Below are 222,949 nucleotides of genomic sequence, written 5' to 3' on the forward strand. Positions count from 1 at the left end.
ATAGCAGCAGCACCTGGAAACTTATAGAAATACAAATTATTGGGCCCCACTTAGACCTAACTTGGAGCCTCTGGGGGAAAGAGTCCAGCAATCTGTGTTGTAATAAGCCTTCCAGGTGATTCTGATGCATGCTCAAGTTTGAGAACCGCTGTGCTAGAGGATCTTTAAAGACACCCAGAAAACTGGTAATAGGTATTTCCCCTGGGAGAAGAAATAGGAGATGAGGAACAGAAGTGAAAAACAGACTTTTCACTTTGGTATGTTTGAATCCCCCCCCCATGCATATGTATCACCTATTTTAAATAAAAATTTATCAACACCTGCCACTTTGATCCAAAATGAAATGGAGCTCAGTGCTTCTGAAAAACTGAATTAGGAGTTTTGGTTTACAGCACAATTCTTAAAAGAAAAAAACAACCTATTTTAGACCAAGATTTCAATGCAAAAGATAAAGCATATCTATAAATGACCATGTATAGTTTGGCATAGCAGAGCCTAAGTCTGGTGATAATAAACTTCTTTATTGAGCTGATGTTTTAAAAAGGAGGAAAACCTTTTTAGAGGCTTATTAGAATGAGGCAGATTACCCTTACTGTTGAGAGTAACAATAATTAAAATTAAACAAAAAAAAAAACAAAAACAGAAAAAAGGCAAAGACAGAAAAATTGAACTTTTTCTTTTTTTAAAAAAGCACAAAACCCTACATACTAAAATTGTACACATCAAGTATTGGTCCAATCTTATATTGATCTATTTACAATTAAACAGCACCATGGTTTTCTCACCTAGGTTAGTTAAACATGCCCAGAATTTGTTATTCAAAGTATATGTTCCTTTAAAATAAACTCTTGAGAGCTTAAATCCTCAACAAACAAAAAAGACCTTCTACCAATCATAGATTATTGATATCACCAAATTTACTTAAGAAAAATAGGTTTGAACATTTTTTCCCCGTTAACAGACTTTGAGAGATGTTGCTATTTAATGTGGCACACGAACAAAAACTGTTTGATAATGGGGCACTGTACTCAAAGACCTTCACATAGCTCCACCTCCATATATAAAAAAAAACTCCTTTGGAATTAATGCTGCTGTATCCTCTTAGATTTAGATTCAATTATTAGCAAACCCAAATTAAATGTAGCCACAACCGTTCAAATAATCGCATTAAAAAGGGAAGTAGTTAAAGCTCTCAGAAACACAATGTTACAATTATAAATATTATTATATCTAACAGGCTATAGGAAGTTTAATACCATTTTAAACATTACCTTTAAACTAATTAGCAGTTTCATTTTGCCATTGAATTAATAATGGTGCTTCACATCCAAATAGATGTGGAGGTTTATTTCCCAACTGCATATAGCTTAAGTGCCTTCTTCCTCTAATTTTCCATCTCATGGATTCTCAGGGGTACAGTGATCATGTGGTAGCCCCCTCTCACTAATGGAACCAACCTTGAAAAGGCTCCAAATTAAATATAATCCTTGGCAGCTTTATTCCAGTCACAGTACAAAAGAATCAGGTTATCTCACCGGATTTTTCAGTTCTCTATAATCCAATGTGCAGGTGGTTCTTAATTTGCCTCTTTGCTAGGAAAGATGAGAGGGAAATTGTCAACCAGCATAACTAAGGTAACAGTGACTGGAAAGCACTGAAGTATAAAGCAATGTTTCACCATTTGGTCTCATTGCTGATGTTAAAGTGACATCAGTAGATCTTTCATATTAGTAATTTATGAGTTGAAATTTCTTCTCAAAGACTGAAAATAGGCACAATTCTCCCAGGCACAGATGAACTGGGTTTCCTTACACCCTTCCTGCAAATTGGGGAGAAGAGAGAATGACTTCATTGCCCTGCAGAGGGAATAGCTGTACTTGGTTCCTTGCATTCCCTGGCCCACTATCCATGCATTTGGGGCACAATTAGCTCTGCAGAGACCCAAGCAGAGTAGAGAGAGCAATTAAGGTATGATACAGTATGGACCACCTAAGCCCAGGTAGGAACACGGCTTCGTTATACAGACATTTCAAAATGCCTATACAACAAGAGAGCGAGAGCCTTTTCCACTGAGTATCAGCTGAAAATCAGATCTGATTGCACTGAGTAAATTATTGCCTAGTGTTCCAGAAGTGCCTGCCACCAATGTGCTGGAAGGCATCAAAATTTAGTGTGAAAGTAAATAAAGAGCTCAACATATGGGGATGGGAAAGCAATACTGAAACACAATTTGCCAGTCTCTGATCCTTTTATGACTAAATATTAATTGAGCAAAGAACTAAGACCAGAATAGAAGCGAACCTCAGATACTGCTCTTTCCAGTTTCCATTTTAAGAAGCTCAAGTCTTATAACTGTTATTGATGATTTCTGGAAATTATATTTGATTCATTTTTATAAAAACTCTGTATTCACAAAGTCCTTGGTGATATTCTTCATGGGTGCAATGTTCTATTTACAGTCCAAATCATTTAAATACTGCAATTACATAGTTGCTGGGTGTTTTAAAATAAATGGCTATTTCTTAACTGCCCTTCAAATTAGAAATTGTAATTACATGAGTCTCAAAGGCTAGCTCTTTGTGTTTTATTATTTTTGTTGGTCTCCATCACAGATGGAATTTTTCACTGATAATTCCTCAGAACTAAATCCATTACACTGAATTCAGAGCAGTGAAAATAAATTTCACGCCATAGAGTAGGAAACAACAATAAAAAGGAGCGGGAGGGATCTGGGGACCAGCCAATAGGACCAGCTCAGTTCTCAACTGGTGTTGGGTTTTGCAAAGGTTGGCTCATTATAACCTGTACAACATAGTCCTTTGGGATCTTCAGCTCTTCCAACTTCATTTTGTCAGTGAGAGGTCTGCCAGAAAAGAACCACCGCTGACTACTCGGTTCCACTCCCTCTGCTGCATGGAGCCGCCTCTTCATGTGGTATACTGTGTCTGTGCTGCGGACCACAAGTTTGAGGTCTTTGCCAGTGGAAAGGCGCAAACGGAGCTGACATTCATATCCAGAATTGGGAGGTGGCTCAGGAATATCCAGAGTCTCTACGTCGCTCTTTTCTTCTATCATGTTGATAGGTGGTGCCAGGCAATAGACTGGAAGCTGGTATCTGTTACCCAGCTCATCATAGCACTCTGTAAGTGCACCTTCAGGAAGAAGATATGAAAAAGAGTTTAATCTCAATGAATGCATTTTTGTTTATGCCTTGCAAAATACTCAAGTATCTCTTGCTAGTTTGCCATTGCAGACAAAAATATTAAAATAAGGTCAGCCACTGTCAACTGACCATCGATGATCATCAGGGCCCACCACCAATTATTTTAATGTTTATCCAATTTTATATTAACCAGGACCCTAGCTCCTTACCCTCATCTCTTCTAAGTTATTTCATACCTAATTCACACTTTCATTAAAAGATAAAGGAGGCCTGGTCTGTCTGGCTTAGTTAGTTGAGTGTCATCCCATGCACCAAAAGGTCACTAGTTCAGTTCCTGGTCAGGGCACACCTCTGGGTTGCAGGCTTGATCCCTAGTAGGGAGTGTGCAGAAGGCAGCCGATCGAGGTTTCTCTCTCTCCCTCTCCCTTCCTCTCTAAAACCAATAAAAACATTTTTTAAAAAGATAAAGGAAAAGAGCACACAAAATTCAAATTTATTAATATCATTAATGCTTAGACCAAATTAAGGGGAGATTCAAATTACATTAGGATATCTTTTTAAGAATCAGCTACCTTAAAAAAGTAAAAGAAATGATCTCTAAGCCTAATTCACCAGAACACAAGTGTTCTAAAAAACAGTTTTCTTAGTGCCTAGGCCCTTACAGTCCAAGGAGATCACAAACTCAAGATGCCACTGGCTCATGGCTTATACATGAATCTCATTAGCACAAGTACCACAGGAATGACTGAGGTGTTTTATTAACCCCAATTAGTCAATGTTAGAGAAGCTACACATTAAAAAGAACAAAAAGGATATTAAGTTTATAACCAGCTGGCTTAGAAGGAGGAAAAAAGCATTTATGGTTTAAAAGAAGGTATTAATGACTAACTTTTTTTATAAAGCATAAACTGCATTATAATTACCAGGACTTCCCCTGGGGAGCTTGAAAGCATACTTAATAAATGTTTTATTGTAAGGTTATTCATAATGTGTCCTTTGCTCAAACTGAAACATTAATGTTAGCTGATTTTCAATTTGGATAAAAAACAAAAATATCTATCATATTCAAAGCACTTAACACAATCTAATAAATATGGGGAGTGGGACACTGAGAAATGGTTATCAATGAACAAATGAGTTAATGAGCTGATCTCGGCAGTCATTATCAACAAGCTGAAAATACAAAGCATCAGAAATGACACTGGAACAGTCACCAACCCACCATGAGTTCAATCAGGTCTGACAGCTAGTTATATAATATGAGCTGGGGTGAGAGCTAAGTCATCAAGCATAACACATATGTATGTCCCTTTTCCTCTGTTTAATGATATTGCTCAGCCTATGCTGTTCACTAATGAATCTGAACACTGCTATGACACTGTAGAAATGGATATACTCTAAGCACAGTTGTAATCACCAGCAGTTCCCTACACCAGTAACTAGTAACCATCACATTGCAATACCAATGTTACTTATAAACAGAGATATGGTCAGTTAAGCAAACTTCACTATTTATATACTTTATATAGCCTAGTTCTAAGGCAAAGAAATCTACCAGTGTTTTTCACATGGGTTGGCTATCAGAATAATAAGAGAAAATGAAGAGTTCACTAAAGACCCACCACCTCTATTAAGTGAATACCTCCAGATACATATCCCACTGATATTGGAGGGTCAGTCACATCAGCCTGATAGTTACAAGAATGTATTTATATAATTGTTCTGCTAGAAAAACATTCTCTTAGGCACCATTCCAAGTCATAACCTTTGGAATCAGGAAACCAAGACGAAGTTCCCAGCCTTGTTATTAACTAGCTATACAGCCTTGAGCAACATTCTTTAACCTGAAATATCTTTCTCAATCAGCAAAATGAGGTAGTATCAAACTGAACTCTACAGTGGTTTCCAGGTTTGCACACATACTGCTCTATCTTCATGCACCACAACAGATAAAAATAACAGGACTACAAACCAAAGCAGTCAAACAGCCTACATTTTTAGGCTCCCTAGAAACTAGGACGAGAGGCATCATGGCAGCCTTTCGTACTATGCTAAAACAGCAGTGCGTGCCAACCTCAACACATGTAGAATCTAACAGGCACTTTGACTCTTCCTAGATCTGAATACTCACTCCTCCATCACAATGAAAAGCTGAGTCTTTTCTCTTCTGCCCTTAAGCCCAACAAATAGGGTTCAGTTTTCAGACTTCAAATGTGTAAGAATAAAAACTCCACGGAAGAAGAACAGGTAGAGAGCACAAATCTGTGATGCTGGAAATGAGCTATCTAGACTCTGTATTGCTCAGAAGCTCCCCATATTTCAATATTTTTAGGAAAAGTAACTTGTATTTTATTTAACACAAAGTTTTCTGATTTACTCTTTTTCTTACTTCTGCCTGTCAAATTATAAACTGAATTATAAATATATTCTAGAGTTTTAGATTAAAGTAAAAACTAAAGAGGGGAAAAATCCAGACAGTAAGTGAAATGATTTAATTTGATTTTACATTTTTAGGTTATAGTATTACAGGTTACCCTCTCCCCAAATTAAATATCAGGACCATAAACTATCAGTAAATATAATCTGTGCTTACAACATAGTCCATAGCTAAACATACCCCAAAACTTCCTATCAGAGCAGAATGACTCCTCTGTAGGCCCAGACTCTTTTGAATAAATACTCCCAATCCTCCACCACATAACATTTTGTCTTTATTAAAGACAAAACTGCTCTGCTAACGGTGATCTCTATCATATAACCTCTTTAGGACTTCAAAAGGATCACCAGAAAACAATTCTCACACAGAATCACTGCAAGAACATTTACTAAACACCTGGAAGTGTGCAGGACATGTCACTGGCACTGAGGAGAGGTTACAAGAAGGTTCTGTCCTTGACCTCTAGGAGCTTATAATCAAGGTGAGCAGATACAACATACCTACCAAAGATTTAAGTACAAAATGATATACCAAAAATCAAGCGTAGCAGTTAAGATATGATACAGCAGAAAAGTGACTAGAGCCCTAGCCAGTTTGCTCAGTGGTTAGAGCGTCGGCTGGCAGACTGGAGGGTCTCAAGTTTGATTCTGGTCAATGGCACATATATCAGTTGCAGGCTTGATCTTTGGCCTCAGTTGGGGCTTGTAGGGGAGGCAATCAATCAATGTGTCTCTCTCACATCTATGTTTCTCTCCCTCCCTTCCACTCTCTTTAAAAAGCAATGAAGCCCGGCCAGGCGTGGCTCAGCGGTTGAGCGTCGACCTAGGATCCAGGCAATCGGGATTCGATTCCCGGTCAGGGCACATGCGCGGGTTGAGGGCTGCAGCCGATCAATGACTCTCCTATTGATGTTTCTCTCTCTCTCTCTCTCTCCCTCTCCTTTCCTCTCTCTGAAATCAATAAAGATATATATTAAAAAAAAAAACAACAAAAAAAACAGCAATGAAGACCAAAAAAAAATCCTCAGGTGAGGATTAAAAAAAAGGAAAGAAAAGTGACTAGAGTTGATAGAGCCAAGGAGCAGAAATTCTGTAGAAACAGTGTGTTCCAGGGATGACACAGTATGTAAATAAAGGGCATGCTAAGAAATAAGAATGATATGTAAACAAGAATTAGTAAAAGGTAAGTAGGGAATAGCAAGTGGCTCTGTTGAGATGGAACATAGAATCTGTTTTAAAATTACTACATAGGTGGCAAAGGTGAAAACCCGATAGAGGAATTCAGGAGTTTAAAAGACATAGTATTATAAGAAATTACTAGAAGTGGCTAATACAGGTACAAAAGTCATATCCAACAAATACTGAGTGCCCATTATATATATGCCAAGCAATATTCCAGATGCTAGGGTCATGTTAATGAACAAGATAAAGCCTGAAGATTATTCCCTAATTTGTATGAAGTGAGAATGAATGACTAGAATCAGGGGAACCTGCTAAAATAATTGCCTGACTATAGCAATGGAAGAAATGGATCTGAGGGAATCAATGGTAACTGGCAGGACCTAATGATAGGTTATATATGATGGAAAGCAAAAAGAGAAGAATCACCTAACTAGAAAACGAGATTAACAGAGAATTTAGGATTACAAGAATCTTTGCTTAGTTTTTTAACTGTGCCAGGTTCAGTGAGATACTATGTTTGAATTATCTGCAGGTAACTGAAAAAGCATAGTATTGGGTAAAGGGGAAAAGCAGTCTGTACAATAATAATTTCAAATGTACAAGTTTAAATATAAAAGCAAAAACTTAAAAGTGCTTCTACTGTATCTATATGAGATCATGGGTGTTAAATAAACTTACTGCAGTAATCACTTCACAATATGTGTAAGTCAAATCATTATGTTGTACACCTAAACTTATGCAGTGATGCAAGACAATGATATGTAAGAAAAACTGGAAAAAAGGCGTACTTACTAGTTCCAGCTCTAACCACTTTACATACATCAACATTTAATCCTCACAATAGTCTTTAAGGTAAGCCTATTATACTTGTTTTGTAAATGGGACAACTGAAGCAGAAAGAAGTAACTTGCCCAGGGTCAAAGACAGTAGGTGACAAAGTGAAATAATCTGATTACTGAAGAAGAAAATGTATAACATAGGAATACGACTACTGGGCTTGGTTCTTAGGTTAGTGATATGGGCAATGGGAAGGAGAAAATGAGCCTGGGAAAAAGTAAAAGAAAAAAAAGGCAGAGGACCAATACAAGAGGGATAAAAAACCAAACATGGATGACAGGGAGCAAGAAACCAACAGTCTAAATGCAGTCCAACAACATATTTGCCAGTGATATCAACTAAAGGTCAAAGAAAGAACTGGAAGATAAGGCAGAAGAAAATGGTGACAAAGAGAAGCTTCAATGCTGTAAGGACACCTTGTGTAGTGACAAAATGGACATATTACTGTCATTGTTTCATCTACAATATTTGTGAGGAATGTGCGAAACACAGGGCATAGTTAAAAGATGGAGTTTTGCTTTAAAGAAACCCTGTGTTTAAACACAAAGAGAAAGAACCACTCTAAAAGTTGGTAATGTAGAGATTTGTCTACCTTTCCAAATCACTTTCATCTACGCTTGCATTTGCAATTTTAAACAGGTTTTAATCACTCCCACTGGCCACTGAGGGTGCAGTTCATTTAGCAATTCTTCTAGCTCTAAGGAGTTCTAGCCAGGCTTGCTTACATTGCTCACCAAACATCCTCTGTGGAAGGACGCACTCATATTTTTTTCCTTTCTCCTTGCAAACCCACTGTAGACCTGGAGTCCTGGTAGAGACAGATGGCCATCAGGATAAATGACTGCCAGGGCCTCACCTCCCCAGGTCAGGAAGCCCTGAAAGAACCCCCAGTATGAAGAAAGCTGCCAAGGCTCCACCTTCTGTTCTGGGTTCATACATAATTTCCCGAAGTTGCTTTTATTTTTCTTCTATCTATATGATTAGCTCAGATGTTCTATTTTCCTTAGTCAACTGTTTTCTATAGCTGTTTTTAATTAGGCTTCAAAATACTTCACAAAAGTACAGATATAAAACTAAATTACATGCCAAATAATAAAAATAGATTTGCAAAATGCCAAGTATTTAGTAACACTTCACTCTCTCACGCAGTCTTTCAGGTTAAAAAGGAAAGTGTCTTTCTAAGCACTCAAAGGCCTAACTCCTTATCCCTCAATCCTTACTCCTATAAGACGGCAACTCAGTCTTAAAATTTTTACCACTTGGAATTTTTACATAAGCAAATGTGTAAAAGTTAAAAAATAAATCAAGTTTTACATAAGAAAGGTTCTGGGGAGGATGGCAGGGCGCAGCTCAGCGGATGAGCATCAACCTGGGATCCAGGAGATGACGTTTCAATTCCCGGTTGGGGCACATGCCCGGGTTGGGGGCTTGATCCCCAGTCGGGGGCGTACAGGAGGCGGCTGATCAATGACGACTCTCTCATCATTGATGTTTCAACTCTGTTTCCCTCTTCCTTCCTCTCTCTGAAATCAATAAATAAATATATATATACATACATAAAAAGAGAGTTTCTGGGGATATGAACATGCTATCTTTATTGTGATGACGGTTTCACAGGTGTACATATGTTAAAGCTGCTCCAACTATACTTAAATATGTGCTGTTTCACATACTTCATATACCTCAATATAGTTGAAAAATTTAGTATTCAAAATACACTGGCAATCTGCTATAGAAAACTGCCCTCCCAAAATTAAGCAGGCAATGTCCTAGAACTTCAAGGCTTTTGTCGCATTGGGGGTTTCTTACAAAGCCTGTGGAAATATAATCTTTATTTCTGCCTTCTCTTTTCTAACTGATCCAAAAGGCACAAAATTTGCTTTTCAATGAACATGATTTCCTTTGGCAAAGAAAGGTCCATACACAGAGCTGAACATAGCTGAAAAGGACAAGACACTGAAATAACAGAATGAATGTATACGAATGAAAGAGTGGGTACACCTGTGGAGCCTGATGGAGGTACAGAAGACTGGAGAAGCAGTGAGTCTAATAGAAGGAGCAGTGGAATTAGGTGAATCACACCTAAATTTTAATTTAGATCCTAATTTTGGACAAATCAGTCTGTTTCCCCTAAAGGATTACTTATCCAGCTCACAAAGTTCTTGTAAGGATTAAATAATAAAACATGCAAAAGTGTCTGGTATATACAACAAATATAGAGAAAACACTCAGCAACGTTGCTTCCTTTAAATCTCAGAACCAGGCTTATGGGGAAGAGCTCACCAATAGCAGTATCACAAGGGATCAAAGTTTCAGAAAGTTTGAGTTCATTGCTTTCAGCTTCATGGGGTTCTCTACAAATCTGTAGCACAATAATGTCAAAAGGGTCATCAAAATTACCATTCATCCTGATATTATGAGCAGTCTTTCAGAACTAACAAACTGCAGGCTCTTTCATGCACTTTGCTGAGAACTACATCAAGCTTACATCTGGTAGTCAGGCTTTAAGAGAAGCAGGTTTAGCTATTTCATCCCACCAAAATAGCAATTAAGATTGGCATTCGGAAGCACCAAATTGATCATCTCTTCTAGCAAGCACAGATGAAAAGTGGCTTAGCTTGTATGTACTGCTGGTCGTACACTGGTTAACCCATTAATAACAGCTTCTGTAACATTCTGCCACATTTCTAGGGGGACACTGAGTTTTCCAGCTCTTTAAAAGGGATAGAGGAACAAACCAGAGGCACTTGGACACCGTGGTTCATTTAAAGCTGACGTGGCTTTATAAAAGAAGTTGGTATAGTATATTTCCTGGGACCACATAATAAACCCTGCTTTCTCTCCACCCCTACCACCCAAAATGGCAAAAGGAGGTCTTCTACAGAGATAAGCCTACTGACTCAGGGACAACCTCCTGCCTCAGCTATTTTAGGGACTTCATACTGCTAATTGAAGGAAAATGGGTGACAGCAGCAGAAGAGTGGATAAGTTTACATTTTATAAGTCCAAATCATTTTTGTTTCCTTGAGGATAGAGAAAGGGATATAACAATTAATTTATATCCCTTAATCATCACATCCTTTATTAAGGCTCTGTTTCACTACTAAACACAACAGTCTGGTAAAAATCCTGTCTCCTATGTATGTGCAATACCTTCATACTTTCATTCCTAAGCTAAAGCTTATCAACTAAGTTTAGTAAATGGCAAATTTTTATAGGGATCCTTAAAGAAACCAGAATTCATGTCCTGCTTTTTTCTTTTTTTAACATTTTTACTGATTTTAGAGAGGAAGGGAAAGGGAGAGAAACATCAATCAGATGCCTCCTGCATGCCCCCTACTGGGGATCAAGCCTGTAACCCAGGCATGTACCCAGACAGGGAATCAGCCAGCGACCTCTCCACAAATGGGATGAAGCTCAACCAACTGAGCCACACCTGCCAGGGCCATGTCCTGCTTCTTAATGGGTGTCTGACACACTTAAGGGAAATAGAAACAAGGCCTACACATGAGTTTCCTGCCTATCCATGTTTGAGAGGATCCATCTATTTCTCTTCAGAATGAAAGTGTATCATTGTAAATTACAACTGACCCTTGACCACCACAGGGGTTAGGGGTGCCAATCCCCGTGCAATTGAAAATCCACATATAACTTTTGACTCTCCGAAAACTTTACTAATAGCCTACTGTTAACCAGAAGCCTTACAGATAACAATTAACACATATTTTGCATGTTATATGTATTATATACCAGATTCTTACAATAAAATGAAGACACACACGCACACACAAAAAAATAGAAGAAAATGTTAAGAAAACCATAAAGAACATACATTTAAGGTATTTATAGAAAAAAATGCACATATAAGTGGACCCACGCAGTTCAAACCCATGTTGTTCAAGGGTCAACTGTGTACTACATAGTGTGGGGAGGACTTCAAATGTTAGATATGAAATTAACATTGAAGATTATTTGTGCAGTCACTTTACAGAAAACAGATAAAATGACGAGCATGTCATTAAGCTGCCTTAGTTACCGTTAAATTCATGACTTGAGTTCAAAATCCCCATTCCATGACTTACACCTTGAAAAAAAATTACATAACCTCTCTGTACTTCAGTTTTTTCAGCTGTTTAAAATGAGGGTTGTCACAGGTGATTATTACAGGCATGAGAAATAACATCAATTCAAAACATGAGTTATTAGTATTTTACTATTCCTGATTCTCAGTCCAATTGTTCTTTCATCACGTTGGCTCCCTAATACATAGAAATACTCCATTTAACCTATTTATAAGTGCCTTAGTCTTGAAAAAGGGAAAGAAGTTCTGGGCAACTCCTGTCTCACCTATATTTTGAAGATGATTTTTTAAAAGTTGAGCTTGAAGATGCAGAGTGGGTGGTCCAACAAGATGGCAGAAGTGGATCAAAAGAAGAAGCAGACCTTCCACAAGTTCACCTACCCCGGCGTGGATCTCAAACAGCTGCTTGGCACGTCTTACGAGCAGCTGATGCAGCTGTATAGTGTCCGGCAGCAGTGCTGGCTGAACTGGGGCTGTAGAGAAAGCAGCGCTAGCTGCTGAAGTGCCCGAGTAAGGCTAAGAAGGAAGCACTGCCCATGGAGAAGCCAGAGGTAAAGACGCACCTGCGGGACACGATCATCCTGCCCGAGATGGTGGGCAGCATGGTGGGCGTATACAACAGCAAGACCTTCAACCAGGTGGAAATCAGGCCTGAGATGATTGGCAACTACTTGGATGAGTTCTCCATCACCTACAAGCCGGTGAAGCATGGCCGGCCTGGCATCGGAGCCACCTACTCCTCCCACTTCATCCCTCTGAAGTAGCTAATAAAAGCACAGACTTAACCTAAAAAAAAAAAAAAAAAAAGTTGAGCTTGCCCTGGCCGGAGTGGCTCAGTTGTTTGGGCGTCCTCCCCTGTATCAAAAGGTTGCCAGTTCAATTCCTGGTCAGGGCACATACCTGGGTTGCAGGTTTGATCCCCGGTTGGGGAGCATACAAAAGGCAAAGATGGATGTTTCTCTCTCTCTAAGCATGTCCTTGGATGAAGATTAATAAAAAAATTTAAAAAAGAGAGAAAGGAGTGTTATGTCCCAGGATCTCTTCAGATTGTCAATCTATGATCAGTTCAATAAAAACAGATGTAGAGTGAAGTGATAGGCATGGCAAAGGTATGGGATGATGTTAAACTAACTATGTCCTTACTGTTTTGGTGTCTAATTAATACTATTGTTGTTACTGAATCAACATAATCTCAAAATCTCATTAAGCACACATATGTTCAAGGCAGAGACCCCTAAAAGCCAAAAAAATACGTTTCCAGTACATAATACATCCACAAAATTATCAAAATCTATAATTAAAGATTTTGGTGCAAGGAATTTACTTGTTAATGTCCAAGTTCAAGAAATACAATCATACAAGCACTACTATTTATTAAGTGCTTTTGGACTATGGTAAGCAATTTCCATGCGTTATCATCACATTTAATCAGTACAACCACCTTATGAGGTAGGTGGTTATGATCTATACTTTACAAATGACAGAACTGAAGCTTATAGAAAAGCGACTTGTCTAAAGCCACAGAGCTGTAAGAAATATAGTAGAGGCAGGAAGTTAAGGCTAGGACTGATACCAGAGCCTGAGCTAAACAATAGCTAAAGTTTATGCAATATTTTAAATTCAAATTACTAAGTACTTTAGAATGTTTAGGGTGTAACACAACAAAATGTGTCCAAAGTAAAATTTCAAATACGTAATTACACCAAAAAGATGAAGGGGATTTCAGCAATATCACTGAGTAGGTCTAAGTAAAAGCATGTAACTAAATAGTTGTTATAAACTGATGGTGAGTTAGGGTGGATGAGAGAATATAATTCAAAAGCCCACTTAAGAAATATTACTGGTAAGTTTCACATATGAACAACAAGAGAATTCAATCAAGGGTACCAATAACAATAATATCAATACCCAGAAAGTTATTATAAGGCTTTGAAAGAGGAAAGTTTAGACATCAGTCTAATTCTTTCATGCTAAAGTAGAATATATTCCTTAAACATAGAGGGGGAATAGAGGCTCATCCAATGTTCTCAAATTTCCAAGAATAAGTCTCCCTAATCTGCTAGTTGGTGGGGCTGGCAGCAACATTACTTTTCTTGGCAGTTCACATGGATAAGCAGAAATGAGGGCCTGGAGTCTTTAGAGATCTGAGACCCTATCAAACAGGATATGCATGGGCCCCTGCCTTACATGGAACAGAGCTACTTTGCCTCCATGAACTTGTAAACAAGGCCTCAATTTAAAGAACATAATCAGATCTTCCAATAGGTAACTATGATAAGTACAAAGAAAGGAAGTCAAAGTTACAAGGTTCTGGATCTCAGGCTTCTATATTAAGACAATCACAGGTAAACAACAATTCTTCCCCACCCCCCACCCCACCCCTACTTGCAGGCCTATACAAAGACAAATATATTCTGTTTTATTTTAAGTCTTTTAAAATATGTCTTTATTGATTTCAGGGAGAGGGAGAGGGAGAGATAGAAACATCAATGATGAGTGTGTCATTTAGCAGCTGCCTCCTGCACACCCCCTACTGGGGATCGAGCCCACAGCCCAGGCATGTGCCGAGACCCGGAATCAAACTGCAATCTCCTTCATCATAGGTCCATGCTAAACTGCTGAACCAAGCCGGCAAGGCAAATATATTCTGTTTTAAAAATACAGGATATAGGCATTAAAAAGAGGATGATAAAACTACTTGTGCCTGGCTGGTGTGGCTTACACTCTAACCACTGAGCCAAACAGGCCAGGGCTATCTCTTTTCCACCTTTTGCTAACAGTTCCCAATTTGTTTATGACAAAGGTCAAAGCATTTCGGGGACTGAAATCTGGTGGCATGAATTATTCTGTTTAAAAAGATAGGAAGGAGCACCAGCTAATGTGGCTCAGTGGTTGAGCGTCGTCCCATACACCAAGAGGTCACCGGTTCAATTCCCAGTCTGGGCACATGCCTGGGTTGCAGGCTTGATCCCTGATCCCTACTGGGGGCATGCAGGAGGCAGCCAATCAATGTTTCTCTCTCCCCTCCTTCCTCTCTAAGAATAATCAATAAAAAGTATATTTAAAAAAATGTTATTTGTAAAGGAAGGCCCTTCCCTTTACACTATATAAAGGTAGTATTTCAAGACAAATTATAGAACTCTAAAAGGTAATGGAGCAACATGATGTCCACACTCAATCATATAAGAGGTAAAGAATTCAGACTATCTATAAAAATAGTGACTAGAGTCATACTGAAATAGCATTCTATTATAAATTTTTCTATGTAGAAGGGATCATTTTTATTTTTACACCTGTGTAGAAACAGTGATCTATATACAGTGGGTGCTCAGTAAATGTTATTAACACAAGCCCATACTAATAAGCTTTCATAATAAAAAACAGGATAGCTATAAAATACATACGTTTTTAAAGTTTCTTTAAAAAAAAAAAAACTTTATTGATTTTTATTTTATTATTTCTTAAAATATATCTTTATTGATTTCAGAGAGAGGAAAGGAGAGGGGGAGAAAGAGATAGAAACATCAATGGTGAGAGAGTCATTGATCGAGCCCACAACCCGGGCATGTGCCCTGACCGGGAATCGAACCCCAATCGTCTGGATCCTAGGTCGAAGCTCAACCGCTGAGCCACACCCAGCCAGGCTTTATTGATTTTTAGAGAGTAAGGGAGAGGGAGAAAGAGAAACATCAATGTGACAGTGAAACTTTGATTGGCTGCCTCCTGCATGCACCCTACCAGGAATCGAGCCCATAACCCGGGCATGTGTCCTGACTTGGGAATCAAACCAGCAACCTTTTGGTGCATGGGACAACACCGAACCAACGGAGTCAAACCAGCGGGGGCAAAAATTTTCCTGGAAGCACAGTTCATTCGGAAAATTAATGAAGATTTAGAAAACTGGGAAAGACACTAAGTTAAAAACCTTTTATTTGAAAAAGAGTCAAAGGATGTAAAGCAAATGATTAAACAGTGAAAGGCATTGTTCCTCTGAAAATGTAGACAAATAAAGGAAGGTAATGAAAAAGGAACAATGAAGGTATAATAATGAATAGAAAACTGCGCACAGGTGAATATATATAGGGGGCTAAGGAGACAACTTAGAAAAACATTAACTTGTAACACTGAAGAGAAAAATAAATTTATAAATATAGCAATAAAAAAAACAAATAATACAAAATTACCACCTAACTCTCAGTGTAGCGTGAAATTTTTTTGTGTGTGTCTAATCAAGGAGACCAAGCAAGAGGATATTCACAGGTCCAGCATATATGTGTCCCTGGAAACATTTAAAGCTTTCACATTCCTAAGCAAAGAAGAAAGGTTTCTAATAATGTTCAGAGCTACAATCATAGAAAACTGTCCTTAGGATGTGAGACTCAATTCTAAGTTTATCCTAAAATTAGGCTTGATGAGAAAGTATAATGACTAAAGGAGCATCACAGAGTCTCTACGTCTTCTGAGATCTAAATGTGAGACTAACACTTTAGTGCTGGTAGGAAACCAGTGAAGTAGAAGCTCTAGGAGACTGAGACCTTGATGGAGAACTAGGCTATATAGAAGTTAGAAAATACAGGTTAACAAGTGAGCAAGAGTTCTATTTCTTGAGATTAAAAATATAAACACATCAAGTAAACCTATGGCGCTATAGATATACAAAGAAGCAAAGAAAAATGCTCCTTTTTAGGAAAAAAAAAGGCAGAATAATGCATAACAAGTAAAATGAACACTTCCCATTTGGTTTCTTGCCATCAGACATGAGCTGAGCGTTCCACTTTGTCCTTGAGGATCACCTACCATGTGGTAATGTAATGTTTGCACCATCAATGATCGCTTGTGCCAGTTCATGATCATTGCTCTCAAAAGCATGTGCTGCAGCCTTCAAGGCATCCCATATCTCTTTACGGCCTTCAAAAGCTGGTGCAGTATCCCAAAACTCATCCCTCTTGCTGCGCAGCTGTCCATCTGTCATGGGATAATCGCTTTTCCATTTGGGTTTCTCCTTTTTCAAAGGCTGATTGCGACCTAAAGCAACTGAGAAGAAAAATAAAAGGCTGACATCAAAACCAAAATTTACAAAAGATGTATTAAAAATTATCTGATCATTCCTTTTTGATTCTTTCATCAAAATTATAGCTAGAAGTTTACCTACTAGCTAATTTCTTGCATTCTGAAATTCCCCTAGCCTAATTTAAAACTACAAGAGCAAATGGAGACATTAGAATGCTCTACTCCAAACTTCTAGTGACAAGTTAGTAGCTTTTTTCCACTCAGTATTCCTTCTCCAAAGGATGATTTTAAAAATTACCTAGAAAAATAGTATTAAGTGTCTCACTAGACAATAATGACAGGATTTAAAAAGAGTCAAAAGAGTGCCATAAAAGAGAGATACTTTGAGAAGTGAGTTACTAGGAAAAAACAAATTGCAACAGTAGCTTAATCTCAGGACCCCTGGACATATGAAGCCAGCAAGGAACTACTGAGAAATGGCAGAAGGAAAAGACTGCTTTGCAGTGAGAAAGGAGAAGCTAAACTACCAGCTCCACAGAGAAACCTGATCATAGGAATGCTATCTCTAGCATCCCCCTCTGGACTTCAGTCAAGGAACTCTGAACGCCTTGCTCTGAAACTCAAACAGTAGCTAATTTAGAAAGGAGGGAATCAATGGGGGGGGGGGGGGGAGTACCTGTAATGCTTTCAACAATAAAGATAAATTTAAAATAAAATGCTAAAAAAGGGGGGATGAGGAAAGGGGACAGAATCAGTGCTTCACTCTTTAGAGGAACTAGGATCAGAACAGGTGAGAACACCCAACCACAGGAGCAGAAGAACTATAACATCCTACTCTAGTTTCAATCCAAGAGGAGAAGAAAAAAAGGACAAGAGTCCACTCCTGTTTTGCCGCAAGTGGCAGCACAGCTCCTTAGAGAATGTTACAAAATAGAAGTGCTAGAACAAGTCCGATGCAGCTTCTCTGCACCCAGATACTTACCTGGTACATAATCACTGATGTCATACTGACATACAGTGATTCTTACCTTATACAGTACCATAGATAAGAAATAGTTTTATAGACGGGAGAATAGGTAATAGGAAGACTGAAACTCAATAAAGTGCTGGGTAAGAGTAGGTGGGACATAAATGACAGTGCAGGTGGGAAGGAGAGGGTGTACATCAAAATTCAATGTTCTATATTTAATTGTAGGAAGAACACGAATTTAAAAGAAATTACTCCCAAAATGGTTCTAAGGAATCTATGAAATTAACCACTCCCTCACTGGCCTAGGGCCAAATGAAATTTGGGCTATTCATTACAGAAATAAAACAAAATTACTCCAAGCCCTGGGCAATCTCTACATCCTATACCAGACTATGTTCTGGATGACAGGACCAACTAATGCTGCAAAGCATATCTGGTTCAACCCTTAGATTAAACCATGCTCTCTCCACCCAATCTGGCCACTTTATCTCCAGGCAGCACACATCAGGTCTTGTCCTCTCACCTTCAGAGTGGCACACCATGCCACTGCCAGCTGTTTTTCTCTTAAAACACTCAATACTTTGACTCAAAGTACTTTTTGGCCCTCTAGCTTGTCCTAGTGAAATGCAAACCAGCTGAGTTCTAAAAGGGTGTAGATAGCAGAGTAGGAAAACTATTTAGTAGCAAGTTTAATTCAAATGTGAGAAATACAATCTACTAATGACCTTTCACTGCATCTTCCAAATAATACAGATAAATGCAGGTAGAGCATTATTCTCCAAAAGGTGTTTCGTATGTGTCAGATAATCACAACCCACCTCCTACCGATTCCGCCAACAAGGTAAAATGAAAGGTAAATTTTATTTTCTGCTACATTAACCTTTAGATAAGTCAGAAATAGTTTGGGGAATACACTGAGTGTTAGTTTACTGAGCAGGGAGTGGGAGACAGGATGTGCTGGGCAGATACCTATTTTAATAAAGTTTCAGGTCTACCTGAGTAGTTCTAAAGAACTGTCTAGCCTCATCTGTATTAAATCTATTGGAGAGATAACCTGGTATAATTCTGTCATTAAGAGAACCACAAGGCAAAGAAAAACAGCAGCAAAACCTGCACAACCTCAGTACTTAAACCAAAGAAACTGAAAAAGGCCCTCAAACAGAGGAACCCAATAGAAAAACTATCTCATAATAAAGGTAGAAAATACTTTGGAAAAAGTAAAAGCACCCTCTTTATAAATATGAGGTAGCTTTACTGCACATCCCCCTATCTGTAGAAGCATAAGAACAAAGTGCCATAAAAAGGATAGATGATACATTTTGCTGCATAAGGATAATCATCATTCCACATCCATTTTCAAATCTATATCCTGTCAAAAGTTCCAAAGTAATTACTTTGCGCAAAAGTAAATAAGACAAAAATATATGTTTGTGACATGAAGTAAGCTTGTGTTTATCTGTCTGGATCTTCATTATTTTTCCCAATACAACAAACAAATGTAAAAAAGACTATCTGACTAGCAAGTGTCCATTATTAAAATACTTAACACTCTGCAACATAAAATATTATTTTAGAGAAATCAATGAGCAGTGCAGACTTTTCACTACAAAATATGAGGTTAAAAGCTTCATATTAAAGAAACTAAATGTAGTTTATTGCCTAACTTATCTTTGTTAAAAAAAAAACACACAACATTTAACAAGGCATTTAAACTATGCTCCCATGAATATATATATAAATATTTAGGGTCGTTATGAGGATTTAATAAGTTAGTATTTGTAAAGCACATACAATAATGATTGGTATATAATAAAACTATAAATAAGAATTTCAGTAAACTTTCCTTAATCTTAAAAAGAATTGTTCTATGATTGTCATGTACTTCCTGTGCATTTATCACAGTACATTGCCTAAGAATTTGCTCACCAAATCTTGTGTTTTGATTTTAGCTGATATCACAAACCTGCATTTCTAAAAATAGTTGGACACAGAATTAAGCCTAGGAGCCAAGTAGCTATGTTTGCACCAAGTCAACCATTTTCAATTATGCAGAACCAGATATAAAATATGTATACTCAATTAGATATTTTATTCTCGGAAACTTTCCGCTGTATCTGTTTCACACATCTGACTCCTGACACTAAAAGAGATGCTCAGTATCATTCACATACCTGGGACTAAGTACTATGCTCTAACAATGAATTTAAAGACAGGAAACAGCTTATTCCCCAAATTTGTTTCTAAGTCTTTAAATTGCAGGCAAGCAACCATACTTAAGTTTTATTCCGTGGTTTAATATGTAACAAAAGATTAAGGAATTCTAATTTTTAAAAAGCAATCTAAGTTACTTCAGAAAATACCTTTTTTCTATCAAGCCATATTAACTTCATAAACTTTGCCAAAAACTCATTTTCCTCTCTGAAGCCTCTTAATCATATTCACATACTCATCTTTCCTTACAACCTTTCAACACTTCTTCCTACTCTGTGACAAATAAATAGCTCTAACATGGAAAAAAACAAGACTTGCATCTCAGATTTAAAATAGCAACATAATCTCAAATATTTTTATTCCACAATTGAATGCATTTTGCAAAAAACTAATTTTGACATTTTATTGACTGAAAACAATGATTTCCAGCCCTGCCAGTGTGGCTCAGTTGGTTGAATGTCCTCCCATGCACCATGAGGTTGGGGCACACGTCCAGGTTTCAGGCTCCATTGCCAGCAGGGGTGGCTAATCTATGTTTCTCTCTCATGGATGTTTCTATCTCTCTCTCCCTCTTCCTTCCTCTCTAAAAAAAATCAATAAAAACATATTTTAAAAAAATAATAAAAAATAAAAACAATGATTTCCAAAGTGAAATAAGTTTATAGTCCTTTTGCTGCTTTTGGCCTGTCTTTGAAAACCCTGACTTAACAATCAGTCTTCAAATGAAGAAACAAGAGGCTATAATGCACAGATAAGGTAAATATCAAATTATGACTCAAGGAATAATAGGTTTAACAGACTGAAAACTGGAAGCATCAGTTTCCCTAACACACAACAGCCCACAGGGGGTAAAAAAAGAATAAAGAGATCACCATCAAAGGACAAAACGTTGTTTCAAAGAATTCTGAAGGCTTTAAAGCAGCAAGGACTAGGTCTGAGATAATGCTCCTATATGAGAAAAAGAGTCTTAAGATCATGAAAATAAAAGGGAAATTTTCCTGTCACTCTAAGAGGTAAGAATAGATCCTACAGAACCATTTCATAGCAGATTGTGCTAGCCTAAAAGAATATTTGCAAAATATTTTATTCTCATGTAAATTTAGAATGCATGATATATACATACACATATAATATATATATTCCCTTTATCTAAAGCAACAAACTGCCAAAATAAAAACTGGGATATGGGGATTAAAATGCCTAAAATAAGAGCATTAACATGCCAGCAGTCATTATCATACTCATATCCTCTCTACTGTCTGAGAATTTCGAGGTGAAGGAGACCTTAGATAGTACAAGCCACCCTTACATACAGGAAAGTTAAGACCTAACAAGGATAAAAGACTTGCTCAAGATCAGAAAGAGCCAAGACTATGACCCTATGATAGATTCAAAGTCCCGGGCTCTTACCCTTATGTTATCCCATGTCTTACCTGGGCTGAGAAATGTGCTTTATTTTACATAACCAATCAATAACAAAGGTTCACTCAAAATAAAGCATGTGGTGAGTTTTTTCTAGTAGCACTGATCCACCTTTCCCAGGCTTCACTGTAACCAATGGAATATCTGATTGGACAAAGGAAAAGCTAAGTGGAAAGCACCCAGTTCACCAACCCCATCCAATCTATCACCTAATTCATTTATTTGGAGATAGCTGGGCTCAACAATGAGGAATCCTACAATAATGGAGGTAATGCAGTTTTCTGGTCTATTAGCTCCAACTTGTAAGTATTCAGCCTCTATAACAGATTAGGCACTAGAGATCACATGTATGCATGCTTATCTAAGCATGTCAGATACAGTATTTTTAGTGCTATTTTATAATAGAAATGAGTACTTTCACTATGCTTCTATGCTCAAGTTTATAAAAATAAACTATGCAACTAAAGCATAATTTATTTTTTAAAATTTTATTTATTGACTTTAGAGAGAGAAGAAGGGAGGGGAGGGGAGAGAAAGGAGAGGAGGAGTGATAGAGAGAGAGAAACATCAGTCGGTTGCTTCCCATACCCAGGGATCCAACCGCAACCTGGGCATGTGCCCTGACTGGAAATCAAACACAATGCCTTTCAGTGTTTGAGATGATGCTCCAAACAACCAAGCCACACCAGCCAGGGCACATGAAGCATTCTTATCCAAAATGTTTAACTTGAATCTATTGTAGAAAATACAAAAGATAAAGGAAGTTTAAACATCTTCATATAATGCCGATATACCCTGGAGGGCAAAATGTCCCCCAGTTCAGAACCACTAGGCTATGCCAAATAAATGGACAAAACATGAACCTTGGGACCTGGTATGGAGAAAAAGTTATAAAAGACACTTTGGGACAACTGGATAAAACCGAATAAGACTAGGTTAATAGATTAGAGGATCATCTCAATATGCCAAGGTTGCAGGTTCGATCCCTGGTCAGGGCACATACAAGAATCAACCAATGAATGCATAAATAAGTGGAACACACCAATGTCTCCCCTCTTCCCCCCGTAAAATCAATAAATTAAAAAAACAATACTATAAAAAAAAAGACTAGATAATAGATGTCATTAAATTAAAAAAAAAAAAAAGACCTCTGACCCACTGATAATCCCTTGGATAAGATTTGGATTTGGGAGAGAAATTACAATATTAACCTAGATCCCACTTGGCCCCAAAGATCCAGGACAGCATAAGGATGCTGTTTGTGTCCGGACAGAAGTAAACCTTCTGAGACTTTCTTTGATAAACTCAAAATTCTTCAGGAATATTCCTGTGAGCATTTAGAAGACCTTATAGGGAATGACGTCTACCACTCTGATCGTCATATCATGGGTAAAGGGTAGCAGTTTCCCACAAAATGCTGCAATTCTCAGAAAAAAAAATAATAATCAACAGAGAATGCTTACTATGATCCGGCCACTGTGCAGAGTGCTAGCTATATATTGTCCCACTGAATCAACTCAATAACTCCATCCTAAAATGAGAAAACAAACTTAAAAAAATGAAGTACCTAGCTGGGGAAGGGGCTAGGGAGATGACAATAATACCTATTTCATAGGATTGGTACAAGCATGTAATGAGGTAATACTTCTCATACAACTAGATCAGTGCCTAGCATATAACTGGGATTCAAATCCAGACTGACTGACTCCAAGGTTCATATTCTTAGCCACTAGGACTATAGTACCTTATGGCTTTAAGAGTTAACTAGAATAAATTGTCAACACAGTCCCAGACTTTGACCTACCCTCCCAAAGTGAAACTACATGATCAATCCATCTGTAAGATCTTGGGGCTCCATGAAGTTTCAAAGGTGTGAACCAGTGCTTAGGATGGCATACCAAGTTGGCACTGATCCTAAGTGCCCAAACAACACACTATTTCCCAGCATACATTGATTACCAAAAGTATGTTGGTGCCATTCCCAATCCCACTGCCAAGCAAGTACTATTTCTTAAGAAAGACATTAGCAGTCCATAAGTTTCTTTATTTAAGATGGTCTCCATTTTCAACCTGAAAAGTCTCCATTGCCTAAGAAATTATAAGGTTTACTAAGAGCCTGGCAAAAATGTGGGTAACACACTTCACTTGAAATTTTGTTCATTTGCCAAGTCCTTCTCCTTGAATGTGTTTCTAAGTGCAGTCAAAACCTCTTGGATTTTTTAAAAATGTTTTTATTGATTTCAGAGAGAAAGGGAGAAGGAGAGATAGAAACATCAGTGATGAGAGTCATCAATAGGCTGCCTCCTGCATGCCCCCCACTGGGAATCAAGCTGGCAACCTGGGCATGTGCCCTGACCAGAATCAAACCGTGACTTCCAGGTTCACGGGTCAGTGCTCAACCACTGAGCCACATCAGTTGGGAAAAACCCTCTTGCTTTTAAGAACAGGTAAGAATCAGAGTAGGTTCAACAGAACCATAAAACATAATAATATTTTGGCTTGTCCAAGATTTTGACATAAAATCCACAGTGCAGAAATGGGACTCAAACATCAAATCTCTACCTCCTTACCAAGTTATAGAGAAAGAGTTATTTGATGTAAACATCACAACAGAGAAACTACCAGAAACTGTACTGCCCTTGGTTTAGATTCATGGGAAAGGAGAGAGACACCTTGGATGTCATTTAATCCTTTTAAATTTCATCTTTGGCTATCACCATTACAAAATCCCAAGCCTAACTTTTAGGTTATTTAACTGCACTGTTAAAAAGGAAGTACTACCAGTAAGAAACACTATATTCTTGCAAACTACCTACATAAAGCCTTTGGAAACTTGCCCAATGACAGAGGGATTCCCCTCACTCTAGTTTATACTGCATTTCCTCAGATTAAGTCCTGGGATGTGCATCTCTCACATTATTGTGGTGACTCTACTAATTCCTAACTTTAAAACAGACAGCCAAGCCAATTACTGACCACCCTCCAAAAATGAAAAGCTAACAATGACATTCCCATTACAGCCCAAAGTGGGAACATCAGTAAAGGCAACTGCTCCGGAATCCGTGGCTGCGATAACCTCAAAAAGCACTTCACACTTTGCTGAACATATGAACCCATTTTTGTTTACTCTCTCTATACACACAGCCATACACCCTGAGTCTAAAAGGTGTATTCCAAAATGTTTATGTTCGGTAGTAGGATATATATGACTTACTTCTTCCTAAGTATGCTTTTTGACTTTTTAAATGTTTTTTAAAGAATTTTTTAAAAGCTTTAAAATGAACATAAATATAGTAAGGTTTAGCTTTAAACAGGTTCTCATATAAAACAAGAGATTATACATAATATTTATAGCATGTATATTATATGTGTATATATGTATTTATATGTGTATATACACATAGTATATGTTATATATAAAACGTATATAAATGAACATCTATATAAAAGTATGTGTATTTGTATAAGAATCAAAAGCTTTAATTATCCTCTCTTCTTACCTAGAAGGAAAAAGTAATCTACAAGTGCTCCAATCTGAACTTATGACCAGGTACTGATTTAGTTTGGCAATGTTATAAGTAACTTTTAGGTTGTATCAGGAGTAAACGCAAACATATCATTAATCAATACTTTACTGTTTGTTAAAATTGTCTAGCATTTCCGCCCAAGATTTTACTACAAAAATAACTTGCTAATGTGTTTTATACTTCCTATTGATTATTAAATCAGAACTATTTATCAATGGAAATAATTTTACTCTACATCTTAATTTTCTTTAACCTCCCTCAATGTTTCATCTGAAAATTTCTTTTTCCTCCCTCTCTGATAAATGGTAAAACTTCCTACCCATAAGACTTTCAGTATTCATCCTTGTCCCAAATTTACTGAAAGCTACAAAGCATTATTTAAAAAGATGGAAAAAAGTACAATAAAATGGAAAGATATTCTATATTCATGGACTGGAAGAATCAACATAGTTAAAATGTCCCTATTACTCAAAGCAATATACAGATTTAATGCAATCCCCATCAAAACCCAATGTCATTTTTTAAAGAAGTAGAACCCCCCCCCAAGAAAATTCAGATTTGTATGGAACCACAAAAGACCCTGAATAGCCAAAGCTATCCCAAGAAAAAAGAATGAAGCCAGAGGTATCACACTACCTGACTTCAAATTATACTAAAGAGCTACCGAAATCAAAACAGCATGGTATTGACAGAAAAACAGACACACAGACCAATGGAACGAAACTGAGAGCCCCCAAATAAAGCCACATGTTATATGGGCAAATAATTTTTGACAAAGGAGTCAAAAACACACAATGGAGAAAAGTAAGCCCCTTCAGTAAATGAGGCTGGGAAAATTGGAAAGCCACATACAAAAGAATAAAGTTTGTCCCCATGTAAAAAAATTAATTCAAAAAGGATCAAAGACCTAAATATAAGATATGAAACAATAAAGTACATAGAAGAAAACATAGGTACTAAACTTATGGACCTTGGTCTTAGAGAAGATTTTATGAATTCGACCCCAAAGGCAAGGGAAGTAAAGGCAAAAATAAACGAATGAGACTTTATCAAACTAAAAAGCTTCTGCACAGCAAAAGAAACCGCCAACAAAACCAAAAGGCAACCAACCAAATGGGAGATATTTGCAAACAACAGCTCCAACAAGGGGTTAATATCCAAAATATATAAAAAACGCATACAACTCAACACCAAACAAACAATCCAATTAAAAAATGGACAGAGGACCTGAACTGACATTTCTCCCAAGAAGATATACAAATGACCAACAGATATATAAAAAGATGCTCAACTTCACTAGCTATTAGGGAAATACAAGTCAAAGCTACAATGAGATACCACCTCACACCTGTTAGAATGGCTGCTATCAACAAGACTAATAACAAGTGTTGGAGAGGTGGTAGAGAAAAGGGAACTCTCATTCACTGCTGGTGTGAATGTAGACTGGTACAGCTACTGTGGAAAACGGTATGGTGGCTACTCAAAATTTAAGAATGGAATTATCATATAACCCAACAATCTCTCTTCTGGGTATCTACCCAAAATCCTTGAGAACACTTCCTCGCAAAGATATTTGAACCCGTGTTCACTGCAGTATTATTCACGACGGTCAAGATATGGAAACAACCAAAGTGTTCTTGGATAGAGGACTGGATAAAGAAGATGTGGTACATATATACTACAGAATACTATTCAGCCATAAGAAAAGATAAAATACTGCCATTTGCGACAACATCAATGGACCTTGAGATTATGTTAAGTCAGTCAGAAAAAGCTAAGAACCATATGATTGCACTCATATGTGGGATATAAAAATGAAACTCATAGACACAGACAACAGTATAGTGGCTACCAGAGGGAAGGGAGGTGGGGAGGGTAGTAAAGGGTAACGGGGCCAAATATATGGTAATAGAAGATGATTTGACTTTGGGTGGTGGGTGCAACAATGCAATACACAGATGATATATGACAGAAATGTACACTTGAAACCTATATGATCTTATAAACCAGTCAACCTAATAAATTTAATTAAAAAATAATTAAAAACCTATCTTTAATATTGAAATATAAATTGTCCCTATTTACTATTCCCTTATTAAAATGCTTAAGGATCACCTGTTACAGAAAAAGAAGTTACATTTTTCAGTCATTTGCTTGCGCTATGCAGTTACATTTTAATTTCTAGTCAGTACATTTAGTGTTGGTGCATAGAAAACAAACATACAAACACATACAAGAACCTGTTTTCTACCCCATGATTGACCAATACAGAAACCATCTCCTTCTTGCTTCCAAGAGTATTACATTTCATTCAATAAAAGATTAGCAGCCCTTGCTAGCGTGGCTCAGTTGGCTGGACCATGGTTCTGTACACTAAATGGTTGCAGGTTTGATTCCCAGCCAGGGTACATGCCCAGGTTGCAGGTTGGACCCCTGGTTGGGGCACCTATGGGAGGCAACCAACTGATGTTTCTCTCATATCAGTGTTTCTCTCTCTCCCACACCCCTTCCTCTCTCTCTAAAAAAATCAATTTAAAGAAAGATAAGCAAGTTCAGCAGGCGTGGCTCAGTGGCTGAGCATCAATCTATGATCCAGGGCACACGCCTGGGTTGTGGGCTCAATCCCCAGTAGGGGGCATGCAGGAGGCAGCCAATAAATGACACTCTCATCATTAATGTTTCTCTCCCTCTTCCTTCCTCTCTATCAATAAAAATGTATTTAAAAAAAACATAGGTAATTCTCCCCATTCTCAGAGCTCATGTTATAGCTTAAGTTTTTAAAAATTCCACAAGTATCAGATATCATTTTGTTTTCTCAAGATACTTTTCAATCTGCCTTACTTATTTTACGGAGTGGCACATCTCACTTTTTCACTTCAAAATTATAACAATTTAAAGGTCATCTAAACTACTCTGAGTCACTTAGGAAGACAGTAATTATCTGTGACAGGGTACAACCATCACAAACTCAGAGCAGCAAAAGCCAAATTCACAGGGTTTGTTCAACATGCCTTCTGTGTTAATTTTTGGCAACACAACATTGATCAAAGGCCCAAAAGCTTTTAATCATCACCAAGTTAAAATTATTTTTTCCAGGGTAACTGAAATCCAAGGTAGAAATTTATTGGTGGCTGCCAGAAAAAGCACAAGTTATTCTAATGAAACCATATTATAGGATCACCGTAGGGTTCCCACCCCACCCCACTTCTGAATGAGACACTCCAGGAGAGGGATGGTGTCTGCTCCTTTAATATGCTATAAAACAGGAGGTGGTCCCCAATGCCCATATGCTGAAATTATAAGTAAGACACTCATTCACTTGCGGGTTCCAGTCCCCATCCTTTAACTGCTGGCTACACCAATCAGAGAGGACTTCCACGTAATCTCCTTCAACTCACCCCTTGGGACAATCATCACTTTATGATTTGAAGCAGATGGATTTTTCTAATACTCCAATAAGGGTGGTTTAAGAGCACAGGCCTAGAAAAACTTTATTTAGCTTCCTCCAGATTAGACAAAGCCTCTTTTCTTGCACTTTAAGGACCTCAATAAAACTTGTTTCCCCACACAGTTCAACTTCAACTGCTAAATTCAAGTCAAGCTTGAATAAACTGAGTTTTAAGCTGAAAACATTCAGTCTGGGAGAGGCAGCAGAGGTAATGATGAAAAAGAAGATAATTGAGTAAAGGGACACAAAAGAAGATGAGCAACATTATTAATTTTTTCCATTTGCTCCAGTTACATAATTAAGATCTCGGTTCAAATTTTCTGTCTTGTGAAGTGCAATATAATTTGTTGACTACGATAAAAGACAATTACCCACCTCATTTTTTACTGCTGCCATCTCCATTTTGGAGTATGAACACAAAGAGTCCTTAAGAACCACATTCCATTAACTTCAACTCAACTGTGTTTACTGCCATGAAGGAAAACACACACACTTCTGCAAGGAAAAAAAGTCAACCAAACCCCTCACCATCTGTGGAGAGACTACCGAATTAGAAAACGGAAGACAGAGCTTACAGTTTGGGCTACTCTTTTTATTCCTTATTTAGATCAAAACTTCTCTATGCCTCAGTTTTCTTCTCTGTAATATGATATTAATTTCAGCCTTCCTTAAAGTCCAAGAGCCCTTTTCATAAGAATCAAGAAAATGTATGTAAAAGTACAACAAAAAGCATATCACAATCATGGTTCTTCTCACATATTTGTGGTGTTGTTTTGTGTGTGTTTTTTTATCCTCACCCGAGGATATTTCTTCCATTGCTTTTCAGAGAGTGTGGGAGAGAGAAACATCGATGTGAGAGAGGCACATCAATTAGTTGCCTCTTACACGCACCCAGACCAGGGCCAGAGACAAGCCTGCAACTGAATTATGTGCCTTTGGCCAAAATCGAACCTGGAACCCTTCAGTCCATGGGTCAATGCTCTAACAACTGAATGCCAAAGCGGCTAGAGCTCACGTATTTGTTAATTATATTTGTAAACCTTAAATGACTGAAAAGCTATTATCAAATCATGATGCTGTACACTTTGAGTATATACAATTATATCTGTCAATTATTCCTCAATAAAGGAATAACTGTTGTCTGACAGTCGGGGGAAAATGGGAGAAGGGGAATAAGTAAGAATAGTCCTATGAAAGTTTAGTCCTATGAGTTTAGAGGAATAAGTAAGAATAGTCCTATGGCAGGATAATTTCTGGGTGGAAAAATGATAAAAAGCCTCATACTTATTCAGTAATGAAAGGCTATCCCAGTGTTGAAAGTTAGCAGAAAAGAACTGGGAAAAGTTTGGATTTGGGAACCACTAGAACCTAGAAATAAAGAATCATATTCTGTTAGAATCTGACCTACCTGATTGCCAGTTTAAAGAAAATAGAGCCCGGCAGGGCGTGGCTCAGCGGTTGAGCGTCGACCTAGGATCCAGGCGATAGGGGTTCAATTCCTGGTCAGGGTACATGCCTGGGTTGCAGGCTCGATCCCTAGTCAGGGGTGTGCAGGAGGCAGCCAATCAATGACTCTCATCATTGATGTTTTTCTCTCTCTCTCTCTCTCTCTCTCTCTCCCCCTCTCCTTTCCTCTCTCTAAAATCAATAAAGATATATTTTTAAAAAAAAGAAAATAGAGAGGCTAGAGGAATATACTAAATGATCCCACAGAGAAACAATCAGACAAATCCAGTATGTGGTGCAATGTACAAGACTATTCAAAAAGTCAATGTTGGAAAGAAAAGAAGTCAACGGAATAGGGAAGAAAAGGGGGAGTTGTTGTTCTAGATTTTAAAAGATTAAAGAGACAAACAGATGCAATGTCTAAAAATCTGATTAGATGCTAGTTAGAAAAAATAGCTATAAAACACTTTTGGGACGATTGGGGGATTCTGCTTATGGACTAGAGCTCAGGAAATAATAGTTAATCTTCTCAGGAGTGATAATGATATTGAGTTGTTATGCAGAAGATAGCTGTTATGTAGGAGAACCCTAATTTTAAGAGATGCATGTTGGCCCTGCTGGGCGTGGCTCAGCGGTTGAGCGTCGACCAGGAGATCGGGGTTCGATTCCCAGTCAGGGCACGTGCCCAGGTTGCAGGCTGCAGCCGGATCAATGACTCTCTCATCATTGATGTTTATCTCTCTCCCCCCCCTTTCTCTCTGAAATCAATAAAGATATATTTAAAAAAAAAAGAGAGAGAGATGCATGTTGAAGTGTTACGATGTCTGTGCTCACTTTCACACAGCATGGTTCAGTGGCTGGAGCCTCGGCCCTCCCACCGAAGGGTCACAGGTTCAATTCCTGGGCAAGGGCAAGGGCATGCACCTGGGCTGCAGGTTTAATCCCACCCCAGTCAGGGTGCATGCAGGAGGCAAATGATCCATGTGTCTCTCTCACATTGATGTTTCTCTCTCCCCCCCCCCACCTTCCACTCTCTCTAAGAATCAATGGAAAAAATATCCTCAGATAAGGATTAACAACAACGAAACCATTAAGCAAATGTATATGTGTATGTGCACGCATGTATTTGTTTAATCTAGGTGATGGGTATTCAAGTGTTTGTTGTACCAGTCTTTCAACTTCTCCATATACTGAAAATTATCATTAAAAAATGTATCAAAAAAGAATTAGATATAACCTTGATAAAGATAACCTAATTTGCCCTGGCGGGTGTGGCTCAGTTGGTTGAGTGTCATCCCATATACCAAGAGATCACCGGTTTAGTCAGGGCACATGCCCAGGTTGTGGGATCGATCCCCAGTAGGGGGTACAAGGGGGGCAGCCAATTGATGTTTATCTCTCCCTCCCTCTTTCTCTAAAAAAAAAATCAATAGAAACATATTAAAAAAAATAAGATGGTCTAATCCATTCTTTTTTCCCAACAATGGAAGGAACAGAGCCCAAAGGACCATAGCTAATGCAGGCCTATTCTAAACCTCAGGGAGGCTACAGAATCTTAACCCAAACTCTTTCCATGTGCCAGAAAACTAGGACCCAAGAGACAAAGACTGATCTGGAACAAACACATACATATGCATATAAAAAAGTCTAACACAATTTTTTCGCCTAATATGTGACAATCCATTAAAACTACAAAAGAATAAAGATCTGTTAAAGACTATGACAACCTTGCCATGACTGGTATGGTTCTCGGTTGAGCACTGTCCCATGCACCAAAAGGTTGCAAGGTTTGATTCCCAGTCAGGGCATATACCCAGGTTTTGGGTTCAATCCCGGTTGGGGTGCATGGGATCGATGTTTCTCTCTCTCTCCCCCTTCATCTCTCTCTAAAATCAATAAAAACATATTTTAAAAAATAAGTCTTCACACAATTGATTTAAAAAAAAAAGACTATGACAACCTAGTACATCAGAAACTTATATAAAATAACCTCAGAACGCAGCAGCAAATGGGAATGTTTGTTAGATGCACAAAAAGCAGAAATAAATAAAAATTTCAAAGCATTTAATCAGTATCACCTATAATATTGTCTCACAACTTGGGCTACTACTAATTATGGTAGCTATGCCTTCCAAGTTTGACAACATACCTTAGTAACTTCACATTTCACCTATCTGCTTCACAAGCTACTTGCCAGTCCCCCAAAATGCCATGTTTTTTCCTATTTCTATCAAGCAATTTCCTCTGCATACAAAATGCCCTTCTGCCTTTTTCTGTACCTGCTCCTCTTTCAAGACCAACTTCTTATGCCACCTCTTCAGTGAGTTTTCTGACCCTGTTCCCCATTACCCCTTGAACTTCCATACTACTTTCTGCATTGCTATAGAGACTTAAAACTTTTCCTAATTATTTACATGTATGATTCTTCCATTAGACCACAAACTATCTGATTTTACAGAGCAGCAGTCAGAAATAATGGAAGCCGGCTATTTTTAAGTTTCAGAAGAACCATCTTAATTCACCTAAAAAATAAAGTGTCCTGAGTTGAAAGTGATAGAAGCAGTCTGATTGCTTATACCTACAAGCCAATTCTATTAAATGCAAAAAACTATCTGTAGGGTTTCCTGTGAGGGTAAGAACTTAATCAGAGAAGCCCAAAAGTCACTAATTCATTACTTACCAAGTCTTCAGCAAATACATGTCATTGAGACCCCCACACAAGTAAAATTCATTTTAAATGATTTTCACACAAATATTTTTCTTAGACATCTAACTTCAATAGAAATTTCATGTCTGAAAACAGAGCTATAATGAAAAATTCTAAAAGTTCTATTGCAAACATGCAAAAATATGGCATTACAATACCCAATGTATACTCTGTAATATTTAACCTCTCAGCTTAGTATATGGATGGGATATATTCACAAACTTGATTCTTGCTACAATTCAAAGTAGCTGATGCAAGATGAATACATGCTGATTGTTCTTGGCCAATAATACATGCATCTTTAAGTACATACGCGTTAGTAAAGTCTCAACCTATGGTCCTTGAACTACCAGTGAATCATGAGGAGCTTGCTGGTGGCCTAGTACTGCCCGATAAGTAGAAGCAGAAAGCTGGGTAGGGATGGTGAGGGGCGGCGGGAGAATCAGGTGCAGTGGTCCACCAAATGAAGATAAACCATTCAGGTGGTCTGCAGTAAGGAAAAATGAGAGAATCACTAAATCAGCAAACTGATCATCATGCCCAATTAATATGATCATGTTGCTTACCAAAACCAACCTACTGCTTTCTTGCAACAAGAGAAGAATGTGCTGTGGTTAAAAGCCACAAAAGAGATAACTAGTCATTAACATAAAAGCAAAAGTCCCTTTTTACTAGAGATTAGCACTCAATAATCATTCTCATTAGAAAACTCACTAAGTGCTGCCAACGTTTTGCTTTTACAGTAATAAGATCAGATTTTAAAATAAAATCTATTAAAATTTATCCATAAGGAAGAGAGGTGTTGTAGACTAGAGCTATCAAAATCAGAGGAACGAAGATTCCTAACAAGATTTCTAAAGGCGTAAAGCTTCTGTCCATAGAATATAGCACTAGCAACTGAACCCTAAATAAAATCAGAGGTGAAAAAACCCCAGCACATTTAATATCCATAGTGAGAATCTTCTTTAAAAATGCCTTTCCAACCTAGCCGGGCGTGGCTCAGCAGTTGAGCGTCGACCTGGGATCCAGGAGATCGGGGTTAGATTCCCGGTCAGGGCACATGCCTGGGTTGCAGGCTCGATCAATGACTCTCTCATCATTGATGTTTCTATCTCTCTCTCTCCCTCTCCTTTCCTCTCTCTGAAATCAATAAAGATATATTTAAAAAAAAAAAAAAAAAGCCTTTCCAACATAAATTCCAAGAAAATCTTAACTGGGGAAAAATTTCAACTCTTTATGTTGAAAATATAAAATGAGTGGAAAATATACAAATATTTATATAGAAATACATTATACTATATAGAAAATAAAAAAGAGTACCAATTTTTTGGTAGAAAATTAAAAACAGAGTAGGACTAGCCCAATGGAAGGTAGCAGATTAGGCAGGGGCATAACATCCCATGTCAATTTGTTTTTTTAATACTCACCTGAGGATATTTTTTTCCATTGCTTTTCAGAGAGAGTGGAGGGGGGGGAGGAGAGAAACATCAATGTGAGAGAGACACATTGACTGGTTGCCTCCTACACTCACCCTGACCGGGGCTGGGGATCAAGCCTGCAACAGATGTACGTGCCCCTGGCCATAATCAAACCGGAAATCCCAAGTCAATTTGTAATGTAAACTCAAGTGCTTAAATCTCTTCCCAAAAAGGATTCAGCTTCCCATATATCCCAGTATTTTCCAACTCAAGCTTCCCTGACCTAAATTCAGTTCTCATACCTACACCTACCAACCCAGAGTATCAGTGTATTTCCAACCTACTTGCTGCCTATTTTCCTTTTGGTCTGCTCCTCACAACTCCACTCCTACTAGTAAAATTGGCCACCCTCTGCTTTACATCAAGTAAATGCCTCCTATTTCACAGGATGTCTCTCTCCAAATGGTACGAAATTTTATGCATCCCTCTCATAAAGCCCCAAAAGCTCAACAACCCAGAAAATACAAAAGAATTTTACTTCTCTTGTCACACTAGGGATAAAAGGAGACTAAATCTTCAGCCCTCCTCCTGCTCAAATCTGCTTTATTTTTTTAGTATAGGCACAGCCCTAAGAGCAGAAGCATAAGAAAATTCAATAAACCACTAAGTTAGGTGATGTGTAGAATATACGGGACACTGAAAAATAAGGAAGAGATATGCAAGATACTCTTGGTGAAGAAAGGAGCTCATGTCTCATAGAGAATGGGTTTCTCCGAAGGACACCAACCTCAATGTACAAAGGCTACTGGTGTATTCTGGGGTTGGATGCCCAAGAAGTCTATCTTGTATTAAGATATGAGTAACAAACTATGAGCAGAATTTCTGCAAATACATCAGAATGAAGTTAACAAATTATTTTCTGAAATTATAAGAATGATCTTTCCAAATACAATCAGATCTATCAGTTTCAGAGTCAGACCTGTTCTCCTGTTTCCCAATAATTCAACAAAATTCAGTATACTAAGCATCTACCATGGTCAAGCCCTGAGAGGTGATTTCTCATTTCTCCACCTTTTTGAAACTTTCATGACTAAATTCTTAGTACTTTCCTTCTTTTTTCACTTACTTAGAGCAGTCATTCACTGTTACACCTTCAGTCAATCTCCTCCAGATGACTCCAAAAATCTACATTCATAATCCTGAACATCTAGGAGTTCTGCCATATCTGAACTTCTGCACCATCCTAAATGTTTCAACTTAAAAATTCATCTGTCAACTAATCCTTAACATACTGAAAGGTGAACTATGACTTTCGCCCAATAGATCTTTCTTATTCCCCAAAGCCTGCCAAGCCTCAATATTCCTGGTCATCCAGGTTCGAAAACATGGGCTTTTTTTCTTTTCTCCTCTGTATCTCTACATCCAATAAACCACGAACTCATGCCATTTTTTTCCCTAATGGGTTCCTTGCTCTCATGTCTTCCCACTGCAAGCAAACCTATACCAGTGCTTCTCAAACTTTAATGTATATAAGGAATCATTGAGAATCTTGGTAAAATGCAGGTTCTGATTCAGTAGGCCAAGGCTGGGCCTGGCATTCTGCATTTCTAACATGCTCCCAGGTGCTGGTTCAAGGACCATACCTCACACCTTTGAGCAGCTGAGATCATTTTGTTTTCCTTTATATCTTCAGCACTTTCACAGTTTATCCTACGGCATTTTTATATGTTTATATAGTGTTTCATAGTTGTTTCATGTGTGCATATTCTATTATGCTTTCCTAAAAAATGATTTTGACATACTCAAGAAATAGGATCATGATTTTTTTTTTAGAACAGCAACCAATACAACATTAAGCATATGGTGGGTATTCAGTGCTTGTTGACTGTAAAATGCTTCCCTAGGAAATACAACAATCATCTCTTGATTTGGAAGAATTTGAAGTGGGTTTATAAATTACCTCTGTCAACTTTTTAAAAACCATTTCAATGCTAATCAACCTTTTGACCAGATTAGACAGAGGAAATAAAGTAACTTTCTACTCATAGTTAAGACAAATGTTAAACGATTTGTGAATTATTGGTTATAAATTTATTCTTTCTCCAGCAGTAAAGGATTAAAAATATTTAAAACTGAAGCTAGAAGCACAGGTAACAAAAGGAAAAATAAACTGAACTTCATTAAAATTAAAAACTTTTGTGCATCAAAGAACACCATCAAAAAAAGTGAAAAGAAAACCTACAAAACAGGAGAATATATCTGCAAATTGTATTTCTGATAAGGGTTTAATATGGCAAATTTTATATGTATTTTACTACAATTAAAAAAATGAAATTAGAAAAAAAACTAGCATTATCATAACCCTGAGTTCAAGTTCTGCCATTTATCCAATATGCCATGTTATGCAAGTTATTTAATTCTCCTGGCTTCCACCCAGCTCTAAAATACAGATATTACCCACCTCCCAGAGTTGTTGAAGGCTAAATGAGAGAAAATAATCATTTAGCACAGTACCTGTTACATAATAAATACTGGATAAATGGTAGCTGTTACTATTCAAAAACCAGTTACTCGTCAAGTAGGTGTCTGTAAGGCTGCTTATAAATGGATATCCAAAAGAACGCCATGATATTCTGAAGACATTCTGAAATTAAAAAATGAATGTCCAGTACTCAGTTATCCTCCTGAAAACCTGGAAACTTGTGACCACCAGGGTCAGTCCTCTTGGAATATCACAATGTATAGAATGACACACTCAGCAAGTGAGAATCTTTGTGTATCACTATGGTCATTAAAGAGAACAAAGTAAGAAGCTAGTTGGCTGTCTTCAATTAATTTCATTTTATTTTTTTTCCCACACACAGTTCTTATTTTAAAAAATCATAAGAGATTTAATTCCTGAGCAATTGCCATGGGCTAAAACCTCACCCAGAGGTCCTAAGTGCCAACCCAGCATCACGGTGTCAACATAATACGGCAGAGAGCCATACAGAGCATGCTATCTAAAAATGTCAAAACAACAGAAAATGCTAGGACCATTATATCATGGAGAGAACTATTAAATATTCTTCTATAATATACTTGTCTTGATTAAAATTAGGCATTAAAAGATGGTCAAAGTAGTTAAAACTCAAAAACTGAATTCTAGGCAAGGTATGCCAGACGAAGATACTATATATGATTCCAGAGAACACAAGTCTTATGGGAATTAAGTCATTTCCATATTCTACAGTCTTTTGCAAAAATTTCCCAAATTTCTTCAAACAAGTAATCCACCTTGTAAGGAAGTTTCTCAATATATACATAATTATTTGCCATCCTATGACATTTGCACGACACTGTGAATGTAATTATATGTCATGAAAAGCATCAGAAGACTGTCCAGATTACAACTACCAACCACTACTGTAAGTTTGATATGAGAAGGATCTGTGCCAACACCCTTAGGAAAAATAATCTTTCTCTTCCCAACAAAAACCTACTTTAATAAGCAAGAACTATTTAACTTGTTAACCTGAAAAACACTCACCTGAGCTAATTCCTTTAAACCACAATTAACTCTTAACTATGGAGAATAAAGGCTTCCATAATTAAATTCCAGAAATAATCCTTTTATCCCACACTGCTCCTTCTTCCACCCCAGTGGTATCAAGGCCATGCCTTCTCTCCAGAAGAAAATAAAGAGGTATATGTTATAGCACAGCTTAAGGTCCAGAGAACTCAGTTCTCAGACACTGACACTATAACTATCTAACTGGATACCACTGGTAGTAAATCACCAAAAGCTAAGGCTTCATGCATTTAAAAGCCCACACTAATACCTGGCTGGTCATAAGTCACACTACCAAAAGGCTTAAATAAATTGGCTCAAGTTCATAGCCAAGAAGAAAAAAATGTTTATTAGAATTTCAAAATGAGTGTGAAACAACTTAATTAAAACAGCACCTATAACAAGTACTCATATACTTGGGTACCATTAATGATCACCTTAATGGCAGGAATAATCACTGTGGCCCCCACTTCGACCTTAACCCAAGGCTGTTTTAAATCAGGCCCTTTTTATCTTCCTGAATTGTTGTCACTGAGGATGTCATTGTTAATATGCCATCAAGTAATGGTATGGCTGGAAATGCACAATAAAGTCGTTTTCCTGGAACATTTTTTTCCAAGAAATACTCCACTGAGGTTTCAAGCTATTTGCCCAGGACTTAGCCATCATACAGGATACCCATAGGTTTTACTTAAGTGGCATGGCTACACATCATGTAATTCAGGAAATCCATCAACCAAAAGTTAGGTGCACATGGTTTAGAGACCGGGGTTAAGCGACAGGGCAAGCAACAACTTTTAGTATAAGAAAGAGTTGTAAACTCTTATCTCCGAACGATTTAGTTTAGGAGCTTATAAAAATGACCTACATTTTGAGGCATCTAACATAAAGCTGCAACAAAACCAACCCTATCATCTTCGTTATTCCTAGAAGCTGTTTCTTCTTTAACTAAAACATTCGAACCTGCACACAAGCTATAGAATGAACCCAGTGAAAGGTCATTTACGTAAACGCAGGCTCAATATTATTATACTGCTATACTACAAGGCCGACTGAATTCAAATACCTTTCCTCAGCAAACTATTTACGATACAATAAAGTAGAAGTGCGTTCCGTGTTAGAAAACTTTAAGGTACTGAGACTACCGGAAAGGCGGACACTTACGTATATACTTTTATCCTACATACCTTCCTTTACGTAAGACGGATAGGAATCTGACTAGCCCACCCCGAAGGCAAGCTGGCCCAGCACCCCCAAGCTGCAACGAGAAGCCACGTTTTAGTCCGGCAGCCCGAATCCCCACCCCTCGTTAAAATAATGCCTGTGGCCACTTGAGACTTCCCCAACCGAGCTCCAGAAACTTGCAGGTTTAAATGGCCAAATTGGAACCAACCAGGGCAGCTGTCATCTGAAACTCGGGAAAGCTGAGACCAGCCAACTCCGCTGAACAAGGAAGGGTGCGGAGAGATGTGGCGGGGCCCGTCGGAGGGAAGGCATTAGGCTCCCCTCCCCAACCCCCACCGACGCTTTGCTGCAGCCCCAGCGCCGCCATCCTGTTCCTGAATAATTAAACGGGCTGGAGTGGGAGTGAGGTGGCCAGGGAGGCAGTTTCTCGGCCGAGTTTCCCGGGCCGAGGCGGCAGGGTCGGGAGGCCGAGGGCTACATCCCCGGCGCGCGGAGGACTTTTCTCGGGGGCCGGGGAGCGAAGGGGGAGACCCCGCGGCTGGCGGGGATGCCGGAAACCTGGCGCGGGGAGTGACGTGGAGGAGGGGATGACAAAGGGGCGCCGGGGCCCCGACAGAGCTCCTCGCGGGCCCGCGGGGGCCGGGACAGGTGGCCAGGCCCGGGAACAATGGGGGGCCGAGGCTGCCCCCTGGCGCTCACCTACCTCCGGTGCCCTCCGAGTTCTCGTTGAGGCTGCCCGAGGAGTCGTGCTGGGCGCCCACACACCCGCCCATGGGGGCCCTCGGCGCCTGGTCCGCCACCTCCGGCCGCTCGTCAGGGCCCGCCGCCGCCTCAGCCTCCGCAGGCGCCGCAGCCGCCGAGCTCCGGACAAGCGCTCCGCTCTGCTCCGCTCGCCCGCCGCGGCCCAGCCTCCGCCCCCCTCGCCGCTCCACCCACCGCCTTGGCTCGGCCCCTTCCTCCGCGCCCACTGCTACCTCAGCCCCCGGGCCGCCCGCCCCGCAGGCCTGGCCCGCGCGCCGCTCTCCCCTCCAGCTCGGCCCCGCCAGGCCGGGGCTGGCCCATGCCGGACGGGCCGCAGCGACCGCCTCGCCCCCTCACAGCTCGGGACACCCGCGTACCCGCGAGGCCCGCGCCCGCGCCGCCCGCCCGCCAGGCCCCATCGGCCCCCGCCCCGCGGCGCCGCGCTCTGCACCCGCGGCCTGGGCTCGGCCGGGCCCGCCCGGAACCACCGGGGGGCGGGGCCGCGGGGCGCCGCGCGCTGATTGGCTGAGAGCGGGGCTTCGAGCGGAGAAGATGGGGAGGAGGAAAAGCGGCGAGTGGAGGGGAGACGAGGGCCGCTCCGAACCCGAGGGAAGGAGGCGAAGGGGTAGGATCAGCCCAGGGAAAGGAGGGAGGAGAGAAGACGCAAAGAAGAAAGGAAAGGGAAGAAGGGCGAGGGAGCAGGAAAGGAGGAACAAAGTGAGAAAGTGGAAAGCAGTTTCTGGCAATCGAGTTTCTGGCTCCCCCTCGGGAGTCAGCTTTTCCTAGTGGGAGCGGGTGGGAGGGGGGCACAGAAGTAACGAAAGACTCGCAGGCAGGGCCGGGCCGGGTTCCCAAGTAACTGGCAGAGGGGATCCTGGCTGAAGATTGAGGTCCCAGTACCTTCTGGATTTGTGTGGAATTCTGTGGGCTGGTACCCCGAGTCTGGGCTTCCCTTGCCTGCCCCACCTTCATGCCCCCTGAAATCACTTTGCCCCATTATTAGAAGGAGGGGCGGTCACTGTGGTTGCAAACTGAGCTCAGGATTAGAGAGAGGCATCCTCGTCGGGAGAGATGAGACTTGACAGCGTGGGTTTGTTTCACTTTCACGAGATTGATTATTCAGACACAACGCTACTTCTGCCTTTAGGTATCTTAAAATGTCTTTGGAACAACGTGAAGTATAAATAAATAAAATACCCTGCTTTTTCTAAACTAGAATTTGGTACATTGACCACGCCCCACATTCTTGGCAGCTGCTATCCCAATCTAAGCCAAATGGTTAATGGTCCCTTCAGAATTGTGCTTCTTGTGATGATGCCTTAGAATTTTTATCATCCTGCTTAGGCCTTTCTAACGCTTATTTCTGCCTAATAGCTGTTTTAACTATCTGCTCCATTTTTATATCAGACTTTCTTTTTTTAACACCCGGGGTCAGTTTTTGCTTAGCATTAAAAAATATTTTAAGTGACATACCCAAGGAGCCTCTCTGCAGTTTGGAATTTGCATTTAAATATACTTTCATACACTGCTTGTGGGAGTGTAAACTGGTTCAATCTCTTTGCATAGCAATTTGGGAATGAGGTTCAAGAGCCTTTAAACATGTTCACACACTTGGACTTGGGACTATTTCACATGTGGGAATCTACCTCTTAGTCCAAAATGCAGTCAGAGATTTGGGTCCTTGTATTCATTTGATGATCAGATAAAAATGAGGGCTCAACAAGCAAGAAAGCACAGAAATGTGAGATCAAACTCCGCTATGTTAAATTTATCCTGATGAATTAGTGTTGTGGTGGGCAGTCACGAACATTCAAAAAGGTTCATACACGGATGTTTTTCTGAGTTTGCACAGGTTGCCCTGACATTCAGGTACCACGTGACAGGGCCTCCTATGTTGTATCCTATTCTCAGCTGAGTATTCCAGTGTGCAGAGCAGGCAGACATCACTTCCCTGAAGGAGAGACGCTGCATGCTGAGTATCTTCAAAGGGATTGCTTTGTCCTGAATTTCGCTCTAGAAATTGCTGAAACCAAGACTTCTGCGACGTCTATTAAACAGATGGTAGGCACCCAAGTGATGAGTGCTTTCTGATGAGCACTGTGGAGTTGGCACTAGGAATAGAGAGCAATCTCACTGAGATTCTCAGCCAAGGATTTCTCCATCATGCCTTTAGCTTAAAACAGGGACACAAGCTCTGCTATCTAGTTCCTAGAATGGACTCTGGCATCCATCCTGTACTAGCTATATGACCTTAAATTTCTGTGTAGCTTGGTTTCTCCTGTAAAATTGGGCCATAACAATGTTCCAAACTCTGTAGGTTCCAAACTCTGTAGGTGCTCTTTGTTAAGTCTTCTCTTTACATGTAGCTTCACCTATCTAAACTTATGGAGAGGCCTAATCCACTTAAGACCTTCCATAGAAAGTGCCTTCTTCGCCCAGTTGGGCGTGGCTCAGCAGTTGAGCATTGACCTAGGATCCAGGCAATCGGGGTTCGATTCCCAGTCAGGGCACATGCCCAGGTTGCAGGCTCGATCAATGACTCTCGCATCATTGATGTTTCTGTCTCTCCCTCTCCTTTCCTCTCTCTGAAATCAATAAAGATATATTTAAAAAAAAAAAAGTGCCTTCTTGGTGTGTGTGTGTATGTGCACTTTTCTATTATATAACATCTTTACTGAGATATACTTCATGTGCCATTTATTTCACCAGTTTCAAATAAATAATTTGATGGTTTTTAGTATATGCATAATTAGTCCATTTCAGAACATTTTCATCACCCCAAAAAGAAACCCCATACCCATTAGCAGTCACTCCCCATTTCCTACCAACACCTAGCCCCAGCCCTAATCTGTTTTTTGTCTCTATAGATTTGCCTATTCTGGACATTTTATCTAAACAGAAATCTATGCGGTCTTCTGTGACTGCTCATAATGTTTATAGCACAATGTTTTCATCTATTTTGCAGCATGTATCAGTCCTTCCTTTTCATGGCTGAATAATATTCCATTGTGTGACTAGACCACATTTTGTTTATCCATTCATCAATTGATGGGCATTTGGGTTGTTTCTACCTTTTCACTATTGTGGATAATGCTCTTATAAACATTTGTGTACAAATTTTTGTTTGAACACCTGCTTTCAATTGTTTTGGGAGTAAAACTGATGGGGCATATGGCAATTCAATGTTTTAATTTATGGAAGAGCCACCAAACTATTTTCCACAGTGGCTGCATCACTTTACCTTCCCATCAGCAATGTATGAGGGTTCCAATTTCTCAACACCCTCGACAACACTTGCTATTTTCTGAGTTATTACTACTACTATAGCCACCTTATTAAGTATGCAATGGTACTTCATTGTGGTGTTGATTTGCATTTCCTAATGACTAATGATATTGCGCATCTTTACATGTGCTTGTTAGCCCTTCGCATATCTTCTTCGGAGAAATGTCAATTTAAGTCCTTTTGCCCATTTTTAAATTGGCTTTTCTTTTTGTTGTTTTGTTGTAAAAATTAGCTATAGGTCTTTATAGATGCCCTTTATTAGACTGCGGAATTTCCCTTTCATTCCTAGTTTACTTTTTAAAAAAATCAAGAATGGATTTGGGGCCAGCCTGTGTGGCTAAGTGGTTGAGTGTGGACTCATGAACCAGGAGATCAAGGTTTGATTCCTGGTCAGGGTACATGCCTGGGTTGCATGCTTGATCCCCAGTCGGAGGTGAGCAGGAGGCAGCTGATCAATGACTCTCTCATCATTGATGTTTCTATCTCTCTCCTCCCTTCCTCTCTCTGAAATCAATAAAAACGTATTTTTAAAAACTATTTAAAAAAAATAAAGTCATCCTTTAAAAAAAAAAAAAAAAAATGGATTCGCACCCTGGCTGGCTTGGCTTAGTTCGCTCAGCATTGTTCAGTGTGCCAAAAGGTCACCAGTTGGATTCCCAGTCAGGGCACATGCACCAGTTGTGGCCTCCGTCCCCTGTGGAACGGTATTCAGGAGGCAGCCAGTCAATGTTTCTCACTCCCTCTCTCTAAAAATCAATAAAAACATTTTTTTTAAGAAGAATGCCAATGCCTTTTTGCATCAATGAGATGGTCATATGGCTTTTCCTTTTTAATTTATTATTATGATGAATTACACTGATGGATTTTCAAATATTAAAACAATCTTGAATTCCTTGGATAAATCTGACTTGATCATGCATGTCCTTTTTAATACCCTGTTGCATTCAATTTGCTAAAATTTTGTTCATCTACATTTATGGGGGACATCTGTATATAGGGTTTTTTTTCTTTGAAGTTCTTTATTTAGTTTTGGTATCTGATATTTCAGTTTTATGGAAGGGAAAAGGAACTCTGAAGAATAGAAGATGGCTGACTAAAAAGCAGCCATGACCCCAGGGCTGAGACAGTACACTTAAGGAAGAGGTACTGGAGTCTAGGGTTGGTTTGGTGGACAGTAGAGAGGTTACTGTTGTGACACATCAGTGAAATTGCTGGAAATCTTCTCTGCAGGACTGGCTGGAAATCCATCCTGTAGGGTGCTGGAAAGATACCATAGGAGGTATCTCACCAGAGCCATTATACTATAAAACTGCCTGAGGGGGAATTCCTGGGGAAGCTGCTGCTTGCTAGGTGTTGTTGGCTCTTTCTGGAGCTGGGCCTTAGAGAAGCTGTTGCCACTGCAGGAGCCTGGTGCTGGAGCAGCCCTGTATCCTGAAGTTGCTACACAAGAGAAACTGTTGGTGCTGCAGAAGCTAGGCAATGGACACGCTGCACACATCCCAGGAACCTGGCCCTAGAGAAGCTACCCATGCTGTGGGAGCCTACTGAGCGAGCAAATGGGAATTCCTCCTGCAATGTCTCTCCAGTGCCCTCTACTGTCAAAGCTAAACATGATGCCAACTGGCAAAGGCACAATATTTAAAGGGCCCATATCCATTTTCACAGAGCAGGCAATGAAGAGTGGGGTTGGATCTGAAGAAAGTACTGGAGTTAGAAAACCATTATTTTTCAACCACAGTAGTTGCTATGGACTGAATGTTTATGACCCCCTCACCAATTCATATGTTGAAGCCCTAATGTGATAGTATTTGGAAGCATGCTGTTGGGAGGTGATTGGGTCATGAGAGTGGTGCTCCCATGATGGGATTAGTGTCATTATAACAAGAGGAAGAGAGCCAGTCCTTTCTCTCTCTGTCATGTGAAGAATCAAAGAGAAAAAGGCTTTTACCAGAACCTGACCATGCTGGCACCCTGATCTCAGACTTCTAGCCTCCAGAAGAATGAGAAATAAATGTCTGTTGTTTAAGCCACCCAGTCTATGATATTCTGTTATAGCAGCCTGATCTAATACATTAGTAAAGACTGGTTCCAGCAAAAATCACCAATGGATGTGAAATATATGAAGGAATTTTGATGAAAAGCTGGATGAATATTTGCATTATCTTAATCACCCCATAGACACTGCAAGCATAAAATAGTAATAACACAAGAAAAAAAGCACAATACCTTGACCATATGACCAAGTGGACATTGTGTGACTCCAAATGGATTCTCTGAGAATGACGACGTCACTTCTGTACGACTGTGGAGATGAATGGAATCATGAGGAAATATCAGTCAAATACAAATGGAGGACACTGGATGATAAAAAGATAACAGAGACTATATATTTTTAAAATATCAACCCATTACAGCCAAAGAACAGTTGTTCCAGATTACAGCAGACTTAAGAGACACAATTCTATAAAGGGTATTAGTCAATTGATAAAACTAGAATATGAATGGGAGAGTAGAAAAAAATATTATCAATGTGAAATTTCATAGTTAATAACCTCTCTGTGATTATGAGAGAGACTGTTTTTATTTTTACTTAAAACACAGCGATGGATTCAGGGATAAAAAGATATGATATAGCCCTGACTGGGTGGCTCAGTTGGTTGGAGGAGCATCGTCCAGAGCACCAAAACGTTGGGAGTTCAATTTCCAGTCAGGGCACATTCCAAGGTGTGGGTTTGTGAGGATTAAAAAAAAAAAGAAAAGGTATGATATACATAACTTACTTTCAAATGTTTCAGAAAAAAATTATATATGAGGGCAAATGGTAACGTAAATGGGGCAAAATGCTAATAGGTAAATCCACATAAAGATGGTTTTTGACTACTCTTGCAACTTTTCTACATGTTTGAAAATTACTTCCAAGTAATTTGTTGTTCCTCGTGTGTCTTCCGGCCAGCTGAGCTAGCTAATGTCAGTTGGGGTCAACTGAACCGCTCCAGGCTGAGGGCTGAGTCAAGGTTTGTCTCAGAGTCTTTCATTCTCCTCGGAACAATATGCTAAACAGGATATATTCTTTTCATGGCTAAGGCAGTGGTGCAAGAGGACACAACCAACTGCACAAACACAGGTTGAGCCCTCCGCTTGCATCACATTTGGCAACATGACTCCCTCCCTACGATTCTGACGGGGCTCACTCTATCCCTTCTCCAGGGTGGCCCTGATACCCAGACTTGAGCCCATTCACTGTATTCCAAAGCCATGATGGGTTTACCATGAGCATGTGACACAGTCTGAGACGATAAGAGTCAGATTCGGGAATTTTTTTTTTTTACAACTTTTTAGAAGAAAGCGTATCTTTTTTTCTGAACATAACTTTGGAGGAAAGTAAATTTGGAGCTTTTAAGAGCCGCCCCCCCCCCCACGGAAGGGGAAAAGATCGGGGCCACTCTGCAATAGGAGAGAGCCTACTCAAAGGTGAAGTCAACACAAAGGGAAATAGAGCTGAGAAAGGGGGTAAAAAAACCAAGTCCTGAGAATCATCTGAGCTGGGTCCAGCGACGCCTGAATCTGCTCCCTGGGAATTTTCAGTTCCATAAATCGGTACATTTTCATTTTAATCCTGTAAGCCTGTTTGAATGGGGTTTCTCTCGCTTGAGGGTAGGAGACATTATATAACGTTGTCTCCCAAGCACCTATAGAACAAGGCTTTGCACACTTGTGAGGAACCATGTGCCAAGTGAAAGGGCTCAGGCTTTATCCTGGGCAGGTGAGGAGTAACTGGAGGGCTTTAAGCAGCAAAGACACGAAGCATTTGTGTCAGAGCCACAGGTGGGTGGAGCTCGGTAGTTTCGCTGCTTTTAAACGCAAGACACGGTACCCTTACCTCAGAGCCCACCTTGCCGAAATGAACATACCTTCTGACGACAGGAAGCCGGGGCCAGAACTGAGTTACCTGCTCCCTCTACACTCTACAGGTATACGTGAGGGATAGAGCTTCAGCTGGGTAGTTGTCCGAAACACCTCCCCTTCCCAAACTGCGCCTGGGCCACTGCTGCGCCCACGAGGCAAGGCTGCCTAGCAGAAGAGCTCCTCCTTCTCAAAATGTCCGGCAAAAGTCCTGAGGTCGAGTCTCATTGGCTTGGCTTGGGTCACGTGCCCATTACTGAGCCAATTGTAGCCAGAAGCATGGGCTGCCCTGATTGGCCAGGCCCAAGTCACGTGCCAGTCGTTGGGGCCAATGAGTGAAGCCCCTCCCCTCCAAATCGCGAGGATGGAGAGGTGGGGAAAATGAGGGCGACGCTGCCCGCGGGAAGTAGATTCCAGGCGTCGGACACTCACGATGTCCGCTGTGTGCAGACGTGACAATGCGCGCGTGTGAGTATATCGATAACAGCAGTAATAGCGATAGCTACCGTCTGCTGAGTGTTTACTGTGTTCACATCTCTTGGCTCATTTAATCCTCACACCAACCCTGTGAGGCAGGTGCTATTATCCTCACTTTCTAGGCGAGAATTTCAGTTCTATCTGAACTCAGGTTAATTACCATGCCACGTTGTCTCGCATTAAGAAAACAGCCACACACTGGAGTATCTGTTTCATTTTTCTCTTCCCCTCCCGCCCCCCCAGCTGGGTGGGCCCACGGCCGCAGGGCACCCTGGGCGCTGTAATCATCCGCCCCCCTTCTTTTTTTTTTCTTTTTTTTAATTTATCTTTATTGTTGAGCGCCCCCCTTCTTGACCACATACCCAGGAGACCAAAAAGTAACAGAGCCCTCGCCCACGGGGGTCCCAGCCTGGTGGGGAGACAGACACAGGATCACAGGACTACCGTGCAGTGCGGTAAGTGTCACAGCAACATTCTCTATAAAATAGGATTCTTCTTTTGCTTCCTTCCACACAAAGGATTTCCAAAATCTTCCAGTCACTCAGTAGCGTTATGAAGAGAGGATGTGACGTGTGGTAGGTAGGCAGGCAGCCGTGAGCAGAGCAAGGACAGAAGGCCAGGTACAGAAAGCCACCGCGGTGGAAAGCCCCGGGGACCTAGCAAAGCGCAAAACTGGGCTGGGACCTGCCCCCGGGGTGACCTTTCCTCTCCTACACCTCCCTGGGCATGTGGTTCAGACCCTCCCCTGACCTGTCCTCCCCTGGCATGTTGCTAGTCATGCAGCTTAGACCCCCGTAGAGGGGGAATGAACAAGGGCGACTGGAGCAGAGCCCTTAAGCATTAAGCCCCCTGGACATGAGGTTCTGACATCTGGGTCTCAGTTGTGTTTCAGCTCCAGGCCCAGAAAACACTCTCTCGCCTCTTCTCTCCCCTCTCCTTTCTCTCTTTCTTCCTCCTTTCTCAATAAACTCCTCTTATAGCTTGAGTCTCGGCTCTGAATTCTTTCTTACAAGTACCGAGGTTGCTGAACCGAGGTCCGGTCTGATCCCACCCATCTATCACCTGGTGCCTTGATCACCACCAACGAAATAATTTTAATTGCAGCCAAAATTATTTCTAGCATTATTAGGGTGTTATTATTGAGCATTATTAGATCCAGAAGAGGGTCATCAAATGGGGTGGTCCTGTTCAGATTTCACTTTGCAGTTGTGAAAATGTCGTACTCCTCCCCAGCTTCCAGAGTGCCATAATTACCCCTTCACATTTCTCCCCGCACAGCATGGCTAGTCTCTGTTTGGGTTAAATTGTCTCATGCTCCCTAGACCTAACAAAAGCATTCAAATTAATCCAGTATTTTTTAAAGTGTGGGAAAGGCGATTTGGGTGGTATTTTCAAATGCGTGAAATGACATCAAATTACAGAGTACAAGTTATTACCATTTTCTGTACAGCAACTCTTTGGCTTTTAGAACTATAAAATCTCAGTTTGGTGTTAGCTTGTCTTTGACACCTCCTTAACACATGCTAATCTTCTTTTAACAGAGTGGGGAGGTGGGGGGAGAAAGCCTCAATGTCAGAACTTTCAGTAGGTAACAAACTGGACCTAGCTGGAACTCAATGACACCATTTCACTTTCATTCATTACTTTTAAAGTTACCTACTATGCCCGGCTGGATGTGGCTCAGCGGTTGAGCATCGACCTAGGATCCAAGAGATCGGGGTTCGATTCCTGGTCAGGGCACGTGCCCAGGTTGTGGACTAGGCAGCCGATCAATGACTCTCTCATCATTGATGTTTCTATCTCTCTCTCTCCCCCTCCTTTCCTCTCTCTGAAATTAATAAAGATATGTGTAAAAAAATAAAAAATAAAGTTACCTACTATGAATGGAAAACTACATAGCTTTTCAAATTATTGTCATGATATAAAGCTTCCCTTCAAAGAAATATATTTAACTTTTGAGTCAATTTAAAGTAAAATATTAAGTGAATGCTGGAACAGGTGGGATGTGGACATGGCAACATTTGTGAGGGTGCTACTCAAACAGCTCAAGTTTTGGAGACACTGTCCTCACCTCGTGGGTCCCCTATTTTTGGCCTTTCAGGAAGCTTCTGTTATCCTCACCCCCAGGCAAGCTTCCCTCCCCATGGTGCCTTCCAACATTTTGTGTAGCTGCTCTCTTAGGATTCTCCCCAGTTACCTGTAGTTGTTTGTAGGTCAGTCTTTCTGCCTAGATGATGCTTCTCTTACTCTGGCCTAGCGCAGGCCTCAAGATTCTGCTGGTTGTTCCTGTGTTCTCACACATGAAGATGGAGGTTTCAGAACTGTCCACGCAGGCTCTAGACTGTCAGCTTGTGCCAAGGCAGTTCTGTCCCTTGGGAGCCTGTCGTTGGTCCGCTGGGATCAACGTGGATGTCTATGCAGGCACCTCAGCAAGGGTATGTTGGACTCGTAACTGACCTGAGTATATGCTGTTCGCCGATGTTACTGACCCACTGTCGGAGGTAATAGGCGGACTTGGACCCTCTAGGGGACATATTTCCCTTGCAGAGAAAGAGAACAATCTGAGGGGATGCCAGCTCTCTCTTCTTCCTGCCACCAACGCCACCTGCTAACCTACCACTGGGCAGCTTCCCACCCACACAGAAGGGACATTTCAGTTATTGTTGGCCCATCCAGCTTTTGATGATGAGTGATAAACACAGAGGTGGGAACCCTTTATCCTGCTTACTAAGCTTGGGTCTGTGAGTGGGGACGGAAGGGCAGTGATGGCAAGGTAGTACCTGAACGACAAACCTTGGTCTTACGTGAGTCCCAGGTCTGATGCTAAATATTGGAGGTGCACCTGTGGGAATCCAGGGGTTCCCCTTCCACCCCGCCCAACCCCAAACTTGGACCCCTTAGCTGAAAAACTACCAACTACTGTGGGGTTTTTTTTATGGTAATTAAACAGACGCAGAACTTAATGTAGACACTCCCTGTTATGTGACAAAAGAGTTGAAAGTTTTGAAAAGCAGGAGATTCTCAAAAGCATTTGCTTTAGAAACAAACCCTGTGCCTACACTTAGTGCACTACGCGGAGTGTCATACTTCTCAGACTCTCGAGAGCTCACCCCCCACGGGGCATCTGGTTTGGGTTGAAAATAAGCCCAGTGACTAGAGCACACTTGGAAGGAGGTCTCCAAATGGGCTCTACCCTCCTTGCCAAGGGCCAGAGTGATGAATCACGAGCTTCTCAAACTTGACCTGCTCAACTTCCCTCAAGGGGCCTGGGGCCTGGCACACTTAAGAGGACGGTTATGATGAAACAGGAAAACAGTGTTTCTTAACTTGGGTATAAAACTTCTCTATGAGCAGGGTTTACATTTTGCATTTCCATTTTGGTGATATCTTTCAAACGGAAGACCCAGTTCGCTTGGTTAATCTGCTGAAGACCCTAAGACCCCCCGTGCAAGGCAGAGCCCTCAGATGTACGCATTATGAGGCCCAGAAGCAATTAACACTGTGATGTTCTGAGTAACAAATTCTAGGATCCACAATGGCACTTCCCAATGTTCTGTGGGCTGTTTGTAAATGTTACATGAAAAAAAAGAACTCTGTTGTCCAGAACATTCTGGAAACGCTGAGCTGAAGCAGGGTAAACAGCCTCTTTGCTGCAGGATTCTCAGAGCCTTTAACGCGTAGTGTGTGACCCGGGTCCCCGAGGAGGGAGGCCTGGATGATTCTCACACTGCCTGCCAAGTGGATTCGACCACACAATGCCTTGTCACGATCATGTGAGGGACTGATGTTCCATAAACACGCTTTGGAAAAACTTTCGTTTAGAGAAAAGTAATAAAATAGGAGATGAATACACACTGGGCCAGGGGGCTTGGCAAATGATCGCCCCTGGGCCTAATCCTTCCAGCAGCCTGTTTTTGCGCAGAGCTAGGAATGGTTTTTACAGGCTAAATGGTTACATTTTAAATAGTTATGTAAGTCCTTGCATAACATTCTGGTTTTGCCTCCTGGCTCCCAAAGCCCAAAATATTTACTATCTGACTCTTTACGAAGTTTGCCAACTCCCGCACCAGGCAATGGCAGTATTTGAAGACTTTTAATTCCGTGTGGGGGGCAAACGTCATTTCTGTTCATCTTACCAACTGTGGGAAAGGCTTTCTGGTCTCCGTCTTACAGATGAGGATGCTGTTTCACGGAGGAACGTGATGGACAGAGCCAGAGCTCGCGCCCAGCTCTGTCTAGCCCCACAGCCCATGACTGGCCCTTTGTCAGTGGTTTACACAGTGGGGTCCTGCATCTTGGGGGACGGGTAAGACTCACCAATGAAGCACAGTGAAAAATCAGATCTTTTGATTATAATTTTCTAGCTTATCCTGTAGACACTTATAATTTTGTATATATATATATATTTTACTAAATTAGCTAAAATTAGCCTAATTAGCAGTCAACAGAGAGTTTTGAAGGAGCCTAATAAATTGCTCCCTTTTCTCCTCACCTGAGTTCAAAACTGAGTGAGACAGAGGGCTCTGGGGAATGGAGGGCAAGTTGTCAGCTCTGTTCCTGGGCCGTGGCGGCACCGGCTTAGGGAGGCGGCCAGCAGTCAGGGTTCCCTATGCCTCATCCAGGACAGACGCTCTCACCGACCCAGGCACAGGCACCCCGAAAAGCACAGGGCTCCTTTTGTGGGCACCCTTTACCATTAAGCCTCCCACTATCGGGCCGAGTGGAAGGTGTGCTGCCTGAGAACACCTGACCCCACACAGAGATGAAGGGGCTGAGCTGTGTGTGCCTGATGCCTGCTCCCCTAAATACCAACCATCAAGATCATTTCCTCTTCTCCCTAGGGCTGGAGCATTAGTCTAACAGAGGTCCCTTCACGTGGACAGGAGCACCAGGCATGGGATATAAGAACTGCCCACCCAACAATATTGTACATATTTATTTAGCAACACCTGATATATACACACACACACACACACACACACAGATATATATGTGTATATATATATATCGATATATCTATATCTAATCACTACTATTCTATACTGTAATGTATAAGTGTGTGGTCAAGTTCCATGCAGTTGAAAGGAATTAGAGAAAATATAGTTTATTGTAGGATCTGGGCTTCCTGGGTCTTAAGAGGAGATGATCCCGGGCTTTATTAACTGAATTTGAATGCTCTGAATGCCGCCATGAACTGACAGGTCTCTAAAGGGAAACTAGTTTGTGAGATAGACTACAACTCCACTCCTGGCAGATTTCCTAAACCGTTTCCTACCCGGCCATCTCACAATGAGGAAATCCATTCGTATTTCTCCCAGCTAGGCCAACTGCAAATAGGAAACTTCCAAGTTCACGCGCAGCTGTCCATCCAGAGCAGCACGGTGTCCCAGGATGCTGTCAGTGTTGGCATTAAAGACTGGGACACAGTGAGGGGGAGAGCCACAGCTGGAATTAGGGGGTGGGATTGCCTACGCAATACAGTTCAGAGAGAATTACAGGTAGAGTTGAAATGTAAAATTTGACATTTCCCAGCACTTATTACATGAAACATTGCTTCTGCTAGCTGCTTTGTGAATGGCTTCATGGTCAAGTACATTTGAGCAACCAAATCTAAACTGCATATCATATAATAGGCTTCGAGAAGTTGTTTATTTTACTCAGCATTCCTCAAACTAACGTGTCCACGGAACACTTCAAAATATTTACATTTGTTCTGGAAAACACACTGAAAAATTCCAAGTGAAGATTATAGATTTGGGAGCTTCCAGGTCTATTCATGTAAAGGGGCTTTGGAGTTAGATACCCAAGTTCATCCTCAGATTAGCTGTGACAGTGGGTAAACTTAGTCTTGGGCTGTTAATTTCCATCCATAAAATGGGTATCGTAATTCCCATCTAGCACTGCAGTGAATATTAAATAGATATATCCACAAGGTTCCCTAGCTCATAGCATGTACTCAACAAAAGCTAGACTTTTTCCAAAATAAAAGTTAAGATCTTTTCCTTTTTATGGACTTAGGTTTTTGAAAGAGAAGTATTTCTTGAGGACAATCTCAAACCCAGGAAATAGTTACAGCAGGATGAGATCTGTACTTCGATCAGCATTTGGGAGGGGGCATAGTATGGGGTAAAAGAGCTTGCATAGGACCAGATATGCCACACATTAGCTCTGGGAGATTTGACCCAGTGCCCTCATATGTCAAATGCAGATATCTACTCCATGGAGCATTCTGAGGATGAAATAAATGTCGATGTAGTGTGCCCCACAGGCCTGGAACAGCAAATACTCAGGAAATTAAAGGTGACGTTGATAATAATAGTACAAAGCACCATTGTGGAACACTTTCAACTACGCCAGGCAAGGTGCTGAGCCTGGCCGTTTCTTGGAGTGGAGCTCGCTGCCTGCTTCCTCACAATGGACTTCAAAGACGCAGACTCCTGCTGACTCTCAGGCAGTGCAGCCCAGGATCGTGCACTTTGACAAGCTCCCTGGCTAATTCTATGGTCACTAAAATTGGAGAACCACTGATTGGGAAGCATGACTGGCAAGAACGTGAGGACCAGATGGACACTGAACTGGAGAAGGATGAACATTAAGGACCCTGGCCTCAGAGGTGAGTCGCCCCGCGATGTGAGAGTCTTGTGCCCACAAGTTCACCACGCCCCTTTGCAGGAGGGTGCTGGCAGGTGTGGACGAGCTGGCTGGTGCCGGGTGCGGCATTCCTGGAGCAGGTAACAAGAACAGTGGGTGCTGGTTCCAAGTGAGATGTGCAGGAAGGTGGTGGGATGAGCGCCCCGAGAGTAGGTCAGATTCGGTTCCTGCCCATGGTCCAGTTCCCATCCATGAGGCCCTGTGCACCTCTACACCTGCCAGGGAAGCCCATGCCACTTGTATTCTTCAGACTAAGCATGCCTGGTTTGGAAGATTTGGGACAAAGTCCTCTCAAGAGGAGCCTGAACCCCATAATGTGTTCCCTTCTTATGGGAACAGGGATAATACAGCATATAAATGACCACAATCCCTAAGCAAGATCTGCTAGAAGGGCATTAATTTCTTTACGTTTCCTTCCAGGATGAATATTGTATGTAACCCCCTTTGCAGTTCTGTTCAGGGACCCTGCTGGTCCTACTCTCCTCTTCTGAAGATGGGCAGTGGTCTCATTTTCTTTAGACTTAACCTGGAACCAAGAAGGCTCCACGTCAGGGTTCGTTTTGTCTTGGCTCTGCTCTTGGGAGTCATAAAAGGTGAGGCAGTGCCCTCCACCTCTGGAGGGCAGATGGCTTGGGCAGACCCTGCAGACCCCTGCCCTCCACACACACACTCTTGCCTGTCAGCAGGCAACACCGGGGAGCTCAAGACTCCCTGGCATATGATGTTTTCCAGTTTGGGCAGAGCTGAGAACATGTGGAAGACACGCAGCTGTCCCTTGGTTTCTGGCCACTGTCATTAAAAGAATCAAGAAGCACGATGATCAGAGAGAGAAGTCACTCCTACTTCTGGGCAATGCCCACACACAGAAGCTCACATAGGCTTCTGTCCTCGGATCTCAAAACTCTAGGCCGATGCCAGGGCACAAAGCTACGCATCCTTTCTTCACCCAAATAAAGCCCACAGACACTGCATCTTCACAACAAAGCTTGAAACCAGTCAAGCACTTTTATTAAAAAAAAAAAAAGGAAAAGTCTAATGGTGATTATATATTCTATACATGCTACAGCTAATTGTTCACCGCCCCTCCCCCTCACATTAGGTATTGTCATGTATTTTTTTGTGTGTAAAAGGAAACAAAAAACCACCACCAGAATTTGTCCGTTTGCCAGGAGGGTATAGGAATGCCGGGCGTCCAGAGATCGCCAGCAGCATCCTGTGAGCAGACACGAGGTGGCGGGGCAATGCCATGGGAGCCCACTGTTCCTAGAGGGACACAGGAAACGGTTTCCTTTTTTGGTGGCTCCCAGAAGCAGGACATGTGGGCTGTGGCTAAGGTGACTATAGTTCCTCACCACCCCTGGAAGTGAAAGGGGGGCTATTACAACGACAGGGGCACAAAGGCATGGACAGGCATACGTGGGGGTCAAGTATGGACACCTTCGTGGTCCCAGAATTGCTTATTGCTGTAACGAGCCTGGTGGAGCACCTCCTTGCGTCTACAGAAGACCTGAAAGTGAAGGCTGCTGGCTGTGGCACCGGGTTTGGCTTCTTCAAGGAAACGGAGATTGAGCCCCCTTGTCCCTGGTTGGAACTAGGAAGGCCTCCTTTGGAGCCAAGGATAGAAACGGGGAGGAGGGAATGTTGAAGCACAAGGAGGGGCTCAGTAGCCCGCAGGGTAGCGCCAGAAACCAGACATTACCCCAGGGAGCTGGCATGGTCACGGCTGTGAGCAGGGTCCTCAGCAGGTGGTCCTCGAGTGGACAATGACTGTGCAGCCTCCTGGTTTTAACTCTGCGAAGTCAGAACCTTAGCCAAGTTCAGAGCAATTCCTCCAGGCTAAGGAGGGCGCCCCGTACCCTCAGGCCTCAGTGTGAGCCAGTGACCACTGTTCAGGCCACAGTTTGCCACCAAGTCATCTTTGGTCTCTGGCATTGTATGGCTGTTTGCTGCAAAAGCCCTGAAGGATGGGCCTGGACAGCTGGTGGGGGGGGGGAAGGACAAGACTTCCATGCATGGGTAAGGCTGTTACGTGCCCACCATCACAGTCCAAAGACAAGGGCAGGGCCTCCCAGGAGCAGGCGGACCCAACACTTAGAGACTCAGCACAATGGAAGGATGGGAGCCAAGCCACGGACGCTCCCGTTCTTGATGTCCAGTTCCAGCTATTTGAGGGCAGGAGCACTCAGCACTGGCACCTGGTACAGGCTGAATAAACACTTCTGTCCATCCCCAAGGTCCTTCCACACCCTGGGGAGATTCAGCACCTGCCCTTTAACGTGGCAAGCCTGTTTTCCTCTGTTCCACGTGGGAATGAAATCCCCAGTGGGCTCAAAATGTTTTAAGGCCTAGGACGTAGCCTAAGAAATTGTGGCAGAGGCTCACAAAGACTGGCAGCCTGATCCGGGCCCTCGTAATTCCTCAGAAGGCCGGGGCAGTAAAAGCGGTTTCAGCTGGAGCCCAGCCCTCCCCAAGCCTCAACCTGGGACACAATCCCACCACAGGGCAAAGACATTCTGAGCGAAATATTTGAGCAAAGGCTTATTTTATCAAGTGGTAGTCCTAAAACTCAGATTTTCCAAAGATCTGATGGCACCACAAGCTGCAGTTTTACCCCAAGATGTAAGATAAAATCCAGGAAATAAGCAGGAGTGAGGAAAGGAGAAAACCCACCTCTGTCTGCCTGTCAGAGTGGCATTTACCTGTGACCTGCTGACAAGCGTCATCGTGGGGCGAGGAGCAGAGAAACTCAAAGAGGGAGGGTCCCCCGCTTCACCGGAGGCCCAACTACATTTCACTGCTGGTGGCAGAGGAAGTCAAGGGCATTGGGGAGAAAACCCCTGGATTTGATCCTCAGCTGTCACTGTCACTATTTGGATGAAGCTAGGAATGTGGCTTCATTCCCTGAACATCAATTTTCTCACGACAGGTTGGGGCTGATCCCCTGCACCTCCCAGGGTTATCACGAGGACCACGCCAGAGGAGGGAGCGTGTTTCGGCTCGGTGACCTGCCGGAGCTTGGCATCGGGGCTATTCCTGTGGCCCAGGCCCTTTGCATGGCTGGAACTCCAGGGGAGTTTTGCATACGCTCCATCAATTGCTCACAGAATAGGGGCCACAGTCCTGGATGGTGTGAACCTAGGTCCACAGGCAAGGACAGCTAGACCTGTCACTTCCAGGAGCCTGGGGAAGTGCCTACCGCTGTGACAAAAAGAGCAGAGAGAGGGGTCCTCAGGACACAAGTGTATCCTGAGGAAAGAGCAGTGAACAGAGAAGAGTGTGGCTTCAGTACCTTCAGTTCCATCAGAATAATAATAATAATAATAATAATAATAATAATAATAATAAAAAGGCAAGTTCTTTCACTTGCAGGAAAACGTTCTGCCCAGAGAAAGAACCAGTCCGTCCCCACCCAGCTGATCCCCAGGAGAGGCTGAGGTCAGCCGCCAACCCCCTCGGCGGAACCAGCAGACAGACAGCAAAGCTCCTACAGCCAGCAGGGAACCCGCGCAGCCCGGCCTGCCCGGCGTGCAGCACGCGTGGGCACTCACGACACATGCAAAGGCCAATGAAAGCAGAGAGTGAATCAGAAAACAAAAATTTAGAGTTTTGCCTTTTAAAATGTAGTCAAATCCTGCATCACAGCTTCATAAAAACGGTTTAAACTGAAGTGGATAGAACACGCAGGAAAACATGTTACGGGGCAGGAGGTGGGTGGCCCTCTTCCAGCTGCCCCCCTTCTTCCCCCCAGGGTTCTGGACATAGGGCCAAGGGGTGAGCAGGTGCAGCGAGGAGCACCTCAGGGCCCTGCCCCCAGATTCTCGGGGGCGGTCCTTACAGGCTGACAGAGCAACAGGATGGCTCTGTGGGTCTGAGGAAGCTCCTTCTCCTGCAGAGACACCCAGAGACCATGTGGGGGGTCGGGGAGGGGAGGGGGCCTTTGGCACTGCAGGTAGACAGCGGGCATCCCCAGGAGAGCAGGCTTTGTGTTCCCAAAGCATAGTAGCCAATGAACTGAATCAGAGCCACGTCCTCTCCTACAGGGCAGGGTGGCACGTGGAGGGCACTGCCCTCTCACCCCCAGGCAGCCTGGTCCACAGGCAGGATCTCTGGGCTGGGAGCTGGAAACCCTGGGTCCTGGTTCTAGTTCTGTATGTGGCTGGGACCCTATGTTGAACCACACCATCAAAATGGGTAAGGCTGCCCTGGGCTCCTCCCAGTGAGATGGAGAGGGAAAGGGCAGGGGGAAAAGAAAACCGTGAAAGCCAGAGAAGAGCGGGAAGCAGCAACAGAGAGCGACAGGAGGCATCTGTCTGGCCCTTGGGTTCCTGTCACCCGAGGGGGCCTCTGCTTGCCACTGCTCAACTTGATGGAGGAGCAGCTGCTGGTCTGTGAACCACCAGGGCCCCTCCAGGCTGGCATGTGAGACCACCCCCCCCGCTCCCTCTACTGCATAAGCTCTATCCCTCCTGGGATACCAGCACGGGAGCAAAGAACAGGCCTCTGGCACCCAAGCTCCTCTCTCCCCCTGCCTGGTTTGCCCCTTCCAGGGAGAAGGGCACAAGCATGGAAGTCAGGCCGGCCTGGATTCAAATCCTCTTTCCCCCTCCTCCTAGCTAGTGTGCCTTGGGCACACGGAGCCCAAGCTTCCTCATCTATAAAATGGGAATACTATTATAGGAGAGGGTTGCCGTGAAGGTTAAACGTGAATGCAAAGTGCCGTGTAGAGTTTGGCACTGACTAGCTACCCAGAAAAGGGTGCTCAGAATGGAGCATGGCTTGCTAATGGCCCCTTTTCCAACAAATGTGGAGATGCTTGCTCTAGATAGACAAAGTGAGATGCCCCAGGGCGGGGAGGGGATTGTCTGGAGCCTGGCAGTGGAGCTTGCTCTGGGCTGGACCCAGCCCTTTAGGACCCATCAGGCTCCCAAGACAGAAGATGGGAGGCAGGTGGCCGAGTGGACCCCCACACCCACTTGTGGGGCCGCTGCATCTGGTCAAACCTGAGAGGCCCAGGGGCCTGAGGCCTCGGAGAGGAGGACACCCCCTGGGACTGGCCGTGGAGCCCACTTGTATAGAGTGAAGTTCTTTGTGGTACCAGGCATTTTGGAAACTGGGTGAACAAAGTCACCGGCCTTTTAGAGACATGGAGAAGTTGGCGCGAGCTGTCAGACTGGATGAGCTGCCAGGGGACTGCCCCGAACTGCACCAGGTCCAAGCAATGAGAAATACTTTCTGCAGTTTCTCCAGATGGTGGGTTCTGGTGCTGGAGGCCTTGGAGAGTTGTGGTCCCGCTACTAGGTGGGCAGGGAAGCTGGGTGGCAATGCCACTGGCCTTAAGGCAGGGATACAGAGGGGAGAGAAAGCGAGCATGTGGCCCCTGAGCCTCGGGGGGCTGCTGTGGTGGCAGGGCTGGCTCTACCCACGGGAGGGAAGAACCCAGTTCTCCAGAGCCTTCCTTCCTTTGAAGCTCCGTGGAGAACGATAAATTAAGAGGCATATTAAATATGTGGGTAAAACCAGCAGAGACGCACAGAACCTCCAGCCAGGGAGGGAGGAGGCTAGGGCTTCTTTCTGAGATAGTTGGAAGGAATCCACCCTTCCCAGGAGGGCGCCCCACTGAGGACCTGGCAGAACCACCAGCCACTGCTGTTCTTTTCCCTGACCTCAAACACTGTCCCCTCCTGGAAGCTGCTAGTATCTTCATCTCCTTCAAAGTTGGCCACGGCCACATACAGGTCCTTTGGGCTGTCGGCACTGGGGAAGGGGGCTGCTGCTGCTTTCTCTCTGTTTTCTCCGATCTTGCCCACCATCCGTGGCCCCAGCCCACCTTTGCCTCGAAGGTCATCCTGGCCCCCTGAGGAGTTGGAGAGAAAAGGTTTGGCTTTTGGAGGGACCAGCAGGGCCCGGCCTGGGGCAGGAGGTGCCCGGCCTTCGCTGGCCTCCCGCTGCAGCCCTCTGGCCTCCTGGAGGGGCCTGGGTGAACAGGAGGTTTTCTTGGGGGGTGGGGGTCTGCGGGGAGGGATCATGGGTCTCTGCTGGGGAGCCTCTTGGGGAGCCTCTTTGAGAGGCACGGGTGCACTCTTAGGTGCAGGATCTGTGGTCTTGGCTGGCCTCGGAGGGGCTCTGCAGGGTATTTCCTTGGGGCCAAGCCCATCCTGCTTGCCCGTCCTGTCCTGGGCACGACCAGGCCCCTCCCCTGGGAGGAAGCTGCGGCTGAAGGCTGCGTCTTGGCCCCCAACAGCCTGGTGGCTGCTCTCTCCATCCAACAAGGGCTTCTCTTGGGACTTGGCAGGCCTGAGCTTGCTCCTGAGGTTGCAGATGTCCACTTGGTCTTCGCCCTGAGGTGGCTCTGTCCTGGGGGAAGAAGCTGGCTTTGGCCTAACCTGAGGTTTGGACTTCAAGAAGGGGTTCTGGGGAATGGCTTCTGGCTTCTCCTCTGGTGGGTCGGCTTTGGATTTGGAGATGGGCCGGAGGTTGGGCTTCTTCACTTCCTTGGCCAATACTTTATGGCCACACTCCAGCCCCATCTCATTTTTCAGCTGGAACAACTTGCTTTTGTCAGGTTTGGGCTCTGGCCTCCTGCCATCCCGGGATGGGGGGTTTTGTTTAGCTGGAATCATTGGCAAAATCATACCAGGGGGCTTGGGCGGGGAGCCCCTGAGCTGCTCCACCCTCTGCCGCTCCCGCTCCCGCTCCTGCAGCTCCCCTTCCGACTTGATGATGGATTCTTTCCGGGGAGGGAGGCTGGGCTTCTCTTCCAGGTCGGGGTCCGAGATCTCCTCGTAGCCTGCACACGACATGTCTGAAGACGCCTTTCTCAGGACCTCCTTACCGCCCTTCCAGTCTTTGGACCATGGTATCCCAGAGTCCACGGCACTGAGCGGTGCATCGGGCAGGGGCCGGGAAGGGCCACCAGCTTCGCTGCCCGTGGAGTTCTCCATCGCTGCTGCATCCCCCAGACGGAGCTGGGTCACCTCGTTGGGCAAGGGAGCCAGAAAGTTGGGTCTCGAGGCATTGCTGGTCTTCTTATACTTGTCAATGAAGGTTGCTGGGGCCCATCCTTCCTTGTCATCAATCTGAATGTACCACCAGCCACTCAGGTTCTTCTCGATCACCTGGGCAGAGGAGAGGAAAGCACTCAGTAGGTGTGGTTCCAGAGCTAGCAGACCGGGGCGGTAAGGAGACCCCCACGCACCTGAGTTCCAGAAGCGGGATTTGCACTCAGTGGGTTCCCAGACAACGTCCACGGTAGACCATCTACGGGGACTACCGTGTAGCAGGAACATCTCACATGGGGGTGGGTTCTAGTCTAACTGGATTTCCCCAGAAGCAGTTCCTGACATGGGCATGGGCACAGATTTGAGAGATAGCTTCAGGAAGTAACAAGTGAGGAAACTGGGAGTGTGAGGGCCTACTATAAGCAGGTTATTGCTATGGGCCACTGGGGCTTAATGGGCCAGGGGCCCGCCGAGAGAGCATGCAGAATCAGACTGCCCCACTGGGGGTGGGGACATTTACCCCTGGACACACAGTTCTGCCCCCAGGGATTAATTCCTCACTTTCTGGGTGGTGCCCTCAGGCTACACAGGAGGGAGGAAGCTGTAAGCTGCTGGGACCTGTATGTAGCTGCAGGTCAACTCAGGTGGGTCGGATGCAGGGCGGGCCCCCAGCAGTGTCTGCTGCAATTCTAAAGTACAAGGTGAAATGCATATACAGCCCAAACCAGCCCTGGTCGCTGTTCCTTTGGTTGAGCACCAGATAAAGCGGCTGGCTGGCATTTACAGGCCATGCTGCGTGAGAAATGCATATCCTTAAACGTGGGAACCACACTCAGCTCATGTTTACATACAGGGGAACTTATGTTGAAGGAGGTAAAACAAACTGTCACCTCATCTCCTTCTCTCTCTGGGATACACACCCATTTAATGGAACGTGGGTGTATAGAATCACCCACGATATTTAAGATCGTATATTACCTGTTGGCTTTTGTTCAGTACCATATATATCTAAATTCACATGGGTGAAAGATATGCATGCTGCCTGCTATGAGCTGAACTGTATCTGCCTAACATTCATATGTCAAAGCCCTCACCCCTGTACCTTAGAATGTGACTCTATTTGGAGATCAAATCTTTTAAGAAATAATTAAGTTAAATGGGGTTGTTAGGGTAGGCCCTAACCCTGTACAACTGGTGTCCTTATAAGAAGAGATCAGGACATCGGAGAACATACAGAATGAGGGACAACCACGTGAGAACAGTGAGAAGATGGCCATCTGCAAGCTAAGGGAAGAAACCCCAGGAGAAACCAACCCTGCTGACACTTTGATCTTGGACTTCCAGCTTCCAGAACTGTGAGAAAATAAATCCCTGTTTAAACCACCCTGTCCGTGGTATTTTGTGACGGCAGCCCGAGCTAATGAATACCTGCAGTTCTCTGTGCACGCTCTGTGCACAGATCTGATTAATGCTCACAATGGCCCCATGAGATGGGGATTATGATCCCATTTTTCAGATGCAAAAACAAATCTTAAGAGAGCTGAGGACTCGCAGAGGGTTAAGCGAGTTAACAGTGGAGGTGAAAGTCAAAGGCAGGCTGGTAGGCTCTAGAGCCTGAGCCTTTCCCACTCTCTGACCCTGTCCTGGGAAGGGGACCCTGTTTGGGGCAGAGCTGTGCCTGGGGTGAGAAAATGCTGGGGGCAACAAGGGCTGTGGGCATCACTCTGCTGCTGCATTCTGCGCCCAGCACAGAGAGGAATGGCAGCCACAGACTCAGCACAGGAGGCAGAGGCTGGATTCCGGGGTCTGCAGTCCTAGGTTCTAGTTCTGGCTTCCCCACTTACTGCCCGAATGGTCCTGTCCAAACAACAGTGCTGAGATTCCACACCACAAAAAAGAGACAATGGTAAAAACAGTGACACCCACTTGCCGGTTTTCATGATGGCCACATAAGCTAATGCATACAAGAGCACTTGGCTGATGCTGGAAGAGAAATGTTACCTATATGGAATTACAGCGAAGATTTCCAGGACAGCAGGATGCACGTGACAGGCATAGAAAGTCCCACTGGACTCTCTCCAGAAAAGGGCGCTGATAAATGTAAGCCCTTCACCTGAGGGTGGCCAGCATCTTACCAACACTTGGTAGCTATGGTAACAATTAAAGGTGATTCTGCTCATACAAGTCATTGCGGGTACATCCGTAAATTCGACAACAAATACTAAGTATGAACAACAATCAAAATGAAATAGATCAATGAGGATTTGCTGTGCTCTTAATAGGACTTACGGCAGTTCTCATCTGCTAGAGAGAAGCTAAGAGCTTTCATGAATAAAAGCAAATGCCAAATCTAAAGAATGCGGAGGAAAGGAAAGGGCCTGGTCTTTAACACCAAAGGGACCTGGGTTCAGATGCCAGCCCCACTACTTACTCGCTATGTAACCTTGAGCAACCTACCTAACCCCTCTTTGTCTCAGGTACATCTGTAAAATGGGCTGAAGATATTGACCTCTTGGGACTTCTGTGAATATTATTTACTAGGTATGTAAGGTACCTGGCACAGAGAGGTGCTACATCATCATTAAAGGTGTTATGAAGATACACAGACTAGGCAAGGAATTAGGCGCACCTAATAGCTCCACTGCTAGAACACTAGGGTTCCATTTATGAATTCTGAAGGCAAATGCGATATTGAAATGAGCCAGGAAGTGAAACTGGAGGAGAGGAACACAGAGGATACAGAATTTATCGTAAGAAAAAAATACTTGGTTAAGCCAAAAACTTTATATAATGCTATTAACCAATGTTACCACAATAAACTTTTAAAAAAGCAATCCCAGGTAGGCAAAAGGACACCAGATCCACTCACCTCGACTTTCAGGCCCGCCTGGAAGCTGATGCCATCCGGGATGGTTGTCTGGAATTCGGCAATGGTGTAATACTCTTCCTCCACTTGGGGTGGGATGGGGGGCTTGGGCAGGTTGAGCCCTCGAGGCTGGTATGATTAAACACAGTGCTAAGTCCAATGTAAATCCATTACCGTGGCACTGAAGGAAAGGGGCGGGGGTGTGTGTGTGGGGGGGGGGGTTGGTGTTGGGGTGTATATGTGTGTGTGTGTGTGTGCGCGTGCGCGCACTTGTGCTAAGGGATTGGGACACAAATCATCCTCAAGAGGGTGCTGGTGGACCCATAGGACAAAACAAAACAGACCATTCAGATCATTGTCTCCTGGATGGGCCGCTGGCCCTTCAGCTTTACAGCAAAGAGAAGAAACATTTGCCAACAATCATGAAAATTTGCGGCAAGACAACATTCTCTGAACTTAAGAGGTAGTGAGGGCTGTGGAAAGAACACAGGTCTGCAAGTCAGACCCATCTGAGAAATACTGATTGATTGTGATTGTGGACAAATCATAACCCCTTCTGAAGCCTCAGCTTTGACTCCTGTGGAATGGATCTACCTGGCGGAGTCACTATAAGCACCTCACTAAGTGAATGGAGTGAAGCGCCCAGCACACTGCATGGCACCCAGCAGATGCTCGCTAAATGGCAAACATTAAAAAGAATGACCTCTTTTTCAAGGTATTGGTTAGAAAGGTACCTAAAGAATTAAAAATATCTGAAAGCAAAATATCAGAATGGCACTAATGAGAGCAATATTTGTGCCTCCTCCCAGTTTTGGTCTCAAGCTACCTTATTTGAGAACACTGATAAGACAAAGGAAAGGGCTCAGGAAGCAGAGGGCATATCCTGAGGCCTGTCACAAAGCCACTGTGTGAACAGGAAGACAGCATCTTTGGAAAGGGCGAGGTGTACGTGAGGGACTAGTTTCAGGGACTGGCTCCCCAGTAGCAAGGGCCCACTTACTATGGTCATATCCCGGCGAGGAGGGGGTCTCTGCCTCATCTTGGGTGATCCTATAAAGAGACAAGATCTTATTTTACAAATGTGCAGAATTCGAGATAAAACTCCTGAGGTGGACACCAGGAAAGATCTATTCCGTCCTGCATAAGATAAGGCACAATGCTCCACACAGGCGTTCGTGAGCTGCTGTGACCCTTCCCATGAGAAGGGCTGGATTCGGAAGGGGCTGTTCAGACGTGGCTCAGGACAGCCACGTGCTGGAGCACTGGAAAGCTTCATAGGAAGGGCAAAAGTGCAGGCTTCAGAATCATGCAAAGGCGGTTTGCAACACATTCTATGACTCTTTGAGCCACGAGGCCCTCATCTGCAGGAGGGGAATGACACCTGCCTCCCAGGGACAGTGGTGGAGATGAAAGTAAACAATACATGTGAGGCTCTTGGCACAGGGACGACATGCCATAAATGTTACCGCCCTTGGATCTGTGCTCTAGGACACACCTAACTGAAACAACTTATAAACTTCAGGAATTTTTACTCTGGAGTTGTGCTGACCTCCTCTGGGCCTCAGGGTCAGGAGGATGACGTTGCAGTGGTCCAAGGCTCCTGGCTAAAGGCAGAATATTGAGCCCAGCTGGAGTGGCTCAGGGGTTGGAGCATTGACCAGGGGTTGAGCACTGACCTATGACCCAGGAGATCGCAGTGTGATTCCTAGTCAGGGCACATGCCTGGGTTGCAGGCTTGATCCCTAGCAGGGGCCATGCAGAAGGCAGCCGACCAATGACTCTCTCATCACTGATGTTTCTCTCTCTCTCCCTCTCCCTTCTTCTCTCTGAAATCAATAACGACATATTTTTAAAAAAAAAAAAAAAGGCAGAATTTTGAGAAAGAAACCCTATGTGTTGCCTGAGTCTAACACGGGGGTAGTTTGGCAGTGGGGGTGTGAAGATGACTGCTAATCTCTTAAATAACCACTTCTCCTGTCTTCTATTAGAATAAATAGCAACAGTTTTAGTCATATAAAGACTGCATTTCCTAGACTCCCTTGCAGCTAGGTATTGCCATGTGACTAGTTCTGGCCAATAGGATGTGAGACAGTGGGAATAGTGTAGCTTCTGAGTGGAGTCAGCCGCTTCTCTCTGCCTCCTTTTCATTGGCTGGACTAATGGTGACCATCCTAGACTAGCTGAGTAAGGACAACACACAACAGATGCAGCACAACAAGATTCTTGACTGCATGCAGTTGCCAAAGCAACCCTGGACATATATCTGAACTCTTTTGTAAGAAATAAACACCTACGTTATTTGAGCCACTGCTATTGGGTGCATGCATGCGGCGGGCAGTGGGTGTCTTTGTTTGAGCATCTGAACCTATGTCAACACAGGGTTTCAGATTTTCATTTTCTCCTCTCTAGGTTAATGGGGAATCCTCCTGTGCTCTTGGCCATCACAGATTAGAATCACAGAAACTAGGTGCTGGACCGAATCCCTGCCATGGCTTGTCAGTGCTTTCTCAGAGCAGTTAAGTAGAGAATGTGAGGCTCAAGAAGTTCGCGGACTAAAAGAGCCACTATAACCTGGAGAAGGAGATGCCCAGCCATGAACAAGTGACTTGATCCCTACAGCTAATAGGAAGTCCCTTCCAAACAGACAGATTCCTTCTGCTCTGAACAACCAGAACAGGGCTGTGTGCTTGAGGCTGGAGTCCTGGGGATGCAGTAGACAGTAATGAACCCTACTCTCAGGTGTGTTGGGAATATTAAATGGTAAAATATATATGGCGAGGCTTCAAAAAGCAAGATGGATGAAGAAATGTTGAGTAAACTCAACTTAAGAGTCAATTTTTTCTTCCTCTGGCTCAGAAATGAGGCCATGCAGAGAGAGCACTGGTGCTAGAGTCAGAAAGGCCTGGATTCAAGTCCTGGCCCCACCATTTTACTAGCTGGGTGGCCTTGGACAAACCACTTAATTTCTCTGACTTCTAAACTGTAAAACAAAAGTAGTAAGTCCCTCAAAGGTTGTTATGCAGAGTCAGTGAGACTAATGATGAGATTCCGGACACACAGCAGGGGCTTGAGAAACAGTGGGTATCTCGATCATCACGAAACATGGAAAAACAGGGTTTGGAGAAGGAAAGCAGTGTTTCTCCCCGCAGGTCCTGCAACTCGCTGGCTGAATGGCATGGAGCAAGTTACCTGGGGTTTCTGAGCCTCTGCTCTCTCATCTACAGGACGAGGGGCAGAGTATGAAGAACACCGAGCACAGAGCCTCGCACACCAGTTCCCCAGCCTCCCCAGCCACCGGGGCTCAGGGGGGTTCCACTCACTCTGCTTGATGTCAACATCTGGCACTGGGCGGCCTTCAAAGCGGCCATCCCTCTGGTTGCCGAGGAGCTCCTTCTCTCTGCCCACCGAGTTCTGTGGCCGGGAAACTCCATCCAGGTCAAGGACGCCCGCGTGGGCAGATGAGCCGGGGCCCAGCTTGGGGGGTAAGGGCTCCCCGCTGCTCTTCTTTAGGTACGAGGCTGGGGCCCAGCCCTCTTTGCCCTGGTACCTGGGAGGGGGAGGAAGAATGCTGGTCAAGCTGTTCTGCCAGGCCCATGGGAATAAGCCATACTCCTACTGTGAATCCCACCTCGGGGCCCAGATGGCAGGAACAATGGGTCACAGTGTCCAGGGCCAGAGGCTGGCACACTGCTTGCTGCCTCATGATGAAGCCTAAGCCCTCAGAGCTCGGCAGTCAAGGCCTTTCCAACCCAGCCTCTGCTTGCCGCCCAACCTCATCTCTCACAGTAAGCCCCATGTCCCACTACGTTTGCAGTCTCCCAAACGCACCACCGTCTTTCAACCTCAGGCCCCTGCTCTTGGAGACCCTCTGCTTACAAAGTTCCTTCCCTCCCCCCCCCCCCCGCTTCTGTCCCTCAGCTCTGCTTAATACCATTTCCTCTCTCAAGCCTTTCCCGAGCCTCATGGAGAATGAAGCCCTCCCTCCACAGTGTCCCGTCACCTGCACATACCACAATCCCAATACCTGTAACATAACTACCCGTGGCCTGTCTCCCAGTTAGAATGAGAGCTCTGGGAAGGGCCATGGCTGATCCACCTCGGTGTCAAAGGTCTCAGTGCCAGTGAGGTGAATACGTAAAAGGACAAGTGGACAAACTGCAAATGAGCTTGGCAAGGGGGAGTAGCCTCTGCTATAGTTGCTGCCCCCTTACAGCCATCACTGCGATGACAATAATAACAATAATGATAACTGGTACTTAGAGGGCATTTAATGTTCTGTTCTATGTACTTTAGAGCTATTGATGGATCTCATCCACCCAGTGCTGGGAGGTGGCAGACATGCACTCAGACCTAGGTGGCTGGCACCTGTCTGCTCCTAACTTCCATGCTCTGCCGCCTCTTCCCAGCAGCTCCAGCTCTGGGCACAGGGCGGGTGGAGCTCTGTTCACGTTGGTTAAATGTGCACTCAGATGGGAATGAACTAAGTAGGGGCTGGTTCCTGGTCTTACCAAGGGTCACTGAACTGCAGGGGATTCAGTGAGTACAATGATCACTTAATTCTCTGAATGCAACTCAGTTTAATGGCACAACCCAAGGGGTCAGTCTGGACCATGCCTGTGAGAGCCAACTGTGACCATCTCTTCTGAACATCATGCTTAGTGACATTACACTGGGCACTTGAACTTGACTATGGTGGGAGTATTTATATCACACAAATCAAGAGCATTTTTCCCTTGGAGAGCTGGTTGTTAAACATCTACCTGCACCCCACTGGTCAGGCCTGAAAAACAGGTGCCCACACCTATGGGGGAGTTAAACACACCTAACTGACCGGCAATGATGTATAACAGGGTCAAGTATCTTGTCAAGAATTACTTTAAGAACTAAATAGCACTGTACTTCAATGAAAAAAGTTTCTTTATTACTGAAAACAAATTTATACGGAGATAGAAACCTGCAGAGTTTGGTGTCTACCAATCTTAAAATACCTACCCTCAGAGAGGAATTAAACCTCGTCGGAGTTGGAAAATGTCACGCCACATACAATTCTCACCCTCAGTATGAGAAAGCTCATTTGGGGGCACAAAGCAAGCAGAGAGCCAACAATGTAGTGGTGAGTGAACTCTGGGGTGAGAAAGATGTGGGTTCAAATCCTGACTCAGATGACTAGAGCCCATGCTGACATCAAGCTGCAGCCTCAGGAGGGCCCCGGAGCCAATTAAGCCATTCCCAAATTCCAGAGCCACTAAGTTTGGGGATAATTTGTTATGCAGCAAGATAGCATATACACTCCAGATGTTACGCACCACTGCCATTACTCCTCCAGAACTCAGTTCTGAGGTTCCCCTCCCTCAGGGAGCCTTCCTGCCCCCGGGCCCAGAAGCCCCTGTTCTGTGCTCCACGCTCCGAGCATCTCTCCCACACACCGTGTGCCTCCCTGGCCTGTGGCTGTGTGCGAGTCTATCCCCTGCGCCTACTGGTGTGAATCACTGTCTTCCTTGCTGTCGACTCCCCAACTCCCAGAACAGTGCTTGGCCTGGAACAGATTCTTGGTGTGTGTTTGTTGAACGAATAAAGTGCCACATGCTCAGCCCCACGTGAGTAACCCTAATGTCCTGCCTCATGTCATGGCACAGACGCCGGGTCACAGGGACCTCAGGTCTCCCCCCCGGCCCTAATTTCCTGTGGTCACAGCCTGGCTACTAGGGCGAGCAATGACTCATTACTAAACCTGGGAAAGTACCAGAGACCAACACAGTACCTGCCTGTGGGGTTCTGATCTCATCACACAAGTGAAGGAGCTGTGGGAAAGTGTTTGAAATGCCTTCACTCCTGGGCTCTGAGAGACTAGGGCAAATGATCGATTCTGGGACGAGTTTCAGTCTGTGTGGGGTTATGCACTGTACTGGTCTCAGAGCGGGGCTGAAATGGGAAATCCCACCCGCGGCAGCTCAGCCCCCAGTTACTTGTTAAGAGAAACATCTGGAGGTGGAGACCAGTCTTGCTCAACAGGGTTACTGCGATCTGTGGTTCGTTGTGTTTGGAGAAGGTTTTGCTTAGTATGGATTTTCAGAGAAGGATCTGAGTAGGGAGGGAAGCCAAACAGCACAGAGGAGAAGCATGCTTTTATGGCTCAGGCCAAAACCTCACCCCATCTGTGATGGCTTACAGACCTCTGTGCAGCTGGAGCGCACGTGACCTGAAACCCACCCAGCTGCACTGGGTACCTGATCTTCCACCAGCCTTCCAGGTTTTTCTGAATGACCTCCACCATGGCCCCTCTCTCCAGGTTCATTTCATCCTGGTCACGAGCTGTGTACGGGTAGATGACTGTGTACTTCTCCTCTGTGGGGACAAAGGGGTGATGGGGTAAGTCAAGGACACTGAGGGTCCTGGGACACTGATGGCCAAGGCTGTGATCCGTGAGATGTCCTTGCCCATCAGAGGGAAAGATTTCCTCCAGGGGTTTCTGTGCATCCGCAGGCCCTCACTTAGCCCTGCATAACCCTGTGCAAGCAGCACCAGGACACGGGACCATGGGCAGGTCCAAATCCCTCAGCGTCACACATTCCCCTTACCTTCTTCAAATCTGTGCTTCAAGGTCACCTTCCATGACCTCGTTTTATGCGATATTCAGACCCACTGCAACCTCATCCCCTTTACCCAGGTTGTTTTTTCCCTTGTACCAGGAATTACATTCTAACACACCATAAATTTACTTATTTGTTGTGTTTCGGGTCTGTTTCTCCTGCTAGGATAGGAATCTCTTGAAGGCAGCCATCCGTGTGGCTTGTTCATTCCTCTGACTCCAACACTGAGTATGACACCAGGAACATTTAGTAACTGTTTAGTAAACGAACAGGTCCCGAAGGCCTGGCGGGAGCCCCCTGCTCATGCCAGAGGGGGTTAAACCCTGTGGCTCCTCCGCAGTTCTCGCTCCTGGAGGGTCAGGGACAAGCTGATTGGCAGCTCACAGTCTCAGTCTGCAGTCACTACCAAGGAGACAGCTAGCAATTTTCATTACCTGGCTGGTAACTGAGCTTCAATTTTCATTAATTATTTTCAGCCCCTGGATCCAACCATGCATGAAGTTCAATTTGATGTTTTAAACTAATTTTTTTATTAAGATATAATTGGCATCTAACACTATTATTTTTAGGTGTACAACATAATGGTCATATCTATATCTATATACGTACATATCTCGCAAAATGACTGCCTGCTTCAATTTTCATTCATGTGTCTGGGGTGCCTTCCATCCCGCTCTCTGGTTTCCTGTTTCCTCCCCCAAAGCCAAGGGGTCTGGGCTCTGCAGCAAGGGTTGCTTACAGTCACACTCAGGCAGGGCCCCCCAGAGAGCAAGAAAATAGCTCCTGTCCCCAACATTGTCCGAAATGAGTGCTGAGCCAGACAACAGCTGAGTGTCCCAGGGGAGCCCAGGAGGGAGAGGGCTTTCCTGTTTTGGTTACATCCCAGCCCCCAGGGAGTGACTGAGCCAGCTGTGGGCTGGTGTGGATGGTTTGTGTGTGGGGCTGACTCTGTCCGTGGCCTGCCCAGCTGGTGTAGAGGGAGGCGGAAAACACACAGGGCGTTTATTTATTTATTGATCTAGCCCACTGACCTGCTCCGTGGGGGCTGAGCTGACTCAAGTTGCACATATCCTGTGTACAGCAGAGTCAGCTGTTCCCCTTGCTCAAAGTGGCTGCAGGGTGGGGAGGAGGGTAATTCAACCCTGTCTATGCACAGACATTCTGTTTGGTTGGGTCCCAGGCTAAGTGCAGTTACTCCTAAAGGCCCTGGACTCCTGTGGCCAGCACCCTTGAGCTGAATCGCGTAAGGGGATTCTCTAGCACCCTGAGGCCTCTGTGGGCTCCACGGGACACTCAGTGATTCCTAACAAAGCTTAAGGTAGAACACCTAGTAGACTGGATGGTGGGAGCCCGATGGCACTGCCGCTTAGCACCTACCCCCCTTCCTCTGGGGCCACTACCAGCCTCTGTCCACATGGTTTGGGAGAGGCTGACTTTACCACCTCCTAGAGGGAGAGGAGGGCATGTGACCCTAGCCTGCCATCCCACTGGCCACTGTGATTGGTTCAGGGATGGCGTATGACCCATATGGGTCACCTAGAACCCATCCTGGGATGTGTGTTGAAGGAGAAGCACTTTCTTTGGTGGGTGTCCCTGAAGGTGCCTGGGACTACTCTCACCATGAGAGAATGGCTCCAGCGAGGGAGCGAGCAGGGCACAGAGGTGGCAAGAGTGAGTCTCAGGCCCCCAGGATGCTTTCAAGCCCCTGGACCCCGCCCTGCCTGAAGCTAGCACTACCCTGGGCTTTTCAGTGATATAAGTCAACACACTTCCTTTTTGCTTAAGCCAGTTTGACATGGGGTTCTTTTCTTTGGAACTCAAATGAGCCTGATGAAAGGAAAAGATCACTGGCTCAGCATTACAGAGGCCCCCGGACATTATTTCTTAACCTGGGAAACTTGAAGCCCCAGGCTCCCTCCTCCCAGACCCACATGCCAACACACACACGGCACAGACAAGATCGTGGTTTCTCACATGCAGCAGGCACGGGCTGCCCCGGAGCAGGGAGGCACATGCAGATGCAAGGACCCGGCTCCAAACCCCAACCGGGGAGGAAAACTCGAGGTAGACACCTTGACGCCAGTTGATGGCATACAAGTCCCCCAGGGTCCGGCGGCGGCCCACGGGCCGGGGCAACGACCAGTACCTCCAGGAGACTGGATGGGCAGCATGTGGAGGCGAAGGGCAGAAGGCAGAGGTGAGAAGAAAGCACTTCCAGTGTCTCCAGGCACAAGGGGCACCGAGCACAGGTGCCCATTAAGAGCAATTATTTCTGAGTCTATGCCAGACCCGTGTCTCGAAGGACACCTTATTAACCTTAAACTTGAAGGGGCATCCAGGAGCCATAATTCTATCTCTGGCATGATTATAGAGAGGCACTAAGAGAAGCCCTTGTGGCAGGGGGAAGAAAAATGTACAAATCCTTGGGGAAATGTGGTCCCTCTCCCGTCTGCTAGCTGTGTGGCCCCTGGCAGGTGTCTCTCCCTTTCTGAGCCTGCTTCTCATCTGTGAAATGGGGATAATAACCCGCCCCCTAGAGAGGCATGCCGTGCGGTCACTAACTGTCTAGGGGAGCTAGAGTTTCCATGTGGTCCACCACTGCCCCCAACTGGAGCTGACTCTGTAGTATTCCTGTGTCAGCCCAGTGCCGAGCGCTTCCTGGGCCCCACGAGCACAGGGGCGCTATTGGCCATATAAAACTAATCGCAAAACCACAGATAATTCTTGTTGCTAACCTTTGAGGCCAGAAATATGCCGCTTCTTCTCACCCTCTGTTCTGATAAATACATACTCAAGCGGCTCTGTGCTTTCTCAAACTAGTCAACTAAAAGCCCCGAAGGTTTGACCGTAGGCAAGCCATAGCTATATGATAAAAACTGGTCCTCGTTATTTATTATTGTTTCAGGATCTTTGTCAAGGGCTTTGCATGTGGGATCTCATTTAATTAAAAAAAAAAAAAATCCCATGATGCAGACATCATTTCCCATTTTAGGGGAGGTGGGTGATTTGCAGAGGTTAAGTTGCAGGCCCAAGTTCACTGGGTCAGTAAATGGTGCAGCTGTGATTCAGGTTCAGGTCTGACTCGCAACTCCTCCGTCAACTAAGATGAACACATCCTCTAGTTTCAGAAATTCTTTGAGGGGAAGGGAGTCAGGTGGGCGTCCGCATTTTTGACATGGCAGGGGCCACCCTTTGGGACACCCGTGGGGAAAGTTCTCTGGGAAATGGAAGTGTGTGTGGGTGAGAGAAGGGGATCAGCCCTAATCCTGATGCCCAGTGGGAGCCATTAAACCAGTAGACAAAGCGGAGACCTTTACAGATGGCTTCAGATGGTCTGCAAAGGAGCTGGAAGCAGCCCCAGTACGTTGGCCATCAGATCATTAAAGGGAGGAAAAGTGACCATGTTAACAGCAACCAGGCTGGGGTCTCCTGGGGCTCTATGCAGGTGTCAGGGGACCAGCTCCAGCCAGGCTCACTGGGTTGGCTCCCAAAGGCCCCTGAGGAAGGGCAGGCTTGCCCATCAACCCCGACCCCTTGCCCACTGGGGCCTGGCTTCATGCCCACTGGCCACTCGCAGGCAGACCTGAAGAGAAGGGATTGGGTGAGGGCCCCCACATGGGCGACGGCCTGCACAGGGCTCCCCAGCAGGCCTGAGGCTCGAGCTCCCGCTTACCTTCCTCAGGCTGCAGGGAAAATTCATCCTGCCCAGCATCCTGCCCTTCGAGGCAGGTGGCGGGGACCCAGCCTTGCTCTTCAGCGGTGCTGACGAACCACCAACCTGGGAGGACGAGAGTGCACACTGATGTTCGTAGGGTCAGGTTTGAGGCCTGGATGTCAGAATACAGTAACATTCAGGACTGTGTCGACACTCAGGCGAAGCCTAAACAGGCACCACCCTATTGGCGGGGGACAGCAGCCACGTCCGCTGATGGCTAACTGGTGAGGGAGCCGGGGAGGGAAACGTGGTGCTGAATGGTGACAGCAAAGAACACAGCTACCTTCACTACGGTGTGCCACTTGCATGTCTTAGATCACCTTTACATCACCATCCTCACTGCAGATGAGGAAACGGAGGCTCCAAGAGGCCAACAGACGTGTCCAGTTCTCAGGGCTAACGGCAGAGCTGCGAAGTGCATGGGGCTGTCCGACACTGACGCCACTGCCCTGACAACTCGCCCGACTCTGCATCTGCTCCCGTCAAGGTCAAGCTGGCTGCAGTTGTAACTGCTTGAGAGACCCCCCTGCCCAGACTCAGGCCCTCCCTCTTCAGAGAAAAGTCTGCACGGAGCTTGTGGTGGGCAGAATAATGAACCACCAGAGATAATCCACTTAATCCCTGAAGCCTATGAATATGTTAAATTACGTGAAGGCCGAAGATGGGATTAAGGTTGCTAATCAGCTGACCTTCAAACGCGGAGACAATCCTGGATTATCTGGGTGGGCCACTGTAATCACCAGGGTTCTTAGCTAAGGAAGAGGGAGGCGGGAGAGGCAGGGGGAGGTGTGGCTAAGAAAGAACAACACAGAGGCAGGACACTGCTGGCTTTGAGGATGGAAGAAGGGGCTGTCACACTCACACACACACAGGCACACCTTGCTTTACACTGCACTTTATTACATTTTGCAGAGAATGCACTTTTTACAAATTGAAGGTGAGACCCTCCACCAGCAAAAAGATTACTACTGGCTGAAGGCTCAGGTGATGGTTAGCATTTTTTAGCAATAGACTATTTTTAAATTGACGTATGTACTATTTTTTTTTTTAGACATAATGCTATTTTACACGTAACAGACTATAATATAGTGTAAACATAACTTTTATATGCCCTGGGAAACCAAACAATTTGTGTGATTCACTTTATTGTGATATTTGAGGTATCTGCTTTACTGTGGTGATGCAGAACCAGATGTGCTCCCCTCTCTTTGCCTTCAATGGAGCCAACGGCGGCTTTGTGGCTAAGGAAGGCAAAAGGGAAGAAAACTCACAGTTTTGAGCACCTACTGTGTGCCCAGCACAGGTTCAGGCACTCTCCAAATATTATCTCATTTAATTCTTACAATAGCCCTTTGGAGCAGAACTTTTCGTTATTTCACAGATGAGAGAACTGATGATCAGAGAGAAGCAGCCCCCTGGATGACTATAAAATGCAGAGTCCAGATGGAAACCCAGGCTAAGTGTCCTTATCATACCCCGTCTGTCCCAGACCTGGGCCAGTGCACGTGACCAGTGGTCCCTGCAATGGGCAGGCACACTGAGGAGACAGGCAGTGTGTCCAGTCCACGCCAGAGCCCCCCGCTGACGGAGCCTCTGTGAAGACTCCTGTGGCAATCAAAGAAAACCAACGGGGCAAATTTTCAGTGGAATGCTAGCCTCCGTGTCTCCAAGTGCTCCGAAGGCAGAAGGAACGTTCACAAAATGTGAACCTCGAAACAAATCAGTAACATCTGACCCAACAGGACGCTGGTGAGTTATGACCAAGCAGGATATTCGAGCACTGTGACCAAATGGGCAGTTTTCTAGGAGGTCATCAGCCGGTCCTGCCAAAACTGACCAGCCTCGATCGGCAACTGCAGTTTCTGCGCTTCCAAGTATTTGCTGTCCTAGGGGCTCAGTGAGAGTGTTGGGTGGGGAAGGGGGTCTAGATGCCTACCTGACTCATTTTTCTCGATGATGTCCACCACCTGCCCCACGCTGAGGCTGATTTCCGAGCTCTCCTGCTTCTGGTAGTCTGCCACCACTACGTACTGCTCCAGGACCATGGGGTCCACTGAGGTCGGGTCACTCCCTGTGGATACAAAATGCTATCAGATGTCACATCTGGCCACCACCCATCTTTGAAGTAACAGGAGCGAGGGGAGTAGGGCAGGTAAGGAGGACATGCTAAATAGAGAAAGGGGCTGTCACGGGACTTGTCTCATCCACTCATTCTCTTATTCATTTGCTCACTCAACCACCACAGTTTACCAAGTACCTGTGCTAGCACTGTGCTAGCATTGGAGGTTCAGGTTAAGACACGGTACTTGACCTGAAAAGGCAGACAGCCCAGTGGGAAAGCTCATTCATTCATATCTATCTATCTATCCATCCATCCACCCATTCAGCATCAGCCATTACTCACCCACCCATCATCCATCCAAACACCCATCCATCATCCATCCCAGGAAACATCATCCATCCACCATCCACGCACCAGAACACCTATCCACCCACCATCCATCCAACTAAACATCCATTCATCTACCCATACGTTCACCAACCATTAAGCCATCCAAAGTCACTCATTTATTAATTCGTGAAATCACCAATGATATTCCAGACACTCTATTAGGTGCGGGAGTACTAAAGTGAATGAAACAGGTAGGACTCCCAGTCTCATGTGACCTAATCTAGTTGGGGTGACAGACACCTACACAAGGATACGTGATCCATTAGCACACAGGAAAAAAGTATTCGTTTCTGAGAGATGCATTACTGGAAACAACGAATGAACAAGATAGGGAGTGCTACATTACATGGGATGGTCAGCGAGACCTCCCAAGGAGGTGACATAAAGCAGAGACCTGTGATCCAAGCAGTCCTGAGGACAATGGGGAAAGACCGGTGCAGGCCCACTGTGAGGTGAGGAAGGGCTTGGAGCCTCCCAGGACCTGGAAGGAGGCCAGGGTGGCTGAAGCCCAGAAGTGAGAAGAGCGGTCCTGTGTGAGGTCACGAGGTCACACAGGCCGGCATGGGTCAGAGCAGGCGGGGCCTGCTGGGCCAAGGCAAGAAGTTTGGTTTTTGTTTGTTTGTTTTTTAACCCCTGAAGTAGAACCACTAAAGGATTTTAAGACAGGAATAACACATGAAGATTTGCATCTTTAAAAAGATTATTCTGGCTGCCACATGGAGACTGGATTAGAGGCGGGTAAGAAAGAAAGCAGATGAGATGAAGGACACAAAGCTGTTAGGCAAGAGCTTTGCTCCAGGGCAGGGGAGGGGGAAGAGGTGCTCTAGAGAGGCCGTTTCCCCGGGACGCAGTGTGGGTGGCGACTGTGCAGCCCCGGTTCAGTACTAAGACCCATCTGATAAGTAAATGAAAAGAGACCACAGAATACAAGTGATGTAAAAGGTCAGATGAGTGCAGGCACTCCCAAGAGAAGCGGGTGCACGGTTAGAGCAGCAGGCTGGATGTGGGAGGGCAGCATGGCATGTGTGGCCGCAGGACCCTGGTGTTCTGAAAGTCTTGACTCAAAATATTCCGCCCCCTGTTTCCACAAACAGCAGAGACACCCAGGAAACCCCACATTCCGTTCCAAATACTCCCCGTAGCGCAGGGGATGTGGGGCTGGCTCACACGGAGCCAACTTGTGCGCCTCTTCCCAACTCTCTCGGGTGGCATCTTGTTGGTCGCTTAAGATGGGCTGTGGTGGGAGCATTTGTACCGTGGAAGTTGGCAAATGCTACAAAGCCGGGGTGACCACCAGGGAGCTGGTCGTGGAGCCTTTCCCAGCACACCCCTGCCCGCCAGCCTCTGGCATCCAGAAGCAGCACAAAAGCCCTTTGTTAGAAGCAGGCACTGCGCACTTCTGATGGGGAGTCCAGAGCAGGGCATGCTGGCCCGGTGGGGGTCACTGCGCTCTTTTCCACCGGACTGGAGGAAACTTTCCATATCTCGTTCACCTCCACGTTCCCAGGGGACCTAGAGCACTGTCAGGCACACAGCAGGCGCTTAATAAACACGGAATGAATAACCATGTCTGCCTTGTTCACTCAGCACGGACATTCATTCAACAAACATTTGTGGAATCAATGAACAAAGGGTAATCGGAAACTTCTAGAAACTCTCCATTTCCGCACCAACTCTCCTCACCAGGCTGCCAGTGGGATTTGGGATAACCACAAGCAGTGACGGAATCAGGGAATCACGGGACTCACTGTGAACAAGCCAGGAACAGAGGCGGGCAGGGAGCGGGGTTTAGGACCCTGGCTGGCCTGAGTAGATCAGGCGTCAGCACCTGGCTCAGGCACCGCCTCCGAGACTTACATCTCCTCCCGGTGACAGTAGCTTTTAGACTGTAGTCCCCTGCCACTGAGTGGTTCAGAATACAGTGCATGGGGCTGCTTTTTCTACACCAGGGCTTCCAGGGCTGGCTGCCTTCATTTCAACCACAGCCCTCAACTTATCAAAACCAGGCATGCCAGGATCTGAACACCCGATTCTCAAACTAGGCTTCAGGCCCCTTAGGTGTTACGCAGAGACGCCCGCTGGTGGACTGCGACGTTGCAGCCAAGCTCTATAATGCGCTGTGAGGGCAACACCCAGAAGTTAATGCACCCAGGCCAAGTTCTAGGAGCTGCAAGGGTGGAAGCACATATTCCTAGGTAAGCGAAGTCATGCTTGTGGCCCAGCAGGGAATGAGACAAAGAAAAAGTCAGCAGAAAGGAGGAGATTCCACAGTGGGAGGGTGATTTCATCACTGGGGAAGTGCTATAAAACATTCTCAAGAGGCAAGTGCCTAATCCATCACAGAATTTTCTAGTTGGCCATGTTTTTATTCAAGATGACAGGTCTTGACATTTAAAAGTAACTGCTATGGACAAAACTGTATCCCTCTACATGCCATCTGTGGTGGTACAGGAGGTGGGGCCTCTAGGAGGTAATTAGGTTAGAGGAGGTCATGAGGATGAAACCCGCATCCTGGGGTTTGTGCCTTTATAAGAAGAGACCAGGGGGCTTGTTCTCTGTCTCTGCATGTGAGGACACAGCGAGAAGGCAGCAGGCTACAAGCCGGGAAGAGGCTTCTCTCCAGATCCCAAGCATGCCTCTGCATCTGTGAGAAAGGAGTTTCTGTCGGCCAAGCCTCTTAGTCTATAGCATTTAGTTAGAGCAGCCCATTATCCTAATGCAACTAATAGCAAAGTAGGATTTTCTTCCCAGAAATTCACTATACTGCCAGTCTTGCTTAGAGTCAGTAAATGAGAGAATAACTCAGTAAGTAAAGGGTAGAAAATTCAGGAAGATGCTCCTTAAATAATCACATGACCTGTTACATTTCGGTGCAGGGTTTTTTCCTGCAGGATGAGCAGAATTTGAGACCACATGAGCCAAAGTCTGCAGGAGCCAGCCAAGCAGCCATGACTGGGAAATTCTGGAGACAGACAAGCCTTCTCAGAGCTCTGGCTCAGAAATCCTAGAGCTTGGCTGTCAACCTTAAATCCCTCGCAAATTCAATCAAGAAGGCTGGTTCTAACATGAAGGAAGAGTGCAAAGGTGAGGTGAAAAATAAGGCTAACCCCGGCATGGGATCTTTGTCTGAATGGAGAAAGATGCTATTTTCCACCCAGCGGGACTATAAATAAACCCGTCCCCCCATCATTGCAGGTGGGTGATGTAACAGTGGCTGCCACAAATTAGAGCTTCTTCTCTGTTTTCCAGACCAGTCCCCTCATCAAGCCTGTCTGCCGGGACACTTTTGTTTTCACAGACCAGAGCCGTCTCTTTCCTCTGCCTCCCACCCATTCCCTCCAGGAAAGGCTCTGAACTCTCAAAGCCAGAAACTCCGTGACCAGCCCAAGGGGGGCCGCTCTGCTCTTTTCTAAGAAACGTATCATTATCCTCAGGGCTCTGGGACAATTTGCAGCGCAGCAGGATGCGGGGCTCTGGCCAGTACCCATTATCCAGACAGCGGAGTTGTAAACAGGCTGCTTGGGAAGAGGCCAGAGTTCATTCCACAGCCATACCTTGAGGCAAAGAGAACCACGCTTCTTCACTCTTCCTGGCAAGAATGGCATCGGGCCTGTAAGGCTGACCACTGGCCTTGGACCCAGGGGACCAGAGCTGTTGACAGTGCTCCTGATGCTGCTTTGAAGGACACCTGGGTGCTTTGAATTAACAGTAGAATAAAGACAGCAGCAAACATATATCACAACAGGCCGGGCACTGTTCTAGGTACTTTATACATATTATTATAAATTATTATCCCCACTTTTCAGATGAGGAAACTGAGGCCCATGGAAGGAGGCATCCTTTTTTACTTCTGGGACCTCTACTGGGTTCCACTTTGCCCAATTTTATCAACCCCCTCAAACTTCCCGGAGTCCTAGATAAATAAAAGAACTTAGAATTCTGGAAGCTCTGAAGGCCACACTGGTGTAGGTGTGGTGCGGGCTGGGGCCTTTGCAGATGTGGGATGATCTTGGGTGGCAGGCAGAAAAAATCAATATTGCTTAACCCCAGGCCTGTGTACCCAGATCCCACCTTTTCGCCCTCTCGTCTTCCACAACTGCTCTTGGAAGAAGGGCTGTGCTGTGCAGGGAAGGAAAGAGCGTTAGGAAGAAAGAGAACTGACTTTGGGAGAGTGGAAGTGAGTGTGGGAGCTGCTCGAAATAGCAGTTGTCACGGCCCCGAACAGTGGTGACTGGAGCTGAGGATGGCAGACAGGCCCAAATTTAGTGACACTTTCGCCTCCCCACCTGCACACTGTCCCCTCAACCCCGAATGCCCCTCACTGTGTGGAAAGGTCTGCTCACTCTTCAAGACCCAGGGTCCCTCCTTTTTGACTCTTTCCGGACACCTGAGAAGAGTGCTTTTAGCTCTGAGTTACCACGTTCCTTTGTCTAAAGTAGAAGAAAGGCTGTTTAACACCCTACAGCTTAATTAGGAAGCTGTCTCCCCTACCCCGCCGAGGTGTTCTGTGCGAAAGACAAGTCTCATCAACTTTGTAATTTTTTGGTATAAGATGAAACAACCTCCAGCCATTTTTTTTGGGAAACAGAGTGGGATATCAACCAATCAATCAAGCATCCAACCATCCATCATCCATCCATCCAACCATCCATCATCCATCCATCCATCCAGCATCCATCCATCCATCCATCCATCCATCCAGCATCCATCCATCCATCCAGCATCCATCCATCCATCCATCCATCCACTCAGTATCCATCCATCCACCCACCCACCAACCCACCCACCCACCCACCCAGTATCCTTCCATCCATCCATCCATCCATCCATCCATCCATCCATCATCCCTCTATCCATCCACTCACCCACATGGCTATCCCCAATGTGGAGCCCAGGGTCTGGCACACACGTCACAGGTGCTCAGCAGGGGTAAAATGAACATGAATGAACAAATAGGAGAAAATGGAAAATATTCTTACCAGGTTTCTTTTTCCCAACATGCTCCCTGTACAGGAGAGAATGGGGATGGGAAAGAGGAAGAGTCAGTGCCTGCTCTGTACTAACATAAGTTAGTCTGTTATAAAACTGAGATTCTCCACCTCACAACATCTCCAGTCAATGAGTAAAATTTAAGCCAGCCCCAGGGACCCAGATTCCTTAAAAAAAGGAAAAAAGAAAAAAAAAAAAAAAGAATGAATTCCTCTTCATTTTCTCCCTTTCTTTGATAAGTGCTCTGGCATCCTGGAGGGGTACAGAGTCTGAAAACAGGAGCTAGGCCTCCGCACGCGCCGAGCCCGTGCCCACCTCATCAGGCACAGTGGAGGCCCGGAGATGTAGACACGGAGCAGAAAGCGCTTGGTGCTAAGCAGTAAGCAGGACACGCTAAGACTGGGTAGAAGTCTGGGTAGCAGTGAATGAAGTACCTCTCTCTCACGGTGACAGGGGGACACTCCTGTGGGCTAGAATTCACAGGGAATACTAGGTGATAGCAACTCCCTTACCCTGTCAATCATGTCAGAGTTTATGTACACAACTGCATTACAAATGCGATACCACAAACCAGGGTCTGCAAAGTGCTTTTCGGTAAAAAGGTTTCCAGTGTTATAAAGAGAAAAAGCAAGGTAACAGGTTCAGTTGAGACAGGTTTTGTGGAAACAGTAACATTAGCTAGTAATAATTACCTTACGCCAGTGCCCAGCTCGCTACTTTTAATTCATTCATTTACTATAATAACCCTAGGAAATTGGGACTCTTTTTATGCCCATTTTACTAATGAGGCAAATGAGGCACAGAAAGGTTAAGTAATCTGCCCTAAGCCACACAGCCTAGCAAGTAGTACAGCCAGGGTCTGAACCCAGGTCTATCTAATGTTTAAACCTTGAGATATAATTCACATAACATAAAATTCATTCTTGTAAACAGTACAATTCACTGGTGTTTACTATATTCACAAGGTTGTACAACTATCACCACTATCTAATTCCAGAAAATTCTCCTCAACCCAAAAAGAAGCCCCCACATCCACCAGCAGTCACTCCCCAGTCCCCCTCCTCCCAGCCCCTGAACCACTAATAATAATTTGTGTGCTGTTTCTAATGACTTGTCCATTCTGGTAATTTTATAGGAATGGAATCGTACAATAGGTGGCCTTTCGTGTCTGGCTTCTTTCACGTAGCATAACGTTTTCAAGGGTCATCACGCTGTAGCCTGTGTCAGCACTTCATTCCTTTTGGGCTTGTCTTTCTTGGGCTTTCAGCATGGGCGGCAGGTGTAAGGAGATATTTGGGAATGAAGGCATTTGAATGAGCGGACGCTGTCTTTGTTAGGGGAAGGGAGAGGGATCTGGAAGGCCTGTGACTCTGGTCTTCGTATGAGGACAAGAGTATCCAAGCGGTGCCCCTCCTTCCAGAGAAGTACAACTATCGACTGGACCAGTCAGCTTCTCTTACCATCTGCGAAAGACTGCAAAACCCAAGAGTTTTGGCCCTGACAGCCGAGGAGCTGTGAAAACTGGCTGTGTGCCTACTGTGTGCAGGCTCTGTGCTGAGGACTTCCCACACACATATCCACGCCGCACCGTGATCCTGTGAAGTGCCTATTACTATTACTCCCATTTCAGACGTGAGGAAGTGGACTCTCCTGAAAAGTTATCAGAATAAAACTCCATCGCTGGGAAGCTGAATTATCAAACATAATAGCCAGGGTGGGGGTGTCCCCACGATTTCAGCCCCAAACTCAGAACACTCACTTGACCATGTCCTCACTCTCGCATTAGTCTCCCAAAAACCCCGTAATGTGGGTGCGGCAGGGGGCGTGATCTCACTGCACAGATGAAGCAACTGAGGCAGAAAGGGAAGGAGGTGACCCATCTGTCCAGGTGTTAAGAGGACCCTGGGGGTGCACTCAGCCAGCTCCCTTCACCTGTAAAACTCAGCTATTGTTACCCACCTACAGTGTCAGTGAAGGCTGGTGAAGTGAGGCCCAGGTGGGGCTCAATCAGGGGAACCCAGTTTAATTTTTCCTTCACTTTCCTCTGGTTCCTCTCAGGGCTGGCTGGGCACGCTTGGGGGAGGTCCGCAAACCAACTTACTCTTTGGGGGGATTCAGGTCCTCGGGTCTTGTCTCAAAGAACTGTAGCACCTCCTCACACTGGGAGATATAGGGGGGCAGCTGGATCAGGGCCTGGAGAAGAGACACAGGTGAGTGCAAGGGGAGAGAGGGTCCCGGGAGTGCCGGGAGCCAGGGGCTCTCCCCCGGGCAGGCAGCAGAGCCCCGGGAGGAAGGGGGTGCTCAGTAAAACACACACTGCTTGGGCTCACCCTCAGATTTTCTGATTCAAGTTTGGGGTGGGGCCTGAAATGTGCATTTCTAACATCCCCTGGTGATGCTGCTCTGCTGGTTTGGGGGGCCCTCCCACACACAGTGGATGTACAGGGTGGGGCAAAATAGGCTTATAGCTATGAACACGTGAAACAGTTTATCCTTGCATTATTACTTATTAATTACTGTACTATTTTCCACTCAAACAACTGTAAACCTTATCACCCCACCCTGCGTATACACATATATACCACAGGCATATTTGCAAGAATAATACCCACATATTTAGACAAAACAATAACCCGTGAACTTCGCGCCATGCCACTCGTCTTACGCCCACCTCTCCCGGCCGGTGGCGTCTACTGTTTAGACGGGCCACACGGCTCAGCCAGCTGCCCACCGGTGAGCGTTCTGGTTGTTTCTGACGTGCCTGATGTGCGTCCAAACTCACGGATCTGAACTGCTTGTGAAGGGGCCGTCTGAGAGTTAGGGGGAGGCTGGGAGTTCCCAGGTTAATGAGGTTGCACATCCAGGACCGACTCTCTAAGTCCATGCTATTTTGCCACCTCGGCTCATCATGAAAGGGGCCTCGATCATCTCTGCCACAGGAGGAGACCGGGGGGGACCCACAGGCTGGGACCAGGCATTTGTTGTGCTGTTTATTGACCAACAGGTATTCACTCAATGGTTCAGTGGGCATCTTCTCTACGCCCAGCACTGCACTGGTTTCTGTGCTAAACAGGAGCAGCACAGGGCACATGTGATCATGAAAAGGTTGGAAAGTAAGACAAGGCTCCATAATGAATCAATAGCCCAGCTTAACAGACACCCACCGAAGCGTCCCCTGGCCCAGGTCCTGAGGACGTGCATCTGAGCTCAGTCGAGTCGTCTCACGCACACACTTGCACACTCCTGTGCAGGTCAGTGCCTGTGCGCGAAGTGAAGGAGCCCGGGAGACTCTGCCAGCCACGTCCCCCACCCACAGGTGCTCGGGAGGGAGGTGGGGCCCCTCTCCCGTGCCTCCCTGCCACGCTCAGTGTGAGTCTGGGACGGCAAAGGCATGCCCCGTATTTCCTATATAATGAGCCTATAAAAGCTCCCCTCCCCGCCCTGCCAAGTGGTGCTCCAACCCTGCTACTGGGCTGTGATGGACCAATGGAGAGATGGAGGGGGGTCTCCAATGTGGCTCCTTCTACAGGGTTTCAGGGGCATTTTGACCCTATATAACTGATTTTTCCAGTTTTTAAAAAATGTCAAGGGTGGTAAAATACGCAATCTTAACCACTGTTAAATGGACAGTTCAGTGGCATTAAGCACATCACACCTGTTTTGCAGCCATCGCCACCACCACCCACAGAACTCTCTTCATCTTGAAAAACTGAAACTAAACTCATTAAACAGCTCTCCACTCCTCCTCCCCCAGGCCCCGGCACCCACCACTCTGCTGCATATAAATCTGACAACTCTAGGAACCTCAGGTAAGTGGAATCACACAGTATTTGTCCTTTGGTGACCGGCTAATTTCACTGAGGCTCAGCCGTGCTGTAAGCATGTGTTGGAATTGCCTCCCTTTTCAAGGCTAAATAACATCCCACCGTATGGATAGATCACATTTTGGGTTGCTGACCCCATATGGCCTTTGAGTCAGGCTCTGAATTTAAGCTCCCCCCTGCCCCCATGTGTGTGACCCAGATCTCAAGAGGGGAAAACCTATGAGGCGAGTGGACATGTTTTAGTGAGGGCCTTCCCCAGTCCCTGTCCACTAGATCCTGGAGTGAGCGATGCTGACCCAGTGTGTGTAGCTCACTGACTTTTTAAAATTAACCCTGTAGTGCCTCCTGTTCTGCAGCAAATCCCCAGGGCCCGAGCTTTTCCAGGCCAGAGGCAGAGAGCCCAAGGGAGAAAGCAGGCCCTTCCCGTCTCCCGTTTCTGACCCCCCCTTTCTGGCTCAGAGCAGCGTGTTCATTCTTCTGCCCAGGCCGAGCTGCCGTCCCTGGTCCCCGTGGGTGTCTTTCCTCTGAAATCCTGCAGCTCTTGCAGTTGGAACCACATAATGGAGGAGCTGATTACACGCTGGACTGTGGCACGTCCTGGCTGCTTCGTGGGCAGAAATCTTGTGGCTGCCCCCAGACGGCAGTAACAACATACTTTACGTCGGCTCAGCACTCGACGGCCCTGAAATGTGGTTATCTGTGCTGCTTCATGTACTCCTGGGAGGGCTGGCCCATTTTACAGATAGGGAAATGGAGGCTCTGGGGACCTGCCCAGGACTTCTACCCCAAATCCACAGAGGGAAGGGGTATGTGGCTATTCCTCCTGCACCTCCCCTACATGTCCAGACAGTGCTGTGGAGCCCCGGATACCTGGTCAAAAGAATTCACCGGATAAATGACATGAGGAGGATGTGACCGTGTGGCCCTGTTTGGGGTGAGCTGGGTGGGCCCTGAGGAGGCCATGGTCTCCACCTGGAGGGGGCCTCCCAGGATGCTGCTTGCTGAAACGGGCAGAGGCCCTGAATGGACCATGGGACGAGGCCCATGGAAACCTTACGACAGTGCCAAGTTTTCTTTTGGTTTTGAGCAATTCCTAGGAAGTAAAAGCCAAACCAAACCCCCAAACCATAAAATAAAGCCAAGTCACTAATACAAGGCAGCACCGAGCTCTTTGATGTTCACCCCTTTCATTCTGGAAGGACACGCTGACAGTAAAAATATGACCTGGGGCAGGGAAATAATTCTGCTTCTGAAATAGTCCAGAACCATCTCGGGGTTGGTCAGTAATGTCCAACAACCACAGTTCCAGGAAAACCCGGCTCTGTCCGGGCTGGAATCCCAGCCCCGTGGGCAGAGGTGGCTGGTCGATGCAGGGATAAGAGAGCAAGTCCTGCTGGCCAAGGGTAACGTGAAGGTCAGACAGATCCAGCTCCAGATTCTGGCTCTGGCCATCCCATCTGACCCTCAGTGTGCTCATCTGGAAAATGGAAATAGCGAACACCCATCTCAGAGGGCTGTGCTGCAGAGTAGTGAGAAAGTGGCTGTAAGGAATCCAACGAGTGCTAGCTGCTCGATAAACAGTAAGTTAACCCTCTGGCTTTCTGTACCGGAGCAAGTAAACATTGTGGTGATTTCCAGAGGCGATTCTCGAGTCAGCAAGATGACTGTTAGATAACAAGGCGGCTAGAGAAAGCTCCGAGGTTTCTCAGGCCTCTCTCTCAGTCCCCTAACTTCCAAAAGAATGGCCCAGAGAGTCAACGCTTCTCTCTCTGTAAAGTTTAAAAATCTTATTGTATTGGGGCAAGGACACTTAACCCGAGATCTACCTTCTGAATACATTTTTAAGTGCACGGTACAGCGTTGGCTGTCGTCGAGAAGATCACTAGAGCCTACTCACCTTGCTGACTGAAACTTTATTTCCGTTGGCTAGTAACCTCCCACTGTCCCCTCCCCCCAGCCCCGGCACCCACCATTTCAGTCTTTCATTCTATGAATCTGACACCTAGACAAGCAGAATTATACAGCATTTGCTTTTCTGTGACTGGCTTATTTCACTTAGCATAATGTCCTCAAGATCCACCCATGTTGTCACACGTGGCAGCATTTCCTTTTTATTATTACTATTTTTTAAATCCTCGCCTGAGGATAGGTTTCTATTGATTTTAGAGAGAAAGGGAGATGAGGGAGGGAGGAGAAAGAGAGAGAGAGAGAGAGAGAGAGAGAGAGACCGATGGGCTGCTTCCCGTATGGGCTACGACCAGGTATCGAACCCAAAGCCTGGGTATGTGCCCTGACAAGGAATCGAACCCACAACCTTTTGGTGTGCGGGACAATGCTCCAACCAACTGAGCGACCTGGCCAGGGCAGAGCTTCCTTCTTCATAAAGGCTGGGTAGTATCTGAGTGCACGTCCGCATCCCATTTGGGTGGTTCCCACATCTTGGCTGTAGGGAGCATGCCGCAGTGAGCGTGAGCAGAGCACACTCAGGGTCAGCGAGGTGATGGGAATGGCCGGAGCCAGAATCAGGAGCGGGATCTGTCTGACTTTTTTTTATCACTGCCCTTGGCAAACATAGTTTCTCTTCCAGATCCCCATTTCAGTTCTTTTGAATAAATACCCAGAAGTGGGATTGCTGGGTCATAGGATAGCACTATTTTTAACTTTTTGAGGAACCTCCATATGTTTTTCAGAGCAGCTGCATTCTTCTGCATTCTCACCAACGCTGTGGGCAAGGGTTCCAATTTCCCCACATCCTCGACAATGCTTATTTTTTTTTCTTTTTCTTTTAAATAATAGCCATCCTAACATCCTAACAGGTGTGAGGTTGTATCTCACTGCTTTTGACTTACATTTTCCTGATGATTGGTGACACTGGACATTTTAATGTTCAGGTATATGTACCTGTTGATTGCTCGTTTACCTTCTTAGGAAAAATGTCTATTCAAGTCTTCACCTCATTTTTTTAATCGAGTTATTAGTGTTATTGCTATTGAGATGTCGGAGGAGTTCCTCATATATTTTAGAGATTAATCCCTTATGAGTTGTATGGTTTGCAAGGACTCTTTCCCATTTCATAGGCTGCCTTTTCATGTCTGATTGTTTCTTTTACTGTGCAGAGCTTTTTAGTTTGATGTAGTCCCACCTATTTATTTTTACTTTTGCTACCTGTACTCTTTTTAAATTTATTTAAATTTATTGATTTTTAGAGAGAGAGAGAAGGGAGAGGGAGAGAGAGAGAAACATCGATCAACTGCCTCCTGTATGCACCCCTACCGGGTATGGAACTGGTGTACTTTTGGTGCATGGGACAACGCTCAACCAACTGAGCCACAATGGCCAGAGCCACTGGCTGATTCCTGTATGTGTCCTGACCAGAGACAGAACCTGCAACTTTGGCGTATCAGGATGACGCTCTAACCAACTGAGCTCCCGGCCAGGTCTTGCTGGCTGTACTCTTGATCTCGTATCTACAAAATCACTGCCAAGAGCCCAGAAATAAATCCACGCATATGCCCAACTGATTTTCAACAAAGACGCCAAGAATACACTATGGGGAAAGGAGAGTCTCTGCAACAAACGGTGCTGGGAAACTGGATGCCCGCATGCAGAAGAATAAAACTGGGCCCTTATTTTACACTACACACAAAAACTTACTCAAAATGGACTAAAGACTTAAACATAAGACTCGAAACTGAAACTCCCAGAAGAAAACGCTTTTCTAACTTGCGTTCCGAGAGCAGGACCAGGCTTTGCAGAGCTTCAGCAACAGCAGGGGGCTACATTTAAAAACACTTTTGTTGCTGTTGTTTCATTTTATTTATTTTTACTCTTATGGCTCATGATACCAGTTTTCTCTTATGGTTCTAATATAAAATTTCCTCTAAAAGATATATTTTTAAAGAAGTTAAAAAAGTGAGTTCATTTAAAGAAAAATATTAATACAGGTGATAGTATCTGGTAAAAACCTCAAAGGGAGGTTTCAAGTGATAGGAGTCTGGTCAACACTATTATATTGGCCATAGTTTAAAATACTACAGCATGGGCATACACGTTCACAGGTGTGTGTGTGTACGTGTGTGTTAGATTTAAGCTGCACCCTAACGACGGCTACTTAATCGCTGCCGCCCCCTCATTGGGAATGAACACCTTAGCAAGTAAAAGACTCTCATCACAAGTCCTCACTTCAAAAAAGGCTCCTTCAGAGCTTCAGGTATCTTTACCTCTGACCAACACCACAGCCTTTATTCACCAGCATCACAGCAGTTAGAAATGATTTTCCTTGCTGGTGAGATGAGGGGTGTTCTGGAAATATCCTCAGACACTCCAGCCCTCGCACGATCAGAACTTGGCGAGCCCAGCCTTGCGCGTCCTGCCGAATGCCGCCCTGGGCCTAGGATTCCGAGTCCTCTGAGTTCTGCCTCTTCTTGAGGTTTCACTGTGAGGCCACAGTTAGGACTGGCTGATCCTGCCACAAGCCTACCGTTGCATCTGTCTCGAGGAAACTTCTATGCAAAGTGGTGTCAGGCAGGCAGCTGGCATTTCAGCCAGCTTACAGAACCACCGGAGAGGCTGTTTACGTTGCTGCTTGATAATAAAGGCTTGTAGGTATGGCAGGATTTAGAGCCTTGTTTTCACTGTGTTTTTTTTTTTGATGAACAGAAGTTCTTAATTTTAATGGAGTCAAATAAGTCAATCATTTTGTGGTTGTCTTTTGGGTCTTTAGAAATCCCTCTAATACCTGGAGATTATGAAGACATCTCCCTGTTTTTATCTTTTAGAACCTTTCACAGCACTGCCTCTTACATTCAGGTCTTTAATTTCCTTGGAAATAATTACATGTGAGGGAGAGCTTAGCTCTTTTTTGTTTTTTTTTGCATATGGATATCCATTTCCTAAGGCATCTGACCTCTCCTCAATGATCTGCAAGGCTGGCTTGGTCAGTATCAAAATGTCCAAATACACGTGGGTCTCTTTCTGGGTTCTCCATTTTGTCACTGGTCTACCTATCCTTGTGCCAACACCATACTCTGTTAATTACCGTAAATTTCTAATAGATCTGGTAGAGCAGAGAGTTTCCTCCATTGTGAGGTACACCTAGTACCTAGCTTTTGGGATATCTACAGCCCTCATCTATCTTTACCTACTGGAGACCACCAATTTCTATTAAAATAAAGGTAATAGTGACAGATTGAACTGGCTTGTCAGTTAACAACAATGACATTAACAGAGTCCAAATGCTATGTAAAAGCCTATGCAGTCTGTGAAGACTTCACAGACACTGTGACAAAAGGGACTGTTTCACTTCCCCCCCCAGGAAGGCAGCTCCCTTGAAGCCAGGCCCAGGGAATTTGGCCAAAACCAAAACCCCAAAATATCCACTCTGCCTCTTACACGGCATCAACAGCCGGGCGGTAACCTCCACGTGGCTCGCAGAACATAAGCAGTTTCTTCCCTGTGGCTGATCCGGGCAAATCCATGAGCTCTGCAGGGTCCCCAGCAGCAGCCAGATGCAGGCAGCTGCTACTTCTCTTACCGCTTCAGCATTTTAAATCTCCTTCCACAAATCAAATGTGTGGGTTGGTGACGCACTGGGTGTGAGGAAATGGGGACTCTGGAGAGAGGCTGGGTGGGCTGGGGAAGAAGCCGGAGAGCACAGGCTGGGCCAAGGGGCAAGTTTCTGGGGAGGGCACCAGCTGCAGCCTCCCAGCTGGTCACAGGGACCCCGAGGGTAACAAAGTTCTTGCCAACGGGGTTTGGACAAAGAAACTTCAGGCTTTAGATGTTTCTAAAGAGGAAAAGACTGGAACTTCCCTCTGAGAGCTGGGAGACAGGGGCAGTGTCTGCGCCTGAGTGACTGTCCCTGTCCCCCCCCCCCCCTTTTAAGGAGATCCTCAGGAGTGAGAAGGGTCGGAGCGTACCTGCCTCTATGAAAGCTATGCTTAAATATTTCGGCCTCTTGAATTTTGACTTTCCAGAGAAGCCATGAGCGGTATGTGAGCACCAAGGCCGAAAAGGCCTGGTTCAGCTCTCAACCTGGTCAACGCTGTTATTGTTTCCTTACCTGCGCAATGGCACAATGTACCTATTATCAAGGTTCTGGAGAGATGAAATGAGGTCGTGTCTGGCAAACAGAACATGAGCAATCAGGAGTGATTTTCTACGCTTCCAGGATGTCTCCGGCCACGGGAGGGTCATCTGCCCTCTCACTGCCCCCCTTCATTTTTTTAGATTTATTGAAGTATAATTTATGTACCATAAAAGTCGCCTGTTATAAGTACACTAAATTCAATGATATTTAGTAAATTACAGAGTTGTGCAACCGTCACCACAGTCTAGTTTTAGAACTTTCCACCACCTCAAAAATCTCCCCCGGCCTAATTTGTGATGGGTCTCTAACTGCCACCGCCCCAGGCCCAGGAAACCACTGACCTGCTTTCTGTCTCTACAGATTTGCCTTTTCTGCACATTTCATAGAAATGAAATCAGACACTATGCAGTCTTTTGCATCTGGCTTTCCCCCTTCAGCGTCATGTTTTTGAGATTCATCCACATTGCAACGTTTATCAGTATTTCACCGCATTTCATTGTCAAATAATATCCTATTGTGTGGACAGTCCACATTTTATCTATTTACCTAATGACGGACATTTGGACTGTTTCCAATGGTGGGTTATTATGAATTAATCCTGCTATGAATATTTGCACCCAAATCTTTGTGTGGATATAAGGTCTTAATTCTCTTGAGTATATACCTCGGAGCGGTCATGTGATAAATTTCACTTCTGAAAAAACTGCCAAGCTGTTCTCCAAAGTGGCTTCCCCACCACGTTTCCACCAGAACAAAGGCTCCGGTTCCTCTGTGTCCTCGGTAACTCTCAGTCGTGTCTGTCTTGCGGACGATGGCCAGTCTAGCGGGTGTGTGGGTATCTCATTATGGTTTTATTTTGCATCGTCCTAATGATTCATGATGCTGGACTCCTTTCATATGCTTAACCACTGTCTATCTTCTGTCTACTCAAATCTTTAGTCTGTTTTGAAGCTGGGTTGTCTTTTTATTACTGATTTGCAAGAATTCTTTATATAGTCTCAATGCATGTCCCTTATCATATGTATAATTTACAAATATTTTCTCCTAATTTGTGGCATATCTTTTCATTTTCTTCATGGTATCCAAGTACAAAGTTTGTAAGTTTAATGAAGTCAAATTTATCAATTTTTGTCTTTTGGTGTCATATTTAAGAACTCTTTGCCTAAACTAAGGTCACGAAGATTTTCTCCTTTGTTTTCTTCTAGGCATTTTATAGTTTTAGCTCTGACGTTTAGGTCTGTGATCCACTTTGAGTTGATGTTTTGTGCATGATGTGAGGTAAGGGTCCAACTTTATTATTTTTGCATATTTTTAAACCCATATTGTTTATTAAAACAATTATTCTTTCCTATTGGATTTCTTGGTGCCTTTGTTGAAAATCAATTGCCTCTAAATGGAAAGAATTCACTTCTAGGCTCTCAATTCTGTTCCACTAACCTCCATGCCTTCCCTGCTGACAGTACCACACTATCTTGATTACTGTAGCTTTGTAGGAAGTTTTGAAAATGGGTAATACAAGCCCTCCAACTTTGTTCTTCTTTTTCAAAACTGTCTTGGCTATTTTGGGTCCCTTGCATTTCCCCATACACTTTAGGATCAACTTGTTAATTTCTACAAAAAAAAGTCTACTAGGATTTTGACAGAGATAGTATTTAGTATTGACTCTGAAGAGCAATTGGGGGAGAACTGCCATTTTAACACTACAGAGGGTTCTAGTCCATAAATATAGACTGCCTCTTCATTCAGGGCTTCTACAATTTCTCTCAGCAATGGATTCTATTCTTTTTGATGCTACTGTGAGAGGAATTATTTTCTTAATTTCATGTCTGGGTTGTTGGTTACTAGTGTATAGAGATACCATTGATCTTGTACCCTGTGATCTTGTTAAGCTCGCCCACTAGTTCTGACAGTGTTTCCGTGGATCCCTAATGGTTTTCTACAACAGAATCCCATCATCTGTGAATCCAGGCATTTTTGCTTCTCCCTTTCCAACCTGCATGCCTTCTGTTTCTTTTTCTTGCCTACTCGCCCTGGCTAGAGCTTCAAAGTAGAATAGAAGTGCCCAGGACGAATGTACCTGCTTTGTTCCTGATCTCAGGGAGAGAGAGCATCCGTTGCTCTATTTTTAAAGCCTTTCTTGCTATTCCTACCTACCCTTTTCCCATTGCAACTGCTAGTGATTTTTAAAATGTTTTTATTGATTTTAGAGAGAGAGGGAGAGAGAGAGATAAAAACATCGGTGAGAGAAAAACAATGATTGGCCGCCTCCTGCATGCCGCTCACTGGGGACTGAGCCCGCAAACTGGGCACGTGCCCTGATGGAATCGAACTGGCAGCCTCTTGGTGCATGGGTGGGTGCTCAACCACTGAGCCACACGGGCTGGGCAACTGCTAGTGATTTTAAGTTAGAGAAATAAACACTAAAGAGAGGCTAAACTAACTGAAAAATATGCTTCTTTCCCAACTACAGCCTCAATTCAAACAAAATATAACCGAAAGGCAGGCCCCTTTTCCTTTAAAACATTCATGAGATTGGACACCAGCTGCCCTGTGCAACAACAGGGGCTGGTTGAATAGCTTTTGGATCGTTCATGCACAGTGGGATACTATGCAGCCACTAAAAGTATGCTCAAGAAGATTTTTTAATAGCACAGGAAATTCTTATATTACAATATTAAAGAAAAGAGAAAGAGCAACAAAAATACGCCAATGGGATGGTCTCAAAACCATAAAGAAACGCGCAGGAGGGAAAGGAATAAAAACAGGTACAAACCTTCACACTGGTTGCCTCTGAGTTGAAAGATCATGGATGGTTGTTTTTTTACTTTCTTTACATTTCTTTCAACGGTACAGATTTTCACAATAAGCATCTTACAGCCAGAAAAGGAAAAGAAGAAAAAAACACACCTGCCCACAGGGCAGACACAAGACACTGGGAAGCTGGCAGTTCCCAGGCTTACCTTACAGTATTCATCGATCGGTATCAGACGTTTGACGGCCACGTCCCGGATGTGGCTCCGTCGAAAGAGAATTTTGCCTGCAGAGAGCGAGAGCACACAGCACTGTCAGGGAGCAGTGATGGGCTTTCAGCAACCTGGAGGGTGTGCCCTAGATGCCTCTGCTAGGCCTGGGCGGTACCCAAATTCCTGGCTGTCATCAATAGCCCCTGTTGGACATCCACAGGGCCTGGAAGGATCCCATGCGTGGGCCTCCAAAGCCCTGCTCACAGTTCTAGTGCACAAGCTGGCGGGAGGGGGACCCGATGGGTAAGTTCCGAGGAGCTAAAGGGGGCAGGAACCAGTCCATGAAAGGAGGGCGCTCCCACCCGAGGGGGAGGGAAGGTAGGCCTGGTGTCTGAGGCCCTGTCCAGCGCCAGGACTCTCAGGCTGCCTGGGCAGAGCAGCAGACACTCGGACAGGCCCTGACCCAGCAGTGCAGTCTCCTTTCCTCCCCTTTCCTCGCGCACCTTCTTTCTGCTCTAGTCTCAGCCTCTCAGAACTCCATGCCGTCTCACACTGCCTTTCCCTCTGCCTGGCACATCCAACTCCATCCGCCACCCCTGTGGGGAAACTCGTGCCCACTTCGCATGGGTTAGGAGTTCCTGTCTCTTTCTGACTGCACATACCACATTATCGATTTACTGGTCTTCTTTACCAGTTGTGGGCTCTGCACAAATAGGGACAGACTGTGCCTTAGTCAATTTGGTGCTTTCACCAGGTGGCTTCCACATGCAAAGATGACAGATCCCTCTAACTTCTTCCCTGACTGGTGTTTGCCACAGGATTCCAAGCCTTCCTACCTCACTGGATACTGAGAGTCCACCACTACTTGCCCACTGACATCCTGAGCACTGGAGTGAGGTACCAGAGACTCCAGTATGACATATGGGCAGAGGATGTGGGTCATAGGCAGAGACAAGTATATAAATGATGCCAAGGGTCCCTGGAAATATCCAAGACACTCAAATGTTATGGGTGAGGTTCATTTAAAGCAAATCTGTAGGTCCCCCAGAGTTTGAGATGTTAGCAGAGTGCACGCACCCAAGATTAAGCAAGCCTGGGCTCATGGTTCTGGATGTGTCACACACAGGCAGGGGGAGCAAAGCAGATAAAAGACATCACGGAGGGCCGGAGAGGTGGGAGATGGAGAGGAGCTCCTCTGCCATGCTATGCAGAGCCTGCAGGAGGTGTCCAAGGTCAAAGAGGAAGGCACAGGGAGACCACAGCTCCCAGGCAGCACAGCATGGAGACCCACGAGAAGCTTCAATTCTGGTCTGAGGTCAAGGAGAGGAGTCTGGGTCACCAGGTTGGCCGGGCAAAGAGGGATCAGGCACTGTTCTAACACGGCTCTGGCGAGACTGCCGTTTCCATAGATCAAGCCTGGGTGAGCAGGAACAGGAGGGTAGGAAAGGTTCGAGTTTTCATGCCAGAAAATTGAAAAGGGTGCCGGGAAAAGCTGATTGACTTCGACAGATTTGCAACGCAAGCTGGCAAGGGAGATTTGCACCCGAAAGACCACTTAGCTAATTCAATGTTTAAAATAAACAACTGCCCATGGGTCAAAAAGCACTATTATGAAATTAGGCAGATATATTCAGCTTAATTGAGCCTTTTTTTTTTTTTTGCTCATTCCCACCAATTAAAAAATCCCAGTGAGATAAAACACATATTCTTCATATTCCTTAATAACTAGGAATCTCCTTTCTTTATAATGGTGATAGTTTTAATTCTGCGTAGGAACTGGTCAAATGTCTGATACACCACGCTTGCTAGAAAAGAAAAATCTAGGAGAAAATGCATCCCAGGGTTCACAGGGTTTGTTTCTGAGGGGTGAAAGAGACGTTTTGTTTTCTTTATACGTTCGCTGAAGTTCCTACCATAAACATATATGGCTTCTAGAATCAGAACATTTTCATGTCATTTGGAACAAAAAATGCAAATAATAGCAATGTGGGAAGGGGTTTGCAAGCTGATGCTCTATCCCCTCACTCATGTGGTGGGCACAGTCTCTATGGGAGCCCTCCGTGTGTCCGTGCTGGGGGCCCGCTCCCCTGCACTGACAGCTGGTGTTCCCCAATAGGCAGGGACCCTGTGGACATTTGGGGAGAGGCAGTCCTTCCCTGGGTGCCCCCACCCTGCAGGATGGCACTGGAAACCTTCCAGAGGGCGCTGGCAACCTTCTCGTGCCCCTCCCACCCCCAGTCACTGGGAGCATCAGTTTACCACCACATGGGTGGGAATTAGACCCCTTAGGCTTGTCCTGAGCCTTCGGGAAGGGCTGAGTGAGGAGCAACCCTGCCTAGCACATGCTTCCTGCCCTCTAGTCTACTTCTCCACAGGGAGAGGGGCCCTACTGAAAACGTTTGGTCCCATCTGGGTATAATTTCCCCTTGAGTAAGTCCAAGGAAGGGCGGAGAGTGGGCTGCACAAGCTTCTTGCTGAGAAGGTGGTGAGCTGGCTCGGAAGACTTACAACAGGCGTGGTACTAAACCCTGTCACCCCCAAGAGCAAGGCCGGCCCTGGGGCCACCACCATCGAAGGGAATCCACCCGGCCAGCCTGCAGGGCCTGAGAGATGAGAACAGAGAACTCGGGCTCCTTCAGTGTCTCCAGGGGGCAGTGACACAATGACAAAGGCATCACTCCTCTCACTGTGCAGCCTCAGTGGGACAGGAGTCTCTGGGCACATGTCAGGTGTCCTGCCAACAGGGGAGACAGACAGGGAGCCTCGTGTCAATCCGAGGGTTGCCTCTTACTGGCTGTGCTGCCTTGGGAAACGCGCAGCCCCCCCTTCGTGGTAACCCCGTCACACCCAGCACAGGGCTCAGACCCTCACAAAAGGGTATGACTTTCTGCTTTTTCAAACAGTTCAGATGATACCACATCACACTCTACACTGACGAGCACACGTCCTTCCTTAGATCCCAGCTTCATTTCCTAAGACCTGCCTCCCGCTGGCTAACTGGCCATTTACCAGCAGGAGAGCTGGAGTTCAGGCTGGGCCACGGCCGCGGGGCAGAGCGTGTGGCCAGCGTGCCCTTGGCCAGCACCCCCAGGGTGAAAGGCTGCTGGGGCCGTGACCCCTGGTCCCCATCTGATGAAGTGTGTCTGTGTGAGTCGTGGGGCGGGGAGGAGCGTGCTTGCACCCAGCCCTAGGGGCGGGCCAGCCTGCTGGGGCAGAAGGGGTGCTCGGGGCAGAGAACAGCCTTCGGTGGGAACGAGTGGCCTTTTGTTTTCCACCGTGGAGGAAGGCCAAACTGTAATTTTTAATTTTCAAGCTGTGGCCTCTGCCAAGTTGGCTTCCCCCAGCTCTTGCCGGGGTGGAAAATTGAACAGGGCAGCTCTCCCCTCCCCCTGCCTCTGTGCTAACAAGAGCCTCGCTTTTGTTCTGCTGACGTGGCCGTCTTAGCCGAAAAGTGACCCCTAGGAGAGGGGATGTTTCTCCCGCAGGTCCCTGCCCTTGGCCTAGGCCTCGAGGGAAAGCTAAGAGGTGGCCTGGGAAGGGACACTCCAGGCAGCTAGGGCCCAGTGGGACCTCTCCAAGCCACAATGGGTGCCTTGAGCAGGGAAACTAGGCCAAGACCCTGAGAAGAGCATTTTCATGAATTCGTGGGTGGAAAAGAGTTACGTAACCACGAAAGCTTCCAGGGGCTTGGGAGAGGGTCGGCTCCAGTTCTTCCCTATCCCGGGAAGTTTTTCCAGAGCTGGTTTTTGCCTTTCAGCCAGTAAGACTTATAACTCACTGCCTGCCTTTCCTTCCTTGGAGAAAAACCGACATTTACAGCCCAGTTCAATCTGAATATTCAGACCAACCACTTAAGTCACAACTCCAAGGTATGAAATACCAATAATTCCAAAGGAACACGGTGGGACCATTCTTGCCTTAACTGAGAACCTACAATGTGTCTGGGAGAGAACCTGGAAAGGCAGGGATCACATCCCATTCTATAGATGTGGACACTGAGGCTCAGCAGGGGGCGGGGTGGATGTCGGCCACTTGTCACAGGGCTGGTCTGTTTGACTCCAAAGCACATGGTTTGGAGCACGAACATCTGGCTATAGCAGCTGGCACTCCTGATTTTCCCCGATAGGAAAAGAAAATTCCAGTGTGATTGCACACTCTCCCCATGGAAGAACTAAAAACATTAGCTTTTTCAGGCAAATGATCCTCCCAGTGGAAGGGGGCCTGGCAAACACCTCCACCCTGTCTCCAAGCCCACTTGACAATGACGACATCTGGAAGAACCCACTCCCGCGCCGAGGGCAGGCCCCTGGAGTGGGGGAGGAGAGCCCGGGCTCCCATGTGACCTGGGAAATCTCCCCCACTGCCGGGCCTGCTTCCTCTTCTGCAAAATGAAAAGGGTTCTTTCAGCTCTAAACACTTGTGATTTAGGGTGATGGTCAATTTGCTGATGACCTGGACATAAAAATAATAGTGAGTGCCTGAGTGCCGCTAGTTCTGTGCCAGGCACTTACCTAACCCTCTAACAACTCTGCTATTTAAGTAGCATTAGTATCTCCAATTTGCAAATGAAGAAATGAATCTTGGTGTGCTGAAGTGATTTACCCAGGATCAAAGAAGGGATGAGCCTCAGTTTCTGCATCTGTGAAACGGGCACAGTAGTACCTACCCTGCAAGGTTGTTCTGAGGACTGAATGAGGTAACGCATGTAAAGTACTTAGCCCAGTGACTGGCACACAGTGGACACCCAATCAGCGGTAGCTACTCTGAGACAGTAACACGGGTTGGGCAGCCCCCTGTCTGAGCTGAGGCCTGATGCTATTCCTTCGGTAAGGAATTTTGGGGGAAGAAAGGGACATGAATCCCTTTATTAGATTAACTCTTCCAAGGCATCTGGCACTCAGAGGTCCATGGTAGGCAGGTGGAATTTCTAAAATGTCCCTCCCCCCCAAGATGTCCCACCCTGATCCCCAGAGCCTGTGACTATAATGGGATCTCACTGCTGGGGTCATTACACTACAGGCCATGGTTCACTTTAAGGGAGGGAGATTATCCTGCGTTAGCCAGGTGGGCACAACGTAATCACATGAGTCCTTCAAAGCAGGCAGCTTTCTCTGACGGGTCGCAGAAGGAGCCGTCAGGGACATTTAAAGAACAAGGAAGATTCAATGCCTCACTGCCCTGGCCTGATGATGGAGGGGTCACAGAGGGGGAATGCAGGCAGCCTCTGGAAACCAGGGCTGACTGCGAGCAAGGAAACAGGCATCCAGAGCTGCAAGTAACTGAACTCTTCCTCAGATCCTCCAGATAAGAGCCCAGCCCAGCTCTTGACTCTGGCCTTGTGAGACCCTAAACAGAGTAACCAGCTGAGCCCACCTGGACTCCTGACCGAGAGAACTGTGAGATAATAAATGGGTGCTAAATGGGTGGCAACAGAAAACTGATACATAATAGATGCCACTCATAAAACTCCCACTGAGTTTAATTAGTCCCATTTTAGAGGTAGGAGAAACTGAGGTTCCCAGAAGTGAAGTGTCTCACCTAAGCTAGCAAATGGTGAGGCATCTAACCCCAACGCAAACACTCTTAGCCACTCATTTCCACAAATGACTGAGATGCTGGTCACTGCGACAGTGCCCCAAGGAGGCGGAGCAGAGAGATCCAGGTGCAGCACTGGATCCCTCACAGGCCCCGTCTCAGAGCAGGTGTCTCACCCACCTGGCAGGAAGGGAATGATCCTCTGTTTGGGGTCCTTCTGTCCACCTTCCATGGGAAATTTGTCCAACATCTGCATCTGTAAGGGGAAGAATACCAAAAAATGTGACCAATGCATCTCTGACATTTAAGGGAATTCAATGTCAGGCTGGCTCCAGATAGCGAGGCTCTGCGCTGGCCCACGGCGTAGTGATGAGACTCACAGTCTAGAGTGGAGGCTGAAAAGGAAACTGGCCATTGCAGGGTGGAGTCAGACACACCGAGAGGAAGGTGTAGGTTGCTGTGGGGACAGAGGAGGAAAGGAAACAGGACCCCAAACAAGAACCTTTAATTGTACAAGAAACGTCTCTCTGACCTCTGAAGGAATTAATATATCTGATCTGATATACGGAATCACAAAGATCTGCTGCTTGTGGTCTTGGGGAAGTGATATACCGTGGCCCTCATCTTTAAGTTGGTCATAATGATACCAACTTGCAGGGTTACTTTACAGATGAAAGCTGGGCTGTGGAGTCATCAACGCCGTCATCAGATTTCTGGTCCTTCTCTTGAGCACGTGGCAGATTGGAACCTCCCCACCACCTTCCAGTGGAATGTGGTTAATTAAATGTGAGCGGAAGAGACTTGTGTCACTCGGGGTGGAAGAGTTATGAGTGGTGCGTGATTTACCACCGTCCATTTCCTTCTGCCATGGTGACTGGCCACACTCCAGATAGTGGCGTCTCTATCAGGGAGGGTCCTGGAGTGAGGAGGGTCCCAAGCCCCCAACAACCTTTGATAGACATATAGCCCAAGTGAGAAATGAACCCTTGTTGTATAGCGAGGCTGCCTGTCATAGCAGCATATCCTAACCCATCCTGACCAGTCCATGGCCCAGGATTCCAGCAGAGGGAAAGCCACCTAGCACTCAAGATGTGCCCTCTGATAGAATGAAAGAAGTTTCGAGTAGCCTGAGAGAAACAAGCACAGATACTGTGCAGGCATTTGCAGAGGGAGGAGAGGACTTGAAGCAGACGAGAAGAGAAATAAGTATATATGCCAAGCACAGATTAGATTCTTTAGACACGGTCTCCCACTAAATCTTTAGAATGCTCCTTCAAAATGGACATTACTATCCAGGAAACAGAAGTACAGAGAAGTGAAGAAATGTTCCATGAGCCTGCAGCCAGCAAGAGGGGGCCAGAGACCGTAGCCCATGTGCGTCTCTGCCATCAAATAACCTCTGAGGTGCTACGAAGACAATGAAACAGGATTGCCCTTCTGCACTCAGGAAATGGAACCACTTTTCCAGGCTGCAGATCCCTGCCTCCTCTGTGACGACCATGGGTAGGGGGGTGAGACTCAGCTTGGCCAGCACCCTGAAGGGCTGCCCACAGAGGCTGTGGTTTTATTTGTGGTTTCCCATCGGCGCCTACTCTGTGCTGCGTGGTGATGGGGAAATGCTTGGTCTGCATCATTCAGGAACTGGTGAGGCCACAGCGGGCCTTGCTGAAATAAACGCACGATCCCCACGTCAGAGAGGGGTTCCTGCTGGCCCCATCTGGATGTGCAGGCCAGCTAAGAGGCCCCATCCAGCACTGCAGTTCAGTCCTCCTGTGTAACCTCTCACAGGAAGTTACTCACAGGCTCTGTCCTGACTTGCTTTTACCCACAGAAACTCGGCTCAAAGCACTGAAGTATTATTTATTAATGTGAGGCAGCAGACCTGGGTTTAATGCTGCAAAGTCTAACCACAGATATTTTACCCCTGGGGGCGAGATAGCCCCGAGTTTAATCCCGGTGCTTCCTCATGCCAGCTACGTGTCCTTGGCCAGACATCATCTGAAGAATGGGGGACACAGCCTGCCGGGCAGGTGCTAGTGGAAATGAACGCTGAGCGGGAACTCTCTGGGGACATCCTAGGTGCTCAAGAAGAAACCCACCATCCTTGCCCTCTGCCCATAATAAATACCTTTTTGTGAAACTGAATTTACTGGGGTGATATTGGTTAATACAATTATATAGGTTTCAGGTGTACAATTCTAAAATACACCATCTGTATATTGTATTGTGCATAATAAATACCTTATTCGGAAAGTTATTTGGGAATAATTTTTAGTAGTTTGTGAGGTTGTGTGGGGTTTTTTATTGTTAAGTACATATAACACAAAATTTATTATCTCAACCATTCTAAGTGTACAATTAAGTGGCATTAAGGACATTCACACTGTTACACAGCCATCACCACCATCCATCCCAGAACCTCTTCATCACTACAAACTGAGACTCTGCATCCATTAAACACTAACTCCCCAGACCCCTGCCCAGCCCTTGGCAACCACCATTCTTTCTGTCTCTATGAATCTGACTATTCCAGGTACGGCATGTGAGTGGATTCCTACAGCATTTCTTTGTGGCTGGCTTCTTTCACTTAGCATGTCTTTAAGGTTCATCCATGTTGTATCATGTGTTGCAATTTCCTTCCTTTTTAAGGCTGAATAATATTCCATTATGAGGCTGTGTTTTAAGGTTGGCAAAACTCCGACTATCCGAGTCCCCTCAGCGCTGGGCTGTCCGATAGGACTTTCTGCCGTGATGGAAATGTCCTATATCTGTGCTGTCCCTGACGGTACCACCAGCCCTAGGTGGCTACTGAGCACCTGAAATGTGGCTCCCGGGACTGAGGAGCTCAGCTTTTCATTTTAGGGACTGTAATACTCGTCCTCTCTTTTCGCCATATCCTGTTCCACTCATTTCCTTTATCATCCTACCAGTGGGACCTGCTATTCGCAAGGACGGGAGATCAGAGGCCTGGGAGCTAGTTTGCTTTTGGTCTTAGTGTGTCCAGGTTCACAGGCCACCAGCTGCTTCTATCCAGGGGACTGTCACACTTGGCAGCCACAGACTTTGAAGCAGACCAGGCAGAGCTCCAGACCCTCTACGGGGACCCCAGACCCAGGCTGTCTGCAGCAGCAGGACCAGAGGCATGCCCTGCAAAGTCCAACCACAGACGCTGCCCTCAGAAACCAGAACACCCACGGCCCTCCCCCCAGATAATAAAGGGAAGTGCTGCTCAGGGTGAGGAGAACTGGAAACCAAGGAGGAGAGTGAGTCAGTATGGTGGGGGGAGGGAGCCACATCCAACGGCCACATCACAAGCCTCCACCAGGAACAAGAGAGCTCTCCATCAGCAGTTTTCAAGACCCCAGCTTGTGGTAGAAGAAAAGGAGACACGCTGTCCAAGGAAAATAGCGTGGAGGCCCACACGTGGTTCGTGTTAGTGGCAGACTGGACTTGGAGGGGTTGATTCTCTCGGTCTCACAAAAGCCCCATGTCCCAGAATAGCCAGAGCAGGCTGTGGAGAAGCGGTGGGGTGACTGTCACATGCAGTTGCTGGCTGATGGGAAGCCACGTGGTCCTCAGAGCAGGACGTGACAATGTACCTGGACCTGCTCTACATACGTGGTGGGTTGTCTTTGGAGATCCTGTCCCCTTGATGAGCTCATCTCATTGTCGGCGTGCCCTGGTGTCCTGGTGGACATGCCTGCAGCTGACCGGTGTACCCAGTCCTCTCACCCTTACTGCCCCTCCCCAGCCCAGGCCAGCATTTTCTCAGCCCAGCCCTCTCCACCACCTCCTCACTGCTACGTGGTAGGTACTTAGGCAAAGAACGAATGAACCAATGAATGAACAAATGAGTGAAAAAGTGGTTAACTGATGCAGCCAGCCATTGTCTAGGAGAGGAGAAACTACGTTCCAGGTGGCAGCAACAGGCCCTGGATTGGGGTTCAGACACAACTGACCAACACGGTATTGCCCCTTCCTCTTTTACAAATACCAGAACGGCTAACTGTGGGAAAAGACGACAGTATTTTCTCAGCTACGCGTCATCGATGTGGCAAGGGCTCTCCAGACGCCAGGGAGGGAGCAATCGTTAAGCGTGTGTAACACGTGGGAGGCACACCCCAAAATCAGAAGGTAACGACTGGGGAAAAGAGCGTATCTGAGGGTCTGGCAAAGGCAGTATTTGGCTAAATATGGCTGGTGCAATTCCAGCAGGTGTTGGCTAGGGTCTTGCTGGGAACCTGTGGGGGGGGGGGGTGAGAACTCCTCAGTTCTGCCCCCAGAAAAGATGGGAGCATGCACTCCCTTCCCTTTGGCTTCTGTGGCAGAGCATGGGGGCCTCTGGGCAGACAGTCCCCAAAGCTCCTGAGTGCACTTGGGTTGTCAAACTCTCCTCTAAGAGAGACAGGTCAGTCCTATCTCAATAGAAATTGGAAACAAATGATATTTGTGGTGGAACTTGGGACAGCCTCTCCCGTCTCCAGATCTCAGTCCCCTCTCTAGGGAGAAACCAAGGCACAGATCCGGACGCTGCCTCCAGCATGCCATCGGGTCTGTGATTTGATGCGTCTAGGACTGCAATGTTCAACCGGTGTGCCCCAAGAATTTTTACAAGATTCAGTGCCTGACTACTTACGGGCACTAACCTCTTTTCCCTTAGATTTTCCAATAAAAAAATAACAGCCCACACAACAATAGCTGTCTGATGTAAATGAGTCAAAATCATACCTATTTTTTTGTCACGCCGGCAAAAAAGAGAATATATTTTTTGGTGTGCTGCAGAATTTTAGTAATTAGTTTACGTGCGCCATGAGATGAAAAAGGTTGAACAGTCTGGTCCAGGAAAGAGTTCCTCACAAAAGAAGCAGCCCTTTCTGGGTCCCACAGCACACAGTGTTCCCACTTACAGGACACACGGGGGCTGGTGCTTTTCTGGAGGGCTCCTTGCCTGGCTGAGTGACCCAGCTGGCTCTGTGCCCCCCGCTGTCATAATTCTGCAAGAAGTCCTGCTCCCTCATGCCCAGCTAGAAGTCCTGCTCCCTCATGCCTCTGCACTTTTGCACAACTGGTGTCCCCTATGTGGAATGCCCTCCCCCACATGTGGGTGGGTCAACTCCTTACTCACTGTCAAGCCTCTGCTTAAATGTCACCTCCTCCAGGAAGCAAGCCCTGCCTGAGCTCCCTGACTGGGACAGAAGTCCCTTTCTGAACACCTGGGGTCCGGCTCAGCAAGTGTTTAACTGTGCTTCCAAGGGAAGGCCTGGCTTCAGGGAGGGCCATGACCCAGGGCCTGGGGAACACATGAACTAGTGGGAAAACTCAGAGGGCAAAGGTCGCATGGAGCTGGGTACAGGAGACCCCTCAGACACCCGAGGCCTGTTTGTGAAGGGATCATATACTACTCAGAGGAGCCCTCTCTGCAGGGCAGACTGCCCACATCTTTTTTTTTTTTTTTAATATAGCTTTATTGATTTCAGAGAGAAGAAAGGAGAGGGAGAGAGAGAGAGAAATATCAATGATGAGAGACTCATTGATCGAGCCCACAACCCGGGCATGTGCCCTGACCGGGAATGAACCCCGATCGCCTGGATCCTAGGTCAACGCTCAACCGCTGAGCCACGTCTGGCCGGGCAAGACTGCCCACATCTTAAAGGGAGGTGCCAAATGGGCCTTCAGAGGGCAGCTCTAGGCATAACTCTAGGAGTCAAATCTAGGTTTGAAAAGATGAATCCGAAGGCAGTGCCGGGCCTCAGGAATGCAGCAGGAGCCGCTTTCAGACCCAGCCACACCTCGGCTTGAATCCCAGCCACGCTGCGTTCTGGGCACGTGACTCTGCCCCTCTGAGCTTCAGCTTTCCCATCTGTGACGTGGCCACAATACTGATTTCATGCTAGTCAGGACTAAATGCAATGACATATAAAACAGGCACCCGGCGCATTTCGGTAAATGGTCACTGATATTGGTACTACATCGCTCAACCAGCCCGAATTTCCTCTAGGCACTGCCCTCGGCTCTGCGGCATTCCAGTCACCCCTGGTGCCCTCTGCCACGCTCTGACGGACCCAGGCAAGGAGGTGCAGAGAGAGGAGTGGCCTGCCCAAAGTCACACAGCTGGTAAGACAGACGCTGGGACCTTACAGCAGGGCTTCCCATTCCAAGCCCGGGCTCTACTGCCTCCACCCTCACGTGAATGAGACATGAGGCCAGACGTCAACCAGCAGTGACAGGCCTGACTACTACGGTCCAGATTTTCTAAGATGAGAGAGTCAGGAAATCACATCGGAAGGTGAATTGTCATAAAGGGGACATTCTTGCTAGTAAGTCTCTTCCCTCAAAGGAACCTGAGCCATGCTCCTTTTTACCCCACGCAGCCTCTCTGTAGACTGTTCCCTCTGCCTGAATGTCCTGCCCCCACCAGAGGGGACAGTTACTGTTATCTACAAGCTATTTCCCCTCCTTTGGAAGCAGTTCTCTGCTTTCTCCTGGGAATCTTCTCCGTTAGTCTACACACATTGGCGTGATGCTGATTTTACTCCAGTCCCTGGGTTGACCCTGACTGGCTGACCACTGACCCAAGATGTTGGCATGTTCTCTTTTCACTGAACAGAACTGATGGATACAGCTTGGACCTGTGACCGCAACCTTGCCAGACAATACCCTGCCTGGACATGAATAAAGTCAAGTGGAGAAAAGCAGGCCTTATTGACACTGTGGCCCCTAGATCCAGCCATACCTGAAGCCAACTACCCTTTGTCTTCTCAGTTACATTAAGCTAATCAATGTTCTTTTTGAATACTCCATCTTAACTGGGTTTCTGTCATCTACAACTAAAACAGTTCTGACTAAAACAAGATCTCACAGCCAGGAAGTGGCAGCACTTGGGCCAAAGCCCAGGATCTTACCCACTCTATTAAACTGGCACCATCTCCTGCTCTAAACTATGCCAATTCCCGATAATCCCAACAGCTGACATTTGCTCAGGGCTCGACAGCCCAGAAACGGCTCTCGCACACATCATCACTTCAAAAACAAGAAAAAAGAAATGCACATATACTTTCCATACCTTTAAAATTCACCCTTTTAAAGTGTACAGCTCAGTGGTTTTTGGAATAGTTACAAGGCTATGCGAGCATCTCCACTGTCTAATTCCAGAACATTTTCATCAACCCAAAGAGAAACCCTGCACCTTCGTCTCCCCCACTTTCCGCCCCTCCCAGCTCCTGGCAACCACTGATCTGCTTTCTGTCTCTGTGGGTTTGCCTCTTCCAACACACATCATCACTTTTAACTCCACAGGAACCTTGTGAAGCGGATGCTAGAGAGGGGAGCCCTGGACAGCAGTGTGGATAAGACTTCGGAGTCTGGTGTTGCCTGCCCAGCTTCACATCTGAGTTCCGATGCTCACTAGCTGTGTGACCTAGGGCAAACCACTCGGCCTCTCCGGGCCTGGGGTTTTTCATCTGTATAATCTGATAAACTTAATATGAGGAATAAATGAGTCACACCTAGATGCCGAGCAGTGCTCGCTCTAGGAGTGCCGGCTGTTTCTGTTACCATTATCATCACTCCAATGTTCCTGATGAGGACAATCAGGCACAGAGGGGTTAAGGGGTGTGCCCAAGGCCACACAGCATAGGTGGCTGGGCCCCAAGTCTCCTGACTTTTTCCATTACACTGCCCTGGCTTAGCTGTTCCTCCACGAAAGCTCGGCCCTCCCCATACTCCTTGGGCCAAGTTACTTCTGAAAAAACCAAGGCTATTCGCCAGACAGGAGGGAGGGGAGGGTGGAACCATGAAATCATCTAACTTTAGGGTGTTGCAGCCCCATACGGGCTGGCCTCCTCGCCTGGTCACTGGGAACAGCTGACTCTGGGTCCTGCCCTAACTCCTTCCAGCTTCTCCCTCCGGGCTGTGGGGGTGGGAGGCAGGCCAGTTCCGGGAGAGCAGGACCTGCTGGAATTGAACAACTTTCCCAGTCCAGCCGCCCATCTGGGACTCTTTAAGGTGGCTGAAGCCCCATCCTTTGATGACTTTGTTTCAGGAGGGCAGGCCGAGGCCATTATGTTACTGCAAACCCCCAATTATTACCAATTATGCTGAGTGGGGCAGAAAACCTCACTTTTAGGTTCTGGTAGAAATAAGAAAGTTGAGTCAGAACAGGGCAGTGGAGGGAGCAACAGGCTTTGGGCCAGGGAGCCCTGGGATCCTACCTTGGCAAGCGGTCCCAAACAACGTCCCCTCGGGCAAGTCCCGTCTGAGCAGAGGGACAGCAGATGACAGCGAATATGCTTACTGAGCAAGGCATAACTCTGCCATACCAGATGCACAGGGAAAGTACTTTCATTCTTAATGTGCAGATGGGGAAACTGAAGCTCAGAGACATACAGAGGCGACACCAAGCTGAAACCTAAAGAGGCAAAAAGCTGAGATTGGGAGCCGGGTCTGTCTAACCCAGAAGCCCCGGGCTGTCCTGGAACAGGGAACCAAGGACACAGCCAAGTTCCTCCCACCCTGCCCTTTCCCTGTGCGCTTCCAGGGCCTCCTCCCCAACCTACTCCTCCAGCTCGTGCCGCAGGGACAACCCCACCTCCTGCCACAGCTGACAGGCTTGGGTGGACTCTCACCCAGATTTCTGACAGTCAGATTCTCAATCCTGGAGACAGGAATCGGCACCTAGAAACCCCAGGGCTTTGGCAACAGGAAGGACACTTCCACTGGGGGACTGAAGGTGCTGTTTGGGGGACGTGGGCCAGCAGGCACGTGGAGGAAACTGGTCTAGAGAGGCTGCTGGGGAAAGGATGCAGGCTCGACCGCAGATCCTGTGGCCACAGTGACACCCGGCCCGGGCGCTGCCGGGCCTCCGCAGGGTCATTCTGCTGCCGGTTCCGAGCCCCTGCGGGGGCGGCCGCATTTCCCCTCTGGCTCCATGGGGCGCACCTGCCTCTTCCCATCAACCCGCCCCCACTCCCCTCTTCCTGCCTGAGCCAGCAGACCGGGTGTCTGCTCTGTGGGTGTCCGTAACCCCTGAGAGGGCAATCACGCCTGGCACTGTTCTCAGCCCCCCCCCCGCCGTGTCCTTTCTTAGAGGCATCGGGCAGACAAGAGGCCTCTGAAAGCAAAATACAGGTAGCCCTCCCTAGGCAGACCCTCAGGACATAAAAAGTCAGTCTAGCAACTTGCAAAATGTTGACCCGCCTTTCACTCTCTGGAGACCTGCGGTGACAGAGCTGCACACACAGACGGATCTGCATGGCAGCCACGGCGGTCTGGGTCCGAGGGTTTGGATCTCCATCATTCTCACGCAGGACTGTGTGTCCTGCTTGTGGCTCTCATCTGCCCTTTCTTCCCCTCAGGGCTCAGACCTCCCCTGCCCTGTGTCTGCTCCTGCCAAGTCCATTTTAGATGGTATCTTAGCATCTTTAACATACAGACTCGTAGATTTACATTCAGGACGTGTTGCGGCAGACCAGGAGGAAAACTAATTTGTTTGATTTTGTTACACAGTGACTACAAAACATCACTGCACTCATTACACCTTAAATACTTAGGTAACCGGTGTCTCAGTGGCTTCACTGACTCCAGGCAGTTACCCCTTTGTTATCTCCCCTCCCCCTGGAAAAGAATGCAGCACACGCTCTGAATATTCTGCTTGACGTGTTCAGGAACAGATTAGGTCCCCACAACCAAGAATGCCTGTGGCTAGTATCACCCAACTTTCAGAAAAAACATGGGAGGCAAGGAGGCAGGCTGCTGTGAGGAGAACAAGGGCTGTTCTGACGGCCCAACAACCCCTACTTTACATCTGATCAGAGCTGTTCTTTCCAGGTCTCAGTCCCCACCCCGTAACTCCAGGGACAGAGGAGGGACCCAGATAAGTCCACTGGCCATCGCATTCCTTCATCATCTTGACAGGCTTAGAGATGAGCCTGTGAAACACAACCCCGTATTTGTTGGAACTTCTGGGAAGTGACCTTTTGCCCGTTCCTGCTGATTGTGTGCCCAGAGCATTTTGCAACCATATGGGATCTGAGGTCAAAGCCAACACTATGGAAGGAGAAATGCAGAATGAGAGCAAAGAGCTGGGTGAAAGGGCACAGTGGAAAACCCTGGATCGAGTGGTGCCTGAAGCCCACATGGTTTCTTCTCCCAGGACATTCCGTTATACCAGCCAAAAAAATCCCCATTGACTTAAGCCAACTTGAGTTGGGTTTCTGTCCCTTGCAACTGAAGCATCCTAACTGGCACACAGGGGAAAGAAAGATAGCTCAGTATGAGTCCCTCACTACATAGCAGGGAGGACTCATTGGTTCGGGAAGCTGGGCAAGTTCCCATCTCCTCCTGAGGCCTGTGTTTTCTAAAGAATTTCATTATGTCATACTGGGCACTGTGACTTCTCATACAGACACACTTACTTTGAGGTGCTGGCCTTTGGTGACATCAAGATAAGGCTACTGTCCCAAAGATTATAATTCTTTCACCCCAGTAGGGGTGGGCTTACACCGAGCTGTCCACATTTGCCAGGCGCCCTATGAGACTGCTGGCACTCAAGGTTGTTAGTTCACTTATTAATTCATTCATTTATTCACCAAACATGACAGGACACATCTGAGTCCTTGAATAAAGCACAAGCTGAAGATCTGCACTCCAAAGCCAAACAGATTTCCCAATCATGCTCCACAGGGAGTCAACAGGCAGCCCTTTTATTTGGAAAATACTATCAAAGCATAAAGCAATAAAGCACATTACCTAGGTCCCAAAAGTGATGGACATCTTTTTCCTTTTTTGGTTTTTAAAATGGAATGTTCCACAGATTTCCATGTCATCCTCATGTAGGAACCATGCTAACCTTTCCTATATTGTTCTAATTTTAGTACACGTGCTGCTGAAGTGAGCACACGGACGTCATTTTTAATTCTAGGAAATAAAAAAGAACACTGTATGTCCACTGTGGGTGAGTGTCTAGGCTCTGGAGTTAAAATGGAAAGTGAGTCCAATTAAACTCTTTCCTACCCTGCAGCTCATTGGAGGCGGCCCCAAGCCCTTACCTGGAGGTCGAAGAATTTGCTGTAGCGCCGATAGATGGCCTCGGTGGAGCCACTGGACCACGTGACCCGGATGATGTAGACCTGCAGCGAGGAACACAGGAGACAGGTGTTAGCACTAAGGGGGCCCTTTCTGTCCCCAGGACTTGGGAGCAAAGCACTAAGTTCAGCATCAGAAGGACCTGGGTTTGAATCTCAGCTCTGCCACCGACCAGCTGTATGGCCTGAAGCAGGTTACTTGTTCTCGCTGAGCCTCAGCTTCCTCCTCAATAAAATGGGTATAAACCACCTCCACCTCTGAGAGTTGTGCAAAGGGTCAAATGAAATCACGCATGGGAAAGCGTTAGCATCCTGCTCATCTCAGGAGGTGCTGTTATTTTTAGCACTGTTAGGATTTCTTGTTCCCCAGTCAATTCAGAGAGCCACGGGCTGGCTATTTTACCAGTCATTCTTAAAACTTTGACTTTTGTCGAAGTCACAGGGGCCTTAGCCTCCCTATATTTCTCATAAGCTAAGCCATCACACCATTTCCTCCAAGTAGGGTCCAGTCAAGTCGTTTTCTCCCTCTGAGCGCCAGTTTCTCCATCTGTGAATGGGGCTACCAGCATGTGCCACCAACTGAGCCACCTGGCCGGGGTGGCTCAGTGTGACAGAGGGAGGATCTGAGGAGACTGAGAAGTGGGAACCGCTTTATAAACCACAGGGCGTGTTCCAACCTTTGTCACAAGTTATGGCACGCACAGAAAATAATACATTGACCGTAAATCTGTTTCTTAGACAGAGGTGAGTACCATTCCTTACCCATGGTAATTAGCTGACGAGTGAGCATGTGACCTGCGCCGAGCCAATCAGAGCCACTAAGTCAGTCCAACCCTGGTAGGGGCATATACGAGAGGCAACCGATCAATGTTTCTTTCTCTCTCTCATCAATGAAGACATATCCTCGGGTGAAGAGTAAAATATATATATACTAAAAAACAAGAAAAGATCGTCAAAGATTTAATTTTTTTTCTTAAAACCAACAAAAAGCATACACCCACAAATGGAAAAAAAATTCTGCTTACACAATTCATTCCTGCTCCCTTGTTTACAATTTTTAAAGTTCTGTACGTACAGTACAAGGACTCTGCAGCAGGCCTAATTGGTTTACTGGAACCAAACTCTGAACACAAGTTGATGATCTGCATTTTTCGGCACAAACCTAATTTTTTAATGAGAATTGTCCCAGCGCAGGGCTTTGGCTCTGCCCAGCGTGTGGGGGCTGGTGAAAGAGCAGGCTCACTGGGTTCCAGTGCCAGTTCTGCTGCTGGGCAAGACTCACAAGGTACCAACCTCTCTGGACATAGTGTCCCTTTCTCTAAATCGGGGACAATCATCTCCCTGAGGATTCACTGCAATGACTAACGTCCACGGGGCTCTGCCCAATGCCTGCCACACCCGCCCTGATGGCAGCTGCCTGATGTTCCTGAGTATTTGGTATCCCCCTTCCCTTTCCCCTTTTGGTAACAGCACCCAATTTCCTTGGAGGATCCCCCCTCCCCCCATCTTTGTGAGAGGGAGTGGGCACACGTCCCAGGGCTGGCCAACCAGAGAATTGCCCGTCCCTGGCCACACGATGGTTCCGGGATGGGCCAATGAGATTCAGTTCTGGGACTTTTGATGGCCTATCAGGGAAGAGACCCTCTGGCCACTGCAATGGCTGCTGGGAGGACAATGCCAACCAGGAGTTACTATGTGGGAAGCGCCTGCACATAGAAGCAAGCAGAGTGAGAGGGACAAAGGCGCTAAGTCCTGTGACATCAGATCCAGCATCCCGGACATGTCATGACATCAGCCAGAACCTTCTCTTTCCTGTTTAAGCCCATTTGAGTTTGTTTCTGTTAGTTGTAACCAAAGCAATCCTAATACATCAACCCTGGCTTTCCGACAATATCCTATGCCAAGTTAACACTCAGTGGCCTGGTGTTAGGAAATTAAAGGCAGATTTCTTCATGGCAGCCTCATGCACATAACCAAAAGGCGGAAATAACCCGTGTCCGTTGATGGATGAATGAATAAGCAGAATGCGGTCCATCCACAGTGGAATATTACTCAGTCCTAAAAAGGAAGGAGATTCTGACACACGCTATGCCACGAATGAACCCTGGGAACATTATGCTAAGGGAAATAAACCAGTCACAAGAAGACAAATACTGTATGATTCCACTGATATGAGATACCCAGAGTGGTCAGACTCACAGAGACAGAATGGTGGGTTCCAGGGGCTGGGGCATGGGGAGCAGGGAGTTGTTTCTTAGTGGATATGGAGTTTCAGTTTGGGAAGATAAAAGAAGTTCTGGAGATGGTTGCACAACAATGTGAAGGTGCTGCTCAACTGGACGCCGAAAAGTGGGTGGAAAGGTAATTTATGTTATGCATATTTTATCGTTATTTTATTTTATTTTATTATTTTATTTTTTTTTAATGTATCTTTATTGATTTCAAAGAGAGGAATGGAGGGGGGGAGAGAGAGACAGAAACATCAATGATGAGAAAGTCATTGGTCGGCTGCAGCCCGCAACCTGGGCATGTGCCCTGACCGGGAATCGAACCCTGATCGCCTGGATCCTAGGTCGACGCTCAACCGCTGAGCCACGCCCGGCCGGGCTTATCGTAATTTTAAAAAGTAATTTTTTAGAAAGTCGATTTCCTGGAGCAGATCTACACAGCCATATCATGTTCCCTGGAAATAACACTAAAACTTCCTTCATGGTATAGCCCTCAAAACACATGCTGCCCACCTGATAAAGGACTTACATTCAGAATATAGTTTTAAAAATTCTCAAAATGACCAGATGGACAAAATATATGGACAGACATGTCATCAAAGAGGATATAGGGGTGGCAAATAAGTACATGAGAAGAGGTTCAACGTCATTAGCCACCAGAGAAAGGCAGGTTGAAACCCTGACAAGACGTCACCATGCATCTATTAGAATGGCTAAACTAAAAAACACTGACAAAAACAAGTGCTGACAAAAGTGTGGGGCCACTGGAACTCTCACACCTTGCTGGTGGGAAGGCAATACGGCACAGCCACTCTGGAAAGGTCCTTGGTGGACACCCTCCCACTGGGTGAAAGGCCACTGGAGAACAGGATAGTCACACGGTGCGGAAGTTATCACCCCACGATTACATTCCCGGCAAAGGGGAAAAACAATGGAGCTTTTCAATGGAGAGACCTGGCTGTCAAAACGATAACCGGGTGATCGAACTTAGCACACCACAGAGGGACAGTCAGACATTGTGTGGCCTCTGAGGTGACGCAATACGAAATATACAAAAATCTCTGGCAAGTGTTGTCACCAAAATGTTTAACCTGAATCTCAAGCCTCTTGACCCAAGTTCCAATTTACTGGAATTCTAGGAGGTAGAGGAACAAGCTAAATGGCACCAGAAAGAAACAATCAGACAAATCCAGAATGAGGGATGTTCTGCAAGTCTACTAAGAGGGCACAGCTCAAATGCTGCTTCTTCCAGAAAGCCTTCCTGGCTGCTCCCTCCCCACCAATATTGCTGCATGTTTCCTTGGCACTCACTTCCCCATCGCAAAGTCGATTACGCTTCACTGCGGCTGCCCGAGTGTCTGCTTCCCACGAGGTTCTAAGTTTCGTGAGAGCAGAGACCATGCCTGTCTCGTTCACTGCATGCCCTGTGCTGAGCACAGTGGAAAAATCTGTGCTTCGTGAATACATGAGGAAGAAGCCCAGACACCAGGAGGTTGGGCCTGAGGTCTGTGGGAAGGGAGCCTGGCGGTGACTCTCAGGTCATCCCACCCCCTTGCCTGTCCCGTCTGCCCACTGTCCTGCTTCACAACCTCCCCCCAGAGCAGGAGTCTCAGGGGACAGCTGGGACTGTCTCTCTCCGGGAATGAGGAAGCGCCGGGACCACAGTAATGTCTGAGCGCCACGGAGGCTTTCCTCAGGCTCCCCCACAGGACGCTCGGAACCGGAATCGGCCACCGTCACGATCACTTCCTACACAACCTCGGCAGCAGGCCTGCGTGAGTTACAGAGCCCGGGCTCCCCAGGCCTGGGTTCTCCACTGGGGCTCAGCGTCACCAGGGCCAGAAGTCCTGGGTGTCTTCACCTCCTCTAAGTCCTCAAGGAGATGAACTGATGGCCCGCTGTGGGTGGGGCTGAGCCACACCAGGGTGCCTGGGAGAGAGGTGGGCAGGTGCACAACCTGCAGGCCCGGGAACACTTCCCACGCTTGCCTGGCGAGGGTCGCTTCTTGGTGAGGCCCAGGAGTGCAGCCACTTGCCTGAGGCTACAGGGTAGGGTTAGAGGACTTGACGCGGGTCACCTCGAACCTTGTCAGCCTTGCTCTCCAGGGCATCCTGCCCCTGACCCAGCAGTAGGAATAAGCAGGACTTTTAAAAAATAAGACTGTAGCCTTGAACCCCAGGCCATCTTCCCTTGCTGCCCTGGCTCATTCGTGGGGCCATCCACTGCACCATCCTTCCAGATCACGGGCACCTACTGGGTGCAGTCACAGCTGATGACTGCACCTCCCTGTCTGCCCTAGCTGATGATGCAAGTGCAAGTGTGGGCGCGGGAGGGAGGAGATCGGCAGTGGGGCCTTGGCCATGACCTCATTCTGGGTTATGGTAAGTCCTTTGTCTCTTTGAGCTTCTATGTTCCCAGGAAAATGGGGATGCCTGTCTTTTCTACCTCATGGGTGACTGTAAAGATCAAATGAGATTTATTTTTAAAGCTCCGGAGTTGGAATCTACATTGGTTAGAATCTCTGTTCATGGCCGGACTGCAGGGAGAATGTTCGATGAATGCATCCTAACCCCTTCATTCTCAGTCCCTTGGCTGGTCCAACCTAGCCCAATGGGGTACGAGCTACCAGTGCCCAGAGGGCCCCCTTTAAGCACACAGGAATTTAGGTCCCATTTCCAAGTGACAACAGTCAAGGGGGCAGTTCATCCACAAATAAAGATTTAAACTTAGACAGCCCTGAAACACACCAGGAGCCAGGCCTGGGCAAAGCTAAGAGGTGGGCCGGAAATGGACCAAGGGCCCATGTGTCCCAGACAGCCCTGGTTAACGAATACGCCCTGTGCCTGCAAACCCACTGCCCAGATCTGTGCTCGTGGCTGCAGCTCTGGGACAGACCCCAGAACCCCGTGGATACACAGTCCCTATCCAGGGCAGGAGAATATGACACAGCGGCTGCCCCACCTTCACCTCCGAAGGGCTGTGATCTCATATGCTTTCACCACGTGAACCTGAAAACATAAGGAGGTGTTTCTGCCCGTGAATAAAACCTCTGAGGCTCAGGGGAATATCCTCCAATCTCACTGCTTTGCAAATCTGTTTGGTGGGGTTTCTAGGGTTGGCAAAGAACCGGCCAAAATTCCCAGGTGGTATTACTTAGGAGGGGTGGGGCTGCCGCATTGGTCACAGGACAGCGTGATTATATGGTGGTCTGGGTTGCAGTGGCTAGAGGTTTGACTTTGGGGGAGGGATTGGAAGTGGGGGTGCAGAAGGGTCTGGTCCAAGGGCTTTTCAAGGTGATGGTCTTTCCTTAATCCCTGTGCGTCCAGGAACGCAGGAGCTCGGGGTGCAGGAGCTGGTTTTAGGTGACACGGGGACTCAGCACTAAAATGCAGGGAGTCCCATAGTGAGAGAGCTTCTGCCATCCCCTTCTGTCCTCAGAAAGGCGGCAAGAATACCTTCTCCACCACTTGCAGGTCTGTTTTCTTAAAGCAGGGCCAGAAGGCCTCGGGGCAGGAAACACTAGCCAGGAGCTTTAAAGCACTGATTTCCTTTCTCCTTTATATTTCATTTCTTTCTGTTTCTAGCAAGTGCTATTGGTTTTTCACGTATAGCAGACAGCTACAGTTTCCCTTTAAAAATAATTTAAGTAAAAAAAAGTGACTCCATTTGAAGAAAAATACTGAACTGAGGATGTACAGTAAGGGGGTTCGCAGAGATGTCCAAAGTCCTGACAGCGCCGGGAGGAGGCTTGGGAATGGGGACAGCACTGTTTCAGGGGAATTCCTTGCCATGCTCACGCCATCTGGAGTTGTGTTGTTTATAGGCCAATAAGCCCACAACATGTCTCAAGTTGTAAGACCTCTCCTGGCTCTGCAATATTGGTGGGCGGCCTGGAATGACCTGGGAGACAGAAGCAAACATCCAGAGAGGGCATCAGCGGAGCAGAGGGGGCTGGGCTGTGAGAAAGAACATCAGCAAGACAGCGTTCTATGATCCATTAGCAGTGCCTGCCATGGGCACCAGCACGGCAGGATGTGTGATAAATACCCACATCCCCGACCTAGATCAACCCCTCCACTTGACAAATGGGGAAACAGAGGGGCTGAGAGGTACAGTGACTTGCTCCGAGCTGCACTCTCTGCTGTGGATGCTTTCCATTTCCATGCCAATGCCCACATTTCCCTGCAAGATCCTCATGCCCCCCTGGGACTCCTGCACAAGGACTGCTCAGATGACTTTAAACCTGGAGAGTTATGCCTGGCCAGCGTGGCTGAGCATCCACCCATGAACAGGAGGTCATAGTTTGATTTCTGGTCAGGGCACAAGCCTGGGTTGTGGGCTTGATTCCCAGTAGGGAGCGTGCAGGAGGCAGTCAATCAATGATTCTCTCTCATCATTGATGTTTCTACCTCTCCCTTCCTTTCTCTGAAATCAATAAAAACATATTTAAACCTGGAGAGTTCTTAGGAGCAGTCTGGCTGGCAGTCAAGCTGGCCTGCAGGAAGCCCAGGGTCCTGGTGAGGTAGGTGGGTGTCTGGGCTCTCTTCCCTGGTTTCCACTGGCCAGCACCACTTTGAGCTCTTCTGTATGTGGAAGAGGGTGTCTGTCACCCAGCAGCCTACAGGCCCCATCGCCAGACCTCGTGTGTCCCCACTGCCATAGAAAGCCATCAACGGAGGCTTTAGATAGGACCTGGGCTCCTCCATTGCCCACAGTCCTCCTGGGCCTGCATAGGCCGACAGCAGAGGGTTCTAGGGCTTTAAAATATTTGAAAACCCTGCTCTAGACCGTTGCTTATTTTATAGCTGGAATGATGAAATCAGGGAGGCCACGCAGTGAGCAGGAAGGAGGGCTGGAGCCAGACCTGAGACACAGCAGAGCCCTTTTTAAGGTGGAGGGAGAAAAAGTTTCTCGTGCAGCACACCGAGGGCAACAGCTGCTCACAGGTTACGCAGTTCCTGCAGCAAGTCCCCAGCCCAGGACAACTAAAGCCGTCTTACTCCCCAGCCAAAGCAACATAAACACCAAAGCACGTGCAGCCCTGAAGTCAGCAGCGGTGTTAGTTATGAGATCCAGACAAACCCACTTCCCACAGAGAAGGCTCCCAGGAATGTGTCCCAGGGTGCCCAGGAGTCTAGAGACCTGTTTAAAAATAACCACTATAAAAGGTGCAATCCTGACCCATCCCAATCATGTTCCCACACTGGCTGGGTTTCCAGGTTGGCAGGTCCTGGGAGAAGCCCAGATCACCTCTCTGGCAACATGCTGTTCCAGCCGAAGGTGGAGGAGCACAGACTGAGGGAGAGGGAGGCAGGGAGGGAGAGACAGAGCAGGAGACAGGGAGAGAGGGAGCTGAGAGCACTGGCAGCGGGACAGGCTTAACTAATGGGAAGCATGACTGCTGCTCCCCGGGGAGCCCACGAGCTCCCTTTGGTTGCGATCCGTCGGCGCTCCCCAGCTGTCTGCCCAACATCTGGCCTATGTAGGTCAGTGCTCCCAACCTCTTCTGGGATTGCAACGCCCTGCTTGGTTTGAGTTCCCACCACCGCAGAGCCTGTGGCCACCAGAAGTGCTGAAGAGCACGTGTCCGTTTATCTTTCAGTTATTCCCGGACAAAGGCTGCCAAATGCCACGAAGCCTTAGAGACCTAGGAGGGAATCGCAGAATGTCAGAGTGAGGTGGGACCAAGGTGACTGAGGGCCCAAGACAGAACCGGCGACCATGCTGGGGAATGTTCCGCGACGTTGGCCCTGTGCTGGGTGCCTTAAGAAGACAGTGTGCAGTCCTCACGAAAGGCCTGCCAGGATGGAGGGGCCACCCTCAGGGTGGACAGCAGGAGACCCAGGCACAGAGCGGCGACACCAGGCCTGAGATCATGCAGCTGGGAAGCGGGTGACACCAGATTCAATCCCAGCTCCTTCAGTCTCTGGGATCCGGTCTCCTTCTCCCAGCTCCCCAAGGCCAGGCCTCGGGTGCCCTGGCCCCAGGCCAGAGCTTTCCTGTCCCTACGTCAGCCTTAGGAATCACCAAGCTCAGGCGCCACAGCCAGTGACACACTGGGGTGGCCAGCTGCCAATGTTTCTTTTTTTTCCAATCTTTTCAATTAAGTGAATGCTTGGAACAGGGCCCAAACACAAGCGCTTGTGGTGTCAGCGGCAGATGAGATGCTCTGGTTTAGGGCTGTGCTCTCTCAGCTCCTGTCCAGAGGGCACGCAGTGAATGCGCAGGTGGGCGGTGGAGCTGAGGGTCTCTGACTGGACCCGCATGCAGAGAGGTGCCAGGCTGGGAGGTGGGAGGGAGGAGCACTTTCTCTAAAGTGAAAATCTAATTGTGTCTCGGCGCTCCACTGAAACATTTCAGCTCATTCATTCATTCAATCACTCACTCAGCAAATACCGACAAAGTGCCTGGCTCCCTTCCGAGGGCTGGGGATATGGCCCTGAATGAAGAAGACAGAAGCCCCTGACCTTCTGGAGCTGTTAGCCTTGTCAGGGAACAAACAAAGGTACGTATGGGACTTAGGGGGCCTCTTCCCGCCCCGACATGGCCAGGCTCCCCCAGGCCAGGGGGCTGCACATGCCACTGCATCAGGCGAGAATGGTAGGAATGCTCCTCTCCTCACCTGCTTGGCAATTCATTTCTCCGGTGTCAGCTTACATTCCTCTCAGCACCCATTCCTCTGGAGTGCTGTTCTATTTGGGCTATTGTCACCCCCACTTCCCTGGGAGCCCTCAAGGGGCAGGGGACTAGGTCTGCCTAGTTTGCCACATTCCTCCCAGTGCCTGGTGACATTGGGTTCTCAGGGAATGTCTGGTGGAAAACAGACAGGCAGATGGACAGACAGGCAGATGGACAAAAAGCCAAGACGGTGCCATAGTCAGAAGTCAGGGCGACCTCACTCAAGTCTCTGGGTGTCTGGAAAGGGACAATGCTCTTGTAATGGCTGAATGAGCAGCTCAACTGCCAAGGGCACTAGACACAGAACCTGCTTTGTGACAGAGGAGAATGCAGGCATGGGCCCTACCCCACGGGAACCCAAGGCCACATTCCCCGCCAGGGCTGCTCTGAACAGGCAAAGGAGAAACAGAACAGCATGGGGGCAACTTCCATTCTGAGTGGAAGCATTGGGCCACTGCAGGGTCAGGCCGGCCCTGGGGAATTCTTTGAGGGGTGACGGAATTGTCCCGCATCCCAGCTGTGCCGGTGGTCACTAGAGCTACGCGTGCATAAAACCTCACACAACACTAAGTCAAAAAAGGGAGTTTTCCTGCACGCATGTAAATTAAAAATAACACTCTTTAATGTCATTTGGGGGAAGAAAAAGGGACAGGCACTGGCTTCAGAGTAGCCAGGTACCTTGGCTCTATAGCTTGAAGATGCTGTGTGACTCTGCAGGTCACTTCGCGGCCCCGAGCCTCCATTTTCTCATCTGTACAATGGAGGGAATAACTGAACCTGCTTTCTAGCGTGGGATGAGGATTAAAGGAGCTAGCGCACAACAGGCGGTGGGCACGCTGTCTGACCCCAAGCAGCTGGCAGTGCCATCACTGATAACATCTCACAGCTGAGGCACCGGAGGCTTAGATGGCATCTGTCTCCCCTGGGCCAACTCAAATCTTTCAAGGTAAAGTCAGGAACATCATGCAGTGAAGCCCGATCGACTGCCCCCTACCTGTGTGCCCACACATACAGGGCTGCCCACCCTCGGAGCCCGTCTTCCCCTCACTGTCAGAGTCCTATCCAGATGGCGGGTGGCGGGAACCACTCCCAGGGCAGGCCGGCCGAGCACGTCCCTTCTTCTAAACATGGAAATGGTGGAAACACCCTGGTCCGGGCGTGTAGCTCCGGCAAGGACCTCTGGCTGCCAACTCAAGTCCTCGCACACATCTGGCCCAAAGCGGCATGGGGAACTTTCCAATGGCAAGCAGAGGTGCTGGCAGCTGGAACCCAGGCTCGGCCGAAACCAACCTGCAGGCTGGCTTTCTAGGAAAGCCTCCAGGGCAGGCACTTAGGGCTTGCGGAGCTCTCCAAGGCTGCCAGGCCTCCCTCCCAGGAGCCCAGGACAACACAGGAAACAGCTGAGCGATTTCCAGTCGGGGCCTTGCCTGTGTTAAGAGCGCTGCCTAGAGAGAGCCAGGCAGCCAACAAGAGCACCCACTGTGTGCAAGGCATACAGACAACAGGCATAAAGCTGTCCAAGTAATGAAAAAGCATCAAAATGGGCCACGCTGATGGGGCTGATTGGGCAAGACGCTAAGGGCTTCATTTATGTCACGGGATCTGGTGACTCAGAAAGGGTAGCTGGCTCTCCAAGGTCACACAGCCAGCATATAACAGAACCAAAAACTAACCCAGGCTGGGACACGGTGGGAAAAGCCCAGGATATGGGGTCATGTGGTCTCAGTTCTCACCCAGCACAGTGCCTGGTGCATAGTAGGTACTCAAGAGAGAGGACATTAGAGTTCTCCCACAGGCCACAGGTCCCCTAAGCAGCACTTTATATCTGCCACGGGAACGCAGAGGTGAGGAGGAAAATTCTGGGGGTGGAGCTTCTAGAGGCTTTCAGAGGAAAGACAACCGCTCTGGATCCTGAAGGATGAGGGCCAACACCTAATGTGCACTCAGACTTGCTAACCCCCCAGCACTGCTCTCAGGAAGCCCTATGGAGTGGAGCTTATTATTCGCCCCATTTCATAGCAGCGAAAGATCCTGGGGACAGCTACCTATTAGGGGTGTCATTAGGGGAGTAGGGATTCCTGCACCAGATAAAGTAGGGCGGCTGCATAAGTGAGTTCCAAATTTTGTACAGCCAAGGACCCCCTTTTCTCGCATGAAATCCTACGTGGTTGCCGCGAGTCAGGTTCTGTGGGTACCTCTGGCCACCCACCCCTGCACCGATACCCTGCTGGGCCCCCCACCTGACAGAGGCTATTCTGCCCAGCTTCAATTTGAGCCCCTGTGTGGACTTTTCTGCTGGCTTCTCATGCTCCACACACAAGTCTTTGAGGCAGGAAAAAGGGGAGCAAGGGAAGCAGGGTCCCTGGAAGCCCTCCTGACCCTACCATCCTACACCATCCTCTCCCCATAGAGAAACCTGGGATAATACATAATATAAAAGTTTAAAACAATGTAATTGCTCACAACAACTGTCTCCATGGGCTTCTTATCAGGCCACGCTCCTTCCACTCTGCAGTGGAGGTCAAGGTAGGAGTTCAACTCGGCTGGTAACAAGCAGCCCAAGACCTTAACCACCATCCACGCTTCCACCACCAGAGAAGGTGCTCTGGGCAGACTTCCTCCCAGACCCCTTTTCTACACTGTATGGAAGTATTTTTTGAGATGAAGATCACATTGTATATATGATTTGATTTTTTCAGTTGTATTATATGGTGAGCATTTTTCCATTTCATTATAAATTCTTTGAACAAACCTTTTTTTAAAGGATCCTGTAAGGCTGTATATCATTTACTTAATCATGCCTCCAATGATAAACATTCAGGCTATTTTCAACACTGGTTTTTTGTGTGTTTTTTTTAAAAGTACATCTTTATTGATTTCAGAGAGAAGAAGGGAGAGGGAGAGAGAGAGATAGAAACATCAATGATGAGAGAGTCACTGATCGGCTGCCTCCTGCAGCCCCCAGGCTGGGGATTGAACCTGAAACCCGGGCATGTGCCCTGACAGGGGATCGAACCTCGATCTCCTGGATCCAATGCTCAACCTCTGAGCCACGCCCGGCCGGGTACAACACTGTTTTAATTACCACAATGCTGAGTATCCAAATATATAAATCTTCAGGGAAAATCACTTTAAACCTTAGGGGTGCATCTTGGGTCAGTCCATGTGCAGGAGTGGGGAACCTTTTTTCTGCCAAGGGCCATCTGGATATATACTACATCATTCGCGGGCCATACAAAATTATCAACTTAAAAATTAGCCTGCTATATTTGGGCAAACATTTAATTAACTCATCCCTAAGGTGATGGCTGGAACTGCTTCTCTTTGGTGAGGCCTTGGCAGGGCCAGACGATATGGTTTCACAGGCCATATATGGCCCGCGGGCCAGACATTCCTCACCCCTGATGTAAAGTATGTTTGTCGACATGTGGTTATTCCAAACCACCTGTGTCATACCATCAGGGGATGCTTATTAAAAATATACATCACTAGTCAGGTAATAGTGATGATGACAATGGTAAAGGTAATACTAATAGGTAACTATTTTATTCAGCACTTTCATGTGCCAGGCACTGCTCTACACCCTTTATAGGAAATAACCCCCAGTAGGTACTATTTTTACCCTCATTTTATAGATGAAGAAACTGAGGCACAGAGAAGTTAAGTCACTTAATGAGGTCACACACTCAGCTGGTAACTGGCAGAGCCACCTGGCTTCCAAGCCCAAATTCTGGAACTTCTACCCAGAAGTCTCATCTGTTTTCCCTGCCACAGACCCTTCTGACAATCTGATGAAACCCATAGACCCTTTCTCAGAATTATTTAAAACAAATAAGATAAAGCTCATAGGATTCTAGGTAAAACTAATTATACTGAATATAATAAAAAGGTTCCAAAAATAAAATTATAAAGTACACATTTATTATTGCAATAAATAACAAAATCTAGCAGTTGGTCAAGTAACATCACTATTCTGAAGTAGTGTTGAGTATAAACGATCTACTGGGATTTGTGAAACCATAAAATGATATGAAAATATCAGTGAATTTCTGCTGGTGACAAAGTCACAGGTATCATTACGATCACAGAGGGTTGCTGCCTTCATTTGTAATGAAGGTAATGCTAAATTACTGTTGGAGGTTAGACTAAAGATATACTTTTCCCCCTTCCAAGTTCAAGGACCCTCTGAATTCTACCCATATTAGGAAGACCCTTACGAGTCAGCTTTTCCCGTCTCAGAACACCCATCCCTGGACCCCAGCTCAGAGCACAGCTCTCTGTCCCAGCAGGGAACAGACAGTCCAGGCCTCACGCCCCTGCCCTGTCCCCACAGTCCACGCCAGGCCGTCACAGCCCTTATGCTGCGGTGACACGTTCCAGACGGTGACCTCTATGAGGACAAAGGCTTCCTGGTCACCTCAGCCTCTCTCCGGCTCAGGGCCAGGCCTGACTGAGAACAGACAAAAAACCCACATCTGTGCAACTGACTGGCAGCCAAGAGTGGCCCGAAGCCACAGGCTGCTGATTCACACCTTGGCTGGGGAGGAGGAAATGGTGACGCAACTGCGTGGGTTTCTAGCTTTCTTTGCCAGAGCAGTAAGCAGGGGGTCCATGCAATTCTGCTTAATTAAGCAGAACAGAAAATATTATCCATTTGCTTTAAGGCAATGTTTCTCTTTGAGTCCTGGGGTGAGTTGACTGTGCCCTATTTATAGTCAAGGACAGGCAGCAGAGCCAAGTGTGATCCTGGGCAAATCACTTCACCTTTCTAAGCCTCAGTCTCCAAATTTGTGAAATGGGTTAATAATGGTACCTACATAGCAGACATCTACTGTTTCCGCCTGTCCAGGCTCCATGCCTTCTTCTTCCAGCAAGAGTGTCCTGAATCTCCTGCAAGGCCCATCCCTTCCCTCTTGCTACTTGGACTATCGCAATATCCCGCCCTTGCTGGCCCAGGGATGGCCAGGTGATCTGGCTGGGCCACGAAGATTCACCCTTCCTCGAACTGGGCTCTTCTGTGAGTGGCCATGAGGACTGAGGGATGGAGCAGCCGCCTGCCTCTGGTGATGTTCTCATGCCCCCGGCACTTCCTACTCCCTGGGTGGTGCCAGCTGCTCAGGTCCTTCCCATGCCTGGGGGCTGAGTTTCCCCATGATTCTGTCAGAGCCACCTTTCCACTACATTGCCTATGGCTTAAGTTAGCCAGGTCCGTTTCTGTCGCTTGCAACCCAAGAATCCTGACTAATTTCCTAATCTCGGAGCTGCTGAGCGGATTCAGTGACATATGCATGAATGGCCTTGAGCACATAGTAACACTCAGATAAAGAATAGCTATTCAGCCCAGCCGGGCATGGCTCAGAAGTTGAGCGTTGACCTAGGATCCAGGCGATCTGGGTTCGATTCCTGGTCAGGGCACATGCCCGGGTCGCGGGCTTGATCAATGGCTCTCTCATCATTGATGTTTCTATCTCTCTCTCTCTCCCTCTCCTTTCCTCTCTCTGAAATGAATAAAGATATATTAAAAAAAAAAAAAAGAATAGCTATTCAATAATAAAAAAATATTATTAAGCCTTGAGAACAAAACAATCCTGGAGTAATTTAATTCTTCCCAAATTTGAGAATTCCTACTGGCTTCCATAGTCCGCCCTCTCTCTTTCAAATCCTGATTTTTCTGTCCTCACACAACCCTCCTATGAACAGGTCCTCTGTCCCCTCCACTTTCCTGTGAAAGGCCCTCCTATCCATCAAGCTGGGGGAGAACCCCTGAGTACCAGTTCCTCTCACCTACTCCAGTGACTTCCATCTTGGAAACCTCTGGTCCCCAGGCCCATGTGTACTGGGGACATGGTCCTTTTGAAGGTGGGGTCCATGCTTTGCATTATTTTGTGGTTCTCGGCCCAACAAGGAGCCCTCAGATCCTTCTGGCCCCCACCTACCGGTCAAGCTTCACCTCTGCCACTCAAATCTCTCCTGCTTGTTTCGAACAGGCGACATGCCAAGGTTTCTGCTTTTTTGTCCTCATGTTCTCTCTACGTGAAATTCCTTCACCCTTCTCTACTCGGCAACATCCCTCCTGTGCTTTGAGATCTGCCGTGGGTCACCTCTTCTGTGGCATCTTCTCTAAGTCTTACTTCCCAGAACCGAAGGGCACAGGCCTCTGCTCACTCTGCAAGTACCAGACTAGCCCTGTCTACCTGTTTCCTTTAGGCCATTGACCTTGAGGTCTGAGTCCCCTGTGTGCGCATCTATAGATCATCCCTCTGTGTCAAAAGTGCCTGGCCCTGGAGGGGCTTATGTTTGTGCAGTGAATTCTCCAGAAACGTTGCTGATGTTAAAAAGTACAAAGGTTTCCTGGTTGTGGTTGTTCTTCTGAAAGTGGTGGTTCTGGGAGTATAGGATGCCCAGTAAAATCTGAATTTCAAATAAACAATGAATACTTTTGTTAGTATAAGTATGTCCCTAATATTGCATGTTTAACTGAAATTCAAATTTCACTGGGCTTCCTGCATTTTCATTCGGTAAATCTGGCAACGCTGAGCCCTCGATGGCCTGAGACCAGCTGCAGAAGCTGGCGGCAAAGCTCTGCCCACACGCACAGGAGATGCACCTCCAGTCCCTTCTCCCTTCACTCCATGAAGAGGGCCCTGGGCTTGGGCTCGCCGCCCGCAGGTTGGCATCTGAACCAGCAGATGCCGGGAGAGAACACCAGGCAGCAGTTTGGGGAACAGGGTGGAGGATAGATGGCTGTGGCAAAGCTCGGGCCTGTTGGCTCCTGGCAGGGGCAGAGTCTGGGAGGAGTGAGCCACACGAGCCACTGCCCACTGCGGAAACACTGAGCCTCCCGAGTCTGTCTCAGCAGCCAGTTCCCATGTCACAGCGGGGGGCAGGGATGCCAGCTCCACCCAGGGTCTGGCTGACCCACCACAGGGCCGCAGCATCACCCCAGGCCGGGAAGCTCCAAGCACAACCATCCCAGCAGCACCCTCCCTCAGGCGCTCTGCACAAAAGCTCATTCAATTTCCCACTAAAGCCACCCTCTGCCCAGAGGAGAGGGCTCAGTGCCAAGAGCGAGTAAAGGACGGAACCAGGACAGAACCCAGGCTCTGAGTGGGTTGCAACCCTCCAGCCACATGGCTTCCTAATAAGCTTGTCTCTTGTCCTCGGCCAAGGCGGCTGCTCAGGACACACTGTCTGCGCCCCCCAGGCCGACGGGATGCTCGGCGGGCAGCTCCCTTCCTGCCGCTGCAGTGACCCACAGCTGGCCCTCATCTCCGAGGGGAAGGAGGAAACTGAGTCATGCACAGCAACACCGTTCCCCCGACCACAGCTTCTCCGAGGAAAAAGCACGCACAGTGGCAACCAGGATATGAGTGGCCTGGATGAGAGGTGCAATGACAGTGCGGCCCCCTAGTCCCGCTGGCAGCGTGATAACTGTGCTGCATGCTGACTCCTGGGCCCCTCCGGGTGGGTAACAAGCGGACATATGAAACGCTCGGGGAAGTGGGGTGCGGGGCACAGCTCTACCCTGGACGATCTTTCTGGTGCCCCTGTGACCTTGGCGTGAAGAGCACCGAACTCAGACCTGCAATTCTTTCCAGCCCTACTGAGCTGCAGGCGCTATGGGACCAGGGCCCGGGCCTGCTGAGCAGGGAGCATTTCAACTGGAAAAGCATCTGCTCAGGCCTTCCCTCGTGGTATTTTAAACACATCTCTTTCCACTTCTTGGGCTCTCCGACGATGGGAAAGCCACATCCTGAGACCTCCCTCTGTGGGGCAGGAGCCTGGGAGGCTGGCGCCCACCTCGGAGAACTGATTCTCGGAGGAGCCGGGCAAGCCCACTGCTCGGGACAGGCCGGGTGGCAGGAAGTGGGACCTGGCTGGAGCCACCACAGCCTGGCACGGCTGCTTTTTTTCAAATGAGCACGCGCGGTTTTTTTACTTTTACTACAAATAGGAATATGTGTTCACTGCAGAACGTTTGGAAAATGGAGAAAAGCACAGATGAGCAAAGAAAAAAAGGGGACATATATTTCATCAGCTACATTTCTATGCTCACACAGTTACAGATTTCCATCCTTAATCTGTAATGAGGTGGGAATCAGCCTGTCTGTTGTTTTGCAACCAGCTTTTACTATTTCCTGTTCCCATGACAGGAGACGGAATACATTTTTACCATCTTTGGTGTCCTAGCTTGTGGCTATAGCATACAGAGTATGTTTGCTCTCTCTTGTTCTCTGCTGATGGATGCTTGAGTGGTTACCAACTGTTTACTATCACAGTGGTACTATGTACACTACATTAGTGTGCAATACGCACTACATTAGGATACTATGTTAGGACAGCTCCTAGTAATCAAGCCCTACCGAACGCTCGGCCCATTTAATCCTCACATCAGCTCTATGAAATTGGAACTACAGTAAACCCTCGATTTTGCGGATCTTGATTTTACAGACTGGATTCAACAGACAAAATTTCTGGTCCATATGTCATATGTGAAAATTAACACCCTGTTGATTTTAAAATGCTTTTAACCAAGATTTGCTTATAATTAACAGGGGTTTTTTGTTATTAATTCACTGTTATTTTTAACAATTTTTAACAAATAGGCTATATGCTGAACAAAATACTGTAGTAATTTCATCGACATAAATATTACATATCTATAACTATAGTCTACATATTTAAATCCAAGAGTCACCACTTGTAAACAATGTTCGAGAATGATTAGCACATGTTCACAGTGCATCGTGCACGTTAACTGGTTCTACTGTCCAGTGGCGTGACTTTCTGCAGCAGTTTTAACGAGTGCCGGTGGCTGTTCCCACGTGCGCTAAGCCACGCCCCAGCCATACGCGTTTGTTTACTCGCAGTGAGTGGTGAATGCACGCATTTACTAGACCTATTCAGTATAAATTGAAAATTATAGTAATACATATAGAAAACTGTTCTGTGAAATTAAACTTTTCATACATACTTAATTTTAATTACACAAATGTGTCTACATAAGTAAAAACAAGTAAACTAACCAATTTGTCAATTTTTTAACATTTGCATTTGGAAAACCTACTTTATCATACAAGGTGTCCCAAAAAAATGTATACACACTTTAACAGCTGATAAAACTCACTTTTCACGCTTAACTGATTCAAAATAATGAGTGAAGCCAGGCTAAGATTTGAACAAAGAAAATTTATCCTAAAGTGTCACCAGACTTTTTTAATGGGGATACATGAAAGATGAAGTTTACAGTACAAAAGGGGCAGCAGTCGACGAGTTGAGGGGTCACAAACACCAAACAGAATGGTTCTTGGCGTTTGCAATTCCATTGCTTTGTGTTACCAGCAGTGCCTGGCGCAGAAGTTCATCCATTTGAAAACAAGCATTGGCAAAATAATTCTTCACTTCTGTAGAGTCTTTTAAATTTTGAAAATAAACTGTATGTTAATAAACACTGACTTTAGAATCATTCAAAGTGCGTATAGATTTTTTGGGGACACCCTGCATAATACTTTCGACTTTGACACTCCCTCACCCGAATCAGTCCGTTAAATCGAGGTTTTACTATATTTTTATTCCATTTGACAGATGAGGGAACTGAGGTACAGAGAGGTAAGTAATTTGTCTAAGATCACTGTTGGTAGGTGGCAGAGCAGGGACTTGAACCCAGGCTGCCTGGCGTACTTTCTCTGCTTTACCAGAAGCAAGGAATGGCCCAAGAAAGCTTGATCTAAAATGACATTTGAGCAATCTGACAATATGAAAGGCCCACCCCATTTGATCTTGAGACAACTGCAGGAGCCCAGAGTACAAGAGAAGCAGGCTGGGACAGCTACTAAAGACGAACCCGCAGGTGAGGGGAGGCTCTGGCTCCTTGCAACCACGGGCCAGGATGGCGCTCTACAGCTGATGTCCACTGTTTTTCAATCACAAAAAAGCAATAACCGCCTGGCCAGTGTGGCTCAGCAGTTAAGCATCAACCTATGATGCAGGAGATCACAGTTTGATTCCTGGTCAGGGCACATGCACTGGGGGCTAGATCCCTGGTAGGGGCGTGCAGGAGGCAGTCAATCAATGACTCTCTCATTGATGTTTCTCTCTCTCCCTCTTCCTTCCTCTCTCTGAAACCGATATACTAAAAAAAAAAAAAAAGCAATAACCATTTGTTAAAACCCTACCTGCAAGGCCTTCCTGTCTACTGAGGGCACCATCTCTGTGTGACACAGAGCGCAGGACAAGAACACACCCGTAAAGCAGGCAGACAGGCTCAGCCTTGCTCACCGCGATCCCAGTGGCAGCAGGGTGTCCAGCTTGGGGCAGGCACTCCATAAATGCCTCTCAAACTAAAGAACATGGAAAACCCATAGCACGCCCCCAGGGCAGCCAGCAGGAGAGGGGCAGAGATTCATATCGAGGCTATTACCATCATCAATATCACTCTTTATGACTACCACCACTGAGTGCCTTTATAAGGAGGCATCACATGCAATGTTGAGGGACATGAATTAATCCTCACAGTTGCCCTGGACTTGCGGGTAAGCACTATGACTAGCTCCATTTCACAAACCCTCAGGTAGCAAGGTCATCCAGCTCAGGAGCGCTTGAAGAGGACCCAAAGTCAGGTCTTTTCATCTTGAAGGTCATGGTGGGTCCTAAGACCTGAGCTAGTAGCTGACATTTGTGCCCCCAGCAGGAGGGACGGATTAGAGATTGGGGGCATATGTTATCAAAGAAGCACACAGTGGTCTTCGAAGGAAGACCCTGTATTCATGTTATAGACGCAGAAACTAAGTCTGAGGGTTGAGTGCCCAGATGTTTGTCTCTAACAAGCTCTTTCCACTCATGTTTGCTGCCCGGCATGCTTCTGCAAAAGGGTGTGTCAGGGGGAGGCAACTGGTGGCTGGAAAACAGAATGCAGCTAAGGTGGGCAGCAGATTCACAGTCTGTTCCAGACCACCAAGCTCGCCAGCCAGAGGCCTCCCATAGACCAGGAGAGAGCTCCAGTAACGCCTAGTAAGGGGTGACCTACCCTGCAAATCTCAGCTGCTCAGAACAGTGACCCCTGGGCTTTCAGAGCCTGACCAAGGGAGGAGGGAGGTTTCAAGGTTGGCGATGCCATCACTCCAGGAGCACAATCAACCCAGAGTTCCCCTGGAGCGACAATGACTAGGGGATGGCGGAGGCTTGCATTTCACCCATCCAGGTGCAGGGAAGAAGGGGGTGAGGGAAGGGCCAGGATGGGGAAACTGGGGCAAAGGAGCTTAAGTGACCATTGAAGGTCACTTGGCTCAGGGGTGGGATCCCAGGGCTGCTGCCTCTCCCAGACACACAGGCATTTGCTCAGTCCCCACACCGCCATTCCCTGCTGCACGACCTCAGGCAGTGCCTCCACCGCTCTGAGCCTCTAGTCACAATGGGTAAATGGGAATGCTAATATAACGTCCTGAAGGATTAGGGTCCTGGATGCATAAATACATTGTACTAATTAATAGAAGACAAGTAACCCAATATACCGGAAAAGGGGGCAAAAGATAAAACAGGTAATTTACAGAAGAGGAAACGCAAACGGCAGATACAGCTGTGAAAAGCAACCACCATGAGATGCTATTCTGCACCCCCAGACTGGCAAAAACTAAAAAGTCCGACAACTGGAGTGTCAGCAAGAACACAGAGCAAAGGAACCTAGAGGCACTGCTCCCGGGGATGTAAATGGAAAGGTGAAAACACAAACTCCAGGTCCCAGCAATCCCGCTCCAGGCAACTGTGCTTGGAAGCAGCTCCAGGAAGTGAACTGCTGAAAACACCCAAGCAGAAGCCCAAGTGGGATATTAAACAGCAGTTAAAAGGAACTGGGGCCACAGTAGCAACAAAGATCTCAAAAGTGTAATGTTTTTATGAAGTTTTAAAACATTCACCACAAAATTTTTGGAAGTGTTAAAAAGGTAGAAACTTGCCCTGGCCGGTTTGGCTCAGTGGTTAGTGTCGGCCTGTGGACTGAAGGGTCCCGGGTTTGATTCCGGCCAAGGGCATGTACCTCGGTTGCAGGCTCATCTAGGTCAGGGCACATGCGGGGGGCAACCAATCGATGTGTCTCTCTCACACCCATGTTTCTCTCTCTCTCTCTCCCCCTTCCATTCTCTCTCTGAAAAAGCAATGGAAAAAATACCCTCAGGTGAGGTTTGAAAAAAAAAAGGTAAAAACATTAAAAGACACGTGGTTGGGGAGAGGGAATTGATAGCAAACAGCCACAAGGGATTTTTTTTGGTGGGGGAGGGTGGTAGAAATATTATACAACTGTACTGTGGTGATGGTTGCACAGCTCTATAAATTTACTAAAAGAAATCTGCAAACTGTACACTTGCAGTGGATATTACAATATGGAAATTATACCCCAATAAAGCTGTTAAAGGAAAAAATCCTATCTAATAGTCTATTTTTAAAAAGTGCACGGGACTGACAAACAGCAAAGAGAGGACATTGGTTTTTTTATGGGGGGGGTGTTGGGGAGGGTACACAGGGGGCTTTGCTTCTGCAATGTTTTATTTCTTAAAAATAAAAATGATGTGAGACAAATAAGGCAAAATGTAAAGATCTAACAGCTGGATGGTGGACAAATATTTATTTTATTCTATGCATCCATCTACTTGAAGCAGTATATCAATATAACTAAAAAAAGTACCTGTTTTAAAGGGCTGCTGTGATGACTACATACACAAAGAGCTTAACCCAGTGCCTGGCCCGCAACAACTGCTCCGATTTCAGCTATTATGAGTATCGCTGCTCTCACTACTACCATCGCGCTCTTCTTAACATCTAACGATCGCATGATGGAATGAGCCAGCAGCTCGGGCCCTGATGATGAAGCCTCGTTTAAATCCAGGGCTTCTGTACATCCCACTCCAGAGCAGGAAGTGGGGTAATCAAATAAAACCCACAAAACCTACAGGGGGAACTTCCTCCTCCCAAGCAAGAAGATAGCCTAGCTGGGGAGGATCTCCTCAGAGTGTCAAACTTGAAATCCCCCTCTCCACTCATCCCGAAGGCCCTGGCTCTGGGGCAGGAAAGGGGTTGGCAGAGAAAGGCAACCGCCCCCAAAGGCAGAAGCTCCCAGCCTCAGACAGAGCGCGGGGCTCCAGGGGAGCCCACTCCAAGTAACATCATTGATATTATCACCAACAGTAATCGCTACCCAGCAGCTAGGATCTCAAGGCCCCTGGGAGCTTCTGCCCCTGCATTCTTCACATCTGGCCTGTGGCTCTGCCAACAGGTGAATGAGGCTGGGGCAGGGCATGGACAGGATGCCACCCTGATCATGGAAAATATGCCATTTCAGGAGAAACAGGCTGCCCAGCCCTGATAGGCAGCCCCAAGCTCCAGGTACAGTTCTCCAGTGATTATCTATAGAACCTGTGACCTGTTCCCTCCAAGGCAACTGAGTGTTGAGCAGGGGGTGGCTGGGCTAGCTACAAAAGGGGAGAGGGCTGGAGGGAATTAAGGCTCCATAACAGATTTATATATTCTGATTTATGTATTCTAATGCAGTGCTTGGAGTAGGGATGTGTCTGACTTTGACCCCCTAGGGAACATGTCTAGACACATTTTTGGTTGTCACAATAGGGAAGGGTGATGCTACTGGCATCTAGTGGGTAGAAGCCAGAGATGCTGCTAAACATCCGACAGTGCACAGGACAGACCCCACGACAAAGAATCATCTGCCCAAAATGTCAACAGTGTTGAGGCTGAGAAATTCTGCCCTTGAGGCAAGTAACAGTGCTTACAATTTTCAGATTACAGAAGATGGAGCCAAGCGAGGTAAATCCACCAGCCCAGCGTCACATAGTGGGAAGTAGCAGAGCCCAGGACTGTCCAGCTCCCCTGCTCACACTCTCTCCAGGGTGGTTAGGCCAGGTTCAGAAAGGTGGATACCAAATGGGATGAGAGTCCAGACCCATGCCGATAGCTGCCTCCACGCCCCATTCCTTCCAGAGTAGTGGGGTGGTATGGCTTGAGAACAGGAGTGGGGGCTCCTGGCAGCTTCTGGAAGGTTCAAATCCCCTGCCATCACGGCATTAAACCTGCTCCATTCTTGCGGATGACTCAAGCTTCAGTTCAACCCATCACCCCTCTTCATCTGATGAACCAAAAAGGCTGGATACAAAGGAGGGGGGCACCTTGAATCACAAGAGTGACTAAACTCACATGCAGAAAAACAACTTCTTGCTGAAATCCCTCCCCATGTGACTTCAGCATGTTCCCATCAGAGTGACACGGACACCACAGAGCAGGGAGGCAGGCATCTAACAGTTATGGAAAGCCAACCCTATCAGTCACACGGTCCTTCCCCTTAGGGAGAGGGCACCCTCACCCCCAGCTTACAGAAGAGGAAACTGAGGCTCTGAGAGGCCACACAGCTAGCAAACTGTGAGGCCAAGATTTGAACTCAAGTCCACATTTGAACATTTAGAGGCTTGTCTCAAGAGCCTCCTAAAAAGTGGTTGAAAGCTTAGAAAGATGCCTCTCGAAGCTGCAGAACCTTCAAAAAACTGGTAGAAAGGGATCTGACTAAGCAGAGGATGAAAGCCTCAGGGTGGTCATAAATGATGGCAGACTCCCTGGTGTTTTGGGAGCTTTGCTTAGGGACACTCTGAGGGTATGGGATCTGGGAAGTGGTGTGGTCTGGTGGAACGCCACTTTGGGGGTCCAACGGACTTGCATTTATATCCCTGCTCTGCCCCTGACCGTGACCTCAGGCCTAGGACGTCACCTTTCTGAGCCTCAGTTTCCGCATCTGTCAAGTGGGCTGAAGAACCTCTGCCTAACATGGGTGTGAAAGGAGAGGACAGGAGAGAGCGAGTGGACGATGGTGCCAGTTCGTGGTGGCTGTATCTATTCTGGTTTTGCCAGCTCACAGGTCTGGTGGGAGGCGGCACGGAGCACCTCAGACTTCCATGTGTTGCCATGTTGGTGAAACCGTCCCGTACTAAAGAGGCAACTCAGTTACACATTCAACAGGCTCAAACAAGAAACCAAGAGTTGGCAGCATTTGAAACAGCTCACACACACACACACACACAAAAGACAATTTAGCCCAGTTCTGGAAGCAAGGGAAACTTTGCTCTATTTAAAGATGCCACAGGTCCAGGAAATAGCTTCCCCCTGCCTGGCAAAGGGCTGTCTAACCAGCCGCCCGGCCAATAACAATACAGGCTCGCCCAGCACGCCCTCTCGCCCAGCGCAGGGTGGGCCCGGCCACCTCCTCCCGGGATTTCACAGGCTCCCGCCGAGGGCACGTCGACCAGCTCGGTGAGGAGCCTCTGAAGGAAACAGACCCAAAGGCGACTTGCGGGGAGGCAGGAGCGGAGCCGGCCAGCCAACGCCCTCCGCTCTTCATTGTTCTACTCCTCTTTGTTAGGCTTTTCCCTCCCTCTTGCTCTTTTTTCCTTCCTGGTGAACTTCTCTGCGGCGAGGTGCTGCCACTGCCCCTTCTCACCAGCAGACACGCCGCAGCCCTGCCTCCAGGAGGGAGGCCTGCATCTCCCGGCCCAACACCGCCGGGCCCCATTATTCCTGCACCCCAAACCTCTGAGGTGGTCCCAGGGCCCCCTGAGCCCCGAGATTCAGCTGCTAGGCTGCTGTGGAAGCCATTTCCCCACCTGCGGGTCACCGTCTGCCCCAGACACCCCCCTTCCAGGGGCAGGGAAGAGCTGAGTTCAGCTCCACCTTCCAGAGCCTGCAGCCTCTTTGAGCCTCAGCCTTCCCATCTGCAAAATGAAGCTATGGGCCCATTTTCTCAAGTCCCCACCGGCTCTAAACGAGATTCCCATTTCACAGAGGGAGACACCAGGAGAAAACTTTAAGGACGTTTAAAAACAAGTTATAGGAGAGAGGGGGCCGCGTGTGTGTGTGTGTGTGTGTAACCTATTTTAAGGTGCAGGCCCTCGGCGGGTCCATTCCCAGGCGTCTCCTCCCCCGCTCAGGCTGGCCCCTCCAAGAGGACACAGGCTACCTGTGGCTGGTCACTGCGGTCCCCGCGCCCGCGGACCAGGCGGGGCCTGAGCACAGGCGCTCCTCTCTCCCCTCTGTCTCTCTGCCCCCTACTTCGCTGGGGACATACTTCTCCACGGACAGGCAGGGCAGGAGTGGGGGGAAAGGGGGAGACGGAGCGGGTACGAGAGGAGGCACGGGGGCGAGGGGGGAGGCTGGGAAGGAAGACGGGAACCCGGCAAAAGGGGGGAGGGGAGGGGGAGGGGAAAGGGGGGAGGGGAGGGGAGAGGAGGGGGAGGGGGAGGCGCCGGGAGACCCGGGCGGTGCGGCAGCGGGGCGCAGGGGAGGTGGGGGAGAAACACCCGGAGGCAGAAGTTTCCAGAGCCGGGGGGCTCCCGGCCGCCCCCGGCGGGCACGGGCGCGGGGGGCGCGGGGGGCGCGGGGGGCGCGGGGGCCGCGCGGCACTCACATAATGCTTGTTGGGCACCCGCCGCTTCTGCACGTCCAGCACCTTCACCTCCACGATGCTGCGCCGCGGCGGCATGGCCGCTCCTCCGCCGGGCCGAGCGCGGGAGCGGGGGGAGCGGGGGCCGCGGGGGGCGCGCCGCCGCGGGTCGGAAGCCGGGGGCCGAGTGCGATCCGGGGCCCGGGCCGAGCGCGAGTAGCCGCCGCCGCCGCCGCCCTTAGCTCCGCGCGCCCTCCGGCCGGGCCCGCCGCGCCTCCCGCCCCCGGCCCGCCTCCGGCCCGCCCCCCGCGCCGCCGGCCAGGCCCACTTAAAGGGCCCGGCCCCCACTCCCGGCCCCGCCGCGAGCCCGGCCGTCCCGCGGGCCGCCTCCGCCGGGCCTTTGTCCGCGCGCCCGGCCGCCGCAGCCGGGGAGCCACGGGCGCGCCCCCGCCGTCCGCTCGCGGACTGACTCCTGGATTCATCACGGCGCGCGACTCGCTGGAGGAGCGGGGGTCCAGCGCCAGACTTAAGGGCCGGACTTCCCGGTTCAAATTCCGGCTCTGCAGCCTCGGGCGAGCTGCTTAACCTCTCTGGGTTCAGGTCCTTATCTGTGCAATGGGCCCGGCGGCGCTGCCCGCCAGCCGGGCCGTCCTCACCAGGTGCGCGGGAAGCGCAAATGTTGACAGTTGTAAACCCAGCTCCAAGCCCTAGGGATTCCGGGAGGAGCAGCGGGCCAGCGGCTTCTCCTGGGTTTACAGTCTGAGACATGGGGCGAAAGGGAGAGAAAACCCGCAACAAATGCAAGTACAGAACAATCGCAACAATTTCGCAAAGCAGGGTACTAGGGTGGTGCGTGAAAGAGGGGCCAGCGGGTGCTTGGTAACAAGGTCATTAATTCCCAAATGTGGAGCACTTCCTCCCGCCAGGTGCAGTGCCTCCCTCTTTTCAAAAATGTTCGCTGAATCCTCAGGACAACTCCTGGAGGAAAAAGGTGGTTGACCGACCCATTTTACAGAGGAGGTGACTGAGAGCAGCCTCCAGACTCCCAGAGCTGCTGGAGGCGTATTTCACGAGTTGCAGTTAAGGGTGGCTGGGCCTGCTCCACGCTTTGTCCACTGCCTCCTAGTCCTGGCTTGGCACTGTGTCATTTTCAGGTGAGGTTAGCTGAACAAATGACTGAGTGAATGTACAGATCACCTGATGGATAGGAGGTTTGGGCCCGTGGCCAATGTTCTTACACTAGTAAGCCAGGCTCTTTCCAGCAAACCACGTAGCTCCCCTCCAGGCCTGAAAGGGCCCAGGGCTCCCTCTCACCCTTGGGTCCAAGGTCAGCCTTTGGAAGAGGGTGGGGGTCATCCAGTAGAGGATGCTGCTTGGCAGCCCTGGCCAGGCCACTGGATAGTTTGGCGCTGGTCCTCTTTGGATCGGCCCCTCCATTTGCACCTCCAACTTCTTTGCCAGGTCTTACTGTTGGCAGTGGCAGGAATGGGTGTTAGATGGGTGGGGTCAGACCGGACCCGGGTTCAGCAGCCTCGGTACTTGGGTTCTGCCTAGGAAAGAATTCGGAGCCACAACACAAACGATAAGGGAACACTTATTTGGAAAATCACAGAGGTAGAAGTAATTTGTAGAAGAAAAGGGCTGAGGAAACAAGTTTTAGAGGTAATGGAAGGGCCCGTGGCGCTTAGAAGTGAGGAAGGTCAAGGTGACACACCTGGGGAGATGGGGAGGGGAAAGGTGTGCGTACACCCAGGAGGGAAAGTGTGCGGGGTCCTCCATCCTAAGAGTTTTAAGGGTGGAGATTTTAGGGGAGGTCCCAGGGGAAGATTTCAATAGAATATTCAGCAGTTTTCCAGGTGTGTCCTTTCAGAATAGGGGTCTCCGCTGATTGATTGGCCAGCACCAAGGCAGGGGGGCATTATCCAATGTAGCCGGTCCTGAGGTCAGCCTTGGTGGTGTTGCTTGTCTGGTTTTGCTGCTTTTGGGCCTGGAACTGAAATAAACTGAGGCCTAGATGTAATCTCTAGGGAGGAAGTTCAGGGGGTCCAAAAGTCATGGCTCCCGATATGCTAGGGGAGGAAAGGTTGCCCTGGGGACGAGTTCCCACCCTACAGTTATCCTTTGCTAGGCACCAGGGCTTTCCACCCTGGTGACCTTCTGTACCTGGCCCACTGTCCTTGCTCTGCTCATGTCTGTCTAACTGCCTATCACTTCACCACCCTGTTCTGGTCCCGAGGCTGGTCTGTGCGGGTTTCACTGAAGGGCTCCCTGTCCTCTGGCTTCCTGTTGGTTTTGGCCAGTGGTGGGCCCTGGCAGGAGATTAGGGAAGGAGGAGAGAGGCCTGGGTATCGTTTCCAGAGCTCCCTCCCACAGGGTGGTCCTTACCGAAGGCTCCTTCCCATGCCGGCTCCCTCAGAGTTCCCTTGTCCACTTTTCCTGCTAAGGGTGGTAACAGTCCTGCTGGTACTGCACCCTTGTCCCCTTTTGGTTCCCCAAGCCCTGCCTACGCCTCTGTAAACAGACTCTTAGTAAACTTTCCTTGGTGACCCAGCTCTAGTGTGGTATCCGTTTTGTGCCAGGACCCTCACGGGTAGAATTCCTATAAGACGCATTCTTCTGACGTGCAGCTCTAAGTCAAAGGATTGGAAATGTCCAGTGTGATGAAGGCCTGGCTTTTCTGTGCCTTCTACCTCGCCCTCTGCGTGAGCCCAGCCTTCCTAATAAGGCAGAACCACAGAGGCAGACTCTGGAGGAAATCTGTGAATCAGCCAGCTTCCTCAGTTTTCCCATAGAGGCGCCAAGACCTGCCCCCAGCAGGTCACGGAGAAGCCCAGCGGGTACTCAACCCCCTGAGTGTGTTCAGCACTTCTGCTGTGGCAGGCCTGGCCTGAGAAGACACACTTCCCTCCCCAATACCTACGTGTTTCCAGACCCTTCCTTTGTCTTTCTTTTTAAATTGTAATAAAATATACCCCCCTTCCTGGCCCTGGCAACCACCACCTATTAAGTATGTGACCTTGGTTGTCACTGACTTCTCTGTACCTCCATCTCCCCACCTGCAAGATGGGACAGAATACCCCTGACCTCTTGGCTTGTCCTGAGGTCTAAATGAGATAATACAGGTAAAGCACATGCATTTTTTTTCTTATTTTTTAAATACTCACTTGAGGATATGTTTATTGATTTGAAAGAGAGAGGAAGGGAGAGAGGAATATTATGTGAGAAAGAAACATCGATTGGCTGCCTCCCACATGTACTCTGACCAGGGATCGAACCCCCAACCTTCTGGTGTATGGGACAATATTCCAACCAACCAAGCCACACAGCCAGGATGCATTTTTGTTATTTTTCTGTTAATTAATCTAATACAGTTAAACGTTTTCTTTAACCGATTCAAATCCCAAACCTGATTTTAATCCTAACTCTGCCTTAAGTACATCCACTCTTTCCAAGTCCTGACCATTTTTTAGCCCTTGGTCGTGTGTGCAGCCTCATCTCCCATCAGTTGCCTCCACTTTCCTCACGTACCAACAATAGAAACAACTTGTGATCCCCAAAAGAAAATACCTTGTTTTTTCTCCTATCTACACGCCTTGGCATAACCTATTCATTTCCCCACTTTGTCTTCCGGTGACCTCTTGTTCAGCCTTCAAAGCCCAGCTTGGATGCCACTTCCTCCAGGAAGCCCTGCATCCCGGATATGTAATTGCTTCCTCCCTTAGCTATCACCATGCCTTATCACAGCCACTATTGCTTTTATTGAACTGGCTCCTCCGCCAGACTCTGAGCTCCCAAGGAGTCAGAATGGATCTTGTCTCAAATCCTCACCCAGCATCTGGAACAGACTAGCACGGAGAGGCCCCAGGGAAATGCTGGTGAGATGAATGAATCCATCTCCACCTCCGTAACCCTCACCTAAGTCCTCGCCGGTGGACTTGCACTTGTCCCTACCTCTTCCCCAGGGACCTCGTTCCACGAAGCTTCGCTGTGTCCAGAATGCTTCTGGGAACACTGGCATCCTCCCTGACTGGGGTGTGGAGAGGGCAGGGTAGAGAAGAATCTTTATTCTTCTCTGGTTTACTTTCTAAATTCCTGTTCTGAAGTGTGCAAGCCCGAGAGCTGCAGACCATAGAAAATCAATGCTGGAGCCGACAAAGCGCAGCATTCCATATGGCAGGTTTAGTTAGGAGGAGGGCTCCACGTTCAAGGGGCACCGAATCCATCAGCCTGAATTGGGTCCTGGTCTTTGTGTGATTTCTGGTGTATGCCAGGCTGGCAGGCTGCACTTCTCCCAAGTCCCAAGTTCCCAGGATGACAGCCAAGCCCAGAAAGCTGAGGCCTGCTCCTTCTCTGCCTCTCTCCACCAACCACCTCGAGAAGGAATCAGGCTTCTTTCCAGGACAAAGGCAGGGGACTTGGAAAGAGACGCTTTCCCTCCAAGTCTGCTGTCTGGTTGGCTGGCTTGGCAAGATGCTCATAATTAGCACGGCCAAACCTGGAAATGCTTAGTGGCCAGGCACACAAGGTCCTGTGAAATAGATCATGGCTGTAAGGCAGCGGGTCTTAGAGCGAAGTTCCAGGTACCCAGGCTGCGGGACAGGGCTCAGCGGCTGGGAGGAAGGGGAGAGAAGTTACATCTCCAGTGAGAGGAAGATCACGATTTTCTTCCTTCTATCCTGTCCCCTTTCCTGGCTGCCAACAGTATCTTCCTCCTAAAAGGAAGCTCCATTCATGATCTTCGCCTGCTCAGAAACCCTCACTGGCTCCCACTGATCACAGACGGTCATGAGCTTTAGGTTGGCATTCAAGGCCACCACAACCTGGTCCCTTCAGTGCTGCTTTCATCTCTGTCTACTTTGTGTTTATAAATTGGGCATACATCTGTCTTTTTCCTACTTTGTAAAGGGATATGTGTGTGTTATAACATGGCTTTTATTGAGCACCTACCATGCACTGCACCAGACATTCCATATTCATTTCTCTACCTAACCTGCCCAACAAATCTGCAGTGTATTATTTTTCCCATTTTTAAGTGAGAAAAGCAAAGCTTGGAGAAGTTGCCTAGGGTCATGGCACCGGAGAGTGGTGAAGCTGGGATTTGAACTCAGGTGGACTGGGCTGTCTGACCCATGATCTTTTCATTGAAACAAGAGCCCCCTCGAGGACAGGACTGTTGTCTTCTAAATGTTTGTACTCATTCCCCTCCATAAGTAGGTGCCCCTCTGCTGTAGACTGTTTGTGTCTCCCCCAAATTTCTTGCTGAAATCTAATCCCCAGTGTGATGGTATTAGGAGGTGGGGGGGGTGTCTCTGGGAGGTGATTGGGTGGAGACCTCCTGAATGGGATTAGTGCCCTTTTAAGAGCGACTCCAGAGAGCTCCCTTGCCCCTTCCACAATGTGAGGACTTGGTGAAAAGGCGATCATTTATAAACCAGGAAATGGGCTCTCACTGCACTCCAAAAATGCCATGCCAGCACCTTGGTCTTGGAATTCCTAGCCTCCAGAACTGAGAAATAAATTTCTGTTATTTAGAAGCCAGCCAGTCTGTAACATTCTGTTATAGCAGACCAAGTGGGCTAAGCTACCCTCTGAAGTCATTCCCTATCTCCAGCTAGATGGGCCTTTAGAAAAGGCGAATTACGTAATATCTATAAAGGCCAAGTCTTCTCCACAGCCCTCAAGGCCCAGCAGGCTCTGGCCTCTGCTGACCCCTTGACCAGAGCTTGTTCCCCTCCCTCAGGCACACTCCCCTCCAGCCACTCTAGCCTTCTCTCCATTCCTAGAACACCCAGCACTTAGCACATGCTGTTTCCTCTCCCTGGAATGCTATAGCCCATTGCTGTCTTTCCAGGCCTTAGTTTAAATGTCATCTCTTCTGAAGCCTTCTCTAAAGTGTAAATGTCACCTCTCTCCCATGTGTATTTCTTCACAACACTTACCACTGTTGTCATCTTTTTATTTATCTATTACCTAGAATGTCAGCTCCATGAGGGCAGTCCAATCTATCTCATTAGTTAACCACCAATGCCAACTCAGTGCCAGTGGGCTCTCAGTAAATAGCTGTTGAATAAAAGGAGGCTGTTTTTTCCATCCATCCAAGAGGCAGGGCCTTGTCCTTCTCAGAATGTCTGACCCCCTAGTAACTGCTAGGCAAACGCTTGCTGAAGGAATGAATGGATGAATGGATACGTGAGTGTATGAAAGATCATGTTGGTCACAAAAATGTTTGGGTTACATTTCAGATCAGTGGGCACATACTCCACAGGACTCTGAGCGGGCCTCACCTGGTGACTCCCATCTAGTGCACAGAAGCCTGGAGAGACTTACAGAAAGACTAAGTGTGTTAAAACGTAAAGGACACCTGTCAATGAGCAGCTTCAAGTCAGACTGAGTGCATTTCCTCATTAAATCAGGAAGGTGGCAGCCTGTCCCAACTGCCCCAATGCACTCCCCGCCCTCCTTCCCCAAGGAACAGCAATTATTGTTTAATCATATCCAGTGCCTCCCACTGCCCACATTCCCAGGGGAGCCTAACGGCTTAGCTATCCTGTAAGTCTGTTCTGTTGGGTATGAAGGTCATGGTTCAGCCTTGCCCGCTCAGACAAAGTATATCAGAGTGTGGTCCCACAGTGCAGGTAGCTCAGGGAGCCCTTAGGTGTTCACTAGTATTTGTTTACACAAGTATCCATCACTTGTATAAATAAGCGTCTATTGAGCGCCTAATATGTGCCAGGCGCTGTACGACGTGCTTGGGATACATCAGTGAACTACATCCTATTTCTTGCGGCTGTCACATTCTACCAGGGAAAGCAGACAATAAATAATAAACATAGGAAATAAGGAAATTGTATAGCACGTTCAAAGGTAAAAAGTATTATGAACAAAATAAGAGTAACACAAGCTAATAGGGCCTAGGAGGCCAGGGGTAGGGGGGAGCAGGAGGCAATTTTAAATAAGGTAGACCAGATAGGCTTCATTGAGAAGGTGACTTTGAGTAAAGATTTGAAGGAGGTGAGGCAGCGAGCCCCAGTTGCCTGGGGGAAGAACCCCCAAGGAGGGAGGAGCAGTGCAAAGGTGGGAGCGTGGCTGGCATCTCGGAGAACAGGAAGGAGGTCAGTGCGGCTGGAGGGGAGCGGGGAAAGAGTGGAGAAGCAGTATAGGTGGGGGAGAGAGGTAATGGGCACCAGGTTCCACAGGACCTCATACGGACCTTGGAAGCTCTGGCTTTGACCCTGAGAAAATGGATGGAGCAGCGTGATCTCATGTGTTTTACAGACATCACCCTGTCTGCTAGAATGGGAATAATTTCTAGCTCCCCTGGGCACAAGCTTGGATTGCAGCCTTCTACCCCCTAGAGGTCAGAGTGGGTCATGGGACTTGCTTGGCCACTGAAATATGAACAGAAGTAAAGTTTCACTTCTGCAGCGGGGCCAAAGGGCAAGCTCACCTTTCCTCTAGGCCTGGCAACGCTCTGGATGATGGCTGCTCTGCCAGTCTGGGTCTGGGAGAGTCTGTGATGGTGCTATGGTCTGAATCTGTGCCCCCCTCCAATTCACATGTTGAAACCTACCCCCCAACATGATGGTATTTGGATGTGGGCCCTCAAGAATAGGATTAGTGCCCTAATAAAACAGGCTAGAGAAAGCTCCCTTGTCCCCCTCCACCAGCTGAGGACACAACAAAAGGTCTCCTGGCCATGCTGGCACCCTGATCTTGGACTTCCCAGCCTCTAGATATCACGGTTTGTAATATTTTATCATCTCAGGCCAAATGGACTGAGAGAAATGAGCACAGCCCCTCTCCAGGCCTGTGTTGAAAGTGAGGGTGGGGCAAAACCTCTGCTGGTTAAGTGACTTGGCTTTTTGGTATTATTTGTTCTGCAGCATAACCTGGCCTGTCCTGACTGCTAGAAGCAAGGGGTGAAGGAGAAGACCTACTGAAAGGTTACCATAATCATCCAACGAGAGATGGTGGTGGCCCAAATGGAATATTAGCAGTGGGGATGCTGAGGATGGTGGGTTCTGGATATGATGAATTTTACCTTGTCGGGTGCTGGATATTATCAAGTTCATTTAAATGTTCTTGAGCCCTGTTATGGGATACAGTAATTTGGAAACAGTTTGATCCTTTCAGATCTTGTCTTTATGTGTCTTAGGCAGTACCAGGCTGCACTTAATCTAGGGTTAATTTTTCCCTTCTACTGAGGCAAGAGACTTCTTAGAAATTCACATGATACTCTGTGAGTTATGAGGTTTTCCACTCTTGCTGCTGGAAACGGGCACGATTCCCGGCCCTGTGTGAGCTCATTGCCCTCTAATCTATAAGGGTGATTTCCTGGCCCTGGGCAGTTTCTTCACGTGCATGTGCTGATAACACTCAACTGAATACTCAAAGGGAACCCTCTGCAGATCTCTGGAATTCTCTCTCAGAACCTTTCTTCTCCAATACTTTGCCCTGCAAACTACAGTTGTCTTGGCTTCTACTGTACTGCTGGTTCTTTTCTGCAACTCAGAGAGGCGGCCAGGGTTTCCCTTCCCTGAACTGTGGTCAGGGCATTGTAGGGCTCCTCTTGTTTCCTGTCCTTCAGGAGGCACTGTCCTTTGTTGTTCCTGTTCATTATCTCGACTGCCATTGTTTCATATGCTTTGTCCCATTTCTCTAGGTGTTGCAGGTGGGAGGGTCAATCTGGTCTCTGTTATTCCTTCTTGGCTAGAAGCCCTGTACTATTACATTTTGATACTGAAATCATGTGAAGGATTGTCCATCACTCACCAAGCAACGCAACTGAAAGCAAGGAAAATTGAAATTAATTTCAAAGCAATGAGAGGCTAATGTGGCCTATTGGCAGCCTAATTTAGTAGAGCATCAAATAATGTCTTTTACAATGAATGGCATCTGGGAGTTGATAAAATACAGTATTTCACAGCCTGTGTCTGAGAGTTCCAGCATCTGGAATTCAGTGGGTCTATTTCTGTGGTCTGTTGTTTCTGCTGTTTGTAGTTCATTTTTGTCTTGTCTCCTCAGAGCTTTGATATTTTCCCCCCAGAGAACTTTATTTGAGAAAGTATTTGTAGAAATAGTTTGAGGCCTAACACAACATCTTCCTTCCTGCAGGATTTTGGGGTCGTTTAGCTTAAGTTCCAGGCTTGATGCTGCAGTTTACTCCATAGCTGGCTTCCTTCTGACTCACTCTGATTCCTCGAAGGCAGCCTCTCAGAGTCCTAGGCCAAAGGTCGTTTACTAAGCTCCCTGCCCTTGGCTGACCCTGATTCTTAATTGTGCCCACCTAGCACTTTGAGGCTGACAAAAGGGCAATTCAGCCTTTCAACTGCTCAGATTAGCAAATACCTCCAGAGTAAAACTGGTCCTGAGTTCTTTAGTCGCCTGGGGACACTTACACTGTTAGATCTTTGATGCTTTGGGGGGAGACTTAAAATATTTCTAGCTTTTTAAAAACTTCTCCGACTGTATAACCTACCATTAATATCACAATTGTATTTTAATTTGTTTGCATATTTACACAAACATCATATTGCACTTACCCTGGGCGAGGCACTTCTAAACACTGCCTGTAACAAGTCAATCCTTACAACAGGCCCAGGAGGTAGGTACTATTTTGTTCCCATTTGGCAGACAAGGAAACTGAAGGACAGAGAGTCTCAGTGACTTACTGCTCAAGGTCTCACAGTCGGGAAGTGGAGGAACCAGGATTTGAACTGAAACAGCCGGTCTACGCAGTTGACACTATTAGATCCACAGCTGGCAGTCACTTGTTCCTCTCAGGTCTGCCCTACTCCGCTCAGGTAGGGGGGCAAGTCTTTAATTTTTGGAAAGCCACACCTTGCAGGGAGCTGATTTATAGAGAGAGAAGGCCCCGCCCCTGGTCCCTGATTGGTCTGTTCTCACAGAACGTACTGTTCTGGTTGGTGGAAATGAAGCTGCTCTGATTGGTCGGTGAGACACCTTGCGGCAGGCACTGCAAAGTCTCAGTCCTATTGGTTCAAGCAGGATCCCAGGAGCCCCTTTAAAAGGGCGGGCTCGCGGGTGGTGCGGTGAGTGCGGGCTTCGCAGCGCAGTACAGGTTGGGCCAGAGGCTCCTGTTTGTCGATGGCGTCCAGGCATCTTCTTTCTTGGGGTTGACAGTAATATTAAGCATTTTGGATTTCATCCAAGGGCGCCTGAGAAGTCTCTGGAGGATTTTTAAGGAGAGTGACTGCTTCGGTGGAGTAGAGCAACCATGTATGCATGGGGTTTGGGGAAGGTATAAAAGGCCTGCTGATAAAAGGGGGTTCGCAACCCTTAGTTCATCATCACTCCAGGTCACACCTGAGAGTGAGGATTTCCTTAAAGGAAGTTGTTTGGGGGTTATAGTTCCCTTTTCTTCTCCCCGTTCTTTCCCTCCCCTAAGCCAAGAAAGGGGGTAGCCTTCAAGAGAACTGCTTGTAGAGAGTGGGGGTGTCAACGGGGGGGGGGGGGGGGGGGGGGGGGAGTGACATCTATTTCATTGCCTCCCAACAACTTTCGGTTTGCTGAGCTGTTGACACTGAAGGGCCCTAGTAGGGTGGGGTAGGAGTCTTCTGGAGAACCCAGCCTGGGCCCCCTGGAATAGATGGGGCCCAAAGCCGCTGAAGCCTGACTTTGTTCTAGAAAATCACAAAGGCTATGGCTGGTGGAGCAGCTCACAAGGCAGAGCCAAGTGAGAGGGCTCAGGAGGCAATGGCTTCCACTTCCGTCATCAGGCAGGACAAACACTCGGAAGGGAGCTGGGCCAGAGCCACCTGAAAGTCCCCTGCTCAAGGACAAAGGTCTCTGAGTGGTCTGCACCTGGTAACTCTCACTGGATAGAGGCGGAGGGGTGGACTTTCAGAGCAGGGTCCCAAGGTGAGGCATAAAGAGACCAATGCTGGGGACTGGGCAGAAAAGGGCCTCGGTAGGGGAGGGGGCCTTGGAAGACCCTAGGAAGCTCATGCTGAGAGAAATAGCTACGGATCTTCCAGAGATGTGGCTGGGAGATGGGGACGGGCCCTGACAGTGGTTTTGAAGACAGAGGTGGGAGGAAATCAGGTTGCTCCCTGCTTGTCCCCTAATGAAAGCGGCTCCTTCAGTATTCCCGTTACAGGCAGCCAGCTCGCATCAGAGCCAGAAATGAGGCAGCCGCAGCCAGCTGCCTCCCTCTAGCCTCGGAGTAAATTTCCAGAGCTCACTTTAGTCCTTTCTACTCACTTCCCTTGGGGAAGGAAGATTTTTGGGAAATTTCTGCTTGGGGCCCCCAGATTTCTAGCTGCATCTGCAATCTCATTTTCCACTAGAAACTTTCAGTTCAAGGATATTGAAATGCCTTCAGAGCCCAATGAGTATTACGCCTATTTGGGAAACTGCCAACTATTTTCCAGAGCGGTGGCTGTATCTTTCTCCATTTTCCCCAGAAATGACTGAGAGGTCCAATTTCTCTGCATCTTCTCCAGCATTTTATTGCCACTATTTTATATTCTAGCTGTTCTAATAGGTGTTACCGATATTCCAATTGTATGGAAATGCCAGAATGAATGCTTAACCGTTCATCAGTTGATGGACGTTTGGGTTGTTTCCGCCCTTTGGCTATTGTGAATAGCGCTACTATGAACATAGGAGTATAGGTTTTTGTTTGAACACCTGTTTTTAATTCTGTTGGGTATATACCCAGGAGTGGACTTGCTGGGTCATATGGTAATTCTATGTTTAAGTTATTGAGTAGCTGCCCAACTATTTTTCCCAGGGGCATTTCCCATTTTGCATTTCTTTCAGCAGTGTATGAGATCTCCACTTCTTCCACATCCTTGCTGACATCTCTTATTTTCCATTTTAAAAAATTATGATCATGTAGAGAATGTGTCATGGTTTCTTACTATGATTTTGATTTGCATTTTTCTAATGATGAATGCTGCTGAGCATCTTTTCATGTGCTTGTCTAGTATGTGTGTGTGTGTGTGTGTGTGTGTGTGTGTGTGTGTTCAGATCCATTGCCCATTTTAAAATTGGTTTGTTGGTCTTTTTGTTGTTGAATTTTAGGTCTTCTTGATATATTCTAGATATAAGTCCCTTCTCATATATATAATTTGCTAATGCTTTCTCACATTCTGGAAAAAAAAAAAAAAATCCAGAAAACAAAAGCCATTCTCCTAAATAGATTTTGGACCCGGGAGAAAATCAATCTTATTGTGATTAAGAAGCTGTCGGCATTCCTGCCTCATGTCCCAGGGCCCAGGGGTGCCTCGGTTTCCCAGTGTCCAGCATCCCTAGGGCCATCTTCTTTTCTCAGCAGGGTTAAGGACAGCTAATGGCGGTTCCTGTAGGCCCTGAGATGTACAGAAGGACCTGGGGACAAAGGCCAGGGGAGAAGAGCCACCTGGGGGTGGAGCCAGGAAAAGGGTGATTTTGTCCATGGGGACAGGCCCTTATTGTGAAGTTAATCGTAAGGGAAATGGATTCAGGAAGATAGAAACTTTACAAACGGATGCATTAGTGGCACTGGGGACAATTGGGAAGTACTATATGGAATGGAGATCAATATTTGTTGCTTTCAGTTGAACAGTCTAGGAAGCAAGAGAGTGGAATTGGGCCCAGAACATCAAGATTCTGAATGAAAAGCAAATAGAAATAAGATGTGTGTGTGTGTAAATGCATTATGAAGTAAGAAAGGAAAAAGAAACTATTCAATTAAAGATTGATAACTGAGTTTTGTTTAAAAGCCCACTGGCACAGGAAGGGGCTGGAGCAAATGGAAAGAAAGTTGAACGATAGATGGCTATGAGCTGACTGTAAGAACGAATGACGTGAAACCAGGGCTGCTCTGACCTCCAGTCTCTCACCCAGGACAGTGTAAATATGCCTGAGGACCTTCTGAACATCAGTTTGAGACGGGCTCACAGGAAGGCTCAACCTTTGGCTGGTTCCGGCAAGGCTTGCATTCTGCCTGCGCTGTCCCCGGGGGTCACGGGCCTGCAGTGCCTGCGACCCTGGGATGCGGCCGTGTGCTTCGGGAGTGAGCCTAAAGCCTCTGCTCTCAGACACAGCCAGTGGGACCTTGTCTGCACAATGGAGGATTTTGCTGTCACTTCATGGATTGAGCAAATTCTTTTGTCTATATTCTTCTTTCCACAATTTTTTGAAAGGGGGGTGTCATAGAAATAGATTTGTGTGTGTATTAGAGTCAGGAATATAAGTTTGATGTGTGTATTAGATTTGAAATAAGTAACTCCATTTTGTGTGACTGAGTGTAACCACATAACTCTACTTCTACCTCTTGACATTCTATGAAGCAGAGGTATCTCTTACTTTTTTAAAAAAATATATCTTTATTGATTTCAGGGAGAGGAAGGGAGAGAAACATCAATGATGAGAGAGTCATTGATCAGCCACTCCCTGCACCCCCACAGGGATCAAACCCGCAACCCGGGCATGTGCCCTGACTGGGAATTGAACCTCGATCTCCTGGATCCTAGGTTGATGCTCAACTGCTGAGCCAGGCCCGGCCAGGCTCCCTTACATTTTAAAAAGTCATTTTTCTTGCATAGGCAATATGTGATACAAAATTTAAGTAGTACAAAAAGTGTATATTTTGAAAGTAAGTTCCCAGAGCTCAGTTCTTCTTTCTCTGGAGGTAACAGTTACCAGTGTCATATATATCCTTCTAGAATTACTATTTTATTATATATATATATATATATATATATAGCATATATAGTATATAATATATGTATACATAATATATATACATATACTATATAATACATTCTATATACTATATTCTATATATACATATATACATTTGTATTCATATACATATGTATGTATGTATAATTACATATTTATACATATAGTCTATATACTAAGTTATTATATATAATAGTCTATATATTTTTAAGTATATATAGTGTATATAAAAATATATCTATTATATACACATATACATATGTGAAATATATATTAAATAATGTATCATTTTTTTCACATAAGAAAGGTAATCTCCAGAGCCTTTAAATATGTAAAGCAAATGCTAACAGAACTGAAAGGAGAAGTAAACAGCTGGGGACTTGAATGCTCCACTCTCAGCATGTGTTAGCATGGATAGGTTTCCAGAGAAAGAATCAATAAGGAAACAGTGGATTTGATGAACACTGTACACCAAATGAACCTGGCAGATGTATGCAGAACACTCCATCCATCAGCAGTAGAATACACATCTTTCTCAAGCAGGCACAGAACATTTTCTAAGATCATACATTAGGCCACAAAACATGTCTCAACAAATTCAAAAGGGTAGGAATTATATCAAGTATCTTTTCTGACCATAATTGTATGAAACTAGAAATCAATAACAGGAAGAAAGGTGAAAAATTCACAAATACACAGAAATTAAATGGCACATCAATGAACAACTAATGGATCAAAGAAATCATCAAAAGGAAAATAAAAAAAATCTTGAGACAAATGAAAGTGGAAACACAACATACCAAAGCTTATGGGTTGCAGCAAAAGCTGTTTTAAGAGGATGGTTTATAGCAATAAATATATACATTAAGTAAACAACCTAACATTACATCTCAAGGAACTAGAAAAAGAAGAATAAACTAAGCCCAAAGTTAGCAGCAATAATAATAATAATATGATTAGAGCAGATATAAATGAAACAGGGACAAAAAACAATAGAAAAGATTAGCAAAACAAAGAGTTGGTTCCTTGAAAAGATAAACAAAATTGACAAACCTTTAGCTAGACTAACAGAGAAAAAAGGAGAGAGGACTCAAATAAAATTATAAAAGGGGACATCACACCTAATACCACAGATCCACAAAGTATCATAAAAGACTACTATGAATAATTATATACCAACAAATTGGACAACCTAGAAGAAATGGGTAAATTTTTAGAATCATACAATCTACCAACACTGAATAATGGAGAAATAGAAAATGTGAACAGGTTAATGATGACGAAGAAGACTGAAATGTATTAATAACAAAAAACGCAACAAAAAAAGTCCAGGACCAGATAGTTTCACTGGTGAATTATATTAAACATTTAACGTAGAATTAACAGCAATCCATTTTCTCAAATTCTTCCAAAAAAATTGGAGAGGAGGGGACATTCAGAAACTCATTTTGTGAGGCCAGCTTTACCCTGATATCAAAGCCAGACAAGGACACCACAAGGAAAGAAAACTATAGACCAATGTCCCTGATAAATCCAGTTGAAAAAATTCTGATCAAAATAATAGCAAACCGAATTCAACAGCATATTAAATAGCTCACACACCATGATCACGTGGGATTCATCTCTGAGATGCAAGGATGGTTCAACATATGCAAATCAATAAATGTGATACGTTACATTAATAGAATGAAAGATAAAAGTCATACGATCATCTCAATAGATATACAAACAGCATTTGACAAAATTCAGCGTCCCTTCACGATAAAAGCTCTCAACAAATTGAGTATATAAGGAACGTACCTCAACATAATAAATGTCATTCATGACAAGCCCAAACTAACGTTATGCTCAATGGTGAAAAGGTGAAAGCCTGGGCTTTGGGACTCAGGTGTGGGTTTGACCCTAGTTCTGCTGCTGAGTAACTGACTGACCTTGGCCAGAGCAGCAAAGCTCTTGGAGCCTCATGTTCTCCTCTGTAGAATGGGCCCTCACAGGGTCAGTGTGAGAATTAAATGAGGTGGTCCATGAAGAGAGCCTGGCACGTAGCAGGTGGTCATTAAAAGGAAGCTTCACTAGCTCCTGTGTCAGCTTGGGACTGTTGGGCTCTTGGCTCTTTAATGAGGCCTATGTTCCTGACTCCCGCCAGATGGGGGCAGTCTCTGCTTTCTTATTCCCCATGTGCTGGGGAGTACCTCCTCCAACAGCGGGCTAACTTGCCACCAGAGGGCTTTGTCACCTCTCTTAAAAGCATCCTTGGGTGGACGGACGGACAGACAGTCCAGGATGCAACGCAAACCTATCAGATTGTAATCTGTTTCTCAATCAATTGCTTCCTCATCTGAAATGAGGGGTCAGACGGCCCATCACTCTAAGCTCCTTATGGTGGGGACTGACACCCCCATTCCAGGCCCCCTGCCCCTCCAGCTGCTCCATGTGAAAGGAAAGTCACCTGGCGGCAGCGCTGAGCTCCAAGCTGCGTAGTCAAAGATGCGCACTCACCCATCCATCTGCCTCTGCTCCGTGAGCCCCTGTGGGTGCGCAAGGTGCGGGGGGAGGATTCAGCTCCAGCCTTAGCAAGTCACTCACAACTTGTGACGGGTCCACACAGGGCCAGTGTGACTCTGGCGCGCTGGGTGAGGAGGAGCGGGACGCGAGGCGAGGCGAGAGGCAGTGGTGGGCCGAAGCCTCATCACCTGGGGCTGAGGAGAGGGTAGGAACTGGGAGTTGACTTTCAGTGGAATGAAAAAGCACTGCTTGATTTTAGAGCAAGGGGTGTCATGATGTGATCCAAACTTGCCGCTTTCTAGAGTGAAGTCCCTCTCTGTGCTCTCGGTGGTGGGGGCCACAGTATCCAGCCAGGGACCTCGGTGTCACCCTGCTGCTCACTCATCCACGTGAGCCCCACTTCTGATCCAGATGGGGCTTTTATCCCGCCCACTGCCTCTGGAGGGGTCCTTGTGAAAAGTAGCCACACCCCACCTTGTGGCTCCCATCAGCCCCTGGGTAAAGTCCAGCCACTTTAGCCTGGTTGGCGGGGCCCCCATGACCCAGGCCCTGCTCACCCTCCCGCATTGCCCCTCGCCTCTGCCACTCACTCTCATGTGCCTCATGGTCTGGGAACCAAGGGACCCTATTGTTTCAGTCCTCTGGGCCTTTGTCATGTTCTTCCCACTGTCTGGAATGCTGTCTCCCTCTGGATCTAGCGAAGTCCTCATCATTCATTGAGGCCCAACGTAAAAGCACTTCCTCTGAGAAGCCTGCTCTGGTTTCCCAGTGCTTGACAAGGTGCCTATTTAAATTGGTGTGCTCTGGGCAGAACGTCACAGAATACTCATCGAAAAGCAGTTGAAGCAGGGAGAAATATATTTCAGGGAACGAGCAGCAGTCTGGAGGTAGGATGGTTCCAGAATTGGTACTTTCTCAAGAGCCCTGGAGTTCCCTTGGCTCCAGGGTAAAATGATTCCGGGTAAGGATTATGGGAGCACCTGGTGCACTCCTGGCGATCAGATTCTCTTGCTGGAGCTAGCGAGGAACCATCTGATTGAAATTGGGTTTTTATTAGCAAGGGAGGAGGAAAGGTTATTACTTAGTGCGGAGTGCCTCTGAGGTGGCCCCAGTGATCCCTGCTGCTGGCATTTACGCCTTGTGTAGTTCCCTGTCACCTGGGACTGGCTGGTGCATGTGACCGATACCAAAGGGCAGGAGAGATGGCGTGATGTCTCCTCCCCCCACAGGCTTGTGGATGCCTGGATTTCTCACTTGCCAAGGCTCGGGGGTCTAGCGTGTGTGCCCACGTGTGAGTGTGCCGTCGAGCCACCAATCTTCTCCTTCAAGGCTCCTTCCTGCCAGGCTCTCCTTGGACTCAGGACTGTCTCGTTTCCTCTGTGTCTGGGGCTGGCACTGGCCTTGGCACAGAGCGGCCTCCGAGGATACGGAGGGAATCAATGAAATTAACAGGATGCTGGGGCGGGTGAAACCCACTTGGCTGCCATGGCAACTGAAGCCTGGAGAAATCTGAGCAGCCTGGGCCCTTCTGAGGAGCTGGGAGGTTTGGAAGTAATTTTTCTGTGAAATGACTCAGGAAGGGGAAGGCAGTTTCTGTTCTCACCCTCTTGGAAAGAGGGCACCGGAAGCATGAAGGTGGGTGGAGGGAGGCAGACGGGTGCCCTTGCCAGCTCAGTGCACTCCCAGGTAGCAGCCCTCTCACTGCATGTGCTCAGCTGTGCCTCACCATAGCCCCTCCAGACCCACCTTTTGTTTACTGAACACCTACTATGTGCCAGTCTCGTGGTTGACCATTTTCTGCCCAGCTCTGGTCTATAAGCCTCACAAGGCCAGATGCTGTGTCTGTCTTGTCAATAGCACCATGCCTGGCACATGGTAAGCTTGTGCATTTTGTGAATGAAAGAATAAATAAAATGAGGGAGTGTGTGACTGACTCCTCACATAAAAGATGGAAGAGGGGTAGCCATGGGAAGAATTAGGCACCAGGACAGTACGTGGAAGGGTGGGTAGGATGGGAGAAATATTCCAGGCACAGGACACAACATGTGCAAAGGTCCTGGGGTGAGAAAAAGCTTGTGACTGGACCTCATGCCTCTTAACCTTCATAAATGGCTTTTCTCTTATACCCTGTGGTCCTGTGGGTAGGTCCTCTTGTCAGTACCACTCTCGCTATGAAAAGTTCTTCCATCCCCCTCAAAGGGGTGGTCGTGGGGAGTATATACTGTGGTGGTTTGGAGAACAGTCTGCCCAGGCCTGGGGTACTTGCCTCAGTCTCCTCACCTGCCAAACGTGGATAAGAGCAGAACCTACCTCATAGGGTTTCCGTGTCATAAATGAACTTACGGATGTAAAGGACTTAGAATACGTCAGGTGGTACCTTGTGGGGAATGGAGCTGTGCAGAGGCAAACCACACTGGGTACCTTGGGAAGGGAGCCCTTGTGGGGACAGCGGGACAAGGGGAGGGTTGACTATCCTGCTGCTGGAGGGGGAAGCATTCAGTCAGGCCTCCCTCTTCTGCCTGAGTCCCCCTTCTCTGCGCTGGTCAGAGGGACATGTGGTGTAAAGGATGCGTCCCCTGGCATGAGGCCCCTAGTCCTGAGAGTTGGAAACGGTGCGCAGGGCCCATTGTCTCCATTTCCAGACAGTTCCAGACAACCAAGCGTGACTGCTTCACAGGAGTGACACACAGCTACTATTTTAAGGCAGCCGCGGAGTTCCAGGGTGCTGAGTGTTCTCTTGTCATGGGCTTGTCAGAGGCGCTGGAGCGGTGGAGGAACTGGGTGGGAAGGGGGACCCTCCGCTCGGCTGACTCTCAGACCCCAGGAAAGCCAAGGTTGAAGAGGAAGCCGGAGGAAACGGGGGACCCCCAGAGGGGCATCCTCGCAGGGCAGAGAAAATGTTTATAATCATGAGGTGTGCAAAGCACATAGGATGCTCATTAAGCCAAGCAGGATGGCACTTTCCAAAGGGCCCTAGGTGGGGTGTGTGGGGCAGAACCTCAGTGTCATCAGGACTCTTTGAGATTTTAAGTGAATCTTTTCATACATTACTTGTGTAATTAAAACACAGAATGAAAACATTTTTTGAAACATTATGAAAGGCTTCTTTGACCCTGGGGTTGGATTTGTCTAAAAAACATTTCTCTTTTGGGTATCAGACCTAATAAAACCTGACCTCTCTTCTCTGCAGCTTCATCTCCCTACCCCCACCATGTGTTGTTGAATCATTTTGTAAAATATAGGAAAAGAAAATGATGAAAATGCTAATTAAAAGACACCCACCCGACTCCCTTTGCCCAAAGGCCGTGAGAAGATGCTTGTTCTCAGGACATCTCAGGCTTCCAGGAAATTCCAGAGCCCTGGAGGCAAGGTCGATGGATGTGCTGCCCCCAGTGGTGATTGGAGGTGGAGCCCCATGGGGGTGGGGGTGGGGGCTAAACGCTCCTAAGTGAGGGTGGTGAGTGGAGTGTGTGCCATGGGGATCACCCCTGGGATGGTGGACTTGGGGAGGGTGTGGGGAGCAGGCTGGGCCCTCTCTAGTCTGATGTGGCCCCAGGCCCTGGCCTGATAGACTTCCAGTTACTGCCCAGTGGGCATTCCTGTAAGTGTCCCCTGAATTCTTGGTGTTGTGTCTGGTGTCATAGAAAGAGGATGGAAGTAGAGCCAGACTGATCTGCTGCTTGCTGGCTGTGTGACCTTCACCTCTCTGTTGCCTCCTGAGCTGTAAAATCAGACCAGCCACTCCTATCTCTCCGAGGGATCATGAGGAAGGAAGGAGATAAGAGGTGTGAAGTGCCCAGCATGATGTCTCCCCATGCAGTGCCCAGTAGATGCCCATGGCTCCCAGTGGGGTAACAGATGGACCACCCTGGGCACATGATTGCCCTCAGGGCAGCTCCAGGCTTGGTCTCCAGGCTTCCTCCTGGGGAGGAATGTGGGTTCTGCCTGGCCTCTGCAGGTACGCTGGAATTGCTTCTAGAATGATCCAGGCCAGCCCGGGCACACCACACCTGCAGCACAGCCTGCCCACTGGCCACCCACACCCTGGGGAGACTCTTCCCAGCCCTGCCTCCGGGGCTCTGAGAGGAGGCCTTAGGCTGCCCGCCTAGATGAGCAGCAGGATAAAGACCGGTGACTCATGAAAGAGAGGGAGGCAGAGACAGGGGATCAAAACAAGACGGAGAAAGACTTCTTTTCCCTCAGGGATCATGAGAAGCTCCAAAAGGGACCCACGCTTCATCCATTATTCATGGGGCCTGAAGGAACCTGTGCAAAAAGCCCAGCTGGGGAGCAGGGTGGAGTGACGGGATAAGAAGTGGGAGAGGCCTCACTCCATGGCAGCCCCCCCCCCCCCAGCCTGGGATAAGCTCAGCTAAGGCCCTCTGAGGTGACAAGCCGCACCGGTTCCTAGAGGATTTGCACTGTGAGGGAAGCAGTAGCAGGTCTGCTGAGCAGCAGGCCTTTCCACAGCCCTTGCGTTGTGGCCATCCCACTGTGCCAGGCATAATAGGTGGTTGCCCCATTGTATGGATGGGAAAACTGAGGGGCGGAGAGAAGCGACTTGCCAGGGTCACAGTGCTATTAAATGGCCCAACCAGGGACGAATGAGAGGAAGTCAGTCGTGAAAGGGGATCAGTATTTGCTGAGCATCTACTGTGCTGGCGGCAACTCTGGGAGGAGGTATCCTTATGTAACAGATGGAAAACTGAGGCTCAGTGAGGACTGACTTACTCAAGTGCCACAGCTGGAAGTGGAGCTGATCTGAGCCCAGATGTGAGAGATGATGCTTTTAACCCGGGGCAGGTATTTGAGGACCCTGACACGCCCCCTCCCCCAGACAGCCGGCTCCACGGCCCCTCCCTGCTCAGGCAGAGCACCGGATGCTGTGTCCAGCTTCCCTCTCTCAGGCTTCTGCAGAGACCTCGGCACCCCATTAGCCATTAGCATTATCAGTCCCTGATAGGGAACCTCCAGGCCTGCTGACCAGGGTGTTTCCGGTGAGAAATTCCATCCCAGCGCCTCCCCCTCCCTGAGCAGCTTTGAGGATGGAACCGGGGGATTCCATTAGAGTGACAGTGAGGCTGGAGCCATTTAGAAGTAGGTGTCAAAAGTCTTAAAATGTTCTCTTATCCTTTGGGCCACCCAGAAATTCCGCTTCTTGGAACTTCGCCAGGAGAAATGATGGTGTGTGCAAAGATAAATGTACCCGCAGTGGGGACGCATGCTGTAGCCTAACAGCCGTTGGTGACCATTGCCCATGCCAACTGGTTGGAGCCCATGTCCAGACCACCCCAGGTGTTACATATTTTGAAAGTCACCTCTGCATATAAGGATGTTCATTGCATCCCTAACCTCAACAGGGAAAAACTGGAAACAACCTAAGTGTCCAAGAAGAGGGGATTGGTTAAATGGGTGGTACATGCATAGTTTTAAATGCATAGCAAGTAAAAATGATGCTCCTGAAGAATATATGAGGTTATAGGAAAATCATTACAATCTGTTATTAAATGAAATAGGATTACAAAGCAGCAAGCTCCCAATCTTGAAGAAACAGTATTAGTTTTTCTGATTCTGACAACATGGCAAACTGAGCTGATACTGCTTTCCTCACCACCAATAGAAACATCTAGAAATGCTGGATAACGCAAAACAAAAGTATTAAAAACACTGGGCTAAACTTAAATAAAGGGAAATCCCCATTGGGAAGGGAGACCTGGTCTGACACGCCTGCGGCGTGCGGGTGGAACTGAGAGGCCTTGACCAGGTGGGACCTGAGCAAGGCCTTTCCTTTGCAGTAGCTGCTCATATTGGTCACCAGCTATTTCCAGAGCATTTAAATGTCTGTGCAGGTTGTCCAGACTGGATGTTGAAGAGAGTGGCTGCTCCATCCACCTGGGTCCCTGAATGAGGGCACATGGGACAGAATTCCCCACTGTTCCCTGACACACATGGAAAGTAAGTAAGAAACAAGCCTCTGTTGTCCTACGAGGCCACTGAGAGTTTAGGCTTGTTTATGGCCTCAATGTAGCCTTGCCTATCCTGACTGCCAGAGCCTTCCCTGGAGGGGAGCGGGGCGAGGGAAACGTCACTCCAAATATGGTCTCAATGTCAGGCTCTGGGTAAAAATAAAAAAGCACTTCTGAGAATTTAAAATCTCAGGCCTGTACCGTGTGAGTGAGTGAAGACTGAACTTACACTATCCAACCGGTACAGGAAGCCTGAACCAAGAAAGCATTGTAAAAATTGATCTTGATTTGGGAAAACTCAGGAGCTCCAGAAAGAGCAAATGGAAAACTGGTTTCGAAGACATTTCTCCAGCCCAGTGCACGTGAGACTCCCACAGAAATCACAGCCCTGGGAATAGATGAGCTTACAATAGAAAACTACAAATTATCCAAGGAAAATGGTCAACCATAGGGGAGAGTCAGCCAAGAGGACACACTAGGAAGACATGTGTCACATGCTGTAGGACAGTGGGACAATCAGAGAGAGACTGACATACATGTTTCTTTGTTTTTTTTTTCAAAGAAATTTGAAAAACATAGCCTTAAATTATTTTCTGTAATGAAATAAAGAGCATGAAGTTAAAGACATGATGAATTCCTTTGGTCAACTTTTGGCCTAAAAATACCAATGCACTCACCCTACGATTTATACATCACCCAGGGATCTATAGCTTCCTGACATTTCTATTTAAGGATTCAGATTTATACTATTCATAATATGTTGTTCTTTTCATATCCATTAATGAGATATTCATATCTGTTGATGGTGAGAACAGATAAAATAAATATGCAAGAGTGTTTTAAGTGTGTAAATGTCTAGCAAACATTTAGATACATAAACACACAACTCTATATGTGTATGGAGGTGGGTATTTATGTGTGTGCCTGTGTATACACTGGTAAATAATACTTGTACAATAATGTGACATTTTTACAATCATAAGTATCTGGATCATACATATTTTTTACGTGATTTAAGAGGGTAGCTTTCAGAATAAAAGAGGAACCATGAGAGAAAACACAAGACACCCTGAGAGCACAGCCATCTGCATTGAGAAAGACTAGAAGGAAATACATTCTCATTCTAATTCTAATTCTAATTCTAATTCTAATTCTAATATTACTTCTGGGTGACTTTAATTTTCTTCTTTGTGTTCTTTATGTTGTTCAAAATTGCTGGTATGACTGAAAATGATGTTGTTTTCAGTTTGCATTAAAAACTGACTTGAACCATACAGGTAATACATACATACAATGAAAATAAGTAATGTGCCGGCTGGCGTGGCTCAGCAGTTGATCCAGGAGGTAGTGGTTCGATTCTGGGTGGAGGCACATGCCCGGGTTGTGGGCTCGATCCCCAGTCGGGGGCGGGCAGGAGGCAGCCAGCCAATGACTCTCATCATTGACGTTTCTCTCTCTCTCTCTCTCTCTCTCTCTCTCTCTCTCTCTCTCTCTCTCTCTGAAATCAATAAAGAGATATTTTTAAAAAAAGGTAATACAATGAAAAAGAGGTTAAAGTAAAATATAAGAAAGCAAATTGTATTACTTAGGAAAAATATCTTTTTAAAATCCAAGGTTGGAAGATCACCCTTCCATTTTCCAGTGGGTGTGTTGTCGTTTTGGGGAGGGGAGCGAAGGGGATTCTTCTTGGCTTTAGCAGTCGCAGGTTCCCAGACGAAGACCTGTGCTCATTTCTGGGGCAGTTAGCGACCCACAGTGGGGAGCTGCCTATGGGCCTCACACCTCCCGAGTATTCCGATTAGAAACAGAGGACTTGGGAAGCAGTGGCCACTTCGTGATACTTTTTGAGGCTCCTTAGCTTATTTCTTTAGAAAAAAAAAAAATCAAGCAATACATGTTGATTGTAGAAAATGTAGAAATTGACAAAAACTGCGAAGACAGCACTAAGAATGGCTGAGGGCTGCACCGCCCGGGCTCCATTGCCGCTCAATTTCTTACACATGTGCTGGGTGCCTCGCTCAGTGCCAGGCCCAAGGGGAATATAAGAGGAATGGGAGACAATGGCCTGGCCTCAAGGGTCTTGTCATCAGTTGGACAGAAGCAGTTGGTTCTTCTGGTTGCCAGCTACATAAACAGGCTGCCCGACTTCAGCACAAAGGAATGTGCTGGAAGCTTACGGTGTAGCCCCCACGCTCCCCGGAGCAGCCGGGCCTTGGGAAAGGGCAGGGGCCCTAGGGATCCAGGCGGCAGGGATCAGTGGGCCCTCCCAGGGACCAGTGAGCAGCAACTGTCACCTGTGCGGAGTCCTTCTGCTCCAGGGCGGGGCGAGCGGCCAGTCTGGGGCAGGGAGGGGGCACCTTGATTGACAGCCCCGGGCTGTGCTCTGGGGGGGGTAACCCCGCAGGGAACCAGGCTGCAGGTGCCGGGGGAGGGTAGCAGATACAGGAAGGCCACCCTCAGCTTCCTTGCTGCCTCCGAATCGGGCTGTTTCCCGTAAGTTACCGTGTGGGACGCCGCCGTTGCTCAGCCCGTGGGGGCTTCTGTTCTCTTATCTCTAAAGTGCAAATGACGATGCCAGAGTCTCTGGTGGGTTGCGGATGACCTGAGGTTCCCTTAAGCGTCCTGTGCAATGAGCCGAGCAGGAAGGGGAGCCATGCACCGGAGCCCCAGGGGTCGGGGAAGGAGGGAGGAGAGACGACCAACCCTGGAGCCAGGCCTGAGTTTCAAACTCGGGCTCCGCAGACCACAGTCGCCTCAGGTGCTGGCCAGTTCTCAGCTGCGGGAGCTCAGGCAAGTCACGTTTCCTCCTTGGGCCTCAGTTTCTGCGTCTAAAACGCGGGGAGTGCCCCCCTGCCTCCCAGGGTGGCTGCGAGGATCCGAAGAGAGGAGAGCCTTGTAAATGGTGCCAGAGGGGTGGGCATCTTAGGGGAGAGAAGAGAGAAGGGCATGCGCTGCCGGGGCACCAGCAGCAGCAAGGATGGAGGGGACGACGCCCCAGCTACTCCTCCCAGGCTGGTGGGTGCTAATATTCTACTAGCAGCGCCCCTTTCTTCCGCTTCTGCCCAGTGCCGGGCTCTGAACACAGAGGCAACAGGACGGACACAACTCCTGACCATGTGGAGCCCAGGAGTGGGACTGGAGCTCAAGTAATCTGGGAGGTGCTCTGAGGGGACAGTCTGAAGTCAGGGAAGGCTTCCTGGAGGAGGCGATTCTACATTGAACGCTGGGCATGAAGGAGGTCACCGGGCCTGTAGGTGGAGGAAGAGCACTCTGAGCCGTGGGGGCAGGGAGGGGGCCCGTGTCCTGGGAAAGCAGCCCAGACTGAAAAGGTACAGGCTAGGAGCAGCTGCCCAGGGGACAATGTTAAGATCCCAAGACAAGCCAATGAAAAGGAGGCTCGGGCCCTCCCAGGGCTCTGGTTCCCAGGGAGGTTGAGTGCCTTGCCCGGGGGTATTCAGCCTGCAGGACAGGGGAGGGAGGATTCTGACTCAGGGGAAGGTGGCAGAGAAGACACCTCAACTAGGAGGATGTTGGAGAGGTGAGGTGGACACGCTCCTCGGGGAAATAGGGAGCCATAGATGTCTTAGCGTGCAGCAGTTTCCTGGTGCTCACAGCAGCCATTTAGCTCTGGTGTCAGGAGGCTCATGATAGTTGCCAGGGACAACACAACATGGCCTGTCACGCCACACGCCACATTTAGTCACGGTCAGCAGTAACCTCAGCCCTCTTTCTAGGCAGTAAGTGATGCTGGTAAGGGAGGCGGAGTTTAATTGGAGGTTGCTGCTATGGCCTCTGTGCCCTTTGGCCGGTGTCTTCCTGGGAGGTGTCTGTTCCGGGAGGTAGGGCTGGAGAGAGGAGCTCGGGTTCTGAGCACCCACTGTGCGCCAGCCCAGGATGTCACTTATGTGCTTAAAAGGAGGTGACAGCGCTCTCCTGACCTGGCCTTAGATAACCCAGCCTGGGGTCAGGAAGGGGTGAGAGTGCATGTGAGGCCAGCACCAGTGAAAGTGGGTCTTGAACACTTTAACACTCAGGTGTAGGATTCACTGTGCAAATACCTCCTATTTATGGCAAATGTGCCTGGTTTTCTTTTTAAGGGAGTAATAGGAGTTAGTTTCAATACATTTCCAATAAATATATTTGAATGTTAAATCATGATCCCTTTAAAGGAAAAAACACCAGTAAACACCGCAGAGGAGATGCAGGGTGCTGAAGCCTGGCCTGCGACACAGGACGACGAAGGTCTGGGAAGTGTACCTCCTGTGATCCCCATGATAGCTCTGGAGTGGGGACTGTCATCCCCATTTCATAACCGGGAAAGCTGAGTCCTGAGAAATAAACTTTCCCTTTGCCCCACCCACTGCTGGCAAGGACCAAGCCAGTTCTGGAACCCCGGTGTGGCCTGACACCTTACTCTACCCCACCCCACCCCCAGGCTGGGGTTCAGCTCCTGTGGGCTGCGGGAAGCTGTCCCCACCTCTCAGGGATCCCTGGCACTTAGAGCTCTCTCAGTGATGGGCTCTAATGCAGGCTCTGCTCCACCGTTTCCTAACCTGTGACCTTGGACAAATGTCTAACTCTCTGGGCCTGGTTATGCATCTGTGAGATGGGGACCGTGCTTGGACCTCCAAGGACTGTTAAAAGGGTTTAATGAGATAATGTCTGTTATTTTTCCCCTCTTAAAAGTGAGACAGTAGAATCCCCGAGCCATGAAGCTCCTTGCTCCAGATCTCACAGGAGAGATGGCAGCAGGACATGAATTTACATCAACCAGGTTCCCAAACTGCTGGGTTTAGTGATCTCATGTTGGAAGAAGCCCAGAGGATCTACCGTGGATAAAAAAACATACCTGAATGGCGTGTCCATGGGGAGCCTGTGGACTCTGCCAAGATCCCCAGGAGCAGTGGGGAGCTGGGTGAGAGGGAGGGCGCTTTCCTGTGGGAAAATGTCAGGCGTTTCCACTTATAGCCTGATAACTAGGCCCAGCGAGGGCCAGGGTGCAGATGATGTCATTCATCCTCTGTGGCCTTTGGGGTTAGGAAGCCTCTGGGGAAAGGGGGTCGGGGAGGAAGGGCCGGAGGGCAGAGAGTCTGGAAAGAAAGACAGATAAAAATGGGATTCAGAGTTCTGGGTCCCTGCACAGTGGCTGAGGGTGCATGGAGGTGGGAAGGAACAGGGGCTCAGAGGCAGACACTGGGGGTGACTGAAGGAAGGAGCAGTGCCTGAGCGCATTGGCGGCTGTACTGCAAAGCTGAGGCGTGGAGATAGAGTCCTTTAAAAAACTGTAATTAGGATTAAATTAGAAAATACATGTAAAATGAAAAGCACACAGTAGGTACTCAGAAATGGTAGCTGGTGGTCTTCTCACCGTGAACATTTGGGGTGTTCCCCAGGAAAGGCCGAGATGATCGTAAGAGAAGCTCCACTTCCCACCCGAGCACCCACTGTGTAGTGCCTACTGGGTGCTGTCTTTTGGGCTGCAGAGGAAATATGCCCCACAGGCCTTTGCTTTCAGGATTTAATAACCCACCCAAGGAACCTGGGCTACATCCACGGATAATATATAATGTAGCGTTCACCGTTCATGCATTAAATAGTGAAAGGGAAATGCTCATTCGCTGCTGGTGGGATGCGCAATGGTACAGCCACTCTGGAAGACAGTTTGGGTTTCTTACAAAACTAAACGTACAACCCAGCAGTCATGCTCCTTGGAGTTTACCCAAATGAATTGAAAACTATGTCCACACAAAAACCTGAACATGGATGTTTACAGCAGATTTATTCATGATTGGCAAAACTCAGAAGCAACCGAGATGTCCTTCAGTAGGTGAATGGATAAATACACCGTGGTCCATCCAGACAATGGAATATTATTCAACACTAAAAAGAAATGAGCTATCAGGCAGTAAAAAGACATGGAGGAAACTTCAATGCATGTTACTAAGTGAAAGGACTCAGCCTGAGCAGTGTACATACTGTAAGTTTCCAACTATAGGACATTCTGGAAAAGACAAAGTACGGAGACAGTGAAAAGATCAGTGGTTGCCAGGGCTGGGTATGGGGGTTGGGAGATGTGCGTGGGCAGAGCACAGAGGATTTCTAGGGTAGTGAAAATACTGTGTATGATACTATAGTGGTGGATATGTGTCATATATTTGTCCAAACCCATAGGATATACACCACCAACCGTGAACCCTGAGGTAACCTATGGACTTTGGGTGATCGTGATGTGCCAACGCAGGTTCATCCTTGATGTCGATAACAGGGGAGGCTGTGCATGTGTGGGGGCAGGGGGTACACGGGCAATCCCTGTACCTTCCTCTCAATTTTGTTGTAAACCTAAAACTTCTCTTAAAAAATTAAGTATTAAAAAAAAGATTCAAAGGAAGGGAAAGAAGGGTCCCTGGAAGACAAAAGGAGGGGCCTTAATGGGATGGGAGTGAACATTCACTGAGCTGTGTCAGGCATGCTTACGCACATTTCTCCTGTAATCCTCATATCAACCCTGAGGAATGGTGACTGCTTCCATTTCACAGACGAGAACACACAGCTGGGAATCAGCAGTCAGGCTCTGACCCCGTGGCTCTGATCACAGAGCTCCTCATCTCCCCTACACCACGACGCCGGGTCAGGGCCTAGAAGGATCTGTTTGGTTAACCAAGCGAAGCAGGGGGTAGGTGGTGGGATGAGGGTGGGTCAGGACAGTAGTAGCAGTAGCAGGAGAGTGACCCCCTAGGCCTATTTCAAAGACCCTTTAAACTTGACAACGAGCCCTTGCTGGTCATGTGACTAGTTCTCACCAACGCGATGTGACACTTGGTGCTTTCAGGGTTAGGTGCTAAGTAGCGGCAATGCTGATTTCTTTTCTTCTCCAGTACATGTTTGGATGACTCCAGGACGACCGTGAGACCCCAACGTGGCACAGGAGCCACAGAAGGAAGGGGCCTGTGTCTTAGAACAACCATTGGAGAAAAGCCACCCAGGAGCACCAGGGACCGGGAGCGCTAGGGACTGGGGGTGCCAGGGACCGGGGGTGCCAGGGACCGGGGGTGCCAGGGACCGGGAGCGTGAGCTTGGGACTTTGTATGAGTGAGAAACAAACATGCATAAAGTTTCAAATAGACAAAAGAAGTGGGGAGCATAGTATAATAACCCACTTTATTCATCCATCATTCAGCTTCAGAATTATCAACACTTCCCCCGTCGTCTTTCATTCACCACCCTCACCTTATTTTAAAAATTGTTAGCTGGAGTTTTTAAAGCAATTCCCAGACATACAGAAAGACAAAACAAACAAAAAACACACCAAATTTCAAACACCCTTTATGGTGCTAAGCCACCAAGATGAGCGGCCATGTGTCCCAGCAGTTGGCTCCGACTAATCCACTCAGTGGACACTCGGTGCCTGGCTGTTGAGTTGAACATAACCGACCTGTTTTTCTAGACTCCGCAGCGCAGATGACTGTCTGGGCCTAGAGCAGCAAGAAAGCCAAGCCTTCCATCTCTGGGAGAAGCAGTTCCCTTTGTTCCCCGGCCCAGCTGCACCCGGCCGCACCCACCCACCCTCTGGCCTCTGCCTCCTACCTCCTACCTCTTCCTCCTTCCAGGCCTGGGCTGCCCAAAGGACACGCAGACCCTAGGTGGGATCAGGATTAGAGGGTTTTTGGGGCCGTTTCCCGGCTTGGGCTAGGCTGGGTGCGGCGGGGTGAGGCTGGGACAGAGGGCAGGCAGAGGGATGGATGCTGGAAACCCGGAGCCTAGCAGCAGGGGCTGGGGCCAGGGGAGCAAACCCTTTGGTGCCTTTCACCTCGGCCAGTGTTCATGACCCTGAAGCCTCTGCTGGATGAAGGTGTGTGGCCGGACCTGGAGGGGTGGGGATGAGCCCACTCAGGAAATCACTGTGACTGAGCACCGGGGGGGCAGCCCGGTGCTGGCACTGGGTTGCGCTGGTGGCCCTGGTGGGCTGGATCCTGGCTTAGTCACTGCTGGCACTGTGACCGTGGGCATATTCCCTTACCCTCTGAGCCTCAGACGCCCCATACTGAAAATGAGGGTGGAAATATCAGCTTCACCAGGTCCTGGGGAGATTGGCCATGATTGGAGCCTGGGACCCAGTCTCGATGACGCACAGCGATTACTATTGATTTCTGTTAACAACAGCGATCAGTCCTGGGAGCGGGAGCGGGCGGCCGTCCAGGGAGCGGATCGGGCGGAGGATGCTGAGCCCTACCCTCTCGGGAGCTGTTTCCAGATGGAGAAATGGAGAACGCAGGAGCCAAATGGCTTTCTCTGGGAGTGGCCAGATCTAATTTTGCGTGTCAGAGCAAGGGTGGGTGGAATCCTGCAATTCAGGGGCTCTTTCCTGGAAGGGGCTGGGTTGGCCACAAAATCCTTCCTGCCTTGGAGTCAGCCTCTCAGCTGTCAAGAAAAAACAGCTGTGTGGCTTCCCTTCAGAGGGGCGAGCCCTCAGTCCCGTAGGGAGAAGGGCAAGACAGGACAGAAAACAGCAACTCCCAGGCAGGTTTTCTTGGGAGGGGTAGACTGGGTCTAGGAGACTGAGTTCCTGGCTGTGTGACCTTGGGCAAATCACTTTACCTCTCTGAGCCTCAGCTGTGTCATGCTTTAAGTGCGGATAGTGAGGTTCATCTCACGAGGCTATTGTGAGAAGCAGAAAAGATAACGGTCTGAACCACAGTGCACGGTGCCTGGTACACAGGGAGCAGGCGATAAGGGGTCACTGCAAATCGCTCATTGAAACGCCCCCCGTCCCTCCAGCAACTTCTGACTATTAGAGGTACCTGTTGCCTCTTCTCTTCCCTGCGTTGACTCCGCATGGGCTCGGCCACTGCCACAACATTAAACCCATTCCAGGGCATCGCCTCTAGGGTGCCCTTTAGGGTGCTGGTGCAATTGTGGGTCACAGAGTCCTGATATTCCCCCCAGGCTGCAGCCCCCCCCTAGCCTTTCGCATCCTGGGAAAGAACCTCCATGCCGCTGAAAGAGCTAGATTACTCCCTGCCCCTCGGCCCCCAAGTCCAGCCCAGCAGCGAGTCCCGCCTCTACCTTCCAAGCCCCCCCCCCCACTGCCATCTCCCTGTCCACACCGCCTTGCCCCCCCCTCTGCTGTGCAGCCCCTCCCACATTCCCTGCCCCGACCTGGCCTCTCCTGCGGCCAGCTCTCCACGCAGCAGCCCCCCCTTTTCTTTTAACTGTTTATTTTGACATAAATCCTAGACTCACAGAAAAATTGCAAGAACGAGATGAAGATTTTCTGTGTGCTCTTCAGTTCCCTACATTTATTCACCATTCTTGTCACACACATGTTCTCTAAAAAAATGTGAGGAGTTGCAGATACAATGCCCCTTTACCCCTAACTATCCCAGCGGGTGGCTCTTCCCTATAAATCGGGGCTCCCGCTCACGTCACCGCACATGATAGGTCGAACTGCCGATACAGCACTGTCAGCTCATCTAGGGGCTGCTGGCTCCGAAGAAAAGCCTGGTGCATGCATTTCATTTCCCTGTCATGTCCCTTCAGTCGCCTTTGACTTGGACAGTTCTTGGTCTGTCTTTACCTTGGGCTGTCTTCGTCAGCCTTGACCTTGGCATTCCTGAGAGGTCTTGTCCAGTTATTTTGGAGCATGTCCTTCAGTTGGGCCTGTCTTACGTTTCCTCCCACAGCGAGCTTTTTAAAAGTGAAAGAAATCTCCTCACTCTGGGCTCTCGCACCCAGAGGAGATGCACCCTCCCCGCCAGGCCTCCACCAGGCAGCCTGACTGTCCCACAGCTGGCTCACCTTCTGCCCCACCCGCCCCGGCAGTCTGACCTCAATCTTCAGGCACATCTCCCTGTTTGTGCCCCACCTCCCCGACCCCAGCACGTCACCCTCTGCCCCCTTATCCCGCGATGTTTTTCTTCACGGTACCACTTGCCGTGAGGTTACACATCACGACTTCTGCCACTAGAAGGTAGGCCCTGGGGGGCATGGATGAGGCTTGTCTTGGCTGCCACTGTATACCCAGCCCAACAGCAGCACCCTGGTCTTGGCACTCCCCTCGGGGGGCTGATGAAAGGTTTGGGGGCTCCCTTGGCCCATGTGAGTACCCCTTTCTCCAATAAAGCATCTTTCTTAACCTGTCCCACATGATGTAGGATTTGTCTGAAGCCCCACTGTGTGACGGGGGAGACCCAGGAAGGACCCTTTGCATGACGCGGACAGACCTGGAGCCGGATTCCACTGTGTTACTTCCTAGCTGTGTGGCTTTGGGCAAGTTACTTAACATCTCTGGGCCTCCATAGTCTCATCTGGAAGAGGAAATTAGAACTCTTAGTTTGGTGAAATCTCAGGTGAAAAGTTAAGATAATGAATGCAGAAGTACCTGGCACATAACATGTCTTTTGCCCCATCTCTCTCTAGCTGGTGAAATAATAAGACACACTACATCTTCTGGAGAAATTGGAAAGCAGCTGTAGTGGGCTGAATGGTGGCCCCCCCAAAAGGTATGTCCATTCCTAATTCCCAGAACCTGTGACTGTGACCTTATTTGGCAAAAGTGAATGTTACTATGTATCTTCAGGTGAGATCATCTTGGAATATCCAGTGGTCCCTCTATCCAATGACAAGTGTCATGGCTTATAAGAGATGCACAGAGGAGACAGAGAGGGCAAGTGTGAGACACGGCTCAGTCAGGGGGGATCCAGGCAGGGGGAGTGGGTGCCCGCTGTTCACAGGGGTTGTCTCGGGTGCTGACTGCCAGCACCAGGGAGCCTGGGCCTTTGAGGCCAGTGGGACGGTACAGTTCCTTCTGGTGGTACAGGGGAGAGACAGCCACCGGCCTGTGGGAGCAGGCTGCCCTGATAGCCCATGGCTCGGACAACACAGAACGAGGTTGTGGAGCCCTTTAGATGGCCCTGCCCGCTGCATCGGCCTGCCTCCCAGTCCGCACCACTTCCACGGCACCGCACGCCTCCCTGGAGAACTTGGCAGCCTCCGCCTGAATCTGACGGTGGCGGGCCAGCTCCGGCCACGGCTCAGGAACTTCCGTGACAGCTCCGGGAGGGAGGGAAGGCCGCAGAGCCCACCTTCCTCACATGCCTGGGTGCCAGGCTTGGGCTCACTCTTACCCAGGTTCTCCCCGAAGGAAGGCCACGCTGCAAGTGGGTCCTAGGCGAGGCTGAGCTCTCAATAACACTTCTTTGCGAGGCTCCCTGCCTTGATTTCTTCTGGGAAAAGCTATCTCTCAGTTGGGGAACGAGGGCAGCTGGGGCGCTCAGGCCAGCTGCATGCTCTCCCCACTGCACCCCACCCCTGGGGCTGGCTCAGGGGCCATAATGCTGTCTCCTGCGTGGCTCGTGCATGTGGCAGGAAGAGGAAAGCTGCTCTGGGCACAGCAGACCCCGGGGAGCTCGGATTCCAGGAGGCAGGCAGGTGGGGAGGCAGCGGAGGTGGCCATTTCACACCCTGTCACAATGGAGGTAGCAGTTTCCTTTTTGGGGACTGGCAATGTGACCTACTTCCTTATAACAAGGATGCTGCTTCAGCAGTTGGATGAAAAAGGCAGGTGAGGGATGCATTTCTTCCAGATGGAGCAAGAAAGAAAGGTCCCTGCTCTGATGTGTTCACATTGTCTCCCTCTAAGACCCCCCACTCAGCTTGTCATCTGTGTTTTGTGAGCCAGCTGGGGGGATGCCCCGGGGTGGCCGTCCACCAGCTCTCCATGCTGAGCTGCCCCTGCTGGGGGTGAAGTCACAGCCTTTTGGGTTGGATACTGGATTCTATATCTGGATGGGTCGAGGCTCTGCCCATGGTAATGAGGGACCAAGGCAAGGAGGGAACTTCTGAGGCCAGGGCAAGCCTGAGACACCACCTGCAATTTGAGGCTTCCATGACCACTCCTTGCCCAGGGCAGGCAAGGTCCCCAGGGACAGGGTGCTGGGGGCGGAGCAAGGGAGGACACAGGGCCCTCCCCACTCCCTGGCCTGTACTGTCTGGCCCCAATGTGTCAGTGCTGGGGACCTTCTTGGGCTGTCCTGTGGGCTGGGTGGCCATATCCAGTATCACGTGACCCTTACTCCCAGCTGGGTGACACACTGCAAGCTGGGGCCATGAAATCCACAGGCCGCGGAATTGGGGGTGTTCAGGACAGTTTCTCCACGGGTGCATGGAACGAAGGGGCCCCCATTAATGCCTGAGCTGCAGGGGCAGTTAAGATGAGATGATCTTCAGTTAGGTCTACGTGAAGTGGGGTTCTGGCAGGACCTGGACTTCCCATCAATAACTTCAGCTCAGCTCCCCGTAGCTGCCGTATGCACCCTCTCCTGGGTCCGCTGTGGCCACATCTGCCCATTCGGGAATTCGTACAAGTGAGCGCTTCCACTCGGACCCTCAGCTGGCTGCTTCCTGATGCTCCAAATGGCAAGAGTGAAACTGGCTGCCCAGCTGGTGTGGCTCAGTGGCTGAGCACCATCCCGTGAACCAAGAGGTCGCCGGTTGGATTCCTGGTCAGGCCACATGCCCAGGTTGCTGGCTCAGTTCCCAGCAGGGATCGTGCAGGAGGCAGCCGATGGATGTTTCTCCCATTGCTGTTTCTATCTTTGTCTCTCTCTCTCCCTTCCTCTCTCTCTAAAAATCAATAAAAATATATTTTTTAAAAAAAGAGTGGAACTGGCTAGGGATGTTTTACTTGACCTAGTGATTCTTGCAGGGTGAGGGTGAGGCATGAATTCCCTCCCTCCCTCCTTCTCTTTCTTATATTGTACACACTAGGATTTTTGGTTGCAAACAACAGAAGTAAATCTTGGCTTACTTAGGCAGAAAAGGGGTTTATTGCAAGGATACGGGTAGGCAGCCTGCAGAATGGCACAGATAGGTCATCCCAAGGGCAAGGTTCGATTAGATAGAACTAGGCTGTGCCCTGGCTGCCCCTGGTCGCTGGACTGCTGGACTCTCCACTCCACGCCACTGCCACCCAGTACTCAAAACCCCAGATGCCACCACTCGGGCCATGAAATGAAATCTGAAGGACTTCTGCTTGTCTCTCTCATCCAGACTTGTGTTCCAGATGTTCCAGATGCGGTCATCTGACAGGCTGGAAGAACTGTGAGGCTGGGAACGTATGCCCGGTCTTTCGGCTGCTGTAGAGAGATGTGGGGCTCACCAGGGCCCACGCAGTGGCCGTTTCTCCAAACCCAAGAAGGAGGCTCGGGTGCTGGGCTGCCAACAAAGTAATGAGGACACTGCATGGTCACCCATCCGTGCTGGGCACCTCGGGGCAGAGGAGAGTCAGGCCCAGCCCCTGCCATTGGGTGGGACAGCAGAGGCAGGGAAAATTGCAGCAAAGGGATCCAAGGGCCACAGTGTTAGCACAAAGGAGGAAACAATGGCTCTGGCCTCAGTTTCCCCACCTGTAATGAGAGTGGTAATGATAGTGCTTGTCTCGTGTGGCTGTTTGAGGAGTTAAAACAGCGTATGTAAAACACCTTCTGCTGTACTGGCCCTGGACTAATTAAGGGCAAGTGTTCTCGTTAAAGAGGCAGTTCAGCAAAGTGGCCCACGATGTTGTCACTCCTGCTCTGGAGTTCCAGTAGCCCCCCCAGTATTCTTCAGAGACAGGTTCTGAAATCAGTTCTGACACATACTAGGTAGAGGCCTTGGGTGACCTCCTTTACTGTTCTGTGCCTCGGTTTCCCTATCTGTACCGCGGGAATGGACATGACTTACCCTACAGGGTTGCTGTGAAGATTATGTAACACGTGAGGGCTTCTGATGAGCAATGCCTGGCACATGGCTCCAATCTTAATAAGTGCTAGTAATTTTTATTAGTCAGAGGTCCACTGTGGGCACAAAGCCCTGACAAACTCCAGAGCCCCATTTTGGATGGAGACACAATTCACCTGTGACAACTAAGTAACCATGAGGCACAGTTATTAAAGGCCCAAGGGAGCTGTGCAGACTCTGTGTCAGCAACCCCCCAGCATCATGGGCCCAGAACCTCAAGTTCATGGCTGTGTGAGCTTAGAGCTCTTGATGTTGCCATCTCCTGGCCTACTGGTCCCCAACTGCCTACCCCTGCATCGAGCCTGTCGTCGTGGTTTGGCCTCATCACAGTGTACTACTATCCTGCTCAGGGTTTTGAACTTGAGGGGTAATAGAGCAGAGTCTGGGCACTGTCTCCTGGTCTCCCATTCCAACTCTTCCTTGGGAGCAGCCCTGCCATCGAGCCTGCCTTCTCCTTCCTCTAGGACAACGCTTCCCAACCAGGCATGATCCTGCCTCCCAGGGGACCTTTGGCAACGTCTAGAGATATTTTTGGTTGTCACAACTGGGAGGGGGAGGGGAGCTTGCTATTGGCAACCGGGCAGAGGTCAGGATGCTGCTAAACATCCTACAATGCACAGCACAGTTTTGCGCATCAAAAAACTTTCCAGGCCCATAAAGAATTTTCCAGTGTTGAGGTTGAAGATTCCATTCTAGGAATTTTGCTGAATAAAATGGCCTATATCTTGTACAAAATTACAAAGAAGAAAGCAACGCCCCCCCTCCCAGATATCACTTCTCAGAGACAACTGCAGTCTACATTTTGGTGACCTTCCCTCCAGATTTCTCTCTCTGCACATCTGCATGTAGATTTATGGGCGTGTATAATCGGGAAGAAATATGCTATCCCTATATATGCTGTTCTGCACCCCCCTTTTTCACTCAACAGCATACCGTAGGCATCTTTCCACTGTCAACAAATGTAGATTTGCAGCATCCTTTTTAGAAGCCTGTGTGGCATTCCATAGTAGGGATGTAACACTTTATTTAGACAATCCCTTATTGATGGATATTTAGATCATTTCCAGTATTTTGCTATTATAAACACCACCATGATGAATATCATTGTATATACATCTTAGTGTGCCTGTCTGAGTAAATCCTTAAGATGAATTCTAAGCGTGGAGTTGTTGACCGAAGAATAACATGCCCTTTTAGGACTTTTGATACTCAGTGCCGAATAGCCACTTGAAAAAGAACATTAATTTACACAGCGTCTAACAGGGCACAGGAGGGCCTGCCTCTCTGCCCCGTGGCCCACTCTGGATATTATTAATGGTCTTAAGCTGCGAAAGGATTTTTTAAAGCTCTAGCAGAAAATAGCCAGGAATGCTCAAAGCTAAGTGTGGAAGTTTCTCCGTGGCAGTTGAATCCTGGGAGTCTATGTGGCCCTTCTGGAGCCTGATTCGGCTCCTCTCTCTGATCCCCCCGTCCTGGTGGAGTCCTCAGGCGGGCCAGGGAGGTGAGGGGAACTTGGTGGACAGATCAGGGCTCCCTCACCCTGTGGCTCTCTCCATTTGGTTGGAAATGCTCCTTGGTCTCCCTTTCTCTATGCTCCCTGATTTTTAAGGACTCGGGAGGGTGCTCCCATCAGGGCAGTCTCTATCTGTGGCCTTGACCTGAAGCCACCTGCTCTCTGTGCTCTAATCAGGGCATTCTCTACTCTTATTGGAACAAACCTAATAATAACTCACACGGACAGAGTGGGTTCGCGTTTAGGGTGTGTGGGTTTTCTTGTGTTTGGGCTTTACATTATTCCTCTAAACAATCCCGTGAAGTAGTTTTTATTAATCTCACCCCTGTCTTTCTCACTGCAGCAACTGAGGCTCAGGAAGAGAAAACGACTGGCCCAGACCCACTGCAGGTGAGTGGCAAGGCTGGGATTTGAACCCAGGCCTTCTATCCTAAAATGTAGCCAGGATTTGTCTTAACCAGGCATAGCAGGACATGCAAACACAGAAATGATTATCATGAAAGAAGCAGTTTACACTCACAGATCCTTAGAAATAGGAGGGACTGCATGCCACGCAGGGACATACGGGGAAGCACCAGGGCTGGTCAGAAGGTAGAAGGAGCAGGGGGAAGGCTGGCAAAAGCCCTTATTGCCAGAGGTGCCTCACCAGCAAATTCCCAGAGTGAAAGGCTGTAGCATGGATGTACTGCATTTGAGAATAGCGTGGGAGTTTATGTTTCTGAAATCAGGATGCACCTTGCAGTCAGCGTGCATATTTCACATGTTACCAGACAGTAGAGCGTATTAGTTAAAAGAAAGATCTGCTATTGGATGACTGTAGTTCAAATCTTGGTCCTACCAGTTCTTAGCTCTATGATCAAATTACTTCACCTTGCTGCAACATGTTGCTCATCAGGACATCTAGTTGTTACAAGGAATAAATAAGAAAATGGCCCTGATTGTGCACAGTGCCAGAAACACAGAGAAGTCTCAGTAAATATTAGCTATTGTTTTTATTTGTAACCTCAAAAGCCAAAATCAAATTAATTGTTGTAGAGTCAGGGGTCTTGATTGGAAGCCACAGAAATGGACTTTTATAGAAAAGGGGACTTTTAGGAGAAGAATTAGGGCTCACAGAAGTGATGGGCGACTGTTCTCCCTGCCATGCCCATCCAATCCCAGGACAGTCAGTAACAGCAGCTGGCAAGAAAGGGGGTGAGTGGGGAGGGCAAAGAATGGCCTGCCTCACCCTCTTCACAGAAGGCCACAGCTTTCCTGCAGCAAGCACTGGCTTCCATTCAAGCACCCTACAAACATTCCCAGGCCCCGATTTGAAACCAGGCTCTGGTTGGGTGTTGTGGGTCGAGTCATAGGTGAAAGTGAAATGAAGGTGCATCCAGGAGAACCCTCTCCATCTGGAAGCTCATATTCCAGTGTCAGAAGCTGGCATAGGAAAGCTAACTGCAAAATGATGGGATGTATATAATATAAAGACTAATCTTTTTTTAAGTCTCGCCCGAGGATATTTTTTCCATTGCTTTTCAGAGAGAGAGGAAGGGAGAGGAAGAGAGAGAGAGGGAAACATCGATGTGAGACACATCCTCACATCAGTTGGTTGCCTCCTGCACATGCCCCAGAGGGGGTCAGGGATCGAGTCTGCAACTGAAATATGTGCCCTTGGCCAGAATCAAACCCTGGATCCTTCAGTTGGGCCAATGCTCTAACCACTGAGCCCAACCTGCTGGGGCAAGACTAATCTTTATTGAGCACCAAGGTGCTGGGGGCTTTGCCTGAATGATCCACTCAATTCTCCTAACAACTCCATGAGGTGGGTATTGTGATGCCCATTTTACAGATGAAGAAGCTGGAGCTCAAAGAAGTTAAGCAGGTTTGAACTGGGGCCTTTGCCCTTCCCCGGCACATAGAGGAGGCAGCCACGAGTGCTGAGGTGCGGAAAATGGGGTTTAAGACGATGTGCTGATAAGAGAAGTACATTCCAGAAACATGAACCAGCGTTTTTAAAGGCTGTGTGTCCATGTAGGTGCAAGGCACTGTTTGTATAGCTGCTAATTAGTACTTATGGAGCGCTTACCACATTTCAGGCAATTTACATGTATTTAATTCTCACAGCTTGTTATATATTCTCATTTGAATTTTTATAGAGGGGCCTGAGGCTCAAGGAGGTGCGGCTCACAGACCCACCAACAGTAGAGAAGCCAGAACTAGAACCCAGGTCTGGCTCATCCTCGGACGGTGTTCTTTCCCTTACACCAGCCCTGTGGCTGGAAATTTAGAGCAATGGGACAGGGCCCCTGCTCCCAACCTGCCAGTCAGTATGCCCCAGCGATGGGCGAGATGTGAGCATGTGGCCCAACCTAGCCCAATTAGGGTGAGTTGTGGGCTTTGAAAGGGTGCTTCTGGAAAGAGCCTTTATTCCTGCCCTGAACTGGGAGGGCTGGTGGTGAAGGAAGTGGGGACAGTGGCCTTGAGCTGCCAGGGTGGGCTGCAGACGTGGGTGGTGGGACAGCCAGAGTGCCTAGCACGTGGGAAGAGTTGTGGGGGCGGGTGGAATCCTGGCCCTAACTTGGCATCTGGCGGCAGCAGTGCCCCTGACAACCTGGCAAGCAGAGCCCACCATTTAAATGACCCCGGGAGAAGCAGGCACCGTCTGTACTTTCCCTAGTAACTGCCCGCCAGACAGTGTCCCGGTGGGTCATCAGGCAACTGCATTTCATGTCCCAATAATAAATAGGAGACTGAGATTCCAGTCAAAAGGCAGCGTGGACGCCTCCGGGGGCGGCGCGGTGCCTGCCACTCGATAACGATGCGTTCTTTCCAGCGCCAGGCTTGCTCGGGCCTCCGGCTCTGGCACTCCCAGTTCTCCACCTGACTTGCTGTCCTGCATCTCTTCACCTGCTGGGCTCATCGTCCAGGTCTCAGCATAAGTGCCCCTTTCCTCAGAGGCCCCCCTGGCCCTGAGGCTGGGCTGGAAGGCCCACCCCCTCCCGTGGGCTCCTCTACAAGCAGAGGTCAGCCTGCCCTGCAGCGGGCTGGAGCCGCCCAAGGTCAGAGTCGCCTTCCTTTGAGGTCTCGCCCGTGACCGTAGCAGTCACACTGGACTCTGTGCTCGGAAGGCCCTGTGCTGGGGCTTTCGTGCTCCGTGGTTACCATTCTGAAATTCTTATTGATTGTATCTTTGAATGTGTGTTTGTAGGTGAAGTGTGGGTGGGGGGGGTGATGGAGCATGGCCGGGAGTTTGGAACCTGGCTCATGTGCAGGCCCACCTTCTATTGCCTTCTCAGGAGGGGAGCTTGGACACTTACCCCTCAGCCCCGTGGTGCCTAGGACACTCCAGAATGCTGCCTGGCCTCCCTCCCCCCCGATCGCTGCTGCCCTCTTGGCAGTATCTTGCAGAGCCATGGTCCCCACCCCGGGTTAAGCACAGCATTAGTGTGGTCAGTGGCCAGCCAGAGGCTGTGTCTCAATGAGATCTGGCCTGATCTCGGTTCTGAGCCCACTTTAAAGATCCTCGAGGATTGCCCATCTGCTCTGGGGCCAGGCAGCGGGCGGTGGGAAGGAACATGTCTGGCTTGATGTCCCCAGACCCTGCCATTTGTTGTCGGGCTAGTGACTGGCAGAAGGGGGCACCCAGCATTCATCAGACCCAAATAAGGGTGCAGGCATCTGTGAGTCCCTGTGCTCGCCCTGCTGGTGCCCCTGAACCCACAGTGCTCCCGCAGCTGGCTCGGTGCCTGGGGAGCAGGGGGGTGAGGAGGGCAGGTGGGGAGGACTTGGAATCCTTTCTTTCTCCTCTCAACCTCCTATGTCTGACTTGTTTATATCTGTGGCTCGCTCCAGGCACCCTCCTGAAACGAGCCACAAAATACAAATGATGTAATTGCAGTGATTTGATTTTGTTTATGCATTAAATGCCCTTGTATATACATTTAAAACTGGAGCCACACAAGATAAAGATGAACAGTAAATTCATGCTGATAATTTAAAATTTGTATATTTCTTTACTTAGGATGACACCAAATAGCAAATGAAAAGCACTGTAAGGTGTCAAGAGAGAGACCGTGGAGGAAAGAAGAAACTGTCTATGTGCCTTTCCGTAATGGTACTTTTCCCTGCTCTTTACACAAGGTGCTGTGTGTGTTCTCACCGTGCACTGACCCTGCCCCAGCGCATGCTTGCTGAGTGAAAGATTAAATATTTTTATTAAAAAGTGGGACATGCTCATTCTTTTCTATTTCCAACAACGCAGGATGTAATCAGGGTTGCTCACAGTTGTGAGATACGAGAATATCTGAATAATACAAGTACTCGGGTCGTACCTGCCTATTGTTGGCTTTATTTGCCGCCCGTCTGCGAAGCCATCAGTTTCCTCAGCAGCGACGTCCTAGTCTCACTGCGGACCTGGTTCTGGTCCTGCTGGGGTAGCTAGTATCAGACTAATCCTTCCACACACGACCATGACAAACTCTGGGCAAAATTTCCAAATAACTATTTAAAGATGCCAGAGAGCAAAGAAAAGCAGACAAAAACTAGAGGGCCTTCAACCCATGAAAAAGGTAAACCTACTGACTGCGCCGCACACACATGCGCACACGCACACACACGCACACACACGCACACACACGCACGCATTACAGAGGGACAGCAGCTCTGGGCAGGAAGACCCTGGTCCATCGTGTCGATGGCACATAGCAGACACCCAGTACATTTTTTGTTGTCAAATGAATGTTTTGTTTGGTGTACATCTTTTTCTTTAAGTGAGGTTTATTGAAGCATAATTTATATAAAGTAAAATTCACCCTTTTTAATTGTACCATTTAGTGAGTTCTGATAAACGTATATAGCTGTGTGACCTCTGCTACACAACTTCCATCACCACCAAAGATCCCAGGTGCTGGTGTTGTCCAAAGAGAACAGGCTCCAGGTTGGATTGGCTCCCAACTCTGTTCCTCACTAGCAGAACCCTGGGCTTCCTTTCTGTGGCGTGGGGATAAATACTGGGGCGGTCTGGCTGCGTGGCTCTCTGCCTTCTGTGCACATAGTAGGACTGCATGTTCTGCCCTCCCTGAGATTAGATGACGACACATGACTAATCGTGGCCACTGAGCTGTGAGCTGCCAGCAGAAGTGTCACGAGTCACTTTCAGGCACTTAATTACTAGAATCCCATCTCCCCTTTTTGTGTCTTGGCCAACAGGTGCATAGATGGGGCTTTAATCTGGGTCACAGCTCACTAGCCGATATTTGTCCCTCTGCCAGCCCCCATCTTGTGCATCTTGCCCCTTGCTCCCACACTTGCTCCATACCCAGAGTTGGGGTGCTCTCCCCAGGGCCAGGATGAGGGTGAATTGAGTGAGGTGCTGAGGCCCTTCTCTCCCTACTTCACAGAGGGGCAAGCAAGATGCAGCTGGGCCAAGAGGCCACCTCCTAATGTGGCGTGGTTGATAATCATGCTGGGGAGGACTTTGCTCTCCGCACCCCCTAATTGCCCCACCCCAGTTGGAGGGGCCACAGGCCTGCTGGCGCTTCGGCAGGCCCGCTGCTCCCCGCCTGTGCTTTGTGGCAGGACACAGAGCACGGCAGCTGGGCTCCGTGGGCCAGGTGGCTGAGGGGCGCGTCTGTCCCCTGGGCATTGGCAGCCACTCTGGTTACCCTCTTGGATTTCCTCACTCACTGAGCTCTGCACTGGGTGGGCGTTTGGGGGCTGGAGAAGCTCTCAGAGCCTGCGCTGCACCCCGCTGTTCCCGGGGCCCAGGGGTGCGGCCCGAGCTGGGGTGCCCTGACCAAGAGCACCATGGAGAGAGCACGACTCCAGAGAACCTGTCTCCAGAGGCCACGTGTGGGTTTCGAGACCCTGTCCCTGAGGAGTGGGCTGAAGGCCGGGAGCTGCCATAGGTTGCAAGGTAGGAAAGGCCCCACGGGCCCAGGGAGACCTCCCCAGCACACACCCTTGGGGAGGACCAGGTGGGGGACCCTCTAGGGGCTATGAGAGGGACCACTTGTTTAACTCAACCTGCCCCAAACCACATATGGATCCAGCCCTGTCTTGGACGTGGCCTGGGGCTGAAGCCTCTGCCCACCTCAAAGCAGAGTCACCAACCTGGGGTCCCCGGGCTGAATAGGAAAACAAGGAATGCTGGGGAGAGGAGGCCACCCAGCAGGTGTTCAGACATTCAAATCTTCTTTTTAAAAACAGGTGCACCAGACAATAAAATAATTTAAAAAAAAACAACCACAAAAAACCCATATAAACAGATGCACCAAAACAGAAATCGTATCCCACATGTAAAAAGTACCGAGCACTGTATCAGTCTGCTGGGGCTGCCATAACCAAGCACCACAGGCAGGGTGGCTTAAAGGACAGAAGCGGATTTTCTCACAGTCCTAGAGACTGGAAGGACCAGATCGAGGTCAATTTCTGGGAGAGCCCGCTTACTGGCTTGCAGGCGGCCGCCTCCTTGCTGTGCCCTCACATGGCCTCTGCTCGGTGTACAGGTGGAGAGACAGCAGGAGCTCTCTGGTGTCTCCTATAAGGACACCAGCGCTATGGGCTCCGGTCTCCACCCTTGTAGCCTCATTGCACCTGCGGCCCCTCTGCGGAGAATAAAATAGAGGGAGTGTCAGGAGGAATCAAAAAGGCCCAACTGGAGGCATTTCATTCATTCTCCAGAAAGACAGGGGGCGCTTCGGCCAGGGTGGTAGGTGTGATGAGGTGGTGAAGGTGGCCGAATCCTGGGCACATTTCAATGCAAATTAGATATGGGGTTGGACAGAAAAAGCAAGGATGGTCTCAAGAGTGTTGGCCCGAGTGGGAGTCTAGGTGGCGTTGACTGGGATGGGGAAGGGTGTAGGAGGAGCGGGTCAGGGTGGGGAGAAACTGAGACCTGAGCCTGGTGTATATCAAGTGTGAGTTGCTTATTAAACAACCAAGTGGGAATGTCCAGGGATGATTGGACAGATGAGTCGTCTTCAGGGGAGAGGTCCAGGCTAGAGATTTAAATGTAAGGGTCTCCATCCCAGGTCCTTTCAGTCTGCCTGGGACAAGGGTGTCATTTTCACCCAGGAGGGCTTAGGGTGGTCATCTTAAAGAGCTGGGCCTATCAAATGACTGTCCTGCTCCAGGCCGGGCTTGGACCTTTGCACACATTCTGTCTGGTGTCCCTCACGCACCATTGAACCACCACTGTCACCATCCCCATTCTGTAAAGCTCAGCAGAGAACCGAGCTGCCCAAGGGAAGAAAAGGCTGAGCTGGGATTTGAACCCAGGTCTACAGGGACATCAGGGGACCGTCAAGGGTTAAGCTGGAGACTGACCAGCTAAATTCTTACCCCTTCAGCCTAAGAAGGTGGGTACCAGCATTTTCAAACCATTTTGGCAGCAGGTACCCCTTCCAAATGGAGCCAGGCTCAGAGTACCAGGTAGGGGATAGATATCACATGGCCAGGAAACCTTGAACTTGGTCAATGCCTGGTATTTCCAAACCTTTTGCTTTGGGCATCCTCAAGGCTGATCACTTGGGGGAAACTGAGGCAGCACACCCCCTGTGCTCCTTGGAAGCTTGGTCCAGGTCAGCTCTCTCTCAGCTGCTCTCCTAGCACTTTACGCAAGTCCCTACCATGCACAAGAGGTGAGGGGCTCTGGTCTTTGGAACTGATTGCAAATTTGGGAAGGGCAGCCTCTCCTTTGTCCTCTGCTACCTTCACTCTCTGGGCCTTGCCAGCTGCAAGACTGCTGCACCAGCTGGCTCTCTGAAGCCCTCACCTCCGAGCAAGGGAAGCCAACAAACTGTGTTTGTACAGAGAGGACATGCAGGGGACGGGGTTTGGGTGCAGGGGGGCTGCAATGAGAACTTCTCTGTCTGGATCCTGTGTCTTGAACAGATGTGTGAGCTGTGGCTATCCACCAAGAATACCTGTCTTTTCCCCAGAGTGCAGGGCTGCCTCCCAGCCTCTAGCAGCAAAAAAGAGCCTTTTGTTTCTCCTTTATTGTCTGTTTGTTCGACTAATAGGATCTGCCGGACTGTGGTTCGTTAATAAAGGCATCTGTTTGGATTTCACAAGTATATTTGAATTCCCAAGCCTTCCAGGGCATTCCAGGAGCAGACACAGCCAACACTTTCAGAACTCACACCCTGGCAGGACATAGGCAGGATTAAACCGGAAACTGCTAGAATGGATGTGTACAGAGCAATCACCTGGCATGTAGTGAGGACCTACTGTGTGTTGGGGAAGGTGGCCAGAGCCCTGCTATGGAGTCAGAGAGACCTGTGCACCACTGACTGGCTATGTGATTTGGAGCAAGGGACTCGTCTTTTCTGAGCCCATTTCTTCATGTGCACAGAATCGCTAATCACACGAATTGTGTGGTATAATGTGTGCAGAGTGGCTGCATTGTCACTCATTCATTCTTCACTTTATAAGGTAGGGATTAGACATCCCCACTATACAGATGAGAATGCTGAGGCTCAGGTGAAGTCATGTAGTGGGGAATGAGCTCGGCTGGTTTCCAAAGTCACTGCTAATGGCTCATCTCTGCTGGGACATTAGCCAGGTGAACTCTTGGGCCTTCACAGCCTGTCCAGGGATTGGAGCTAAGAGAGTGACATAACCTCACCCTGCTTGTCAACCCCCAGCTGGTGGCTGCTGGTGGGCTGGGTGAGGGATGCAGACCTTCTCTGTGGACTCCGGGCCTGTCCCAAAGCGCAGGTTTGGGCCCGGTGGCAGCTCAGCCACTGTGTCAACACTGCTCGCTGCTCTCAGCCTGCAGGCTGTGGTTCGGATGGCAAAGTTCCTCCTGACACTCGGGGCACTGCTGGGGGCGCCTCGCCTGCCTCCCAGGCGGCCCATGCTGCTGGATGCGGATTTCCTTGTATGGACTGGACGCGGCGCATGCCCACCCCGCTGACTCTGCACACAGTTGCCTTTTCTCCTCTCTCCTCTAGCTTCCTGGAAGATGGCCCATCTGATTTTTATAGGTGCTGTCACTGTAATTAAGCTTCATTGAGTTCTGACTCGGGCTCCGTCCAGGAAGGAATCGCGAAGCAATTTCTCATTTCTGCCGCTTGCTTGCCGAGCGGTCAGCCCACCTGATGGGATTTCGCTCCCGTGAACCTCAGTTTCCTCATCTGTGAAATGAACACGACAATGCTGGAAGGAGTCAGTGAGATGACATTTCACTTAATCCCGGAGAGGATTAAAGGAGATAACACAGGAGGGCTTAGCACAGCGTGGGGCGCTTCTATGAGTGAGAGCGAACCCAAGGGCAGGCCCGGGCCTGCCTGGCTCTCCGCCATATCCCCAGAGCCTAGAATAGGTCCTAACGGGGCTCGGTAAGCACGTGCTCAATAAATAGTTATAGCTCTCGCCTGTCTCTGGGGGCTTCCACTTAGAGCTTCCTAACCCTGGGAGAGCTTCCTCCGGGAAAAGGCAGATGGAACAGCTCACATGTACAGAGATTCCCGCAAAGAGGGAGCATGTAATTAAATCAGCAGCCAAGTGCTTAAGGAGCAGCGTTGTTCTGAAACGTGGAGCTCCCTGCCTGGGTATGGGGTGTCCGGAGCAGGAAGGGGCAGCCAGAGCTTGGTGCCTCCCATGTGCCAGGCACTGCGCATGGCTTTTTATATACCTTAACTTACCAAATTCTCCCAAACATGGCACAGAGTTAGGGTATCGCCCCTATTTCGTAAAGAGGAAATTGAGAATCAGGAGGGGACATGAGTGACTTGTTCAAGGGCACACAGCAAAGACTAGGGAGGAACCAGATAAAGGCCCTGGAGAGAGTGTTTCTCCCCCGGAGCAATAGGACCACTGCTTTCCTTTGCGGAGATCCCCTCCTCTGCGCATGTGACCCGGGCTTGACGACTCAGAGTGCCCACGCCCTGGTGGCTGGTTCAGGAGTGGATACCAGAAACAAGCAGGGCCAGGAGGGGTCCTGGAGAAGAGGAGCTGTCTGCTGGGGAAACAGGGTGAGTCCTGGGTGCTGGGAGGGCCTCCTGAGACTGGAGCCAACACAGAACACAGCAGAGCCCCATGTGCAGTTTCAGATGACATGGTTGAGCCCCTGAGGCCAGCTCTACCCTTGGAGTTTTTGGTCTTAGGAGCCAATAAATGCCCTCTTTGGCTGAAGCCAACCTAAGTCGGGTTTCTGTCACTTGCAACCCACACCGTCTTGGCTTGTATGAAATAATGTGGGAGGGTAGGTGAGCTCTGAGAGATGGCAACCCGTCAGGAGGGTGTGCCTGGCGTGGCTGAACTGCGGAAAGGGCTTGCTGGGTGAGAGGGAGTTTGAACTGTGCCTCGAAGGGTCAGGGGAGTTCAGCCAGACAAAATGGTGTTGCTTTGATATCTCTCCCTCCCTCTCCGTCTCCGTCTGTGAAATGGGCATATGATAGCGTTCACGGGGTTGTTGTGGGGATAGGCAACTATTGGTCATTTATTATCCAAACTGGAGGTCAAGCCAAGAACGATGCAGTCTCCCTTCTTGAGGGCCTCCTACCTGGAGAGGGGAGGAAGGTGACTGGCACAGGGCAGGGCCTGGCACGTAATGTCTCCTGTACCCTTCTCCCAGAATTGACAGAGGAATTAACTTGGGTTTTAGGGATCTGAGCTGCCAAAGGAACAAACAGCCAGCAAGCGCCCTGAGCAGGGCCCAGTCCTAAGCTATCACCTGAGGGGAAGGTTCTGAGTGGTTGAGTGTGGGCTCTGCAGTTAGGGCTTCCCCACTCTCTGGCCCTGAATCCTTGGGTAACTTATTTAACCTCTCTGAGCCTCAGTCTCCACATCTACCCAATAGAGCTTGTACTTGCCCCTTGGTTATTGTAAGGCTGAAATGAAATTGAGTCTCACTCGATAAACATAGGATAAAAAGCCAATGACTTATTATTTATTGAATCCTGACCACCATTTTGGGGGGTAGGTATTGTCAAGCCTATTTTATTGAGGAGGAAGCTGAGGCTCATAGAAAGTTCATGACCCATAAGAATGGTCTTGTTTTTCAGATCCTCCCGCAAAGGAAGTGTGTAAAGCCCAGCTTCCCATTCCAGAACCCCTGCTAGGACAGGGGGTGGTGGGCTGCAGGGGGCATCTCCAATGAGCCAGGGCCTCATGGATTTGTGGCTTCCCCTGCCCTCTGCTTGCCCGGGACTGCTGGCTCTCTGAGAAGGGGCTGAGCGGAGCTTGCCTCCTGTGACAGCCCCAGGATCCCCAGCTGGGAGATGTGACGGGTCTGCAGAGACTCCCACCCCGACCGAGCTTTCCTTTCCAGTGTCCCTAGCCAAGGGCAGGGAGAGGGAGCAGCAGCTCAGAACACAGCGGCCTGTTTCGGGCCCGTACCTGCGGGGGAGCGCTCTCTTCCCGGAGCCCAGCAAACGCAGGGCCCCGGCTCGGCCAGCAGCTCCCCCTCCGCCCCTCCAGCCCTCCCCCACTCTCCAGCGGCTCCTTCCCTGTCACTCAGAGCCGAGAGCAGCAGGCCTCGGCTGGGAACCAAAGGTCACAGGTTCGATTCCTGGTCAAGGGCATGCACCTGGGCTGCAGATTCAATCCCAGGCCCTGGTAGGGGCTTGTGCAGGAGGCAACCAATCCATGTGTCTCTCTTACATCGATGCTTCCCTCTCTCTCTTACACCCCCCTCCCCGAGAAATCAATGGAAAAAATACCCCCAGGTGAAGATTAATAACAACAAAAATGCCAGGCTCCAGCCCCACGCCAGCCCCCTGTCTCAGCCCACTTCGCCTGCCGTCTCCAAATACCACGGGCTGGGCGGTTTAAACAACAATTTGCTGTGCCACAGTCCTGGAGGCTGGCTGTCTAAGATCAAGGTGTCAGCAGGGATGGTTTTTCCTGAGGCCTCTCTCCTCAGACGGCTGCCTCCTCCCTATGTCCCGATGTCCCTATGTCCCTATGTCCCTATGTCCCTATGTCCCTATGTCCCTATGTCCCGTGTTCAACCTCTTTGTGCCTGGTTTCCTTTGCGTGTCCGGTGTCTCTCATTGTCTGCGTCCTAATTTCCTTTTCTTAAAAGGACACCAGTCAGGTTGGATTAGGGCTCACCCTACTGAACTCACTTTAACTTAATTACCTCTCTAACGTCCCAATCTCCAAATACGAACACATAGCACCTGTTGAATCAGGAAACTCCGGGGCAGAGCATTTTGGGTTTTAAGGAGTCCTCAGGTAGTTCTGATGCGGGCTCAAGTGTGACCGTGGGGTGTGTGCAAGGCGATATCTTGGGGTGCAAGAAGGAAACAATGAAATTCCTATTTACTTTCTATCCTATTTTTAATTCATTTAAATTATATTTGAGTGTGTTTTAAATCTACAGCATAGGTTAGCACAGTGGTACAGTAATACTTTTTAAATTAAGAAGTGTACAGATATTGGGGGTGTGCTAAAAAGTTTTTACGCATGGGGTGCATGTCAACAATGTTTGGAGGTCAGGGGTGCATATATACAAAGGCAGGAAGAGTGGGGTGGCTGGGGTGGCTGGAGTCCAGAAAGAAGTGGGGCAGTGGGGAGCCACTGAAGGTGTTTGAGCAGGAAAGGAGCTAAATAAAAAGGACAGCCTGGCTTCTCTCGGAAGAAAGATGTGAAAGAGGCAAGAGAGCAGCTCCCCAACTTACTTAGCTGAGACCTCTGAGCTCTTGGAAGGAACAGCCTGGTGGGGCGGTGAAAACACACGTTCCAGGGGCCCACAGCTTGCTGCAAATTCCATCTCCTCTTCTGATTAGCTGTGCGATCTTGGTCACAGCGTTCAACCTCTTTGTGCCTGGTCTCCTGATCTATAAAATGCGAGTCCTAAAAGCCCATCATGGGGCTGTAGTGAAGATGAAACGAGGTCGTGACAGGAAAGGACTGATAGCAGGGCCCTGCACAGAGAAACGCTCAACGTGTGCCAGTTATTATTATTGCTGTTGTTGTCTCCGTCATTTGCCTGAGAGCACCTCTAGGACCCAGCACTCGTCTGTTCCACCCCGCACCTCCAGCAGCCTGGAGCCACCTTGCCGTGTGTCCTTAGGCAAGTCCCTTCTCCATTCGGAGTTTCAGTCTCTCCTTGTGCAGATGAGGCCCATGGATCAGCCCCGGGGTTTTCACGCCGGGTTCCTGCGAGCCCTGGGGTTCTGTGGCGATGATCCTAGGGAGGGGCGAGCTGAGCACCTTTATTTTCATTTGTCTTATAGACTAGGATTACCTTTGCTGTTTCATTTGAGCAAAGGAATCCAGGGCTTTAACAAAAGCTTTTAAAAAGCTTAAGTCCAAACGGATGAGACATTCTCTAAGGGCCTCCCAGACCAGAGGGGATGAATCTTGTTGCTGAGTCGTAATGGGCTAGCAGTTTAAGTCGCTCATTATAAATGTCTCCCTGGCATGGAGTTCGAGTTTCCCGTGTAATCCCGGCTCCCATTAGGCCCGTAATGCCCGCACCCAGGATGTATGATTCCTCGCAGCCCGAGCTGCAAGCCGTCCCCCAGGATTTATGAGAGGCTCCTGCTTTCCCTCACGCAAGCCCTGCCCCTCGGCTCCTTCCATCTTTCCTAATAAGTCACCTTCCTCATCCTTGGTAATCTCTCTTGCTCTCCCTGGGCCCCTTCCAGCTGGCTCTGTTCGTGCAGCGGGCAGATGCCCGTCGGGAGAGTCCAGGGGCTCCGTGTGAGAGGGGACTGCGCTCAAGTGGGGTGCTCGAGCTCACCTTAGAGCTGTGGCTCTTAAAGCTTTGGGCAACATCAGCATCCCCTGGGAAATGTGTCAAAAATACAGTTTCCTGGGCCTCAGCTCTTCTGATTCAGGGGCTGCCAAGGGGTCCAGGAATCTGAAGATTTAAAGAAGCCCACACAGGCCCTTGAAGGAACAGAGGCATTGGCCTGAGCTTTAGATTAAGCTGTGCAGCTGGAAACCACTCTCCCTTTCACTTCATTCGTTCATTCATTCATTCATCCATCCATCCATCTAGCCGGCCAGCAGATCCTTACTGAGCACCACTCATGCTAGGCAGAGAATAAATAGATAAGCCCGGCTCTGACGCCCCCCGCCAAGGGCAGGGTACAGTTAGGGGGCTTCCGACTTTATGTCTAACAGAGCGAGGTGTTAGAGGCAGCAGGTTACAGAGGCGATGACCCAGGCTTTGGACTGAGACAGACACGCTGCTCAGGAACTCAGCGACCTTACGTAAAGTGACTTCACCTCTCTGAGCCATGTCTTCCTCAGCCGTAAAATGGTCATAACAACAGCATGCGGCGCTCAGGGGGGCTGGGAAGTTTACACAGGGTCGTGTATGTGGAGCTCTTAGCAGATGCCCGGCACACAGCGGTTCTCTGTAAACGGCAATGATTTCCTTTTAGGTGGAATTTGCTTTTGATATTTAGTTTCCCTTTAATCAGCCAAGTCATTTCACTTCCAGAAAAACATATTCCTAAGCTTTGGTTCCTGTATTTCTTTTCAGATCAAGGCCCTTTTCCCCCAGTACGCCCTGGGACGGGGTGTGATTAGTTCTCAAAACAAGCGCATGGCCAAATCCACCCTTGGACGGTGGCCGAGAGCCCGGGCTCTGGCCCCAGGTGGGCTCGAATACTGAGTCCAGCTGAGTGACCGTGGGCCCGCTATTTCACCTCTCTAAGCCTGAAGACAGTACCTACGCCACAGTATTATTGTGTATTATAGTGAGCCATCATGAAAGATTAGTTGTCATCATTAGTCATTCACCGACTAGATATTTATTATTGAGCGCTTGCAATGTGTCACATGTTGGATCACACACTAGGAACATAGCAGTGAATCCCAAGCAGGTCTAACAATAAGTGAATAGATAAATATGTAGATATGGTGGCATTAGTTACTTTGGAGACAAAGCAGGGGAAGGAATCGAGTTTGATGGGGTACTGAGGGGGGGGATAGTCTAATTGGATGCTCCAGGAACTTCTCATTGAAAATATATTTGAGCAGAGACCTGAGGACAAAGAGAAAGCAAGTCTATCTCTCGGGAAGAGCACCCCTGGCAGAGGAAACAGCAAGTGCAAAGGCCCTGAGGCGCAGGTGTGTTTGGCATGTTACAGAAAAACCAAGGAGGCCAGTGTGGCTGGAGCACAGTGAGTGAGGGGGAGAGAACAGACCAGAGAGGTAAAGGGCGAGGGTTGGGGCGGGTGGGGTGACAGTTAACCTCGCCATAATGCTGTGAGTGGGATACAAGGTATTCAGTGATAAAATACTAGATTTTGTTATTGAAAGTCAATGAGATGTTTAGAGTCTGAGCTGAGGAAGGGAACCAATGACTAATAGTGTTACCACCGGGTCGGTTTGGGTGGCATTTTACTGCACTTGGGATTTTATTCTGGGCAAGATGGGGTGGAAGCAGGGAGACCACATTCAGGTGAGCTATGACCGTCATCTGACCACGGCGGACATGGTGACAAGGATGGGACTATGGTTCCATTTTGACAGTAGCTTGTCTTCCATATGCTTTCTTCTTCCCAGCCCCTCAGCCTCCCTGACGGTGCTTCCCTTCGGCAGCCCAGGAGGCTGAGTATGTCCCTAGGCCAGGGGTGTCTCCCCAAGAAGGAGCCCAGCCGTCCCCAACCTCCTATTCACTAAGGGGCTCACAGCAGTATCCCCTAAGAGCACGTGGGATGGAGACACCCCAGGAGTTAACTAAGGCGCTGAGCTCCTGTCTCCACTCCAGTCACATGTTTAGCTTAATCTCCGACTTCTCTCTCTTGACCTCTCCTCCAGCCAAGTAGATAAATGGCCTCGCTCTGCTCGGCGCGGCGGGGCCACCATAAATCAGCGGCTGCGCCCGCACCCGCTCACTCGGGCCCGGGCGCGCCTTCCTGTGATAAACCACCAGTATTTACCCGGCCTGTCCCGTGCTGTCCTGGAAACAGGGATGCTCTGGGGTCGGGCGCGTGTTCAGGCCCGTGGTCTGTTCCTTTCATCCCCCAGAGCTTGACAGGCCGAAGCCAAGCCAGGGTTGAATTGACACACAGACCGACGTGGTCTAAACCAGGGACACTCCGAGGGCTGCCGACCCATTGTCCCTGCCCCCAAGCGAGGACACCTGCAGCGGGCCGGGTGACACACACACGAGGATGCAGACGGGGAGAAGGCTCGAGCCCCTCCTGTCCTAACAGAGCTTGCGGGCAAGTGGGGTGGGCTGGCCACTCTAACCCAGGACAAAAGTTACTATAGTGATGACAAGGAGACCTCCCTAGGAGCTGGAGCTGCTCTAAGTACCCGGTTAGCGTTGACACATGTAAACCTCAGAGCTGCCAACAAGGCAGGGCTGTGGGGACAGAGCAGGGTATGACCCAGTAGCCTGGGTCCGGTGGCTTTCCAGAAAGAAAACACTCGATTGAGCCTCATTGGGCTGAAGAGCCACTTGACGGGTGGAAAGGTATTTCAGGCAGAAGGACCAGCATGAGCCAACAAAGGCACATGCGATCCTATTGAATACTTTGTCACCCCAGGTCCTATGGATTGTGGGGTGCCCATTTCCCAAGATCGGGGGGGGGGGTTTGAATGAGTTGCCTAAGGACACACAGGAGACTGTCCAGGACTCCTACACCTGGTAGGTAAACACCAGGTCTGCTGTCTCCAGATAACACAGCTCACAGCCACACTTCACACAGGGCTTCTCGAAGGCTAGTTCTGGGCTCAGGTGTCGGAGGTTTGGCCCAGAACGTGCAAGGCCCCCACCCGACGCAGGAAGCCCAACTCTCCCAGACCATAGCCCCACACCCTGCCACGGTCACTTCCAGACTCCACACCCTTGACCTCTGAGAAGGGCAGGATGTGACGCCAGGGCCTCCGGTCACCCTCCTCCCAACACCACCCTCCCTGTGACCAGAAATCCCCCACATCCTTCGCTTTTTCTCCAACGAAGTCCTGGGGGGGAGGGGGGGAATGCTCTTTGCATGAGAGAACTATGCTGCTCTACAGGGGTGGCCAGCCAGCCTGCGGGGACTTGGGACCCAGCCCAGCCTGGTCACCCTTCTGCATTGGGAGAGGTAGGGTTCGAGGAGAGGGACCTTAGAGACTGTTGCGATGAGGTGAGCCGGGGCAGGGTCCTTTCTGTAATGCAGAAAGGGTGGGTGTGAGGAGGTCAGGCAGCTCAGGATTCCTGCCCTGTGGGCCATGCCTTTCTCAGAGCCTCAGTTTCCTCACCTGTAACTTGGGCATGGCAGGAGGAGAAAACGAAGCGGAAGGTGGAAAGGGCCCAGCACTGTGCCTGGAGCACAGGGAGGGCCTGTCACCAGTGTGAGCCACCATGACACCCGTAACCTCCTAGACTGCCTCGGAGGCAGGAGACCCTGAGTGGCCGACCCAGGCTGGAGAGAGGCAGCCCCAAGTGTGCTCGGCCCACGGGCTGTTTTCCTCCTGCAGGTGGCTGTGGCTGTGTGGGGGTTGGGGAGCTGAGCTCAGCTCTTAGCCTGGGACTAGACGTCTTGGCATTTGATGTGACACCGCTGTTGTTTTTGGCTTTATATCCAAGGCTCCTGCGCGGCTAATTACTCACTGTCTTGGAAGGCTGGAGGGAGGCAAGTGCTGGGTGCTGTTTCTCTCCCTGTTAAGGAGGCAGCCGGGACGGGACAGGTGGGTTAGGTCTTTCACAGGCTCCCAGCTTCATTGGGAAATAATCTACATACAATAAGGTGTAAGTGTTAAGAGTGCAGTTTAATTACTTTGCATAAAACTCCCATAAACTCATAAAACCACCAACCCCATCAAGATAGAGAACATTTCCTTCTCTGGGTAGAGTTGCTTCCTGCCCCCCATCTGTCAGTCCCCCAACCTCTGCTGCAAGTAACCACTAACTCCCCTGTCACTGTATGTTAGTTTGGCCTTTTCTAAAATTTCACAGAAACAGAGTCCTCCAGCTTGGACCTACTTTCATGTGACATGATGATTCCGAGTTTCATCTACTTTGTTACGTGGGTCAGTGGTCCATTCCCTCTTATTGCTAAGCTGTGTTCCATTATGTGGCTATGACGCAATTCATCTGTCCATTCCCTTACTGTTAAACACTTTAAGTTGCTTCCAGTTTGGGACTTTTAGGAATATAGTTGCCATGATGTTGTTGTACAGGTCTTCAGGTGAACATGTTTCCATTTCTCTGGAGCTAATACCAGGAAGTGGAGATGCTGGGTCATAGGATAAGTGTCCTCTTGGTTTTATAAAGAAGCTTCCAGACCTTTCCCCAAAATGGGTGCACCACTTTGCATTCCTGTCAGCTATGTCTCAGAGTTCCAGCTGTTCCATTTCCTTGCCAACACTTGATACTGGCCATCTTTTACATTTAAGCCACTTGGGTAGTAGGTAGTGGTATCATATTGTGGTTTCACATTTGTGTTTAGTGATTAGTAATCTGGTGATTAGTAATGTGAAGCACCTTTTCACAGGCTTACATCTTTCGTGGGATTTTGAAAATAAAATGTGGGGAGTCCCGCATCAGGCCCTTGATCCTCTCATGAGGAGACATTGGAAATTTGGGAAGGAATTAGAGGACCATGTGCCATCATCCCAATGTCTCCTGATCTTTTAAAACTTGAATTGTTCATTACATGGGTAATATACATAAATTCACATGATAAGAATAGTAATACAGCTTGGCTGGGAGTGTCTCAGCGGTTGAGCGTTGACCTAGGATCCAGGAGATCGAGGTTCGATCCCCAGTCAGGGGCATGCAGGAGGCAGCCGATTAATGACGACTCTCTCATCATTGATGTTTCTATCCCTTCCTCTCTCTGAAATCAATAAAGATATTTTTAAAAAAATAAAAATCTGCGACTTTATAAAATGGATATTAAAAAAAAATAGTAATACATTTTATGTAAGACTCTAGACCTCCTTGACTGCACCAAGGCCTCCCTTCCTACTCCCCTTGTCTCTCCCCAGAGGTCAGTCTGTCTTTATGTTTGCAGACAGGTTCTCATAGAAGATATCTAGCATTTATTTTTATACGTGTTCTCACATAAATGATATAATGCTCTGCAGATCCTTCTTCAGCTTGCTTTTTCCAGTCATAAAACTGTCTTAGAGACCTTGTGATGTCACCATGCGAGCATCTGCCCTGTTCCGTTCCGTTGCTTAGACTTCCACCATAAGATGAGTCATGGTTTATAAATCAATCTCCTTACTGCTGGATATTTAAGTTTGCCTGCACTGTTTTGCTGAGACTGACAATGGTGCAGCGACCACCCTGTTCTTGCCTCTTTGTTGCTGGGTGTGTCCTTCTGAAGGCAGATTCCACGGAGGGGACATCAGGTTAGTGTATCAGTTGCCTATTGCTGCAATAATGCTGCCTAACAAAAGGGCTGAAGACTTCATGGGTTAAAACAACAACCACCAGTCAGCAGTGCGGCTGGGGCCGGGCTCCCGACCTGGTCCTAGATCTGCTGATTGCACCACGCAGACTCATGTGTCCAAGGCAGGCTGGCAGGTAGTCCCTTTGAAGTTTGTTTTGGGGCTGCTGCTGTCAGGTAGGTCCTGTCCCTGAAAGACAGGACCTGGGAGGGAACACGCCACGCCCGGGAGATAAGCTGGATCCCTTTCCCAATCTATCACCTGAGCAAAAACCTCACCTGCCACACTGGCGGGTGACCCAAGATGAGCCGGGCCTGAGGATGGCGTCACCTAGATACTCGCGCGTGTACAACACCAACACGCGTCTTAGACAAACACGTGGCTTGTCTGTTCAGGTCCCAGCACGGACTGAGCACCTGCCAGGTGCAGGGCCTTTCACTGCTTTGTTTCGTGTGATATATTTACTGTTCCATGAAAGTCGGGGAGCAGCTTGGCAGAGGGACACGCTCTTTCTTTGTTTTTAATTCCAACCAGCTACCAGGCAGCTCCATACACGTTCCCTCATCCAATTCTTCCTCCCCCTTTGAGGGGAAGATTTCTATCCCCACTGTGCAGAGGAGGTCACAGGCTCAGAGAGCTGGGATTCGGACCCTGGCTTGTGATCTTGTCTTTCTCTGTCTGTCTTTGCCAGCTGGGTGGGTAATAATCATAAACATAATAACAACAGTAATAACGATGGAGCCAGGCTGAAGGCTCAGCACTGCTCCCTAGGGAAGGAAAACCCAGGTTGCTGGCAAACAAGGCCCGTCCCTCGCAGGAAAAGGCTGGTCGAGTGGTTTCCTCGGGCTGCAGTAACAAAGCAACACAAGCTGAGTGTGTCAACCACAGCAATGTGTTGTCCCACAGCTCTGGAGGCTGAAGTCTGAGATCGGGGTGTCGCCAGGGTGGGGTCCTCTGAGCACTGGGAGGGAGAATCTGGTCCAGGCCTCTCCCCTCGGTGCTGGTGGTTTGATGGCAATCTTTGGAGCTCCTCGGCTTGTAGAGGTGTCACCCAGCCTCCCTCCACATTCATGTGGCATCCTCTGTGTGTGTGTGTGTGTGTGTGTGTGTGTGTCTTTCCTCTGCAAGTCTCTGTATCTGTGCCCAAATTTCCCCTTTTTATAAGGACACCAGTCATATTGGAGTAGGGCCCACCCTACTGACTTCATTTTAACTTAGTTACCTCTTCAAAGACCCTATTTTCAAATAAGGTCTCATTCTGAGGTAGTGGGGGTTAGGATCCAAACATAGGAATTTTGGAGGGACACAATTGGTCCCTAACATCCAGGGAGGAAAGGAATCATGCTGGACTCTATCAGCTGCTATCAACAGGAGCCCTCGGCCAGTAATGGGCACCTCTCTGTAGCACCATCACCTGAGGCACTCTTGTCCCCACTGAAGTGCAAAGACAGGCCCTCAGAGGGGTCAGATGAGCTGCTTATCACGAGTGCAGTGTGACAAGCAGGCCAGCTGAGTGGGGCCAGGACCCTCCCTCCACCTCTCTGTGAACATCTGGGTTTGCATCTTGGTAAGTGTATAGATAGGGGTGACCAGGCCTGAGCCTGAGTTTTCTGAAACACCTTTCCAAGAAAAAGGCCACCAAGTTCCCCTCAGGAGCATCTCGAAGGCAGGGCCTAGATGTCAGTGAAGTCTGTCCGGCACAGGGCCTGGCTGGTGAGCATGAGGAGCTCTGGCCTTCAAGCCCTGGTCCTTCCTCGTCATTGCTGTGTGGCTTTGAGCAAGTTGTTTAACCTCTCTGAACCTCAGTTTCATGACTGATAACAGAGGTGAGAATTGTCCCTACTTTCCAACGCTGTAAAGATGAACTGAGAGAATGTGCGAGGAGGCCCAGCACAGAGCGGGGCGGGTTCTGACCCTCCTGACGCTCAGCTTCCAGCCTATACAATGGGAAGGAGAGGCCGCCCCCTGGAGTTGGTGTGAGAACAAGATGCTGTGAACACATCTGCAAAGAGCTTAACCTGGTGCCTGGTGTAAGGGCGGAGCTCTCAGGAAACGCCAGATCTTGGCGCTCGGATGAGGGCTGCCTGCACAACATTGGGGACCCAAAAGCTTTTCCCATGGCAGGCCAGGCGGTGTTTCTATTTTCAGATGACACTTAGTGACATCTTAACAATGCTGGAATGAGATAGGACCTGGCAAAACCACCATTTCCTCCCAAGGATCCAAGTCTTGCCGGGCAGGGAAGGCGGGGTCCCTGACCCCAGCGTAGCCCTGAGCTGGCTTTTGGCTGAAAATTGGAACAGGGTCTGCGGGGGCGGGGGGGCCCTGTGGTCTCTGTGGCTGAGCCTCTGTGCCGTCCACACTCCCTTTGCCAATCTGGATTCCCCCTCCGCCCTCCACCCCTGGAGCTGGCCCCGGGAGGCCACCTGCGTGGACTCCATCAGCAGCTCCCAGGGCTTCCCGCCGGGTCCGGTCCGCAGGACCCTGGCAGGGGTCGGGCACCGCTTCCCCCGCTGCCTCCCTCCGGGGCCTCTGCCCGGGCAGCCTCTCCAACAGTCACCCGAGCCTGTACCCCTCAGCCTCGCTGGCTGCCCAGGGACCAGCGCCGGGCCATGTTGATCTCCTACACCCTGCCCTTAGGTTTGAAAACGCACCCAAGCCTCCCAGCTTGCGTGGACCGTAGGTTTCCTTCTGGATCTTTTCTGGCGCACCACCTTCAGTCCCATTCCCTCCCTCCCCCCTTCGTCCCTTCTTCCTTCCCTCCCGCCCTCCTTCTTCCCTTCCTTTCCTACCTGCCACCCTCCCCCCACCCCTTCTTCAACAAATATTTATTGAGCACCTACTGTGTGCTCAGGCAGCACAGGCACAGCAGTGAATAGACAAGGCCCTTGCCCCACATGGAGTTTATATTTTAGGAGAAGACAGACTATAAACCTGCAAATAAATATAATTTCAGAGAGAGTGAGGTGCGATAGCGGTGGTTGAGGAAGGCCTCTCTGAGGACAGGGTGCAAGCCAGGCAAGGAGAAGAATCCAGCCATGGGGGGCTTTGGAGGGAAGGTATTTCAGGCAGGGGAACGGCAACGCTAAGATGCTGAGGCAGGGGGGAGCTCCGTGAGTCTGAGGAACAGAATCAAGGTCATTGTGACCTTCACAAAGAGCCATGTCATTTCCTTCCCTGAGCCTTTGCCTCAGTTGTCCCCTCATCTGTCCTCTCCTCCAGCCAGCGAATGACAATTAGTCCTTCCATGCCCAGGTCACATGCCAGCCCCCTGAGAGGTGGGGGCTTTCCTTTTAGCCTCCAAGCATCAGGCTCTCAGAATCCTGGCTCTCTGCATTGTCACAGCCTGTAAATGAGATGCTGTCTCCCCCTCGGGTAGGACAGGAGCTCCTTCCAGTCCAGCCTGTGACCGAGCCACCTTGAGCCCAGGGTGGATGTGTGGTGAACATTTGTTGGGTTAAATGAGTCTACAGATGGCAGGTGTCCAGAGAGTTTAAAGGATGATCATAGGGAGCCAAAGCAATCACGGAAGGCTTCCTGGAGAAGGTGGGATTTGACCTAGGCCTGAAAGCAGGGAATGGAAGGGACAAGTGAGGAAGTTTCTGGCAGAGGGAATGACATGTGCAAAGGTCCAGAGGTAGGACTGCCAGGATGTGTCAGGACCTGTTGGACTATAAGAGAAGCCAGGGCGATAAAGATGGAAGGAGAGGGTAAGCGCTTTCTAAGCCTCCGTTTCCCATCTGGAAGCTGAGATAGCAATCGCTGAGTGAGATCATGCACAGGAGGGACTTGATGTGGCCCAGACCTGGCCCAGGGAAGGTTGTTGACAAATGAGAGCTGGCCTCGCTCTGGCATCTGTAGGTCCCCAGGGTCTGGACCCGTCTCCATATGTGCCTGAGCCAGGTGCTCAGTTCTTGAGAACTCCAACTGCCTGGCTTCTCAGATCTAATGGACTGAAAATCAGCAGACACCCCCGCCCTCCTCGCCCGCCCTCATCCAGCCCCATCCACACCCTGTCCTGCTGTAGGCAACGCTGGTGCCAATGGGGTTCCCCCAGAAATACTTGGAAGAGGAGGGGTTCTCTCAGGTGTGTTAAGCTAGATTCAATAGCTGATATGAAGTTTCACAACCGCATGTTAGAAACATCACAGGACTCAGGGCCGACATCCCACATACGTAGGCATAGTGCCAGGGCCCACCAGACCTGTAGGGGCCCATGAAAATGTTTTCACTTCTTGTAAAATCGTACATATATAATCTACTCTGGATCCACTCACCTTTATACCAATGCAGTCACAAAATAGAGATTAAGGGGTCATGAACACAAAAGTCACTATGTGGCCCTGAACATGGAAGGGACAGGCCAGTTGTGGGAGAGGAAATGAACATTGAGGCTCAGACCTGGGCGGCCCAAAGTCACATAGCAACTGGGCGATAGAGCTGGAATTTGAACAATGGACCACCTGGCCCCTAAAATCCCTGTTTGCCGGTTGGCAGTTTTCTCCAAGGGGCCTATCAAACCTCCATATTCCAGTCTTCATTGAGGCCTCAGATTTCTGGGTTCCCATGTCAGGAATTTGATTGACAACTCCCTGCTGTACCCCCCTCTTCACATCACGGGCGGTCTAATGGGCAGAGCTGGGAGGGACCTTCCGGAGGGAGCGTCTGGTCCACGGCTCACTTTACAGATGGGCCCTGAAGCTCAGCGTGGGGAGTGCTGCTCAGGGTCCAGGGTGGAGGGTGGGGTTGAGACGAACCCTCCCCCAGCTCCCAATTCATCACCCAGGCTCCCACTCCCACCCCACCTCGTTTACGCTGAGCCTGAACTAGACAAGAATCTGACATTGTCCAGATGGAAAAGTCCCCCTGTTTTTGGCTGAAAAGTTCCTCGCTCAGGGAACTTTTGGAGGAGGGTGTACTACAGCCCAAGCCCTGCTGGAAAGACTCGCCCGGGGTCAGAGATCTGCTTTCTCTCCTACTCCCACTCCTGCCCCATCCCACCTGTCCTGTCCAAACAGCTGGAGCCAGCCAAGAGGCAAGGCCCCCTCCCCCTCCTCAGACTGGGGGTGGGTGCACTCTTATTGTGTGTGGTGTTGGGGAGACTTCTCAGAGGCACCCTGACCTGAAGACATCCCCCTTTGAGTGCCTAAAATCCCACCATTTGTGCTTGATCAGAGCAGAAAGGCTGTTTATCGGGCATTTCCTTTAAAGGCAAAGAAGTGAATGGCTGTGTCAGATCATCTTTCACTGTGGCCAAGTGCCTGGGCATCCTGGGGATGCTGAGGTTCTAAGAGTTTGCACAGTGACGGGGAGGGGGAGGTAATCAGCGCCTTAGCCCTATATGGCCCTTTAGAGTCGACAACCTTGACCGGAGCCGGGGGCCAGGAATTCACCCTGGGTTAAGGACCAGGCATGTGTGCATTGGGACCGGGCATGTTGGGAGTCTGGGAAAACTAAGGTGAGAAAGGTAAGATGTCAGCGGAATTGGTGGACAGAGAGGGGAGGGCACCCCTGGCAGAAGGAATAGCATAAGCAAAGGTGTGGCAGCCAGAGAGCTAGTGGTGTGTTTGGGTAAAGCTGTGACTGCAGGGGTGCAGGTGGGGGTTAGGGGTGTGTGGAGGTGGTAGGGGGCCAGAAGGAATGCTGGAGAGACTGGCTTCTGATTCCGGAAGCCTGAGGCTCAGAGCCAGAAGTTTGTTTCTAGTTGGCACCCAGGTGTTTCCCATGCGGGCTGTCCATGGTTTGCACATTGGTAATCACAGGCTGTATTCCGACAGCTGGCCCTGGGCCACTGGTCCGGGGCTAGGAAGAAAAGATGGTGTAGCCCAGTATGGAGTCAGAAAAACCTGGGTGCCAGCCCAGCTGTGGCATTTGCTGGCCGTGTGCCCTTGGGCAGGTTTTTGCCTCTCTGTGCCCCAGGCTCCTTGCAGGTGATACTAAGGTGGTTATAGCTCTGAAAAAATCACTCGTCGTGATGCCTGATACATAGCAGGCACAAGTGACATCATTCCTTTCTTTCTCCCTCTATAAGGCCCTCTTGTCCCCTTATGTTAGCAAAATCACAGTAATCATATGAATTAGTCAGATTGGCTTAATCATCAGGGACAGAGCCAACTCAACGGGCTTAAGGGAAAACTGAAGAGGCTAATGCCAAAGTGTCCGGCCCTGAAGGAAGCAACGTGGGTGCTGGCCAATGGACTTTCTCTCTCTTCCTCTCTTTGTCCATTGGCTTTGTTTTCTCTCCCTGCTGCTGTGGCATCTCCAGGAGACTGGAACTGAGGCTCTCAGTTCCCTGCTCAGCCAACTGGGGAGGGAGAGCTGCTTTCTCCTGGCAACTGTAGCCCAGTCCCAGGGAAGGACTCTGATTGGTTGTGCCTGGGTCATGTGCCCATTCCTTGGCCAATCACACTGGCCTTGGGTAGAGTATTTTAAGTGGCCAGGCCTATGGCCATAGGGGTGCTGACTATGATCGGAGGAATAAGGAGCCCTCACTGGACAGAAAAAGCAACAAATACAGGATAATTCTAAAAGAGAGGAGCCCAAGCTAATCCGCTGCACACCCGGTAAAGCCTCTCCAGCTCTGTGCAGCTTCCCATCTCCAGTTCTCCCCTCCAGAACCAGCTCAGGTGTCCCTCCATCTCTGTGCAGCCCTCACCTGGGACAGCACCTTCCACACTGAGCCTGCCCCTCCTCAGAGATCCTCGTGCAGGACCGGACTCTGCACCTCCATGGCCCTGATGCCCCGCCTGGGGCTGGCCACAGGAGGATCTGAACCCGCCTTCACAGCCAGCACCCTCTCCATAGTCTCCCTCTGAACCCACCCCCGCTCTCTGCCCATCCAAGTCCTGCCTTCTCCTTGGGGACATCTGCCCTCAGTGTCCTCCGGATGGGGGCAGACACCCAGCCCTTCCTTCCGAGTCCCGAGGATCTGCCTGGAATCCTGGAGGGGCTGGCATCCCAGGTCGCATGGTCACTTAGCCTGCCTGATGACACTTTTTCTCTTTTCCGCTCATTTGCGAGCTGGAGGCTCAGAGGCCCACCACCGAGTGGCCAGTTCCTGTGCCCCCTCTCTGGCCACGAAGCCGCGGGAGGAGGGGCTGCAGCTGTTTCCACCGGGTTAGGCTGACCTGGCTGGCGACCCACGACCCTGCCTTTCCCCGAAGCCAAGTCCCTGCAAACACCGCTGGGCGGTCGCTGTTTCCCCCAGTGCTTCATACCGCCTTCCAAAGAGTAGCTCTTTTTCCTTTCTTTCCTTTTTTTGGGTACTGTTTAAAAGAGAGTAATGTAAGTCTCAGATCCCCTCACATCATGTTAATGTTAAAGTAGGACTAAAAATAAATCGTGGGTTGCCATGGGAACCCTGACTGTTGCTAGGTTTAGTCTGTGGGGGATTGGGAGCCCTGCTTTTTCTGGCCCTGCTGGGAGGAGGCCTTTGTGGCTGAGCAGAGCACCTGGGAGGGGTCCCCAGGGCCTTGCCCCCCTCAACCTGCTGAAGGTGGCCTGGGAGTCAAGTCTCCAATGGGTGTCCTGTGGGGCATGGGGATCCGCCCTGGAAGGGGAACTAGGGCTCTACAGAGCCTCCGGAGCCTCCGAAGAGAAGTTTCCAAGAAGGGGGTGGGGAGGGAGAAAATAAAACAGGAAGAGGGACAGATAAAGGGAGGGAGGGAGGGAGGGCAGACAGACAGAAAGGGTAAGGGCTTGCCCACTCTCTGACCCAGTGCTGAGCCGAGGCCTCTCCTCGCCTCCCTGAGCCCCCCAGCTGTCTCCTAGGCTGGGCCTGCACCCATTCTGTGGACCACAGGCCACTCTGATCCTGTCCACCCTTGGACCCCAGTGTTCTTCCCAACCTTTCTCTTCTGATCAGGGCTCACCAAGGACACTGTATGCCAACCCTGGCTGTGTCCTGTGCATTGTGGGAGTCCCTGTATCCCCACTCCGTCACCCTTATTCACTGCAAAACTGTAGTCAAGAGGACACACTTGAGAGTCAGGCAGGTGGTAGTTTAAATCCAACCTCCGCACTTACAGCTGCGTACTTTCCAGCAATTGCCCCACCTCTCTGGGCTTCAGTTTCCTCCTCAGCACAAGGGAGGCGCGGCAACCTCCCTTGTGGGGTCACTGTGGGAATAAAGGAGAAGGTGTGTGGCCCTGGGAGGGTGCAGAGCTGGGAGCCTTTACGATGACCTCAGACCTGCCCTGCTTCTGCTGAGATGGCCGCAGCCCTGGCTCAGGCCCACTTTAGAGGGTCTGTTAGCTTGGAGGGTTCTATTCTGGCAGCAGCAGGATAAATTGATGCGGAATTTAGAGATTCAGCCACTCTGCAGGGGTCAAAAGGTAAGCTAAACCTGGGGTTTTCAAGCTGGGCTGTGCCCACAGGGTCCAGGCCCACCGGTGAGCTCGGAAGCCCTATGCAGCCCGGACAGGACGCTCAGAGCAGCTGTATTTCTCAAACCCCATAAAGGGAGTTCCTAGCGTGTAGTGACTTTTCTCCAAATCCTCTTTTCCTCTTTTAAGCATCCCCTCTATGGCCCGCAGATCCTCCAGGGTCTCTTTTCCCACCCTCTTTCTCCCAGGTCGGAATCATACGCCGCCCCCCCCCCCCCCAGGGAGGGGAAGGGAAAGGAAGGGTGGGGTGGGCAGGAGGAGGAAAGCTGAGTGCAGGCCCTAGGAAACAGATGGTACAAGGAGAATTGGGTCTCCAAAGAGGAGCTAATAGTCCCTGTTTGCAAAGGTGTGGGTAAGATGCTGGAAATCACAGGGTCTGAACCTTCAGGCCAAGGGAAGGGAGCAACTGAGCAGAGCTCAGAGGTTGTGTGGAAGAAGGCCACCCAGGAGGGAGTTGTCACCTTCAGCCAGGAGTGAACCAAGGCAACCAGTCCCTGACTTCACTCTCCTGACCCCTGCCAGCGCTGCCCATTGGGCAACCCAACTGTAAGTCAAAGGACATGAAGGGCCTTTGATGAGGTCCAGACCAGCCAGCACAGTGCAGTACCCAGGTAGGTAGCGAGGGAAGGGGGCCCTGAAGAGAACGGAGACCAGGACACTCTGGCAGCCGGGACAGTCAGACCGTCAACATTTTGCTTGGCACAAATGGTCACAAACAACTGAGCACAAAGAAACAATCTTTAATAATAACAGATTTAATTCTTTATAATAATATATACCCTTCAAAAAAATACCAAAAAATAGCCAACTCCAAGAACATGCCCTGGAAAGTTCTAGAAGATGATACCATGTTTCAGACAGCTGAGAGGAACCCAGAAAAGGCTTTAAGGATGTAAATCTCCAGAGCACAGAGCCTGGCACTGAAGAAACCCGTTAACTGACAAGAGGCTGTCATTCATCTGCATATCCTAGTCTAAGGTCCTAACCTCCAGATCGCAAAGCAAAATGAAAATTATTAGTGCAATCTCCTGTGATTGTTTTCCAGCTCCGTATCCTGCCTAGGACCTGAGCAGGGAAATGTAATTGCCTTTTAAACCACAATGTGAAAGGCGAGGCCAGACGGCTCAAGTGCGGAAAGAGGAGCTCCATCCAGACCAACCAGAGGTGGAGGAGGCCTGGAGGCAGAGGGCACCCCAGGGAGATTTCCCACAAGTGAGGTTAATGAGGGTGGCGAGGCAGAGGGGCTCACTCGGGAGCCCTTCTAAACCCAGAGGAGCAGAGGGGAACCTGAGGCTGCATCCCTTGCACACAGCAGGGACTTAAGTACTATTCAAATGAGCCCAGTGCAAGAAAGCTGATGGCAGCTTCCTCTCTCCAGCATATTGTTCATCCCACTAGCCCCACGAGATGCTCTCGGAAAAGAAGGTTGCGTGGCCAAACAACTTAGGGAAGAGCTCCTGCAAGTCAGGGGCCTTGTTAGGTGGCTGGAGACCCTGAGAGGACACGGGCCTGGTCTTACGTAACCCTGGTGGTTCGTGCACCATATGGCGCACAGGGCCCGTTCCTCCATGGCTGTTAATATCCTGGGCACAGACTTGAGCAGAAGTCCTGGGTAGATGTTTCTGGATTGAATCAGCGACAAGGAGGCCCCTGCAGAGGAAGGATGCCTTTCTTTTGAATGAGTGATATGGTCATATAAGGCCCCAGTAAGGTTCCATCTTACTCCACCTCTTCATTTGGCAAGGACAAACCAGATGTTGGGGTTCATTCATTCAGCAAACAGCCCCTGAGTGCCTACTGTGTGCCACACATTGTCCTAGGCACCGGATGTGTCAGAGCACAAAACAGATGACAATCCCTGCCCTGGAGGAGCTTCTGTTTTAGGGAGAGCCCTGTCCCCTCCTCTGTCCGCAGCCCTGGAATGCTGTGTAACCCATTCCCCTCCTGTGGCCATCGCCGATCAGGCCAGGAAGGGACACCCGATCCAGGTGAAGCAACCTGGAAGCTGAGTGGGGCCGATCACTTTCAGGCTTCGGGGCTGGGCTGCCTGGTTTCAAATCCTGACCCCCTGCTCTCGCGCTGAGTGAGCCAGGCAAGTTACTTAATCGCTCTGAGCTTCTTCTTTGATGAACAGAACAACCTCTGCCTTGTAGGGTTATTTTGAGAATTAAATGAGAAAACCCACTAGAGACCTTAGGCCCTCAGGCGCACGTGCTTGCTGTCCGTGGTAACTCTTGCTCCCAGGTATGAAGAGACTGGATTGGTTGGCTGGGCCTGGGGGGCCGGTGAGGTTTGAGAACAGAGGCTGCCATGTGGGGTCCCTGAGAGGCAAACAGAGGGAGCAGAGCTCCAAAAGCGCATCGGAGAAATAGTGCCAGTGGGCTGAGAGAGTGGCACCTTTGTGTGGGACAGTTCCCTCTGGGGCTTAGTGGCCCGTGTCCCATACTGTTCCCCACCTTCCTACTAATTCTTGACTGGGTTTTCTGCTCCTGACAAGCCAGCTATCCCTGACCAAGCTGAGGTGTCCCGAAAACTCTGCTCAAGAATGTGACCCAATGGGGCAAAGGGAAAAATATAGGAGCTGTTTCCAGCAAACCCAAGTGAGAAACAAGAGGGGTGGGACAGAGGAGGCCCCTCTTATTACCTGGAGCCTGTCATCCCGCGTCCCTGCTTCTGAGAAGGCGAAGGAAGGAGGCATTTGGAAGGCAGAAGAAAGGCCAAGGTGTCTGATTGAGGGGGACCCAAGAGCGCTGGTCCTCGGCCAGGCCTGAGGGAAGACATCCAAAGCTAATGAGCAGGTCCCAGAGCCGCTTCCCGCGATTCATCAAGGCTGGTGGGGCCACTCAGAGGAGAAGACACCTGATGTTCTCCCCTGCTGGAGACAGTCACAGTCCAGCTCAGGAGATGCCTGGACACATCCCAGAAAGCTCCCACTCGGATCCTCTTTCTGGAAGGACTGCTGAGCAGGATTGTGCCCTCCCTCCGTGGCCCCCGGTGGCCACTTGATGCTTAGAGAAGGCAGAGACCGGGCCCTGGGACAGCACAGAGGTGTGACAGTGCGCGGGTGTTGGGGAGTGGGCTGTAGGACTCGCTGGATACTGGATTGGGGGATTGGGGGATAAACCCAGAAAATGGCTTGGAGCAGACAGCAGCCTTGAATGCCGTGCCGAGGAATTGGGCGCCGCTGGCGATCTTTGAAGGGGCGTGGAGTGGTCTGTCCTGTTTTAGGAAATCGAGCTGGAGGCGGCATGAAGCACTCACCAATGACAGTTGTGGGTCGGTCACAGAACAAGAAGCCGGCTATGAGGCAGAGGGCATGGAGATGCTGGCCTTCGGGTCCTCCAGCTCCCCACCAACCCAGCCACCCGTGCCAGCCTGCAGGTGGGCAGGGTCACGCTTGCTGCCCCAGCTGGGGAGCTCCTTCAGTTTCCGGCTGACCAAGGAGGGCGGGGAGACAGGACAGAGAAGGACAATTCGCACGAAGGCGACGTTTGTTCATTCAACACCGCACATCTGGGCTGAGCCCTGAGCAGACAGACACTTCAAGCCTCTCCTCCCCCTCCTTTTGAAGAAATCTTTCGGCCCTTTCTGATACACAAGTCAGACAAGTCCAAGAGCTGCCGTGCCAAATTTCCAAAAACTGGGTGGCTTAAAACAACGGCAAGTTATTTTCTTAGTTTCAGAGGCCAGAAGTCTGAGCTCAGGGTGTCAGCGGGGCCGCGCTCCGCAGGCTCCAGGGGAGGGTTCTCCTTGCTGCCCCCTTCGCTCCGGGGGGGTCTGGCAGCCCTTGGAGCTCCTTGGCTGTACTCTCCAATCTCCGCCTCCACCGCCACATGGCCTCCTCCCCGAGTCTCTGTCTCCTCTCTTCCGATAAGGACACCGGTTGTATCGGATTGGAATCCACCCTAATCGAGTATGACTCACCTTGATTACATCTGAGAACACAACTATTTCCAAATTAGATCACATTCAACATCTTTTAGGGGTACACAATTCAACCCACAATACTCATTATAGGAAAAAACAGAAAATATAGGTAAGTAGTAAGTAAATAAAGTCATTAAAAATTTGCACCACACAGAGAAAACCATTCTAACATTTCAGGATGCCTCCTTCTAGATGGTCTTCCCTCCATCAAAAATATGGTACTGTTTCTGCAAAAATCCAGTTATCCTGGGTAGGGCTTGGGATCTAGTGATGTCACCTGACGTCGTATAGTGCCTGTTCTAATCACAGTTGTCACGCTCTGGGTTAGAGCTTCCCTGTTACACTGAGGAACCACTACCCATGTTTCCTTCTGGGTGCAAAATATAACACCGATGTGGTCATAGCTACAGCCTCACAGCTTGTGGGGCCATTGCAACGGCAGGGTCAAGTCCATGCACATCTCACATCAATGTCAATCTCATGACCACCCCTGTGAGGTCAATATCATTGGCCCCTCTTTGTAGATGAAGAAATAGATTCAGAGAGGTTAAGTACCTTGCCTTAGGGCACACAGCCAATTATCAGTACACAGGTTTTCCACCAAGGCCCACGTGATAGCAGATCACACTCAGCTGCCTCCTTTAATTGAGCGCAGGTATTACGTCAGGGGTGCTGTTAAGACTCACCTCCCAGGTTCTGCTGGGTGTGCGTGAGGGAGAACTTCCCAGGTGGAAAAGCAGGTGGAGGACTGAGAGAGGCAACGTGCTGTTTGTTGTTTAGCGGGCGGGGCGGGGCGGGAAGAGGTCAGCTGGGGCTGCGTCCCATGAGAAGTCCAGGCATTTTCCAAAGAGCAGAGGCGAGCCCCTGAAAATGTGTCAGCAGGAAGCGCGCCTGTGCTTTGGAAAGTGCACCCTGGCTGCAGGGTGGGGGATGGCCCGGACTGGCTGGCGGGGGCAGAGACACCAGGGGGACAAAGGGGGGGCAGGTTGACCAGTCGTACAAGGAGAAGTGGGGGCGAGGAAGGCAGAGTCAGGCAGGAGGCTCGATAGTGGCTCCCCAGTCCCGGGAGGAAGCTGAGGTGTGAGCCATCCCTTGGGGGGCCCAGTCAGCCCCCGCACAGCTGCCCAGGGGCAGCTATTGCCATTCCTTCTTTCTCTCGGCAGCAGACATCCCAGGTGGCATCGGGCTAAGCCTTGGCCTTGCTGGTGGGAAGCCTGGCTCCTTGCCAGGGGAAGGCACAGAGATAAGTGGTGTGATGAATGCTCTGAAAACACAGGATTAAGCACTTGGGAACTGACACGAAGCGCCCTTCAGAGGCCAGGAGATGGGGACCAGGCCCTGGCTCCTGCCCGGGAAGGTGGGCAGCTGGGAATGGTGGAAACAGCCCTTCCTCGGGGTGGTGAAAGCAGGCCCACCCATCTCTTATGGAGGCTGCTGCCCTCTTCTCTCTGCACCTCCGGGTCTGCCCCCCATGTCATGGACCAGCCTGCACTTTCAAGTTCTAAGCAATGTCCTGCCCCGCCACAAACAGTGGCCCTCGACCCCACCTTGGGCCTAGGGATGCACGCACACGCCAGCAGTCCAGTCTGTCTTCAGGCCATTTGTGTGGGCTCTGGACATGTGGGCAGAGAATTTTGGGGTCCTGGGTATCTGGAGTGAGGTCATAAGGAGAGTTGTGGGCTCTGGGTTTCTGACTCGGGCAAGTGAAGGGACAGGGCCATCCCTGGGTATGGAGACCTGGGAAAAAGGAAAAGGCAGTGGGGTGGGGAGATGAGGAATGAAGAACTTGGTTTAGGCAGGTGGCCTTGAATGGCTGTGGACAGAGGAGGGTCTGGGGAGGGGGCAGTTCACCAGGCCGGGCTTAGCTCAGACACCGAGAAGGACCCCAAGCTGCTGACAGCCACGCCCAGGGAGACAAAGGATTCCTTCCAGACTCCTGGCTGAGTGGGGTCCTCCCTTCCCAGGCTGCCAACCGTAGTTACAGGACGTGAAGTTTGATGGATGGTCAGTGGGCCTCCTCTGTCCTTTCCCTGCCCTAGAGAAGGTCCCGGGAGGGGCCTTTCAGAAAGAGGAAGAAACAAGATGTTTAAGTCAGCTGCAAGGTCAGGGCCATTTCCTAAGGAGCAGCTGGCAGACGAGGCAAAGGCCTCCAAAGATTAAAGCCGGACAGGCCAGAGCATAAAAACTAAACGGGCTGGGAGGGAGCCACACAGATTGATTGATTGTGGTAAAATACACAGAACATAAAATCTGCCATTGAACCCTTTTAAGTGTGTAACTTGATGGCAGTAAGTACATACACGACGTTGCACAACCATCACCAGCCTCCAGTCCCAGAACTTTGCATCACCCCACACGGAAACCCCATAAGCTACCATTGATTGAGGGCTTACTATGGGCTTTCCACTCATCAGCTCAGCTCATCCTGCTTGTAGTTTTGAGAGAAACCCATTTTACAGATGAGAAGAGTGAGGCTCAGGAGAGGACAGTAACTTGCTCAAAGCCATGTGGGTTGTAAGTGCCCAAGGCAGGATTTGAGTCCAGGTTTGTTTAGCTCCAGAGCCCCCCATGTCTGGGGCGGGGGCAGTGAGGGATGTTGAGACTAGAGGGCACAGGTTGGGCAGTTAGCACAGTTGCAGATGCTGTTCTCTAGGGGCACAGCTGGGAGATGGTGACAGGTAGCTCTGGTGCTGGGAACTGTCCCAATAAACACGGGCTCACAGGCTGGTGGCAAGGCTCAGCTGGGGAGCCAAGGGAGCTTGGCATAGTGTCAGGGCATTTATCTGTTGAGGGTAACCCCAGTTAGAAACTGATAGTAGGCACCAGGTCCTGTCCCTACGGGAGGATGCTGCCCAGCTGAGCAGAGCACCAGGGTCCCAGCTAAGCAGGAGCCAGGACGACCCACTGTCAAGGGCGTGCAGTGGAGAGCAGGCCGAAGGATTGGGGGAGAGAGTGGGGGGCAGGTTAAGGTCTAAGAGGGCCAGTGTGCCAGGCCCAAGAGCTGGCTGCCAGCTGCCAGGAGGGCCAGGAGGAGGCAAGGCCTGACCCCAGATCCCAAACCATATTTGGCAGGGTTCTGAGTCCTACTCACTAAAATTTACAAACTTAAAACCAATGCTCAAGGTGCTCTCACGGTCATCCTTGGACATTCACAAAGCCGCAGAAAGTGTGAGTCACCACTCACGCACGTTCCCAGCTGAGGACGGACAAGGCGACACTCTGCCTCCCGTTTCGGCTCTCATGCTGTAAGCAAGTGTCCTGTTTTGTGGTCTACTTAGTGCCATGTTTTTTCATTTCTGCGCTTTTTTTTTCGTTAGTGATTTTGCTGTTTGAAATGCGCCCTCCCCAAGAATCCTGAAGTGCTGGCTAGTGATCCCGAGCTCAGGAGCGCTGGGCTGGGCCTTAAGGAGGGCTCCCTGCGTTAGGTGAGCTTCGTTCAGGTGCCAGTTACAGTGCCATTGGCCAGGGGTCCAATGCCAATGAATTAACAGGATCTATTACATAAGGTGTCTGTGAACAAGGTTATGTGTTGATCACACAATAAAATGTGGTGACCAGAGGCTCCCAGGACCCTAACCCTGTATTTCCCTCAGAGCAATGGTTCAGTGCTCACCAATTCCGTGTGCACAGTGATTCATCAAATATGACTTCGAATAGAGAGAAGTGACTGTATCCCATGACTGTTTTACATGCAGATCCTGGGAATGTGATGGCTGGTTCAGAGGGCGTGGTCCTTTTCAGGTTTTCCTTCCCCTCTTTGTTGACGTATAATTGATAAACAAAACTTGTATATATTTAAGATGTATAAGTTGAGGTTTGGATAGACATACATTGTGAAATAGTCTCCACAATCAAGCTAAGGAACATGTTTATTGCCTCCCACACTTCTCTCTATTTGTGTGGTGAGAGCACTTAAGACCTACTCTGGAAATTTCAAGGATACAGTGTTGTTAACTATAGTCACCATGCTGTACATTAGAGCTCCAGAACTTATTCATCTGGCATACCCGTACTTGAAACTCTGTACCCCTTGACCAGCATCTCCCCAACTCCCCCTCCTCCCAGCCGCTGGCAGCCACCTTCTACTCTCTGCTTCTCTGAATTTCACCATATAGATTATATAGGTGAGATCAAGCAGTGTTTATCTTTCTGTCTGGTTTATTTCCCTTAGCATTACACCCTCCAGGATCATCCCAGTTGCAAATGGCAAGATTTCTTTCTTTGAAAATAATATTAATAATCTGAATGATAATAATCTGAATAATACCCTACTGTATAAATATATATCATATTTTATTTATCCATTTATCCACTGATGGACATGTAGGTTGTTTCCATGTCTTGGCTATCTCAAATAATGCTACAGTAAACATGGGGTTGCAGATAGATATCTCTTCAAGATACTGATTTCATTTCCTTCAGATAAATATCCAGAAGTGGAACTGCTCTATCAAAAAGGATTTCTATTGTTAATATTTTAGGAACCTCCATAGTGTTGTCCGTAATACCTGTGCCAATTTACATCCCCGCCAACGGTGCTCAGGGTTTCCTTTTCTCCACATCCTTGCCAACACTTGTTCTCTTTTGTCGTTTTCATAACAGTCATCCTAACAGGATGAAAGGAGAAACCCATAGGTTCGTCTCGATAGATGCAGGAAAAGAATTTGACAAAATTCAACAACCATTTATGATAAAAAAAAAAAAAAAAAAAAGCTCTTAACAAAATAGGTCTAGAAGGAACACAATAAAGAACATATGTTAAAAACCCACAGCTGGTATTATAATCCATGAGGAAAATGAAAAGCTTTCCCTCTAAGATTCAGTACAAGGCAAGAATGCTCCCTCTCACCACTTCTATTCACATGGTACTGGAAGTCCTAGCCAGAGAAATTAGACAAGAAAAGGAAATAAAAGGCACCCAAACAGGAAAAGAAGTAAAATTCTCTCTGTTTGCTGATGACATCATCATACATGTAGAAAATCCTGAAGATTCGACAAGAAAAATTTCATAAACTTGCAAAATTCAAAACCAACATACAAAGATCAGTCATGTTTCTATGTACAAACAACTATCAGAAAAGGTTTGTTCCCAACAGAAACAAAAAGAATAAAATACTTAGGAATAAAGTTAACCAAAGAGGTGAAATACTTGTACAATGAAAATTATAAAATATCAATCAAGGAACTTAAAGAAGACACAGATAAATGGAAAGACATCCCATGTTCATGGACTGGAAGAATCAGTACTGTTAAAATGTCCGTGTTGTCAAAGTGTCCCCATCATTGCCCCTGACGAAGCTGATTCATTTAGATTTTTTCACAACTTTAATCTTTGTCTCAAAGAGTCAATTGTTCACATTACCTTATTACTAGTGGATGGCCCGACACAAGTCATCTTTGCTATTGTTAGTTCTGAGTGCTGTATCTACAGAGTATACATGGTCACGAGGCCACCTGCTAATGGTTTCTTTTGAAGGCCTTTCTTTGTTATATTATGCAGCCTGAGTGGTTTTATTTTGTAACTGCTTCCTGTGAATGGGCCTGGTCTAATTTTGTTCTTCTAATGGCAACTTCCCGTTTTTATCCACCATGGAGACCTATGGCATTGACACTAACCCAGGGGGACACATTAGCCTTTATAGGGCCTTCCTAGTGTTCCATCATGAGGCATATTCCATTTTATTTAACAATGGCCCTGTTTCTTGTTATTGAGTTGCTTCTGGTCTTTTATTATTGTAGTTAGTACTGTATGAAATTCTCACACCTGCATCTTTGTGCCTTCATCCAACTCTTCCCAAGAGTGAAACTTACTAGATCTGATTTTGAAACAGTTGCCAACATTAAGAAAGTCTGATTTCTCACTGTGATTGACAAATGGGGCAATCTGGCTGCTTACCCCTTCCTGGAGGTGATGATGGTGGCCTGGGCCTGCTCCCTGGAGCAGCTGGGTCCTCAGGAGCCTTGCTGGTTTTTTCCTGTTTGTGAGACCCACTTGGCTTCTGTAGGTTCTGAGTTTGCAAACTCTGGTTTTAATCCTTGCTGATTTGATGTGCTTAAATCAACATGTGATTGAAATTTTCATTGACATCTACTCAACTGTCAATACAGCTGAGCCTGTCTTCATGCTTTTATCAGCCATTGGTGTGTCTTATTTTGTGACTTGCCTGTTTATGCTCTTTGCTCCATTTTCTATTGGGTTGTGTGGAAGAGGTCTTTATCCATTTAAAGTTTTTTAAAAAAAGAAAAAACCATCTCTGTCCTAAATTAACGTGGCTGGGACATCAGACAAACATCATTGCCTTGTGCATGCATGGAGGCTTCTGAAGTAGCCTGAGCCCAGATGCCAGGCAGCAGAAACTGACAGATGGGCAAGCAGGTGAGTAGCCTGTCACTCCATTAGCCGAGCCTGGATGTGGCTTGGACTAAAGGGAAACAGACTGAAGGCAGAATCTAGGAATAATACTATTTTAGGTTGACCTCCTACCCCTTGATATGAGCATTATTTTACAGCCCATGAAGGGGCTTTGGAGTCAAATGGATTTTGGTTTCAATCCCAGCTCTACTACCTCTTAGCTGTGTGATATTGGGTAAGTCACTTGACCTCTCTGAGCTTTTCTTTCCTCTACCATGCTGCCTTGGGGTTGTTCCAAGGTCAGGAGGCTTGGTGGAGCAGCCAGTCCTTGTAGCCACTGTCTATAAACAAAGAAATAAAGAAAAGGGAAGGGAAGGGAAGGGAAGGGAAGGGAAGGGAAGGGAAGGGAAGGGAAGGGAAGGGAAGGGAAGGGAAGGGAAGGGAAGGGAAGGGAAGGGAAGGGAAGGGAAGGGAAGGGAAGGGAAGGGAAAGTCCTATACTGGGAGAAGTAGGTTTGAAGATGAAATCTGAGCTGACATTTAATATCTCTGGACCTCAGTTTCCCCATCTGTAAATGAGGAGCTTGGATGCTATGAGGATCCAAAATGAGGATTAAAAATGGCCTTCTACTGCTTTATCGTGGGGCTAATCACTTAGACGGGCTTCATTTGGCTCAGCTCAATTTATTTCATCTTCATTCAGATCAATAGCCATGGCCCGAGCCTCTCTGATGTGCTAGGCTTGTGTTGGGCCAGCGGCTTCAGAAAGAGGCAGGAAAGGGCTGGCCCCTGCCCCACGGTACCCACAGCTAACACAAGGGAAATGAACAGACTCTTAATTTGGGGGGCCCGGGAGTTATTTACCGAGCTTTGGGCTGAGGACGGCTTCCTGGAGCAGGAGTGTCTGGACCTGAGGGTGGAGAGGGGTTAGGCACCCCGGGAAGGGGAGCAGCGTCGCAGGGGCTCAGCAGGGACATGAATCGGGGCGCGGGCTGGGAGAAGCGCATCTGGGGCAGGCTCGTGGCGTGGACAGCCGAGGAGGTCCACGGCCAGATCGCGAAGGGCTTTGCAAAGACGTTATGGAACCTGGGCTTCCCTCCAGGCAGGGAGACTGTTTTCACCAGCCCACTGACAGGTCAGATTTGCGTCTCCGGAAGAGCACTGTGGCTGCAGGAGGACGCTGAGGGTGGGTGGAGGGGGAGAGGAGGGTGGCGGCTGCTTCCTGCTCCCGTCGAGGGTGTGGGAGATCAGCTCCAGAGGGAGGCAGATGACCTGGAAATGGGGTGGCTGTCGACAACTGCTGGGGTGACCGTCTGAAGCCCAGGAGAATGGACTAAGCCACATATAGGCTCCCTCATTCACTGTTGTCCCCACTTCGGGCCAGGCTTGTGCGGGACCCAGCGGTGAGTGAAATATACCGAGATCGCTGCCCTCAGGGAGCCTGGGCACTAACTTGGGAGAAAGGCAATGAGAGGCCTGCAGGACTGCAAGGTGCTAGGGACAAAAGAGGGCAGAGATGGGGGCCGCCAGCATGGAGGAGGTGTGGCAACTCTGCCGGGTGACCAGGGAAGGTCTCCCTGGGGAGGGGGCTTGTGAGAAACCTGTCCCTCCGTCCCTGCGTCCAACCATCCACTCATTCTCAGAAGCGGTGCATTCAAGGGGAGGCCCCAGGGAGGGCAGCTAAGGAGCCCACTGCACAACTTACCCTGGGACTCAGGGGATGTCTGTCCCCTGAGGCTGAGTCTAAGGAGAAGTGGGGACCAGGCCCCTGGCCAGGAGAGGGGGCAGAGTACGGAACCTCCAAAGCCGGCAGCAACCCCACCAGCTTGCTTTTGGGAAGCGCTAACAACCACAACAAAAAAGGAAAGCAGGACAAGTATTAGTTGCCTTGCGATTTTTCCCCATTTATACATCAGGCCTTGGCAGCTTCATTTCAAAGGCCCACGGTGCAGTGCTCCCCAGGGTCTCCGCCTCGGTGCTCTCCTGCCCCGCCCCGGAGCCTGGCTGGCCTCTCGCTTTCACCATTTTTAGAATGGCTGCGTGCAAGCCTGTCCCCTGCGGTGAGCAGACTGGAGCACAAGATCATGAGGCACAGTCGCCAGGAAAACAACCGCTGATTTCAGAGCTCAGGCCTAGATTCCAACCCTGTCCCACCTCTGGCCCACCATGTGCCTATGGGGTGGCCACCTCACTTCTCTAGGCCTCTCCTTCCTTCTCTGTAAAATGGGTACAAGATCCACACCTGCCTGCCTCAGAGGCGGCTGGGGGAGTCAGATGGGGGAATGGCTTGGAGTAGCACGGATGTCTCCTAAGCACCTGCTGTGCCCCACCCTCACGGGGCTTAGGGTCTGTGGAGGAGACAGATATTAGTCAGATTAAGCCCCAGGCTGGGGTCTGTGGACAGGCAGAGCCACAGGAAACACAGACATCCAAGCCAATGTGAAGAGCTAGACAGGACAGATGCAGGAAGCCAGTCACACCGCACGGAGGCAGAGTCCAAGGGCTCTGCCCCTGGAGAGGAACCCAGGCAGTGCCGCAGGCTGAGAGCGTGAGAATCAGCTGTTACCTGTGTTATAAATGTTGGTTTTATTACTATTCAGGTGCAGTGAGGATAGCAGATCAGGCGATGGCTGCCATTGAAAGGTAATTGCTAAGATCAGGCTGGCACCAAGGTTCAAGGCTGGTGTGATCCTCGGGTTTTGGAGCTTTCTGGTAGCTGTTTTAAAAATCAGCTTGTGGAAGAGTGAGTATAGTCCAGTTCTATGTTTAAGAAAAAAGCCATGCATGTGTCTTCTTGCCTAGGCATTAAACATCTCTGGAAAGGTGTCACCAACACACTGTCCACTATGGATGCTCTAAGGAGAGACACAGGCTGGGACACCGAGGGAGATCTGCTCACTGTACGGTGCAGTGTGTCAAGTTTTGCCACTTGGGTGACTTCTAGGATGGAAACGAAGAGGTGCCCTGCCTGCCCTGCATTTCCCTGTGTTGGGTGGGCCCAGCCCTCCTTGAGAAGCAGGCCTGGGGCAGCGAGGGCCAGTGTGAAGGGTCCCAAGGATCCTAGATGCTATGGCCTGTCTACACGAGCTCATGGGGATATCTCTGTCCACAAGGAGTGGTCAAGAAGCCCTCATCCCTGGGCCAGAAATAGATCTCCTGTTAAAAACCTAGCAAAGCAACTATTTTGGGCTTCCTAGCCTACCAGAGGTAGGTCTGAGAGCTGACTGGGGTGCCACACCCACACTCCTGGGGTGGCCACCCCAGAGACCATAATCAGAGAAGCTCCCCACCCCAGCTCCAAGCAGCCAAGGTGCCCTGGCCCATGGAGTGGGATTCCAGAGGACTCTTCTTGGAAGCTCAAAAGCAGGACTGGCCTGTACCCCAAGAGCTAGGGTCTGGAGCCAGCGATTCTGGAACCATATTTGGTGACAGACATGTTGGTCTCTCCCAACAGCCCAGTCTAGCAGGGGTTGTTGTTAGCATCTTATAGGTGGGGAAACTGAGACTCAGAGACAGACATGAGCCATCAAAGATCCCACACCTGGAGCAAGGTCTCAATTGCAGGTCTGTGCCTGACCCTCCGAGACCATGCCCATCATCCAAAGTACAAGTAACAAAAACCCCTACCCCAGCTGATGCCGCCCAGCCCAGCCACGCAGAGGCCCCTCCCGGCCCAGGGGCTGGGACAGGTGAACTTCCCTGCCTCCTGCTGGCTCCACGGGGAAGGCCTGAAATGGGGGGGGCAGGCTCTGGCCCAGTGGCCTCAGGGTCCAGCCGGGCAGGGTTTCCATGAGCAGTTCGCTGCGCTCCCCAAAATAACCACAGTGTGTATCTTGTCGGCCTGGCACTGCAGACGCTCAGGATAAACCCTCATAAATCTCTGTCCGGGGCCTGTTAGAAAAATGCCGAGAATCAGAGGAACTTGGCGATGGCCACAAACTCAGAGGCTCTCTCTTTCTCTCTCTCATCTTTTACTCCCCGTTTCTCTCTCTGTCCACGCCTCGTTAGAGTACACTGTCTGTGCTTGTCTCTGAGTGTCCCCTTGACTGTGTGTCTCTCCCATTTCTCCCTTCCTCGGCTCTTTCCCCCAATTATTAAGCTGAGAGAGGCCCCAGCCTACCAAACGCCCACAGAGCACATATTTTAATGCGGCTTCACAGTCTTCCAGAAAAACAGATGCACATCTATGACATTCTTCCTGCTCCTTGGAACAGCAATTAAAGAGGCCTGGGGGGGGGGGGCTAGAGTGGGGAGGGGGCACTGGGAGAGGCTGGCAGAGAGGAGACAAGAAAGCCTCCCGCTGGGGCTGCTCCTAGCAAAGGCAGCTGATGGGGGGGGGCGCTTGTGTGACCATCTAGCACTGTGACACCTTTCTCCCCTGGACGTCAGCTTGGGGAGGGTGACCGGAGGGAGGGTGGCCGGACGGAAGGTGGCTCAGTGGGCAACGCCTGGCATTGGAGAGGCAGTCAGGGGACAGCAGGTGGTCCAGGGGCCAGGCCAGGCTGATATTATAGGAGCACAGATTCTGAGTCCTACATTCAAATCTGGGTTCTGCTACTTGAACCAGTGTGAACTCAGGCAACTTCAAGCTACTCACTCATGCTTTGCTTTATTCCCTAACTCATTCATTCATTCATTCATTCATTCATTCATTCATTCATTCATTCATTCAACAAGTATGTTTTGAGCCCCCAGTGTGTGCAGGGTCTATGGGTATGCTGACAGGACCATGGGTAAATAGTTACAGAACAAGATGAGGGCGTGTGAACCAGGGTGACCTGGGGGCCCTGGCAGCCCTCCCAGAGACAAGACGGCACAAATCTGAAGGACAGGAAAGATCTGGGTGAACAGGGCAGCAGGGAGATGGGTGTCCTAGGAAGGTGAAGGTGCCACAGAGGGGACTGCAACTTACAAATGGGAACACTGAGGACATCTAACAGGATAAGGACCCATGAAACTCACAGGGTGGCAGAGGGTCTCTGAGGAGGCAAGAAAGATCCAGGTCCCAGCATCATCAACGTCACCGTCAACCAGAGCTCAGTCTCAGACCCCCAGGGGCAGGCAGAGGCCGGAGGCAGGTGAGGCAGCCCAGGCAGTGGGGCCAGCTCAACGCTCAAGGATTTATGCCCATCAGAAGAGGGCACCGATGGTGGCCGTGTGGGGCTGGGGGCCCAGAGGTGCCCAATTGTCTACCTTTTCTTGAGAAGATATGCAATATGTCATCTGCGGCCTGCGTGTCCAGAAAGAAGGGGGTGACAGATGGTGAGGGAGCCCGTCAGTCACTGGAATCTCTGCCACTCCCAGGGATCACAATGGGCCGGATTCCTCATGTTGGCCCACCAGCGAGAGGCAGGGGGACCACCAATCTCCCGCCCCCGCTGTGCACTCCTTCCAGACGCCCTCACTGCTCTGTGGTATCCAAGCGCAGGAACTTGTTCGTGGCCCCCTGACCTTTCCCACATGAGTTATTTTTAGGTTCATGGAGAGAGCAGAGACCTCTCTGCTCAGCATTTCCTCTCCATGGCTAAGGCAGGGAGCTGCCCCGAGTTCCTCGCCTTTCTAGCACTTCAACGGCTCCTCCGCCCAGCTTAGAATGCACCAGAGGAGAGGGGAAGAGAGGTGGCCCCCCACTCTCAAGGGACCATCTCACAAAGGAGACAGAGTGGCCACCTGCAAACAGAAACTTCTCGGACAGGGCACCAGATCTCTAACTGGAAAGATTAAAGACAGTTTCCAAGGACCCATAAGTTAGAGCAAGCTGCACACATAAGTAGTAGGGAGAGTGGAGAAACATAACAAAGTTGGGGTATCAGTGGAGCCAGGAATAATGTCTACTCACAAAAAGCACTTGATGTCCTAGACATTTGCTATGGTTGGGTCACAAGATCAATGTTGAGCTTCCTAGCGGCCAGTGTGAAAAGGGAAATTTGGTCTATTACATATACCACAGTGATCATGCTATTTGAACAAACGAGTTACCCAGGAGAATTATAATACAGCTAACATCTGCTGGGTGTTTATTATTCCTTATACACCTATACAAGGAGGCATTATTATTAGCCTCACTAATGGGTTAAGAGATAAAAGTTCACAACCTGCCCATGGTCATACAGCTGGCGGAATCAGGATTGGGATCCAGACCATCAAAACTCAGTGCCTCGACTCTAATTATCTCATGGTTCTAAGATAAGAATCCCTCCAAGGGTTCTCCCGAGTGTGGACACCGTGTAACAACCTCACATTCTTGCAGTGGACACAGGAGAGGGCTCATGTTCTAGCCCATCCCTAATCACATTGCTGCTTTCCTGCCAACACACATTTCAGGTCCGTAGCCGGAGTTCCTATGGTGAGTCTTCATTCCCGACTGGCTGCCATCTGGCTGCCTCAGGAGACTGGAGAATATCTGGAAAGGAAGGCGAGCAATCTGTCCTTTAAGCAATCCTTACTCAATACCGCTTCTCTCGCTGAGCTTTGGCTGGATATTGCCTCGCTCATTCAGCAAATTTAGCCTGAGTGTGCACGCGGCCAGGCACGATCCTCAGCTCCAGCCCCACTGCCATGGACACAGCAGAAAGTATCCCCACCCTCATGATCTTACAATCTGTCAGAACAGACAAGCATTAAATGAGTAAATACACAAAGAAAACACACCTTCACATATTATGTTACACTTGTGAAAGAAGAGTAATGAAGGGGGCATTTCACGTGGGGTGGGGCAATGCAAGTTCTCTTGGAGGAAATTCCATTTAATCTGGAAACAAAATGATGAAGAGGAAGGACCTGGCCAGGCAAAGAGGCGAGAAGAAGCCCTGGAGGCCGAGAGAATGGCATGGGCAAAGGTCCTGAGTGGGGAAAGAGCTTACAGGAGTGTTCAAGGAACTGCAAGTTGATTGAGTTGCTGGAACATGATAGGTGAGAGGGAGAGTGGGGCAGGGGCAGGTTATGAAGGTCAGGGTAAGGAGATTTGCTTTTGCTTTTTAAATTTTCTTGAAATTAGACTCTTTGGAAAGTGCATAATTTCTGTGATTCTGTGCTGTAGCTGAGAATGGACCTAAGCAATCACTGTGTTGGGTGAATGGATGGATGATGGATGGATGGATGGAGGGATGGATGGGTGGGTGGATGGATGGATGGATGGATGGATGATGGATGGATGGATGATAGATGGATGGGTGAAAGGCTGTGTTCTGGAAGATTCATAAAGCCATCTTGGACAGAACAAATTGGCTATGGGAGAGACAGGAGGCAGGAGCTCCATTAGGACACTTTTGTCCCCAGCCAGCCAAAGCCAGAAAGAACCTGTTGGAGGAAGCTTATGGGAGAAGACTTTAGCTCCACTCTGAGAAAAGTCACTCCAGAGAAGCCTGGCTTTGGAGCTGGACTTGTGAGGTCTGTGGGACCTTCCTGATCAGAGCAAAGGGAATGGAAGAAACATGAAGGGTGACAATGACACTACTTCACACTGGTACAGAGCACTGTGGTTTACAAAGTACTTTGACAGTGTGATTAATGATGATGATGACTGTCACTTGTTGCACACCTACTATGTCCCAGGCCCTGTGCTAAGTATTTAAAATGCATTTGCTCATTTAATTCTCAGCATAATCTTGCATGGGCTATACTATTACTACCCCAAACCGCACCCTCATTTTGCAGATGAGGGCTCTGAGGCTGAGAGAGGCAAAATGACTCATCCAAGGCCATGCAGCTCCTTTATTTTTAAAGCACCTCAGGTACTACTACTGCCCAACTCAGCCCTTTCATAAGCACAGGTGCTAGTTGGTGTCGGTTCCCACCGCATGCTAAGTGCATGCTCTGACATTCCCAGGTGTATTTGCCTGAGACAAATGTAGGAAGGGGTGGTGGTGTAGGGAGTGGGGTGATTGGGACAAGGTGGGGTTGAGCAACACAGCAGGGTGCCTTCTGGGAAAAGCTTTGATGCTGTTTGGTGGGTGAATAGATCTACTACTCTATCTCATGGATAAGCAATGCCATGCACCAAAGCTATGATTCCCTAGTTGCTTCTTGGACACCTATAATCCCCGGAGGACTTATGAAATGTTGGCCAAATAAAATTTCTGTTGACTATAGTTTTTTTAAAAAAAGTTATTCACCAAAAGCAATGCAAATGAAAACAGCCATGAGCTTGCTATTATCTACCAGCCGGGAGAGATTAAAGGGCATGATCACAGCCATTGTTGGAGGAATGGGGTGAGATAAACAGGCAGGAGCATAAATTGATAACATCTTTCTGGAAGGCAATCTGGAATTGCTCATCAAAACCTCATGCATACGTTTTATCAGCCATTTCACTTGGGGGAATTTATTCCTAGGAAAGAATTAGGTTCCAAATATCATCAGTGGAGTACACCATGTCCACTCCGTGACTTCATGTCCAAGAAGCTCAAAGTCAGCCCTGGTGGGAATTGCCCCACGGAAAAGGGCAAATAGCCTGACGTAAGCTGTGGTGCCTAATCTTTGCAGCCATGCTGGGGATGATTCCCAGCTAACATCCGAGAAAGCTGATGTCCAGGGGATCAGGCCCCTTGCCCAGGTGTGTCTGTAGATGCAGGTCTCTAATGTGAGGGCCTCTAATGGGAGGACATGCCTGCCTTTTAGACTGCAGGGCCCCCTGCCGGGGCGGGGGGGGGGGCATGGCTAAGTGGTAACCATCAGTCTTTGGAAAGTCACTTTTTCTTTCCCCCATTCTCTCAAGTAGGAAACAGTAGCATTGAGGAAAAGAAGGGTCACTCTGCCCTCATCAAGGCCACAACACAGGCACCCAAAAGGGCCTTCTGGATCTGCCCGCTGCCCCTTCGATGCGCAGGGAGACAGGGCCTCCCTTCTCATCCCAGCCTGCAGCCATGCAGGCCCAGAAGGGGTCCTGCCCCACAGGCGGGGGAAGGTAGCCCCCCTGCACTGCTCTCACCTCTGCCTGTTATCTGCACTGGGCAGCCCCCCCACTCCTGGCCCCCCATACCAGGGTCCGGGGAGGGAGCCAGTGGCAGGACAGCAAACCCGGGCTCCGGAACACGCAAAGGCCTCTTCCTGCCTTGGCTCAGCCTCAGTCCCAGCCCAGCCTGCGGTTGGTGAATGTGTCTCAGGGCTTGAAGCACAAGCCTGGCCTCTTGTCCCCCTAGTTCTTACCACTCACTCCTGGTTCAGGCCAGCTCTTTGTCTAAAGGCAACAGAGAGAAGGGACTTTATATCAGCCAAGCCTACTGCTGATTCTGGCTCTACTGAGACAGGCCAGTGAGGCAGGACAAGTGGAATGGGGAAACTGAGGCAGCTGAACAAGCTGGCCGAGCAATTTACAGCAGATACAGAAGGTCACTTCTCTAGAGGTAACATCTAGGTCTCCGTTGTATTTCAGCCCCAGGCCCAGAAAAGCAGCAAAAGCAGGTGGGTGACGCCAGGACCAGGTGCAGTGACTAATGGCCCCCTGCCCTGGCGCCGACCAATCAGCAGAGACCAGAGCCTGGGGGGGGGGGCACACCTGGAAAAGCGGATGAGTATTCTATTGAGACCGCCCCTGAGACGGCCCCTAAACGCCCAGCCTTTAAAAACCCTCAAAACAAAAAGCCCAGCACGTGTCTCCTTCCTGGGAGCCCACCCACGCCTTTCCCTTCCCCTCCTCTTCCCCCACAGCCATGCACCTCCAAACTGCAACCAGGGGTGCAATGGGCAGTGGCAGCTCATCCCGGGCTAAACCCCTGAACCTACCTCCAAGGCCCCCGTTTCTCTGACTTCTCAGTGAGCCAAAGCAGCCCGCCTAGGCTCACTTCTTTCCTATAATATTTCTAGAGAATAAAAGCAGTCCCGCCTAGGCTCACTTCTTTCCTATAACATTTCTAGAGAACCAAAGCAGCCCCGCCTAGGCTCATTTCTTTCCTATAACATTTCTAGGGAACCAAAGCAGCCCTGCCAAGGCTCTCCTGTTTCTTCTGTCCTAAGCCCTTCCTTGTTTCACTGTCCCAGCTCTCATAAGTGTCTTCAAAATCTCCTGGACTTGTGTTGTAAAACTACCACTTACTAGCTATGCAATGTGGGCAGGTCATTTTACATCTGTGTCTCACCTTCCCAGAGGTCTTGGGCCCTGGAAAAGGCAATAGAGCATGGAGGCAAGTGATAGTCATCAAAATGACTAATGCAGGGACTTCTGCTTCTGACCACAATGGAGTAATAGGATCTGGATTTACCCTCTCGCCTGAAACAACCCAAAACCAGACACAATATACAAAATAAGTTTCTGAGACACTGGGTGTGAGTCAAGGAAGGCACAGTGATCCTGAGTGTCAGGAAACAGATGAGGCCAAGCTTGCTGCCCTCAGAGTTCTCAGGCCACAGCACGGGGTGGAGGGTGGAGGGTGGGGAGGGAGCCAGGCAGATCCTGATGGCCTCTCTGAGTTAAAGGGATGGGACTGAGGGTCCAGAGAGGCCAAAGTAGCTAAATTTCCAGCGCAGAGTATTGGACTGGAGAGAGCTGCACAGAGAGCGCTCCAGGGAAACTCAGAAGGTCCACCTTAAGTACTCAGCTGAGTACTGACCAGCGCACACGTGCGAGCAAACTGTCTCAGCTGGGGAAAGAACCACACGAAAGGATGTGATGGAACAGCACCTGGGGCTCAAAAGGGCCAGGATTAGTGCCCGCTCCCCAGCTAGACCGGAGGACCTCGTGGCTCACAGCATCAGACAGGATGCATCTGATATCTCAGTAATGACTAAGCACCACTAAGAGCAAGACTTGAAAAAGTAAACTGTTTCTAAGTGATTTAATTTCATCCTAGAACACAGGACTACAAAAAATATCCATTTCCCAACAAGGTCAAATTCACAGTGTCTGGCATCTGGTCAAAAATTTCCAGGCTTGCAAAGAGGCAGGAAAATATGACCCGTAATAAGGAGAAAAATCAGTCAGCGAAAGCTGACCCAGAACTGACATGAATGTTAGGATTAGCAGACAGGGACGTTAAAACAGTTATTATAACTGCTTTCCATATGTTGAGGAAGTTAAATAGAGATGGGGAAGACACCTAGAGACGAAACTACAGTGCTTGAGAAACTACACTGGGTGGGTTAGTGGCAGAGGACTGGGGAACTTGGGCCTAGCAATAGAAACGACTCAAAATGAAACAGAAAAGAGAATTTAAAAATAGAGCATTGGTGAGCTGTGGGGCTTCAAGGGGCTTACTGTGGGTGTCGTTAGGGGAGTAGAGAACAGAAAAAATACTTGAAATAATGGCCCCAGATTTCCAAACCCACTGATCTAACAGTACTTGCAGGTTGTTTGCTGTGCCAGGTGCTGTCCCAGGGCTTACAGATTAACTCACCTGCTTGTTATTTCTCATAAAAGCTCTATAGTTCTTGATTTATACCTGTTTTAAAGTAAAGAAACGGGCACAGAGAGTTCATCGGTTGCCCAAGGTCACACCGATGATGAGTGGCTGAGCCAGGACTAGGATCCAGGC

General features: G+C 48.5%; 2 protein-coding genes and 1 pseudogene across 5 annotated transcripts; 1 reads left to right on the forward strand and 2 right to left on the reverse strand.

Moving 5' to 3' along the window:
- Nucleotides 1–500: 500 nt before the first annotated feature.
- UBTD2 (ubiquitin domain containing 2) lies at nucleotides 501–44,885 on the reverse strand. 2 transcript variants are annotated; one of them, XM_081134100.1, is made up of 3 exons: nucleotides 44,846–44,885; nucleotides 16,497–16,733; nucleotides 501–3,152 (listed from the first exon to the last, which is right to left on the reverse strand). In XM_081134100.1, exons 1-3 carry the CDS (start codon nucleotides 44,868–44,870, stop codon nucleotides 2,755–2,757), a joined length of 660 nt encoding a protein of 219 aa, XP_080990226.1. In that variant the 5' UTR covers nucleotides 44,871–44,885; the 3' UTR covers nucleotides 501–2,754. The 2 variants fall into 2 exon arrangements, with proteins under 2 accessions (XP_080990226.1, XP_080990225.1); XM_081134099.1 differs by lacking the exon at nucleotides 44,846–44,885 and adding an exon at nucleotides 39,297–39,750.
- Nucleotides 12,030–12,481, forward strand: LOC308555699 (small ribosomal subunit protein uS19 pseudogene; annotated as a pseudogene). The gene has a single exon. The product of its transcript is annotated as a small ribosomal subunit protein uS19 pseudogene (transcript).
- A 9,511-nt stretch (nucleotides 44,886–54,396) lies between the features above and the next one.
- Nucleotides 54,397–136,228, reverse strand: SH3PXD2B (SH3 and PX domains 2B). 2 transcript variants are annotated; one of them, XM_081134633.1, is made up of 14 exons: nucleotides 136,108–136,228; nucleotides 110,716–110,796; nucleotides 99,851–99,926; nucleotides 94,133–94,209; nucleotides 83,362–83,453; nucleotides 81,251–81,276; nucleotides 75,756–75,890; nucleotides 73,778–73,882; nucleotides 69,742–69,859; nucleotides 66,835–67,061; nucleotides 64,515–64,564; nucleotides 63,518–63,643; nucleotides 59,275–60,765; nucleotides 54,397–54,913 (listed from the first exon to the last, which is right to left on the reverse strand). In XM_081134633.1, exons 1-14 carry the CDS (start codon nucleotides 136,180–136,182, stop codon nucleotides 54,746–54,748), a joined length of 2,847 nt encoding a protein of 948 aa, XP_080990759.1. In that variant the 5' UTR covers nucleotides 136,183–136,228; the 3' UTR covers nucleotides 54,397–54,745. The 2 variants fall into 2 exon arrangements, with proteins under 2 accessions (XP_080990759.1, XP_080990758.1); XM_081134632.1 differs by lacking the exon at nucleotides 54,397–54,913 and having other exon boundaries at nucleotides 58,654–60,765.
- Between the last annotated feature and the right edge of the window lie 86,721 nt (nucleotides 136,229–222,949).

This window comes from Miniopterus schreibersii, assembly GCF_964146895.1.
Source record: "Miniopterus schreibersii genome assembly, chromosome: 4".
Lineage (NCBI taxonomy): Eukaryota > Metazoa > Chordata > Mammalia > Chiroptera > Miniopteridae > Miniopterus > Miniopterus schreibersii.

Bases quoted from the DNA above. Each gene is read 5' to 3' on its own strand.
- UBTD2 (XM_081134099.1), bottom strand. From the start codon at position 39,366: ATGGGCGGGTGTGTGGGCGCCCAGCACGACTCCTCGGGCAGCCTCAAC. The intron at 16,734-39,296 runs GTAGGTGAGCGC...TTTTCTTCTCAG, and splicing joins GAACTCGGAGGGCACCGGAG to TTGCTTTAGGTCGCAATCAG. The intron at 3,153-16,496 runs GTAGGTGATCCT...TTCTTCCTGAAG, and splicing joins AAACATTACATTACCACATG to GTGCACTTACAGAGTGCTAT.
- SH3PXD2B (XM_081134633.1), bottom strand. From the start codon at position 136,182: ATGCCGCCGCGGCGCAGCATCGTGGAGGTGAAGGTGCTGGACGTGCAG. The intron at 67,062-69,741 runs GTACCCAGTGCA...TCCCCCTCCCAG, and splicing joins GAAGGCTGGTGGAAGATCAG to GTACCAGGGCAAAGAGGGCT. The intron at 54,914-59,274 runs GTCCTCAGTGGG...GTGTCCCTCTAG, and splicing joins GTGGCTGGTGGTTCTGCCAG to GAACAGTGGGCTCCCATGGC.